This window comes from Loxodonta africana, chromosome 3 (genome assembly GCF_030014295.1).
Source record: "Loxodonta africana isolate mLoxAfr1 chromosome 3, mLoxAfr1.hap2, whole genome shotgun sequence".
Lineage (NCBI taxonomy): Eukaryota > Metazoa > Chordata > Mammalia > Proboscidea > Elephantidae > Loxodonta > Loxodonta africana.
The window spans coordinates 83803559-84080004 of record NC_087344.1 but is presented as its reverse complement, the minus strand read 5'-3'; the positions used below and the strand labels follow the sequence as shown (position 1 = coordinate 84080004).

Below are 276446 nucleotides of genomic sequence, written 5' to 3'. Positions count from 1 at the left end.
TTTTTTTTTGTTGTCTTTTATCTGGCATTTTATTTATTTAAAGAGCCTCCCTGTAAGGCAGAGAGAGTTAAAAAAGGTAGAGTACAAAGAGAAGAACCAAAAGAAGAGAGTGCCTGGCTTAAGGATGATGATAGTGTCGTCCTAAGGGCAGAGAGGCACCTGGCTGAGAGGGATGTGTCTGCTGTAACAGCTGGAGAGTGGACAGCCGTCACCTGCTACTGGTATTTTCCCTTTCATTGGAGTTTCCTTACTTGGCAGTTGCAGGACGTAACTTCTTTAGGCCCCCTTTCTGGTCCTGCTAGTTACAGTTGAGGATTTTGACTGCAATGGGCTCATACTCATGATGGCTTGCTGTTGAGTTGTTTTTAGTGACATTTTGTTTGCTGCACACCTCATTGGCTTGCTAACCCACACCAGCTAGATGTGGTCCCTTCTTTCATATCCAAACCAGAGCACATTGGGTATTCCTGAGGCTTTATAGAGTGTGTATTGTTTGTTACATGAACCTAGCCTACCTTGTTGTTTTCTCATATTAAGGAATATAAATCTACTCTGTTTTCGTGGAGCTATTCTGGTAATGTATAAGCAATTTCAGTTCTGTTTAGGGAGTGACTTCCATGACTTGATTTGAGCTCTGCTTATTTCATATCAGTAATACAGCCATTTTAATTTATCTAAATAAAACATTTCCCTTTTCTCTCTCACTGTGTCTATGACTAAAGCCCCCCAGATTACTAAGAAAAAAAAAAAAAGTTCCCTATTTTCATGGATTCCTTCCTCATCTTGAAAGCCAAGTCTAACAGATGGCGGGTACAAAGTAATGTTCACGAATTTGCTTTTAGAATCGCAATATTTGGCCTGAAGAAGCAAAGGTTACAGGGCTCAGATGTGGGTGTCTGCAGGGCTGTGGGAGATGGGGTATGTGAGGGAAGAGTGAGCCCCTGGTCTTACATAAACCAGAGCAGCTTCACTTAGGCCTATTTTATATTTTGAGATTCACTATAAGAACATGTTTGCAAAAAATGTTCCACCTTCTTTTTAAAAGAAAAAAGCTTGAAATCCATTGCAAGAGGGGTTTTACAAGGGCTGGGGCTTTTTCTCACGTTTGTTAGATTATGGAATTCCCTCTCAGAAAAAACTGGATGGCCCTCCTCCCTTACGGAAGACTAGCGTAGCTCATTTATAAATATGGTAAGTGGGAAGCATTTGCTTATTTCCAAAGTGAAAGAGTGAAATATATATCCCAGAGCAGAACTGGATTTTCTTATCTTTAAACTGGGAACAATAGCCTGTGGTATTATCTCTGTCTCTCCTGTTAGGATCATCTCTAGAAGATGCATAAGTTAATTGCAGCCTACACACACGCACGCACACACACATGAAGCGTTGCCGGGTGTTCTCTAACAAGACGTTAGGGAAGGGGTACCTTGGTGTATGGCGGGAAGACCAGACAGACATAAGTTTAAGTCCTAGCTGTGAAATAAAAATAAAGATAGGCTTTTAGCAGATGCCCTTTGAACCTTAGTTTCATCTGTAAAAGGGACATTATGATATACATTTGGCAGTTTTCTTGTATTAGAAATAATGTATAGAGACAACCACATAAAAACCCAGTATATCATAGATGTTAACAAGGAATGCAGTTCACGCGGTAGTTTCATGACAACTTGGTTTGCCTGCAACATGGCCACTGTGAATTGCCATAGATTGTGCAACCTCAGCAGCTTGCACTTTTGTGGCAACTGTGCTTAAAATCCCACAGAAGAGCAGCTCTTTTGGGTACCTAGCCCAGAGCTTGGCTGATATTATTGGTCTTTAATAAATACTGGAGGGATATTGAGCCCACTCACCCACAGTGCTGGTTAGTGAAACTCAGTGACCTTCAGTTTGGTTTGCAAAGAGCCCTTATCAAAGAGGGGAAGGATATTGCCCTTCTAATAGCAAATGAGACACAAATGAGCCTTGGACTTTTTTTTTTAATCTTTCATTAACATGACATCCATATGAGCACTGACCTCTGTGATGATACTGCCCCCCTGAGGTTGGCTCCATTTCCTACTCTGCCCCAATGCCTGCAGCTTCCACTCTCAGTGAGAGGATCCTACAGTTCTGAAGCAAAAGGCTTGGCATTGGCACAGTGGTCACCATGGGCCAATGTGGGGAGGGAATGGAAGTGGGTGTTCCTCTCAGGACAGATGGCCAAAGGGTAGGAGACAGAATGGTTCAGCATGGGGGGTAGGTTGCATAGGGACAGAGCAAAGGGCACCTCCTCAAAGATGGGAATTGAAAGTGGGGAGTTGGCCTGAGGCTGCGGTATTGGGGTGGTTAGGGGCTGTTGTGGCATCAGCTGCAGTGCAGGTTGCATGGGGACAGGGGCTCCCACTTTGGGGCTACTGTCTTGGACAGCATGGCTGCTACCCTTGGGGACATCCAACTCCCACAGAGGATCTGGATTCTGGGCCTCAGTCTCAGTCTTGCTGACAGCAGGAGGAGGCCCCATGTTGATGGCTGCATTCATGCCATACTGCCGTCGCTTGTTAATCCAATACAACAGTGGGCTGTAGGTGAACGTGGCAGCTCTCATCACATCCACCCACTCCTGGGCACGCTCTTCTCGCCGCAAGTTCTTCCTCCAGTGCAGGAAGAGGATGCAGCCGCCGGTTACCAAAGAACACAGCCCCAGGAATCCAAAGTACAATGAGACCCACACTAAGACAGTAAGAAAGAAAAAGAGGCAGGCTGGCTGATACCTCTGGCTTGGAGCCTGAACTGTTTCGCGTTCCTCTCCTTGACTTAACTCATTCATCAATCACTCCATCCTCTTAACCACCCTGTGCATTCCTTCCTTCCCTCATTGACTTAACCTCATCATTCTTTTATTTAATCACAGCTAGATTTCCAGGGAGCTTAGAGGCTACCTTTATCTCTCTATAGAAAGGAAAACTAGGTATAGAGGGGACATGGCCTACCTAGGCTTAGACAAGCAAACCTCTGGTTCCCAACTCAAGACCCAACCAATCCATCAAACAGAAATCTCACTAAGGGCAGGGTCCATCAAGGAGGTAAAAATTCACCAGTTTAAGGAGGCACCAATCTTTCATACCATTCCACCACACCCCTTTACTATTCAGCTGTGATGGGCCTGGAGTACTCATAGTACTCCCTCTGGTCGGGATGAGAAACATGGTCTCTGCCCTCAAGAAATCATTTGTTTTCTAGAGGAAACCATATCTTAACCGCTTATCACTCCTCCACGCAGGCAGCCATCACCCCATCCATGCAGAGGGTCTTCCCTAATTGCCCCCAAGCCCAAGGACACAAGGCAAGAGGCAGGAATTGGAGGGGCATTTACCGCCAGGGAGGCTCAGGTCCTCCCGTGGGGAATCCATAAGGTTGAGCCTTGATACCCAGCTGTTGACTCTGAGGAGACAGCGTTCACCCACCTGCCCTTGTCCAGCCAATGGGACTCCCCAGAATGTCCAGGCCCCATTGTTCCCTAAGGGAGAGGTCACTGGGTTCTGAGCATCGGGTATTCCAGGGGGCAGTGCTTATAGAGTGGCCCTGGTTTGGTGGAAAAAAAAGGAAGGAGCTTTATCCAGTAGGGTCTCATGGATATGGTATTTCTCTACTGCTTCTATCAGACTGACTCAGCCACTGAATTGTCTGCCCCCAACCCTTATGGTCAACCCACAAAGCAGTCCCCCAGGAAAGGGTCCTAGCTCCCTTAGGGGCTTATCTATATAGCTGGTCTTTAGGGAGGAATTAATGGATACTTATCCCCAGTGGGCAGTGGAATAGGGAACACACTATTCCCAGTGGGCAGTGGAATAGGGAACACACAGTGTTGGCAATTCCTGCCCTCAAGAAGTCTATGACCAAGTTGTCAGGAGACAACCTGCTCAAGGGAACCAAGCAGTCAATACCTCCTTCCTTGGCTCCAGTCTCTCTTTTGTTTGGTTGCCTTCCTTCAACAAGTATTGGCAAGTGTTTCCTGGACATCAGGCCCTGTGGGAGATCTGCACCGTCTGGCCATACATTCCTTTCCAGTCTCATCTCTTTCCCCATCCTTCACACGTCTTTCCCTTCTGGCCAGGCCAGACTCCTTTAGAAACCCCACTTACATCTGTGGAGTTTTACTCACGCTGCTCCCTCACCCAGGCGCTCCCCTCCCCACTGAATACCTGCTTATCCTTCAAGGCTCAGCTCAACCTTTACTCTGTGATAGTCACTTCAATTGACTTCCCAGAATCACATCATCTTCTAATTCGAAGGGACTTTGAGAGTTGTTTAGTCCAACTCCCATCAGATATTTGAGTCCTCGGGGTAGATCTACCCTACTCAGCAACTAATCCCTCCAGGACTTGCTTAAGTCAGGGACTTATTCACCTCCTGAGGCAGTCTGAACTATTTAGGGGCAGCTCAGTTAGAAATCCCTTCCCTAGTTAAGCCCAAATTAACCTCCCTGTAGGATACATTACTGGTCCTAGCTTGGCCTCTTGGCACGATTTAATTACTGCCTCTTATAGTCACTGAGCATGTGACTTGGGGCAATATTCACAATAAATTTCTCTCCAGGTTCTGCTTACCCTTGGCTCACGTCCTACCTTGTGGTTCCTCTTCTCAGTCTCCTTTCCTGGTTTCTCCTTTTTTCTCTGATCTCTAAATGCTAGAGTGTCCTAGGGCTCAATCCTCCATCTACATTCATTCCCTCAGTGATCTCATCCAGACTCATGACTTCATATAAACACTGGCAACTCCCAACTTTGTATCTCCAGCCTGCTCAGGACCACTCTGAACTCTAGACTTATGTACCCGACAGCCTGCTTGACATGCCTCCTTGCCAATCTATTAAATATGTCAAACTAACATGTCCAAAACCAAACTCCTGATCATCCTCTAAAACTCCAACTGCAGCCTTCCTCCTCTCCATAAATGCCAACTCAGTCCTCCCAGTTGTTCATGCTAAAATCTTTCAAGTTATCTTTGACTCTGTTCATTCTCTCACACCCACATTCACTCCATTAGCAAAATCTTTAGGCTCAGCTTTCAAAATATACTCAGAGTCTGACTACTTTTCCATCACTACCACTTTAGTCCAAGCACCACCATCTCTCATTTGGATTACTGGTCTCCGTGTAGGGTGACTAATCATCCCACTTTGCCTGGGACTGAGGAGGCTCCTAGGCATGAGATTTTCAATGCTAAAACCAGAGACGTCCCAGGTAAACTGGGACAAGTTGGTCACCCTAGGGAGAGCTACCATCCTTGCCCTCTGTGCCCTGTATTCCATTAGAGGCCGGAGTGATGTGATCCTTTTTAAAAGTAGATCGTCAAAGGAGAATGAAGAACACCAAGGTCACACAACAACTATGAGCCCAAGAGACAGAAAGGGCCACATGAACCAGAGACTTACATCATCCTGAGACCAGAAGAACTAGATGGTGTCCGGCCACAACTGATGACTGCCCTGACAGGGAGCACAACAGAGAACCCCTGAGGGAGCAGGAGATCAGTGGGATGCAGACCCCAAATTCTCATAAAAAGACCAGACTTAATGGTCTGACTGAGACTAGAGGAATCCCGGCAGTCCTGGTCCCGAAACCTTCTGTTGGCCCAGGACAGGAACCATTCCCGAAGACTACTCATCAGACATGGAAGGGACTGGACAATAGGTTGGAGAGAGATGTTGATGAAGTGTGAGCTACTTGTATCAGGTGGACACTTGAGACTGTGTTGGCATCTCCTGTCTGGAGGGGAGATGGGAGGGTAGAGAGGGTTAGAAACTGGCAAAATGGTTACGAAAGGAGAGACCGGAAGGGCTGACTCATTAGGGGGAGAGTAAGTGGGAGTATGGAGTAAGGTGTATATAAGCTTATACGTGACAGACTGACTTGATTTGTAAACATTCACTTAAAGCTCAATAAAAATTATTAAAAAAGTAGATCGTGTTACTCCTGCTCAAAACCTACAGTGACTTCCCTTCTGACTCAGATTAAAGCCCTAAATGATCTTACAGTGCCCCCCACCCCCCCATACATTGTTCATCTTATCTCTGTTCATCTCATTCATTCCGGGAACAATAACCTCCTTGATGTTCCTCAGGCAGGGCTAGCACGCTCCTGCAATGGGAATTTTGCACTTATTATTCTTTTTTTATTCTTTCTACATGGAAGGCTCTCCCTCCAGATACCCAAACAGATCATTCCTCATTTCCTTCCCATCTCTGCTCTCTTCTCTCTTTCTCCTTCCCTCCGCCCCCTTCCTCTCAGCCTACTTTTTTTTCTGCACAGCATGTGTCATTCCTTAACATTATATATTTGTTTATTCTGTCTCACCCCGCTAGAATGTAAGATCCATGAGTTAATGTAAATAAGGAAATACCTAAGAATATCAGATAATGATAACTGCTTTGAAGAGAATAAAATGGTAATGGAATAAAGTATTTAAAAGGGTGAGGATGTATCAAGAAAGGTGTCTTTGAGGTACTGGTATGTGAACTGAGCCCTGAATGGTGAGGGACAACCATGTGCAGATCTAAGCAGAGTGAGCAGCAAGTGCAGGGACCCTGAGACAGGTGCAGGCTAGCACATTTGAAGGACTTATTAATCTTAGGGTCCAACACACTTTTCCCAGCTCAAGGCAAGTCCCAGTGCTGATCTTCCTGAGTCTGTAAGTTTGCTTGAACAGAGATGAAAGATCTGCCCATACCCTTGAGAAGTCTACAATTCCAGGGGATTTCTGCAGGGTAAGACCCAGACAGGGCTTCCATGCAAGGCAAACTGATCAGTGCCATTGCAGAAGGTCTGCTCCAGGCCTGACCCTGTCCTGGGAGCAGCTGAGACACGGAGATGTTGGTGTCACTATCCCCGACCCCAGGAGCTCACAGTGCCAGGAATTCATACCTGATTCAGGGAGTGAAGATGGTAGCATTTGAGCTGATGGAGAGAAAGGAGAGAGCATTCCAGAGATCAGAAGCAGTCTGAATACAGGCTTCTCAAAGACAAATCCTGGTGTCTAGGAGAGGAGAGGGGCAGTGGTGGTCCAGTTGCAGAAGTCTCGCCTTCCACGTGGGAGACCTAGGCTGAATTCCTGGCCAACGCGCTTCCTGCACAGCCACCAGCTGTCTATCAGTGTTGCTATGATGCTTAGCCACAATTCAGTGGAGCTTCCAGACTAAGAAGGGTTAGCAAGAAGGGCCTGGAGCTCTACTTTCAAAAATCAGCAAATGAAAACCCTATGGGTCGCAAGGGTCCGATCCCATTGTGCATGGGGTCATGAGTCCACTCACCGGCAGGTAACGTTTAAGAGAGGTGAGTAGTTCAGTTTGGCTTAAGTTTAAGGTGGATGTCAGGGGGCTAAGAGAGACAAGGCTTGTAGAGGCAAGGTTTGGGAAGCAGCTGGCATCCTGAAAGAGTTCAGCACTTGGCTAGAACTTGGACTAGTCACTTAAATGACCCCCAGCCTCAGTTTCCTTCTCTGTAAAATGAGAATAATACCTTCCTCACAGGATACGAAGCAGATCAAGTGTCCTGCACGTCCTTGCTCAGTAAAGACAAGTTGCCGCTGCGATTACAGTTGTCGAAAGGGCCTGGTTGCTGATGGAAGGCTACAATAGCGAGAACGAGAGCCAAGACAATTTAAATCGGAGCAAGCTCCGTGAGGATCTGGAGGTCCGCACAGGCTTTCATGAGGAGAATTGGTGCGCAGAGGATGCTGGTCTCGAGCGGGACGGCGTGAATCCAGGCAGGCTCCCCGGAGGGGGAGGGTCGTGGGAAATAGGGCGCCGTGAGCGCGTGGGGCGGGAGCCAAAGCGACTAGCCCCCTCATCCCCTACGAACATCGCCTCGCCCTTCCCCCCCGGAACTTTGGGCGCGCGGAACCTCGGTGCTGGAGCGCGGGCGCAGCAGACCCGGAGGGCGATGGAGCGAGCGCGCGGGCCGCAGGGTGAGACCGGCGCGCCCGCGGAGGAGGGGGCGGTCATGGCGGCTCTGCCGGCGGCGGCTGGGGGCGCGGGCCCGGCCGTCCTGCAGGTGGCCGGCCTCTACCGGGGTCTGTGTACCGTGCGCAGCCGCGCCCTGGGCCTGGGCCTCGTTTCACCCACGCAGTTGCGCGTATTCTCCGTGCGCCGCGGCTCGGGCCGGCCTGCGGGGGGCGCGGACGGCAACCGGGTGGAAGCCGAGCTGGAAGCCAACCCCTTCTACGACCGCTACCGCGACAAGATCCAGCAGCTGCGCAGGTGCGGACCAGGGCCCGGCTTGCGGGGTTGGGTCGAAGAGCGGCGCCTGGCGCGGCCATCTCTCTGGCCTGGCTCCTTCAAGCCTTACAGCAGCCCAGCGAGATGGGCACTGTTAGTGTCCCCCCTCTTCAGATGGTGTATATGAAGCTCAGAGAGGCTGAGTCACTTGCTTAAGATCACACAGCTAGTTAGTGTCAGAGCTGAGAGTCTCTACCAATCCTTGGCACTTTCCTCAGTTTCTGTCTTTGTGCTTTAGTTCTCAAAATGCTCAGATGGGCTCTTATGACAGCCCCGAGATGCAGGCAGCTCAGGGAGACCTGTCCCCATTATTGAAATGAGAAAATGGAGCCTTCTGGGATTAGAACTTGACTTGCTCGGGGTCACATACTGAGTCAGCTGTGGCCTGGCCCAGAACTAGGATTCCTAGGCTTCTAGCTGAGGGTCCTGACTGCAGGGAGTGGGGGTAGAGGGTCAAAGACTAACAGTATCACAATTGGATCATCACCTGAACCCTCTCCTTCAGATGAAGAAACTGATGTTGAGAGAGCAGGAGATTTACCAAAGGTCACACATCTGATCGAGGTGTAGAACGTAAATCTGCCTCTGAATCCAGGGTTCTACCACTTCCCTCTGAGATTCCAGAGAGAAGGACCTGGAGAGTGGAGGGGGTTGAGGTGGGTGTGAGGGGGCTGTGGGAGGATCTGAAGAGGTCAAGTGGGAAAAGCTCAAGGAGATCAACGCTGAAATGAAAGGGGCTTAGGAGAGAATTTGGCAAGTTAGGCAGGCAGTTGTCTTAGGAGAGGTAACCAAAGACTGAGTAAACCAGTCTTTGAGTTCTGTCTCCCCTCTGCTCCTACTGCCTTAATTTACGCCTCTGTCATCTTCAGCCTGGACTATTGCAATCACCCTCTAACTAATCTTCCCCACTTCCAGTCTTGGGCCCCTTCACCCCAGTGCATCTCACTGTTACCGTAGTGATCTGACTCACTTTTTGGAAGAATGATGGAATAAATGAATGAATGTGTATTTTTGCTCTCCTTCCAATAGCATTCAAATATGCTCAAGTATCTGTCATTTTAAAAACCTTACCTTAACCTGCATTCCCTTCCAACCTGCTCTCTTTGATCCCTTTCACAAACAAGTATCTCAGAATTGTCTACACACGCTATGAACACTGTATCAGTTCCCATTCGTTCATAAAATACTCATGAACAAATGAATGACTGGCTTTGCTCTCCTTCCCTACTAGATCATTCCCATCAGCATTCTTACATACCCTATTATCTCCTGAAGCACGAGCTTTCCAGGGCACCCCATTGGCCTCTAGATAATGTTCAGATCCCTTCGTGTTCCACACAAGGCCTTCACACCCTGTCTCTAGCCTCACTTATTACCAGAATGTCCTTGGGGGCACTATGCTCTAACACAAAGGAATGAGGGTAGGGGGAGCGGCAGTGTAAGTGAAAGTATAGAGATACGAAACCATCTCAACCCTCTGGGGGAAGTTTTAGCAGATTTTCATCTTCATACCTACCTATAGCACTCTACTTATTTACATGTCTGTCTCTCTCAACAGATACTAAACTCCTTGAGTAGAGACTCTGTCTTACTTCTGTATCCCTAAAGCCCAGCAAGGTAACCAAAAGGCAACAGACACGAAGTGAAGTTTGTTGTATGAATGAAAAGGAGAAGGGAGAGAGTAAGTCATAAAAGACACTGAGTGAGACAAGAGCGGAAAAGATGGGAGTGCTCTCCAGATTCAAAAAGGACAGTACAAAGTTGAGGTGGAAGAAAAGCAGGGCCAAAAAAGGGTCACCAGAACCTGGGCCAGGTTCAGGAAGGGGCAAGACAGGACCTGGCCTTAGGTCCTAGACCAGATGGGTAGGGTATCATGAAATGTTTAAAAAGGAATTGCAGTCCTAATTGGTTACATATACTCACCAATTGGAGCATACTCACTAAAGCCAGGCTCTTCGAGGACCCAATACAAGCCTGTTGTAAGCCACTGGCAGGACTACACTGTGTACCCTCCTGCCCTGTTCCAGCCCAATATCTGGGTTTTTGCATCACACTCTTCTTTGGTGAGCTGAGAGAATTGGACCCAGCTCCAGGCACCCAACTATATTTAGGGTGTAGATAAATTGGAGGATGTCCAGAAAGCAGGTCCACAATGAGGAAAGATATACAAATCATATATGAGGAGGGGCTGAAAAAACTGAGGAATTTACCCTAGAGAAGAGGAACTTAGGAGGTCGCATAGAAGGAATGAAACATTTTCTCTTGCTCCTGAGGGTAAGAGTGACAGAGAGATAGATTTTGGTTCAGAATGTTTTCCTAATAAAAGATGTCTGAGAACTGGATGTGTTCAAGTAAAAGCTTGACACCTAAAAGGGATGCTGTAGGATTCCTGCCTGAGGAGGCGACCCAGCAACATTACTCAAAGTACCCTTTCTCACCCTAAGAATTCTAAGTACCTCTGAGGGATTAAGCCCTTTGTCACCCTAGGGAATAATCTGCAGGGGGAATATGCTACACAGGCCCCTTGAGGATTGATAGTAGTTCGAGAACTGGATTTCTGTTTTCACTTCCTTGATTTCTGTGCTCAGTCTTGAGGCTCAGTCCTAAGTAACTGAAGGCAAGTCCTTCAGCTCTGAATGCCTCTGTACTCTCTCTGTGGAGGTAGAATATGATGCTTCGTTATTTCAAAATCGGATAAGGCCCAGGTGGTTTAACCTTTGGTTTACCTTCCATCAGGTCTGACCCCGCTGCTTTTGAGTCTCGCCTGGAGAAGCGCGGTGAGCTTCAGAAGCAGCCAGTGGGGCACTCCAGGCAAGGTGACTTTATCAAATGTGTGGAGCAAAAGGTAAGACCTACCCCTTCTGTTTATATGGTTGGCTCACCAGAGCTCTACCCTACTCTCCACCCTCCCCCAACCCACAACCTTATCCTGGGAGTGGGCTCCTTGATAGGCCAGGTGGATGACATGAACATAGCCTTTCTACTGGGCTCAGTTTCCATCTACAAATGTGTTTCCTACTCTTTCTGGGCAAGGTGCTGTGGCCATGGTGGAGATGTAGAGGGATGAAAGGGGTAGTTCCTGCTCCCCAGGGGTGCAGCCTAGTGGACCGAAGCAAGGCACACATGCAGCAGGTGGTAGGGACCAAGAAGATTTCCCAGGGGAGGTGGGATCTGACCTAGGCTAGGAAGGATGGGTGGGATTTTGATGTAGAGCAGTGGTTGGCAAAATTTTTCTGTAAAGAGCCAGATAGTAAATATTTTAGGCTTTGTGGACCATTTGGTCTCTGTTGCTACTACTCAGCTTTACTGTTGTAGTATGAAAGCAACCATAGACAATAAGTAAGTGATTGACGTGGCTGTGTTCCAGTATAACTATTTACAAAAACAGGTGGAGGTTTAAAATAAATAAATAAATGGAAGGCTGGATTTAGTTTGCCAACTCCTGATGCAGAGGAATTGCCTTAAACAGAGGAAGAGCTTTGAAAGTAAAGGTGGGTTCAGGAGGCAATCGTGTAGCTTGCCCAGTTAAAATGGAGAGGAAAGCACTGGGGCTAAAGAAATAGGTTAGGCATTCACCTCCAAGCTGAGGCATTGGGGCTTAAGGAGTGGAGGCAGGATAGCTTACCTGCTAAGAGAATGCTCTCTGGAGTCAAATGCCAGGGACTGAATCCTAGCTCTTCCACTTACTAGCTGGGTGACTGTGCGCATATTATATAAACCTCTCTGTGCCTCGGTTTGCTTATCTGTAAAATAGGTATAATAACAGTACCTACATCGTAGAATCATGATGATGATTGAGTGAGATAACTACATGCAAAGTCCTTGGCACGTAATATGTACTTAATACATATTAACCATTGTTATCCTTAAGTAAGAATCAAAGCAGGAGTAGAACGTGTTGAAAGCTGCGCATGGGAAGATTAATTCAGTGTTTTTCAAACATTTTGACCATGACCCATAATATGAAATATATTTTACATTACAACTCACTGCATACGTATGTGTAGGGTTGTATTGTTTTCAAAGCAATGCTTGCTTTTACTATGTGTAATGTACTCTTTATTTTCTCTTCTTTTAAAAAACTCTGACCTCCATCCACTAAGTTGATTCCACAGCCTATGATTTGAAACACTAATCTAGGGTGGTTCACAGAACAAACTGGATTGGGAGAGGCCAAAACCAGGGGGAATGTGCTGCAGTAAGCCAGACGTGGGCTGCTGAGAGCCGGAAATAAGGTAGTTGGAGTGGAAAACCAGGATTCTGTGTTAAAGTCGACTCAAAGATGTTTATTTTACATGAAAAATAATTTTTTTTTTTTTTTGCCTTGGGCATCCTATTTTTAAGAGAACTCACTCATTCTTTTAATAACTGGTTGAGTTAATTAGAACAAGGTCAGTAGTCAGTGAGTTAATCATCGCAAGGTGGGTGAGCAAATTCAGCCTCCTGTGACAAACATCATTTACAGCTCTGTAAACAAACAACTCTCTACTACAAATATTTTAACAAATGCAATTTCCGGTAATAAACATTTATTGTACCCAAGTTACGAGTCGATAACTCCTGGACATATTGCGGTATTATAAGCTTTCAATATTATATAGGAAAGCTTTGTCCGTTATTGTAAACAGACTTAGAAACTCAAATTAATGATAATAAGATTCAGAGTAAGTAAAGATTTCATTTAAATTATGGCAACTCTCAGGTAAATACTTGCTTACTATCTTTTTTATCTAGATAGACGAAGGCTAATGACTAGCCCTATACTCTTCATTTCCAAAGCCTTTTCTTTACTTTCAGTCATTGATTCCTACCACATTGGACTCAGCATCCCCCTTTTATAAAAAATTTTTCTTTTAATTCTCACTTTTCTACCCTGAAATGAAATCTAGACAATATAACCCACACATAATTTGGGGGATGGGAAGAATCAATATAATACCCTAACTATAATATCAGGAAAGTATTTTTAGATAAAATATGAATTTTAATATGTAAATTCTTATTTTTGGGCACAGCATTATTGTGAAAACTAATGTAGTCAGCTACATTTCAACTATGCTGGCTGGTATAGGGATGTTGGTGACTTCAAAACCATGAGCTGTGTTATCAGTGACCTGAGATTCCACAATGTACAGTCTTCTCTCAGTTGTATACTAGTTGCATTTCTGGCAAACTCAGTGTTTATTAAAGCCAAGTTTTTTTGGTTTTTTTTTTTTTTTAAAAAAAGGCTAAATGGAGTTAGGTTCTAGGCCCGAAAAACCCCATTGCTGTCAAGGCGATTCCAACTCATAGTGACCCTATAGGACAGAGTAGAACTGTCCCATACAGTTCTACATCAGGAGCACCTGGTGGATTTGAACTGCTGACCTTTTGGTTAGCAGCTGCAGCTCTTAACCATGCCGCCAGGGTTTCCATTCAAGGCCCAGGTAATTATAAAAGGTTTTTTACTTGTAAGAATGCCTGGCGAGACATTGAAAAGTTGTGCAGGTTGAGGGAAATATTCTTCATTATTTAGAACTCGTCTGCAGACTGTAGCTCATCTAGTATCTGGTGGTACCACTGCCCCTCCCATAAATGCAGGTATTACCATCCATTCAGTTGTTATGACAACAACAAAAAATTGCCCCCCAGATTTCCAAAGCATCTGTAGGGGGCAGTAATACACCCGTTTAAATGTTGTGTGAAGTGCTCGACACTTTTGGCTTATACTTTCAACTCTAATTTTAATTACCTTATTTCATCTATTCTGAAGCCTACATTTTTGTTTTTTTAGTTTCACATTTTAATATCTCTGAAATTGACATGAAAGTATTATGTTATTGTTTAACTGACATCATTTTCTGATACATAAAATAATGGTGCATCTTAAATCATTGGCATCTTAGCTTTGATAAAATGTAATACACTTATACTTGGTAAAGTACAGGGTCACTGGAAAAGAGGAAGACCCTCAATGAGATGGATTGACACAGTGGCTGCAACAGTGGGCTCAGGTATAACAACGATTATGAGCATGGCACAGGACCGGGCAGTGTTTCATTCTGTGGTACGAGGGTTGCTATGAATCGAAACCAACTGAATGACAGCTAACAACAACAACATACTTGGGGACTTAAATTTTTTATTTCTACAAGTGAAAATGAAACAAAGAATGGTTTGGAGGGACATTGTGGGGAAAGAATACATGGAGTTGGATGCTTGGTGATTAAAGGGTAAAGGCATCTGTGCAAATGGTGGCCTTTGTTTCGTTTTCCTGGTACACCAGAGCATCAGTGATATGAAGATGAGATGAAAATGATTCTTTCTCCTTTGGATGTTACATATAGTGATGAAGCTGCATTAGGATGCTGCCTGTGTATAGGGGTGTGGCCAAAAAGACTAGAGTGTATCCAACAGGTTTTCCTACACCAATTTGTTCTTACAGGTTCTGTGGGCATTGTTTCTGAAAGGTTTGGATTCATTAAAGCACAGAGCAACAAAAGGCAGACTTTTATGCCTTAAGAGTTTTTCAGCGTCAGAATCTCAGGTGTAGACTGTACTCCTTTGCTCTGAAAGACCTGATCTTGGACTGTGTTACTAAGACTTAGGACAACCCATCCCTACAATTAGAGACAATTCAAAATAGGACTTCCTGGCAGTGGCCTTTATCGGAGATAGTGGGCTAGGAGGGAAAATAATCACTTTCAGTTGTTCTTGGCCTTTTCTAGGCAGAGTCTAATTTGAGTAGAGAATATTAAGACTGAGTAGTGAAAAACACTATGTAGTCAGCTGAAGGACACCTGCCCTCAGAAGTGCTGTCAGAGATAAGAAGCAGCTGTGAGAAATACATCTAAGTTTCTCATCTGTGCTGTGGCTCAGTGTGGAGCACATCAGAGGGCAGAGCACAGGTAGCCCAAGCAGGTCTTACCCTGGGAAGGAGACCCTCAGATCCACAGTAGCAAGTATAGAATGGACTCTCGGTACTGTAGATGGAGCTTACTGACTGAGAGAAATCCCTTCTCATCTCTGCATCTCAGAATCTCAGTCACTGAGGGAAAATACTCCAGAGGAAAGTTGTCTCACAAACGACAACTCTTAGAAAAGTATGTACAAGATATTATATAGAGTGGAGAGAGCCGAGTTCTCAGGTATAAAATTACCTAATGGGAAGTTGGGTACCTCATCTAGTGTGGTGGTCTTTTTATTGTGAGTAAAGTAGAAATTAATACCGTTGTCTCATCATGTATTTCAGACAGACACCTTGGGGAAACAGCCTATGAGCAGAGGATTCACTAAGGACAAGGTAAGTTTTCAATTAGATAGAGAGACCCAATTCCGAAGTCATGTGGAACATCTGTAACAAGAGGCTGCAGATTTGAACATATTTACTGTAGTTTAGTAATTTCATGTAAGGTGATTTTCTAGCCATAGAGATGAAAAATTTTTCATAGTTTTTTTCGTGTCCTTGACATGACCCCTAGCATAGTGTGGGTCCTGGGAGTGCTAGAGGAAATGTGAAGAAAATGTAGTGATGCCCTTTTCTATGGGGAGTAGCTTTAAAGACAAAAAAAACATGTTTACGCTGTTAGTGATTTGCAAATAAGGAGCCACCCCTTGATAGAGTAGCAGTTAAATTAAAAGTAACATCCAAGCTTCCTGCTCTCATCAGCTACAAAGTGCTGCAGGGCTTACTGATAAGGGTGAAGCATTTGGGAAGTCGTGTCATGTTGTGTTGTGTTAGTTGCCATTGAGTCAGCTCTGACTCATGGAGACCCCATGTACAACAGAAGGAAATGTTGCCCTGTCCTGTGCCATCTTCACGATCATTGGTATGCTCAAGTTCATTGTTGTGGCCACTGTGTATTTCGATTGCCTTCTAACATAGGGGGCTCATCTTCCAGAACTATATTGAACAATATTCTATTGTGATCCATAGGGTTTTCATTAGCTAACTTTCAGAAGTAGACCTCCAGGCCTTTTTTCCTAGTCTGTCTTAGTCTGGAAGCTCTGCTGAAACCTGTCCACTGTGGTGATCCTGCTGGTATTTGAAATACAGGTGTCATAGCTTCTGGCATCATAGCAACAGGAAAGCCACTACAGTACAACACACTGACAGATGGGTGGTGGTAGGAAGTACATTGTGACTTATAAATACTCCTCAGAAATAGAAAAGTAAAAATCTGCCTGGGCTGGAGGGCTTACTTCCTCTGAGCATGCAGGTTTTCTTATGCTTATTCTCTACTTACAGCAGATCTGCTTAACTCTCATGACACGTTGCTTCCCAAAAGCTGATAGAATTAAACGGTTTTTTTAATTCGGGATATTAATTGTCTTTTATTTTCTTTCAGACTCTCAGTTCAATCTTTAACATTGAGATGGTGAAAGACAAGACTGCAGAAGAAATAAAGCAGGTAATGGATGAAAATCAGTTGGTATACCTTATGAAAATGTGAACCGAATCTTTTTGTAGAGAGGACCATACACTTCCTGACACCTAGCCAAAATGTCGTAAAAGGCAAAGGTGAATTACATAAAGAACGGTGGCAAAAGAAAACTTGCCTTTTGTGATCTCACCCTGTATGTCTTATCAGCTCACATTCCCCCTTTATTTTTTCATTCCTATTGCCCATATCTTATTTTAAATCACCAGTACTCTCAACCTGGATTACTATACTACCTCCGGATAAATTTCCCCGCTCCCACTTCTCCCATTTCCACTTCACTTATCAGATCGTTACCAGTTGAGTCCTCTTAAAGCTTTGCTTTCATTATGGAGAAGCATAGTGTGTTGGGTAAGAACACAGACTCTAGAACCTGGCTGCGAATTTTAAATCATTGCTCTGCCACTTGCTAACTTACTAGATGAATGACTTGGACAAGCTTTTCTGTCTGTAAAGTATAGGCAGTAATACTGCTTTTTTCATAGAGTTATTGGAGAGATTTAAACTAGTTAGTATTTGTAAAGCACTTGAACAGTGCCTGGCACAGAATAAATGCTATATTTGTGTTTTTAAATACATGAATAAAAATAAATATGTTAGTACCCTGCTCACAAATGTTTAGTGACTCCTCAGATTCTTTTTCTTGGCATTTAGATCCTTCTATTATCGTTGGACCTTCTGCAGGAAGCTTCCTGGACACCTTCCTTCAAAGCATTCACAATCTATCCTGCCTGTTTGGTCATTCCATACATCTTATTTTACATTGCCCTTCACATTTTCATGTCTGTGATTCTTTTCTTTCTAACTAGCCTACAATAAGCTATTTACTGGCATTCCTTATAGCTCCATGAATTATATTTTAGGTATATTAAGAGGATCAAAATAATAACAATTTACTATATGTCAGGTACAGTGCCCAGTGCTTCATATGCATTATTTCGCTAAATTCTCATAACCACCTGGTAAAGTAAGTGCTATTATTCCCAATTTACGACTGAGGAAACTGTGACTTACAGGTATTAGTTAACGTAGTTAACGGCAGAGCTGAGACTCAACCCCATCTGTTTGACTTTGCATGATAGGCCCTTATAGAAAGTTGTTCCAGTTGCCATGAGTTTCCTTTGGATGCTATGTCACTCACTTCAAACATTTATTGAATACCTATTAAATGTCAGGCTCTGTGCTAACACAGACAAATGAGAGGATCCCCCATCCTCAAGGAGTTTTGCCTAGTGGAGGAACAGACACAAAAACAAATAAGAATAGCACAGGGTTCTAACTTCTCTTAATAGAAGCTTATACAGAGTCTCAAGAACTCAGACTGTGCCTTTGGGAAGAAGTGCCAGTGGAAGGTGAACCCCAAGCATATAATTTATGGGAGAGAGAGACCTGGTGTAGGAGTAGCCCAGGTTCATATTACAAGTATCATGGAGACTTATAAATTTAGATACAAATTTGTATTCATTGAAATAATTTTTGGGTAACTAAGGTCAACTACATTAGGAATAATGTATCAGTCTCATATATTTCAGTGTTGGTTCATAAATTGCTAATATCACAAATTAAATCAAAGTAAGCAGAATATGCTATCCTTAAAATGAGAAGACAGTATTTTGACATGCTTAAAAAAAAAGAGCTAAGCAACCTTATAGGCTGGTTTTATAGAGCATTAATAGAGTGGTTTGCCCAAGTCTGGAAGATAATAGTCCTGTGCTCTGTTAGCCCACACCTTGATTGGTGTCTTTACATGGAGCCCCACATTTTAAAATGATAGTTGAAAAAGCAGAACAACTGTAAAGGAGGGTGACCCAGTCTTCAGCACCAGCTCACTCAGTTGTCACTTTGACTATGATGCCTTCCCTGACCTATGCCTTTGCTAATACTATCATTCCCTTCTTTGAACTTGTCTCTTATCTCCTACCTGTCCATCTTTCCAGCCTCCTGTTCACCTGGCTAACATCTGATCCTTTTCCAGGATAGAACCCAAGTGTGTTCTCCTCTCTGGCACTCATTCTCTAACCTGGGCTAAAGGCCTCTTCTTTGCCCTCAGAGCATCCTGGGCTATGGCTGTGTTGCATTATACTTCTCTGTTGCCTAACCATAAGCTAGACCATGCGCTTTTCAGGAGTACAGATGGTGTCTTTTATTTCTTTGCCCCCTGTGCCTGGCATATAGGGTAATATATGTTCAGTAAATCTCTTTAAAATTAATGAATGACTTCTGGAGCCCTTGACATGTAGGTGATAGCTGGAGCCATGGGAGAGAGTGAGAAAACAAGAATAATAGGCTACTAAGGCTGGAACCTGGGAAACTTTAACAACTAAGGCTTGAGAAAAGAAAAAGGAGCCAGTGAAGGAATCTAAGAAGGAATACTCAGAAAGGTAGAAGACAAGTTAAACCAACTGCTGTCAAGTTGATTTCAACTCCTGGCAACCCCCTGTGTGTCAGAGTAGAAGTATGTTCCACAGGGTTTTCAGTGACTAATTTTTCTGAAGTAGATCACCACGCATTTCTTCCGAGGCATCTGTGAGTGAACCCAAACTTCCAACTTTTCAGTTAGCAGCCAAGTGTGTTGACCAGAATAGAGTTATGGAAGTTAAGGGAGTGGTTGATGCTATGAGATGTTGTGCAGAGGCTAAGCAGGGTGCAGTAAATGACCACTGGGTATGTTATGGGGTGCAGTGCTATGAATTGCTTTTATATGGCCTTTCTGGCCATGGTCTTCTAACTCCCACCACATGATTGGGTGAAACTATGCAAAGAAGGTGCTGTGGCCCACCAAAAGGATTGGACAGCTTGCAATAATGCAGAGAAGATGCATGGTACCCTTGTGAGGGTGGGCCATGCAAATAAGGTATGTGGAACCCTAACAAGGGGATTGGTCACTTTTGCCATCCCACTAGGCTTAAATGAGCCATCCCACAGGCAGAAAAGGGGGACCTCACTACCACCAAGAAGAAGAGATGGGAGCAGAGTGCATCCTTTGGATCTGAGGTCCCTATGCCAAGAACCTCCTAGACCCAGGAAACAGAGAGAGAGAGAGCTGTAACACCAGAGATGGTGCAAGATGGCAAGAAGGAATGGCAGAGAAATGGCAACAGCAGAACCAGTAGACCAGCGTGAGATGGCGCAGCAAGCTTCCTGGCCCACAGAGTAAGGTGGTTATTGTGGGTGTGCCAACCCATAGAGTGAGAGCTGAGCACCTTTGAGCAGGAGGCTTCCTGGTGGAGTAGGGGTGCCTTTGGGCACTTGTCAGCAGAGCTAGGCTTGGTGTCCCACAGAGCAAACAAGCTGAGTGTCTTCAGGCTGAGGATTGCTGGCAGAATGGTGTGCCCTTGGGTACTTACTGGTGGAGCTGAAGGGCTTTATAACACTTGCTCAAGCAGGGCAGAGGTAGGGCTGCAGGTCAGAGGGAGGCCTGCCTGCAGGCACGGCAGAGAAGAAGTTGTCCTAATTGAAGAACTGTATCCTGAGTCATTTCTCATCCTGAGTTGTAACTTGTTACTTCCTTAATAAAACCCATAATCATGAGTATTGTCTGCGAGCTCTGTGTGGCCATTACAGTAAGTTATAAAATCCAGCAGAGAAGTAGAGAGTGCCATGGAAGGGATGGCTGGTTCCAGAATTGGTAAAAAGATGGAGAGAGGAGGTATGTCTGACCTCTGCTTCATAGGACTCAGCCTTGGGCTGTTGATCTCGATTCTCCTTCCCCCTTTTCAATTTAGAGAAGGTCAGATGCCCCTGCTATACCGCCATTTTTATATGGGACCACCACCTGTCTGTCAGTTTGTTGTACGGTGGTGGCTTGCATGTTACTGCTGTGATGCTGGAAGCTATGCCGTCAGTATTTCAAATAACAGTAGGGTCACCTTTGGTGGACAGGTTTCAGCAGAACTTCCAAACTAAGACAGTAGGAAGAAGGGCCTGGCAATCTACTTCCCCAAATTAAGCAATGTAAACCTTATGGATCACAAGAGAACATTGTTTGACTTGTTTTGCTTTGGACACAGCATCAAGAGGGTTCAGTTGCTAGAGGAGGACATCATTTTTGGTGAAGTACAGGTCCAGTGAGTGTGAAGGGGACCCTCAGTGAGATGGATTGGCACAATAGCCGCAACGATGGACTCGAACATGCTGGCGATCGCAAGGATGATGCAGGACCAGCATTGTTTTCTTCTGGTGTACATAAGGTTTCCATAAGTCAGAATTGACTTGATGGCAGCAATCTAAATGTTTTGGGAGGAACAGGGGAAGGGGTAAAGGTGAGATTTTCGTGGGTTGCTCAAATGAGTATAAACTTTTTTTTTAATTGTGCTTTAGGTGAAAGCTTAAAGCTCAACTTAATTTCTCATACAAAAATGTATACGCGTATTGTTATGGGACAGTAGTTGCAATCCGTGTAATATGACAGCATACTCCCTCTTTCCACCCCAGTGTCTGTCTAGCCAGCTCCTGTCCCTTCCTACCTTCTCATCCTGCCTCTGGACAGGAGTTGCCCAGGAGTTGTGTATCTGCTTGAACTAAGAAGCACACTCTTCACGAGTATTATTTTGTGTTTTATAGTCCACTCTAATCTTTGCCTGAAGAGTGGGCTTCGGGAATGGTTTTAGCTCTGGATTAACAGAGCATCCCGGGGCCGAGGCTTCAAGGGTTCCTCCAGTCTCAGTCAGACCGTGAAGTTTGGCCTTTGAGTGTAAACTATTTTTAAAAATGTAGTATTTGATGGACAGGGGGAAGAAGGGAAATAAAATTCAAGGAGAGTCAGAGTTGAGAGAGGAATTTTTAAGTTGTAGAGAAATTTGGATATATGGAGAAGGCGCTGATGAAGGAGAGATTATAAGAAGAGAAAGGAACTATAGTTGATGGTACAAAATTCATGAAGAAATGAAAGGATAGAACTGATGGCCCAGATGGAAAAGTTAGCTTTTGGAGTATGTGGGAAATAGCTAGTTTCTCAGTCTAGAGGTTTTCAAGCACTATGGTATCATTTTTTGTGGTACCATCTGTCAGACCAAATGAGTTCTGAGGTGATTTTTGACTGAATTTTGTGATTTTAGGACAAATCTTTTCACTTGTTTTCCCAGTAACGGGATATGTATTACGAGATGATTAGAAGGTCAGTTTGTAGCTAGGTTTTGACTTCTTTCTGTCTGTTATTAGGTTGGAGGGTAGGGAAGAGTACAAAATAGTGTAGTGGTAAAAAGGCTTTGGAGTCAGACAGATAGGAGTTGGAGTCCTGGCATCATTCCTTACTACTTTTGTATCCTTGGGAAAGTAATATCTCTAAGCTTCAGTTTTCTTATCTGGCATGGGGAAATATTAATACCGAGTTTACAGTGCTATAGAAGGTGAGACTTGATAATCCACATAAATTGATTAACATAGTACCAGAAACGTTGTTATTGTTGTTGTTAGGTGCCGTCAAGCCGGTTCCAACTCATAGGGACCCTGGCTTGGGTCAGACGCACCTTGATCCTTAAAGTGACATCTTTGCTTTTTAACATTTTAAAAGGTCTTTTGCAGTAGATTTGCCCAATACAATGTGTCTTGATTTCTTGAACGCTGTTTCCATGGGTGTTGATTGTGGATCCAAGTAAAATGAAATCCTTGACAACTTCAGCCTTTTCTCCGTTTATCATCATGTTGCTTATTGGTCCAGTTCCGAGGATTTTTGTTTTCTTTATGTTGAGATGTAATCCATACTGAAAACTGTAGTCTTTGATCTTCATCAGTAAGTGCTTCAAGTCCACTTTACTTTCAGCAAGCGAGGTTGTGTTATCTGCGTATCGCAGGCTGTTAATGAATTTTCCTCCAATCCTGACGCCACGTTCTTCATATAATCCAGCTTCTCAGACTTGTTTTAAGACCTCTTTAAAGTGTTGAAAAGCAAAGATGTAACCTTGAAGACTAAGGTGTACCTGACCCAAGCTATGATGTTTTCAGTTGCCTCATATGCACGCAAAAGCTGGACGATGAATAAGGAAGTCGGAAGAAGAATTGACACTTTTGAATTGTGGTGTTGGTGAAGAATATCGAATATACCCTGGACTGCCAGAAGAATTAACAAATCTGTCTTGGAAGAAGTGCAGCCAGAATGCTCCTTAGAAGCGAGGGTAGCAAGACTCGATCTCACATACTGTGGATATGTTATTAGGAAGAATCAGTCCCTGGAGAAGGACATCATGCTTGGTAGAATAGAGGGCCTCTGAAGAAGAGGAAGACCTTCAATGAGATGAATTGACACAGTGGCTGCAGCAAAGGGCTTGAGCATAACAATGATTGTGAGGATGTTGCAGGACCAGGCAGTGTTTCATTCTGTTGTATGTGGCATCACTATGGGTCAGAACCGACTCAGTGGAACCTAATAGCAATAACATCATCATCATAATCATTGATGGTGGTGATGGTAGTGGCCATCATCATAGTGATTCTGCAAAAATCTTCCAGCTGGTATCCCTGGCTGTAGTCTCCTACCTCTTATTCTGTTATGCAGAAAGCCACCAGTTAGCTCTTACCATGCTACACCTTGCTCAAAAGCTCCAGTGACTCTAAGTAATTTGGAACTCCTTACCCTGGTTCTGAAGGCCTCCAGTGATATGATGCTAAGTGATAAAAAGCAAGACACAATATCCCATATATATGCTATATACACTATGAAAGAAAAAATATTCTGAAGAGGACATACTAGAAATAATTATATAAAAATAGAAACTGATTTTGTTAGGGTGGTAGGACTATGGATATTTTCTCCCTTTTCCCTATTTTCTAATTTTAAAAATAATTTCATTAACTTCTATGATAAAAACATATTAAATAACAAAGGCAAAGAAGCAGAAACATACAAAATGTAGTAAGGAAATCATGAGTTGTTGGATTTAATCAGAGATTAGAAAATATATTGGGAAAGAGTAGAATGAGGCCAGAAATATAGATTGAGGCTGGATCATGGACACGCTCTGTGTTCATGTTTTTTCCTACTGTTATTTTGATTGTCCTTCGTGCTTTTGCACGTTATTGTCTCTGACTGAAAAGTCTTCCTCTCCTCATCTGTGACTCCCAAAATGCTTCCCGTCCTCTAAGGCTGAGCTTATATACCTCTTCCTCCGTGTAGTCTCCCTTGATCATTTCAATCAAAAGTTATCCTATGAGATGCTTTTGTACTTTATACCTCTCATAAAGTGTCTAGGATATGCTGTGTCATAATAAGGTCATTTACTTATGGCTTTATCTCTGTCCCTAGTTAGCAACCCTCCTGTAAACAGAGTCTCTGGGTTGTATGCCTGTAACCCAAAAAGTACTCAGAAAAATGTCTGCTGGTTGATGAGTGATTGGGAATACACCTACTCCACACTTATTGACTATCTCATTATCCGACATTTCACGTTTACGACAGTAGTAAAAAATCTACTATCTATTTGTGCATTAACAATGTATGTCAGGCAGTAACAAACACAGAGGTGTGAGGCAATAGTGATGCTGACTGTGATGGTTATGGTTATGATTTTCGGTAGTTTGGCAGTTATGTAATGATGTACTTTGGCAGTTATGTAATGATGTAGTCATCCTCCATTTTCACAAAATGTTGATTTTCACATAATGACCTGGTCTTGGAACCTAACCATGTTGATAACTGAGGAGTGGGTATATTTTCTGCCTTTTGGTATTTGCGTGATGAAGGTCATCTGTGCCCTTCTCATTCTTTGATGCCATCCTGAGGTGGGACTTCTGATCCAACAGAGCCTATTTCTTCCTCACATGGAAGACTTTGTGGAAACAGGATTCCAAGAGCTGCGTATTAGAAGGCAGTGCTAGCTAATAAAAGCTGCCATTTATTTGTAGTGTTTACTCTGTGCCAAGCACTGTGCTAAGCACAAATCTGTGTAATTTTAGTTAGTCCTCATAATAATCTTGTAAGGTTATTGTTGCCATTTTTATGGTGTTATTTAGAGATTTTTTTGAAATTTTCCCAAGGTAGCATGGCCAGTAAATGATTGGAGCTGGGTTCACACCCAGGTCCAAATGACTGCAGATCCTGGGCTCTGAGCATTTGCTGTCTTGGTCTCTGGAAGAGTCCACAACTGGCTAGGGAGGTGTGAGTTTGGGGAGGGAAGAGAAGATATGGAAAAAAAAAAAAATAGATTGTCATACACAAACCACATCTTGAGTGGAATGATTAACAAGGTTATTAGAGTCAAATTCTCTGACAGGAATTTGTTATTAAGGGTCACAGTTTAATCAGGTAGAAGAGAAGACGGTATTAACTCTTTTGTGTAATCATATACTAGTAATGAAAGCGTTATGTTGGATTTTTCCTCCCCATTATCAAATAGCATATTATGCTGAGAAATAAAAGCTGTCACCATTTCTTGGTGCAGGTTGTGAAGATTACCCACATGTCACAGACACTCTCTCTTTTTTTTTTTTTTGGTACAGATTTGGCAGCAGTATTTTGCAGCAAAAGATACAATCTACGCGGTTATTCCTGTAAGTAGTTTGGAGGGGAAAATGAAAGTGTTATAATAGGAAGGTCAATGCTCTAACCTTAGCAGGCAGTTGCCTTTACTTTTCCTATGTTTATTTCCTCTTGAGAACTTGTATATTACCGCTCTGAGGGTTTTTATTATGCCCTGAGCACCAGAGATTGGAAGCTCCATATGGTATGTTTATGGTTCTTGTTTTCCCTCCTTCTGGTTTAGAAATGTCTCTTTGAGTCAAGGCTTGGACAAGGGAGCATGGTGTAAGTTCATGTTGCCAACCAATTTCCAAATGCCTTTTATTTCTTTTTGGTGTTTTCCAAAAGACAGGGCCTCTAGAGTAGCTTTCTTCCCTGCTGGTATGTAAATGACTATGCCCGAGCTGACTTGAAGCCTGCTCGTAGGCTTTTTCTGGCATTTCCCTAAGCAAGTGGCATTTTCTTGGTTTTTCCCTTCCTGAAATTACTGTCTTAGATATTGTCACTCGCCACTGCTTGACCATTGAGATCTGTGACTGGGAAGGAGTGCCGCTGGCTTTCTCTGGTTTGGTGCCCTTCTGCTGACCTCCACTGTAAGAAAGCATTTGAAGTACTGGGTTGTCAGTCAGCTAGATCATCTTCTTCCCTGAAGAAGTAGCTTAAGTTATGTTTATATCAAGCACACAAATACATGCTAAGCTTACATGTGTAAGTGTAAGATTAAAGAGGAAACATTATAGGTGGAAGAGTAAAGCCAGGCCCTTTGCTTGTTAGAGGATATTGTTATCTCTTTTTCTCCCTCTTGCACATATATACCTTGGCTCTTCATGAGTTCAACAGCTAAAAGTTCATGATGCTTTGGATCTCTGATACTGACTCATTGTTTGGACAGGTTGTCTTAGCCTGGCTCACTGGCCTGATGTCAATGACATTTGTCAGAATCCCCTGGAGAGTTTGGAGCACATGGAGTATCCACTCTTCACACATAATTCTGACACTGAATAGCAAAGCATATATCTGGTTTTTCCTCCCTCTCATAAGAATGGCTCATAGCACAACAGAGAAACCCCTGAGGGTGCAGGAGATCAGTGGGATGCAGACGCCAAATTCTCATAAAAAGACCAGACTTAATGGTCTGACTGAGACTAGAGGAATCCTGGCGGTCATAATCCCCAAACCTTCTGTTGGCCCAGGACAGGAACCATTCCCGAAGACAACTCATCAGACATGGAAGGGACTGAACCTTCCATAGGAGAGAGATGCTGATGAAGAGTGAGCTACTTGTATCAGGTGGACACTTGAGACTGTGTTGGCATCTCCTGTCTGGAGGGGAGATAGGAGGGTAGAGAGGGTTAGAAACTGGCAAAATTGTCACGAAAGGAGAGACTGGAAGGGCTGACTCATTAGGGGGAGAGTAAGTGGGAGTATGGAGTAAGGTGTATATAAACTTATATGTGACAGACTGACTTGATTTGTAAACGTTCACTTAAAGCTCAATAAAAATTATTAAAAAAAAAAAGAATGGCTCATAAATTATGGAACTTAAGGGATTGTGTTAGATATATTTTAGTTCTGGAGCTCAGTCTTGATGAATTTAAATGGGATTGAGACCTTTTGTTTTTGTTTGTGAGTTAATTTTTTTTTTAATTAACGTAATTTTTATTTTGTAAATCCTGTATTTTTTTTTATTGTGCTTTAAGTGAAAGTTTACAAATCAAGTCAGTCTGTCGTACAAAAATTTATATACACTTTGCTATGTACTCCTAATTGCTCTCCCCCTAATGAGACAGCACATTCCTTCCCTCCGCTCTCCCTTCTAGTGTCCATTCCGCCAGCTTCTGACCCCCTCTGCCCTCTCATCTCCCCTCCAGACAAGAGATGCCAACGTAGCCTCAAGTGTCTACTTGATCCAAGAAGCTCATTCTTCACCAGCATCTTTTTCTAACCCATTGTCCAGTCCAGTCCCTGTCTGAAGAGTTGGCTTTGGGAATGGTTCCTATTCTGGGCTAACAGAAGGTCTGGGGCCTGTGACCACGAGGGTACTTCTAGTCTCAGTCTGACCATTAAGTCCGGTCTTTTTATGAGAATTTGGGGTCTGCATCCCACTGCTCTCCTGCTCCCTCAGGGGTTCTCTGTTGTGTTCCATGTCAGGGCAGTCATCAGTTTGTGAGTTAATTTTATTCCTTTCCAACCCACAGGAAGAAAAGTTTGATTTGATCTGGAACCGGGCTCAGTCCTGTCCAACAGTAAGTCTCCAGTGACCATATGAAGATTGCTTATCAATACTGTCAAATAAGGGTGTTTCCTAACTGTCTTCGTCATCTAGTGTTGCAGTAACAGAAATACCACGAGTGGATGGCTCTAACAAACAGAAGTTCATTCTCTCACAGTCTGGTGGGCCAGAAGTCCAAATTCAGGGCGTTAGCTCCAGGGGGAGGCTTTCTCTGTCGGCTCTGGAGGAAGGTCCTTGTCATCAGTCTTCCCCTGGACTAAAGTTTCTCTGTGCAGGAACTCCGAGTCCAAAGGACACGCTCTGCTCCCAGCACTGCTTTCTTGGTGGTATGAGGTCCTCCGTCTCTTTGCTCACTTCTGTCTTTTATATCTCAAAAGAGATTGACTCAAGACACAATCCAGTCTTGTAGATTGAGTTCTGCCTTATTAACCTAACTGCCACCTGTCCCACCTCATCAATATCATAGAGGTAGGGCTTACAACACATAAGAAAATCACATCAGATGATGAAACAGTGGACAATCACACAATACTAGGAATCATGGCTTAGCCAAATTGATACACATATTTTGGGGGAGACACAATTCAATCCATGACACTAACCAGTTCCGTTATGCACCATGCTGTCTTACATGTTATAGTGCTCTGTTTCTCTGACAAAGATGCTCTAATGCTGATTATACTAATCAGCGAGATTTTCAGCCGCATGAAATCATATGGATTTGGCCCAGTACATCTCTGGCTATTTAGCTGTCTGCCACATCTCAGCCCTTTCTGATCTGGACCTCAGTCTGTCACTGTAAGTGCATATTGGAATGCACCTGAGGCCTTAATCTTTCTATCCTCCTTAAAATATTGGCAGTTTTATTTGCAACTTTGGCCATGCTATCCTGGTAATATGAGCCTAAAAGCAATCATGAGGTTATTGCTAGGATAATGAGCTACCAGAAAGCCTAAAGGGAAGAGAATAGGTGGACCAGCTGACATGGCGTCAGTATGATTTCTAGGGTTCTCAAAAAAATTTCCAAATATGGCTGAGAGAAAATCAAACCTAAATAAGTGGAGAGATGTATCATGTTCATGAATTGGAAAAGTCAGTATTGTTCAGATGTTAGTAGTCCTCCCCAAGTTGATCTCTAGATTAAATACAATCCAAACCAAAATCGCAATAGACTTTCTTTTGTTCGTTTTTTAGAAATTGACATGCTGATTCTAGAAATTTATTTGGAAATCCAGAGGACCTAAAATAGCCAAAACTATTTTGAAAAAGAAAAAGCCTAGAGGACTTATATTTCCTGATTTCAAGACTTATTATAAAGCCAAGGTAATGAAGACAGTGTGGTACTGGCATAGAGATAGACACGTAGATCAATGGAACAGAACAGAGAGTCCAGATTTAAATCAGCATATATGTGCTAGTTGTTTTTGATAAAGGTCACAAGGTAATTAAATGAGGAAAAGATAATCATTTCAACAAATGGTGCTAAAACAATTGAATACCCATATGCCAAAACCAATGAACCTCTACTCTTACCTCGGAGTCCCTGGGTGATACAAATGATGAATGCACTCTGCTGCTAACCAGAAGGCTGGCATTTAAAGTCTGCCCAGAGGTATCTCAGAAGAAAGACCTGGTGATATGCTTTCAAAAAACCAGCCATTGAAAACCCTATGGAGCACAGTTCTGCTCTGACACGCATGGGGTCACTGTGAGTCCAAACCAACTCGACAGAAACTGGTTCATTTTTCACCCTTACCCGCCCTGTACAGATGTAGTCCCATTCCAATTATTTCACCGTAAGTTGGTTCTGATGTAAGTCAAATACCTCATTTGTTTTAGTTTTCATTATTATTGTCTTTTATTATTAGTATCTTTGTAAATCTAATCTTGATTTGTCCTTGAGGGTTAGAAACGTTACGTATAAACTTACAAATAAATTTTAATACATACATACCTAAAAAATATATAAATAGCATTTTGTCAGTTGCGGTAATAACTCCACTTGTGGAAGGCTCTGGATTACCTGGATTGTCCCTGGGAATGGGGATGGCATTTCTAGTCAGAAAACTAGTGAGAGTTGTCTATATGGTCCTTTTCTTTTTTTCATGTATTTTGCAGTAACATCTCACTGCTTCCCGAATCTGCCTGTCAGCTTTAGCAAAGCAATCAGCCTTTGTGTCCATGTTTTCAAGCAACTGAAGCCCCTGATTTAGTTCAGAAAAAAACCTTAGCTAATCCTTTCACTGTAAAATTTTTTGACAACTTCTCCCCTTCCTCTTCCTCATTATTTCTTTCTTCATCATTTTTTTCCTCTGCTACACGGCCGTGTTTTGTATGAATTGTTGAAGGGGAAACTAATTTGCTATGTAAACTTTCACCTAAAGCACAATAAAATGTGCTTTAGGTGAAAGCACATTGTGTTTGACAATAAGAAGACAATTTCATGACTAACATATATTAAACTGATTATACTTTGTTTTGTTTTGGCACTATTATCTTCACTGATCACCAATTTTAAACATCTCAATCGTAAAACTAATCATTTCTTGGTATTTAGTCTAGAGCCATGCTCCAATCAATGTCAGCCTCAGCTGATAGAATATAAAATGATTAAAGTAATCGGACCAAAAGTTAACTCAGCAGTATTAGAAAGTTTAGAAACTGGAAAAGATGCAAATATTCCGAAATAAATTGTGGTATATATCTGCAATAGCATTCCAGACAACCGTGAGAAGAAATGAATTAGAGTTATGTTTATCAACATGGATAAATCTCAAAAGCGTAATGTGAAGTGAAAAAATAAGTTGCAAAGGGATGCATACCTTTTGATAATATTTAGCTTTTAAACATTCAAACAGAACTATTTCTTACTTATGGATATACACATTTAAAAACATGAATGAGAATGACAGACATCAGGGGAAGCTTCAATTGTATCTCTAATGCTTTCTTGGGCAGGTTATAGGAAGTATATGAGTGTTTGTTATATTACCACTTATGAATTTCACAATTAAAAATATATATATTTTTAAAACCAAACATTGAAGAAATGGAGGGAATGATACAGGTGATTGGGCGTAGACCAAATGACTTCAGTTATTTATCTCTTGTATTATGTATCTCCACAGTTTCTGTGTGCGCTACCAAGAAGGGAAGGTTATGAGTTCTTTGTAGGACAATGGACAGGTACTGAACTCCACTTCACTGCACTTATAAATATTCAGGTAGGTAGCTTGTTCTCTTCCCCTAGAGGAAGGCCTTGATGAAGTTTTAGATCACAAAGTATCTACCAGCTCCAGCAAGACTTGCTGTGGCACTGATAAATTGGCATGTTCTGTGTGTTGGACTAGCTTTCTAGGTTTCTAAGTTCCCTGCTCAATAGCTAGAAATTGGAAAAGACCCAGAATCACCTGGCACTTTCTTGTCTCTTCCTCAGACACCTGTAGAACTTACTGCATGTGCCTTACTTAACAAACATGGGAGAGTTGTGGTGGTTATCTTTTTTAACCCTTAAGGAAGACGCCATGTCTTACATGTTTTATTAACAAGTCCACACCTTCCAGGGTGCTAAGTACATAGGTTCTATTCAATAGGTGGTATTTTATTTGCGTCCTTTCTTTTTCTTTTTTTTATTCCAAATATTAGTTTAAGGAGTTAGATCTTTTTACCAAATGATACAATAAAATTTTTTTTTTTAAAGTTAGATCCAAAATATTCAAAGCTTTTAAAATAAGAGTCATTCAAAATCAGATCATGACTGGAATTGGCATTCTATATTAGGGAAGCAAATATGGCAAAAAAAAACAACCATATATGACAATATTGGAAACCCTGGTGGCATAGTGGTTAAGTGCTACGACTGCTAACCAAAGGGTCAGCAGTTCGAATCCACCAGGTGCTCCTTGGAAACTTTGTGGGGCAGCTCTACTCTGTCCTACAGGGTCGCTATGAGTCGGAATCGACTCGATGGCACTGGGTTATAACAATATTGAAGTTCAGGGAAAGAGGGTGAAAGTAGAATGAGGGGACAGCTTTTCCCTTCATTATTTTTATAATTTAACGATGATTTATTGAGCACATACTATAATAACGAACATTTGATATACTTACTATATTGCATGCCAGATGTTTTACGTATGTCATTTAATCCTCACAAATGTTTTATGAGGTAGTTAATGTTATTATTTCTATTTACAGAGAAGGAAGTGGGCTTGGAGAAGTTAGTTTATGCTGCTAATAAGTGCTAGAGTTTGAGCCCAGGTTATCTGACTCCAAACCCTGTGGGCATAATAACTATGCTGTTGCATTAGGAAACCTGCTAGGGCCTGAAGATCTATGAGACAAGGTCCCTGCCCTCATGAAGCTCATACACAAATACAGGAGAAAGATCCAGAAACATAATTGTGAGCAAAATGATGACTATAATTTTAGAAATAAGCTTGGGAAAACTGAAAAGTTGAAATATTAAGAATACCTTAGCTATAGTTAGGTATTGATAATTAAAGGAATTCTTGCTGAAATTTTAGAGATGAAACCCAGGAATCTTTTATTTGAATGTGTAGTTGTTCCTTCCTACACTGTGTGAGGGCTTTATCTTTGAACCCAGGCCTCCGACAGTAAACTCTTCCTAGTCTAGACTCGAGGTCTAGTAACCAGTCCATTCTTTATGAAATTCTTATCTCTGATTTTACACCTCCTCCCTCCCCAGATTGTATTTTAGAACTGCATATTACAAATCTGGCCCATGTGCAGACTCTTCAGCTGTATGCTACAGCTTGGAAGAGCTCAGTCTTCAGAGCCAGGCAAGGGGAGTCGATTTCAGCTGTGAAATGCACTAGTCCATAAAAGGCGCAATTATACAGGCACAGCGCTTTCTTTAGAACTGGATTTGGTAGCTTCTTGTGCTGTGTTGTTTTTAAATGTATGGCCACAATGAAGGATTCACTGCCTACTGTAAACATTTTCTGGGAAGAAAGCCAAACCTTTTCCAATTGAAGACACAAATAACACTATGCAAACTGTCAGTTTCATCGGGCCTCAGCAGGTGTGCCCTTCCTTCCACATTCCAGTCCTCCAACTCACTAGCCACCCAAGGGGCTGTTAAGAGCCAGCATTTTCTCTGGACCCTCTATTGCTCTGAAATTGCAGTTTGTTGTGGTACTGCCTTATTGAACCTTGATATGTGTTCCTCCTTGCAGACCCGAGGGGAAGCTGCAGCCAGCCAGCTGATTTTATACCACTACCTTGAACTTAAGGAACAAAAGGGAATAGTGTTGATGACAGCAGAAATGGACTCCACATTTCTGGTAAGAGTCAACTTTTACATCGTTGGATTTACCTGGTAGCCCTGAAGGTATTATTTTTCTACCAAAGCTCATGAGAGGTGAAATTCCAAAGACCTACATGTACCTTCTTACTTAATTTAAAGTTGACAGTAATTTTGTCTTGCGTAAGTTCTTCTATGTTGATATTAGTACAAATCCTCAGCCACCTTTTCAGAATTCTAAAATCAAAAAGGCCTGAAAACAAAGTTTTTTTGGCCACAAAACCTCATCTGACTTGAACTCATTTAATAACTAAACCTTCACTTAAACTCACGTGAAGCCATTTATAGTCTTTATTAATCCCACTTGATGTGGCATATTCATGCATTTTACTGTCGTTCTTAAACCCAAACCCCACTGCCGTCAAGTCGATTCCGACTCATAGTGATCCTATAGGACAGAGTAGAACTGCCCCACGGAGTTTCCAAGGAGTGCCTGGCAGATTGGAACTGCCGACCCCTTGGTTAGCAGCCGTAGCACTTAACCACCATGCCTCCAGGGTTTCTGTTGTTGTTCTTAAACCCACTGCCATCGAGTCGATTCCGACTCATAGTGACCCTATTGTTGTTCTTAGGTGCTGTTAAATCAGTTCTGATTCATAGCGACCCTATGTACAACAGAATGAAATGTTGCCATCCTCACAACTTGAGTTGTGAGGTATGTTAGAGCCCATTGTTGCAGCCACAGTGTCAGTCCATCTCATTGAGAGTCTTCCCCTTTTTCACTGACCCTCTGCTATACCAAGTGTGATGTCCTCCTCCAGGGATTGGTCCCTCCTCATAACATGTCCAAAGTATGTGAGACAAAGTCTCACCATCTTCACTTCCAAGAAGCATTCTGGCTGTACTTCTTCCAAGACAGATTTGTTTGTTCCTCTGGCAGTCCATATACTCCAAGAACATATTCAATATTTTTTGCCAACACTGCAATTGAGATACATCAGTTCTTCTTTGGTCTTCTTTATTCATTGTCCAGCTTTCCCACTCATATGAGGCAGTTGAAAACACCATGGCTTGGGTCATGCACACCTCAGTCTTGAAGAAGACGTTTTTGCTTTTTTAACACTTGAAAGAGGTCTTTTGCAGGAGATTTGCCCAGTGCAATACATCATTTGATTTCTTGAATGCTGCTTCCGTGGGCGTTGGTTGTGGATCCAAGTAAAATGAAATCCTTGACAACGTCAGTCTTTTCTCCATCCATCATGATGCTACTTATTGGTCCAGATCTAAGGATTTTTGTTTTCCTTATGTTGAGGTGTATCTGTACTGAAGTCTTTGATTTTCATCAATAAGTGCTTCAAGTCTTCTTCCCTTTCAGCACGCAAGGTTCTGTCATCTGCATAACGCAAGTTGTTAATGAGTTTTCCTCCAATCCCGATGCCGCATTCCTCTTCATATAATCCAGCTTCTTTGATTAGCTGCTCAGCATACAGATTAAATAAGTATGGTGAAAAGATACAACCCTGACACACACCTTTCCTGACTTTAAACCACACAGCATTCCATCATTTTGTTCGAACAACTGCCTCTTGATCTATGTACAGGTTCCCCATGAGCACAATTAAGTGTTCTGGAATTTTAATTCTTTGCAGTGTTATCCATAATTTGTTGTAATCCACACAGTCAAATGCCTTTGCATAGTCAATAAAACACAGGTAAACATCTTTTGGTATTCTCTGCTTTCAGCCAGGATCCATCTGACATCAGCAGTGATATCTCTCGTTCCACATCCTCTTCTGAATCTGGCTCAAATTTCTGGCAGTTCCCTGTTGATGTACTGATGTAACCGCTTTTGAATTACCTTCAGGAAAATTTTACTTGTGCGTGATATTAGTTATATTGTTCAGTAATTTCCACATTCTGTTTTATTCACGTTTCTTTGGAATGGGCACAAATATGAATCTGTTCCAGTCAGTTGGCCACGCAGCTGTTTTCCAAATTTCTTGCATAGATGAGTGAGTGCTTCCAACATTGCATCTGTTTGTCAAAACATCTCGGTTGATATTCCCTCAGTTCCTGGAGCCATGTTTTTCACAATGCTTTCAGTGCAGCTTGGACTTCTTCCTTCAGTACCATCTGTTCTTGATCATATGCTACCTCCTGAAATGGCTGAATGTTGTCCAGTTCTTTTTGGTACAGTGACTGTGTATATTTCTTTTATTTTCTTTTGATGCATCCTGTGTCATTCAGTATTTTGCCCGTAGAATTCTTAGTATTGTAACTGTAGGCTTGAATTTTTTTCTTCAGTTCTTTCAGCTTGAGAAATGTCAAATGTGCTCTTCCATTTTGGTTTTCTAACTCTAGGTCTTTGCACATTTCATTATAATACTTTGTCTTCTCGATCCACCCTTTGAAATCTTCTATTCAGGTCTTTTACTTCATCATCAATTTGCCTTAGCTACTCTACATTCGAGAGCAAGTTTCAGAGTCTCTTCTGACAATCCATTTTGGTCATTTCTTCTTTCCTGTCATTTTAATGACCTTTTGCTTTCTTCGTGTATGATGTCCTTAATGCCATCCCACAACTTGTTTGGTCTTTGGTCAGTAGTGTTCAGTGTATCAAATCTGTTCTTAAGATGGTTTCTAAATTCAGCTGGGATATACTCCGGACTGTACTTTAGCTCTCATGGACTTGTTTTAATTTTTTTCAGCTTCAACTTGAATTTGCATTTGCTGTTGATGGTCTGTTGTATAGTCAGCTCCTGCCCTTGTTCTGACTGATGATATTGAGCTTCTTCATCAACTTTTTCCACAGGTTTTGTCGATTCGATTCCTGTGCATTCCATCTGGTGAGGTCCATGTGTATAGTTACCTTTTATGTTGTTGAAAAAGGTATTTCCAATGAATAGGTTGTTAGTCTTGCAGAATTCTATCATGTGATCTCCAGCATTGTTTCTGTCACCAAGGCCATATTTTCCAACTACTGATCCTTCTTCTTTGTTTCTAATTTTTGCATTCCAATTGCCAGTAATTATCAATGCATCTTGATTTCATGTTTGACCAATTTTAGACTGCAGAAGTTGGTAAAAAAAATCTTCAATTTCTTCATCTTCGATCTTAGTGGTTGGTGTATAAATTTGAATAATATTGGTATTAACTGGTTGTCCTTATAGGGGTATGGATGTTATCCTATCACTGTTAGCATTGTACTTCAGAATAGATCTTGAAATTTAAGCATCAACTACTAAGGCCAAATATGAAGAAATCAAAGATTTGTACCAACTTCTGCAGTCTGAAATTGACCAAACATGCAATCAGGATGCACTGATAGTTACTGGTGGTTGGAATACAGAAGTTAGAAACAAAGAAGGACTGGAAAATATGGCCTTGGTGATAGAAACAATGCTGGAGATCGCATGATAAAATTTTGCAAGACTAATGAATTCTTCATTGCAAATACCTTTTTTCACCAACATAAACTGCGGCTGTATATGTGGACCTTGCCAGATGGAATACACAGGAATCAGATTGACTACATCTGTGGACAGAGACAATGGAAAAGCTCGATATCATCAGTCAGAACAAGGCCAGGGGCCAGCTGTGGAACAGATCATCAATTGCTTATATGCAAGTTCACGTTGAAACTGAAGAAAATTAGAACAAGCCCACAAGAGGCAAAGTATGACTTTGAGTATAGCCCACCTGAATTTAGAGACCATCTCAAGAATAGATTTGACATATTGAACAGTAATGACTAAAGACCAGAGGAGTTGTGCAAGGACATCATATATGAAGAAAGCAAGAGGTCATTAAAAAGACAGGAAAAAAAGAAAAGTCCAAAATGGATTGTCACAAGAGACTCTGAAACTTGGACTTGAACATTGAGTAGCTAAAGCAAATGGAAGAAATGAAGTAAAAGAGCTGAATAGTAGATTTCAAAGGGTGGCTGGAGAAGACATAGTAAAATATTATAACAACATGTGCAAAGACCTGGAGATAGAAAATCAAAAGGGAAGAACATGCTCAGCATTTCTCAAACTGAAAGATCTAAAGAAAAAATTCAAGCCTCAAGTTGCATAATTGAAGGATTCCATGGAGAAAATATTAAACGATTCAGGAAGCCTCAAAATAAGATGGAAGGAATACACAGAGTCACTATACCAAAAAGAATTGGTCGACATTCAGCCATTTCAGGAGGTAGCATATGACCAAGAACCAGTGGTACTGGAGGAAGAAGTCCAAGTTGCACTGAAGGCATTGGTGAAAAATAAGGGTCCAGGAATTGACAAAATACCACTTGAGATGTTTCGACAAACAGGTGCAGTGCCCGAAGTGCTCACTTACCTATGCCAAGAAATTTGGAAGACAGCTGCCTGGCCAGCTGACTGGAAGAGATCCATATTTATGCCTATTCCAAAGAAAGGTGATTCAACCAAATGCGGAAATTATCCAACAATGTCATTAATATCACATGCAAATAAAACATGGCTGAAAATAATTCAAAAGTAGCTGTAGCAGTACATCAACAGGGAACTGCCAGAAATTTAAGCTGGATTCAAAAGAGGATGTGGAACCAGAGATATCATTACTGAGGTCAGATGGGTCCTGGCTGAAAGTAGAGAATACTGAAAGATGTTTACCTGTGTGTTATTGACTATGCAAAGGCATTTGACTGTGTGGATTGTAACAAATTATGGATAACATTGCAAGAATCAGAATTCCAGAACACTTCATTGTGCTCATGAGGAACCTTTACATAGATTGAGAGGCAGTCATGCAAACAGAACAGGGAATACCACGTGGTTTAAAGTCAGGAAAGGTGAGCATCAGGGTTGTATCCTTTCACCATACCTATGCTGAGCAAATAATTCAAGAAGCTGGACTATATGAAGAACAGGGCATCAGGATTGGAGGAAGACTCATTAACAATCTGTGTTATGCAGATGACAGAATCTTGCTTGCTGAAAGTGAAGAGGACTTGAAGCACTTACTGATGAAGATCAGAGACCACAACCTTCGGTCTGGATTACCCCTCAACATAAAGGAACCCAAAATCCTGACAACTGGACCATAAGTAACATCATGATAAACGGAAGAAAAATTGAAGTTGTCAAGGATTTCCTTTTACTTGAATTCACAGTCAACACCCATGGAAACAGCAGTCAGGAAATCAAAAGATGCATTATATTGGGCAAATCTGCAAAAGACCTCTTTAAAGTGTTGAAAAGCAAAGACATCACCTTGAAGACTAAGGTGCGCCTGACCCAGGCCATGGAGTTTTCATTCACCTCATAATGCATGTGAAAGCTGGATGATGAATAAGGAAGACCGAAGAAGAATTAATTGATGCCTTTTAATTGTTGTGTTGGCGAAGAATATTGAATGTACCATGGACTGCCAAAAGAATGAACAAATCTGCCTTGGAAGAAGTACAATCAGAATGCTTTTTAGAAGCAAGGATGGTGAGACCAAATCTCACATACTTTGGACATGTTATCAGGACGGATCAGTCCCTAGAGAAGGTCATCATGCTTGGTAAAGTAGGGGGTCAGCAAAAAGAGGAGGACCCTCAACAAGGTGGGTTGGCACACTGGTTTTAGCAATGGGCTCAAACACAGCAAGAATTGCAAGGATGGTGCAGGACCAGGCAGTGTTTCCTTCTGTTGTACATGGGGTCGCTATGAGTCTGAACCAACTTGATGGCATCTGACAGCAACAACAGTTAGATAGTATCTGCAACTTTTTAAAATCCAATAACTCTGAATCCAAGACACAGCTGGCCCTAGGGCTTTCCTTACCTTCTTTTCCAATCTCCAGGTGAGAATCATGGAATAGAGAAGTGACCACGTGCCCATAACTAATGATGTTGATCGTATTTGTTTTCTGTGCAGATCAAGGTGCCAGAAACAGTTTTATGATTACTGTACAACCTTGTTTGTCTAGTCCTTGCTCATTTCAGTCTCACTTACCTGGCAGAGTTTAAGTTCAGGATGTCCTCAGAGTAGTAGGCACTTCAATGCCTCTTCCTCCTGAGATTCTTTATTATAATACTGACTTCTTTTTCCTCCCCTTCTTACTAGTTGCATAGAGGGAGGTAAAAGTGATGGCATTCAGCTAGTGTCCCACAGTAGGCCCCAAACTTAGGGCACAGTAGAGGCTCTCCTTCCCTGTTTACTATTCATAAAATTGTTCAGTCCCATTTCTCCCGTTCTCCTTTCTGCTTACACTTCTGCATACATCATACTCAACTGAAAGTCACCCAAAATCCTGTCCAGAAGAATGGAGTTGCCATTAATTGAGATAGAAAAGATAATAGGAGCATCAGGTTTGGAGGGGAAATTAGAAGTTCAGTTTTGGACGTATTAAGTCTGAGATGCCTATTAGATATCCAGGTAGTAGGCAGTTAAATATATGAACCCAGAGTTCAGGGGTGAAGTCTAAGCTGCAGATAAAATTATGGGAGTTGTCAGTATAAGGATTGTATTTAAAACCATGGGACTAAATAAAGTCACTAAGGAAGTAACTGAAGGTAGAAAAGGTATGAGGTCCAAGAACTGAGTCTTGGAGAGATGGTAAAGAATCAGCAAAGGGTATTAAGAAGGAACAATCAGTAATGTAGAATGAAAACTAAGATGGTAGACTGCCTTAGAAGTTAAGAGAAGAAAATGTTTCAAGGAATGCTTAACTGGTCAGATTTCATTTGCCAATAGGGTGCCAAAAGCACTCAAAATACAACTGGGAAAGAGCTGCCTCCTCAAAGTAAAGTTGACCAATAGGGCAAATGAGATGAGAATTGAAAATTTATTAGCTTTCCCAAGAAGTCCTTAAACCCATTGCCATCGATTCCAACTCATAGCGACCCTGTAGGACAGAGTAAAACTACCCAATAGGGTTTCCAAGGAGCACTTGGTGAATTCAAACTGCCGACCTTTTGGTTAGCAGCCGTAGCTGTTAACCACTATGCTACCAGGGTTTCCAGGAAGTCCTTGGGGGCCTTTATAAGAGCAGTTATATGGGAGTGATGGGGTAAAAGCATGATTGGGGTAGATTTAAGAGAGAACGGAAAGGGAAATTAGAAGGAGTAAGCATAACTCTTTCAAGTGGCTTTTCTGTGAAGGGAAGGAGAAAATGAGGCATTAGCTAGAGGGGGAGAAGTAGGGACACCGGTGCCTTTTGTTTTGTATTAAATATGGGAGAAGTAACATCATATTTGTATGCTGATAGAAAGATATAATAAAAAGGGAAATATTGGTAATACAAGAGAAATGGGAGGGAATTGTTGAAGTAATAATTTTAAGTGAGCAAATCTAGGAATGACAAGAGTATAGATAGTTCATCCGTTAGAAGAGGAGAGAAATCAGGGTAAAAGGACATAAAAACATAGATACAGTTAAATGAAGAGAGGTAGTATTAGCTTGTCGAAGTTCTCTTCTGATTGCCATGGGAAAGAAAGCAAGGTCATCAGCTGAGAGTGAGGATGTAAGAATAGGTGTTGGACGTTTAAGTGAAAAAGAGTAAGTATGGAATTATTGTCTAGAACAGGGGTTGGCAAATTACAGCCCATGGGCCAAATCTAGCATATGGCCAGTTTTATATGGTTATGAGTTCAGAATGTTATCTACATTTTTAAATAGTTGAAAAAATTTAAAGAATAATATTTAATGATACATGAAAAGTGTATGAAATACAAATTGCAGTGTCTGTAAGTAAAGATTTATTGGAACACAGCCATGCTCATTCGTTTACATATTGTCTCTGACTACTTCTACACTACAACAGCAGAATTGAGTAGTTGCAACAGAGACTGTATGGCCCAAAAAGCTTAAAACGTTTACTGTCTGGCGCTTTAGAGAAAATGTTTGCCAACCCATAGTATTAGAGAATGCGAGAGGAAAAGACTGTGCAGATACAGGCACATAGAGAGGAAAGAAAGTTGAATTTAACTAGAGTTATATTTTAGCCAAGTGGTCATTTTGAATCGGACAACCATATGGTCTACTATGCCAGAAATGACAAATTGAAGAGGCGCAGCATTGCATTCATCATCAAAAAGAACATTTCAAGATCTATTCTGAAGTAAAATGCTGTCAGTGGATAGGATAATATCCATATACCTACAAGGAAAACCAGTTAATACCGATATTATTCAAACTTACGCACCAACCACTAATGCCAAAGATGAAGAAATTGAAGATTTTTACCAACTACTGGTGGTCTGATATAGATCAAACATGCAATCAAGATGCATTGGTAATTACTGGTGATTGGAATGCAGACACTGGAAATGAAGAAGGATCAGTAGTTGGGAAATAAGGCCTTGGTGAGAGAAATGACACAGATCACATGATAGAATTTTGCAAGACTAACAACCTATCCATTGGAAATAACCTTTTTTCAACAACATTAACGGTAACTATACATGTGGACCTCACCAGATGGAATACACTGGAATCAAATCGACTACAGCTGTGGAAAGAGACAATGGAGAATGTTGATATCAGTCAGAACGAGACCAGGAGCCAACTGCGGAACAGACCATCAATCGCGCAAATCCAAGTTCAAGTTGAAGCTGAAAAAATTAAAACAAGTCCATGAGAGCCAAAGTACAATCTTGAGCATATCCCACCTGAATTCAGAGACCATCTCAAGAACAGATTTGGTACATTAAACACTAATGACTGAAGACCAGACAAGTTGTGGGATGATATTAAGGACATCATTCATAAAGAAAGCAAAAGATCATTAAAAAGACAGGAAAGAAAGAAATGACCAAAATGGATTGTCAGAAGAGACTCTGAAACTTACTCTAAAATGTAGAATAGCTAAAGCAAATGGAAGAAATGATGAAGTAAAAGACCTGAACAGAAGATTTCAAAGGGCAGTTCAAGAAGACAGAGTATTACAATGAAATGTGCAAAGACCTGGAGTTAGAAAACCAAAAGGGAAGAATACACTCGGCATTCCTCATGCTGAAAGATCTAAAGAAAAACTTTAAGCCTCAAGTTACAGTATTGAAGGATTCTACAGGCAAAATATTGAACAAAACAGGAAGCATCAAAAGAAAATGGAAGGAATACACACAGTTGCTGTACCAAAAAGAATTGGTCAATGTTCAGCCATTTCAGGAGGTAGCACATGACCAAGAACCAATGGTACTGAAGGAAGAAGTATAAGCTGCACTGAAGACACTGGTGAAAAACAGGGCTCCAGGAATTGAGGGAATACCAATTCCAGTGTTTCAACAAACAGATGCAACGCTGGAAGCTCTCACTCATCTATGCCCACAAATTTGGAAGACAGCCTCCTGGCCAACCAACTGGAACAGTTCCATATTTGTGCCCATTCCAAAGAAAGGTGATCAACAGAATGTGGAAATTATCTAATGACAACATTAATATCACATGGAAGTAGAAGTTTGCTGAAGATAATTCAAAAACAATTGCAGCAGTATACCAATAAGGAACTCACAAATTCAAGCTGGATTCAGAAGAGGATGTGGAACAAGGGATATCATCGCTGATGTCAGATGGATCCTGACTGAAAGCAGAGAATACCAAAAGATGTTTACTTGTGTGTTACTGACTATTCAAAGCCATTCAACTGTGTGGTAACAAATTATAGATAACATTGCAAAGAAATGGAATTCCAGAATGCTTAATTGTACTCATGTGGAACCTGTACATAGATCAAGAGGCAGCCGTTCAACCCGAACAAGGGGATACTGCGTGGTTTAAAATCAGGAAAGGTGTGTGTCAGGGTCATATCCTTTCACAATACTTATTCAATCTATATGCTATGCAAATAATCCAAGCAGCTGGACTATTTGAAGAACAGGGCACAGGATTGGAGGAAGGCTCATTAACAACTTGCGTTATGCAGATGACAGAACTTTGCTTTCTGAAAGGGAAGAGGACTTAAAGAGCCTACTAATGAAAATCAAAGACTACAGTCTTCAGTATAGATTGCACCTCAACATAAAGAAACAAAAATTCTCACAACTGGACCAATAAGCAACATCACAATAAATAGAGAAAAGATTGAAGTTGTCAAGGATTTCTTTTTACTGGGACCCACAATCAATGCCCATGGAAGCAGCAGTCAGGAAATCAAATGACACATTGCATTGGGCAAATCTGCTGCAAAGGACCTATTTAAAGTGTTGAAAAGCAAAGATGTCACCTTGAAGACTAATTTGCGCCTGACCCAAGCCATGGTATTTTCAGTCACATTTTATGGATGTGAAAGTTGGACAAACAATAAGGAATTCAAGAATATTGAACATACCATGGACTGCCAGAATAAACAGATCTGTCCTGGAAGAAGTACAGCCAAGGGAGGATGGTGAGACTTCGTCTCATATGTACTTTGGACATGTTATCAGGAGGGACCAGTCCCTGGAGAAGGACATCATGCTTGGTAAAGTGAGGGTCTTAACAGGAAGACCCTCAATGAGATGGATTGACACAGTGGCTGCAACCGTGGGCTCAAATGTAGCAGTGATTGTGTGGATGGTGCAGGACCAGGCAGTGTTTTGTTCTGTTGCACATAGGGTTGTTTTGAGTTAAAATTGACTAGATGACATTTAACAACAACAAAGTTTAACCATGAGAGTGAGTGACACAGAGATTGTACTTTGTTTTCTGCACAGCATTTAGCAATAGTAAAGGTGTACTCTAGAGTTTGGAAGTTCTTTTTTTCTTTTTGTGATTTTTACCACCTCATTCTAGTGGTATTAAACTGCTGCACAGTTCTCATCTTCATTAAAATTTGCTCCCTGGCCTCCAAGCATTCTACAGCATACCAGTCAATATACACTTGCCTTGTATAACTCAACATGATTGTGAGTTTTCAGTGTACTATACAACTAAACACATTAGAATTTATTCTAGAGTTGCATGATATAGAAATGGAAAAACTGGAAACGTAGTATAAACATATGACCCCCTGCGTACTCATGAATGAAATGTGTACTTTGGGCATAGTATTTCCAAATATAGTAGAGCATTAGTCTCAAATGAATAGAGATATTGGACACTAGAGGTTTCTTCTGAACTAACTTTAACACTCCCCACGTGTCTGTCAGTTTGTTGTACTGTGGTGGCTTGCATGTTGCTGTGATGCTGGAAGCTATGCCACCGGTATTCAGATACCAGCAGGGTCACCCATGGAGGACAGGTTTCAGCTGAGCTTCCAGACTAAGACAGACTAGGAAGAAGGACCTGGCAGTCTACTTCTGAAAAGCATTAGGCAGTAAAAACCTTATGAATAGCAGCAGAACGTTGTCTGATATAGTGCTGGAAGATGAGCCCCCCAGGTTGGAAGGCACTCAAAAGATGACCGGGGAAGAGCTGCCTCCTCAAAGTAGAGTCGACCTTAATGACGTAGATGGAGTAAAGCTTTCGGGACCTTCATTTGCTGATGCGGCACAACTGAAAATGAGAAGAAACAGCTGCAAACATCCACTAATAATCGGAACCTGGGATGTACGAAGTATGAATCTAGACAAATTGGAAATCATCAAAAATGAAATGGAACACATAAACATCGATATCCTAGGCATTAGTGAGCTGAAATGGACTGGTATTGGCCATTTTGAACGGAACAATCATATAGTCTACTATGCTGGTAATGACAACTTGAAGAGGAATGGCATTGCATTCATCATCAAAAAGAACATTTCAAGATCTATCCTGAAGTACAACGCTGTCGGTGATAGGATAATGTCCATACGGCTACGAGGAAGACCAGTTGACAGGACTATTATTCAAATTTACGCACCAACCACTAGGGCTAAGGATGAAGAAATAGAAGATTTTTATCAGCTGCTGCAGTCTGAAATTGATCAAACATGCAGTCAAGATGCAGTGATAATTACTGGCAATTGGAATGCAAAAGTTGGAAACGAAGAAGGATCAGTAGTTGGAAAATATGGCCTTGGTGATAGAAACAATGCCGGAGATCGAATGATAGAATTTTGCAAGACCAGTGACTTCTTCATTGCAAATATCTTCTTTCACCAACATAAACGGCGACTATACACATGGATCTCGCCAGACGGAACACACAGAAATCAAATTGACTACATCTGTGGAAAGAGATGATGGAAAAGCTCGATATCATCAGTCAGAACAAGGCAAGGGGCCGACTGTGGAACAGACCATCAATTGCTCATTTGCAAGTTCACATTGAAACTGAAGAAAATCAGAGCAAGTCCACTAGAGCCAAAATATGACCTTGAGTATATCCCACCTGAATTTAGAGACCATCTGAAGAATAGATTTGACGCATTGGACACTAGTGACCAGAGACGAGATGAGTTGTGGAATGACATCAAGGACCTCATACATGAAGAAAGCAAGAGGTCACTGAAAACACAGGAAAGAAAGAAAAGACCAAGATGGATGTCAGAGGAGACTCTGAAACTTGCTCTTGAGTGTCAAGCAGCTAAAGCAAAAGGAAGAATTGATGAAGTGGAAGAACTGAACAAAAGATTTCAAAGGGCCTCTCGAGAAGACAAAGTAAGGTATTATAATGACATGTGCAGAGAGCTGGAGATGGAAAACCAAAAGGGAAGAACACGTTCGGCATTTCTCAAGCTGAAAGAACTGAAGAAAAAATTCAAGCCTCGAGTTGCAACAGTGAAGGATTCCATGGGGAAAATATTAAACGATGCAGGAAGCATCAGAAGAAGATGGAAGGAATACACAGAGTCATTATTACCAAAAAGAATTAGTTGATATTCAACCATTTCAAGAGGTGGCATATGATCAGGAACTGATGGTACTGAAGGAAGAAGTCCAAGCTGCTCTGAAGGCATTGAAGAAAAATAAGGCTCCAGGAACTGATGGAATATCAATTGAGATGTTTCAACAAACAGATGCAGCACTGGAGGTGCTCACTCATCTCTGCCAAGAAATATGGAAGACAGCTTCCTGGCCAACTGACTGGAAGAGATCCATATTTATGCCTATTCCCAAGAAAGGTGATCCAACCGAATGTGGAAATTATAGAACAATATCATTAATATCACACGCAAGCAAAATTTTGCTGAAGAGCATTCAAAAATGGCTGCAGCAGTATATCGACAGGGAACTGCCAGAAATTCAGGCCAGTTTCAGAAGAGGACGTGGAACCAGGGATATCATTGCTGATGTCAGATGGATCCTGACTGAAAGCAGAGAATACCAGAAGGATGCAAAGGCATTCGACTATGTGGATCATAACAAACTATGGATAACGTTGCGAAGAATGAGAATTCCAGAACACTTAATTGTGCTCATGAAGAACCTTTACATAGATCAAGAGGCAGTTGTTCGGATAGAACAAGGGGATACTGATTGGTTTAAAGTCAGGAAAGGTGTGTGTCAGGGTTGTATTCTTTCACCATAGTTATTCAATCGCTATGCTGAGCAAATAATACAAGAAGCTGGACTATATGAACAAGAACAGGGCACCAGGATTGGAGGAAGGCTCATTAACAACCTGTGTGATGCAGATGACACAACCTTGCTTGCTGAAAGTGAAGAGGACTTGAAGCACTTACTGATGAAGATCAAAGACCACAGCCTTCAGTATGGATTACACCTCAACATAAAGAAAACAAAAATCCTCACAACTGGACCAATGAGCAACATCATGATAAACGGAGAAAAGATTGAAGTTGTCAAGGATTTCATTTTACTTGAATCCACAATCAACAGCCATGGAAGCAGCAGTCAAATCAAAAGACGTGTTGCATTGGGCAGATCTGCTGCAAAGGACCTCTTCAAAGTGTTGCAGAGCAAAGATGTCATCCTGAAGACTAAGGTGCCCCTGACCCAAGCCGTGGTATTTTCAATCACATCATATGTACGTGAAAGCTGGACAATGAATAAGGAAGACCAAAAAAGAGTTGACACCTTTGAATTGTGGTGTTGGCGAAGAATATTGAATGTACCATGGACTGCCAAAAGAACGAACAAATCTGTCTTGGAATAAGTGCGGCCAGAATGCTCCTTAGAGGCAAGGACGGCGAGACTGCGTCTGACACGCTTTGGACATGTTGTCAGGAGGGATCAGTCCCTGGAGAAGGACATCATGCTTGCCAGAGTACAGGGTCAGCGGAAAAGAGGGAGACCCTCAACGAGGTGGGTTGACACAGTGGCTGCAACAATGAGCTCAAGCATAACAACGATTGTAAGGATGGCGCAGGACTGGGCAATGTTTCGTTCTGTTGTGCATAGTGTCGCTATGAGTTGGAACCGACTCAACGGTACCTAACAACAACAACAACAACTTTAACCCTGAATATTTAGTAGAATATTCAAAACCCTAGCTTTGAGGCAACAGATGATTGCACTGGAATGCAGTAAGTGCTAGGCCAGTGACATGTACAGCATGCTGGCAAAAGATTGAAAAAGGGTCCTCTCCCGGAACAAAGGAGAAGGCTTCCTGGAGATAATACCTGGGCTAAACCTTCAAAGATGAGCAGGAGTTAGCCAGATAAAGGAAGAGGGGAAGAATGCTCCAGAGAGAGGAGATAGCTTAAGTAAATGTTTTGTTGTTATTGTTGGATGCCATTGAATTGATTTTCGACTCCTAGAGACCCCATATGACAGAGTAGAACTGCCCCATTAGGCTTCTTGGCTGTAATCTTTACGGAAGCAGATTGTCAGGTCTTTCTCTTGCAGAGCTCCTGGGTAGGTTTGAACCACCGACCTTTCAGTTAGCAGCCAAGCATTTAACTGTTGCATCAACAGGGCTCCTTATGTAAATGGTAGGGGGCATAAAATGACTTAAACATTGCCAACTAGTGGGTATCTCTGGTATATTAAAAAAAAAGAGGTTTGGTGGGTGGTGTTTAGAGGCTTGAATTTATTTACCCTGCAGGCACAAAACAATCATTAAAGGGTTTTGAACAGGGAATGACCCAGTCAGAGTTGGAATTCAGGACCATTAACCTTATTAATTTTGCTTGGGATTGGTTTGGGGTACATTCTGTAGTTCTAGCCTGGTCAGTGTAATCATTTAGACGACAGTTGCAAAAGTCTAGACAAGAGGTAGTGAACACCTGAATTAGAGCAGTGGTAGCATGGATAGAGGAGAGAGAATGTCCCCAGAAATATGTAGGGGATAAAATGGAGAGGACTTGGTAAGTTGATTGTAGATATGAAGATTGAGAGAGAGGAAGGAGTCAGGCTTGTCAGTATACCTCCTTATTGAGCAACACAGGGAGTTAGTATGTTATCTTCTTAGGCCTTAGAAAAGGAATAGACTGCTGCTCCATGTTGAGTCAAGAGAACAGGAGGCAGAGGACGAGTAAGGAGAGGGACCTTTCCATATTTTCCCTAGTCCTCCATGAGAGACAGACCCAAACCAAAGCAAACCCATTGCTGTTGGGTGAATTACAACTCATAGTGACCCTGTAGGACAAAGTAGAACTGCCCCATGGGGTTTCCAAGGCTGTAAATCTTTACAGAAGCAGACTGCCACGTCTTTTTCCCACGGAGCAGCTGGTAGATTCGAACCACCAACCTTTCAGTTAGCGGTGGAGCGCTTAACCACTTGTGCCACTAGGGGACCTTGAGAGACAGACAGATGCACATATCTCCCTGTGTCTTAACTCCCTACCCACCATACTAGCAGTCTTCAAACTTCTTTTTAAAGTAGTGAGAGGAACCCTTCATGCAAATAAAATCTTATTATGTAGAACCCCAAGATATAGCAGCTACACAGAGGTGGAAGGACCCAAGGTACCGCCACAGAGCCACTAGGACTGAAGAATGAACAGCACTGTTGTAGAGTGAACCCAAACCCACTGCCGTCAAGTCGATTCCGACTCATAGCGACCCTATAGGACAGAGTAGAACTGCCCCATGGAGTTCCCAAGGAGCGCCTGGCAGATTCAAACTGCCAACTGCTTGGTTAGCAGCCGTAGCACTTAACCACTATGCCACCAGGGTTTCCGTAGAGTGAACACAGCTGAAATTGCCCCTACCCCCACCACCCCAAGTCTCGGGTAAAAGTTGATGTTAGAGGCGCTACAGCTCAGGGGCTCAGAGAGTTGGTAGTATCTACCACAGGTTATAACAATATACCTGCTTTAAAAACAGTTTGCTCTTGAGGCATGATTGAGTTTAGGAAAAGTCAAATTGATGAGGTAGAGTTATATACCTCAATGATAGCGACACTATAGGACAGTAGAACTGCCCCACAGGGTTTTCAAGGCTATAATCTTTATGGAAGTAGAGTGCCACATCTTTTTCCCACAGGGCAGCTGGTAGGTTCGAACCACTGTCCTTACATTTAGCAGCTGTAATCACTGTACCACAGAGCTCCTCCCAGAAACAGTAGCAGGGTGAAGTAGAGGGGATATTGCCTGGGTGTCCAGAAGCCTGAGGTCTGGTCCTCGCTCTGCGGCTTGCTAGCCACATGACCTTGGGCACGTCCCTGAACCTCATCTGCCTTGGTTTCCTTGCCTATTAAATGAGGACTGGGTGATCTCTGAGGCCCCATCCAGCTCTAAAATTCTATTAATGTGAAATAGCCAGCCTTTTGGAAAAAGGCTTTTGATTAAAGATCCAGTCTCAGATTAGTGCCTGTTTATGAGAAATGACCTGGAAGCCCCACAGGAGGGAGTAGAGGTGAAGCAGCCTATGGTATTTATAAACTCATCTTCATCATTCTGTAGGCTAGACATAGCACACTTTTGATAGTTTTTAGTGGGAATTTTCCATTATCTTTTGGGGTTTGATTTTGACCATATGAACACAGTGATAATGGATATTTGCCTCTGGCCAGCTAAAACTGCAGGATGTACAGGAAACAAAAGTTAAGAGCTTTTTGAAGTAACGCTTTTGTAAGGTTTCAAGAGTGTAGCCTGTGTCCTGACCCGCACCTATGTCACATAGAGTGGTCTGGTCACCATTTCCCTGCTCCTTAAGTTTAGAGCAGGGTATGTTAGCTAGCCCCTTTTCTTCTCTGGGGCTTTGCTGGTGTATTAATTATCAATTGCTGCATTAAAATGTGCTCTAAAACTTAGTGGCTTAAAACAACAAACATTTATTACCTCACAGTTTCTCTGGGTCAGGAAATCAGGAACAACTTAGCTGGGTAGTTCTGGCTCGGAGACTCGCATGAGGTTCACTGAAGACGTTGGCCAGGGCTGCAGTCATCTGAAAGTTGATTGGGGCTTAAGGATTCACTTCCCACCCCACTCACATTATCTTGGCAGGAGACCTCAGCTCCTTGCTACATAGGCAGATTCTCCATAGGGCTGCGTGAGTGTCCTCAAGACGTGACAAGTGGCTTTCTCTAGAGCAAGTGTTTCAAGAAAGATGGCGAGACAGCTTTTATGACCTCCTAGCGGAAGTCATTCTCCATCATTCTGCTAGTCTGTTTTTCAGAAGTGGTTCACTAAGTACAGCCCATACACTCAAGGAGAGAGGAATTAGGCACCACAAGGGAAGAGTATTAAAGAATTTGTTGACAACTTTTAAAACCACCACAGCTGGCTTTGGCACTAGCTTTCTAACTGAGTAGTGTTAGGAACAGGCTTTATATTCAAATATATGTCTGGCTAGTCAAGAATTTAGTACTCACTCACAAACTCATTCTTGGAGCTGGGTCACGATGGCCCTTTTTTTCCCCCATGAGCTATATACTTAATAGTTATTAAAGAACTGAACAAAGAGGGAAATTGTGAATATATGCATTAAATATTCAGCAAACATTCACCAGATGCCACTACATACAAGGATATAAAATAAGCCATGATCTGTATCTTTGAGGAATAATTTAGAGGGAAGACAGACATGGGGAAAAAGAACAAAAATAGTGCTGAGAGATAAATGCTGTTATAAGCATGGGGTGATTCAGGTATACAGAAAAGAGACACCTAACGCAGACTCAGGAGGTCAGGGAGTCAGGGAAGCTCTCTAGAAGCAGTGACTCCTAGATGAGCACCCCTAGTCACCACAGCACCCAAACAAAACTCCATGGCCCTGACCAGGGAAAGACCTTACTACTCTTTTTTATCTTTCAGAATGTTGCTGAGGCACAGTGCATTGCCAACCAAGTTCAGCTCTTCTATGCCACTGATCGGAAAGAGACCTATGGGTTAGTGGAGACCTTTAACCTCAGACCAAATGAGTTCAAATACATGTCTGTCATTGCGGAACTGGAGCAAAGTGGACTTGGAGCAGAACTGAAATGTGCCCAGAACCAGGATAAGACTTAAAGCTATAAAAGTTGGCTCCACTCAGGGTCTGCTCAGCCCTGGATAATGTAGAGCCCACCCACTTGAACTACAGAGAACTCAGCTTATAACCGTGAGCAATCTGTAATGAGCTGTCCTGTGTGCTTATTGCAAGAAATGATTATGGAGGCGAGCCCTACTGCTTGATATTCAGGTACAAAGGTACCCAAACATTCTGATAATTAATTCCCAGCATACTTGAGGTTTCCTTTTAAGAGACTGAGGTCATAACAAGAGATAACCAAGGATCCAGAGGAAGGTTTACCTGATTTTACACGGTAGAACAGTACAGTTGTATTCTGGCCGTTTCAGACCTTACAGCTCTGGCATGATCAGTTCTTCCTCTTTATAAACTTGTGACAAGATAATGAGCTTAGAGGCCTGCTATGTTTAGATGTGGCCTTTACATACTCTTCCCATGCACTAGACACAACCTGGATATCCTTGTTTAGATTCTAGAATAACCAGATATTGCCATCAGAATAAAGATTTCATCCAGATGCCCCCCAGAGCTGCCTTTAGAGTAGCTGGTGTGGAATATCAGCAGATTTCAGGTATGATTAGATACACAGGTACAGGTACAGTGCCTGCGTGTTATTAAGCCATGTCAAGTGGTACTTGTTCCTCTAACTCTGCCTGTTAGAAGCTGTGTATTTGAAGGGGATATATCAGTGTAGTATAAATAAATCAACACTTTTGTAAGGGGAAGATTAATCCAGATTTGCATGATTTTTTTTTAAATAATTCTAAGCAATGCCATTATTATATGAAAAAGTGGGTAGAAGCAAATGTTCCCAGATTGGGCGTAGGAAAAATGTAACAATAAAATAAAGTCTGGTTTACAATCTTTGTTACACAGAATAGTGAAATCTAAGCTATGTGTTCTCCATGGTGTCAGTCTGTGGGCTGATTGCATCAACACCAGTCTTGGGATGCAGAGCAGTTGCTTGAAATGCCAAAAATAAGAAAGGAGCTCTCCAGAATTGGAAATCCATGTTTGATTTGTAGTGTCACTGCCATGGCTTCAAGCTCAGTGATAGAAAAGGATGATGGTTACACACCAGCTCTCTGAACCCAAAGGTCCAGGTCTCCACCAGGATTGCTGTCTGCTTTGCCTGCCTACTATGCTTTTCCTGCTTTTGAGTTAACATGCTCCTCTTCCTCTCCTGAATATGGTGAGTGGGAATTTAATCAGCGTTTGCTCTGTGTGTGTGTACGTGTGCGTGTGCGCGCGCGCGCACTTTCTCCAAGCACCTTAATGGGATTATATTTACCATTATACTTTGAGCTGTATCTGTTTTGTTGTACCTCTGAGTCTGTGTAGAGAGAGAGACAGATAGGGTTTGTTTAACCTGGAGAACGTGCTAGCCTTTCACAATTTCTCTAAAGGTTGAGGTGTTTCCTAATGAAAATTCTGGACCTCTGATCCTGGCAGTTTATCTTTTGAGAAACTTTGGTCTTATCAGCCCTGCCATCTTCCTTAAATGCCCCCGGACTTTCCTAATATTGAGGCCCATGAATCTTTGATAGCAGGTGGGGTTGCTTTTGTGAGTATCCATTTCTTTTTGCTTTTCCCTCCAGATGAACCCAGTTCTTAGTCATAGTATATTTTCATAACACCTGCACCAGAGGGTGAGAAAATGATGGAAAAAGAAGAAATAGCTATTCATTTTATTACTCATCCCAGCTTTGCCCTACACCCCCACTTGCCAATGCAGGATTCATCTATGGATGATTACATTGGACATGACCAAAGTACCATCTGACTGTTCTTTATATTTGCCTAGAGAGATCTGGCAAAGAACTAAAAATCATAACATTTAATCAGTAAATTTGTCCCCTGGTGCCAGCATATTGTTATGGAAAGTGGACGGTCTTTAAAGTTGAGTAAATCTGGGTTCAGATGTCAGCATTGCTATTCATTAGCTATATAACGTTGAACAAGTTACTTAAAGTCTGTTTCTTCATCTGTAAATGGGGATAATAGTGTCTACCTCATAGGATTTTGTGAGAATTAAATTAACTCACAGAGCACAGTAGTCCTTGATAAATGTTAACTCCTTCCTCTTCTCTACTTCCCTCTGTTCCTTCTTCCCTTAAAGACCAACACAGATCAGCATCTCAGATGTGCAGATCATTCTTCATTCCAGTTAAAAGGGTAAGCCTTATCTCGCTGGTTCTCAAACTTCAATTTGCAGTAGAATCACCTAGAGCACTTTAAAAATGCAATTCTCAGACCCCACACCTAACCTAATGAATCAGAATCTTTGAAGGAGGTGCTGGGAATCTGCATTTTAACATGCACTCCAGATGACTCTGATGTAGGTAATTAGCCAGCCACACTTTGAGAACCACTGCCTTACCTGTTCTTCGCAAAAATGCTCAGTAGCCAGGTCTTTCTTTCCTATAGGCATTTAAATAGAATTTAGGTTTCTCTGCTCTATAGCTCCCATGTGGCATCCTTTGCATAATCCAGCTACATTATATTTATTTATGTGTCTTTCTCTCCCGCTAGACTGTGAGCTCCTTAAGAGCCAGGATTTATCTGCACCCTTAGTGCCAAGGACATGGGCTGAAACATAGAAAATGCTCAGTTGTTTGTTGAATAAATAAATGACATGGGTTCTAGCCAAAACATTATCTTGTTGTTGTATGTGTGCCTATATTTAAATACTTTGGAGTCTTAGTCATCTAATGCTGCTATAACAGAAATACCACAAGTGGATGGCTTTAACAAAGAGAAATTTATTTCCTCAAAGTAAAGCAGGCTGAAAGTCCAAATTCAAGGCATCACCTCCAGGGGAAGGCTTTCTCTGTCTGTCAGCTTTAAAGGAAGGTCCTTGTCCTCAGTCTTCTCCTGGTCGAGGACCTTCTCAGGTGCAGGGACCATGGATCCAAAGGATGTGCTCTGTTCCTGGTGCCACTTTCTTGGTGGTATGAGGTCCCCAACTCTCCCCTTGCTTTTCTTTTATCTTTTAAGAGATAAAAGATGGTACAGGCCACACCCCAGGGAAACTCCCTTTACATTGGATCAGGGAGGTGACCTCTGTAAGAGTGGTGTTACAATCCTACCCTAATCCTCTTAACATAAAATTACAATCACAAAATGGAGGACAACCACACAATACTAGGAATCATGGCCTAACCAAGTTGATACACACATTTTGGGAGGGGACATAATACAATACATGACATTTGGATTTAAGAGAATCTCTTAATTCATATAAACTCAGAACTTGGTTTGTAACAAGATACCAAGTTATACATAAAATCACTGTGTCTCACCTAACGTACTGGCATTACTTTGGTGGGTTGTCTATTCAATGCAATTCTACAGTCACTCACAAAGCACCTACTCTGCACCCACTGTGCCAGTGCTGGGTACAGGAAGTGAGTAGGGCATGATCCCTGCCCTTAAGCTCTCTCTCTGGCCTCTGACTCTGTGCCTCACATCTAGCACCTTGTCATGTTGTCAGGGTGCTCTTGCTAGGATTTCGTTCTTCAAAGAGTTTGGAGGCAGGAGCCACATGTTCTGTTTTTTTGCACTCTCCACAGTACTAACTTTTGTTCAGTCTTGCAGAAGAGGTGCAAGTGCCTGTTCCTCCAGTCATTTGATGATTGTTTCAACATTCTTCCACTCATATTTATTGAACACCTATTATATGCCAAGCATTGTTATAGGCAAATGAGGAATGCAGCAATGAACAGGACAGATAAGACCTCTGTTCTCATGGAGACTATATTCTTGTGGATAAGACAAACAAATAAATAATATTTCAAATACTGATAGGCTTTATAAAAAGAAAAACATAGCATGATGTGATAGAATGTGAAATGGAGGCAATAACTTAATGGTTAGGAAACACCATCTCTGAAGAGGTGACAGCTGAAACTTGAGCGCGGAAAGCGTACCAGGTAAAGGGGATAGCAGGTGCACAAGCAGTGGAGCAGGGCCAAGCTAAGCATGTTGTTTCTGGGCACAGATTTAAAGGTTCAGTCCTTGCCCTTGAAAAACCCACAGTTCAGCAAGGCAAGGTACTGACAGGCATAATTACAATAGAAGGCAAACTGACCAGTGGTATCTCAGAAGAGGGGGCAGAGACCACCCACTAAAAAAAAGGAGTGGGATAAGGATGAGGAAACTTACTGGGTGCTACAGGAGACATGAAGCTTGCCAGGCCATGGTGCCTCCCCGTGCAGAACTTAGGGCTTACTAGGGAATAACAGACAATACTGAAGTCTCAAAGGGTATGTGTTCCATGCAAGAGGCAGGAGGCCCTGTGAGTTCAGAGCTAGCTTCACGATACATGCATGTTAACAATAATCACCAACATTTACTAAGGGCTTACAATGTTCCAGGCACTGTGCTAAGCCGCTTATGTGAATTATCTCACTTAAGCCTTCCAACACCCTTAAAAGGTCGGTAGGAACCTGCTGATCGGTGAGACATGCTGCCCTCACACCCCTTGCTCTGCTCCAGCTCTCACAGTCATCCCTAACCCCAGCTCCAGCAGCCAGCCCAGGTCTTAAAAAGGTACAGACAACTTTCAGACTAGCCCTTGCTCTGAGAAGTACGTCTGCCCATTTTCCTTCCGGCAACTAAAGAACAAAATTCATGCATTATACATTTCTGATTCCTCCAAACTTTATTTCGAAAGGCGTCATGTTCTAACAAGGGAGGGTTTTTGTGCTCTTGTGTTTCATGCTGCATGGAGCACTTTGGCCTTGGCAATTCTAATGTGTGAGGTTGGTGGGTTGGTGCCATATTTTTATCACTTTTCTGTAAAAGGAGAGACTTTAGGGCATAGAAAGGGGAGAGATGGCTTAATGAAGGTTGCTGCCTGAATCAGGAGCCGAGACAGGAATAGAGGGCAACTGTCCAAGCTCCAGACTTCGCAGAATCATTTGTAATGTCCACTGAGCAAGCTTATCCCCCACATTCACTCAAACAGAGCTACTTCTGAGCTCTTCAGGCCTCAGGAACTAGAGTATCTACAAGAAAAATTGTTTCAAACCACTTACAAATCCTCCCAGGATCCCCAGGGCACTCAGGTCTGGGCAAAGTCTAGACCTCTTAGATCAGCTCACAAGAGCTTCAGGATCTGGTACCTGGTTACATTTCTTGGTAGGCTCCCACCCACTCACTCAGCCTCAGCCATTCCAGATGACTGGCAATTGCCTGAATATGCTGTGCTCTTCCTACCTCTGTTCCTACATTTTCAAATGTTTTTGCCTGCCTCAAATGCCCATCCTCCTTCATCAAGTTAATTCTTATTTTTCCTTCAAAACTCCTGAAACATCTCCTCTACTAAAGCCTTCTGATACCTAGCCCCCCTCTCCACTGCCCTTGCCTGGACAATGTGCCCCTCTGAGGTTCCCCAGCATCTTATGCTAAATCTTATTGAAATACCAAGGCTGTCTCCTCCACAGGACTGGACACTCCTTGGATACAAGAATTGTATCTTACTCAAGATTGTATTCCCAGTGTCCAGCATGAAGCCTAGCAGACAAATGAGATACCCAGTGGACGCTGAATAAATTCCTCTTCGGTGACTACTAAATTCAGACCACCTGTGTCTACAAGCTTCACTTTCACGAGATCCAGCCCTAGCAAACACATTATGATTAAGTCTCAGCCCCAGGCAGTGACCACTTTGCTAGCTCTGATTGCTGTTTTCCCATGATCTGTTTCCAAACATGGTTTTTTTTTACCTGGAGTTTTAAAATTTAGGGCCTCTATACATATCCCTGTTTCATTTCATTGGGCTGTTTTTAACCCAGTGTTCCTATCACATTTTGGCTTGAATCTTGACTCTGTTGCCTAGAACCTGTGCCACTCCCAACAGATGTGATAACTTACTTCTCCTTTGTCCCCTTCCAAATCTGCCATGACAGTGATCAGAGGTAAATGGTGCCCCCTCAAGCTCTTACCATCCGCCCCCCCCCCCAAAAAAAAAACCTGCCTTGCGGAATGGTGGAACATCACTGCTGGTTCATGTTTGACCTGTGGTCTACTGTGATCCCCAGATCACTTTTGGTTGTTACTACATTCATGATTTGGCGTGAATCCCCACTTTGCATTCTCATTTCCTCAACCCACATTTATTCTTCCATTTTGATCTTGCCTCTGGTCATGTGTGAAGTAGGTGACATCTTATATTTTGACACTGGATTTGCAAGGGAAGGGAAGGTGCAGAGAGATGGTTTTCTGAGCCTCTCTTGGTGCAAGATTCCTAGCAGACTATCTGAGATGTTTGCTTCCACTACTTAAGTTTCTTCCATTTGATCTTTACAACAATAATACTATGAGGGTAATATTGCCATTTTACAGATGAGGGCACTGGGGAGACAGCATGTTGTTGTTAGTTGCCGTCAAGTTGGCTCTAACTTATGAAGACCTCGTGTACAACAGAATGAAACATTGCCTGGTCCTGCACCATTTTTATGATTGTTGGTATACTCTAGTCCATTGTCGTAGCCACTATGTATTTTGAGTGCCTTCCATTCTGAGCGCTTATATTCCAGCACTATATCAGACAATATTCTCTTGTGATCTATAAAAAACAAGACAAAACCCATTGCCATCAAGTTGATTCCGACTCATAGCAACCCTTTGGACAGAATAGAATTGCCCCATGGGGTTTCTAATGCTGTAATCTTTACAAAAGCAGACTGCCACATCTTTCTTCCATGGGGTAACTGGTGGGTTTGAACCAGTGATCTTTCAGTTAGCAGCCAAGCACTTAACCACTGCACCAGCAGGACTCCTTTTTTGACCTATTAACTTCTCATTTTCAGAAGTAGATTACCAAGGCTTTCTTCCTAGTCTGTTTTAGTCTGTGTGGTGCAGTGGATCGCTTTTGTGTGGCTTTTCTCACCATGGTCTTGTAACTCCCACCCAAGTAATTGGGTGGAACTGTACAAATAAGGTAATTGTGGTCCACCAAGGGGATTGGTCAGTTTTGCCATCCTGCTAGGCTTAAAATGAGCCATCCCAGAAGTGGCAAGGAAGGGATCTCACCACCACCAAGGAAGAAGAGCCAAGAGCAGAGTGCGTACTCTGGACCTGGGATCCCTGCACTGAGAGGCTCCTGGAACAGGAGACGGAGAGAGAGAGAGAGCTGTAACAATGAAGACAAGAAGCAGTAGCAGAGAAACTGTGACAGGAGGGACCAGCAAGAGAGACTGTAGTGGGCTTCCCTGCCCACGGAGCAAGAAAGCTGAGTGCCCTCAGGCAGGAAGGAGTCTTGCTGGCGGAGTAGGGTGCCTCTGGGCACCTAGTGGAGCTAGGTTTGCTAACCCACAAAGCTAGAGTTGAGCATCTTTGGGCTGAGGCTTACTGGTGGAGTGGGGTGCCTCCGGGAACTTGCTGTTGTTAGGTGCTATCATGGATTGAATTGTGTCCCCCAAAAATATGTGTCAACTTGGTTAGGTCATGATTCCCTGTATTGTGTGGTTTTCCTCCATTTTGTGATTGTAATTCTATGTTAAAGAGGATTAGGGTGGGATTATAACACCCTTACCCAGGTCACATCCCTGATCCAATGTAAAGGGAGTTTCCCTGGGGTGCAGGCTGCACCACCTTATATCTCTCAAGAGATAAAAAGGAAAGGGAAGTGAGCAGAAAAGGAGGACCTCACACCACCAAGAAAGCAGTGCTGGGAGCAGAGCATGTCCTTTGGACCCAGGGTTCTTGCATGGAGAAGCTCCTAGGCCAGGGGAAGATTGATGAGAAGGACTTTCCTCCAGAGCCGACAGAGAGAGAAAGCCTTCCCATGGAGCTGGCTCCCTGAATTTGGACTTCTAGCCTACTACCAAACCAAACCACACCCAGTGCCATCCAATCAATTCCTACTCATAGCAACCCTACAGGACAGAGTAGAACTGCCCCGTAAAGTTTCCAAGGAGTGCCTGGCAGATTCGAACTGCCAACCCTTTGGTTAGCAGCTGTAGCACTTAACCACTACTCCACCAGGGTTTCCTCTAGCCTACTAGACTGTGAGAAAATACATTTCTCTTTGTTAAAACCATCCAATTGTGGTATTTGTTATAGCAGCACTAGATGACTAAGACAGGTGCCATCAAGTCAGTTCTGACTCATAGCGACCCTGTGTATAACAGAACAAAACACTGCCCTGTCCTACACCATCCTCACAATCATTATGCTTAAGCCCATTGTTGCAGCCACTGCATCAATTCATCTCATTGAGGGTCTTCCTCTTTTTTGCTGACCCTCTACTTTACCAAGCATGATGTCCTTCTCCAGGAACTAATCTCTCCTGACAACATGTCCAAAGTATGTGAGACATAGTCACGCCATCCTTGCTTCTAAGGAGCATTCTGGTTGTACTTCTTCCAAGACTTATTTGTTCGATCTTTTGGCAGTCCATTGTATTCAGTATTCTTCTCCAACACCACAATTCAAAGGCATCAGTTCATCTTTGGTCTTCATTATTCATCATCAAGCTTTCACATGTATGGGAAGCAATTGAAACTTATAGGCAGAGTTAAAAGAGCTTTGTAAGTCTCGCCCGAGCAGAACAGAGGCCAAGGGGCTAGAGAGAAGTGTGCTTGTGGGCACTACTAAGAAGAGGCTGTCTTGATGAAACAACTGTCCTGAGTATTCCTGAACCTGAATTATAACCTCTTACTTCCCTAGTAAGGCCCATAATCGTAAGTACTGTCTGTGAGTTCATTGTGGCCATTGCAATGAATTGTCAAACCCAGCAAAGTAGAAGTTGCTGTGGGAGGGAAGGTTGGTGTCAGAATTGATAAAGATGGCGGAGAAAGAAAGCATGTCTGACCTCTGCCTCATAGGAATCAGCCCTGGGATGTTGATATTGATTCTCCTTCTCCTTGTGAAGTTAGAGGAGGCCAGACGCCATCCCCATGCCGTTTTTACAGTCTGAAAGCTCTGCTGAAACCTATCCACCTTGGTGACCCTGCAGGTATTTGAAATACCAGTGGCATAGCTTCTAGCATCATAGCAACACATGCAAGCCACCACAGTATGACACACTTAATAAACGGGTGGTGAGGAGACAGCATAGTAGATTTTAAAAGTCAAGTCTAAATTAGAATCCCAGCTCTGCCTTTCATTAGCTGTTTGACCTTGGACAAGTTAACTCAATTATCTTGGCCTCTGTGTTCTCGTCTATACATAAAATAATAATAGTCCTATCTCAAAAGTTGAGGATTAAATGATATCGTTTAGCACTATGCCTCACATGTAATAAAAGAGCAAAATAGTAGTTCTAAGATTAACTGCTTTACCTGTTCAAGGCACATATCTCTTATACAGTGAAGGTGGGACTGAAATGAGGACCTTTCTCTAGAACACAGGTTTTTATGGTGCTATTTTCCTATACCATGTTGCCATTTTCAGAAATTCTCTTCCAGGACAGAGGTTTGAGCAGTAGTAATCATGCCAGACCACAGAGTTAGAAGTTTCAGAGCCTCAAGACCAGATTCACAAGCTGGAGGTGGGAGCGAGGAGGGGAAGACTGGGTTCAGCCCAGACTAGATCATACAGTTTGTGTGAGCACCATCTCTCTCCTCAGTCACCAGTGGCTAATCCCAGTGCCCACACCTGGGAGAGGACCCTGGTCAGACCCAGAGCCTGGGAGCTGTCATCTGAGTCCGAAGCCAGGTGACATCTGGAGCTCTAGGCCAACGTGCAGTACACACCTGATTATTTCTGAGCGGCTTATCTAAGAACGTTACTGGGCGGCTTTACTGGAGAACTCTACCAGACTTTCAGAGAAGAGTTAACACCACTACTACTAAAGGTATTTCAGAACATAAGGATGGAAAAGGATGGAATACTCCCAAACTCATTCTGTGAAGCCAGCATAATCCTGATACCAAAACCAGGTAAAGACTCTACAAAAAAGAAAATTACAGACCAATATCCCTCATGAACTTAGATGCAAAAATCCTCAACAAAATTCTAGCCAATAAAATTCAACAACATATCAAAAAAAAAAAAAATTCACCACAAACAAATGGGGTTCGTACCAGGTATACAGGGATGGTTCAACATTAGAAAAAACAATCAATGTAATCCATCACATAAATAAAATGAAAGACAAGAACCACATGATCTCATCAATTGATGCAGACAAGGCATTTGACAAAGTCTAACACCCATTCATGATAAAAACTCTCAACAACATAGGAATAGAAGGAAAATTCCTAAACATTATAAAGAGCATTTATACAAAGCCAACAGCCAATATCATCCTAAACAGAGAGAGACTAAAACCATTCCCACTGAGAACAGGGACCAGACAAGGATGCCCTTTATCACCATGCTTATTCAACATTGTGCTGGAGGTCCTACCCAGAGCTATTAGACTGGATAAAGAAATAAAGGGCATACAAATTGGCAAAGAAGAAGTAAAAGTATCTCTATTTGCAGATGACATGATCTTATAGACAGAAAAACCTAAGGAATCCTTAAGAAAACTAATAGAAGAGTTCAGCAGAATATCAGAGTACAAGATAAACATACATAAATCAGTTGGATTCCTCTACATCAACAAAGAGAGCGACAAAGAGGAAATCACCAAATCAATACCATTTACAATAGCCCCTAAGAAGATAAAGTACATGGGAATAAATCTAACCAGAGACGTAAAAGACCTATACAAGGAAAATTACAAGACACTACTCCAAGAAACAAAAAGAGGCCTACATAAGTGGAAAAACATAGCTTGCTCATGGATAGGAAGACTCAACATATCCTACCCAAAGCAATCTATAGATACAATGCAGTCCCGATCCAAATACCAGTGACATTTTTTAATGAGCTGGAGAAACAAATCGCCAACTTCATATGGAAGGGAAAGAGGCCCCAGATAAGTAAAGCATTACTGAAGAACAAAGTGGGAGGCCTTACTTTACCTGATTTTGGAACATATTATACCACCACAGTAGTCAAAACAGCCTGGTACTGGTACAACAACAGATACATAGACAATGGAGCAGAATTGAGAATCCAGACATAAATCCATCCACATATGAGCAGCTGATATTTGACAAGGGCCCAAAGTCTGTTAAATGGGGAAAAGACAGTCTCTTTAACAAATGGTGCTGGCATAACTGGATATCCATCTGCAAAAAAATGAAACAAGACCCATACCTCACACCATGCACAAAAACTAACTCAAAATGGATCAAAGACCTAAATATAAAATCTAAAACAGTAAAGATCATGGAAGAAAAAATAGGGGCAACACTAGGAGCCCTAATACATGGCATAAACAGTATAAAAAAACATTACTAACAATGCAGAAGAGAAACTAGATAACTGGGAGCTCCTAAAAATCAAACACCTATGCTCATCCAAAGACTTCACCAAAAGAGTAAAAAGATTACCTACAGACTGGGGAAAAGTTTTTAGCTATGACATTTCCGATCAGCGCCTAATCTCTAAAAGCTACATGATACTGCAAAAACTCAACTACATGGGAAGATAGAGAGAGAGGGAAGATGGCAAAATTGGCACGAAACGAGAGACTGAAAGGGCTGACTCAATAGGGGGAGAGCAAGTGGGAGAAGGGAGTAAGATGTATATAAACTTACATGTGACAGACTGATTGGAATTGTAAATGTTCACTTGAAGCTTAATAAAAGTTAATTTAAAAAAAAAGTAAAAAAAAAAACAACTACAAAAAGACAGATACCCCAATTAAAAAATGGGCAAAGGATATGAACAGGCACTTCACTAAAGAAGACATTCAGGCAGCTAACAGATACATCAGGAAATGATCACGATCATTAGCCATTAGAGAAATACAAATCAAAACTACAATGAGATTCCATCTCACTCCAACAAGGCTGGCATTAATCCAAAAAACACAATAAACATTGGAAAGGTTGTAGAGAGACTGGAACACTTACACACTGCTGGTGGGAATGTAAAATGGTACAACCACCTTGGAAATTGATTTGGCACTTCCTGAAAAAGTTAGAAATAGAACTACCATAAGATCCAGGAATCCCACTCCTTGGAATATATCCTAGAGAAGTAAGAGCCATCACACAAACAGATATATCCACACCCATGTTCACTGCAGCACTGTTTACAATAGCAAAAAGATGGAAGCAACCAAGGTGCCCATCAACAGTGAATGGATAAATAAATTATGGTATATTCACACAATGGAATACTACGCATTGACACAGAACAACAATGAATCTGTGAAACATTTCATAACATGGAGGAATCTGGAAGGCATTATGCTGAGTGAAATTAGTTGCAAAAGGACAAATATTGTATGAGACCACTATTATAAGAACTCAAGAAATAGTTTAAACAGAGAAGAAAATATTCTTTGATGGTTACGAGAGGGAGGAGGAAGGAAGGGAGGGAGAGGGGGATTCACTAGATAGTAGAAAGAACTAATTTAGGTGAAGGGAAGGACAATACACAATACAGGAGAGGTCAGCACAACTGGACTAAATCAAAAGCAAAGCAGTTTTCCTGAATAAACCGAACGCTTCCAAGGCCAGCGTAGCAGGGGCAGGAGCTTGGGGTCCATGATTTTAGGGAACATCTAGGTCAATTGGCATAATAAAAACTATTAAGAAAACATTCTGCATCCCGTTTTGGAGAGTGGTGTCTGGGGTCTTAAACGCTAGCAAGCAGCCATCTAAGATGGAACAATTGGTCTCAACCCACATGGAGCAAAGGAGATTGAAGAACACCAAAGACACAAGGTAAGTATGAGCCCAAGAATCAGAATGGGCCACATAAATCAGAGACTACATCAGCCTGAGACCAGAAGAACTAGATGGTGCCCGGCTACAACCAATGACTACCATGACAGGGAGCACAACAGAGAATCCCTGAAGGAGCAGGAGAGCAGTGGGATGCAGACCCCAAATTCTCGTCAAAAGACAAGACTTAATGGTCTGACTGAGACTAGAGGGACCCCTGAGGTCATGGTCCTCAGACCTTCTGTTAGCCCAAGACAGGAACCATGCCCAAAGCCAACTCTTCAGACAGGGATTGGACTGGATTATAAGACAGAAAATGATACTGGTGAGGAGTGGGCTCCTTGGATCAAGTAGACACATGAGACTATGGGTGCAGCTCCTGTCTGGAGGGGAGATGTGAAGGCCGAGGGGGACAGAAGCTGGCTGAATGGACACGGAAACAGGGTGAAAAGAAGGAATGTGCTGTCTCATTACGGTGAGAGCAACCAGGAGTATATAGCAAGGTGTATATAAGGTTTTGTATGAGAGAATGACTTGATTTGTAAACTTTCACTTAAAGCACAATAATATAATAAGGGAAAAGTTTTCTTTCAACATTGATTTTCATTCTGAATCAGGCCATGTAATACCAAATTTTTAAAATCAATGAAAGACTTGCATAAGAGAGGGAAAAAAAAAATGTTATTGTCAGTTACAGACCTCTACTTATTTAATTCCTTATCAACTCATTAGAGATAACAATCTTCAGCTTAAAGAGACCAAAGCCAACTGAAAAAAAAAAAGACCAAACCCGTTGCAGTCGGACTCATAGTGACTCTATAGAACAGAGTAGAACTGCCTCATAGGGTTTCCAAGGAGCACCTGGTGGATTCAAACTGCCAACCTTTTGGTTAGTTGCTGTAGCTCTTAACCACTACACCACCAGGGTTTCCAGTCCAAGTACAAAAAAAAAAAAAAATCCATTGCCGTCGAGTCCAACTCATAGGGACCCTATAGGACAGGGTAGAACTGCCCCACAGAGTTTCCAAGGAGCGCCGGGTGGATTCAAACTGCCAACCTTTTGGTTAGCAGCCGTAACTCTTGACCACGATGCCACAAGGGTTTCCATGCCAACTAGAGTACTCCTATAATTTTCTCCCCTGAATAGGCATCAGAAACACCTGAGATTGTGAAAGATGTTAATTCTTGTGTCCTACCACTGAGATAAAGAGCCCTGGTGGCCCAGTGGTTAAGAACTCAGCTACAAACCAAAAGGTCAGCAGTTTGAATCCACCAGCTGCTCCTTGGAAACCCTAGGGGATGGTTCTACTCTGTCCTACAGGGTCGCTATGAGTTGGAATTGATTCCATGGCAACGGGTTTGGTTTGGTTTTGGACCACTGAGATATGGATCTTATTGGACTGGTATGAGGCCTGAAAAACTATTTGAAAAATCTCTCGAGGCAATTCTGAAGCATGTCCTGGTTTGGGAACCACTGCAATTAAGATAGTGATTTTATTTTTATTTTGCCATTGAGGAAAAGGCCCCAAACCAGGTAAAGTGACCTCCCCAAGGTCACACAGAGAGGGTATTGGTAACAACATTCCTTCTATCTCTTTATCCCAAATTCTTTTTGCATTTTAATCCCAGGCAACCCAACTGGAAGATATCTGAAAAACAAGGATTTAATTATTGCCTAGATTGGTCCCTGGGTAACACAAACAGTTTGCACTCAACTACTAACCTAAATGTTGGCAGTTCCAACTCACCCAGTGGCACCGTGGAAGACAGGCCTGGCAATCCACTTCCATAAAGATTACAGCCAAAACTGCCTATGAAGCATAGTTCTACTCTATAACACATGCGGTCACCATGAGTCAAAATCTATAGCAACGAGTGTGTTTTTGCTTTTGCCTTTAATTATTATTACCTGCCTCTAAGGAATACTTATGGGATGAGACTAGCTGTTCCCTGCATGAGGACTTCCAGGGGCCAAGAGGAGAAAGCAGAGACCCTCCCAGGCTCTTGGAGTTCAGGTGGCTTCCTTGTTTGATTTTGAGAGCTGAACATTCCCCAGACTCTTGACCCCTGGAGCCAAATGCTGGAGTATCTGTTACACCGGATTATCTGTGCCTGGCCCTTGCAGCTGTGTGGAGAATTGTATGTTGCCTTTGCGGCCTGAAGCTCTCCATCCATCCTGTGTGGATTTACTCTTGCCTGTGGTGAGCACACAGAAGTGGATAATGTGTGGAGAGCAGGCAGGCAGCTGGAGAGCGGGCAGGCAGCAAGGATGGGGGTAGATGGGAACTCAGTCTCAGAGCTCAGCTGAGAGACTCACACCCTGTTGAAGCTTGGATTGATTGGCTGTAATTTGTTTGCCCTTCTCAGTTTGTCTCAGACCTAGCAGCTGGCACTGTGTCCTCTGGGCAGCTCCTGCAGGGAGCGAATTACCGTCAAGGTTAGGAAAGCTCTGGGTCTCTCAGTGGTGCTGGTCTCCCAGGTCCCTTCTTCCCAGAGGCAGTCGACCCTCCACTCTAGAAATAAAAGTGACCCCTCAGACAGCTTCCTGTTTCCTGAAGCCCTATCTTCTCTGTACTTGGCCTCTTTGCTCTCTCTCTCTTCTTTCCTATCCTCAGCTCACACTAAATGGCTTTCTCTTGCCATCTGTAGAATGTGTAGAATATGATCTGCCCCAGCCTGGGTAGCACAGGCAGTTTGTAACCAGCTGCCAACCGAAAGGTTTTCAGTTCAAGCCAGCCCAGTGGCTCCGCAGAAGAAAATTCAGGTGAACTGCTTTTGTAAAGATGACAGCCAAGAAAACTATGGGGCAGTTCTACTCTAATACGCAGGGTCACCGTGAGTCGAGACCGACTCAGCGGCAGCTAACAACAAAAACAGTCAGAAGAGCAAACGAGAAATCTTAGGTGGTGTCAGGGTTACTGAGTAACCTTGAGTGTGGTCTCTGTACCTAATGCTGTTAATTGCTTTAATGTGAGTCCAGGTATAAATGTCTGTGTTATCATCTACTGTCCCAGGAGAACATTTTTATAAAAGTGTCTAGCCCCCTTTCAGACTGATTTTTTTCTCCTTTCCCTAACTTACTGGGTGAGTCATGTAAGATAGCTCTTAAACAGTACATCTGCTTATGCCTCAGGCAGTGTGGGCAGGGGGACAGGTCCTGTGATTGGAGTTAGACCTTGGTTGGAGTCCCAGCACTGCCATTTTCAGGCTGTGCCTCTTAGCCAGGTCATTTCACTTACTGGTGCTAATACCCATTTTCCAGGATGTTGCAGGACTCATAAATGACCAGAGTGGTAAAAGCACTTTGAAATCCAGAAAATTCCTTACTAAGGTCAGGTGTTGCTACAGTGTCCCATGGGAGAAAGTAAAATAAATACAAGGCCAATTTTCAGGGCTTATAGTCCAAAGGGGAAGACAAAATTTCCATGGGCTTAAGCTAGGAGCGGGAGTCCCTGGGTGGCACCAATTGTTAAGCCCTAGCCAAAAGGCTGGCTGTTCAAACCCACCCAGAGATACCTCAGAAGACAGGCCTGGCGATCTGTTTCCAAAAAGTCACAGCCTTGAAAACCCTATGGAGCAGTTCTACTATGCACGGGGTTACCATGAGTCAGAAACCACTCAATGGCAACTAACGACTAGCAAGGAGCTAAGTACTAAGTACTAAGCACTAAAAAAGAAAAAAAAGCACTAAGTACTGTAAAAAACAAAAATCATATTAAGCCAATAATAGAAATTGATTGAAGTTCAATATGTGATTTGCAAATCAGGGTAACATTCCAACTAAAAAAAAACCCAAACCCACTGCCATTGAGTCGATTCCAACTCATAGTGAGCCGAGAGGACAGAGTAGAACTGCCCCATAGAGTTTCCAAGGAGCACCTGGCAGATTTGAACTGCTGACCTCTTGGTTAGCAGCCATAGCACTTAACCACTACGCCACCAGGGTTTCCACATTCCAACTAGAGAGTCAAAAATGCCCAAAAATTAGAGATCTTCCAAAGACTCTTACACCTCATCTTAGTGACATTGCCATGGAAACGGAGCCGGAACAGTGTTTATGTGATAACAGCTTACCCTAAAACAAAGCTTCTAGTCTGACCTTGGAATTTCTGTTCCTTCAAACTGACCACACATAGATGGATAATTCTTCAAAAGAAACCCAATGCCTAAGGCAAGCTGATTTTTTACTAGTTTACCTAGACCATTCTTTGACTCCAAGGTGACTTTTAGGGGACCGTTTTCTTCAAGACTCAAGGTTCAAAAGGACACCTAAGGGCAATGGCCTAGTGGGTTACCCCAACCATGGATCCCAGAAATCTGGATTCCAGGAGAATTAAAACTGCTTCTCAGTGCTTTCTGTGCCAAGGGCTCCCGCCTGAGGTGAGTTGGTTCCAGGCAGCTGACGTAACTTCCTACAAAAGAAACGCAGGCCTTAGTTCACTCAGCCTTGGGCAAAGCTGAGCTCTAATAGCAACTTCTTGAAAAAGCCCAAAATGCATCCTGATGCAGGTTCTAAGACAAACCAGAAAACAACTACTGGGAAATCACAGCCCGTACTTGCTGAGTGCTTCAGACTCCACAAGGACCCACCCACTGCCTGGATTGCTGCTGCTTCTCTGCAGGGATACAATTTTCTCACCTCTCAGGTGAGGCCAAGATGGTACCTAGGGCGTCACCTCTCACAGGGAACTGTAGGGCAGAGTTTAGTGGAACCGTCCTCTCTTCCCCTTCCCTCTCTCCCTCTGAAAGTAAGGACAACTTAACTCTAGAAAGACAAACCTCCCTCCCTTGTAGGAAGAAATGAGAAAATACATCTCAAACACAGGCACATAGATGGGTCACTGAATAGTATTTATTGTCATATTTATCATCGGGCCGATCCTTCCTCGTCCTGTGCCTCAGTTTTCCCACGTACTTCAAGGAGGTTAGTCTAAGTGATATCCAATGTGCCCTCCCTTCTGAGAGCCTTCTCACCCTGGCCCATTGCAGGCTAATGATCCTCTGTGGCCTCAGGTCTTCTGAGCTATGAAGTGGGACACCTGGAGCTGGTGGAAGTTTCTCAGAAGACTGAGGACTTTGTCATCATCGACACAGCAAGGGCAGGATCTGCATCTAGCCCATATACAGTGTCTGACACCTAATTAAAACAAACAAACCTGGTGCCATCGAGTCGATTCCGACTCATAGCGACCCTATAGGACAGAGTAGAACTGCCCCACAGAGTTTCCAAGGAGCACCTGGCGGATTTGAACTGCCAACCCTTTGGTTCGCAGCTGTAGCACTTAATCACTACGCCACCAGGGTAGTCCTCAATAAATACTGGATGAATGAATGAAATGGATGTGCTATCTCCACCATGCTGTCTCTCTCAGATGTTGAAACTATAATAATTTACTACTATTTAGATGACATCACCCCAGCTCTCTGGGAGGACTTCCATTTCACCCTACCCCACAAATGATATAGGAAACAGGCTCCTATAGAAAAAGGTTCTCAAATTTAGTGTGCTGTATAAATATCACCTGAGGAGCTCACTAAATAGCAGATTCCTGGGCTCACCCCCGAGATACTGAAACAGAATCTCCAAAAGTCCCAGAAATAAACCTTTTGTGTGTTTTCTTTATTAAACATTTTATTGTTGACATTTTCAAACATATACAAAAGTAGACCCAATAGTTTAATGAACTCCATATACCCATCACTCAGCTTCAAAAATTTTTTCAACATATGCCAATCTGATTTCGTTTATACACCACCTGCTTTCCCTCCAAATTCCAAACATCATATCATTTCATCCATACTTTGTTTTGTATCTCCAAAAAATAAATGCATTTTAAAAATTCCTAAAATAATTAACAATAATTCCTTAATATTGTCAAATATCCAGTCAATATTCAGATTTGCCCAATTAGCTCATAATTTTTTTACTAGTTGATTTGTTCAAATCAGGATCCAAACAAGTTCCATACCATGCAATTGGTTGATTTGTCTCTTAAATCAGTTTTTAAAGAACTTTTTGAAATAATACTAGACTCACATAAAAAAAAAAAAAAACTCACATAGAAGTTACAAAAATAATTCAGAGAGTTTCTGTGTATTTTTCACCTGGCTTCCCCAATGATAACATCTTACATAACCCTAGTATAATTATCAAAACCAGACAATTGACGTTAGTACAATACTGTTAATTAAAACTACAGACCTTATTCACATTTCACCAGTTTTTATATGCACTCACTTATCATTCTTTTCCCTTTATATATAGTTCCATAAAAGTTTATCATATATAAAATTTACATAGAAAAACAAGAATGCTCCTTAGAAGTGAGGAAGGAAAGACTTCATCTTGCTTACTTTGGGTACATCATTAGGAAAGACCAATCACTAGAAAAAGACGTCATGTTTGGTAAAATAGAGAATCATTGAAAATGAAGGAAATCCTCAATGAGCTGGTTTGACACAATAGTCTCAACGACGGACTCAAACATACCAATGATTGTGAGGATGGAGCAGAGCCAGGCAATGTTTCATTCTGTTACATATAAGGTCACCATAAGTCGGAGCAGACTTGATGGTAACTATCTTAATTATCTAGTGCTGCTATAAGAGAGTAGGGCCCTGTTGGTGCAGTGGTTAAACACTTGGCTGCTAACCAAAAGGTCAGCGGTTCAAATCCACTAGCCACTCCTTGGAAACTGTATGGGGCAGTTCTAATCTGTCCTATAGGGTGTCTATGAGTCAGAATCGACTCAATGGCAATGGATTTTTGGTTGACTATGAAAGAAATACCACAAGTGGATGGCTTTAAACAAAGAAAAATTTATTCTCTCACAGTTTAGGAGGCAAAAAGTCCAAATTCAGGATGCCTGCTCTAGGGGAAGGCTTTCTCTCTCTAATAGCTCTGGGAGAAGGTCCTTGTCATCAATCTACCCTGGTCTAAGAGCTTCTCAGCACAGGGACGCCGGGCCCAAACTACACACTCTACTCCCGTCTCTTCTTTCTTGGTGGTAGGAGGTCCTTCTCCTCTCTACTCAATACTCTCTTTTATATCTCAAAAGAGATTGCTACAAAATACTACCTAATCCTGTAGATTATGTTCTGCCTCATTACCATCATAACCCAAAACAAACCCACTGCTGTCGAGTCAATTCCGACGCATAGCGACCCTATAGGACAGAGTAGAACTGCCTCATAGGATTTCCAAGGAGCAGCTGATAGATTCGAACTGCTGACCTTTTGGTTAGCAGCTGAGCTCTTAACCACTGTGCCACCAGGGCTCCTTTTAGAGGTTAGAATTTACAACACATAGGATTATCAGATCGCAAAATGGAGGACAACCATACAATACTGGGAATCATGGCCTAGCCAAGTTGACATACATATTTAGGGGACACAATTCAATCCATAACAGCAACTAACGACAACACTATAAGTTTGTATAACCACAATCATGGTACAGAACTGTTAACCAAAGAAACTCTCTCGTGTTACCTCTTTATAGTCATGCCTTCCCCCACCTCCCCAACCCTAATACCTGGAAACCACTGATCCACTTTACATCACTATAATTTTGTCATTTCAAGAATGTTATATAAATGGAATCATATAGTATGTAACCTTTTAAGATTGGATTTTTTTTTCACTCCGCGTAATACCCTTGAGGCTTATTCAAGTTGTAGTGAGTATCAATAGTTTGTTCATTTTTGAGTAGTATTCCATTTTAAACCACTTTTAACCTATAGATTTTCCCTCCCCCTTTTATTTTCTTGCCATTTATTGTTGAGCCTTATAGAATTTTTCTCATTCTGGACTTTGCTGATTTCATCCCCCTAGTGTTTCACTTGTTCCATTCTATTCCCAGTACTTCCTGTAACTGCTAAGTAGAACTTGAGGCTTGGTCAGAATCAGATTGACAGGAACTCTGAAATGACCCTCCAACCCTGCTTGTGACTCAGGGAGGTGTTACTGAACACACTTGGAGAAACGATGCTGTGGAGGAAGGAAGAGAGAGCCATGGTGCCTGGAGCTGTCTGAGAGGCTTCCACAGGACAAAGGCTTTGGACTGGGTTAGTGCTCCAGACAGGCACCCCCAGAGGTTGAACTTGAGGCACTACAGCGGCAGAAGAGGAGTAGGATTGGAAAGAACTTTCTGTGCAGCCTTCTTGGAGGGTTCGATGGAAGGCTGAGCCTGGAATACTGGTGAAACCCCCCAGCTACCACCTCTGCTCCTGGGGCACTCCTCAGCTGGGAGCTAACCCAAGCAATCAGAGGGTATTTGCCTGGAGGAGGGGATACCACCTATCAGGGTGGGCCATGCTGAGGGTCAGGTCAGGGGGCTGTGAAATTGCCCTAAGGCATTTTTACATACCGGGCTTTCACACACCCTTCAAAGGTCTCCTTCCCAAGATAGAAGACCCTAAACCTGGAGAGGTGAGGGAATGCCTGCATTCAGGGGTAGGAAAGTAAAAGGGGCCGGGGGGAGGACCTTGGAACAGAGAGCATTGGACTCTGGAGCTCTCAGAGTCAGGAAGGGACCATGTCTGCTTGCACATCTCCCCAGGGGTGAGTGTAACCTCTCCAGGCTGCATCCAGGCCCCATGGTTGAACAGCTCCGATATACCAAGTGTCTCCTCATATTGTCCTGGGTCTCTGCCCACTGCTGTCTAGGACCATGGAGAACAAGCTCAATCTCTCTTCTACACAAAAGCCTTCTCAGTGCATGAAGACAGCGTCTCCAAAATAGACTGGCCATAATCTTTTGCTGTTTACAAGGACTGTTACATATGATCCTCATAACACTTCTGTGGGGCAGATTTCTTTCCTCTATTTTAGAGAAGGAAAAATAAGCTTAGAGAGAATAAGTGTCATGTCCAAGGTCACACAGAATTTGAATGTACATCCTGTTCAACCTTTCAACCTTGTCTTCCCCTGTTATATTCCCTTGAACCTTGTCATCTTCAAGCTTAAGGAAGTTTAACCTCCATTTCTCTTACTGCCATAAGGATGTCCATGGCTCTGTCCTTGTTTTAGTCAGGGTTTTCTAGAGAAATAGAACCAGTAAGGTACACATGCGTGTGCACAAACACACACACATAGAGTCATCACGGGAGTTGGAATCAACGTGATGGCAACTGTCTTAGGCTAGGTTCTCTCAAGGAGCAAAACCAGTGAAGCGTATATATAAACATATATAGAGAGATTTATTTCAATGAAATGACTTATGCAATTGTGGAGGTTGACAAGTCCCAAATTCATGGGCCAGGCAGCAGGCTGGAGGCATCTCCTGACTCATGTGGTTGCAGGGGCTGGTGAACCCAAAATCTGTAGATCAGGTGGCAAGGTTGTGGGAGCTGGCAAATCCACAACCTCCAAGCCAGGCAGCAAGCTGAAGGATTCTCATGTCCCAGGAACCAGAGGTCAGAGGATGATACAACAAATTCAGGATCAAGAGAAAGCAAGCTCTGCCAGAATATTCCTTTTTATATCATGAATGTAGGCCACACACCCCAAGGAAACTCCTCTTCCAACTGATTGGCTGCTTACATCCAATCACAGAATGGGAGGTGATACCCGGTGTCTGCCAAACCACTGAGAATTGTAGCCTAGCCAAGTTGACACATAACATTAACCACAGCAACTAATAGCATAATATAAGAAAGAAAGATTGAGATTTATTTTTTAAAAATTGGCTCACGTGGTTGTTGGGGGCTGGTAAGTCCAAAATCTGTAGGTCAGGCAACAGGCTGGAGATTCTTGCAATCTTGTGTCCCCAAATCAGTAAGTCAGATGATGGGAAGAGTGAAGAGTGGAGGACTTGCGGCAAGCTGTCTATTTATGGTATGAAGGCAGAATACACTCTATGGAAACTCCCTTTTTGCTCTTAAGGGCTTCAACTGATTGGATGAGGCCCATCACATTGTGGAGGGTAATCTGCTTTATTTAAAGCGAGCTGATTTAATCACATATAACTACTTCATAATAGCATAAAGACTAGTGTTTGGCCAAATAATGGGTACCATAGCTAAGCCAAGTGGATGCATAAAATTAACCATCACACTCATCCATGTGCCAGGTTGGAAGATCCAGGATGGGAGATCCTGCTTCCTGGGCAGGAAGGGAAAGGACCTGAAACAGACACTTGTTCAGGGAGAAATAGTGAGGAGAGGGTGGGCCATCAGACTGTAGCAGGTGCTGGCTGCCTGGTGGGGTCAGCTGGCGGTGTGGTAGTTTTTTGTGGGAGAAGTGTGCGGTCGAGGGCCTTTCCCAGCATAGGAGAGGCTGAGGAGTCCCCAGGGAGAAGACACAGTATCATTGGGTGCAGGCCTAACAGGGCAGGAAGCTGGCTCTGATAGGGCACTTAGAATGGTATGTATGGCTGGAAGATCCTTTTGTGGTACAGATAGAAAGATTGAGGCCCAGATAGGGGTAGAGACTTTCCCAGAGATAGGCAGCAGGACAGTGACAGAGTCAGGAAAGGAGCCCAGGTCCCCTGGCCCTGTATACCACCCCACTGCCACTCAGAGCTCCCGTAGGAGGTCATGAGCCTGATCCATGCAGTAGAAGAGGGTACATACTCTTCTAGGTCCTCACTGGCTCCTGGCTGGATATGTCCGTCTCCCTAGTACTCCTCCTTTTGCCAGGCTGCAGAAATGGGGCCCTTGTTTGAGCCCCTCCAGAGCAACTTGTCATTCTCAGGACATAGTAGTGGGTAGGGAACATGGCCTGTCCTGTGTAGGTGTTTAGTGCTATGGGGTTATAGGGTCCTGGCAGAGAGGCCAGGACTAACCTAAGGTCACACAGCTAACATGTAGCAAAGCCAAGCCCTTGTTCTCTAAGGTCTGGGTGTCTTCTTAACCCCAGGAGAGCCTCCTGGAAGAACACTGTCTCTAGCCTGTAAAGAGAGTGGCAGGAAGAGGATACAAGTATTTGAGGGATCTGGGCTATCTTTTCGACAGCAGTGGATTGTAGTGGGTGGGCTATCTTTGGCCTTCCCCAACATTTCCCCCTGCCTTCCATCCCACCTGCCAGCCTGTCAGCTTGTATTGAGGCAGTCACCCAGGGACTCTGCAGGTGAGCTGGAACTTCTGAAGTCCCTTCAAAATGGATCGCCTACATTTCCCACAATGCAAGCTTCTGTGTTTTTTCTCTCTTCACAAGACAACTTCTGCCTATCCTGTAAAATCCAGCTCAGATATACAGAAATTGACCATGTCCAAAGCCACAGAGGAAATCACATCAAATTCTAAAGAATTTTACCACAATGCCGCATAATCAGAAGCCAACAAGAAAAACATAAACCTCTCATAGTGTCATGGATTGAATTATGTCTCCCCAAAAATGTGTGTATCAGTTTGGCTGGGCCATGATTCCCGGTATTGTGTGATTTTCCTATATATTGTAAATCCTGCCTCTATGACGTTAATGCGGGAGGATAGGCGGCAGTTGTGTTAGTGAGGCAGGGCTCAATCTACAAGATTGGATTGTGTCTTGAGGCAATCTCTTGAGATATAAAAGAGAGAAGTGAGCATAGAGACAGGAGGACCTCAAACCACCAAGAAAGCAGTGCAGGGAGCAGAGCTTATCCTTTGGACCTGGGGTCCCTGTGCAGAGAAACTCCTAGCCTGGGGGAAGATTAATGAGAAGGTTGACAGAGAGAGAAAGCCTTCCTCTGGAGCTGACACCCTGAATTTGGACTTTTAGCCTACTTTACTGTGAGAAAATAAACTTCTCTTTGTTAAAGCCATCCACTTGTGGTGTTTCTGTTATAGCAGCACTAGATAACTAAGACACATAGGTTGAAAATCTAAAAAACACACTTCTAAATCATCCATGGGTTAGAGAGGAAATTATAAAATGTTTAGAGCTGAATGATAAGGAAAGTATAAGCAGTTCTTCTAAGTCATTTCCTCTAAAGTCAGCCCTGACCCCCACTGGGCCAAGGATCTTCCAATGTCCCTCCAGATGCACTCTTACCCTCCTCCACCTGCTCTAGGTCCCAGGAGGCCAACCTCCATGGACTATGACAACAGGTTCCCCTGTCCAGGCTGCTGACAGGATTCAGCCAATGGGGAAACCTGGCCAGATATCAGAACGGGGGAGAGTGAGGCCCTGTATTTACCCCCAATCCTTCCCTGTATGATTGCTGTGGGCTGCATGTGCCCTTGACCTTAGGCCACAGCTTTTGGTAGGCAGCCCTCTCCTCATAGCCTCTGCTTCCACCACTCCCTCCCCCTACTCCTCAGTTTAGAGGTGACAGCTACACACTGCTAGCACCAGATCCATGTGGTTTCCCTACGCCTTGAGTGCACCACTAGTTTTTTTTTCCATTGCCATCAAGTCAGTACTGAATCATGGCAACCCAGTGTGTTACAGACTTGAACAGATCCATAGGGTTTTCTTGGCTATAATCTTTATGGAAGCATATCACCAGGCCTTTCTTCCACAATGCCACCAGATAGGTTCAAACCACCAACCTTTAGCTTAGTAGTCGAGCACAAACTCTTTATGCCATGCAGGGACCTTTAAATAATGCTTTCATTAAACTCTCCTCAAAATACCCAATTTGGGTGTTCCGTGTGTTTCCTGCAGGTAACCCCACTCTTACAAAGTGCTCAACCATCAATCCATAACCTCACTCTCACTTCTGGATGACTAACCTCTGACCTTGTGTGGTCTGTGAGTTTAGTATCCATCCATGCTGACCTCTCAGCTCCTGAGGTCAGCAACTGGGCTGGCTTTATCACCTGATCCCCTGCTCTCAGAATACAGAGTCATGGTTGATAAAGGAAATTGATTCCAAAACCAAACTTGTTGCCATTGAGTCATTCTGACTCACAGTGACCCTATATGACAGAATAGAACGGCCCCATAGGGTTTCCTAGGCTGTAATCTTTTTTTTTTTTTAATTGTGTTTTAGGTGAAAGTTTACAGTGCAAATTAGTTTCTCATTCAAAAATGTATACACAAATTGTTTTGTGACATTGATTTCAATCCCTACAATGTGTCAGCACTCTCCTTCTTTCTCTTTACACCCTGGGTTCCCCCTATCCATTCGTCCAGGTTTCCTGTCCCTTCCTGGCTTCTCATCCTTGCTTATGGACAGGTGTTGCCCATTTGGTTTGGTATACTTGATTGAACTAAGAATCACGTTCCTCATGTGTGTTATTGTTTGTTTTACAGGCCTGTCTAATTTTTGGCTGAAAAGTAGACTTCCGGAGTGGCTTCAGTTCTGAGTTAGCAAGGTGTCTGGGGGCCACGGTCTTGGGAGTTCCTCCAACTCTGTCAAAATTTTTTTCTACATTTTTCTGCCTCTCTGTGCGGAACCTTTTACTGTGATCTCTGTCAGAGCAGTAGGTGGTGGTAGCCTGGCATCATCTAGTTCTTCCGGACTCCAGCTGGTGGAGGCTGTCAAAATTGTGGTCTATTAATCCTTTGGATTGATGTTTTCCTTGTGTTTTTGGTTTTCTTCATTCTCCTTTGCTCTGAACATGATGGGACCAATAGATGTATTTTGGATGGCTGCTCCCAAGCTTTTAAGACCCCAGATGCTACTCACCAAAGTCGGATGTAGAACATTTTCTTTTGAATTATGTTATGCCAATTGACCTAGATGTCCCAATCTAGACCATGGTCCCCAGCCCTCAACCCCAGTAACTCAGCCCCTCAAAGTGTTTGAATGTGTCAAGTTGTGCTGACTTCCCTTGTATTGTCTTTCCTTCACCAAAGTTGGAGCCCTGGTGGCGCAGTGGTTAAGAGCTCAGCTGCTAACCAAAAAGTCAGCAGTTCGAATCCACCAGCTGCTCCTTGGAAACCCTATGGGGCAGTTCTACTCTGTCCTATAGGGTCGGTATGAGTTGGAATCAACTCGACAGCAATGGTTTTCATTTTTATTATTATTCTCTAGTTAGTAATTTCACCTCCCTTTCCCTCCCCTCTCTCATAACCGTCAAAGATTGTTTTTGTTTTTCTGTGTGTAAATCTTTTCTTGGGTTTTTATAATAGTAGTCTCATACAATATGTCCTTTTGTGATTGTCTTATTTCACTCAGCTTAATGCCCTCCAGATTCATCCAAGTCGTGAGATGTTTCAAGGATCCATCATTGTTCTATATTGTTTCATGGTATTCCATTGTGTGTATGGACGATAATTTGTTTACCCATTCATCTATTGATGGGCATTTAGGTTGTTTCCATCTTTTTCTGTTGTGAATAATGCTGCAGTGAACATGGGTGTGCATATGTCTATTAATGTGACAGCTCTTAGTTCTCTAGGATACATTCCGAGGTGTGGGATTGCTGGATCATGTGGTATTTCTATTTCTAGCTTTTTAAGGAGGCACCATATCATTTTCCATAGTGGCTGCACCATTTTACATTCCCACCAGCAGTGCATAAGAGTTCCAATCTCCCCACAACCTCTCCAACATTTGTTATTTTCTGTCTTTTTGATTAGTGCCAGTAATGTTGGAGTGAGATGGTATCCCATTGCAGTTTTGATTTATTTGCATTTCTCTAATGGCTAATTATCTCGAGCATTTCCTCATGTGCTTGTTAGCTGCCTCAATGTCTTCTTTGATGAAGTTTCTGTTCATATCCTTTGCCCATTTTTTAATTGATTATTTGTCTTTTTGTTATTAAGGTGTTGAAGTATTCTATAGGCTTTAGAGATTAGACCCTTGTTGGATACGACGAAGCCAAAATTTTTTTCCCAGTCTGTAAGTTCTCTTTTGGTGAAGTCTTCTGATGAACATTGTTTAATTCTTTTTTGTTGTTGTTGTTCTTGGTGGTATGAGGTCCCCAAATCTCTGCTTACTTCCCTTTCTTTCTTTTTTCTTTTTATTTTTATTGTGCTTTAAGTGAAAGTTTACAAATCAAGTCATTCTCTCACACAAAAACTTCTATACACCTTGCTACATACTCCCAATTGCTCTCCCCCTAATGAGACATCCCGCTCCCTCCCTCCACTCTTCCTTTTCATGTCCATTTTGCCAGCTTCTAACCCCCTCTACCCTCTCATCTCTCCTCCAGGGAGGAGATGCCAATGTAGTCTCAAGTGCCCACCTGATCCAAGATGCTCACTCCTCACCAGCATCCATCTCCAACCAACTGTCCAGTCCAATCGCTGACTGAAGAGTGGGCTTTCGGAATGGTTCCTGTCCTTGGCCAACAGAGGGTCTGGGGGCCACAACCACAGGGGTCCTTCTAGTCTCAGTCAGACCATTAAGTCTGGTCTTTTTACGAGAATTTGGGGTCTGCATCCCACTGCTCTCTTGCTCCCTCAGGGGATCTCTGTTGTGTTCCCTGTCAGGGCAATCATCAGTTGTAGCTGGGCACTATCTAACTCCTCTGGTCTCAGGCTGACGTAGTCTCTGGTTTATGTGGCCCTTTCTGTCTCTTGGGCTCCTAATTACCTTGTGTCCTTGGTGTCCCTCATTCTCCTTTGATCCAGGTGGGTTGAGACCAATTGATGCATCTTAGATGGCCGCTTGCTAGCGTTTAAGACCACAGATGCCACTCTCCAAGGTGGAATGCTAAATGTTTTCTTAACAGATTTTATTATGCCAATTGACTTAGATGTCCCCTGAAACCATGGTCCCCAAACCACCAACCCTGCTACACTGGCCTTCAAAGAATTCAGTATATTCAGGAAACTGCTTTTGGTTTAGTCCACTTGTGCTGACCTCGCCTGTATTGTGTGCTCTCTTTCCCATTGCATAAAGTAGTTCTTATCTACTATCTAATTAGTGAGTACCCCTCTCCCAATGCCCCTCACTCCCCGCTCTAGTAACCATCAAAGAATATTTTCTTCTCTGTTTAAACTATTTCTCCAGTTCTTATAATAGTGGTCTTATACAATATTTGTCCTTTTGCCACTGACTAATTTCACTCAGCATAATGCCATCCAGATTCCTCCATGTTATGAAATGTTTCACAGATTCATCACCATTCTTTATCGATGCATAGTATTCCATTGTGTGAATATACCATAATTTATTTATCCTTTCGCCATTGATGAGCACCTTGGTTGCTTCCATCTTTTTGCTATCGTAAACAATGCTGCAATGAACACGGGTGTGCATGTATCTATTCGTGTAAAGGCTATTATTTCTCTAGGATATATTCCAAGGAGTGGGATTGCTGAATCATATGGTAGTTCTATTTCTAGCTTTTTAAGGAAGCACAAAATCGATTTCCAAAGTGGCTGTACCATTTGACATTCCCACCAGCAGTGTATAAGCGTTCCAGTCTCTCCACAGCCTCTCCAACATTTATTGTTTTGTGTTTTTTGTATCAATGCCAGCCTTGTTGGAGTGAGATGAAATCTCATTGTAGTTTTGATCTGCATTTCTCTAATGGCTAATGATCGTGAACGTTTCCTCATGTATCTGTTAGCTACCTGAATGTCTTCTTTAGTGAAGTGCCTGTTCATATCTTTTGCCCATTTTTTAATTGGGTTATTTCTCTTTTTGTAGTTGAGTTTTTGCAGTATCATGTAGATTTTAGAGATCAGGCACTGAGCAGAAATGTCATAGCTAAAAACCTTTTCCCAGTCTGTAGGTGGTCTTCTCTTTTGGTGAAGTCTTTGGATGAGCATAGGTGTTTGATTTTTAGGAGCTCCCAGTTATCTAGTTTTTCTTCTGCATTGTTAGTAATGTTTTGTATACAGTCTCCTAACATTGTCCTTATTTTTTCTTCCATGATCTTTATCGTTTTAGATTTTATATTTAGGTCTTTGATCCATTTTGAGCTCGTTTTTGTGAATGGAGTGAGGTATGAGTCTTGTTTCATTTTTTTGCAGATGGATATCCAGTTATGTCAGCACCATTTGTTAAAAAGACTGTCTTTTCCCCGTTAAACTGTTTCGTCAAATATCAACTGCTCATATTTGGATGGATTTATGTCTGGATTCTCAATTCTGCTCCATTGGTCTATGTATCTGTTGTTGTACAAGTACCAGACTGTTTTGACTACTGTAGCAATATAATAGGTTCTAAAATCAGGCAGGGTAAGACCTCCCAATTTGTTCTTCCTTTTTAGTAATCCTTTACCTATCTGGGGCCTCTTTCCCTTCCATACGAAGTTGGTGATTTGTTTCTCCATGTCATTAAAGAATGTCATTAGACTTTGGATCAGAATTGCATTAAATGTATAGATTGCAGAAGTGTTTTGTAGTTTTCTTTGTATAAGTCTTTTACATCTCTGGTAAGATTTATCCCTAAGTATTTTATCTTCTTGGAGGCTACTGTAAATGGTATTGATTTGGTAATTTCCTCTTTGATGTTCTTTTTATTGGTATAGAGGAATCCAACCAATTTTTGTATGTTTATCTTGTACCCCAATGCTCTGCTGAACTCTTCTATTAGTTTCAGTAGTTTTCTTGAGGATTCCTTAAGGTTTTCTGTGTATAAGATCATGGCATCTGCAAATAGAGATAATTTTACTTCTTCTTGCCAATCTGGATGCCCTCTATTTCTTTATCTAGCTTAATTGATATAGCTAGGATCTCCAGCACAATGTTGAATAAGACAGGTGATAAAGGGCATCATTGTCTGATTTCCGATCTCAAGGGGCATGCTTTCAGGCTCTCTCCATTTAGGATGATGTTGGCTGTTGGGTTTGTATAACAAAAAAAACCAAACCCAGTGCCATCGAGTCGATTCCGACTCATAGCAACCCTATAGGACAGAGTAGAACTCCCCCATAGTGTTTCCAAGGAGCGCCTGGCGGATTCAAACTGCCAACGCTTTGGTTAGCAGCTGTAGCATTTAACCACTACGCTACCAGGGTTTCCTGGCTTTGTATAAAAAAAAAAAAACTATAAATACCCTTTATTATGTTGAGGAATTTTCCTCTATTCCTATTTTGCTGAGAGTTTTTATCATGAACGGGTGTTGAACTTTGTCAAATGCCTTTTCTGCATCAATTGATAAAATCATGTGATTCTTTTTTTTTATTTATTTATGTGATTTAAAAAAACCCAGTGCCCTTGAATCACATTCATTGTTTTTCTAATATTGAACCATCCCTGCATACCTGGTATGAATCCCACTTGGTCATGGCGAATTATTTTTTTGATATGTTCTTGAATTCTATTGGCTAGAATTTTGTTGAGGATTTTTGCATCTAAGTTCATGAGGGATATAGGTCTGTAATTTTCTTTTTTCATGGTGTCTTTGCCTGGTTTTGGTATCAGGGATATGGTGGCTTCATAGAATGAGTTTGGGAGTATTCCATCCTTTGCTCTGCTCTGAAATACCTTCAGTAGTAGTGGTGTTAACTCTTCTCTGAAAGTTTTTTAGAACTCTGCAGTGAAGCCATCCAGGCCAGGGCTTTTTGTGTTAGGAGTTTTTTGATTACCTTTTCAATCTCTTCTTTTGTTATGGGTCTATTTAGTTGTTCTACCTCTGTTTTTCTTAGTTTAGGTAGGTAGTGTATTTCTAGGAATTCATCCATTTACTTCCAGGTTTTCAAATTGGTTAGAGTACAATTTTTCGTAATAATCTGATATGATTCTTTGAATTTCACTTGGGTCTGTTGTAATATCGCCCATCTCATTTCTTATTCAGATTATTTGCTTCCTCTTCTGTTTTTCTTTTGTGAGTTTGGCCAGTGGTTTCTCAATTTTGTTGATCTTTTCAAAGAACCAGCTTTTGGCCTTGTTAATTCTTTCAATTGTTTTTCTGTTTTCTATTTCATTTAGTTCTGCTCTAATTTTTATTATTTGTTTTCTTCTGGTGCCTGAGTGTTTCTTTTGTTGCTCTCTTTCTATTTGTTCAAGATCTAGGGATAATTCTTCGATTTTGGCCCTTTCTTGTTTTTGGGTGTGTGCACTTATTGATATAAATTGACCTCTGAGTACTGCTTTCGTGTTCCAAAGGTTCTGATAGGAAGTGTTTTCATTCTCATTGGATTCTCTGAATTTTGTTTATTTCATCCTTAATGTCTTCTATAATCTAGTCTTTTTTGAGCAGGGTATTGTTCAGTTTCCAAGTGTTTGATTTCTTTTCCCTGCTTTTTCTGTTATTGATTTCCATTTTTATGGCCTTATGGTCAGAGAAGATGCTTTATAATATTTCCATGTTTTGGATTCTGCTAAGGCTTGCTTTATGACCTAGTATGTGGTCTATTCTAGAGAATGTTCCATGTGCACTAGAAAGGAAAGTATACTTGGTTGCTGTTGGGTGGAGTGTTCTGTATATGTCTATGAGGTCAAGTTGGTTGATTGTGGCATTTAGGTCTCCCGTGTCTTTACTGACCTTCTTTCTGGATGTCCTGTCCTTCACCGAAAGTAATGTGTTGAAGTCTCCTACTATTATTGTGGAGCTGTCTATCTCACTTTTCAATGCTGATAGAGTTTGCTTTATGTATCTTGCAAGCCTCTCATTAAATGCATAAATATTTAATATGGTTATATCTTCTTGGTATATTGTCCCTGGATTTAACTTTAAAGTCTATTTTGTCAGAAATTGATATTGATATTGCTACTTCTGCTCTTTTTGCTTGATATATTTTTTTCCATCCTTTGAGTTTTTTTGGTTTTTTTTGAGTTTTAGTTTGTGTCTCTAAATCTAAGGTGTGTCTCTTGTAGGCAGCATATAGATGGATCATGTTTTTTAATCCATTCTGCCACTCTCTGTCTCTTTATTGGTGCATTTAGTCCATTTATATTCAGTGTAATTATGGATAGGTATGAATTTAGTGCTATCATTTTGATATCTTTTTTTGTGTGTTGTTGATGGTTTCTTTTTCGCACTTAATTTTATGTGCTGAGTAGATTATATATTGTCCTTTCCTCATATTTTTTGTTGTTGATTTTGTTTCTGCTGAGTCTCTATTTTTCTTTTTTTTGTATTTTATTTTGATGTGCAGGATAGTTTGTCTGCTTTGTGGTTACCTTATTATTTGCCCCCATTTTTCTAAATTTAAACCTAAATTTTATTTCTTTGTATTGCCGTACCTTACTCTCCTCATGGAAGATCTATGACTACATTTCTTAGTCCCTCTTTATTGTTTTAATGTTGTCTTCTTTTATATAATAACATTGCTGTCACCCTGTTTTTAGCATTTTTTTTTCAATCTTGGTTTTTTTTTTTTGTTTTTTTTTTCCCTGTTTGAATTGCCTTCTGATTGCTCTGCCCAGTGTTCTAGTCTTGGGTTGATACGTGATATTACTGATTTTCTAACCAAAGAACTCCCTTTAGTATTTCTTGTAGTTTTACTTTGGTTTTTACAAATACCCTAAACTTCTGTTTATCTGGAAATGTCCAAATTTCACTTTCATATTTAAGAGACAGTTTTGCTGGATATATGATTCTTGGCTGGCAATTTTTTTCCTTCAATTTTTTAAATAAGTCATCCCATTGCCTTCTTGCCTGCATGGTTTCTACCGAGTAATCCGAGCTTATTTTTATTGACTCTCTTTTGTAGGTGACTTTTCGTTTATCCCTATCTGCTCTTAAAATTCTCTATTTATCTTTGGTTTTGGCAAGTTTGATTATAATACGTCTTGGTGACTTTCTTTTAAGATCTACCTTATGTGGATTTCGATGAGCATCATGGATAGATATCTTCTCATCTTTCACAATATCAGGGAAGTTTTGTGCCAACAAATCTTCAACAATTCTCTGTGTATTTTCTGTCATCCCTCCATGTTCTGGTACCCCAATCACTCGTAGGTTATTTCTCTTGATAGAATCCCACATGATTCTTAGGGTTTCTTCAGTTTTTTTTAATTGTTTTATCTGATTTTTCTTCAAATATATTAGTGCCAAGTGATTTATCTTCAAGTTCTGAAATTCTGGCTTCTACCTGCTCAATTCTGCTCCTCTGACTTTCTATTGAGTTGTCTATTTCTGTAAATTTATTGTTAATCTTCTGAATTTCTGATTGCTGTCTATGGGTTTTTCCAGCTCATTAAATTTTCATTATGTTCCTGAATAATCTTTTTAATTTCTTCAATTGCTTTATCTGTGTGTTCCTTGGCTTGTTCTGCATATTGCCTCATTTTCTTCCTGATGTCTTGAAGGGTTCTGTATATTAATCATTTGTATTCTGCCTCTGGTAATTCCAGGAATGCACTTTCATCTAGAAGATTCCTTGATTCTTTGTTTTGAGAGCTTGTTGAGGTGGTCATGGTCTGTTTCTTTATGTGATTTGATATTGATTGTTGTCTCTGAGCCATCTATCAATAAGTTATTGTATTAGTTTATTTTATGTTTGCTTACTCTGTCGTAGTTTCTTGCTTTGTTTTGTTTTGATATGCCCAAATGGGTTGCTTAAGTGAGCTAGCTTGATTACTTTTGCCTTTGGAGTTCTGATGTCCTGTCCCCACATGGCTAGAGCTGTTATCAGGTATATCAGTCTAGGAGTCCATTCACTTTTCTTATATGAATTCAGCTCAGGTGTCAGGTAGTTGATCATCAAGTGTGTGGTACAGGCTCTGTCCTATAGTCTTAGAGGGTAGGGGTGATTGGTGTAGGTACCAGTATCTGGTTGCAGCAGGGGGTCACCCTCTGAAGAAGGCAGGGGGCTGAGAAATATCCTCCATGTGCCTCTGAGGAAAGTGTGTCCCTGATCCCTAGAGCATACAGTTGGGTGAGTTCTGCAGAAGGACCATGGGCACCCAATGTTTCTAGTTGTAAGGACTGGGAGGTACCAGTTATCCCTGGACTCCTGTCGAGGGTGGCTGGGTGACCTGAGTGGAGCTACCAGTCGTTAGGCCCCTGATACATGTAGGTGAGGACCCTGTTTAATAGGCAAAGCAATGTCAAACATCAAACACCCACCTCTCCGCTGCACAGCTGAAATGGTTGGAGTCTGCCAACAAGGGCCTATTCTCCTGAAATAGGCCCACACAGGTCCATGCAGAGGGGAAATGTACTCAAAGTCCGGATCGTTTATGGCTGGACAGGAGCCGCTTCTGTCCTGAGCTCCCCCGGTTAGTGGAGCTGGAAAATTATCTTTTCCCCCAGTTGCAAATTTTTTCCTTCTCCAATGCTGGGAGGATGGCTCCAGGCGCTCGATAGGGCCTATCTCAGGCCCAGGGAATTCAACTGCTGAAGCCAGCTTGCGGGTGGGGTGGGGCGGGAGGCTGTAAAATATATGCAAGTACTTAGCTTTTGCTGAGAGCGCCATTCTTCTCTGGTTCCGGAGGTGTGAGTAGGCTGTGTGGCTGGCTGCTTCTCCCTGAGGAAACTATGGCCGAAAGCTAGTAGCAGCGCGCCACCACCTGTCCTGGGAATGGTGCCTGAGGGCTCTGCGCGATTCAGGTCTGGTAACTCCTCTCCGCTTCTGGACCGTCTCTTCCTCCCCCTGCCCCTCAGTTCGTTTTCTGAGCTTGCCTTTGCTGCTCAGGGCTCCTAAAAAAAAAACAGGGCTCCTAGCTTGTCATAAATATACTCGTTTCACTTGTTTTTTTGGGTCTTTGTTGTAAAGAGGACTCACCAGAAGCATCTCTGTATTCCTCCATCTTGGCTCTGCCTCCACATTGTTTAATTTTTAGGAGCTCCCAGTTATCTAGTTTATCTTCTGGTGTTTGTACATTGTTAGTTATGGTTTGTATTGTATTTATGCCATGTATTAGGACCCCTAGTGTTGTCCCTACTTTTCTTCCATTATCTTTATTGTTGTAGGTTTTGTACTTAGGTCTTTGGAAGCCCTGGTGGCATAGGGGTTAAGTGCTATGGCTGCTAACCAAGAGGTCGCCAGTTCAAATCCACCAGGCACTCCTTGGAAACTCTATCGGGAAGTCAAAATCGACTCAATGGCAGTGGGTTTGGTTTGGGTTTTATTTAGGTCTTTGATCCATTTTGAGTTAGTTTTTGTGTATGGTGTGAGGTATGGGTCCTGTTTCATTTATTTATTTATAGACAGACATCCAGTTTTGTGAGAACCATTTGTTAAAAAGACTTTTCCCCATTTAATGGACTTTGGTTCTTTGTCAAAGATCAGCTGACCATAGGTAGATGGATTTACGTCTGAGTTCTCAATTCTGTTCCATTGATCTATGTGTCTGTTATTGTATTAGTACCAGGTTGTTTTGACTGCTACGGCTGTATAGTAGGTTCTGAGATCAGGTAGTGTGAAGTCTCTTATTTTGTTCTTTTTTCTTCAATAATGCTTTGTTTATCCAGGACCTCTTTCTTTTCCATATAAAGGTGGTGATTAGTTTTTCCTTCTCATTAAAGAATGCTGTTCATATTTGAATTGGGATTGCATTATATCTGTAGGTTGCTTTGAGTAGACTTGACATTTTCACAGTGTTGAGTCTTCCCATCCATGAGCAAGGTATGTTTTTTCATTTATGTAGGTCTCTTTGGTTTCTTGCAATAATGTTTTCTAGTTTTCTTTGCTTAGGTCTTTTAAGTTCCTATAGGGTCACTATAAGCTGGAATTGACTTGACAGCAGTGAGTTTTACATCCATGGTTAGATTTATGCCTAAGTATTTTATCTTATTAGGGGCCATTGTAAGTGGTACTGTTTTCCTGATTTCCTTTTCAAAATTCTCATTGTTGGTGTGTAAGAATCCAACTGATTTTTGTATGTTCATCTTGTATCCTGTTACTGTGCTGAATCTATTAGTTCCAGTAGTTTTCTTGCGGAATCTTTGGAGTTCTCTATGTATAGGATTGTCTCATTGCAAATAGGGATACTTTTACTTCTTCTTTTCCAATTTGGATGCCCTTTATTTCTTTTTCTTGCCTAGGCTGTAATCTTTATAAGAGAAGATCACTACATATTTTCTCCCACGGAGCCACTGGTGGGTTTGATGCTTACCTTTTGGTTAGTAGCTGAGCACTTAACAGCTGTGCCACAGGGCTCCTTCCCATATACACTACAGCATCCGACTACTAGTTTATAGGTGACTAGGGGCAGAGCTAAGATTCACATATAAAAATGCAGAGAACTTTAGACTGGGGCCAAAATAGGTGCTCAGCAAAAGAATGGATCATGAGCTTTGAGAGCTGAGATTTTTAAGGATCAGGGTGATCTCATGCCATTAAGCAAACAGGAAGTCCAGACATAAGGGAAGCACGGTGAGGAACCTGTGCTATGGTTAGTGCCCCCCACCAACCCCCAGACTTCTCATTCTCCCACCTCCTTTCCTTCAGGATGCCTTCTGTAGCCAGCTTTCTTGCCTTAACCCTCCAGCCAAGAAAACCTCCAGTCTTCCCTTCCATTCAGGACAGAGCCAGCCAACTGATCCCTGGGCCTGGGGGTCACAGTGTACACTGAGTGCAGGGGTGGGTTATTTGCCTGCCCTCAGGGTAGGAACCCAGGTAGAAAAGTAGGGAGGGCAGATCAGGTCTTGAAGGGTTTGGATTTGGTTGGAAGGAAGGAGGGAAGATGATATTCCAAAATGGGAATAGCCCGGACAAAAACCTGAATATGGGAAATGGTGTGACTTTGAGTGAACAGGGCCCTGGGGAGAAGAGGGAGGAAGAAAAGTCTGGCAAGAAAACCCTATGGTGGTCTCTTACCATCTGGAGCAAAGGAAAGGAAACCAAAGACTCAAGGAAACAATAAGTCCAAAGAATGAATGAACCACAGCCTACGTGACCCAAGACCAGAAGAACTAGATGGTGCCCAGCTACCACTACCGACTGCTCTGACTTTAGAACAAAAAATCAAATTCACAAAAAAGACCAGACTTACTGGTGTGACAGAGACTGGAGCAACCCCCAAGGCTATGGCCCTAAGACATTCTTCTGAACTGGAACTGAAGCCATTCCCAGAGATCACCTTTCAGCCAAACCATAGACAGGCCCATAAAATAAACAATAACACCCGACAGCAAGATACCTTAGAAAAATCAATTATAGGAGATCAAAAGGGCAACATTTGTCCAAAAGCAAAGATTAGAAGGCAGCAAGGGGTAGAAAACCAGGATAAAAGCAAACAGGGAATCCAGGAAGGAAATAGAGAGAGTGCTGACACATTATGGGGATTGAAACCAATGTCATGGAACACTTTATGTACAAACTATGGAATGGGAAATTAATTTGTGCCGTAAACTTTCACCTAATGCACAATAAAAAAATTAAAAAGAAAACCCTATGGGCAGTTCTACTCAGAAGTCTGTGATTCGAGCAGTCTTAGGGGCCAGTCGCCTCAGTGCTAGAGATGAGGCACTCAGCTCATGATGTCCAAGGCATTCATCCATCCACTCATTCTGGAAATGGGTATTGAGTACCTGCTGTGTGCCAGGCACTACGCCAGGAGCTGAGGGTTAGGAATGGACAGGGCAGACCCAATACCTCATTCAGCTCAGGGAAGTGAGACACATGATTCCAGGAGGGCAAGAAAAAGACCGTTTATCTAGTAGCTCTTTTGTTTCCGCTCCAGATGTTTTGTCACTTCATGTCCCTATCGCCCCCAAGAAGCTGCGCTTGTCCCCGCTTTGTCGTCCAGGAAGCTGAGGCTGACTCCTTGATAGTGCCCCCAAGGAGACACGAGAAGGCCTTCTGGTCAGTTAGTCCTTTGCCCAGAGAGAAGCTGGGAGCCAGATATAAAAACCAAACCAAATCCGTTGCTGGGGAGTAGATTCTAATTCATAGCGACCCTGTACATGCTTTCCGGAAAGGCTGATGTGGGCGTGCGTTGTGTTGGAAGACGAAGGGGTTCCCATTTCTCCGCCCCCTCCCCGCCCCCTGGCCGCAGCGTGGCGGGACCGGGATGGGCCGAGGCGGAGTCAACGTCGCCAAAGGGGTGGGACGGCGTTTGCTGGGCCAGGCAGGGCGGCGGGCGGACCGGCTGGGGGACCGGCACTGACGACCGGCAGACAGAGGGCGACCCAGCGCGCTGGTGATGTGACCTCGTGGCCAGAGGAGGACTCGAATTGTCCCACCCCGGCGGACCCTGTGAGTGAGCGCCCGCACCCTTCTTCGCGCCCCCTGCGCCCCCGCTTCAGCCTTGCTTCCACTTTCATTTCCTGGGCTGCCCCAGTGTGGCACTGTCTCGAGGCGACCTCGGCCCGAAGGCAGTCTGGCCACAGTCCTCTGTCCGGGGTCTGTAGGGGAGTACTCCGAAAGTCAGGGTAGGGGGTGGCGGTGGGGGGCGTGTCCTCGGGAGCGGTAATGTTAGGCTAGCTCCTCTGGGTCCTAGGACCTGTCGGACCCTGACGGCTGGGCGGGGGAGGGAAGAGGTGGTGAGAGGGTCCCGTGGGAGATCGGGTGGCCGTGGGCGGAGGAGTCCCCCAGGGAAAAGCGTGGAGTCTCCGCCTATACCTTCTTCTTGGATCTCGGCCCGGTCCTGGGCGCCCACATCTCACAGCCCAGGCTGAATGCTGGGTTCTAACTGGGGCCATCCACTGGCCAAGACTCTGGGCCAGGACGAGGGAGTGGCAAGTGTGGCCCTGGAGGGGGTTAGTGTCAGAAGCACGGAGGGTCACCCTGTGGTGACCTTAGGGAAGCCCAGACGCCCATCTAGGAAGTGATCAAGTCACTGGCAACTCTAGGAATAAAAGAACACCCAGAAATAGAAACCAAGCTCAGAGGGGGACCAGCAGCAGTTCTGGGAGAGGAACAGAGGTTTGGTGAGGGACAAGAACTCACTTAGAGCGTGGGGGTGGGGGGAGGGGTGAGGGAAGAGAAGCTGCATGGATAGCAGGGCACCTGTGCTGCATCCACCCCCACCTGCCCCCAAATCTTACATATTCCTGGGAAGAAGACCAGGCCTCAACATTTCACAGCAGAAAGGTGGCCTATAACTCGATGGTCAGGGCATCCAAGTTGCTGTGGGAGTGGGGTGAGGAGGGATGAGGCTCAGTGTATTGGAGACACAGGAAGCAGTTTGGTCCCTTTGGTGGGGAAGATGCTTCCCCTTCCCTCCACTTACTTTCCTCGCCCCTTCTCCCCAGGTGACCAGCCCATGCAGGAAGATGGTCCCGTACTCATGGGACTGTGCCTTGTCCATCCTTGTCCCAGCTCTGCCTGTAACTTGTGTGACCTCAGGCTCTTCAGGTTCCCTTTCAGGGCTTCAGTCTCCCCTTCCGTGCAAGAAGTGGATTGGGCCAGCTGATTGCTCAGTGCTTTTCCAACTCTAAGATTCTAGGTTCAAAGTCTTCCTTGAAGCCTGAGCATTGACTCTCCGCCAAGCCCTGACCTAGGTTCTGGTGCGGGGAGGCAGTGATGGCCAAAGAGCAGCCTCCCCTCAAAGGAAAGGAGATCTGGGCTCAGTAGAGGCACAGCCAGGCAGGTAACATTCAACCTGAAGAGTGTGTAGTCAGGCCAAGGAGTCAGAGGAAGAAAACATACAGAGACAGGAGAGTGTGCGATGTGTTCAGGGATCAGGAAGAATGCCAAGGTGGTTAGTGTAGCGAGGTGGGAAACAGGGCAGGAAGGGTAGGGTGAGGTGTTAAGTGCCAGAGTGAGGATTCATTTGCAACTGTCAGTAAAAGGAATCACATAAAGGTGGGGAGCCCAGGAATCCCACCCAGCTGCTGTGTGAGTGATTTTGGAAGCACCTGCCACAAGCAGAGTTTAAAATGGAGGCTGCAGGTGAAGTGTGGAAATCTCCTCTTTGGTCAGAAAGCTCAGGTCTCACCCTGGGGACTTCTTCGGGGTGAGAAGTTAAGGAGCAGGGGGGATGGATAAGATGACCTTTGGCATCTGTGGTTTTTATCAAGGTGACAAGATCCTGCTGGGAGACTCCCCAAATTACCTTTATTTTGCTTGATTGTCCCAATCCTGACCTGCCTGTTGTAAGTACAAGGAAGTACCTTGTTCCAAACATCTCCATCAGCTTAAGTGGTACCTGGAGTGACACCCTCCTTTATGTGCTGTACCTTTGGTTAGCCCCAATTACAGGTTTTCCCCACTATCCAAAAAGTAGAGCGTTCTATGAAACCTTTTGTAAGCTGAAATGGCATAAAGCAAAGAAGCAATTACCATTACATAATTTATATGGGAAAAAGTTTTGAACATTCCCAGACCCAAAAAATAACCTACCAAAGCATACCAAGTAACACATAAAACCTAAAATAACACTGACATATAGTAAAAGCAGGAATGCTGAGTGTAGTTCCCAGGGAAGGAGCTTGGTGATGCCACTCTCACTGCGCTGCTCGGGGTGTGCGTAGCCTCTTTAATGACTTACAGCAAAACAAACGCTGAACGCTATTTCCACTTTTCACCTTTTTTCGTAAAAGCAAAAATCTTCATCAGATTTCTTTCAGTTAGCAAAAGCAGGTACTAATGTAGGTCCTTTGTAAAAGCGGAGTGGTGTAAATCAAACTTTCAACAAGTGGGGGATACCTGTATTGCCTTGTGCCCACCCTCCCTTCTTCGGTCCTTTCTTCAGTCCGCGCACTACCAGAGATATGAGGAAGAAAGATGCTCCAGAGTCAGCCAGTCAGTCTCAGACTTTGTGGCAGTATTTAAGCTCACTCTAGGGTAAGGGTCAGGGCCAGAGTTCAGCCTGGGACCAGGGCTCAGAACTATATATACCCAGAGCCTCTACTCTGGCTTTGTGCTTATTGTGGGGTCAGGGTCAGTACACTCAGTTTGTGGCTAAATTCCAGTCTCGGCCAGTGGGTCTGCATTTCCCAGGAGCTCACAGGGGAGATTAGGTAACTACTCCAAGAGTCCCAGAAACATAGCTTCTATCTGAGTGACCCAAGATGCTGCATGGGCCAAATCCATGCCTGCCATAGGAGTCACCCAGCAAGTCAGTGGTAGAGCTAGGATTAGAACCCAGGACTACTGATTCCAAGGCTGTGACTCTGACCTCTGCTCCCAAAGTCTGTTATCCTTCAATTCTAAGAGGCAAAGCAAATTTGTCTGAGCTCCAGTATCTGACACATAGTAGGTGCTCTAATGTCTACTAAGTGGTGGGTGAATGGGGTGGGGCCAGTGGCTTGTTGAGGTTTCGGGCTGGAAGAGGTGGGTTTGGGGGGAAGAATTTCCAGCCACTGTCAGAGAAAGCAGAACCCTGCCACCCTCCCCTTCTGCTCCAGCACCGGCAGCCACTCTCTGAGATCGCTTAGCTGGCTACGTGAGGGCCCTTTCCTCTTTCAGGGTGAAAAAAGGAAAGGACATATTTGGTAGAAAAGTCCCTCTTGCTCCTTGGGAATCCCCGGTGGCTGGATGAACTACGGGATATCCCAGAGGAAGCTGAAGGTGGCGGGGGGGGGGGGGCACTCCCTCTCTCCCCAGCACAATGCAGCCCAGTTCTGCCAAACCACACTAGCTGGCTTATGGGGACCCCCAGAGGTCATCTCGTCCAAGCCCCTGCTCCTGGCAGTCCTACACTGAGCCTCTGCAGCCTCCCTAAGGGTCAGCAGCAAGTCTGACAAGCACCAGTTTGGAATCCAGGGCCAGCCATTTGTGAGACTGGATGAAAGCAGAGAGGAAACAAAACAAGATCAGAGGCACAGGATGCAAAAGTTGACCAAAGACTCAGGCAAGGGGGAAATGACTTGTTGGGAAATCCAAGCCCCTTTGGTTTTTCCTTCCCATGCCTTTGTCTCCAGCAGGTCAGTGCCCTGGACACCCAGCCCTAGTTGGGTCATGGCGCTGTGCCTGAAGCAGGTGTTCTCCAAAGACAAGACTTTTCGGCCCAGGAAGCGCTTCGAGCCCGGCACACAGCGCTTTGAGCTGTACAAGAAGGCACAGGCATCACTCAAGTCCGGCCTGGACCTGCGCAGTGTTGTGAGGCTGCCACCTGGTGAAAGCATCGATGACTGGATCGCAGTGCATGTCGTGGACTTCTTCAACCGCATCAACCTCATCTATGGCACCATGGCCGAGCACTGTAGTGAGACCAGCTGCCCAGTCATGGCAGGCGGGCCCCGCTATGAGTACCGCTGGCAAGATGAGCGCCAGTACCGGCGGCCAGCCAAGCTGTCAGCGCCACGCTATATGGCACTGCTCATGGACTGGATCGAGAGCCTCATCAACGATGAGGAAGTCTTTCCCACTCGTGTTGGTGAGCACCACCTGGCAAGCCCATTTCACAGATGTGGTATCTAGTTTGATAGGCAGTTCTGTGAAGGGGGACGTGATTTTGTAGAAGAAACTGAAGATTGTAGTGGTTAAGTGCCTTGCTTGAGCTAGGACTGCCTGACTCCCAATCTGGGGCTTTTCTTGTCCAAAGCTTGAGTGACTATCTAGGAGTCCCCCAGTACAGACACCCAGAAGGGGCAGGAGTTGAGTGGGCTGGGATGGTATCTCCACCTCACAATGAAGCTCTGAGGGCAGAATTTTTCCTTCTCAGATACAGGCCAGTGGCCTTTTCTTATCTCAGCTGGGCAGCCTGGGCAGGCGAGGAAGGGAGGGGAGGGGAGTGATGCCACCCTAGCTCTGCTTCCCCACCCCAGGGAGCAGGAGGAGGTGTCAGTCGAGGACTGAGCTGTGTTCATCACAGCTGCCCGACCTGTACACTGGGCCCCACCCTAACCAGGCCTCATGCTGATCCATAGTAAGGCTGTAGGAGGGGCTAGAATCAGAGATGGGTGGGGCAGGGTGGGCAAGCCCAGAGAGGAGAAGTCTGAATGCTGAGGGAAGCTGGGGACTGAGTCACAGGTCAATGCCCACAGCTCCTCCCGAGCCAGTGGCCTGCCATTTCCTGTACTGTCATGCCCAACAATGGGTACCTTCATTTTACATGGGAGGTAATTGAGGTCGAGAGAGGGAAAGTGGATTCAGAGCTAGAGCTCTGGTCTCTTGTTCAAGATGAGAAGGACCAGCCTGAGGAACCTAGGCTGGGCCTGGTAGGGCTCAAGGGCTCAAGAGCAGTGGAGTAGGGTGGGCCAGGTATGGGCCTGAAGTGAGCTTTACTCCCTTCTAGCCTTAGCTTCCTGGGCCTGGGAGACCCCAGGTATCCATGATTTCATCCTGGGACAGCTCTGCCACAGCAAAGAAGGCATAGCCGCCAAGATTTCCACCTCGATAATGGGAGCTGTGCAGAAATTGTACTTTTTTTATGGATCCTGGAGCCTCCCATGGGCAGGAAAGCTGTACCATCTGTGACATTCATATCTGTTGTTGTTAGGTGCTGTTGAGTCAGTTCTGACTCATAGCGACCTTATGTGCAACAGAACGAAACACTGCCCGGCCCTGCACCGTCCTCACAATCACCTTTGTTATGTTTGAGCCTGTTGTTGCAGTCACTGTGTCAATCCATGTCGTTGAGGGTCTTCCTCTCTTTCATCGACCCTCTACTTTACCAAGCACAATGTCCTTCTCCAGGGACTGGTGCCCCCCCCCCCCATGACATGTCCAAAGTATGTGAGACAAAGTCTCGCCATCCTTGCCTTTAAGAAGAATTCTGGCTGTACTTCTTCCAAGACAGATGTGTTAGTTCTTTTGGCAGTCCATGGTATATTCAGTATTCTTCGCCAGCACCATAATTCAAAGGCGTCAATTTTCTTCAGTCTTCCTTATTCACTGTTCAGCTTTCACGTGCATATGAAGTGATTGAAAACACCATGGCTTGGGTCAGGCATGCCTTAGTCCTTAAAACATTCATATCTGAGGGACTGAAATGTGGTGCAAAGAGGTTTTGAATCCTGTCTCCAGTCTTTACTGATTAACAGCTCTGTGACTTGGGGCAAGTGGTTATGTGCCTTGGTTTTATCACATCTAGAATAGCTATGGAAACCCTGATGGCATAGTGGTTAAGTGCTACGGCTGCTAACCAAAAAGTCAGCAGTTCGAATCCACCAGGCGCTCCTTGGAAACTCTACGGGGCAGTCCTACTCTGTCCTAAAAGGTCGCTATAAGTCGGAATTGACTCGACGGCACTGGGTTTGGTTTTTTTTTTTTTTGTTTAGAATGGTTATGATTAAACCCATCAGCAGGATTGTTATAAGAATTAGAGTCAAAGATGCAGAGGGCCCAGCACAGGGCCTAGCTCATATGGAAGGCTCTTCATAAGTGTTATCGAATATTTGAAGGAATGAGGGGTATCTGAACTCTTTCTTGAAGAATGAATAATCTCAAGACTGGAGGTCTGAGGCCTGCTGTGTGAATGTTGAGAAGAGAAGGGGCTCTGGATGGGGCTGGAGAGGGAAGGTCAGGGTCAGATCATGAAAGGCCTTGAGCAGGTATCGTGCAGCAGAGTTAGGACTTAATCTGGATAACCTTTAAAAAAAAAAAAATGGGCCCCATATGTTAATGAACTCCCCTTGGTTTCACATACAAGGATGTGATGTGAGCATACCTGCAGGTGTGCATATTTCTGGAGAGAGTGTTGGCCATTACTCTGATCATAGCTTAAGAAGGATTTATCAGTGCCCCCCGCCCCCCCCCCCACCACAAGGTTGCAAAGCCCTGCTTTAGGTGATAGGAAAATGTAGAAGATGGTTTGTATTTCAGTGGGGAAGAGGCACAGACGTGTGTTTCATTAAAAAAGAAAGTATGGGAGAAAGCAAACCACTATTTCTGTCTCCCAAAGGGAAGTGTGTTGAGAATTGGGTAAAGAGGCCATCTTGGGCAAAGCCTGTGTGTGGGTGGGCAAGGTTGGGCAGTGTTTCATCACCAGAATGCCAACTCCCTCCTTCTGCCCTCCGCAACCCCCTGCCAGGAGTTCCCTTCCCTAAGAACTTCCAGCAGGTCTGCACCAAGATCCTGACCCGCCTCTTCCGCGTCTTTGTCCATGTCTACATCCACCACTTCGACAGCATCCTCAGCATGGGGGCCGAGGCGCATGTCAACACCTGCTACAAGCACTTCTACTACTTCATCCAAGAGTTCAGTCTGGTGGATCAGCGGGAGTTGGAGCCTCTGGTGAGGCCAAACCCCCGCTGTCCCTCCGCACCTCCTCTACCTGGGCCAGCCTCTGTATGTTTTCAAGTCCAGAGCCTGCTTGCTTCAAGAAAGTCCCATATACAAGTTTCTGGCTCATATATTAAATAACATGGGTAAACTAGGGAAAGGCAATTTATTTAACTATAGATTCTCTACTTTCCTAAAGAACTTGGAGAGATTAGAAAAAAATTAACGATAGATTCTCTACTTTCGTAGAGAATTTATTCTAGTTTTACTTTACAAACCCAGATCTGCAGGCTGGAGTTCTGTGTGTGTTTAGTGGGGAGGATTCCCGGGGGAGTGCTGGTAGAGCGGGGGCAGAGTCAGGCAGAAGAACAGCTAAGCCCTGCAGTTTGGGAGGAGGTGGCCTGGAAGGTTGAGCTCTGACTAACCCCGCCCCACTTTGTATCTCTGCAGAGGGAGATGACAGAGCGGATCTGCCACTGAGCCCAGGCCTGGACATTGTTGGCTGTCAGATGGACCATCTGAACACAGTGTGGCCGGGGACCCTTAGGAGTCTGGTGCTAGAGGAGCGTGAAGGTCCTGGGACTGTCTTCATACAGCCAAAGCCCCTGGACTTCTGGTCCTCAGCAGTCTGCCCACATGTCCCTCTCACTACTTGTGAATGGAGAAGGAGGAAGGGCTTCAAGGTGGGCAATGAGAAGGAAAGGAGGAGTTAAACCTCTGGCAGTGAAGTCTGGGAGTAGGGTAGGCTAGAGGGTTTCTTCCCTGATGCTTGACCCCTCCATAGTGGTTCCCAAGCCCATTTTGGGTAATTGGATGTGACTAAGGTGATGATAAGAAAGGTGCAAGAGGGTGAGTACCCTGTGTGAGTGGGCACAGATGACAGTGAATGTTGTGTGTATGTGTGTGTGTGATTTTGACCCTTGGGTCACATAATACACCCTCCATAAATGTTAGATAAATGGTTGTATGAATGAATGAATTAATGAAGACTGGAATCGTCAAACCATGACCACTGTAGAAGTGATGGTAGGTCAGTATCCCTGCTTGGTGTAACTCACCATGTGTATAAGTACACAAATGTGGTTGTAGAAGTATCTCTATGTTTGAACTTTCCAGGCTACTGTCTTCTATCAGCATGAGTCCTAGGGAGCTAGGAGGAAGTGGAGCCTTGCCCTGATACCTAAACCTCTGGCCCACTACAGACACAGGTTCTGATTTTCTCAACCAGAGATGTTCATGAGCTTTCATTTTATTCATCCCTCTGTCTCCAGGAAGTCCTGATTATAAACAGCCTCCTGGGGGTTGGGGATGATCCCTCGGGTCCATAAAGGTCCCTTGGTCCTTAAATTGGGAATCATACACTCCAATATAGCTCCCAGAATCTACAGATCTGGCTCCCAGGATAATCACAAAATAATCCTCCAGCCCAAGTTGCCAATGGAAACTTGGGAAACTCCAGAGTCCTGTCATCCATCCTGGGGCATTGAGGAATAACATCGCTGGTGAATGGATTCTTCCAGGCCTGGGGAACCTATACCCCACAAGTACCTGCCTTCTTCCCAACCATGTCTAAGACATTCCAGCTGATTGGAGCTTAGATTACAGCCATCCACAAAGAGATTGGGATGTTCATTCAGCACTCCATTACTCTCACCCCCATGCCCAGAGCCACTGGTGGGGAAGCCAAGGCAGGAACATGGCCTTGCCATCCCAGAACCTCCATGCTGGGAGGCCAGGATGGAGAGCTAGAAGGGACCTGAGAATCATCCAGGCCCACTCTCCCAATGTACATAGGAGGAAACCCAAGGCTTCATAATGAGGCTTTCATGGAACTGGACTAGAAACCAGGGGTCCTGACTCCCAGCCCAGGACCTGTCAATTGCTGAATAGGAACATTAGATGCACATGGAAAGAGGGTTTTCTAGCCCTTCTCCAGGACACAACTGTTCTTGCTTTGAGCAAGAATTTCTAACCTAATACCAGAGTGCCCCACTACTCCTCAGGTCAGTTGGGGAGGTCTACTGAGCCAAATCTCCAAAATCATGTACCCAGAAGCTGCCTGCCCCCTAGGGAAACAGATGGGACTCCTGGGGCCAGCCTGCTGGTCCTGGGCCTGCCGCCTCTGCTGCCTCCCGAGAAGTTCCCAAGGGAACTGTGCTGGCCTAGCAGCTTTGCCAGAGCCTCTGGAGTGAGGGGGTCAGAGCTTCCCCCAGACTGTCTGTGGCTTGGAAGATGGATTCTAGGCTACGGCCAGAGCTGATTGTGGGGAGGGGGGCAGGGAAATCTATTTTTGTGAAACAGAGGGAAGATTTTATTGTATTTTTGTTAAAATAAAGGAGGCAAACTAAAGCGGCTGCTGGTGAGAATCTGTGGTCTCGGTGCCACATGGCTCCTGGGAAGGCTGTAAAAGGAGCCATGCCAGGATGGGGCAGGGAGAACTCTTTGTCCTGAGATCTGGGTCATGTGAGGGTTGCTAGTATGGTTGTATCTGGCCCAGCTCTACGGGTGGGGACACTGAGGTTTCTCCAGGGCTCTGGGACTTCTGGGCCAGGCTGGGCTAAGACCCTTGTGGAAGTGACAGCTGGCCCTTGCCTTCCTGAAGCTCAGTCTGATGGGGGAGGTTTTTCCTTGTTTCAGCTCAGGTCATCTGGCACCAGCTGTCCTTGCCCTCCGCCTCTAGTCTGGGTGGTTTATTGGAGCTAATGGGTTAAGAGACAGGGAGGAAACACAGTCCCAATGCTAATCACAGCAGAGGAAGCTCTTCTCAAGAAACTGTTGAGTGCTGGCTGGAGCTCAAAGTCATAGTGGTAGGACATGGGACTGACTCCTGAGCTTGCTCCCCAGGAGTCTTTTCTTGGCTCAGGTCTTGCTGTTATTCCACTGCCTCTTACAAGCTGCCTGGACAGGAGTTGAAACAGCTTGGTTCTGAACAGTCAGCAAACGCCCACCTGGAGCCCTCCCCTCCACCTGTAATGGAGACAGCCTGGCTTTGTGCAAGAGTTCTCCTGGGAGGGAGGGACCTGGGTTCCAGTCCCAGTCCAGCCCTTGAGGTACCGTGGCAGCCCCCTTCTCCCTCTAAACCTCAATTATTCCATCTATTTCATGTTCAGGAGTGGGAGCAAAGGACTGATTGATCTCTAAGCCCTTTCATTACTTCCAGTCTGTGAGTCAGTCACGATAATAATAACAATAATAGCTAATGCTTACTGTGTTCCAACTATGTTTTGAGCGCTTGACATAGAATAGCTTGTTGAATCAAGTTTGTTTTGGGCCAGCTGCCTGGCTCCTCTCCGGATCCCCAGCACCCTCCTTTCACTTCTCCAGTATCTGAAAGGCCTTCCACTCTACTGCTCTTTTGTCTGGCTCACCAGAGGAGGCCTAGTCCTGCATTCTAAAAGATGGCTTTACTTGTACACCTCCTATGACAGGTCACTTACTACCTCCTCAAACATTGGACAGCTCAGACTGTTAGAAATTTCAGCCTTTGAACTCGTGGTTATTTTGAAACACCATGGCAGTAAGGGTCAATTTATCTCAGAGCTGTGTGGTCCAAGGCCTGTACCTTACATAGGAATGCCTGGGAATACATCAGGAAGCCTTCACAAAACTGCTTTGAAAGATTCAGAGAGGGATGCTTTAAAAAGAATAGACAGAGGTAGAGAGAAATGAAGGGAGAGAAGAGAGAGCTGAGGCTTCAGAGATGCAGAGCAAAGAGTCCCCCCCCAAGCCAAAACCTGGCAGGAGAGAGTCCTGGGAAAGGCAATGTATTGAGGGTAGAGGGGCAGTGTGGTTGGGCAGCCAGGCTAGGGAAGGCATTGCTTCCTGTTGGCTAAGATCTGTAGAAATCTTTGAAGAAGGAACGAGGGTTCCATTCTTCCCACCCTGGGGCAGAGGATGCACTTGTTGAGTAAAGAATGCCCCACCACCCTTGGCCCCCAAGAACACTGCAGCCTCCTCATGGAGGTTTTCTGCTGCAATATTTTCACACCCCACTCAACCCCTGCACCAACAGAGCAGTAGAATCTGGCGAAGGGAGCCATGAGCAGGCTGGAGCACCATCTGTTTTGGGAGGGCCCTCCTTGACCCTTCCCTCTTTGAGAATCACCCACAGCCCTCCTATCCAGTGTTAGCTGAACTTGGTTGCTGTGTGGGAAACAGCAACTTTATGAAATTGGATTGGGGTATAGGCCTGGGTGACTTAGGACCAGCCGTCGGTTGAGGCAGGGAAGAATAGGGAGGACAATGGGCCATCAAGGCCTCCAAGGACTTGAAGCTTTGATGGTCCTGGAAGATGATGGGCGGGAGAGGTCAGGATATACAGGGGTCTTCCGGCTGCCTGGGAGATTCTGTAAAGGACTGGACTAAGCACAGAAGTGTGGGAAGTATTCCCCCTCTCCAGCCTTCACTCAGGCTGGGAAATCTAGCGAATCATCCAGGCCTCCTTTCATCATACAGAAGACTGAGACCAGAAGGGCAAGGGAACAAATGTTTGTCAGGTGGAGAATTTCTAGCCAGACCCAGACAACGATCCTGAAACAGGCAGGGAAGGGATGTTTACTTCCATTTAACAAAAGAAGAAACTGACATTTTTAGTCAGGGCCTGAATTAAAATCCAAGTCGGCACTCTCATCCGCTCTTCACATCTGCAGCCCTGGGGAGGGACGAGGGCTGGTTGAGGTATTACTTTATTTGTAGTTGTTTCTCTCCAAGAAGTGAGCTTTTAAATTTTTTATTTTGAACTAATGAGGGCAATGCTTTGGCTCAAGGTGGAACACTCATGCGGAAATTATAGGCACTTGGATCTTTAAAGAAATTTTACAGGATTAGCCCCCCGTGTTAGAAAAGACTAGCAGCGTTTCCCCATATGTAAAAGGCATGCCCATATTCCTGGCATGCAGGAGCTCTCTGTAAATATTATTTACACCTGTCGCTGCCTGGCCACCTCCCTCTCAGCGTTTCCCTGGCAACCAGCCTCCGGACTCCGCAGAGACAGGATCAAAAGGAACTAAGCCCCACCCTTACATCAGCAATTTCCCCGCCCATTTCATCTCACTCCTGCGCAGTTTACTTAGCTTGGCTGTCTCGCCCCGCAGGAGTCATTAGGGCGCAGGCGCAGGCGCAGGCGCAGCCCCGCCCCGTCACGCCCCTCTGTGGTCGGGTCCTCCCCTCGGGTCTAGCACCGCCTCTTCCGCGTTCTGGGCAGAGCTATCTGCAAGTGGGGGTGCGCCCGACCGATGCCGCGGGGAGTCAGCTGTGGTGAAGGAGAGGCGGAAAGGTATCTCTCCGTGGAAAGTGGGGCCAGGGGTTTGTGAGTAAGTCTGTGTGCCCGGGACGGGCAATCAGGGCCTTCAGAGCGGCTCGAGGTCACGACCCGATTCTTTTGCGGAGGGACAGCCAAAGGGGACACTTCTTTAGGGTTCTCCTCAGGACTCCGTCTGTGAGGAAGTCAGAGCGCAGTGTGTGTCCTCCGTCGGGGCTCAGCCTGTGCCTAGGGTCGAGGTTTGGGTTGTGACAGGTCAGGGCTCGGTCCGTGTCCGAGGTTGGAGCTCAGTCAGTGGCTGGTTTGAGGCTCAGTCCCCACCAAGAATCAGGGTCCAGGCTATGGCTGGGACCCGTGTTCAGACAGCAGCATCATAGTTTTTCATTTGAGGCATTTACAATAATTTTATATTTTATTTTAAAGTTATCTGCTTTTATTTATTTTGCAGTATTTAAAATCTACGACGTGCTAAAGGATCCTAGTGGCAGCAGTGGTTAAGCACTTGGCTGCCAACTGGAAGGTTGGCGGTTTGAACCCACCAGCCGCTCTGCAGGATAAAGGTGTGACAGTCTGCTTCAGCCTTGGAAACCCTGTGGGGCAGTTCTCTCTGTTACAGGGTGGCTATCTGTTTGACCATATGCTGGTGACTGTACAGTGGGGAAAGGAATAGTGTCCCATGCAATCTCTGTTCTCAAGAGAACTTCCAGGCCAACTGTCATATGGTCAGTGGCAGATCAGAGTCCAGCACAGGTGACAGGAATGAAGTGTTGTTGGAGATGATTGGCGTTGGGGTATCTCACTTTTGCCACTTCCTATCAGTGTTTTTTTTTTATCAGTGTGTCAAGTCATTTCCCCTCTCAGAGCTTCAGTTTTTCCTCTGAAAAATGAACATAGTAGGGTCACTACAAAGGCTGAGTAGGATTACATGTAAGTCAAGCAGTGTTGTGCTTGTCATGGAATGGGTGCTCGGTATGTGGTAGCTGTGATTTCCAGGAACTAATAGATCATTTTGGACTGAGTACTCTAGAAAGGCCTTGGGGGAGTGGTTGATGTGGCTTGGGCTTTAAAGCCTGAGTGGGACTTACAGGTGGAACTGACTTTGCAGTATGGAAAGGGAACTGATACTCAGATTTACCAGGGCTTCAAACCAGTTCAGTTTGAACCTCTGCCGAGAATTTTTATTTCTACCCCCAGATATACTGAATCAGAATCTACATTTTAACAAGATCCCCAAGTGATTCTTACGTATAACTTCCTGGGAACTTGTTAGAAATACAGGTTCTCAGCAGGGGTTCAAACCAGTTCAGATCCCTGCTACTTGCCCCTCTGTGTGTCAGGTACCCATGGTGGGCAGTTGGTAAGTATTGTCTCGTTGAATCCTCAGCCATGAGCCAGGTGCATTTAGCCCACTACCTTTAACTTCAGCCCCTCTAAAGATATGAAAAGAATACCCAGGGTTGGGTTTTTATATGGAGTTGCGCCAGCTGGAAACTTTGGTGCACTCCCACCCTCTGCTGCTTCTTCTCCCTCAGTTCTTTCTTTCTGTGATCCAGAGGATTGGTTGGGTTCTTGGATTTGTCTGGAGGGCCTGTTACTCTAGTGCTCTAGCACTTTTTGTCGGTTGGGCCTAACAAGTGAGTACCTGTTAAGCTCAGACTGCATGAGCTAGACCATAGGAGAGAGGAGCTCTGAGAACAGGAGCTGTTGAATTCCAGCACTGCTTAGGAAGCCCATATGGTCTCCTGTTATGTGGTCCCATAGTAAAAGAGTAACTGGGTCCTTTTCTATCCTCTTCATGGGTGCCCATATGATCTTCTTGAAACAGTGATCTGATCATGTTATAACATTGAATAATCTCTGCTCAGAAACTTTGGGGTCTTCATTGCCCAGTATACAGAGTTTGGATTCATCAGGCTCGTAGACACATCTCCCCATGATCTGATCACAAACCTCTTTCCTGCCCTGTGTCCCTTTGTTTTCCAAGCCTGCACCCTGTGCCCCAGTCAAAATGAAACAAGTCTTTGTTCCTCAAACACACCCTGCATGTTCCTGTTCCAGCCTTTTTGGAGTTCCCTCCTCCTGCTCCTATGTGACCTGCCTGGTGAAGCTTCTCTGATTCCCATGCTGGATTAGTTGCTACCTTTCCATCTTCTGTAGCAGAAGCTGAACCTCGATCACAGAGCGTGGGGCCTGTTACCCCATATGTACTCTGAGTGCATTGATGGCATGGACCATACCTGTAGCATCTCTCCCCTGCCTGGAACATAGTCAGCGTCTGCAGCGTTTATTCAATGGGTCAGTGACATTTTTTATTTACTAACTTTGATCCTTGTTTTATGAGCTGGCCAGGTTTAGAGTGGGGCTTTGTGTTTCTCCTTTTTTCTATCTAAGGAGGGCCCTAGTTTAGATTAATGATATCCTGTTTACAGGCAAGAGAGTGCAGGAATTCTGTAGAAGACAGGATTCCTCTTTGCTGACATTATATTCAGGCTTCTGTCTTGCCTTTCGGTGAGTTTTATTGGGGTGGGCGAGAGAAGTGGTGCTCTGTTCAGAGACTATCACTGGTGTGATATAGTTCACCCAGGGGAAAGCTCACAGGTGGTTTACTAATCAATTGTTTTGCCCTTGGCCTTGGGAAACAGTGGTGCCTCCCATCTGGAGACAAGCAGCTAAGCATTCACATTTTTCCTTGCCAACAGCCTCAGCACATGGAACAGAAAGCTCTTTGTTGATCATAAACACATACATTGTTGAAGGTGGAACCATCTGATTCTACCACTTTCATTTTACAGGTGGGGAAAAGCCCAGAGAGGGGAAAGGACTTGATCAAGATTGCACAAGTTGTAGAGATAGCACTACAAGTGACACGTTCTGACTGTTTTTCCCAGTCTATTACATTGCTGATATCATTGTTGTTGTTGATCAGTGCCATTGAGTCGGTTTTGACTCATAGCGACCCTACGCACAACAGAACGAAACAGTGCCTGGTCCTGCGCCATCCTCATAATTGTTGCTGTGCTTGAGCCCATCGTTGCAGCCGCTGTGTCAGTCCATCTCATTGAGGGTCTTCCTTTTTTTCGCAGACCCTCCACCAAGCATGATGTCCTTCTCTAGGGACTGATGCCACCTGATGACATGTCCAAAGTATGTGACACGTGGTCTCGCCATACATGCTTCTAAGGAGCATTCTGGTTGTACTTCTTCCAAGACAGATTTGTTCGTTCTTTTGGCAGTCCATGGTACATTCGGTATTCTTCACCAACTCACAATTAAAAGGCATCAATTCTTCTTCTGTCTTCTTTATTCATTTTCCAGCTTTCATATGCATATGAGACAATTGAAAACACCATGGCTTGGGTCAGGCACACTTAGTCTTCAAGGTGACATCTTTGCTTTTCAACACTTTAAAGAGTTCTATTGCAGCAGATTTACGCAATACAATGTATCTTTTGATTTCTTGACTGCTGCTTCCATGGGTGTTCATTGTGAATCCAAGTGAAATGAAATCCTTGACAACCTCAGTCTTCTCTCCATTTGTCATGATGTTGCTTATCGGTCCAGTTGTGAGGATTTTTGTTTTCTCTATGTTGAGGTGTAATCCATACTGAAGGCTCTGGTCCTTGATTTTCATCAGTAAGTGCTTCAAGTCCTCTTCACTTTCAGCAAGCAAGGTTCTGTCATCTGCATAACGCAGGTTGTTAATGAGTCTTCCACCAATCCTTATGCCCCGTTCTTCTTCATATAGTCCAGCTTCTCGGATTATTTGCTCAGCATACAGATTGAATAGGTATGGTGAAAGGATAAAACCCTGACTCACACCTTTCCTGACTTTAAACCACACAGCATCCCCTTGTTCTGTTCGAACTACTCTCTCGATATATGTACACATTCCTCATGAGCACAATAAAGTGTTCCAGAATTCCCATCTTCCACAGTGTTACCCATAATTTGTTATGATCCACACAGTCAAATGTCTTTGCATAGTCAATAAAACACAGGAACACCTTTCTGATATTCTCTGCTTTCAGCCAGGATCCATCTGACATCAGCAATAATATCCCTGGTTCCTCATCTTCTAAATCCAGCTTGAATTTCTGGCAATTCCCTGTCCATATACTGCTGCAGCCACTTTTAAATGATCTTCAGCAAAAGTTTGCTTGCATGTGATATTAATGATATTGTTTGATAATTTCCACATTCAGCTGGATCACCTTTCTTGGAAATAGGCATAAATATGGATCTTTTCCAGTCGGTTGGCCAGGTAGCTGTCTTCCAAATTTCTTGGCATAGACCAGTGAGCACTTCCAGCGCTGCATCCATTTATTGAAACATCTCAATTGGTATTCCACCAATTCCCAGAGCCTTGTTTTTTGCAGCTCGAACTTCTTCCTTAGAAACCATCGGTTCCTGATCGTATATTGCCTCCTGAAAAGGTTGAATGTCGACCAATTCTTTTTGATATGGTGACTCTGTATATTCTTTCCATCTTCTTTTGATGCTTCCTGCATCATTTAATATTTTCCTCATAGAATCCTTCAGCATTGCAACTTGAGGCTTGAATTCTTTTCTTCAGCTCTTTCAGCTTGAGAAATGCTGAGTGCATTTTTCCATTTTGGTTTTCTATCTCCAGGTCTTCGCACATGTCATCGTAATACTTTACTTTGTCTTTTCAAGCCACCATTTGAAATCTTCTGTCCAGCTCTTTTACTTCATCATTCTTTCCTTTTGGTTTAGCTACTGAACATTCAAGAGCAAGTTTCAGAGTCTCTTCTGTCATCCATTTAGGTCTTTTCTATTACATTCTTAATGTTATATCTAACATTTATTGAGTGATTACTATGTGCTGGACACTGTTTTGTTGCAGTGAAAATATATGCAACAAAACGCATACCAGTTCAACAATTTCTACATGTTATTCAATGACATTGATTACATTTTTCAAGTTGTGCAACCATTCTCACTATCTTTTCCCAAATTATTCTACACCGTTAATATAAACTCAACACCCCCTTAGCTGGAAACCCTGGTTGCATAGTGATTAAGTGCTACAGCTGTTAACGAAGAGATTGACAATTTGAATCCACCATGCGCTCCTTGGAAACTCTATGGGACAGTTCCACTCTGTCCTATAGGGTCACTACGAGTCAGAATTGACTTGATGGCACTGGGTTTGTTTTTTTTTTCTTCTTCTTCTTCTTCCCACCCCTGGTAACCACTGTCTTAGTTATCTCATACTGCTATAACAGAAATACCGCAAGTGGATGGCTTTAACAGAGATAAATTTTATTTCTTCACAGTAAAGTAGGTTAAAAGTCCAAATTCAGGGCGTCAGCACGAGGGGAAGGCTTTTTTTCTCTGTAGGCTTTCTCATCGATCTTGCCCTGGACTAGGAGCTTCTCCAAGTAGGGACCCAAGATCCAAAGGATGCACTCTGCTCCTGGCACAGCTTTCCTGGTGGTATGAGATCCCTCTTCTCTGCTCACTTCCCTTTCCTTTTTATCTCTTGAGAGATAAAAGGAGGTGCAGGCCACACCCCAGGGAAACTCCCTTTACATTGGATCAGGGTTGTGACCTGGGTAAGGGTGTTACAATCCCACCCTAATCCCCTCTTACATAAAACTACAATCATAAAATGGAGGACAACCATACAATACTGGGAATCATGGCCTAACCAAGTTGACACGTTATTTTGGGGGGATACAATTCAATCCATGACAACGACTAATAATTTTTTTTTGTTTCTGTATGCTTGTTTATTTTATGTAAGTGGGAATTATACAGTGTTTTTCCTTTTACACTGACTTATTTTGCTCAGCATAATGTTTTTAGGGTTCATCCATGTTGTGGCATGTATCAGGACTTCATTTCTCTTTATGGCTGAGTAATATTCCATTGTATATACCCCATTTTGTTTATCCATGCATCTGTTGATGGAAATTTTGGTTGTTTCCACCTTTTGGCTATTGTGAAAAGTGCTGCAGTGAAAATTGGTGTACAGATTTCGGGGTATATACCTAGGATTGGGATTACTGGGCCATATGGTATGAGAACCGCCCAACTGTTTTCCACCAGACACTGTTTTAAGTGCTTTATATGTATCATCTCAAAACTCTATTTTATAGACATGAAAACTGAGACAGAGAGAAATTATTCAGATTTATTTTCTAATTCCACACACAGGTTTTTACTATAGCTTTAATGACAGTCATCTCCTCACCAGTGGTGGAACAGTTCCTTAAAAAAGCTTGCTCCTAGATCACTCTCCTCATGAGCAAGAGATGTCCTCTCAGCAATGTCTCACTGCATGCTGGAGAGATACCCCAAGAGGAGTCCAGGATATTGAAAATAGGTGAAGGAATGCAGAAGGCAACATGAATAACTAGTGGATCTTAGTTTAGGAGTCTTAATAAACCTCAAAAATTGTATGTATATCAAGTCAGGCAGTAAATACATGGTTTTAGAATAAACTCAGTCCAGAATCTTTCTGTAAAGATTCCCAGTCAAGAGTGGAAAGATTCAATTCAGTAAATATTCATTGAGCTCTTGCTGTGTACTGGTATTGAGGAGTATACACTGAGGAAAACAACACATTTCCTGCCCTCCTGTAAGTAATTGTCTTCTTAGAGCCTTCTCCCTGCAGTGTGGTTGGGAAAATAGGTAAGTACATAAATAACTGAAATCAGACTGACTAAGGTAAATGTAGTAAGGAATATAAACACAGTGGGAGTTTGGGAAAAGGAGAAATCAATCCCCACTCGACTAAAGGGGGTCTAGAGGAGAATTCCTGAAGGTAGAGAATTTATGCTGGGCCTTGGAGGAAGTTCATTCTTGGGAGAAGGAACAGCTTGAGCAATGGTGGCAACGCACAGGGGTGTATGGGGGTGGGGGTGGAGTTGGTGAGGAGGAGAGATAAACGGAAGTGGTGGATTGTGGTCAAAATGAAAAGAGAGGAGCGGGGAGAAGAATACCATTTATCAAGTGCCTGCTTTGTTTTGTGGCTTGCAGTATGCTAGGTGCTTTACACACTATAGTTTATTTAATCTTCACAATCCTTTAATATACGGATAGTTATCCCTTAGTTTAAGAAGCCTTGGTGGGTCAATGGTTAAGCGCTCAACTGCTAACCGAAAGGTCAGCGGTTCAAACCTACCAGTGGCTCCATGGGAGAAAAGACCTGGTAATCTGTTCCTGTAAAAATTATGGCCCAGGAAATCCTATGAGGCAGTTCAACTCTGTCATGTAGGGTCGCTATGAGTTGGAATCAACTCAGTGGCACAGAACAACAATCCCTTAGTATAAAGACGAAGAAACCAGATCTCAGAAAGACTATGGTGACTTGTTCAGGGTCATGCAGCTAGTAAGTGACAGAGCATAGTTCAAAGCTAGTAGAACCAGATTCAAAGGCCCATATTTGTTCCATTATGCAGCAGGGCTCCAAATTCCATGACTACGGCTGTGCTTACTCTGGCTGCAAGATGGAGGCTAGACTAGAGCAGAGAATGGGGACATCAATGAGGAGGCTATTGGAATAGTTCAGTTCAGGCTTAAACTGTGAACCATTGGTCTAATGTGGAAGCTGCCGGGTCTCGGTCTGCTTGATTGGTTTGATATGTGAGCTTTTTTGCAGCTCCTGCAGTACCATAAATCAGTATATTACCATCTTTAGCTAGTAGAATCTTAGAACCAGTTTACAGAGGCCGTTGGCACGCTTGTATTTCAGGCACAGGTTCTGATGGTAGATTGGCAGTTCATTGCTAAGTGTCTGCCTGGGGGGGTAGCTCCTTTGGCAGATACTGTCCCTTTGTTCTCATACCCTCATTCAACAAGAATCTATAATGGAGGAAGGAGCACTACACTTGGAGTCAAAAGGCTGGGATTCAAGTCCCAGTTCTGTTCATCATCATGTGTGAGTCCTCAATTGTAGCTGCTTTTCCTGTAATATAAGGGGGTATTTTGGTTCACTTCTGAGGTCTCTTCCTTGTTAATGTTGTATATTACTTTGTTCTTCTTGACCTGGGACAGTATAAGGAAGTGGCCAAGGCTGTAAACCTGGATTCAGAGAAACTAGGGTTTAAATTCTAGCCCTCTCATCCTTCTTACAGAGAAGCAGCAGTTAAGTTTATAGACTCTAGAGTTGGACTGCCTGAGTTTGAGTCCTGGCTTTGCCATTTGCTAGCTGTGTGACTTGGGCAAGTTATAGCACTTCCCCAAGTCTCAGTTTTCTCATCTGTAAATGGAGATATGAATATTACCTATCTCATAGGATTGTTATGGAGCCTGCCTGGTGGAAATGGTTAAGTGCTCGATCACCAACCAAAAACTGGTAGTCTGAATCCATCCAGAGGCACCTCAGAAGAAAGGCCTGGCAATCTACTTCCAAAAGATCACAGCCATTGAAAACCCTGTGGAGCTCAGTTGTACTCTGAAACACATGGAATCAACATGAGTCAGAATAACTCGATGGCACCTGGGTTTGTTTTTGGTTTAGAGTTGTTATGAGGACTGAGATAACTTATGTTAAATACTTGGCACAGTGCCTGGCACATAGTAGGTGCTCAGTGAATATTAGCTTTAATAGTAGTAATATTAACAATGAATATTAATGCCCAGTTAGGTATCATTTTGACAGAAAGTACATTTACGAGGGCTGTTTCCCCCACTGTTTTATTCTGATGCCCTTTCCTCTCTCTCTTTCCATTGCCCTACAGGGAAACTTTAAAATACCAGGTTCTTCCTTCACAGGGTTGTGAAGCATGATGTGACAGAAAGTGCATGTAGGAAAAGGGCTAAGAAAAAGTTAGTGACTCATTAAAAAACCTTACCTGACTTGGGATCTCACCCACCTCTGGTAACCAGCAGTGAACAGGAACAGAACAGTGTACCTTATTCCCCTTTGCGCAGCCATTGACAAAAGTGCTAAGCAAAACTCCTCCAATCCGCTTGCCACAAAGTACAATAGCAGTATCTCTGGAAAAATGGTGCCTGATTGGGTTCTTCTTTCTCCCCAGCTTAAGCCCCTCTGGCCTAAATTTAAGTCATTTCTTCTTGTTCCATTTTTCGTGAATGTGGAAAAGTTTCTTCTGATTATAAAAGGAGGATGAATCAAGATTTTCTCAGGAGAACCTTTTGTGTACTTAAAGCCAGAATCGAGTTAGGCCTTGTCTTCTCTTCCCCAGGCTAAAACAGCCTTAGTTTCTTTTACCTCATTCTTAAAACTTATTTTCCATTGCTTAGATCACATTCGTCATGCTTCTTTGCTTTCTCTTCAGTTTTGGAACCAAACCCACTGCCTTTGAGTTGATTCCAACTCATAGCGACCCTATGGGACAGAGCTCAGAACTTCCCCATAGGGCTTCTACAGCTGTAAATCTTTATGGAACAGACTGCCACATCTTTCTCCTGCGGAGCAGGTGGTGGGTTCCAACTGCCAACCTTTTGGTTAGAGCTGAGTGCTTTAACCAGTGCACCACCAGGGCTTCTTAGACTGTGCTCAGTCATCTTTTAAGTTTAAGGGAACTAAAGCAGTTTAAGGGAAGAATAACTTCAGGTGTTTTCATTCATTCAGTAAAGATTTACTGAGTGTTTACTCCTATGCCAGGCCCTGTGCTAAGTGTTGGGGACTTAGAGATGAATCAGCCTTCGTCTCCGCCTTGTCCTTAGCTCACAGTCTAGGGGCAGACGTGCAGTAAGATGTTATTGGTGCTGTGATAGAATTGTGCACAAGTGTGGAAAGCTGGAAATTGTTTAGGGTGATCGGTAGAAGAGGTCCACTTTAGCTGGACTGCCGGTTCAGGCTTCAGTACAGGAGTGGTAAGACATAATGCAGGTGTCTGGGCCCTGAGCGACAGGGGGTTGGTTATTCCAGAGGCAGTGGACACCCATTAGAGGTTTGGGAGCAAGGAAGTAACAGGCTATATCTGGCTTTTTGGGCCAAGGATAGAGATTCCACAAGCCTTAGTCTAGTCTGTCCAACTGATGCTTCTCTGTCTTAAAAGTAATGTGGTGGATCCCTTGTTTTGGATACTTAGTTTTTTTGCTCTAAGACTTCTGTAGATGGTCTAGTTATTGAGCTCTGGAGAAATCTCATTCTTCATACGTCAGGGAATTTATGAGGAATTGAGAAAGAATTAGGGGGCCTGGCAGGGCCAGCCTATATAAGACCCAGCTGCAGGCCAGTCAGTGTAGGTTTGGTCTGGCCACATTCACCCTCCCCCAGCCCTATGCCAGGAAGAGGTTCAGGGATAAGAGAGAGCTCCAGGCTCCTCTGCGTGTTTGGTAAGGAATGCTAAGTGGGTTTTGGCAGTGTGAGACAGGAGTTCTTGCTGAGCAGGAGAAGTGGCACAATGAATTTGGGATGGTGCTAGAAGTAATCAGCCCTACCAGACACTTAGAATCCTGGGCCTCTGAATTCTTCCTCTCTGTACTTTGCTATCAGCTTTTTCCCTCCTGCTACCATTGTCCTTTGCTGAGTGGCCGGGCTGCTTTCAGAGCCACAGCTGATCTACAAGATGATCCACAAGCTAATAGCTACCATTTATTGAGTGCCTACCATATGCCAGGTACTGTGCCATGAGCTTTATATACATTATCTCATTTAGTTCTCACAGCAACCCTGTAATGTAGGTGTCACCGCCCCTGTTTTATAGATGACACGGAAGCACAGAGAGGTTAAATATTATGTCCTAGGCCACCTCACTAGTAGATGGTAGGGCCAGGATCTGAATCTAGGCCTTAATAGCTTAAGAGGTCATGTGCATTCTACTTCCTCAGCATTCGAATGACTCTAAACAACAGAGTAGTACTCCATAAAACAAAAGTACAAAGTCCATAAAGGTTTTCTGTGGTTTCTTATGATAGGTCAGTGGTTGGCAAACTATGGCCAATGGACCATACCCAGTTTGCCATCTGTTTTTTATAGGGCCTATAAGCTAAGAGCAAACCCTGGTGGCGTAATGGTTAATAGCTATGGCTGCTAATCAAAGAGTCAGCAGTTCGAATCCATCAGGCACTCCTTGGAAACTCTGTGGGGCAGGCAGTTCTATTCTGTCCTATAGGGTCGCTATGAGTCGGAATCGACTTGATGGCAACAGCTTTTTTTTTTTTTTTTTTTTGGTTATAAACTAAGAATGCTTTTTACATTTTTAAATGGTTAGGGGGAAAAAAACAAAAGATTAATATTTCATAACACATGAAAATTATATGAAACTCAGGTTCACTATCCATAAATAAAGCTTTATTGGAATATAGCAACCATCATTTGTTTACCTCTTATCTGTGGCTGCTTTCTGTCAACAAAGGCAGAATTGAGTAATTGTGACAGACTGTATGACATGCAAAGCCTAAAATATTTACTGTCTGGCTCTTTACAGAAAAAAATTTGCATGCCCTTACTATGGGAAACAAGAAGGGACCAAATGGAATTTAAACCTATGGAAAGACTAAAGGCAAAAAGCTCAAAGGGTCCAAGCTGTCCATGGAAGTATGGTGGCAGTAAGGAAAGGGATGTACCCTGAGCTTTCATGGGTCCTAGAGATAGTTCCATTAGGCCACAGAGATTTGTTTGGTAATGAAAATCACAGTAGGAAGGTCTAGTCTGTGCCAGGTGCTAAATTAGATGTTGGAAGTACAGATATGAAAAATATACGTTCCTGCCTTTGAGGAGCTTATGACCTAATGGGAGAACCACATAGACACGTGAATAGCGAGCTCTACGTGTTTGTAAAAATGGTGTCAGGGCATCGGACCTTCTTGTCTAAGTTCAGGAGGGGAAGGAGCAAGAATCACCATCAGCATCAGCTCGTGGCTGATTCCTGGGAGGTAGAGGTCAAACATATCTCCACCCTCCAACATTTTTACCAGTCCGACACCAACTATCCCTACAGGGCACTCTACTTCTTTGATGGGTTTGATACTTTGTTGCAATGGCCACACAGAACTCAGAGTTATGGAGTTTATCAGGGATGTAACAGGTGACAGTTCAGGATCAGGAACCACTCAGGATACAGTTCTTCAATCCGGACAGCCTCTTCTCAGCCATGCCCATGGGCAGGCCTCTCTTTGGCCCTTGGCCCCTCAGCCTGTCCTTTGCCCTGCTGGGGCAAGTGTTACAAAGCTCTTTAGCTCCATCCATAAGTGCGCAGGGGCATCCCCCTCCGTCAGGAAGCCTCCTACTCAAAGGCAGTCAGCTTTCTCACTTGGTGGGTTGGCATGCCCACTGTAGCTGCCTAGCTCTGTGGGCCAGGAAGCCCACCGCGCCATCTTGCGTCAGTCTCCTGGTTCTGCTACTGCCCCTTCCCTGCTGCTGCTTCTCGCTATCTTTTGCTATCTATGGTGTACAGCTCTCTCTCTCTCTCTCTCTGTCTCCTGGGTATAGGAGGTTCTCAGCACATGGACCCCAGGTCCAAAGGACGTGCTTCACTCCCATCTCTTCTTCTCGGTGGTAGTGAGGTCTCCTATTTCTGCCCCTGGGATGGCTCATCTTAAGCCTAGCGGGGTGGCAGAACTGACTGTCTTGGTCATCTAGTACTGCTACAACGAATACCACAAGTGGATGGCTTTAACAAAGAGAAGTTTATTCTCTCACAGTCTAGTAGGTTACAAGTCCAAATTCAGGGTGTCAGCTCCAGGGGAAGGCTTTCTCTCTCTGTCAGCTCTGGAGGAAGATTCCTTGTCATCAGTCTTCCCCTGGTTGAGGAGCTCCTCAGGCACAGGGAACCCAGGTCCAAAGGACGCACTCTGCTCCTAGTGCTGCTTTCTTGGTGGTTTGAGGTCCCCAACCCTCTGCTTGCTTCTGCTTTTATCTCTGAGAGATAAAAGGTGGTGCAGACCACACCCCAGGAAAACTCCCTTTACATTGAATAAGGGAGGTGACCTGGGTAAGGGTGGCGTTACAATCCCACCCTAATCCTTTTAACATAAAATTACAATCACAAAATGGAGGACAACCACACAACACTGGGAATCATGGCCTAACCAAATTGATACACACATTTTTTGAGGGACGTAATTCAATCCATGACACTGACCAATCCCCTCATTAGGGTTCCGTATACCTTTTTTGCATGGTTCTACCCCCACAAGGGTGCCATGCACCCTATTTGCATTATTAGCAAGCTGCCCAATCCTCTCGGTGGGCCACAAGCATCTTATTTGCATAGTTACACCCAATCATTTGGTGGACTTATAAGACCATGGCAAGAAAGTCCATGTAAAGGTGACCCATCACACCAAAGTGTTATAAATAGTGATGTACTGTGGGGTGGAGTAAATGCTGAGTGAAGTAGAAAAAAGAGTTGGGGGCTACTTTGCATGGGGAGCAATTTGCAATAAGCCTTGAAGGATAAATTGGAGTTATTTTGCAAGAAACTACGTCCCAGATTGAGGGAACAGCGTGGTAACACCTGGCAGTGTGAGCATGTGGAGTTTATGAGGATGGCAGATGAAAGGATGTTAGAGATGACAGATTCTGTGACTGGGCAACTGGCAGGATGATGTAATCTGATAGAGAAGAAGAGAAATCAGAAGGAAAGAGGCAGTGGGTGAGGGCTGGGGGCAAGTCCAGTTTCAGAAATGTGATTTGAGGTAATGGTGAAACACATCTGACCTCCAGTTAGAAAGCCTTTTTAGAAATTTTGGCACAATGGTCCAGAATTCAGATTTAAGCTGCCTATTCAGGGCTTTTCCACTGGGAAAAGGGGAAGTACATATTTATTTCATAGAGAAGAAGTTGACAAAGCAACTTTGACATGTGATAGCTGGAGCCAAGGGATTAAAATAGCACACAGAAAATGAAGTCACCAGATTGAAAACTAGCAATAGTTATGCATTTGGCATAAAGCCCTGTTCCAATTCATGCAACTCACTGCTCTCAGCATCTACTTTATCTTTCTGGTTTTATTACTTCTTGCCTGTGAAACTTGGACCTGGCCACTAGTAGATGGAGCCAGAGCTCATTCATGTCTAAAAAACGTGGGCAGCAGAGAGGTTTCAGCTTTTGCCTTCTGCATGAGAGTCTCAAAGCGGACAGAGGTGTCCATCTCTGTCATTCAGGGCCAGTTTTGTCTTTTTGAGTCTGAAATTCCACAGTGGGAGCAGAATCTCAAAACTTTTACTCAAACTCTTGTTAAGTGATTTGAAACTTTAAAAATGCTCAAATGTCTGATTTGAAAGACTCGGGAAATCTGTGATTACCTTGCGTATATGTGCTTACTGGTGTAACACACAGGTTTGGGGAACACTTAAGTTGATATTTATCCTCTCTGGTCCTCTAAGAGAAGTCAGCATTTTTGTATCCTTTCTATTTCTACTTTTTGAAGAATACGCTGCCAGATATGATGAAGCAGAGGCAGATGAAAAACAGAAGAATATCTGCTACATACAGAGACCATTGAAGCATTATTTCATTTGGAATTTCAAGTTTATAGAACATTCATTTCCCAGAAGTTCAACAAACCTATAGGTAAGATTGGATGTACATTTTACTTTTCCTTTTAGATTGCTTCAAGTTGAAATTGACATATTTCCAGAGGAATGGAAGGGTCAGAGGTTGTTTAAGCAGGTCAAGGTTTTCAATATTTAGTTGGGCAGCTGGCATTAGCTGGGCTGCTTGGTGTGCCTAAAACAGTTGTATAGCAGGGAGGGAGGAGTACATTTCTATCAGAATAAAATTGCAGAGAGGGTCATAAGGAAAACCAGGTAGTAAGTAAAAGTATTTAATTACTTTTAATTACAAAGGTAAAACAACAACATTATAACAAAACAAAATATGACAAAAGTTTAGAAAGTAAAATCCTCGCACATGCCCAATCTCACTCTCCAGTGTAACCATTGTTAATAATTTGGAATATATCTCTTCAGGGTTTTGTTTTGTTTTTTTAACTTATATGTATGACACATATGATAACATTTTGAAGTGTTCTGTGTTGCACATAACCTGAGATTTAGTCATGTCTGACAGGTTATAAATAATGTGCCATTTGTAGATTTGAGTCAGATGAGGGCTGGGTGAGAGTTGTTTTAACCTAATCTATGAGTCTGCACACTCCTTTGCTTCTGTTTATCACTCTTTGTCATCTGTAGCTTCCCAGTGGCACTGCTGTCTTCTCCTGCTTCCCATCCCCGAACCAGTTTTCCTTCCTTAATCCACCTCTTCTTTGATGGCAGTACTATTCTTATGGCTACCTGACTTTAGTTAATAAGCACGTACTTCATAGTGAGGTCTCCTTCTTTGCCTGGCCACATACTAGGCAGTAGAGTTTGAGAGAAGTTAGATACTGTCCCTTCTTTCAAGGAGGGTAGTAGTCTGTTTTCTCTACCATCTCTAGTCGTTTGGCAGGACTAGGACCAGTTCTGCCTCTGTGGCTCCATTCCCTTACTCTGACACCTCTCTCCTCTTTCTTTTCCTTCCTATCCCTGCTATCCTGCCTCAGTTATATGCCTTCCTTGCCTTCCTCCAGGCTCTTGCAGCAGCTTCACTCAGCCCTTTAGTCTCTCACCAGCCTCCAGCTTGTTCTGCACATCACAGCCAGATGGATGGCCCTAAACCATAGCCCCAGTCATCACAATGCCTCCCTACTGCCTATAGCAGTGGTTCACAGTGTGGGCTGCAGACTTGGGGAGCGGGGGTCCCTGAAGCCCTTTCAGGGGATCTGCAAGGTCAAAAGTATTTTCATTACAGTATTAAGATGTTGTTTGTTGTTACAAAGCAACGGTGGGCAAGTCAAGGCAGTGTCACCGAGCTGTACTAGTAGTCATTGTATTCTTCACTACAGTATACTCACCATTTTTTTTTAAATATACCATTTTCACTTAAGAATGTCCTTGATGAAGCTGTAAAAATTATTTGATTAAATCTCAGCCCTTCAGCACATATCTTTTTACTATTCTGTGTGACAAAATGGAAGTGCTCATAAAACACGCTGCATCCAAAGTACAGTGGTTATCTCAGGAAAAGTACTTGTGTCATTGTTTGAATTGTGAACTGAACTAGCTGCCGTTTTCATTTTTAAATAAAGAATGACTGATGGATAAACCATGGTTATTCATTCTTGAGTATTTAGCAGACATTTTCTTGAAAATGAAGGATATGAACCTATTGTACCAAGGGACACAAATGACAGCTGTCGTTGCCAATGATAAAAATTTGAGCTTTCAAGCAAAAATTAGAATTTTGAAAAATTTGTATCTGCCACTGTGAGCATGACAGCTTCCCAATACTTAAAGATTTTTCTGGTGAGATAGGTGGTTATATTAATGAATGTGATTTTTCAATATTTTTAATGAATTGTGCCAACATTTAGAAGATATCCACAATTAATTTTTCCAATATTTTCCATGTATCAATGCATTGTATTACAAAACTGTGCACAAGAAAAAGACCCATTCAAAGTACAAGATAGACCAATGGATTTTAATGTAACAGAGTATGCAGAGTTCATTGACATAGTTCCAGATTCCTTGCTGCAGACTTTTAAGATATTACCACTTGTTGAGTTTCGGTGTAGTATCAAAGAAGAATACCCACAGTTATCTGAAAAGGCTGTTAAAATATTCTTCTCTTCCCTACTACATATCTGTGTTGTCCAGATTCTTCATATACTTCAACCAAAACAACCTATTTTGGCAGATTGAATTCAGAAACAAATATGAGAATCCAACTGTCCTCTATTAAGCCAGATAATTAGGGATTTGCAAAAATATAAAACAGTGCTATTTTTTGTTTTGTTTTGGAAAATAGTTATTTTTTATAAAAATATTGTTTACCTTAACGTGTAATGAGTTTATTGTTATTTTTAAGAAAGTTGATAAATACAAATTTAAGAATTTCTCTTTTGATTTTTAACAGTAAGTATTGATGAATATAACCCACATTTAAAAAAAAAATTCATTCACCTATGGTCAGCTGATCTTTGACAAAGGACAAAAGTTAATTAAATGGGGAAAAGACAGTATTTTCAACAAATAGTACTGGCGAAACTGAATGCCCATCTGTAGAAAAATGAAACAGGACCCATACCTCACACCATATACAAAAACTAACTCAAAATGGATCAAAGACCTGGATATAAAACCTAAAATGATAAAGATCATGGAAGAAAAAACAGGGACAATGCTAAGAGCCCTAATACATGGCATAGATACAATATAAATCATAACTAGTAATACAAAAACACTAGAAGAGAAACTAGATAACTTGGAGCTCCTAAAAATTAAACACTTAAGCTCATCAAAAGCCTTCACCAAAAGAGTAAAAAGAAAACCTGCGGACTTGGAAAAAAATTTTGGACTACGACATATCCAGCAAGGGTCTAATCTCTAAAATCTATAGAAAACTTCAACACCTCAACAACAAAAAGACAAATAATCAAATTAAAAAATGGGCAAAGAATATGAACAGAAACTTCACCAAAGAAGACATTCAGGCAGCTGACAAGCACATGAGGAAATCCTCTAGATCCTTAGCCATTAGAGAAATGTAAATCAAAACCTCAATGAGATACCATCTCATCCCAACGTTATTAGCACTAAAAAACAGAAAATAACATGTTGGAGAGGTTGTGGGGAGATTGGAACTCTTACGCACTGCTGGTGGGAATGTAAAATGGTACATCCACTATGGAAAATGATATGGTGCCTCCTTAAAAAGCTAGAAATAGAAATACCATATGATCCAGCAATCCCACTCCTAGGAATATATCCTAGAGAACTAAGAGCCGTCACACTAATAGACATATGCACACCCATGTTCACTGCAGCATTATTCACAATAGAAAAAGATGAAAACAACCTAAATGCCCATCAATAGATGAATGGGTAAACAAATTATGGTACATACACAATGGAATACCACGAAACAATAAAGAACAATGATGAATTCTTGAAACATCTCATGACTTGGATGAATCTGGAGGGCATTATGCTAGGTAAAATAAGTCAGTCACAAAAGGACAAATACTGTACGAGACCACTATTATAAAAACCAAAGAAAAGGCTTACACACACACACACACACAAAATCTTTAATGGTAAGAAGGAAGGGGAGGTGAGGAGAGGAAATCACTAACTAGATAATAGACAAGTGTTAACTTTGGTGAAGGGAAAGGCAATACACAATACAGGGGAGGTCAGCACAGTTTGACCAAGGCGAAGCCATAGAAGCTTCCTAGACACATCTAAACACCTTGAGGGACCAAGTTGCTGGGGTTGAGGGCTGGGGACCATAGTCTCAGGAGGCATCTAGGTTAACTGGCATAATTGTTCATAAAGAAAAAGTCCTACATCCTACTTTGGTGAGTAGCATCTGGGGTCTTAAAAGCTTGTGAGTGGCCAGCTAAAATACATCTGTTGATCCTATCTTGTTTGGAGCAGAGAAGAATGAAGAAAACCAAAGACACAAGGAAAATAAAAGTCCAAAGGACTAATGGACCACATGAACCACAGCCTCTACTAGCCTGAGCCCAGAAGAACTGAATGGTGCCCGGCTACTACCACGAACCACTCTGACAGGGATCACAACAGAGGATCCCAGACAGAGCAGAAGAAAAATGAAGAACAAAATTCCAATTCACAAAAAAAGACCAGACTTACTGGTCTGACAGTGACTGGAGGAGCCCCTAAGACTATGGCCCTGGACACCCTTCAAAGTCAGAACTGAAGCCACTCCTGAAGTCTACCTTTCAGCCAAAAATTAGACAGGTCTATTTTTTTTTTTATAAAATAGAGTGTTGACACATTGGGAGGATTGGAACCAATGTCACAAAACAATTTGTGTATAAATTTTCAAATGAGAAACTAATATGTACTGTAAACTTCTACCTAAAACATAATAAAATTTAAAAAATAAAAGAATTTGCCCCATGTACAACAGTATTAAGGGGTTCTAGTGGTTCACTGGCTAAGCACTCAGCTGCTAACCAAAAGATCAGCAGTTCAAACCCACCAGCCTCTCTGCAGGAGAAGGATGTGGCAGTCTGCTTGTGTAAAGATTATAGCTTTGTAAACCCTGGGGGCCAGTTCTGCTCTGTTACATGGGGTTGTTATGAGTCAAAAGTGACTGGACAGCAATGGGTCAGCGGGGTTCCAACAATATCATCAAGTTTATAGACCCTGGTACAAAAGTTTTAGGATTAGAGAGTGTAAAATGGCAGGACTTTTTTTTTACAAAATATATTTTTAAATAAATCCTTCCTCCTTTTTCTTCCAGATAAGATTCATGAAATTTTTTTTTAAAAAGTTTCTTTGGGTTCTTGGTAATTTTTAAGAGTGTAGGGATCCTGGGACCAAGAAGTTTGAGACCAATGGTATATAGGATGATATCCTGGCATTTAAGCCCTCATTCCCGAATGTTAATTCATTCCTTTACAGGCATTCAGTGAGTGCCTACTTTGTGTTAGGCTCTGTGCTAGCAAAGTGCTGGGAATTTAGACATGGAGGTGATGTAATTCCCTTCCTTAATGAATCTAATGAAGGAAATAAACATAATCGGATAATCATAAGTGTTAGAATATGCACAAGATATGGGAACACAGAGGCGGAAAGAACTAACCCAATTGGACTTGAGGGGGAAGGTAGTCAAAGAAGACTTCCCAACGCAGATGAAGCCTGGTCTGAAAATTAGAGGTAACGATGTGGTGTTTGAAGAGAACTATGAGAGGAACCAAGTTTCTGAAGTATTATGTAATAGGCACAGGAGTGTTGGTTGTTGAGGCTGGAAGCAGAAAGGCGTTAGAATGCCTTGTAAATTGCATTAATGAGCTTGAGTGACCTGACCTCAGCCAGCTTTTTCAGGTATGTGTACTATACTCCTTATGCTAATCTAATCCTTTACTCTTGCTTGCTATTTAGCATACACTTACTTTTCCCCCCTCCAGGACCTTTCTTTTGTCGTTCCTTTCGTTTTTCGTCCAAAATTCCTTCTCCACATTTCCGCCTGGGAAAATCCTATCCAGTTCAGGGCCACCTCTTTTATGACGCTTTCCAAGATTTTTGAACTAAAAAGGATCTCTCCTTTCTCTGAGCTTCATAAACTTTATGCTCCTTTTATGACAGTTATCACCCTACTTTGTGTGTACTTACATCAGCCTCCATACTAGACTGTAAGCTTTTTGAAGGTGGGCGTGCGTCTCATTCATCTTCCTTTAACTCCTCCTGGATTTTATGACCACCTATCAGCAATTATATTTCATGTTCCCAGGATATTTCTTGAAAAGTTATCTCCTGGATAAGGAGTTGAGTTTCCTCCATGTTCATCAGTTATCTCAGCCTAAATCTCTCTCCCTGGTTGTGAGCACATGTTTGGGGAAGGAATGAGCATATATTCTTATGTATAGTGTGTTGCTAATCAATCTGGAGCCCCTATTAATGAGAAGTTTCTTACCACACTAGCCTCTCATTAATTGGAAAAGGAGGTTTCCAAAGTCTTGGTTATTTTGCTTTGCGATCCACAGTAAACTGAAGCCAGGATCTCAGCTGCTTTGGCCCAGTGATGCCCTGAGTGCCCTGAACATCCCAACATTGATTCTGACTCCGTCCTCACTTGACGGATTTTCTTTCCTTCTCTGGGTACAGCCCAACTTGCCCGTGGCATCCTTGGTGGAGACTGGGAACAGAACCATCTCTCCTAGCCCATCACTTTGCTGCCCCAAGATCATCAGAATCTTGAAGTTTTGTCAAAGGCTCCTCTTGGCCAGTTAGAGGGGCTTTTGGTCCCATCTAGAGTAGAGAATCCCCCCAGTCCTGCCTATGCAGTTGTCAGTATGGCCAAGATGACCCAAGAAGTGGGGCCCAAAATCAGTACTGTGATTGGTCCCCAATTCCCAAGTGAGTTTCTTCAGTTTGGGCCAGGACCCTCAGAGTCAGAAGCCCATTCTGCAACTCCCTGGAACAGTTATTGGAGCAGCAAGCTTCTTTCCCCTGGTTGCTTGCTCTAAAGTGTGGCCTGGGGCCTGCTGAGCCATGCCAGCAAACTCCAGTAATGTTGCCTCATTGCACCTTCTCTCTTTGACTTCAAGATTTAAGGATATTCTGTCTGTGTTTTTCATATTGCTGTTTTGAATGGTTTGAGGATCCAGTATGCATCCTTCAAAAAGTTAAGAGGTGATGGCCCTTTCTTCATTTGGAGACAGGTTCCCCCTGCATACAGAGAAATACGTTTTTAGCTAAATGGGTTTTCAGGAAACTATCACTCCAGGCATGGTTTTAGTGGCAACTCCTTAGACTGTGATCTGATTTTCAACTGGACAGGACCAAAAACTTGATTTGAGTAGTGTGTCCCTCAGGGAGACTGACCAGTGTGCAACCCCAATGCCAGCTTATTAATTTATCATAGAAATGGATGGGCTTAAGAAATAGGAGCAGTTTTTTTCCTTCATTTAAAAAAATTTTTTTTTAACTTTTATGCATGTTTGAAATTTTTCATGATAAACTATAGAGAGTAGTGTAATGAATTCCCATGTATCTATCACCCAGATTGAACAATTATCAATTTTATGAGGACCAATCTTCTGTATGGACATTTTTTCCTAAGCCAGGGGTAGGGGACATGATAGAGGCCCCCCGAAGATACAGTGACGGTTGTGAAGGCTGCTTGTGAGCTCAGAATCAGAGTAGAGGGAGAAGATGAGCCTGAAGTCTAGACCCTTTGCCTCCTTGAAACTTACTATCCCAGCCTACGCTTTTGGGATCTGTTGTGAATCACCATCCTGCTAGCATCCTAGCCAGCCTCAGGCTTCAAGTTTTCACTATAGTTGTGTGAGACACTGCAGTCTTCCTAACGCTGCCCAGCCTTACCGCACAAGGACTCGTGGGAAAAACCTGTGAAAAACTTCAGTCCCTTGGCATGACATTTACAGACAGATTGCCCTTTGGGCGAACTGATTTCACAAGTGTCTCCTTTCATCCATCATGTGTTAAATTTGACTATCTTCTGTTTGACAGTACCCTTTTCCTGACCTTGTCTCCTTGCCTCCCACATAGTAATGATACCATCAGAAACCAAATCAGCCAACAAATGAGTCAGGCAGAAGAATGTAGCCTTATGCTTTGATACCAGAACTGCCATGAAATAATGTGGTTGGACTTTGGTTTGTAGCTTATCTTTCATAAGATGGCAAAACAGAAACTACAAGTCTATCTCAGAGCAAGAAGAAGAGACTTCTGATAAATTAGAGTTTAGATTAATATAATAATGACAGTGTGGTAGTAATGCCCTTGTATTTATATCAGCTACAGCAGTATTGCCCAGCCTTTTTGACATCATAGCATATATAGGAAGTGATACTGTTCAGCACACTTGAGTGAACAGTGAGCCCAGGAACTAGAGGGCTGATGAGGGGATCAATATCTCATTCACAGCACATCAGCAGGGAAGCTCTGTGCTAAGGTTTCTAAATAAAAACATTCTTAGTGGTACGTGGCTGATTTTTACTGGCTACCCCCTTCTGCCTTTCACCATTAATGTTTAAATATAGTGGAACGGTTGAATCCTAAACCAGACTTAAATCCTAGCTTTGCCATTTACTAGCCCATGTGACTGTAGACAAATCACTTCATCTCTTTGTATCTCAGTTTCTTCATTTGTAAAATGTAGATAATAATTATACCTACCTCATAGAGTTGTAAAGAATAAAGAAGTTAGTGTACGTAAAAAGTAGTATTTTTGAAGTGCTTAGGACATTTCCTGGCATATAGCAAGGGCCATATAAATTTGTGTATACTATAACTGCTCCAGAGGCCTCTTCTCCTTCCCCCTCCTCATTTCTTTGACCTGATCTCCTCCCTCAGAAGTAAAGGCCCCACTTCTTTTCATTCCCTCAGTGTCCTTTCATTTTCTCAGCTCTGCATTTGTTTTGGGGCTGAGGAGACACTGAATTGGTAATTATAAACATCGGTTTGCTCTCGTTGATATTCCTTCCCTAGAAAGCTCTTGTGGCTCAGGGAAAATAACTTACAAGTTAGGAAGAAGAGAGGAGTGAGTCATAGACCCTGAAAAAAACTCGAGTGGTTGGGAGGAATATGAGCTAAGCTTGCAGAGCTGCGTTAGCCTGCAAAGTCATGTTGTTAGAGGGAAGGCTTATCTTTGTTATCATGTACAAGATGTCAGAGCTGGCAAGTTCTCTGTAGCCTCTATCAAATATAGATCTGGTGACTTTGGGGACAATGTGGTTCATAATACTTTATGGAGAAAAGGAACAGTTCTTTAAGAAGGTGGCCTTGGACCCACCTTGGTGGGAGAACAGTAGATGGGTGCTTGAAGTCGGCCCCTCCTCATCTGCTCTGTGAGTTCTCCAGGTCCCTCTTCCCATGCAGGAGCCAGATTGATTCTTGGGTCTCTATCCTTAACACCTACTACACTTCTAGTACAATCAATACTTGTTAACTAGCAGGTTTTGCAAAGAAAGAGCATGTATCCCTGCCCTTATTTTAATGGAGAAAACAGGATAAACATATGCCTAGGAACAGAAACATTGATTATTACTGAGGATGATAACGATACTATGATGACGAGACTCTACTTATGATCTGCCCCTGCCTACCCCTTCAGCAGATTTGTCATCACTGCCCCACACAGACTCTGTGCTCCAGCCAGCCCAAACGATTTGCAATGACACTAACTGGCCATACTGCCTCTCCTTCAGGCCTTAGCACTTGCTCTTCCTCTGTCTGGGACATTCCCCAGCCCTCACCCTGGCCGGCTCCTACTCCTCCTTCAGGTGTCAGTGTAGGTGTCCCTTTCTCTAGTTACCAACTGGGTTAGATGCCACTTTTCCACACCACAACAGCTGATACTACCCTGTCATGGCACTTGTCCTCCAGTGTTGAAGTTGTCTTACATGTCAGTAGATTTAAATTCCACAGGGGCAGACACTGTGTCTTCTCTTGTATTCTCACTGTCTCGCACTGGTCAATTAGTATGTGCCCAGTAAATAGTTATTTGTTGAATGAATATGTCAGCAGTGCTTTCATGTCTAGTTTCTTATTTGCTCCTCACAATAGGAGCAAATGTGACATGGAAAGTCTAGCCCTTACTTTTTCTTTTTAATTGTGGTAAGTATATAGGTAACAGAGCATTTGCCATTTCTACAATCTTCACATGCAGAGTTCAGTGACATTAGTTATGTTCGTCATGTTGTTCAGCCATCACCATTAACCGTTCCCGAATTTTCCCATCACTCTTAACAGAAGCTCAGTGTTCCCTAAGTGTTGTATCTTCCTTTCTCTCTCCCTCTTACTCACCCCTGATAACCACCGATCAATTTTGGTCTCTATTCATTTGCTAGGCCTTACGCTTATTCTCATTTTATCTTTAAAGAAACTGATACTCAGAGAAGCTAAGCAACTTGGCCAAAGTTCATATAGGGGTGGAGAGCCAGGATTTAAACTTGAATTTATCAGGCTCAAATGTTCAGTGTATTTTTTGGTTTTGTTTTCACAAAGCATTGCCTTTTAGGAGCCCTAGTGGCACAGTGTTTAAGCACACAGCTGCTAACCAAAAGGTTGGTGGTTCGAATCCACCAGCCACTCCACGGAAGAAAGATGTGGCATTCTGCTTCCATAAAGATTACAGCCTTGGAAACCCTATGGGACAGTTCTGCTCTCTCCCTACAGGATCACTATGAGTCGGAATCAACTCAACGGCTTTGGGTTAATTGCCTTTTAAAAATAGGATTTAGAAAAAGATAAAAACAAAAACAGTATTTATTATTTTTCATGATCATAAAAATAATAAATTTCATTGTATACAATTTGGAGAATACTGAAAAATATAAAGAAGAAACTAAAATCACCCATTACACACAGAAAACTACTATAGATTAGAAATAGCCTGGACTTGAAAGGGCAGCATTGAGTTTGAATCGCAGTCAAACCAGTAACTAGATGTTTGACATTTGGTAGGCTATTTAACCTCTGAGCCTCAGTTTCCTCACATGAAATATGGCAAAAATATTCACCTTATGGGATTATTGCAAGAATTAGAGATAATGTATGTAAAATACCTAACTACATTGCCTAGCCCATAGTAGACACTCTTGAAAATTATAGCAGTATTAACGTTTTTGTGTATGTCCTTCCAATCTTCCTACTGTGTGTGTGTTCATGTGCACACGCATAAGTTTTTTGAATCATATTCATGTTAAGTACATTATGGTGCCCTCACAGTAAACCTGTGAGAGGGCAGGGCAGGTATTATCTTAAAACTTATAGATTAGGAAACTGAGACACTAAGAGACAAAGTAACTTGGCCTTGGTGATGTGTCTGGTAATATCTGAGTAGGACTTTGACCTTAGTCTCCAGATTCCAAGCCCAGTGTGCTCTCTATCAGCAGTCCTCTACAGCTCCTCCTCCACCTGTAGACACATGTGGGCTGCTGAGTGCTGAGCTGCTGAGCGCAGCCCAAGAGGGAGGCAAGGGCTGGAGGCAGCGGAAGTGCTGGGAGCCTCCAGAGAAGTTGGAGTCTGTCTGAAAGCTTAGAAGAAGTGTTCATTTCCTTCTGTGGAACAACAGACACGTGGCCTAGTCCTGTAGCCAGAGCAAGGCTCCTGGGCAGAAAGTTAGGGGTCTTTTAGGCCCTACAGCTTTTTTTGAGAGGGAGTTTGTCAGGGACTTCGTAGAACTGAAGTCTCTGCATTGTCTGCTTTACTCTGCATTGTCTGCAGGGCAAAGGTGTACCCACATGTCTTTCAGTGTGTGCACTCGGCACTTAAAGGCTGGTGTGACATGCAGTGTACCTAACACTTCATATGTGCTTCGTTTTGTATAATTTTCATCTCAGTGCACATCTTCTGGTGGCTGATATGTGTCTAACATCATGCCACAACTTGTGGGAGAGACAGAGGTGAACAGGGGACAGCCTGACCTTTAGGAACACTGGGGAGAGCTCAAGGCCAAATAAAATCAGTGCTTCTGATAGGTCTTGGGAGCAGAGGATGGAGCACTAGCCCTGGTTCTGCACAGTAATACCATATAGTTGCTTAAAGCCTAACTGGTTTACAAAGTGTTTGCACAAACCTTGACTCATTTAGAGTTATCAGGGACCTTCAAAGGGGAGGGGACTTTTGAGCTGGGTTTTGATGGCTGAGAAGAATTCCTAGGCCCAGGGAAGTGGGTGGGCCAAGGTCCAGCTTGATTGTGGGACCTTGCACCCTGAGGAAGCATTTATCAAATGATTGCATGCATAAATGAATTAAGGTGCCGCAGACCCTACAAGTGGACTATGATGGGATAGTGTGTGTGGACAGGCTCCAGATGGGGAACTGTCAACCCCTGGGTAAGATTTTGACACCTTGCCCGCATCACTCCCTGCCTTCCATTGTAAACAGGAAAGTCAAAGCATGTTTCTTTCCTTCACTGTCTTCCTACCTTTTTCCTTCCTATTTTCAAAAACAACTCTCCGACAGCTCTGTTTCCAAGGAAAGCCTTAACCATTTGTCCCTTCTGGCACACCCTCTTCCATTGAACTCCATGCAGAATAGACCAGGTACTCTATCTTTGTGTGTGTGAAGCTATAAAATCTAATATTGAGTGTGCAGCCATGCCCAGAGGTATGCTTCTTCCACAAGAGGCTCCCCCAGCCCAGCTGTGGTAAAAAACCAAGTATAAATTGCCGCTAACAAGGCTTTCTAGCTAGAGTTGTAAGTATGTCTGTGTAACCTCTGTGAATTATAATGCCGCCAGCTCTCTTGCTGCTCCTCAACCTTGCCTGCCTTTTGGCTATTTAGCTTGTCCTTAGGCCCTCCATCAGATTGTGGACAGGGGAAGGAGAAAGAGAGGTGAAACCAAAATCTGTCCTCTGTGCTCAGCTTACAGTACCGATGGGAAAATAGATGGGGACGAGATCGACGCCAGACAGCAAACAAGGACAGGGCAAGCAGGATGGTACTGCTGGAGGGGGTTTTGGGCCACCTTCTTCTCAGCCTGCTGCCCCAACAGCCAGTGTCCCCTCCCAGAGCTCCTGAAGATGAGTGACCCTGTGTTTTCTCTCTGTAGAATTTCTCACTGTGTTCAGCATTTAGGCAGCCTTTTTCATTTTAATTTAACTTGGCGAGGGGGTGTTTGGGTGCTGGTGTTTAGATATAATTATTAATATTCATAGGGTGTCGCAGTCCCCAGATATATCTTGTCCTTGAAGCTGTTAGTTGGAGTAATACTTTGAGATTCTCTGTGGATTCCTTTTATCCATTTGTTTATCTGTTCTCTATTCTAAAGTATAATTGAAAATCTGTTGTAAGATCCCAAAAATGGAAGGAAGAATGCACCCAAATTAAGCTGTCAGACACTTGGCTGCTTAACTGTGCTTTCTGGGTTATGATGTTGAGAAGTGCCATTCTGGGTGCTTTCTCCTAACTGGCTGTTGTGTACTTGCTTCTGAGAACAGTGCATAGACATTTGTCTGTGTTCATCAATCTTCCTGGGCAGGCTTGCCATTTCTCTGATCGCGTTCAGCCATGGATGGCCCTCTGAGAAGAGTGTGGGTCTTTCCCCTCAATGGACAAAAAGCCAGCTTCCATTTTAAAATCTCTCAAAAAAAAAAAAAAAATCCAGCAACCCAGAGCCTGTGTTTATTGAAGGTTGGTCGAAAAGTCTCTCACACTGAATGCCTCATCAGTGCTCGAGTGCCTCTATCTTAAAAGGATGTAAAGGTTTAATCACCCTGGTGGGGATTTAGACCCAGAGACTTCAGAGAAATCTTATTATTTCTAACTGCAGGCAAAGAGTATTAAGGCTCCACTCTGGATCAGGGGCATGACATGTTCTATAAGTAATTTATCTTTAACAGGGGAAGGCCCTTACTAGAGTGTCTTAGAAATAGCCCTATGATTGGGCGCTGGCTCATTATTCTTCCTTTTCTCTTTCCCCATATCAGCCTCCTGCTTATTCTTTCTGTTTGTACCTTTTCCTGCCCAATCTGTCCAGTGTCTGAATGTCTGCCTCACAAATACACCCTTTAAGATGGGGGGCCGTGTGCTTGCCAATGAGGGATAATAATGCTTTTGCAATAAGCAGTTTCATCCAACAGCTTGGCCTAGACCTGTCACCGACAACCTTCCGGGTGAGCACAATCTGCATCCTCTCAAATGAAGGCGTTGAGGAGGGAGAGAATTTTGGGGGCTCCACAGGGACTCAAGTCTGTGCTCTTGGACATGGTGTAATTTGGGGTCATTCTCAACCCATCTCCAGCCCTTATTGTTACTTTAACATAGACAGCCTCCACTGAAGGCCTTTGCATCCCTGTGCACATCCAGCATGTATTACTGAGTGTATGATTTCATCTCCATGAACCCCCCCACCCCTTCTTGCTTAGCTCCCTGGACCCTGCCTTTCTGGTGCTGAGGCTAGAGGATGTCACAGGTCGATTCTGCTTATGGATTTATTGTTCTATTTAGGGAATACAGTTTGTCTCATGGCAGATCTAAATCCATGTGCTAATGAGCTTGGTTAAAGCAGGCTTCTGCTAACCCAGCCAGTGCCGTATCCTCTTTTAATCTAGCCCACCTGTCTGAGTTCCTTTCCACTGTTAATGATCTCCTATAATGGTTTTGCCTTTAGTTTTGCCTCCTGGGTTAAAACAAATCAATAGTCCTCACTGATATTTAAAAACCATCAGTGTAAGGCTCCTAATTTCCTTTTTTTTTTTTTCTGGGTAAACTTATAGCTTGACCAGTACCGTAATGGATCTCTTACATCTTGTCTTATTTCCCAGAGATGGGCAGCAGTGAGCCCTTTCCCATTGCAGAAAGCGACAAGAGGAAGAAGAAAAAGCGGAAGGTCCGGGCTACTGACTCCTTGCCAGGAAGGTTTGAAGGTTGGTTATGCAACTCTCCTAGATCTGGGCCTGTGGCCCCCCAAGTATGGCAGGAACATCCTGGTAGCCCATGGGGCTAGATCATAGGCTGAATCATCTGAGAGCCAGCTCATGGTTATCTCTGTGATATGTCATGAAGGGTAAGAGTTGAGAGGATTTACACACAAGAGTGACACACAGAGAGAGATTGAAAGCAAACTCTCAGATGACGCACAGGCCTCCCTTGAATGACCTGACCACCTCATAGTGGGCAGAAAGACCAGTCTATCAGATGTGTACACGGGGTGAGATTGCCTGGTGTGTTTCACTCCTTTTCATATGTGATCTTTCCCTCAGCTGTTCTGGAGGGGCTGCTGAGTGGTAGAACAACCATGTAAGAGAAGGGAAACCCACAAAAGGCCATGGCTACAAATGAAACTTTAATTTTCTACAAGGAAAGAATTTAACTCCTAAAGACTGCAACTACTTGGGCTGTATATGTTTGACTCTATTTTAAAGGGTGCATGTTGTACTCAGGGACACGATGTTGGATCACCAAACAATTTTGAACAGTGTGTGGGAGGCACCAGGCTCAGTGCCAGTCCTCTCATCACTGGGTATGTGATGGGGTGAAATTCACTGGGCACTTCTGCAAAGGCCTGAAGGATCAGTAGCTACTCCTAGGAGTAACACGTCCCCCTTCATCTATTTTGTTTTTTTCATTGCGAGACGTGAAATAGCGTTCCCTCACAACCCCTTTCCATCATTGCAGATACATTAGTGAATTGTTTTGTAGAGTGGTTCTAACAACAAGCCCTTTATGAGTCAGCAATATCAGACCTCCAACCACCTATATATCCTGACATGTGTAAAGGGTTAATGCCAAAGTATCCATTGTGAGAGAAGCAAGTTATTTAAAATACTTGCAAACAACTGTGTGCCATCTGTTCTTACAAACAGCTGCAAGGCCAAGCCATGATGGAGCCAGGAAAGTACTTAGTGCAGGGTTGTGTTTTTTGTTTGTTTTATTTTGTTGTTACTGTTCGTTTTGTTTTGCTTTTGCCTTTGACTCAAACAGATAAGGGGGGGCACGAAAGTCTCAAGGTTTTTAGAATAGTTTCCAAATCAACAGGTCTTGCTCTTTCAATGAACATAAGAGAGCATTTCCTGTTATTCAAGGATGGCTTGTGCAATTACTGGGCTTCTCATGACTGATAAAATCTAGTTTCATAGATTTGCTCAGTCTGTGGGTTTAAATGCTAGGCTGCTCAAGAGGAAAAAGCTGAAGAATGGAGGCCGGGGAGGAGGAGCCCAGCTCGACAGAGGCCACAATGGACGTGTGGCTTCCTTTGGAAGGAGCTCAAAGAGCTCGTGCTTAGTTGCGAGTTTTGGCAGGTCACCTCAATGTTGCTTTCAACCCAGGCATATTACTCAGAATCACTCTGACTCAGTATCCTAAAAACCTCGAGGCTTCCGTTTGCGTCCTACTTCTGTCTCTTATTTCCTGTGGGTGACTTCTAGAAACTTCTCAAAAATCTCTAATCATTTCCATTGTATGTGGTATAAAATAAAACAGTATTTTATTCTCCTTTGTATCATCATTGTCCATTACAGAGCTTGGCACATAGCAGGTGTTCATTAAAGAGTAAATGAATGAATGATACCCCTTCAAATGACATCCCTTCTATTAGGATCTCCCAGATTTCTTGAGCAGATTTAATCTTTCCCTTCACTGCTTTTTTTTTGGTTTTGTTTTTTAACTGTATCTTGTCTCTCTCTGATGGTACTTGCCACTGCCTGGTTTATTCTGGAGTCACTTGTGTATGTACCTGTCTTCCTTCCCCATTGGACTGTGGATTTTAGAGGGTAGCGACTTGTATTCGTTTCTTAGGGCTGCTATAACAAAGTACCACAATGTAGGTGACTTAAAACAACAGAAATTTATACCCATAGTTCTGGAAGCTAGAAGTCTGAATTCAGGATGTTGGCAGGGCCATATTCCCTCTAGAGGAAGCTCCTTCCTTGTCTCTTCCAGCTTCTGGTAGCCCCAAGCATTCCTTGGCTTGTGGCAGCCTAACTCTAATCTCTGCTGTCTTCACATGACCGTCTTGCCTCTGAGTCTGTCTGTGTCTCTCTCTTTTTATAAGGACACCAGTCTTATTAGATTAGGGCCTGCCCTAAAATGCATATGACCTCATTTTAACTTAACCAATTACATGTGCAAAGACCCTAGTTCCAAATAAAGTCACATTCATAGGTACTCGAGGTTAGAATTTGAACATGTCTTTGTGGGGGACAACAATTCAACCCATAACAGAACTGTCTCATTCTTCACTCTGTCCCTATTATGAGCCAGTATGCTGTCTGGCACATAGTAGGTGTGCTGAATTGAAACTCTTTCATCTCATCTCTGAAATGAGAAATAGGATGCCTTCTTTGTGGTCTTATTGTTGGCAAACTGAGACCTGAGATGGCTGGCAAAGCTATAGGTCTCGTTTTCACTGAGTGCCACAGAGTCATCGTGTGCCTGTCTGCCCGTGTTGTTGTCAGGCCAGGGAAGCTGAGTGACAGAGCTCTTCTTTCCATCTTAGCTTGCAAAGGGGTGACTCATCTTGTTGTTCCTTTCATCCCTTTCACCTCTAGATGTGTACAAGCTGACCTCCGAGTTGCTGGGAGAGGGAGCCTATGCCAAAGTTCAATGTGCCGTGAGTCTGCAGAATGGCAAAGAGTATGCTGTCAAAGTGAGTGTTTCATCCGGGGCCAGGCTTACTTTGCAAATAGCCATTCCTAGCTTGTCCTAAACAAATAAATTTTATTTCTGCAATACAATGGCTGAATAAGAATGGGGGCTCCAGAGCTGTATTAGCTAGATCCAAATCTTGATTTCTCTACTTCCTTGTCACTTTGGGCATGTTACTTAATCTCTCTTCCTGAGTTTCCTCATCTGTAAAATGGGTGTAATAATAGAACCTATGTAGAATTGTCACGAGGATTAAATAAATTAATATGTGCCCTGCTGGCACAGTGGTTAAGCATTCAGCAACTAACCAAAAGTACAGCAGTTTGAATCCACCAGCCACAACTTGGAAACCCTATGGGGCAGTTCTACTCTGTCCTGTAGAGTCACTATGAGTCAGGATCAACTCAACAGCAGTGAGTTTTACGGGTTAAAGTGCTTAGAACAGTGCCTGACCCTTAGTAAGTTACTGCTTCTTATTTTGGTAAATAAAGTGTCAGAGAGTAGGCAACTAGATTTGGAATTATGTTTGGAATAGCCGTTAACAATGGACTGAAATATACCAGTGATCATGAAGATGGCATAGGGCCAGGCAATGTTTCATTCTGTTATACATAGAGTCATCATGAGTCGGAACTGACTTAATGGCAGCTAACAACAACAACCTGAATCTGTTTTGACAGACTGCTACCATGAGCCTTTAGGCAAGTCACTGAACCTCCACGAGCCTTAGTTCCTACCTGTCTAAAATGAAGACAATAATACCTACCCTACCTGTCTAAAATGAAGACAATAATACCTACCCTTCCTGTCTTTGGTTATGAAAATCAAAATAAAACTGATAGACGTAGAAACATTTCACAAATTACAAAATCACAATACAAGTGATGAACATTACCATGATGATGAGGATAAAGACTGAAGTGACTGAGCGCTCAGCCTAGGGCAGGACATGTGCCTTTAATTACCACCATGGCCTCGGAGTAGTTCACTTAACCCCTCTATGCCTCCACTTGCCTGCTCTGCATGGAAGAAGGGCTGAATCTAGGGCAAGGTTCTCAGAGTGTGGGTCCTACAGCAGCAACGTCAGCATCACCTGGGAATGTGTAGCAATGCAAATTAGGTGTCCCTACCCCTGACATGGAAACCCTGGTGGCGTAGTAGTTAAGAGCTATGGCTGCTAACCGAAAAGGTTGGCAGTTCAAATCCACCAGGCGACATACTGAATCAGAAACTAGGGATGGAACCCAGCAGTATGAGTTTTAGAAGCAATCCAGGTGATTCTGATACTCAACTAAAGTTTGAGAACCACTGATGTGAGGCCATTTTAAACATTAGCATGTATCTGAATCACCTAGAGAGCTAGTAAAGCACACAGGAGATCCGGATTTCTTGTTAGAGGAGAAGGCCTGCGTCTTTGTATTTTTACCAGCTTCCCCAGGTGATTGTGATACCCACTGAAGTTCAAGAACCACTGATCTAGAGCAAAGGTCTTAATTAAATCCAAGGGAACAATTTAAACTTATTTCAAATCTTCCACCTGAGCCACCAGATGTAAGGGCTGCCTCATACTGACAGGTCCAGCCAAGCTGGCTCATGAAAGAAGCGTTTTCTTGTCTTTTAACCTACTGTCCCAGTCCCAGCTGTGGATTATAACAGAGAAGACTTTTGATGGGCCATGTTTCTTTATGCTGGAGTGTTGCTTCACATGGTAACAAAAGAGCTACCTTGATTCCTTTTTAGAAATGGATGAGTATTAATTGTAAGTAATTTTTTAAAGTATGGCTAAAAGTGCTAAGTGTGGTAAAAACTACAAATATAAATTGATTTTCAAAGGTCTGAATACATTTATAGATAACAGATCTATTTCTTCAAGGTTGGTTCACAGAAGGAAGACCTGGCCCTTCCTCCGTGCTCCTTGGCTTCATTGGGCAAACACTGGACCCTGGCTTGGCAATTCTTTTGTTTTGGCAGTTCTGCCCATGTCCCTTGTCTCCCCTACTTGTTGAAAACTCCCTAGAGATGGGCTGCTTCTCCCAGCATGGCTCCACAGTGCTTTCTTTTATTAGGGCTTTCCCCACAAACATCCAACTGATGAATCTTAGAGTCTCAGAGTTGGAATTGAATTTCAAGATAATCTGATCCGGAATTTCCTCTATAACTTCCTCAAATAGTTGTCCAGGTTCTCCTCTCACATCTTTAGTAGCCAGCGCACACTACCTTCTCAGAGAAACTATGCCATTGCTGGCTAGCTTGCCCGCTAGAAAGTTCTTTCTGACTTTGATCTGGGATGCTTGGTGAATGAATGAATTGAATAGCTTCTGTTCTTCACACTGCATTTCTCTGACTGTTCAGAAAATGAGTCCACAGCAGTTTACTAACAGACATGGACTTATTTGCACATATTCCTCACTTATCGACTATTTCATTATCTGACATGTTGCATTTACGACAATAGTAAAAAAATCTATCCAACTATTTTGCACATTAATGAGGCTGCATGGCTGCAACAGCTGTGGCTGCGGAGCATCCCCACCCTTGATGAGGGTCTCCAGGTGGCCTCCGGGAAGCCGGGCTGCACTGCTTGCAACCTCTGCTCCCTCCTGCCAGCAGGGTGCTGCGTCCAGCTACTGCACAAGGCCACAGCCCCAGGGTGGATGCACAGGGAGCACGGAGCCAGCAGATGCCTACCAGTTCTGGGTTCCCAGCTCCTATGTGGCCAGAGGCCCTCAAAATCGCTGTGGGGTGGGAAGGGATGAAAGAAAGAGGCATCAGAGAGGGTGTTTGGAAGAAATGCATGCAAGTTTAATGACATCTCAAAGTGAGCCTAACTGGGCCTGAAGCCTCTGCCTCAGTGGGGCCTGGTGTGTGTGGCCAGTTTCCCAGCAGCCTCGCAGGAATCTCTGAGCTTCAGTGACTCGCCAGGCCCACAGGGCTTGCAAAGGTGGAACTGGAGCCTTGGAGGCAGCTCCATGAGGGAAGCTTTAACCCAGCACAGGCAAAGGTAAAGTGGTGAAGCCATGGGTCTGCCAGTCACACAGCCCGGCTTTATCCAGCTTTGTCTCCTCCAAGCTTCCTCTGCAAAGGAATAATCCATAACTGGACTCATCACAGTGATGAGCACATCATTAATCCTTAGCTGTTATTATTTCTATGATCGTATTTTCTAAGTAAAAAAAAAAAAATCAGAAAAATGGGTGGTCTGAAAGCCGGAAGAAAAAAAAAATCCTCCATTTTCACCTAATGCCAGTTTTTGTGTAACCACCTGGTTTTTGGAACCAAACCATGCCAGTTAGTGAGGAGTATCAAACCCAAAACCAAGCCTGTTGCCATCAAGTCGATGGCAACTCATAGCAACCCTATAGGACAGAGTAGAACTGTCCCATAGGGTTTCCAACGAGCAACTGATGGATTCAAACTGCTGACCATTTGGTTAACAGCTGTGCTGTTGTTAACCACTGTGCCACCAGGGTTCCAAGTGAGGAGTGGGTGTAGAAAATTAAAGTTGGTCATGGATGCTTCTGTGGCAGCATTATCAGAGCAGTTTGAAGTGTTCTACACAGCAGTCTTTGAACGCAGGAGCAGCATGAATCATTTGTTCTGCCTACTTTGCACTTGGGAGCTGTAAGACAGAGCCAGGCTCTGTAGAGGACTTGCCCACAGGCGCCACTTGCAATGGTTTTAGGTTCTCAGTGGGTCCATAGATCTTTCCAGAGTCATCCAGTCCCTGCATAAACCACCTGCTTATCTATCGGCTCATCCATTCATTCCTTCAGTCAGTATTTGCCAAGGACCTCCAAGTACAGGGTAGAGGAGGGGGTCAGCCCACAATAGGGTAGGAGGGACAAAGCTTCTAGGTGCTCTTAAGGGAAGCTGTATAGGGTATAAGCACATATAGGACAGCAAAGTCTTTGGTGTCAGCTCTGGGCCAGAATGCCAGCCGTGTCACTTATCAGAGCTGTGAGCAAAATGTGTAAACTCTTCCAATTTTTTGGGATGGTTGTAAGGGTTAACTGAGATGATACATGTAATGTAGTGTCCTGAATGCCCTTAATACAGTGTCTGCCAAAGAATAAGTTCTAAGAAGAGGAGGAGCTTACTTCTGCCTGGGGGAATTGTGGAGGTGGCATTTGAGATGGGCCTTAAAGCTTTAGTTCCTCTCCAACTGTGTCCTTCATCTGCCTTACTCTTCCTTCAGGAGAGGTTTTAAATTCTTCCTCTTAAGGCAGAAAGAAATACCCTTCAGGGACAGAATCTGGGTAGAGAGAACTCTTTGTCTTGCTGGCTGCCTCAGTCTCCCCTGGGCAGCCGGGGGCAGCAGCCTCACAGATTTCCTTGGTGTTGTGCTTGGCCAGAGTCAAACAGGCCCAGCTGGACTGGCGAGCCCTCAGGCCAGTCTGTTGCTTTGTTGACAGTGTCTGTGTCACCGAGGCCTACTCCAGACTTCTGCTTGAAACTGGATTTGGACTGAATTTGGCCTTGCATTCTCCCAGAGGTCTCCTGCTGAGGGGGTGGTTCGAGGTCATGTGGGTGTACAGGACAGACTTTGTTCTTCCCACAGATCATCGAAAAACAAGCAGGGCACAGTCGGAGTAGAGTATTTCGAGAGGTGGAGACTCTGTATCAGTGTCAAGGAAACAAGTGAGTATAGTGTTGGGTTACTTGCTGCTTCTCTAGGGGGGTGCTTGGCCACAGAAAAAGCAGTTATTTCTTACCGTCTCCTGACCCCAGCATTTGGCTCTCACTCCTCCCATACAACTGCTTATAGCTCCTTCTGTCTTTCAGTGTTGAAAAGAGAAGGGGGGCGGGTGGGAGGTCGGGGTGGGAAACAGCAGCAAAGAAGCCTATCTTCTGTTTAGGCTGAAATAGTACAAATATCAATAATTCGGGCAAGTTAGAAGAGTGAATGATCTAAATCAGTGGCTGTTTGAGGAAAAATGGAGTTTTCTTTCTTTCAAGTGCCTGTGGTAGTTGCCTGGTAGAAATCCTTAGGGACCCGCTCTGGTAAATAGAGGATAATGAGAACTGTTAAGAATACTTGCTGCTGTTTTTACTGTTCCTAGCATGTTCACATTTGCACAGATACACTGAGGGTCCTAAGCCTTGTTTTATATGCTTTGCTTAATAAGTGGGACAAGGTAATGTCTAGCCCTGTCTTAGTCCTCTCACCACCAACTCCAAATGAGTGGCTCTCCCACCGTGGCTGTAAATCAGGGTCACCTCTAAGACTCCACTTCCCCCTCTCTCCCTGCATGGCCAGGTCAGCAGGGAGCCAGTGGCCTGGTATTGATAGCTTTGTCATTAAGCTCGAGGATGGGGGCTGCTGTTGATTTAACTCCAGGCACTGCCTCTACAGTCTTCTTTGAAATGAGGCCATTTTGGCCATCTTATTTGGACGCCTTCACACTAGTAAAAGCCTGCTGTCTCCCAAAGTGGCAGCATTTTTTTATGAGGGACAGATTTTTATTTTCAGCCCTGCAGCCTCTTAGTTCAGCATTAGAGACTCTACTTGGTTTATTTCGTTCTTTAAAAGAAAAAAAGCCCCCAACACCTCCAATATCCAAGCTGGTGGCTTCCCTACTGAGTTACAAGACGACCTTGTTGGCAGAGCACTGTAATACTCGGGCAGACAGAGAGTGCTCACCGGGGAAGGCCACAAGTGCTACAGTGGCCAGGAACGCGGCCGTTTCATTAAGCAGCGCTTAGCAGTTAGGGTCTAGCGGTGCCCACGTTAGGCCCCAAGTCTATTTGACAGATGTTTCCATTTTCTCCAGGCAATGTAAATACTGCCCCGTGATTTATGGGCAAGAGGGAGGGCAAGTAATTATTTGCTGCTTGCCTCCAGGACACACACCTACTATTCAGTGTTATTAGCCGCAATTGCTTCCAGTCGGCTGCAGATTTTATTCAGTTTAATGTGACCGGGACTTTTTTATAACTCTACCTAGTGGGTTTTAGGGTTGGGGTTTGACAGCACAGACTTGGTGAAAACACCAGAGACTAAACATTATGGAAAGATAAGGTGACCTGAATCTTGCTAACACCACTGGCTACTTCTCAAACATAGGTCTTTAATAAGCATTCTGATTTCAAGTTGATTTCTGCCCTACTACAGGGCATTGTATATATTTTTTGTTGTATATTTGTAAGTGGATGTTAATATATAATGCCCTTTCCCCCCTTTTTCCCTCTTCCCCTGTTTTTTCCTATTTAAGGAACATTTTGGAGCTGATTGAGTTCTTTGAAGATGACACAAGGTTTTACTTGGTCTTTGAGAAATTGCAAGGAGGTACTTACTGCTGAGTATGTGTTTGGACTTCTGATTAAGACCCAGGGTGGTGATCATCCATCACGAATCCCAGAGACTTCTAAAACGAGTCAAGCTAATAAAAAGGATGAAGGACTTAAAAACTGCCCTTGGTTTGGGAGAAGGGAGGCCGGAGGGGAGGATGATAATTAGCATTTTGCGGAGCTTAGAATGTCACCTGTGTGGGCATTCTATAAATGCTTTTTCATTATAATAGAAGTCATATATAGATACATTTAGTCACCAATTCATCAGTCCCCTATTTTGACATGTTCACTATTTAAATTAATTATGGGGTAGAAGATCTTACATATATTGTGAAAGCTAGAAAGGCTCACCAGAAGGAGGAGGGTCCCATTGTTTGGGATGCAGACCCAGGATAGAGAGATGGCCTGAGAATGTGCCACCCTTCCAGTGGAAAGATTCTACTCTTGACTACTACCACTGCTGCCATCACCCCACACACATGATCACTGGGATATATATTTTAAGTTGCTCTTCTAACATGGAGAAGGGGATAGAGAACCACTTTGCCTCTCCATCACTCGCCCTACCCCAGGACACACTTGCAAGGCAAAGGTTGTGGGGGCGGGGGACGTCTAGAGCTGAGTAGAGGGCTACATGGAAGGGCTTGGTGGTTTAAGGTTTGTTCTTTAGAAACCAACAAAGCTAGGTTTAAGTCTAACTCCATCATTTATTAGCCATGTGACCTTGGGAAAATCATTTAACCTTTCCAAACAGGTTTTTTATCTGTAAAATAGGGATAATAATAGTACCCACCTCATTGGGTCCCTGCAAAGGTTAAATGAGACAATCCACGTGAAGTGTTTAGCACAGTGCCTGTGGGCACTACCAGTACCAGTACCAGTTGCCATCAAGTTGATTTCAACTCATGCAACCCCGTATGTGTCAGAGTAGAACTGTGCTCCATTGGGTTTCAGGCCTTTCTTCTGAGGTACCTCTGGGTGGGCTCAAACTACAAACCTTTTTGTTAGCGGCGAAGAGCGTTAACCATTTCAGTAAGCTGTTATTATTAAAATAATTGGGTGTGCCGGGTTTGCTATGAGTTGGAATGGACTGGATGGCAACAGGTTTTTTTGGCGGGGGGCTATCTTAAATGTATGTAGAATATTACTCTCCTCCTTCCCTTTTAAAACAGGCTCACTATAGTAGAGCAAACTAGCAACCTGGTCAAGAGCCTTTTTTCTGAGAATGTACCCTAGCATGTTAAGGTCTTTTAATTGTTCAATCTAGTAAGTGAAATATCTTTGGCCATTCTTCCCTTTCCTCTCTCACCCCCTCCCCATGCCAAAAAACAGAGATAAGTAAGCATGTGCCATTTTTAGGACATAGAGATGACACCTTCAGCCTAGAAACACTGACTTCCAATAGTAAGTGTAGATCACATGGAGCCAAGCCGTATGTTCATGCCTCTGTCTGCCCCTGAATTACATGTTTGAAATGTTAGATGCAGTGGGGGATCGTCTGTAGGCATATCGCTTAGAGTGTAGCTCTCTTGAGGATAGACCCAGTGGGTTAAGAGAGCGTGGTTGACTCAGGGCAACCCAACCTCACAGCAGGCAGACCACAAGTCCTACAGCTGGGAAGTCTGCACAGGCTCAGACTTACTCAGCTTAAGTCCAGGCTCCTCCACAGACTGGCGATGATCTTGGGCAAGTTGCTTAAAACATTCTTGGCTTCTCTTTCTCTATTTATAAAATAAGGGTAACTATACTACCCATTTTGTACAATTGTGGTAAGTGTAAGATTATTTAGAGAGTATCATGTAGTGCTTGACACATTGTAACTACTCAATAAATATTAGCCATTTTTAATAAAAATGTTAACAATAAATGGGTAAATTTAGGGGAAAAAACAGCCCTTTTCCCTTTTTCCAGATGTTTACATATCTGGTGAAGGTGTGGTATTTCCATTTGAAGACTTGTGTCCTCTTTGACTCTGAGGTCAGAGGCAGATGAGGACATGTCCCTACAGAGAGCCCCCCTCAGCCCCTTGTGGATTCAGTTCTAGTTCCTTTTGATTTCAGAAGGCAAATTAGCACCAATGGCATTAGTGCTTTTTGGGCATTTAAATAGTTCTCTCTCCCTTCTGTACTCATCATATGTAGGTCCAGGAGATAGGAGTCCAGTTTTATTCAACAGACATTTGCTAGTACCTCCTCTGTGCCAGGCATTATACTTGGTGCTGGACAGTTGTTGTTGTTGTTAGGTGCTGTCAAGTCAATTCCAACTCATAGTGACCCCATGTGACAGAGTAGAACTGCCCCATAGGGTTTTCTTGGCTGTAATCTTTATGGAAGTAGATCGCCAGGTCTTTCTCCCACAGAGTCACTGGGTGGGTTCAAACCGCCAACCTTTCAGTAAGTAGTCGAGTGCTTAACTGTGCTACAGGGGCTCCTTGCTGGACAGTCAGTAGTAAATAAGCCTATGTCCCCACCCTCAGGAAGCTCCCAAACTTGTGTAAACTTAGCCTCTAAGAAGTTAGACTTACTAGAGCCTCACAAGTCTTTCCTGTGTCCTCTTTGTTCCCTAGGCTCCATCCTGACCCACATCCAGAGACAGAAGCACTTCAATGAGCGAGAAGCCAGCCGAGTGGTGCGGGATGTTGCTGTTGCCCTTGACTTCCTGCATACCAAAGGTGAACCATGACTTTTCCTTGGTGGGTGGGTTGGGCTAGCCAGCTGGACTGGGCTGACTGGCCAGCTTCTGGGTCCCAAGGCATAGGAGAAAGGCCAGGCAAAGAGCTTAGTCCAGGACATGGTACAGCTGGTATGCCTGCTTGACATTTGAACATGCCCACTCATGAGGGTGAAGGAACAGTCTAGGATGAGTCCTAGGCTTCTGGCTTGAATGTTAAGTAGATGGTAGAGCTGTTAACCAGGGTAGGGATACAGGAGGAAGAGCAGGAGGGAAAAGAATAAATTTCATGCTGGACAAGATATGGTGAGTATGTATATATGTGAATGTGGATGATACCCCTTTTTCCTAATGAAGTATGTAAAGCCTATGTGTAATACTACCATTCTATTATAAATATTTTAGTGTTATTCTTTCTAGTCTTTTTAAATACTTCATTTGTGTCTCTTTTCAAAATTGGCAGATAATATACACGTAGTTGTATATCTTGCTCTTAATAAATGAAAAATGCATTTTTCTATTACCGTGGTAAGTCTGAGGTGTCGGTTGAATATCACTGTGGTAAAGAGCAGACTGCTATGGTTTGAATATACTTCAGTTTACAGTTCCATTCCAAGGACTGATTATTTAAGAACTTTTGTAGTGAATTAAATCTCTTTGCAAATTGTTTTTTTATTTCCATAAATATATTTGAATATTACGTACATTTTTTTGATTTGCTTAAGCTAACTGCAGTGCAGTGCCATGGAAGAAATGAATTCTGGCTTCACCTTTTTTCCAGCTGTCTCAGTAATAATGCCTACCCCATAGAGTCATGGTGAGAAGTAAGAGAGATAATAGCAACAGTTTTGAACACTATATAGCAGTTATCATGTGCTAGGCACTATTCTGGAGCCCTGGTGGCACAGCGGTTAAGAGCTCAGCTGCCAATGAAAAGGCTGGCAGATTGAATCTACCATTTGCTCCTTGGAAACCCTATGGGACAGCTGTACTCTGTCCTGTAGGGTCACTATGAGTCAGAATCGGCACAACAGCAATGAGTTTGGTTTTTTGTTTTTTTAGGCACTATTCTAAGCCTTTTATGTATATTAACTCACTTATGTAATTGTGTGTGCGTGTGTTTATATGTATAGCATAGATGGAGCATACGGAGCCCTGGTGGCATAATGGTTAAGCACTCAGCTGCTGACTGAAAGTTTGGCAGTTTGAATCCATCTAGCGGCTCTGCTGGAGAAAGACCTAGCAATCTGCTTCTGTAAAGATTACAATCAAGAAAACCCTTCAGGCCAGCATAGCAGGGGTGGGGGTTTGGGGACCACGGTTTCAGGGGACATCTAAGTCAATTGGCATAATAAAATCTATTAAGAAAACATTCTGCATCCCACTTTGGAGAGTGGCATCTGGGGTCTTCAATGCTAGCAAGCGGCCATCTAAGATACATAAATTGGTCTCAACCCACCTGGAGCAAAGGAGAATGAAGAACACCAAAGGCAAAAGATAATTATGAGCCCAAGAGACAGAAAGGGCCACATAAAGCAGAGACTACATCAGCCTGAGACTAAAAGAACTAGATGGTGTCCAGCTACAACCGATCGACTGCCCTGACAGGGAACACAACAAAACCCCTGAGGGGGCAGGAGAACAGCGGGATGCAGGTCTCAAATTCTCATAAAAAGACCAGACTTAATGGTCTGACTGAGACTAGGAGAACCCTGGAGGTCATGGTCCCCAGACCTTCTGTTAGCCCAAGACAGGAACCTTTCCCAAAGCCAACTTTTCAGACAGGGATTGGACTGGACTATGGGATAGAAAATTATACTGGTGAAGAGTAAGCTTCTTGAATCAAGTAGACACATGAGACTATGTAAGCAGTTCCTGTCTGGAGGGGAGATGAGAAGGAAGAGGGAGACAGAAGCTGGCCTAATGGACACGAAAATAGAGCGTAGAGGAAAGGAGTGTGCTGTCTCATTAGGCGGAGAGCAACTAGGACTATATAGTAAGGCGTATATAAATTTTTATATGAGACACTGACTTGATTTGTAAACTTAAAGCACAATTAAAGAAAAGAAAACCCTTCAGGGCAGTTCTGCTTTGTCACATGGGGTCACTGTGATTCAAAATCAACTTGACGACACCCAACAACAACATAGATGATAGTGCCTGGCACATAGTGGTTCCTCGATAAATACTACTTCCTCCACTTTTATCCCCTACCAGATGGAAGGCATTTTTATTCCTTATATTAATTCCCTTGAAGAAAACCATTCTGTCTGGTGGGGATTGAGGGGGGAGGAAATAGCAATCTGTGACTTGGCTCCATTCCCTTGACTGTTGTGGATATTAGCCAGCCACATTGGTGGTAAGTGCTTAGGACTATTTGTGGGCCTGCAGTTTATACATCCCTCTTGGTGCCAGCAGCACAGCGTGGCAAAATGCAGGCTGGTGTGCATGTGTGGGGAGGCTCAGTGTCATTGATTCCTCCAGTGGCTGAAAAGAGATCTCCATATTGACAGTGCCCATGTTGGGGGCCTGACTTGCACCTGGGATGAAAATTCTTAGAAGGGGGGTGTCTGTACTTTCCACAGCATGATGAATAGCAGCAGTTCTGTTTCTGAAAGCTGGGATGCATGTAGGTAACACCTGCCTGACAGAGATTTACAACTGCTCCCCAAGCTGCCTCTGTAGATTGCAAAACTGGGTCACTCTTTCTACAAGGGCCATACCTTGGAAGGGGTAAAGACGGTTTTATTTTTTTTATATAAGAATGCACTAAAGGGAGTGAAGGCTGGTGGTGTCCTAGGAGTTCTGAAGTGCTTGTTAACATCTAGCTGGGCAGCTGCCCATGTGGCTAGAAGTTGGAGGGAATGAAAAACGATTTCCAGCTGAACTTGGTTGTTTTCTAAATAACTTCATGCTGGGAAGATGAATTGGGCAAGAATGGGTCAGCCCTGAAACAAGTTCCATACTTTTAAATACTGGACACACTGCCGCTTAACCTCTGGGAAATGAACCGGAGCAGCTCGATGGCTGATGTGCTCACGCAGGCAGGCCCGTTATTACAGCATGGCTGTCTTGAGTTCTCGGGCTGGGGGACGAGTGGGCCACTGCCACCTATTTGGAGAGTAAGGCTCCACGTGTGGCTCGTGACCCTTCTGTGGGAACACTTGCTGTAATGGAAAATATCTTTCACTTTTAGTACAGTGAGCTGTAGCCCGACTCAATTTGTGCAGCCAGGGCTGAGTTGCTCTGGGTTCTCATTCAATTAGGTGACTGGTGAAGTTACTTAGCCTGCCAGAGCTCAGGTTTTTCCTCTCGAGTGAAGTGCCGCAGGTGGGCTGAGCCTTCATCACCTAGTAGGAAATTAGAGGCTGCCTAATGTGATTATTGAGAGTTTCAGTGAAGCAGATTCTGCTTTTCCCCCCTACACTCGTTACCCTGAGAATCCTCTGTGCTTCCCAGGACTTCCAAGCAGTAGCCGTCTGGCTCTTGCTTGACACTCCAGCCCTTCTCTCTCTGCATTGTGCATTCTGCCGGAGGAAAGAGAAATGAGAGGTTTCTGAGTTGGCCTCCAGAATGCCATGACCCTGTGAGTTGGTTCTTTGTCCCTGCTGTCTTCTAGAAGGTGGTGTTCCCCAGGTGCCATCTTGGCCAGGTCAGCAGCCTTTAACTCCTAGTCTCCTTCAGGAGAGAGGTCCTGGCCAAAAGGCAAGGGCGGCCTCTCTTAAGAACAGCACCCTGGGGCCACAGCAGCCTTTGCTTTGCTTCCGGTGAGGCTCTTGGCCACACAGAGCAGGCAAGAAGGGAACTGGACAAGCTTTGGGAGATTTGTTAGCTAACACTTGATCCCCTGAACATCCAGGGGGTCCCACTGAAAGAATTTTTTTTTTAAATCGGCCACACAAGAAGAAATGAAGTAGAGCAGTCCAAGCCTCCTGAGAGGCTCTGAAACAAGGCACTAATTATTTCTGCGTTGCTGTTCCCTGCACTGACTTTGCAGAGCTCTTTGCTCTGCTTTGCATTAGGCTTTCTTACTCTTGTTGTCACTGCAGTGCTGAAAGGTAGGCTGGCTGGGATTCATTTAGCCCTTCTTATCCCTGCCATACTTCTAAAGCCCCCTCTTCAAAAGAACTTGCAGAATCAATTGTGCTTTTGGTCTGTGTGTCTGATTGCTTCTGCCTCCTGCAGCTCGTTGATTTTTTAATGTACCATAATTGGGAATTAATCTGCGAACAACAGCATTTGGAAAAAATTAATTGTGTGTGGAATGTTTGATAATTATGTGCATGTGTTAACCATTTCTTTGCCCCTTATCATTTCAGGCATTGCTCACCGTGATCTGAAGCCGGAAAATATATTGTGTGAGTCTACAGAAAAGGTACTTGGGGCCTGGTTTGGACCTTACAGTTTATACTGATTTGGGGAAGCCCACTTTGCTTTCAATAGACATGGTTGGTCGTCTTCTCAGCCTCAGATACCAACTTGAACTGTGTTATACCTAGTATGCAATGGTCCTGCGTTCTAAGTTGGGTAATCTTTGTCCCTTGCGCTTTATCGTCAGTGTTGTTAACTTAAGCCTGAGAGTTTGTAAACTACATGAGACCTGCACAAAATTAATGTTTTCCAATCCAATGCCCCCACCTTCAGAGCAGATGATGCGAGCCGCAAACAACTCAATTTCATATGAAGCATGTCTCTGCCTAAATGATGTTTATGTTATATATGCCAGCTGGAATAACTAGCAAATTCTTGAAAAGTATTTGTTTCCATTTTTATTTCCAAAGGTGACCATTAAAAAGAAAACATTCATGCTTGGTGTTAAACAAATGCAACCTATTTTAAACTTTTCCCTAACTCAGTCTACTAGTAAATGGAAATATTTGCATTTCCAAAGTGTGTATGAATTTGCCAAATTCTGTATTTCTTAGGAGGGATTTGGGAACTGGTGGTTTGGGTGACCCATGTTCACGCCTCTGTGTTTGTGGACATGCTCGTGTGTGAGCACAGGTGACTTGGATTGGGCTAAACCATCGCTGATAAATAAGGAATGGCTGTTAGCAAACATGTGAGTCAGCCTACTTCCTGCCCCTTTGTGGCGAATAGTAATGCATTAGTTCAAATAAGATCTTACGTCTTCCCATCAATGATTCTGGCACAGAACTTTATAAGTTATTAATAATAATTATAGTTAACCTCTGTTGAGTGTTTGCATTGTGCCAGGCACTGTGCTAAGAACCTTATTTCATTTGTTGTTGCTGTTATTAGGGTCCGTCAAGTTCAGTTTTGACTCATAGCAACTCCATCTACAAAAGAACAAAACACTGCCCGGCCCTGCGCCATCCTCACAGTCATTGCTATGTTTGTGCGCATTGTTTCAGCCACTGTGTCAATCCATCTCCTAGAGAGTCGTCTTCTTTTTTGCTGACTCTACTTTACCAGGCATGATGTCCTATTCCAGGGACTGGTCCGTCCTGATAACGTGTCCAAAGTATGTGAGATGAAGTCTCACCATTTCATTTCTAAGGAGCATTCTGGCTGTATTTCTTCCAAGACAGACTTGTTCATTCTTCTGACAGTCCATGGTATATTCAATATTCTTTGCCAAGACCATAATTGAAAGGCATCTGTTCTTCTTTAGTCTTCCTTATTTTTTATTTCATTTAGTATTTATAAAATCTCATGAGATAGATACTATTATCCTCATTTTATAGATGAAGAAACCAAAGCTCAGAGAGATGAAGAAACTTGCTCAGGGTCACTCAGCTAGTAAGTAGTAGAGCCTAGATTAATACTAAGGTAGCCTGACCCCGTAACTCCATGGCTGCTCTGAACTCCCCTGTTACGGTGCTTCTGGTTTACAATGTACTTTGTTTCATTTAATCTTCATGGTACAGGTTTGTTGCCCTTTTTTATGACTGAAAAAACTAAAATTAAGAAAAGCGAGAAAGAAAGGAAGAGAAGTTGAGACTCTCCTAGGCTGCCCTATGTGGGTAAATGGCTGACCTGGGACTCACAGAACCAGCCTTTTCATCCCCTTAAGCATACTCACTGTGCTGCTTCCACCATGTAGGACACTGTCATGCACACAACAGACTGCCAGCCTGGTCAGCACCAGATGTGAATCACCCTGGCTGTGGTCTCAGGCATGGCATCCAATTATGGTGGGTTTGGCTGCTATGTTACTCCACCTAGGGTGACCAACCATCCTAGTTTTCCCAGGACTGAGGGGTTTCCAGGATGCAAGACTTTCAGTCCTAAAACCAACAAAGTCCCAGGCAAGCAAACCAGGACAAGTTGGTCACCCTACACCCCCTGAGGTGCCCAAAGGTTTTACTCAAAGTTCCCTTGTTCTCCACTGAATGAGGGACAAGAAATCAGGAGTACATATTAACTTCTCTAGCTTCTATGCTGCAACCTGTACCATCGTTTGCTGCCAAGTGTTCTGTCGGTTTACTACTTATTTTATATTAAGCTCACAACAATCCAACAGAATAGTAGGGAAATAAGTAAAGGGTGGAGTTCCGGGTGATATAAACCGTTTAGGCACTCTGCTACTCGGTGAAGGTTAGTAGTTCAACCCCACTTGGAGATGCTTGAGAAGGCAGGCCTGGTGATCTGTTTGCAAAATGTCACAGCCTTGAGAAGGCTATGGAGCAGCTCTACTTGGCACACAAGGGTTTGCCATGAGTCGATGGCAACTAACAACAACAAGGAAAGAGCATGGAAAAGAGGACACGTTAGGATAAATCCTCAGGTGATTTCTAGTTAACGCAAGGCAAATAAACACAACCTGATAGAAAAGGCTGGGCTTCAGTGTAACAGCCACACAACTATGCCCCCATTTAGTCCTGTCATCTCCTCATGCCCTTCAGTGTGTTGTATTTGTAACCTTTGGTTTCTGTCTTCCTTTTCAGGTGTCTCCAGTGAAAATCTGTGACTTTGACTTGGGTAGTGGGGTGAAACTGAACAACTCCTGCACCCCCATAACCACACCAGAGCTGACCACTCCAGTACGTATGGCTGGGCACATTGTGCCACTCCCTTCCAGGTGCCTGTACATTTGGAGTAGCCTCTGACCCAAAGCAGTGAAGTCCGGAACAGAGAGCTAAGGAAGGGGAAACCAAATATACCTGTACCATTTTCTGCTGCCTGGCTTGTCATTTGGCTCACTGCTTTGCATTAGCCCAGCAGAGCTAGTGCTTAGTTGCTAATGAAACTGACGTTAGAGTTTTTAGTTTTGGGTAGGTCTTCTCTGCTAATGAAGAGACAAAGGCTTGTATGTGTAGCACGAACTGAGCCCTGACTCCTGACCTAGGTGAAGACAGACACTACTCCCTCTCAGATGTGGGCACAGGGATAGCTCTGTGAGTCCCTTCCCACTGCTGATGTCATAGCATATCCATCTTTACTGATGAAGTTTGGGAGCTGTCCTTCCCCACAGTGGAGGATGGATAGTCTCTCTGCAGTGAGAATTGCGAGGCTTCGGGCTATATGCGTTAGGGTTGCTTGGCTAAGTTGTCTGTTGCTTTCTGACTTCACATTTCACACCCAGATGGTGCTGTTGGGAGCTACTTCATAAGACATCTCTTGTACATACTTGATATCCTATAATTTTTATGATTCTTTTGAGATTTACATGCTTCATAAGTGAAATTTTCTAATAACCCTTTTCTAAGACATTCATTTAAATATGCCTATATTGTGTCTTATTCTAAGCAACACTATTAAGAGTGTTTCTGTATTAGCTTCTAATACACTGGGCTACCTTGTTCTCAAAGTCATTAGCTCTAATTGCCAATAACAAAGAAAATATCCTTTCTTCGATTACCATCTTCCCATCAAATTAGTTTTGTGTGTGTGTTGGTGAACCTGAAATAACATGGAGGGGAGCAAAAAAGAATTTGTTTTATTCCTATCAGCAGTTTTCTGTGCAAGTGGGAGGGAGGAATCCTGGATTCTGCCCTGGGGCTGCCACTGCTGTGCTTGGACAAATCCCTGTCCCATTCTAGACCTTGGTTTTTCCACCTATAGATGGTAGGGGGGATTGGATTTGTTCTAAGAGCTCTTCCAGCTTTGGTGGTCTTCTAAATTCTTACACTTCCTTGCTCTGAGCTAGCAGGGCAGTTTGATGGGACTTCACTTTAAGAAATCCTTGTTTTCTGACATTGGGTCTCCACAGATTCCCCTCCCAGAGTACATGTAAGGACTTGAACATTAAGTGTCTGTTTATAGAGAGCTGGGGCAAGGAGAGATTTCTGGAGCTTATTGACCAAGGGTATCTGCGTCCTGGAGAAGGACCTAAAAGATAAGGTGGCTTAGAACTGATCCTGTGGGTCATGAGGGATTATAGGACTCGGTTTACAGATGTTCACTTGGCCTATGTTTTCTCAGTGCTTCGGTGGTATCAAGTGAGCTCTCTGGCTGGCTTTCATGATAACTTCCTGCTCTATAACTCCACCCTCTTGTTCAGTTCCCGTTATATTCTGCTCTTTGCCATCACCTCTCTTGTGACTAAGCCTCTCTTCTTCTTCTGCCTTTTCCCCCTCCCGCAACGTTGGCCCCCACAGTGTGGCTCTGCAGAATACATGGCCCCCGAGGTGGTGGAAGTCTTCACAGACGAGGCTACTTTTTATGACAAGCGCTGTGACCTGTGGAGCCTGGGTGTGGTCCTCTACATTATGCTGAGCGGCTACCCCCCCTTCGTAGGCCACTGCGGGGCAGACTGCGGCTGGGACCGGGGAGAGGTCTGCAAGGTGTGCCAGGTGAGCCCAGCCCCAGGGACCCACCCCCTTGGCCTTACTGAGAGGGTCAGTGTGGTTGTGGGGATGCCAAGCAGGACTGGCTTGGGGATTGTTCCTGGTCTGGGTAGAGTTTTATAATGCCCCTTTCCTCCCTTATCCAAGGGCAGTGATTCCAAGAGATAGTGGGAAAAGAGGAACGTAAGAACCAGGGATTGGAGGCCAAAACTACTAAAGGCCCTAAAGTGAAGGAAGAGTTCTTCCTAGCCCACTTTCCCATTCTACTGATGAGCACACCGAGGCAAGCCTCACCCCTGTGGCTCCTGGTATACAGGACAGAGCACTGGGCTATGAATGAGAAGATAGGGGCTCAAGCCCTGCTCTGCCACTGGCACTGGTGGGAGTTCACCTTTCTGGGCATCTGTTCCCTCATCTGCCAAAGTGGGTAACGATACCCATCCTATCAGTCTCTGAGAGCTGTTGGGAAGTTCTGTTGGAACACAGAGAGAGCCCTGCAGAGGTGAGCAAGTGAGGAACTGGTCAGGGCAGCCATCCCAGCCAGGGGTCTAGCAGTCATTAGCCTGAGACCATTTCTCTGCTGGAGAACATTCCACTGTCTGCTTGACAGGGTCAGACATGTCACCTGCATGGACAAACTCCATTTTCTATTTTCTGAGCATACAAATTGAAATGGGAAACATGCTCGAGGCAGCTGGATAGTTGGTGTGAGAGGGCACCAGGTTGGGATGAGACCCAGACTCTAGGCCCTGTACCAGCCACTCATGTCACCCCTGGCAAGTTCCTTCCCTTGTCTTTGTGGGAAGTGGACAAAGTGAGCTAGAGGTAGCCAGGATTTTGCTTATTGCAACAAGTGTTCACTGAGTGCTGGTTCTGGGCCAGACCCAGAGTTGGTCGGGCTGCCAGGGTGTGTGAGACATAATCTCTGCCTTCAAGGAACTCATGGCTTATGCAGGGACTCTCAGCTTCCACGCTACTGACATTGAAGACTAGATGATTCTTCATTGTGGGGGCTGGCTGTCCTGTGCATTAGAGGATGTTTAACAGCACCCCGGGCCTCTACCTACTAGATGCCCGTAGCTCCCCTGCCGGTTGTGACAACCAAAAGTGTCTCCAGACATTGCCATATGTCCCCTTGGGGGCAAAATCATCCGAACTGAGAACCACTGGTCTAGTGGGTGAAAAGGATAAGTAAATTGATAATTTCAATAGAACAAGGTAAAACAGAAAAGCCGTTCTCAGTTCAGCCTGATGTCAGGGGAGGATTGTTAGAGAAGATGATATCTAAGCTGAGTCTTAAAGGATGAGAAAAAGTTCCCTAGGGAGTCCCTGGGTGGTGCAAGTGGTTAAGTGCTGGACTACTAACTGAAAGTTTGGCAGTTCGAACCCACTCAGAGACTCCTCAGGAGACAGGCCGAGCGATCTGCTTCCAAAAAGTCAACAGCCTTGAAAACCCTATGAAACAGTTCTGCTCTGCACACATGGGGTCACCATGAGTCAAAACCGACTTGACAGCAACTAACAACAACAACAAAAGTTCCTTAGGGGAAGGAGGGAGGGAAGAAATAAAAGTGGAAGGGACAGGACAAACAAAGACATGGAGGTAGGAAACAGCTGGGCATGTGTGTGCAGGGAAGACCAGTGGAAGTGTGAGGCTGATGATGGTGGCAGGTGAGACTGAAGAGACTGCCAGGAGTCAGTTCCTGGGGGCCCTGTATGAAGGGCCAAAGTATTTGGGCTTTGTTCTGTATAGGTGATATTCCCCACTCATCACCCATTTAACCCTTTAGCATGGCCACCCTGGCCAGCCAAAGGTGTTCTGTGTAATAATGATTTAGCCATGAGCCGCAACTTCAACTGAGGTCTGTTGGATCCAGGGTGATCACACTGATGACAGGAACCTCCTGTCCATGTCCTGGCCACTGAGACCTCAGAGGACTCTTCCTTCCCTAGAACAAGCTGTTTGAGAGCATCCAAGAAGGCAAGTATGAGTTTCCTGACAAGGACTGGGCGCATATCTCCAATGAGGCCAAAGACCTCATCTCCAAGCTCCTGGTTCGAGATGCAAAGCAGAGACTCAGCGCTGCCCAGGTTCTGCAGCATCCATGGGTGCAGGGGGTGAGTGACTCCAGGGAGGGGTGGCATTCCACCTCCACAGGCCTGCAGCATGGCCATGAGGAAGCTCTCACAGCAGCAGGTACTAAACACCAGCCCCGGTGGCTGACGTTGGGATAGCAGCTTCAGTCCCTATGTATGCAGAGTAAATCGACTACTAACTTAGTCCCAGACTGATCCCCTTTCGCAGGTCAGAGACCAAGCCCCTAGCTGACCCATGCCTCTCTTGAGTGAACAGAGACTTCTGGGGGTTTGGCACATACATCCCACTATTGACCAACACACAGCCCAGGAAGCAGTGTGGCATTGTCATTTGGGGCCTGTAGTACTATCCCCTTATGTAAAAATGTCATCCAGAAGCAAGGCCTTGCTACCTACTTGCTGTGTAACAGCATTGGGGACAAATAAGTTCTCCTCGTGGTCCTGGGTGTCTGGGTACAGCTGGCCTGAAAGGCAAATGACAGTGCTTTCTCTCAGGCTAAGGATTCAGCCTTCACTAGAATCATTTTTGAAATCTTCCTTACTTAGTCATGATACCTGACTTCTGCCACTGCATGAGATCTGCCAGGCCCACCTGTGAGTGACTGTGTGTCCTTGATCTGCCAAGCCCTAGCCAGCTGTAGTGACCCAGCCAGTGGAAGGAGACGAGAAGTTGCTAGCCCCATGTTACAGACAGGGATCCAATCCAAGGCACAGAGTCTCTAAGTGGCTAAGAGTTACAGTCTTTAACTGAGCACCTGGCACATGCCAGATATTGGCAGTACAGGGATGAATAAGACCCAGTCCTTGTCATCTAGTGGGGAGAGGTAGATAGGAATAAATGACACAATGGTGTAATGAATGCTTATAAAAAGCAGTGGAAGCACAAAGGGACAAGGATCTGCCTCTGCTTGAACTGGGGTAGGGGGGTGGCAGAGAAGGTGAAATTTCACCCGGGAAGTGACCTTTGAGTGGGGTCTTGAAGGATGATCAGGACTTTGCCAGGCAGAGGAGAGGGGGGCTGCCCATGCAGGGGGAGCTGTATTGAGGGCTGTGACTTCAGATCATACCTTTCTTGCTCTCTCCTTGGAAGGTCTGACCCTGCAGGCAAGCACCACCAAGTCCCCATTCTGGGCTGAGAGCCTGTAGCAACCTCCCCACTCTGTGCTGGCTTGGGTAGGGGCAGCTCTTGGAAGGAGGGAGCAGCGCTTACCCACACATCTGTCCTTCCCATTCTAGCAAGCTCCAGAAAGGGGACTCCCCACGCCGCAAGTCCTCCAGAGGTAAACTAAATGCAACCACACCCAATGTCCTTTCTGGGCTTTGACTTTCCCTCAAGCTCTCAGATGTGGTGCGGGTGGGGGTCAGGGAGCCCATCTCAATGCTCAGGCGTCATCCTCCTCAAGGGGCTCTTGGGCCCCCATTTCCCTACTGCACCCTTTCTCCCTCTACTGTATATCTACTTCCTCCCTTCTCTTTCTCCACCAGCATGGCTTCCCCTGCCCTCCAACACCTTTCAAACCCCTACTCGCACTGCTTATAAGAGAAATACCTGTTTTGCATATCCACTTGAATCCACAGAACTAGGCTTACCTATAACTGGAAGTCAGCGTTTACAGGCCATAGACAGACCCTACCTTGGTCGTCTTCTGCAGCCACGTGTTGGTAAAAGTAGCAGGTGTCGGGAGCTCTATAAGGTTGCGGGACCAATTGTCACACATCCTAACAGATGTACAGTAATAGCAATGGCCACCAGGCACCAAATATTTGCCACATGCCAGACATGGTGCTAAGGGCTTTACAAATATCATATCCATAATTTTCATGATAAATTTAAAAGATAGGTACTACTATTATCCCCATTTTATAGATGAGAAAACAAGAATAAAGTTAACTTGCCCAAAGCCACACAGTAGCCTTGGGAACTGGACTTTAAACCTGGATCTGTTTGACTCTAGAGCCTTTTTAACAACTAGATTGTGTTCCTAGTGAGCACTGCTCTACTCCCAAAGCAGCCAGGGTTAAAGCACTGAGGGAAACCCCTTTGAGAACAAACCTCATGGCCAGTGTAGGAGTTACATGCAAAAGCCTCTCTTATACCTGTATAGTCTCAATTGATTTTGACCCAAGATACTTGTGCCCAGCTTGGGTTCCTACCTTATTCTGTAATAGTGCCTCTAGATCCCCCTGGCTAGTTTCAAACCTCAGATCCACCTTAGAAGATTTATTCAGCAAACCCAAAATGTCCGTTATATGCTAGCCATGGGCTGGGTTCTCCAGACACAGGCCTAAGACGTACAGCCCCTGCTCTTGGCGCTGCTGCCATGACGGGGAGAGGGATCTACACAGTGAGTCTGATCCGCTGTGGCCCTTGCTCCAGGAAAGTTATGTGCAGAGTTGTGGGAGCTCAGAGGAGAGGCTTCTGAACAGAAGGTGGCATTTGCCCCAACTGTGAAGTCCGGGACCGTTCTTGAGCCTGAGAAGCCATTCCCAAAGAAGCCAAGGCAGCCTTGGTGAAGTAAGATTACAAACTCAAGCAAGAACTACTTTGGAGAGAGTAGCTCACACTGGCTCTGAAAAATCTGGTAGGAGTCTAGAACTGCAGCAGCTAATGGGAGCATCCAGGAGCTGGCGTGGCTGACCCTGATTGAGTCCTGCCTCCTTCTCCTCTGTGCCTTTGCCCTGCCCCAGCAGAAATAGCAGCACCATGGACCTGACTCTCTTCGCTGCTGAGGCCATCGCCCTGAACCGCCAGCTGTCTCAGCACGAGGAAAACGAGAACCAGCTGGCTGAAGAGTCCGAGGCACTGGCTGAGGGCCTTTGCTTGGTGAAGCTTTCCCCTCCCTCCAAGTCACGCCTGGCCCGCCGGCGGGCCCTGGCCCAGGCAGGCCGCAGTGCAGATGCCAGACGGTGCCCAGCACCCACAGCACTCTGACCCACACAGTACCCCCTTCTAGGCCCTAGGTCTGTCAGGTATTACCCCTGGAAAGCTGTGAGGTCATTGTATGCAGAGCAAGCCAAGGGACCTTCTCTGTAGCCCCATTCAGGCCTTCCCCTCCACAAAGGCCCTGAGGTTCCCACCCAGCCCCCCAGTTCCCCAGGGTCCTTGAGGAAAAAGCTTTTTCGAAAGGGGTTGTCATTGAAAAGGAAAGCAATCACTTGTCACTTTGTATAATCACCAGTGGTGATGGGGACAGCTCTTTGCTAGGCTCCTGCCCACCTGCTCACTGCCTACAGATCCAGCGTGCTCTCCTGACGGCCAGTGGCTGGGGCTGCAGCCTTCAGGGAGCGAGCTTTGAGAAACGTCAGTTGACAGAGGCCGCCGATGTGTGCCTCTTCCCTTTCTGCACAGTCACCCTGCTCTGGCGGTCCTTGCCACCTTCCTCTGTCCTCCGGACAGACGTCCTGTTTGCCCGTCCTCTCCCTTGACTGAGCAGAGCCATCCCCCCAAGTCAGGGGAGGACAGGGAGCCTTCTGCATTAGGCAAACCAGAGCAGTCTTCCAGCCTGTAGCACAGAGAAGCATATAATCTTTCCTTGCCGTGACCGAAATGTGTCCCTCATTTATCATCCTCTTCCTTGTTTGTGGTTGCTGCTAAAGTCAGTATTATTTCATTTTAAAAGGGGCGGGGGGGGTGTTTTTATTAAATTGTGCTTTTCCAGCGAAGATGGGACTTTAAATTCCCACTGCAAGCCCATAGACTTTCCAGAGTGTGTAATGGCTTGCTTTTCTTCCCTGAATGTCCGTGCGTTTGGGTTTTAATCTGCTTTTTCTTATTATTCTAACTGGTTTTAAGCTGTTACTATCATAGGCAACTGAGAGACAGTCCCAGTGTCAGCAGCAGCTGCAGTGCCCCTCAGGTATGGTATGGAGGTGGCACAGGCCTGGGCAGTTCAGTGGTGCTGGGTGCCTGCCTGATGTGGAGCCAGAGGAGAGGCCAGTCGGCCTGTGTCAGAGGCGGCCGCTGCCCTGGTCTAACACCATGGTGCCTATTGCCAGAGAACTTGAAGGTTCATCCATTGCCAAAAAAGCCGAGCTTTTGAATTACATAAAGAAAATAGATTTGCACATGTCAGACAAATAGTGATGCTATTATATATTGTGTGTTTTAATAAAACTTTCAATTTTACCCATGGTACTCTTTTCTTCAGCTGTAGTCCTGAGAAGGACACAGGCCTTCTGGACTGGGGCTGAGTCCAGCCAGCTGGGAGAAGGCACCCCTTGTCAGGACCTTTAAAGGTAGCATCTCATTTGATCCACAAACAGGATGAAGGCAATAGCATTGCTTTGCTTTTTTAGGGGGAAGAAATTAATCAAACATTGATCAGTTACCTACTCTGCTCCACGACCCAAAGATGAGTCAGAACAGCCTCTGCTTTTCAGGACCCCCCATCAAATGAAAGAAGTGCTGTCAGCATCCATCACACCAACATCAAAAAGTGCTTTAGTAGATGTCCTCTGTATCTGCCTGGCCCATCCACCCCAAGCAGGAGCAAATGTGCCCTCTGCCCTCTGTCAGGAAGCACTGCTGAGCTTTGGCTGAAAACCTGTTGTGTGCCCAGGACTGTGCTTGTCTGCCAGAGTTGGCAACAAAGAAAAATGGTACCACATCCACAGCCTTCACGTACATCATGCAAAGGATTTTCGTGTGCGTTGTCCCATTTAATCCTCAGAGCCAGTCTGGAGAGGGGCAGAGGGCGGCTGGATTGGGAAGGACCTTTATATGTTCCCAGAGAGGTGGCAAGGGTAGGTCTAAGGGTCCGGAGCTGATTGGGTGCTCCTGGGAGCTTTTCTTCCTGGAGAGAGAAGAGAGGGGAGATGGGGTTAGGGGCTCTTCGGTCTAGCTGCAGGGGATGGGCCAGGCTACCAGCTGTTTTATACCGGAATACTTGGCGTATTGAGGAGAACACACCTTTTGTTGAGAGTCTTGCTTTATGCTCACCCTCACATCCCTCCTTCATCTACCCGGTGCGGGATTAGCTAGAAAAGCAGGCCTTTTGCCCTGCGTCCCAGCCCCTGAGGGCCCAGAACCAGGGTATAAGTTCTACCTCCAGACGCCAGCCCCAACCTGGATCAGCTCTTGTCCAGCTTGGCCCCACAGGGATGTGACTTCGAGGGGCTTCCTGGAGCAAGCTGCCTCTACCCCTCACCCCTGGCCAGCCTGCAGCTGCAGCCCTGTCTCGTGTTTCCATGCCTTTGCTCAGGCTGCACCCTCTACCCTGCCCCCTCCCACCCTGGTCTACTTGGCAGAGCCCTTCTCACTCTTCGTGGCTCTGCTTATGTACCACGCTGCCTGCTTTGGTTTTGTTTTTAACTAGCTTTGTTGTGCACTTACTAAGTAACAGGTACTTTCTAAGACATTTACAGGCATCATCTCATTTAATTCTCACAGCAGTCCCATGAGATGGGTACTATTATACCACTTAACATGGAAACCCTAGTGGCATAATGGTTAAGTGCTATGGCTGCTAACCAAAAGGTCAGCAGTTCGAATCCACCAGAAGCTCCTTGTTAACTCTATGGGGCAGTTCTACTCTGTCCTATAGAGTGGCTATGAGTTGGAATCGACTCAAAGACAACAGGTTTTGGTGGTTTTAACATGAAAAAGCAGAGAAAGGAAGAATAACCTGCCCAAGGCAGTACATCTAGGAGTGGTGGAACAGGAATCCCTGACTAAGCCTGGGTAACCCCAGAGCCCCACTACCTGGGTTTAAATCCCAGCTTCACCACTAGGCTTTGCCAAGGCTGTGGGCTTTGGACAAGTCCTTAATCTTGAGGGTCTTGGTTTTCTCATAAATTGGGGGTGATAGTGCCTACCTCATGGTGCTGCTGTGAATTAATAAATGTTAAGTATTTAGAGCAGTTCTAGACACATGTAGTAAATGCTCAACAAATGTTAGCTATTATAATTTGTTATTTTTATTGTCTGCTTGGGAAGAATTATTCAATTCATGGTCCCATTGATGGATACGAGCTTTCTCCCTTTCTTTGCCTCAGAGAACCCACTACAGAAGGGCTTATGTGTTGCGGAGATGGACCTGGGGCTTTCAAGGTGGGCCAGGCCACAGGCTCTCTGCAGGATCCACCTGCTGACAGGCTGCCCTGGCCTTCTGGGTTGGAGTTCCTGTCCCAGAGGGGCAGCTGTGGTACCAGGGGAAGAGCCTGAGGTTGGGGACCAGGGCCCTGGGTTCTAGCCCTGCCTCTGCCACTATTTGCTAGGTGACCTTGGGAAGTCCCTAGCCCTTTCTGAGCCCCAGGGCGTGTGCCTGGCTCTGCTGGTAGGGGCAGATGTGTCAGACACCGGGACCTCAGAGCCCCTTCCAGACATGGAAACCGGAACTGTGGAAGCCAGTTCCCCAGCTCTAGGGCTGATGCTTGGGTGGGCCTTAGAAGGAGAGAGCTGGTCCCAGCCAACCGAGCATCTCAGGCCTCTTTTCTCAGAATCCAGTTAGCTGGCCATGGCCCCAGCCCCAGTCCTGGTTCAGCCAGACCCTGAGGACTCATGGGCATGAGGATTATCCAGTCTTTCTCCCTCCACATGTCCACCTGCCTAAGCTCTGGACCCTCCTCCCTCCTGGCTGACTGCCCTTCCCCCGACCCAGCTCCATGACCGTCAGGGCCTTGGTCCCATGACAACTGTCCAGCTGCTTCAGATCTGGAGGGGGCCGAAAGAACAAATCCCCCCAAGGCTGGCCCTCTTGTTACTATGGTAGCCGTTGCCTTGGAAGCTGCTTCCCTGATTTCAGTTTCCAAACAGTCTAGGAAAGCTTCTCGTCCCCCCAGGGGGTTGGTGAATGAATCACACTCTTTTCCAGAGTTCTGACCCCTTGCGGAAAATAAACAGGACTAAATCAAGCTGGAGCCTTTTCTCCCACTCTTCCTCCCCACCCCCACGCCACATTTTGCTCTGGTGCCTCTGAGAAGGAGAGAGCATGAGCACACACTCCAGCCCTTCCTGCACAAGGAGACAAAGAGGAGCAATCTTGTGGTGGAACTCAGAAATGTGCCCTGGCCTGGCTGCCCCTGACCCAAGCCACACCTGAGTCCCATAGCCTCCAGAAGCTCCCAGGCTTCAGCAAAGGGGACCAGATGCTTGTGAGGGGTGGGGAGTGAATGAGGGTGCTCAGGCTCTAGTGCCTTGGGCTTCTGTTTCAGAGAGAGGAGGGCCCTTGAACTCATTTACCTATTATAGCAAGCACATCACCCAAGGACAAACATGTGTCTTCTTTTTCATAGTTGATAGAGCCCAAATCCATGTTGAGGAAAGAATTGGTAAATTTCCTCTCTAAATTTATAATCCATGGAGGAGCAGGCATCCAAAAAAAAAGTTTTAATAGCCCTTAATGATTCTCTCAGAGCCCTGGTGCCACAGTGGTTAAGAGCTACGGCAAGCTATGGCTGCTACCTAAAATCTCGGCATTTGGAATCCACCAGCCACTTCTTGGAAACCCTATGGGCCAGTTCTACTCAGTCCTATACGGTTGCTATGAGTTGGAATCAACTCGACAGCAACAGGCTTTTGGTTTTTGTTTTAATGATGCTTTCTTTGTCGTGGGCTTGCTTGGCTGATTCTTTTGAATACATGTCTCCCTCTGATGGTGGGGTTGCCAATTACTCCCACCTCAAGACAAGGCAGAAATGCGGGGCAGAGATGTACTAGAGTACTCCTAGCTGAGAAGGAACTCTGGACACCTAGGTTCCATCAAGGACTCTGGGGGAATCTCTCTACCTCCCCATGTCTCAGTTTCCCCATCTGCTCAATAAAGAAGCTGGGATGGCTTGTGGTTCTGTGATTTTCTAACTCTTAAAGGCTTATGTGTCTTTCCTCCAGATTCCCTCCCCTGACTCTGTGCTCTGAGAGATTTACAATGTCAAAGGAAAACTCTAATTTAGAATTTGGTCTCCATTTTTTGGAGGTCAGTGTGATCTTCCAGAATCCACGCAGATATCCCCAAATTCAGCCTCTGCCACCCCCATCCCCATTCACCAAATGAGGAAAGCAGGGTTTAGTGCAGTAGAATTGGCTTGTCCAAGTCCCACACTGTGTAGGTTGCTTGACACCATGGCTCGGAGGAGCCTCTGTCTTGCTGCTGGTGTGGGAGAGCTGCCCTCAACCCTAGATGTTGAAAGGGGCCTGCACAAGCCCTGCCCTCCGTCTAGTCCAGAGTTATACAAACACTTAATGGGGATAGAGAGCGCTGTGGAGGGTGTTTAGATTCCCAAAGCCCAACATCTCGGGAACATGTTTTCATGGACAATTATTTTGGCGATTCCTTCTAAAACTAGTCAACAGAGGATCAATTACGTGTGACAAGACATGGGCTGTCATTTGATGCCTAATTAGAGGAATAATCAGACCTCGTTCTGGCAGGAGGCATGGGGGATATTGGCAGCAGGCAGCTGTAGCTAGGGAATGCCCCACTCCAGGGGCTTCTTTTGGGGGGCCAGGAACATGGCCCAAGGGCCCATCCATGCTCTACAGTCACCGTTCTCTCCAGATACCTTCTGGGTTCACTGCTGTCCTCACCCGGGCCTCTCTCCAGCTTCCTGGCAATGCCATCCTTCAGCTGAAGCTCAGCTCAGGTGACCATGGCCTTCTTAGGCCCCCACCACACCCAAGGAAAGCCTCTTGTTAGAGACAGAGGCTCCGTGGTGCCTGCAGCCCTCCTCTTTGCTGACTGAGGTGGCTGTGCAGGTCCCAGCCCTCCCTTGAGCTCTGTCCTTATGTCCACAGGCCAACTGTGTTCTCTGGTCCTCTCCAGCTGTGATATCCTATGGAACTCAGAGGCCTCCTCAAACACTCCCTGAAGTTGCCCACGAGGGGCTCACAGCCTACAGGGGGAATAGAGAAAACAAGGCCAGAATGTAGGCACTTAGAGCGGGGGCCTGGGAGCAATGGTGGCAGCCCTGCCACTCAGGGTGACCAGGGAAGGCTTCACAGAGCTGGGGCTGGCCAAGCAGGGTCCTGGGGATGAGGAGGTATTCTCCAGGCTGTAGGGGCCAGGCAGCCACTCAGAGCAGGGAGGGCAGCAGAGGAAAGGGGAGGGGTAAGGGTTTAGGGGGAGCAGTTTGGAGGGAGGTGGAAGCAGAAGACGCTGAGGCTGGCTATGTCAGACTGCAGATGTGGTGGGGAGCAAGGGTGAGCCAGGAAGAGGCCAGTGGGGCAGGTGAGAGGACTCTGGGCAGGGGTCTCTGGGAACTGTGCCTAAGCACAGGACTAGGGCTAACCCATATTCTAGGACTGGGGAGACCCTATTCTGCACAGGGCTAGAGAATGCAACTAATGATCAACGCTGGAACTAGGGGCAGAGACAGGGCTCAGGGCTGGCTGGGTTGGATTACCACTGCTGGATCCTGCAAGTGGGTCGAATAGGCTGGATTAGAGGTGCTCCATCCAGGAGGCCAAGAGTCTCCTTCGCCTGGCCTCCCAACACCCACCCTGCCAACTACCCTTCCCAACCCTTCCCAGTACCTATTTTCCTCCTGCTCCATGCTCACCACCACCACTGCACTTCCCTGTCAGCCCCTAGCCAGGGATCGGAGGTGGGGTGGGGAGAGCTGGGATCTCAACCCACTGGCTGCTAAAAGGGGAGCAGCTACCAAGCCTACCTGAGGAGGAGTGGGTCTCCTGAGATCAAGTCTCAAACCAGGACCCTCAGCCCTGCCTGGGAGCCCAGAGGTTGACAGGATGGTGGAATATGGGAGGCAGACAGGGAGAGGTATGAGCAGGGGTACAGAGTGGACCAGATACTCTTTCGGTCCCAGTCTCTGTTCCGTTTCTTGAGCATTATCTATGTCTCCTTCCACGTCTCAATCTCCGAGTCCCCAAGCACAGGACCCAGGTGTACCTCCAGGCCAGGTGTGAGAACACAGCAGAGTGAGTACTGACCACGTGACCAGAAAGTTTCCTCACATCCCTGGCCTCTGGACCCCATTTGAAGGCACTAGCTCATCCTGCCCATCAGGAACCAACAGTGGAACCTAGGCTGGCTGCCCCAGCGGGCCTCCAGGACCCAGGCAGCAGCTCACATTGCAACCTCATGAATAACTCAGTACCTCCCTGCTGCCTACAGCTATGAGGAGCCTTGTCCCCTGGACCACCACTCCTCCTCCACCCCTCCCACCTCAACACTTTAAACTTTAATTGGCCAATGCTCAGTGGCAACTGAGCAGACTCTAGAGAGCAGAGACAGGATGTTCTGGGCAGGGGGAGCTTGGTCTGAGCTCTCCTGGGAGGAGGCTGACAGGGGAGCACCCTGTGGGGAAGGCCCAGCTCCCCAGAACTCTGGGAGCCAAGGTAGAAATGTGGCCAGGCAGGAACCCCAAGAGTGACCTGCACCTTGAGAGGTCTTTAGGGGAGGAAGAGTAGGCTGAGGGTGATCTGGTCAAGGTGGGGCTGGTGGGCCCCTAGAGAGCTGTGGGATAGGGTTACAGATAAACCCAAGGGTTACCAGCCCAGACAGAATCTTACTGCCCAGAAACTCCCACCCTGAAGGTGAAGCTCCAACAAAGGGACATCCAAGAGGACAGACCTCTAGGACTTGTCTGGGGACAGGACCCACTGGCTGGAGGTGGTGCCCTGGGCAAGCTTGCATGGACATCCCCATCAGCAGCAGAGACTTCCGCTGCCTGCAGCTGGCCTGTGTGGCCCTCGGCCTGGTGGCCGGCAGCATCATCATCGGTGTCTCTGTGTCCAAAGCTGCAGCTGCCATGGGTGGTGTCTTCATTGGCGCGGCTGGTCTGGGTGAGTGAGTGCTGGGCTGGGCTGGGCTAGGGAGGAGGAGATGCTGGAGAGGGACAGGGGCATGGTTAAGTGACCAAGAAATGGAAGAAGGGCTGGGTCACCAGGCATTGAGTTGGGGGGAATGGGAGGTAGATGTGTGAGTGAGGCAGTCATCAGGGACACAGGGAGGGAGAGGAAGGTTGGGGTGAAATTCCTTGTCATGGGCTGCTGGGTGAGGGGCTGTGGAGGAGGGAGCTGGATGTCACACTCCTCTCTGGATCCTCCCCCTCCGGCATCTCAGCCCCCAAGCTCCAGACTCTTGGGTTTGTGATGAGATTCACAAGCCTGTTTGGGATGGAGGTCATGGGGGTCAGGTAAAAGGTGACAGAATCCCCGGTGGGACCCTCTGGGCCAAGATGGAATCCAACTCACAGAAAGTTTTCTTTCCCTGTTTGTCTCAGCGGCAGATTTGCCTGGCCAGCCATCTGTCCATCTGTCTAGGCCAGTCCCACTGATATCCTCACAATGATGCTGAGCTCCGTCCCTCACCCCACCCTACCACCACGGGCCAAAAGCAAAATCAGAGGCTCCAGGCTGAGTGGGCTCTGGGCATCTGTCCCTGTGAATCCCAGCCAAGGGCCACAGGCACTTGGGTCTGGAGTCAAAGTGGGAGTGGACAGGACAGGGCCCACTCTTCTGCCACCCCCTCCCCAGATCTGGGTGGGGAGGAGTACGCTGAGGAGCCCTCAGCCTAACTGCAGTCCTGTCCTGGGGGCCCCAGAGGAGGGTGGGGCAGGGAAGAGTTGGTGGTGATAGTGTCAGCTGTGCCCATTGCTTGCCGCATGAGAGGGAAAGGAAACCAATCTTCACCTGGGCAGGGTGAGCCAGGAACCTGGGGCCCCCTCAGATCGGCACTGCACCTCCAACTCTTCCTGGGACTGGGTGTTGGGACCAGGAACAGAAGGCCCTGGACAACCTCTAAGGCACAGGGGCCACAGGGAGCTGCACCACACACTCACGTGCTGACATTTACACACCCACAGACCCAGTCCTGCACACTTGTGCTCCTCCCATGCATGTTCAAAGCACCCCCAGGCTCACATCCCACCACAGCCTCCCGTACCTCATAGCGACTCCCATCACAGAACCTCTCTTTGTCCCTCTTCTCAGGGCTCCTCCTCTTCTCCTACCCCTTCCTGAAGGCTCGGTTCAACCTGGACCACATCCTGCCTGCAATAGGTGAGTCTTCTCCCTGCCCCCAGCAGACCCTCTGCCAAGGACTGGGCAAGACACTTTGTGTTATGTCTGTGACCCACTATGCAGCCGAGCCAAGCCCACATGTGTGATTTCCCCTGGCTGTGTGTGCTGGAGAGAGAGAGAGAGAGAGAGAGTGTGTGTGTGTGTGTGTGTGTGTGTGTGTGTTCTGCAGGCGTTGCCAGGACTACAGTGCAGGAGACTCTAGCCTGCTGCCTGCCACAAAGGGGCCTGAAGTAGCTCAGAGCACCTAGAGCTGCCCTCTCCCTTGAGAGATTCTCCATCTCCCTCAAAGCCCCCAAGATCTCCGGATAACCTTCTTCATTCCTGAGCCCCCACATAGACCCTCTGTGTCTCCATCTCCCCTAAGACCACTGGAAACTTGTATAGCTTCCCCACTTTATCTCAGTTCCCCACATAGACTCCCATCCCCATCAATCTGTGGGGTTTTATGTATCCATAAGTTCTCCCCAGGCGCTCCTTGGAAACCCTTTGGGGCAGTTCTACTCTGTCCTATAGGGTCACTATGAGTCGGAATTGACTCGATGGCAATGGTTTTTTTTTTTTTTTTTAAAGTTCTCCCCAGGACCCTCACCTCCTTTAAAACCCTGCCATCTTCTCCTTCAGGAGGCCATTTCCTCCCCCCCACACCCAAAATGATCAGCCCACATCATGTGGGGGAACCTAAGGGAATTTAGTAAGAGCAAAGACAGCAGCAGGGATGGAGATTAGAGAGCAGGAAAGACTTCTTTTGGGCTTGATTTGGGAATAACTTGGTAACCAGGGGACTTGGTGGGGGGCTTATCCTGCAGGGAGCCTGAGAATCCACCCCCATCCAAGGCCAGACCATAGGGAGGGAGGATCCAGCGCCAATGGCAATAAGGAGGGTAAGTGCCAGAAATTCCAGTCCATCTTTCATGTTCCCTCTCTGGCTGAGCAGCACCGAGGTACCCAGGGAAAAGACTTGGGGATGCAGAAGGGGCTTCCCCAATCTCAGGGATTCAGCATAGTTGGGTAGTTCTTCCATGTGTTTAATCAAAACCCTTCTTGCTCCAAGCTGACCTGATTTCCTCTTGTTGGTCCTCAAGTCTTCTCTATCGTGCCTGACATGGACTCTGGGGCACAGGGCACCTCACTGCCTCTTCCCCTCCCCTAGGTCCCATGCCCCAGTTTATTTTCCCACTAACCTCTTCCATTGTGGAATTTGAGTCTCCGAGCTGGTACATGAAACTGAGTATCTTCTTGATCACCCATCCCCACATACTGGAAAATTCCAGGGCAGGAGTTTCTCAAAGGTGACCTCAGCCCACAGTTTCTGCTGCCAGTGGCAGGATGCCTAATACTCAGCAAGAGGTCCCATTCCAGACACCATTCTAAGCACTTTACAGATATCAGCTCATTTAAATCTCACAGCAACCATACGACGAGATACTAGAATTAGCCCCATTTTATAAGTGGAACAACTGAGGCACAGATTAAGGAAAATGCCCACAATCACACAGCTAGGAAGTGGTGGAGCCAGAACTGAAACCCAGGCAGTCGGCTCCAGCGTCTTGCCTCTAAGCCCCACACTATGCTGCTTCACCTCTTGAAGGGCTGTTTTGTCCATCCAAATCTCCTTATACTGGGTTGGCCTTCTCTCCCCCATTCTATCCCAGCTCTGCTCTGGGGTTACCAGGCACTCCCACTCCCTCTGACCCCAACAACTGTATGGGGATCTGTCTACTCTGTCAGCCCCTGTCCTGGTCTCTCCCCAGGAACCCGCAGCAGCCTATCCACCGTAAGCAGGGCCCTGGAGAAGCTGAAGCCAGGGGGCCAGGGCACTGAGGAGGGCTGAAGAGGGCTGAGGGGCTGGGTCCTTGCCCCCTGCCCTCCTACCCTGCCTGCCATCCCACTTCAGAGCCCTCCAGTTAGAAGATCCAAACCAGAAGTGAACCAAGTCCTGGAGAAGCCAGATGAAGCCAAGACTCTTCTGAATGGACTCTGTGTGGCAAGGGGCAGAGCCTGACATGGGTGTCCCAGGAGGCCCCACAGGGCTCCCTTGTTTCAGGCTCTTCACCTAGTTTTTGTCTCTGGACTGCAGCCCAGCTTCCTTCCCTTTTTGATCTACTGAATGGTTTCTTTGGAATTTGGGGCCATGGGCCCTGTCGACAACCAGGAATGCCCAAGTCCCTTGCTTCATCTTGGCCACAGAAGTGGACCACAGACCCACAAAGACCACAGATAGGGGCCCTAGCTGAGCCCCTCAGTACCCCCTGGCCCTGGGTCTCTAGAACTCACCAGATAGAGGGCTGGACCAGATTCCACAATATCAAAAACTCCCTGGCAATTCCTCGGGGACAGACAGCAGCATTGAACATGATGGGGCATGTCCTTGAGGGGCTCCTGGTCCCAGAGGAGAGAGACTCACAGAGGGGCAGTCACAAACAAAATGACCACTGCTGTGACGGGGGCAGACAGCACAGGAGCCCAGATGAGGCACCTGACTGGCCTGGGGTCAAGGAGTCTTCCAGAAGGTGGTGACTCCTGAGCTGAGCCCTGCCCTGAGGCTCTTGATGTTTAACTCCACCATGTGAGGCTTTTTGTGATCCGGCTCCGCAAGACCTCCAGCCCTCCCTCTTCTCCCCTATCCTCTCCCTGCTCCCTGAACAATCTAAACATGTTCCACCCTCCAAGCCTTTGCTGTGTTTTCCTGGAGGGCCTACCTCACTCCTTTCTATCAAAATTCCCCATTTTTAAAGGTCCAGTTCCAAAAATCCCCTTAACTGCAGTGCTTTCCTTGTCGGCTTTGGCAGCCTGTGTCACCTGTTCTCCTGACACCCTCTAGGCATAGAGGTATGGAGACTATTTTTCACAAAACAGTTATTAAGCACCTACTGCCTGTTGGCTCTTTTCCAGTCCCTAGCACAGGGCACAGCACTGGTAGGTGCTCAATAAATATTAGTGGCATAAATTGCATGGAAAAACAATTCCCTAAGCTTTCCCTGGAGAGCCACTTCAAGGTCTCGTCGGGGTTTGGGGCAGAGGAGGACCTGGCCCAGGTGTGTGTGGGTGCGCAGTAAACGTTCCTCTCCCCACCCTGCTCCTCATACACCTGCATCTCAAGGTGGAGCAGAGCTGGTTGACCTCTACAGAGAGAACTGCTCCATGTGGCCTCTGCCCTGGTTTGGTAAGCAGAAGACAAGCTAGGAATAGTCTCATTCTTCATGATCAGTGTAGATGGCACCTCCTCTTGGACACCTCCCCTGACTTTGCTGCTCCCACAGCCTCAGGACTTCCCTCTGTCACAGCACAAATCACTCTGAGTGGCTGTCATCTATTTCCCCTTTCAAATGTGGGGACACAGGGCTGGGCCCTCAGAAGGCACTCAGTGAATGCTGGAAAACCAGACCAAGAGTGGAAGAGATCATCTCACTGTTCAGATGGAAAAGCAGAGTCCCTGCTGGTAAAAGGACTCATGCAAGTCCCACAGTGAAAGGCCATGTTCCAGGGACGTGCTCTCTCACTTCTGAGCACCTCCAGAACCCTCTGATATTTCAGCACAGGAGGGTGATTCAAGCAGGGACAGTTCCTTGGACCCAGCTCTTCCAGTGGCATATTCCATGAATAAAATCAGTTAACTGCCCTGCTGTGACACCTGCATTGTGGCTGCGCCTGGCCCTGGGCTGGATACTGAGAACCCAGCAGTGACACAAACGTGGAAAGGGTTCTAGGCAGCCTCCTTAAAGTCACATCCCTGCTGGACTAGCCTGGAGGAGGACTGAAGAAGAGTCTGGAACTGAAGACTCACATCCTGATTCTGCCCCCACAGGGGCTGGGGCAAGAAGCTGTGGGGTCTTGAGCCTCAGTTTCCTCATCTGCAAACTGGGGATGATTGTAGCACCTCCCTCACAGGGCCACTGTCAGGATAAAGTGCCTGGCACATAGATCAGAGGGTTCATGAATGAATGAGTAAATGAATGGAGAGATTGGAGATATTCTTTCAACTGAACTCCTCCAGGGTCTGCAGAGTCACCACTTTGGAATCCCACCCCAGTCCTCTCTAACATAGTCCAACCTTCTGCCTACCACTCCTTCCCCATCCCTCACCCCAACACACTTTTAAAATCCCACCATGAGATAGAGCCAATTCCCTATAAAGGGCTTCCAGCCACATCCTTTCTAGGGTGTAGGACTGATGAAGGTTGAGGACTGAGTGCTGAAAACAAACCCCATCCCTGGGGAAATCTCCTTGCACACCACCCCCCCCCCACCCCGCCCCATCTCCACCTCCAGGGAAGTGAGGAATCCCTTGAGGCTGAAGGCAGGGCTAGCCCGACCTACGCCCCTCGAGACGAGTTACAACGAATCATCCGGACTTGTCAATTCCAGGCTGGAGACTGTACGGGCGGGAGAGGAGTTATATGCAAGGGTGCTCGAAAGCCGGAAAACCTAGAGAAGAGAAGGGGAGAAGGGCGGTGCGGAGCTGGAACCCGGAGGATACTTAGAACGCCACTCCTCCAGGCTAAAGAGGAGCCGAGGGTCTGCCACAGACGTCCAGAGAGAGGCAGGGGCTGCGGTGGGGGGTGGCTCCGAACAGGCTCTCCCCAGGCTCTGGCCGTCTCCCGCCCGCACAGCCCCTAGGGACGGGGCCGGTGTGGGGGTGGCTCAGAAAAAGCCACAGCAGGTCTGCGCGTCTCCCCCAGGCGCCCATCGCGGGCACCGCCCCCCTCCCTGCCCTTGGCGCAGCGACAGGCAGCCCCGCGCGGCTGCCCCAACCTCTCAGCCTGATCCGGGATCTCCAAGCGGCTCAGCCCACCGACCCCGCCCAGGAGCCAGGCCGGGGTGCAAGGAGGACAACCCCTCCCGCCGCAGCCCACCTCCCCACCTCCCTGCATCCTCGAAGTTGGCGGAGAGTGAGGGGGTCTGGCTCTCGGGCGCTCGCCTGGCTACTGTGCTGTCGCCGAATCTTTTCCTCCGGCTAGCCCAGGGTGCTCAGAAGTGTCAGCCGGGTCAGGACAGGCAGGGAAGTGTTCACCTTCCTCAGGCAAGTGGAAGCTACAGGAGTCTGTGGCGGGGGACGTGGGTGGTGGCTGGGGGAAGGGGGGGCGGGACGGGTTGGAGGAAAGGGGAAGAGAGGGAGAAGGCGGATGAGAAGGGGATGCTTTAAGGAATGGAGGAGAGAGTGCTTAGCCCAGCTCTGAACTCAGTGGGTAAAAGCATAGTGCCAAGACAAGGTGTCAGGGACCTGTAGCCTTGAGACAGAGTTCTCAGTAACCAAAGAGGAGGACAGAGAGGAAACAGGGGAAGAGGAAACACAGCCTGGAGTGGCTGCCTTGGGCACCTTCTTCTCTACTTTAATCCCTGACCGTCTTTGACTCAGTAAGAATCTGCCTTAGAGTTCACCTCCAGTCACCACCCAGGTAGCCACACCCTCCCCAAGGCCCAAAGTGTGGAGGGAATTAGAAAGAAGTGGGCTCTGAGCAGCCAAGAGACAGAGGTAAAGCCAAAAAGGCAGGAGACAGACATGGACCCCTCTAATTAACTCCTCCCCCCACCAAAAACCCACTTCCGCTAGTCGATTTTGTCTCATAGTGACCCTATAGGACAGAGTAGAGCTGTCCCATAGGGTTTCCAAGGAACAGCTGGTGGATTTGAGCTGCTGACGTTTTGGTTAGCAGCAACCGAGCTCTTAACCACTGCACCACCAAGGCTCCCCATCCTCCCCTTCCCCCAACCATTTATTTAATGTTATTCAGTGAGCACTTGGGAAGAATCAAGCACTCCATTGGAGATACAGCAATAAATAAGGTAGACAGAATCCTGGTCCTCAAAGAAGACTTCAGGGGATGCAGACCTGAATACAGGGAGTCACAGTGCTGTTAGGGAGTAAGGAGGTTGGGGACCCTGGTTTGGGAAGTTAAGGAAGGCTTCCTGAAGGAAATTGTGCCTCAGCTGCAACCTGCAAGTTGAACTGGAGTTAGCCAGATGAAGATAAAGTAGACACATGATTCAAGCACCAAATTACCAGTTGCCGTCATTTCTGACTCATGGTGACCACATGTGTGCCAGAATAGAACTGTGCACTACAGGGTTTCAATGGCTGATTTTTTGGAAGAAGATCACTAGGCCTTTCTTCTGAGGCACCTCTGGGTAAACTTGAGCCTCCAACCTTTCTGTTAGCAGCCAAGTGCATTAACTATTTGTACCACCCAGAGACTCCTGTTCAGGCACAGGGAGCAGCATGTTCACTGGACCACTCTTGCTGAGTTCAGCTCAACTAGAGCAAAAAACAAAGGGGGCCACCAGGAGGAAGCCAGGGTGGGACATCAGCAATAGGGAGCCAAGGAGAGTTTTTAACCTGTAGGGAGAGATGACCTGGCATGCAGGGCAGGGTATAGCAGTAGGACTAGAGAGAAAGGTATGGATTCTAGAGATACTTAGAGGGAAGAATCTTCAGGACTTGGTGATGGATTTGAAGTGTGGAGGGAGGCCTGAGGGAGAGGAAGGAGAGAAGGATGAATCCCAGGTTTCTGGCTTGGGAGTCTGGGCTTTGTGGGGGAAGATGGAGATTAAGATTCCTATTTCTAAGAGGAAGAGAGTATTTCCAGGCAGGAGGGTTCCCCAGGGCCAAGCCTGTGGAGAGGTCCGGTGAGCTAAGGACAGAACAGTGTTCAATGAACTCAGCGACAGCAAGCAGCTGGTGGCCTTAATGAGAAAAGAATCAGTAGCATGATGGGCCAGACGCCAGACTGGAGTGGTTTGGCTCTTGAGAAGGAAATGAAGCGGGGAGCGTAGACAGCTCTTTCAGGAAGGGAAGAGAGTATTAGCTGAGGCAGTTGCGGGGTTGGTTGAAGGAAAGGTTTTAAGTTGGGAGGGGCATGAGTATGTACAGGAGGAGGTGTTATCACTATAAGGGGTGGTAAGCACTGACTGGGAAGAGGGAGGTTTCTGGGGAGCCTTGAGGGCCCCAGTGATGCTGGAGGTATGGAGGCACAAGGCCCCGCTGCCCAGGTGGTTATGCCTACTAGGCTTAGCAATTTGGGCATAGACTTGGAGGAGGCAGAAAGCTAAATGAGTGCAAGGCTGAGGTTTTGCTGGGCAGCTTTGGCAGAAAGGCAAAAGGACAAGTTAAGGGTGTTGCAAGACAGTAACTGAAGTTAGACAGTGTGGGTCTCTGATGGATGCAGGGAGAAGCAGAGGCAAGAGGCTGATGGGGAAAATATAGAGTTCCAGGGATTTCGTGGGGTCAGAGAACAGTTACAGCAAGAGGCCATGTGGAGTTGTGATGAAGAGCACAGAATACATATAGCCTAGGTTTGAATCCCACCCCTGCCTTGGGCAAGTCATTTTACCCCTCTGGGCCTCTGTTCCCTCATCTGTAAAATGGGGATGGGTAATAGCATCTGCCTGACAGGGTTGTTGTGGGGTTTAAATGAGTTAATAGATATAAAGGGCTTAGAAGTGTTTGGCACATAGTAGGTGCTGTGCGAGTGTTTGAATCGTAGTGCAATGGGCTTATAGTCGAGAGTGGGATGTCTGAGTTTCTCAGAGGGAGTGGTTGAAGGCAATGACCAGAACGATTAGGTCCCAGGTGTGGTGGAGGGGAGGGGTAGCTGAGGTGGAATGGAGGAGTTGGGCATTGAAAATAAGGAGTCAAGGTACCAAGAGGGCAGAGAGGGTTGGGTGGTTGTGCACAAGATGCTGAGGTCCCTTGGGGGAGGCAGGACTTAAGCCGAGGAGAAAGTGGAGCTCATAGCAAAGCCTTGGAAAGAGGAGAGACAAGAGGGGCAGTTCCCACTCCAGCCAGTCTAAAGTCCACTCCCTCTGCCCCTCCTGCTGGCTCCAGACTGAGACGGGAGACCCAGGTCTGGCCACAGATATGACCCCTGCTGGGAGCTGTGGTCTGCGGAGGCTGGTGGGCAGATCTGAGAGCCCCAGGGAAGACTAGAAGGGAACGCCTTTGCTAGATGGATGCCAGGGAAGTCTGATGAGCGCAATGTGATCTCTGCAGAGATTGCCGCTGAGCTTTGTGTTGCTAGGCCCCTCAGCTGTGCCTGAAGTCAGAGTCTACAGGGTCTGCAGAGACCAGCTAGACCAAACTCCCATTTTATAGATGGCAAAACTGAATCTCCAGGCATGGAGACCTGTTTCAAATGAGAGGGCACCATCAGGGTGTCAGGCAGAGGGGCATGAGGGCTGAACTCATATTCTCCTTATCCCTCAATGAGGTCTCCTGCTCATCTCACTACCAAAGCATGTCCCCTCCACCCCTCACTCCCAGGCAGTGAGAAGCCTCCAGAGGTTCCTCTGCTGGGCAGCAGCTCATCTCCATCAGATAGGCAGGCATCTGAGAGTGTCTCTGTGTATCTGTCTGTCTATGTGGTAAGCTGTGTCTGCAACACTGTGTAGTGTGCCAGTGTTTGCATTTCTGAGTATGTCTAGTAAGAGTGTGTGTCTGTGTTTGCCCACGCATGCATACTCAGGGATGAGGATGATGGGGCCCAAGAGTCAGACAGAGGAGCTGGGAAGCTACCTTTGGACTTCATCTTCAAGCCTTATTTCTAGCTTAGGGGATGAGTGTGTGTGTGTGTGTGTGCACAAATAATACAGCCACCACCTTGTCCCTGCTTCACACCTGGGGTGGGGAAGGGCTGTGGGACTTGCTAGGTTGGGGTAGTGGCAGTTCTTTGGGCTCAGGAGAAGCAGGATCAGTTGGCAGACACAGAGCTTCCAGGGTAGTGAATAAGTCCCAGCAGGCATTGAGTAATGGTGATGCGGGAGGTTCCCTGAGAGTGGGGGTGCTAGTGGAGAGGGGAGGGTGTTGGGGAAAGAGAGGGCACCGGGGCTGGGGGGGCACCTGGGGAGCAGAGGGGTTCCCAGTGAGGGGTGAGAGCTCAGAGGGAGCAAAGGAGGGCATTGCTCACATATGGAGGACAGTGGACTGGGACCAGTGACTGGTGTCTGGACCAGCAGCTGCAGCCCCCTCCCCCAGAGGCTCTTGGGCCCTTGGAGTAGGAACTTTGGGCCAGGAGGCCCATCAGCTGCCCCCATCAAGCTACTGCTTTTGTGTAATTTAAACACTCTGAAACTGTGGATTAGGTGGGGTGGGATAGGCTACTTGGAGGGGTTTTAGGAGACCTCCCTCCCCAGGAGCTCCTGCCTCCACTACTGAGAACCACCGCCCTTGAGCCCCATGCTTGTTGCTGATTCCCCGGATAATAATCAATTGTTAGGTTTTTTAACAATCAAACATCTGTATACCTTCCAGTAAGCAGAAATTCTGGTGAAGCAGAAACAACATGGGCTTTTCAGTCTGACAGAGCTGGGTTCGAATTCCAGCTTTACCTATTATAGCTGAGTAAACCAAAGCAAGTCCCTTCACCTCTCTAAGCCTCAGTTTCCTTGCTGTGAACTGGGGACAGGACTGCCCAGCACACAGTGTTGTAGTGAGGATTAAATGTGTTAGCATAGGGAAGTGCTTAGCATAGAGTCAGTGTTCAATACAAGTACCTATAACCCCACACAGCAGGCAACTTCTATGGAAATAGCTTAATCCCAACCCAAAGCAAAGAATTTGGGCATCTCAATGAGCAAGTATAGCAATTATTACATATAAATGTACTATTTTATGAGGCCATTTGATATATTGACAATTATGCTTGAGCAAGTTCCCATTTCCATTGTCACAAACCTCAGGTAGTTGAAGATGGACAAGGGACCTCAAGTTTAACAAGGGACCTCAGTTTGGGGACAATAATCTGGTTAAACTCCTCTCTTTACACTCAGGCAGCTGAGGCCCAGAAAGGAGTCCTAGCCTTCCCTAGTTGCCCAACCAGACCAAGGTCAAGAACCCTGATCATCTGAAACCCAAATTCTTCTGACCTAGACTCACAAATGGAGACCTCAAGTGCTTCCCTGCCAGAGGTAAAGCAGCAGGGAGAGTGAACTGCCTGGCCAGGGTCATGGGCAGCTGAATGGCACTGGTCAGAGCCATGGCTAGGTGGGGGAAGGCATGGTTTTAGTCTGGCTCAGCCACAGACTCCCTCCATGACCTTCTCCACCCCAAGCCTCAGTTTCCCCCATCTGTAAATGGAGGGATTGGCCTAGGTAACCTCTACAGGCTCAGCAGCTTGGAGTTCTCATTAAAGTGAAGGAAGGTCTCTTCCAGCTCTAAGAACTCAAGATTCAGAACAATGACCTTCCCTCCTGCTCAAGCAGTGAGATTGAGGGCTGGGCTTGGACTGAAGTGGGAAGGGGTTGGAGGGTTTGGATTAGCAATAGCTCAACTTGGAGGGTCCTGCTTTAGTAATTAAATATTCCAGCCTGGATGTGACGTATGTCTTAATCCATTGGCCAGAACTAGTCACATGGTCCCACCTAATCACAAAGTGTCCAGGAAGTGCAAACTTACCAAATGTGTCCAGAAGAAGGGAGAACCAAAAATATTTAGTGAAAAGCACTGACGACACCCCACAACAGAGCTAGCCAGAACACAACCAAACAGGACCGACCACTGCAACAGCGGTAACTGGAAGGCCAGTCTCCCAGATGAAAATGGTGGTGCGAGTTGAGTTGCAACAGCTGGATCACCTCAACTGACCTCACCCCTGCATGCCCCGGATCCCAGCTAACCAGGAAATAAGCCTACCTTTAGTCCTTTCTCTGCCAGGGTAGAGACTCTGGGAGTTGTTTTTCTTAAAGATTCAGCTCTGGCTCCCGGGAGCAGACAAGCATCATTCATTGACTGTTAGCACCTGAGAGGGGAGAGCCTGAGCAGGAATTTGCTTTCCTTGAACTGACTGTGATAAACCAAGGAAGGGGCAAAGTGAGTTTACCTTTCTGGAGAGACCTCGAAGACACACCCTGATCTCCTGTGCTGTTTAAACTTTGAACAATGTAAGTTACAGGAGCTTACTACGGGGGCTCTGAGGAGAGTCCTGTGGTTCAGTCATTGAACAAACATTTATTCAGGCACTGCACTAGGTTCATAGCGTAAGAACCAAGCCTTTGGGGTCAGGACACCAAGCTCCAAATTCTGACACCACCACTGCCATTGAGTGGTCTTGGGTGAGTTTATTTAACCTTTTAGTACATCAATTTCATCATCCAGAAGGTGGGAATATAATAAAACCAAGACCAAATCAAACCTATTGTCATCTAGTTGATTCTGACTCATGGTGGCCCTGTGTATGCAGAGTAGAAGCACTTCCTTTGGCTGAAGGCATTCAATTCTCATTATGCCCTGTGGGGCAGGTGCTATTATTAGCTCCACATTCCAGGTGATAACACTGAAGCATAGGGAGTCAGGGTATTTGTCCAGGTCACTCCCTGTTCTTCACTCTGCATGTTCTGCCTCCACCTGTGGTACCATCTGACTTCTCCCCGCCCATCTTCACTCCAGGCCCTTTCTGACTTGTTTTCACAATTCTAGCACAGTCCAATAGCTATGATCTCATCTTTTGAGGGCCTTTATACCTTTGATTTCATGTTATAGAACAGAATCCTCCATAGAAGCCATAAATCTCTAGACTCTTAATTATGTTACCCTTGCTTCTGCATGCATTCCCAGAATTCTAGAATCCAGATCCCAGAACCAGATACAACTACAGAATCCTAGAAAGGAACTCTAATACCCAGGTTCAACGGTAGAATCCTGGGCATTGGGAGTGGGCTTGGAATCTAAAATAATAGAATGTTCAGGCTAGAAAGGGGCCCAGGGACCTTGGGTCTGCTCCAGCCCAACCCAGTCCATGTGAGTGCTGCCTCCTCTCCATGGCCACTCACAGCATCAGGAGCTCCTCACCCCCAGGTGGTCACTCACTCTAGGGCCTCATTTGATGTTTTGGAAAGTGAATGTCACTGCTGTGCCGACCGGAGCCTAGTGTGAGGATGCCTAGGCCAGGCAGCAGGTCACTTAGGTACTGGTCCTTGCACTGGGCAAATTGCTGGACCCTCTGAGCTTGTTTCCGCCTCTGAACAAGGAGGGCTGGACCAGATGGTCTCTAAGGCCTCTCCAATTGGGGGAGAAAACCAAACCAAACCCATTACCATGGAGTCAATTCCAACTCATAGCCACCCTATAGAACAAAATAGAACTGACCCCTAGGGTTTCCAAAGAGCAGCTGGTGGATTCCAACTGCTGACTTTTTGGTTAGCAGCCAAGCTTTTAACCACTTCACCACCAGGGCTCCAAACTGAGGGAGAGGGTTGTCTAAATCCCCAAAGCTGCCTCCTGCCCACTCTCTAATTAGGGCAACTGCTGCTGCTGCTGCTGCTGAGGGTCATTTAATGAGCACCTAGAATTGGCTAGACACTGTGTTGAGCACTTTACAGCCATTCACTGGGTTAATGTAATTAGCCTAGGAAGGCTTCCTGGAGGCGAGGGGCTGAAGGGCTGTGTCTGACAAGAGGACTAGAAGAAGTGGGGAGGGTCAGAGGATGTGCAGGTTAGCCAGGAGGGACTCCAGGGACTGCGTGGGGAAACAATGGGCAGATTCTGCCCATCTTGGGTGGGCTCTTGCTTCCCAGAGGAAGGTGACAGGCCTAGGTGACCTCTGCTCTCACAGGCACTGAACAGAGTCAGGCCCTGCTGACTCCTCCCTCTTGCTCTGTGCCCGCAGGAGAACTGTGAGCCCTGCCCGTGGCAGGTGGGCTAGTCGGGGCCGGCAGCAGGAGGGAGCTTGATGCGCGCCTGGCGTCCCCAGGCTGATGCCGCCCCCAGAGAAGAGCGCGGGCCCCTCATCATCCGCCCCCGCGGGCCGCGCTCTGGGTCGGCTGCAGGGGCTGCCGTCGCCGGCGCTGTGCTGCGCCTGCGGTCTGTGCGTGCTGCTGGCCGGCGTGAACGTGACGCTGGTGGGAGCCTTCGCCTCCTTCCTGCCTGGGCACAACGTGCCACTCATCATGGGGCCGGCGCTGCTGGTACTAGCGCTCGGCTTCTTTGCTGCCTGCTGCGTATGTAGCCGCCGGGGCCCCGCGGCCGGTGCGCGCTCGGCGGCGGCCGCCGGCAGGAGTCAGGGCGGCGGCCGCGCCGGGCCTGTGGCTCTGGAGATGGAGAGTAGTGAGCGCACGGCGCAGGACACCACCGCGGTGCAGCTGAGCCCGGCCGCTTCGGCTGCGTCCTCTGGTCGCTCCAGCCCCGGCCCCAGCCCCTTCGCCGTGGAAGCCCCGGCTCCCGCTGCTGTCTACGCACCGCGCTCCGAAGGGGTCCAGCTCAACCTGCCCCGGGAGCGGACCACCCCTTAGCGGACCAGACCCGCTGGTCCTGGTTTTCCCAACTGGGTTCCCTCCCTCCGTCCAGTGCCATTCAAGCCAACCAAGGAAAAAAAAAATTTTTTTTCTTTTATAAAGCTCCCGCGCTGAGCACAAATGGCCCCATTTGTTCTCTCTCCAAAACTTCTGGCGGGGGGCGGGGGGGAGAATGTGGTGATGGTGTTGGGGCACACCCGTGTAGGAGGGAGCAGAGTCTTGGCCCCTCAGATGGGGCCTACTGGGCCGTACTTCACCTCTACCCCCAGGTTTGAGGAAGCTGGGTCTCTGGACCTTTGAGCCCTGAGGGGGCCCTCCACTCCAATGATATTTGGGCACTGTGAACCCAGAAGCATCTACTTGGAGAGGGGCTAACTATCAGCAAAGCCTGGGCCCCTATGGAGAAGGGGAAAGGGGGAGGAAGGAGGAATGTCGGCCTGGGCTATTGCCCCTTTTGGCACACTGAAAGGCCCTCAGCTCCCCCCCCCCCCCCCCGCAACATCTCCACTCTCCTTGCCTCTACTCCTTGACCTTTTGGGATTTATTTGGGAGAGGGTCTGCCTTGAGCCAGGGTAGCCCCTAGGGCAGAGCTGGATAGAGTGCATCTCACCATTTCTGCCTGACTGGTCGCAGCAGGAGCTGAGACTGGGCTCAGGCTTCTCAAAACCCGAAAAGAAAATCGGTGTGATTGTCACTGCCAACAGCGCCGCCAATGCCCACCCATGCCAGTGCTACAATGTGCGTTCCTGCTGTGCTTCCATCCTCAATAAAGCACCTTTGGGGTCAGTCCTCTGCGGTGGTGCAGGCTGGGGGAACGGGCTCTCTGGGGTCTCCGGATGAGCACCCTGGATTCTGGGGCCCTCCCAGCCCGTGGCCAAGTGCTTCAACATTCTAGCACCAGCCCATCTTGGAAACCTAGAAGGGATCCTAGGGGAGAAGAGTGTGTGACTGTGAACAAAAGACTGTATCTGAGACTCTGCGTGCCTGTGAATGTCTGTGGGAACAGGTGTGTCAGATGAATATATGAATGTGACTATGGGTGACTGTCTGGGTACCTGGATGAGTGGGGAGTGTGGGGGTATTTGGGTGACACTATGTCTGAGATCACACATGCATGAGGGAGTGTGTGTGGGGGAAGGAGATGTAGTGGTTAAGGGTGGGTCACCCATTGGGGTTGGTGATGGAAGAAGGGCTTCCAGGGCTGTGCAGCACCCAGACCTCTCTCCTGGACTGGCTGGGCTTGCAGGGTATGGGCTGAGCCTGTGTCTGTCCAGGTGGGTGGGGTGTCTGGTGGGAGATGGGGGTACACTGCAGGAGGAAACTAAGGGACTGAGCCTAGCCCCTCCCCTCCCTGCAGAGACCCAGGCGAGCAATGCCCAGGGACAGTGGCATACACTGGGCTCGACTCCCTGCCCATCCACCCCTGGCTCCATCAGCCTCTATTTCTCTTTCCAGGGTGGGCTCTGCTGCTCTTGTGCCACAGCCTGGACACTTCCTGCCAGCCTTGGGGCTCTGTCTCCCTCCTCTGCCCCCCTCTCTGCCCCTCCTAATGTCCCCCCACAATCAACCTGGAGAGGAGGAAATCCATCTCAGTAGGTGCAGAGCAGATCATCATTAATTTGTGTGAATTGATGGACCTAACCTTTGAAGCATCCAGCCCATGGAGCCAATGGCCTCTTCTCAGAGCATCTCTCCACCGTGTGTGTGTGCGCACGCGCGTGTGTGTGCGTGCACGTGTGTGCATGTGTGCGTGTGTTCACATGTGTGCCTGTGTGCGCGTGTGTGTGCAGACTCCAGTCCTATCTCTCCTGGTTCTTTGGTCTGCAGCCTCAGACGCCACCTGCTGCCCTGGTGGAGTAGGAGACAATAGGGGCCACAGCCAATGCTGCCTTGGGGTATGGTCTGCGCCACCCTTCTCCTACCACCTCCTTGGGAGGACCCACCGCCTCCTTGGGAGAAAAAGGCACCCCATATTCTAGTCCTGAAACACTAGGCCCAGTCCAAATCCCTCTTCCACCTGCTGGCAGATTACTGAAATTACACCATCATGACTCCTTTCTCCTTCCCTCCACATGACCCAGAAGACTTCCAGATCCTGTTCTAGAAGACTAGCTGCTGGCAAGGAAGAGGAATATGTGATAAAGGCTAGAGGTAGTGGCCCACGGAGCCAGGGTGTGCGTGAGTAGACTGAGTGTGTGTGAGTAGACTGAGTGTGTGTGTGTGTGTGTACATGCGCGTGTGCGGAGGAAGGTGTTGGCTCCATGAAGCTCCTTCCGCTGCCACCCCCCTGCACCATATCTCTGCCATACAGGGGGGCCTCTCCCCTCACACCCCTGCCTGGACGGGCCCCTTTAGGGTAGCATGGCCATCTAGGAGCCGGCAAGGCCTGAGAGCCACGTCACTGTGCTGCACTGAGGCTGGAGAACGTGCTCTTGTCCCCACATCTCGGTAGGCCCCTCCCCAAGGCTCTGAGGATCGAGGCACCGGGGTCTGCCATCAGAGGTCCAGGACTGCAGTAGAGGACACACAGCTAGTCCTGTGAAAGGAGGGCAGCTCCCCAGTGCCTGGGGGAGCTCTGGGGTGACACAGTGAGCCTACCTCCTAGAGGGAGCTACTGCTAGGCCTGTGCAAGGGACCCACTAAAGGGCTGGGAACTCAGGTCCCCTTCCACTCTTCCCATTAGGAGAAATAAGGGCAGTTGCTTAGAACCATTTTTTGCTAATTATTTCAACAAATAATCCCTGAACCCTACTATGTACCAGGCACTGGGAATATGGTGGTGAGCAAGCCCTCGTGGAGTATGCATTCTACTTGGGGCAGATAGGTAATAAATAAGCAAACAAGACAAAAAAAAATTGCTCTAGTGAGCAATGCTGTGCAGGAAATTACCATAGGAAGGTATGATAGAGGGCCTTAGTGGTTAGAGAACTCTTCTTTGGGGAAGTGACAAGCTGAGCTCTGAATGACAAGAATCAATGACGCACAGGCCTAGAGCAAGAACAGTTTTTAAATTTTTATTTTGTTGTTGAGAATATACAGAGCAAATCATACACCAATTCAACAGTTTCTACATGTACTATTCAGTGACATTGATTACATTCTTCGAGTTGTGCAACAATTCTCACCCTCCTTTTCTGAGTTGTCCCTCCTCCATTAGCATAAACTCACTGCCCCGAAGGAAGGTTCTTGTCTAATCTTTCCAGTTGCTGTTGTCAATTTGATCCCATATGTATAGTTTTTAAAAGAGCATAATGCTCAAGGCAGACCTTTTTTTCTAGTTAAGCTAAACTATTGTTTGGCTTTAAGAAGACTTCAGGGATATTTTTGGTTCAAGGTTTAAAGATTATCTCAGGGCAATAGTTTCAGGGTTTCATCCAGCCTCCAAGGCTCTGGGAAGTCTGAAGTCCATGAGAATTTGAAATTTTGTTCTTCATTTTCCCCTTTTGGTCAGGATTCTTCCATAGAATCTTTGATCAAAATGTTCACAGGGCAAGAATATTTCAGACCCAGGAAACAGCCAGGTGAGAATGAACTTTGCTTGTTTGGGGAGCAGAAATAAGGGTCACAGAGATGGGTAAGAGGTGAAGTTGGAGACATAGGGGTGGGAGGAGGGCATTCAGATCATGTAAAGTTTGGTAAGCCAGGGTGAGGAGTTGGGGTTTTATTCTCAGTGAGATGGGAGCCACTGGAGGGTTTTAAGCGGGAAAGTGACATGGTCTGATCCATGTTTGTTAAGATCGCTTTGCCTGCTGTGTGGAAAATGGACTGTTGAGGAGCAGGAAGGAAAACAAGGGGTGGGTTAGGAGATTTCTGCCATGAGATGTGGCAGGACTGGGACTAGGCTGGTGGCTGTGGAACGGACAGATTCTATACCTGTTTTCAAGGTATAATGGACAGGTCTCCCTGTTGAGGAAATTTAGGCGGAGTGAAAGAGAGGAATCCTGGAGGAAGTTCTAAAATTTCGGTTTGAGCCCCTGGGTTTATGGTGGAGGAATGGGTTTTGGGGGAAAAGTACAGGTCCTGGCAGGGTGGAAGTCCTGTCAGCCCAGTGGAGCTGTCCTGAGGGAGCTGGAGCCACAGCATGAGATCTGGAGAGAGGAAAGCATTGGGGATGCAGATCGAGGAGCCATTAGCATGTGGATGGTGGTTAAGCCATGGGCTCAAATGAGGCATTTGAGGAGGGATGTACACAGAGAACCGAGAACCTAGAGTAGTCTAACCTTTGAATCTAGCAAAGAGATGGGAGCCCAAGTTATCCAGTTCTGAACCTCGCCCAACCTTCTTCTGATACCAAGACCTTTCTGATGAGAGATGTGGACTAGAAGATGGGGATTAGGGAGAAGTAAGTGGAATATGAGCTCTAAGAGGTTGGGACTTCTGTTTTGTTCACTGCTGTACCGTTAGTTCCTTGCATAGTGCCTGGTACAAGGTAGGTACTCAATAAATATTTGTCGAACGAATGAATGAATAAAAGGGGTGAATCTCATCACACAGCTGAGACTCCAGGTCCCCAGTAACAGGGATTTATCAAGATGCCTGACTCTGGGCAAGAAAAAAAAGAAGCTCGCTCTGTGTATGGAAGAAACAAGTTCATCTTTGAATTCTCTAGATGGGAGGTCTTCACAGAGTTCCCCTAGCCAATTCCTTGGTTTTCTACTTCTTTGGAGGAGGGGTAGTCATGGGAAAGTGGGAGGATCTGGGAGGAGCAGGAATGTAGAGCTGGCTAGATGGGTGTCAATGGATCGTCTGAGAGCCAGGCTCCCAGAGCAGGGATGGCTAGATGAGCTGAGGAATTGGATCTGCTAAGGAGTGCCAGCAGAGGGCACTCTGGGCACATGGCAGGGGATAGAGGCGGCTCAGATTGCACTATTTTGCCTCTTCTCCTCTGAGACAGGGCTTCAAAGCCAGTTGTTTGTATAATGAATCAGAATCTACATTTTAGCAAAATCCCTGGGTGATTCTTACTACAACTTCTAGGAAACTTTTTAGAAATGCAAATTCGCAGCAGGGAACTTGTTAGAAATGCAAATTCTCAGCAGGGGTTTAAAGCCCTGCTTTGAGGGCCCAGGCTCTGGGGGAATACAGTGGGTGACAGTGAAGTCATTCAAATTTACTAACCTCCAATCCTGGAGACTGACCTTATCACAGAGGGAGCCCTGACCCTGGACAGAGACTGAGCCTTTATCAAGGTCATCGACAAGTCCTGAGTCTGGTCGTAGACTGAACCCTGACCTTGATCATAGACTGAGCTTGACCCTGGTTACTCTCTGAGTTCTGGCCCTACCTGGTCCTATACTGAGCCCTGACCTTTATCACAAACTGAGCTCTGACCTTGCTCTATATACTGACCCCTGATCCTGATCTTAGACTGAGCCCTGATCCTGGTCCACACCCTGATCCTGATCTTAGGCTGAGCTCTGACCCCAGTCCATAAACTGAACCCTGACCTTTGTCATAGATTGAACCCCAGCTTGAACACAGACTGAGCCCTGACCTTGATCATAAACTGAGTCCCAACTCTGGGAACAGACAACCTGACCCTGGTCATTGAGTCCTGACTGTTCACAGACTGAGTCTGACCCTGGTTACAGACAGAGCCCTGAATCTGGCCCCAGACTGAACCCTGACCCTTGACAAAGACAGAGCCTTTATCTTGGCCACAGGCTGAGCCTTGATGCCTAAGACTTGCACCCCCTCTACCACCCTTTGACATAAGGACCTTCCAGATGAGGATCCTGTGTCACCACAAGGTTCAGCCCCAGAAGGAAGTAACTCCTGAAACAACTTTTATGGGGAGAAAGAATACTGGGTCTCTGAATGATCCTGAAACTCCTAGTCATCGGACTCCTGAGAGGCCAGGCAGAGAAAGGCTGGTTATAGACTATCCAGGACATGAGGGAGGAAGGGTAGCTGGCCTTCTCCAGGTATCCCTGAAGCTCCAGGGGTGGGGCCTTTCTGCTGCCTGTCTATGTGGGAGGTCTTCAAACTGGGAGCGTCTTCAATCTGCACTTCTGACTCCCATGGAAACTTGAGCAGGTCCCTTCTGCTCACTGGACTGTACTCCCCTCCTTGTTACATTTCGGGGAAAGTGAGGAGGAGGTGGCATTCTGTGTGAAGAGAGTGGGCCCAGGCCATGACTGAGTCCCCCTGTGCAGTGGCAAGAAGAGAAGACCCTTCACTCTGGGAGCTCACTTTGCCTGGCAAGAAAAAGTGAACTGTGCTCAAGCGTGGCACTAGCCAGGCATCAGGTTGGCAGCGGGCGCTGAGACAGGAGAAACGAGGAGGAGGAGGTGTGGCTCAGGAAGCAGGAAGCCTAGGTCACAGCAGTCTCTATATTCCTGAGGTCTGGTGTATGAGAGGGGCAGAAGGTTCCCAGAGGATCACAGGGCCCCTTCCCAGGGAACATTGACCAATTCCGTTTCTGCCTTACCCAGGGTTCAGCCCTGGTGCTTTGCCTCTGGGGGTCCAAGCTGACCTCTGCCAGGCACATGGGCCTCCTGCTCACCTTGAGAGGCACTGAGAGCAGGGGTGGGGTGAGGGGTGGGGGTGAGCCAGGCAGGAGCTGGGGCGGGGGAGGGGGTGGCTCCAGTCAAAAAACGCTGACGACGAAGACAATGAGCTCTCCGAGACTGAGGCAACTCATTTGGTCCCGGCCACGCTTTATTAAATTCTCATAAACCTGTCAGGGGGGACAGGGCTCGCTTCAGTTTACCTCATTAGCCCGACACAATGACAGTGGGGGGGGGATAGAGGGAGGGGGTGGCAAGGGGAGGCCTGTGCGCAGCACTGAGAACCGAGCCAGCCGGGAAGATAATTGAATTAAGTGGCTTTTGTTAATGGTTTTTAAGACTCCGAAGTGTAAATAACATTTAGGAGCTTTCTTTTAATGGGCTGGGGTTTTAGAGACCCCGGGAGCATAGAGGAGGCCCTGCTCAGTCCGACCCTTCTCCTCGACCCCAAAGGAGGTTGGGAGGGGAGGGCCTGCATTGAAGTTAGACTGAAGGGGATTGAGGGGACTTCCCCAAGGGGTGGGTAAGGACACTTCGGAGCCAAAGAAGGTAAGACAACTTCCTTGTGGGTCTTGGAACAAAGAGAGAACATAAAGGCAGGGAGCTGACTGCAATGCCCTGTCCAGTCCTGGAATGTCACCATTGGACAACATGGTCAGGGATGTCTCTGGGATGTTTCTGGAGGCATGACTTGGGAGTGTTCAGGGACCTGGCCTACTGGGGTGGCCAGTGTCCATCAGTCCCCATGGACAGGCCAGGGAGAGTAGAAGGGGAAGCCTCTAAGTTTCTGACTTTATTGCTGGGTCACTACCCTGGGAGGTAGTGTGCTCCACATCACAGGATGTGTGGGAAGGCTGTGAGTTGGGGTTTTCAGCCTGCTAGCAGTGTGGTGTAGACTAGACCCCAGGCTTCCTGAAGGAGACTGGTCTTGAGCTGAGCTATGAGATGAACCTGCAGATGGGGGTGGGGAGCTCACTTCTCTGGGGGCACAGGGCCTAGGGGAGCTGTGTGCAAGGGAGCAAGGCCTAGACAGAAGCTGTCTTAGAATCCCTGCCCAACTTCCCTCCACGACAGCTTCCTCCCTTTCTGTAGACTTGACCAGGACCTGGAGTTGTTTGGGTTGGAGGTGAAGGAATCTGGGCCAGGTACCCAGGGGCTGGAAGTGGGATGGGGCACGGCTGCCCCAAGGCCAGCCCACAAAGGGTTAAGGCGCTAATCGCCCTGCATGCGACAAAGGGAAGTGGGTTTTCTGATCCAGAAAGGATCAGTCCCCAGGACGCCCCATCAGGCCTTTCAGCGTGAAATTACACCCCAGCAGGGGTGCTCCCCCTCCCCCAACACACACACACACACACACACACACACACAACTCGCCTAGGCCTGGCACGGGATTAGGGCCCAGAGTTACCAATTTAATAGATCCCACCTCCCCTGCCTGCCCTCCTCTCCCTGAGCAGTCTTCAGTCCTGTCTCTAGGCCTGGGCTGTCTCTTGCCTCACCGTCTGTCCACCCGCTGTTAGTCTGTCCGCCCGGCTGGTCGATCTGTGTGGTTATCTCTGGCCTCACTCTTGGTCTAGTCATACTATCTGTCTCTTCCGCTGAACCCAAATCCCAGCCATGCACTGAGCTCTGGACCCTACTCTCTAGCTTCTGCATAATCTTTAATTAGCCCCTAAAATATTTCTTTCATTGTTTACCTATTTATCTCCCCACAAGCACATAAAGTCCTTGGAAGCAGGAACTCTGTCTTGCTCAGCACTGTATCCCCATTGCCTGGGATGTATCTGCTACATAGATGGTGTTCAGTAGACATTAGTTGACTGAGCCCTCTCCCACCCACCTCACGAAGACCCAGGTGTGGCCCCTAAACTCCAGACATTGGTGCTCAGGGCTAAGAGGAAGGAGCCCATGCCAAGATAAGACCATGTCCTCTGGAAAGGGCAAGGGGCTGTGGTATGGTCTCCATCTCAGGCCCAACTTTATCCCTTAAGGATGCCATGAATAAGACAGGACAGAGAAGGGGGAGGCCCTTCACGGCCAGAGGGTGCTCACTCGCCCATGGGTTCCATCCCAGGAGACCATCTCACCCCACTCCCTCAGGCCACTGCTGGGCGTTTTCTAAGCGAGTGCCTCTAAGCCCCATTTGCACCCACAGCCTAGGAAGAATCCTGAGTGGAGCAGTTGAGGAGACTAGGGGGTGGAAGTCACATGGAAGAGAAAACCCAGAAACAGAGGCTGTCTGAGGCAGGCAGCTTATGTAGACTACCCTCTCCAACCTCTACATAGAAAACAGAGGCCAAGAGCTAGGGCCAACCCAAAGCCACACTGCATGACTATGGCAAAGCAGAATAGCAACCAGAGAGCTTGTCCCTAACACCATACTCCGCCAATCCAATTCCACGAGTATGGTATTGACTGAACACTGGCTCTGAGCCAGGCTCTGTGCCATGCCAATTCCTGCATGGGGAGCTCACCACCTGGTAGTAGATAAGACCTGTACCAGGTAGCCAAGGAGCTGTCCAGAGAGGAAAGAGGCATCCTCCTTCCCTGGAGTAATCAGGTAAGGCTTCCTGGAGGGGGTGGCCTGTGGATAGATTCTAAAGGGTGAATAGACTTTCCTCAGGAAGAGGGACTGGCAGGAGCAAATACGTGATCTAGTTTGGTTGGACGTCCAGGACAGTGTGAATAGCCATGTTCTGTGTGGGCCCCAGGCTAGGTTAGGCCTAACGGGAAGGCTACTGGGTGGCAGGTTTCAGCTCAATATGAGGAAGAACTTCCCAACAGTCAGAATTGAAGTTGGCTGAAAGGTAGTGAGCTCCCTGTCCCTGCAAGTTTGTGGCAGAGGCTACATGTTAGTGACTCCTGCCCTAGATTGAGGCTGAACTAGAGACCCCTAAGAATGTCTAGTCTGAGAACCTGTAGCAAGAATCCTCAGACCATCAGCAGGCCTCACCCTCCACTAGGCAGCCTCCTTCCTCCATCCTTGTCCACTCCCCTGGGCTCGGCAGGATCCCAGTGACTCCACTGGGGAAGAGTGGGGTGGGGAGGCAGGCAGAACCACTTTTGCAGTTCCAGCTACTCAAGGTCCTGCTAGTGTACCTGCAGCTCCTACCCTGTTCAGTTCGGGGGACTTAAGTCAGGGTCGGAATTTGCCTTTGAGCCCAAGTCCAAGCTCCAACTTCCAAACAGGGACTGAGGCTCAGAGAGGACATTTTCCAGTATCACACAGCAAGAGGCAAGCTGGGTGCTTTCTCTAGGTGGCTTCTCAAGAGCAGATTGAAAGTAAGCTTGCATGAGAGAAGTCTTTCAGGCCATCTTGCTCACCCTGCTTCCAGAGGGGCTGTGTATTCTGGGTGGGGGCCCCAGGGGCAGAGGGATGCCTGCCCCTTCTAAAATAACCCCAGTCTACATCATCCTGAGACCAGAAGAACTAGATGGTGCCTGGCCACAACCGATGACTGCCCTGACAGGGAGCAAAACAGAGAACCCCTGAGGGAGCAGGAGAGCAGTGAGATGCAGACCCCAGATTCTCATAAAAAGACCAGACTTAATGGTCTGACTGAGACTAGGAGAATCCCGGCAGTCATGGTCCCCAAACCTTCTGTTGGTCCAGGACAGGAACCAACCCCGAAGACAACTCATCAGACGTGGAAGGGACTGGACAATGGGTTGGAGAGAGATGCTGATGAAGAGTGAGCTACTTGTATCAGGTGGACACTTGAGACTGTGTTGGCATCTCCCATCTGGAGGGGAGATGGGAGGGTAGAGGGGGTTAGAAGCTGGCAAAACAGTCACGAAAGGAGAGACTGGAAGGAGGGAGCAGGCTGACTCATTGGGGTAGAGTAAATGGGAGTATGTAGTAAGGTGTATATAAATTTATATGTGACAGACTGACTTGATTTGTAAACTTTCACTTAAAGCACAATAAAAATTATTTAAAAAAACAATAATAACCCCAGTCTCCCTTTCATCTCTCCTCTGCTGTCAGGCATCCACCTCAGCCTAACCTGGATTCTCCCTAAGGCATTGGAGCACCTGTTTCCTGGAGTTCTTGCCTCTAGCAGAATGTTAAGGTAAAAAAAAGTCCCTCCCTCCTGCTGCCCAGTGCAGGCTGTGCAGGGGCTGGGGGACCGATAGGGTGACCTGTGAAGGACCCAGGCTTGCAGATCTGCAGCCTGACTCAGGTGGGGAAGGCCACAAAGAGCGGCTTTGTGCGCTCACGCTCACACGCACCCTCACACGCCCCACACGAGCTCTTTCCAAGAACAGCTCCTCCAGCCTGGTTGCCAAGATAAAGGAGCCACTGGTCGGTCAGCCCCCAGGAGGAAATATCACTGTTGTGGCCTTTGTTGTTCAAAGGGCTTTGTGAAATCTCCAAACTCCTCTTGGAAAGGATCCCGGACTGAGGTGGTGTTTCCTGCAGCTGGAGACTAACTGTGAAAGCCAGCGCAGCCTCCCTGGCCTGGAGGAGGTAAGGTAGAAGGACGGAAAGAGAGCCCCAGGGGGCTGACTTGGAGTCATTACCAACAGGGAGCAGCTTAATCCCTCACTGCCATTATTAGCTCACTCAGTTCCCACAAACTTGGGGGCAGGCAGATATTGCCCCACTTTACAGATGGAAAAATGGAGGTTCACAGAAGCCTAGCAGTCTACTGAAATGTCTACAATGAGTCAGTGCTAGAAACGAAACTGATTTGGCACCAGTCACAGGTTTGGCCCAGCTCTGCTTCAGATGGAGCCCTGCTCTGGCCCCATTCTGAGCCCCAACTCTGACCTTTACTTGAGCTGTGACTTGCCCTAGTATGAGTCCTGCTCCTGCCCCATACTGATTCCTGATCCCAGCCACAAAAACCCAATCCATGGCTGTCGAGTGAATTCTGACTCATGGCAACCCTATAGGACAGAGTAGAATTGCTCCATAGGGTTTCCAGGGAGTGCCTCGTGAATTTGAACTGCCAACCTTTTGGTTAGCAGCTGTAGCTCTTAACCACTACACCACCAGGGTTTCCAATCCCAGCCACGGACAGAGCCTTAATCCTGGCCCCATTTTGAGCCCCAACTCTGGTCCCTAACTGAGCTGTGACCTGTTCCAGACTGATCCCTGATCCTAGCCCCAGGTTGCCTCTCCTGTCGGCTATGATCCCTGTGAAGTCAGGTATGTGTGCTTCTCATTCACCCCCACTCCGTTACATCTGTGGGTGTGTGATTATTGGAGTAATCTCTGTTTTACACACTAGACTGTATTTTTTTCTGAGGGCCAGGGAGCTGAGTCTATTTTTGTTTGCCAGCACTTAGGACAGTATAATAAGAGTCATAAGTCTCAGACTTTGTGCTAAGTGCTTTATAGGTGTTATCTCATTTAATCTTCACGAAGAACTCTGAAGTAGGTGTTATCATTAGCCCAGTTTTACAGATGAGAACACTGAGCCCCAAGGTCACATTAGGAGGAAGTATGTAGAGATACAGTATGCTTCTAGCAGTTCCCTCCACCCATCACACTCGGATAGAAGAGCCTCAACTGGAAGAGAAAGTGAGAGTATTTGGGCAGGTGGAAGAAGCTGAGGGCTTTTTGGAGACCCTGGGTTTCTGAAGCCACAGAGAGGGTAGGGTGAGTCAGGATGGGGGCTGTGAAGGAGTGTCTGGAGACTGAGGGAGACTGTGATGAGGGAATGAGACCAGCTACATAATTTATGGGGTCCAGTGCAAAATGAAAACTCAGGGCCCTTGGTTAAAAGATTATTAAGGATTTCAAGATGGCGACAGTAGGGCATTACAGAGGCCCTTTTTTTCTGAGCCTGGGGCCCTGTGGACTGCACAGGTCACATGCCCATGAAGCCAACCCTTGGAGGGAGTACAGTGTAGGGGGAGGTGGGCTTGGGGCACCCCTTGGATGAAGATGTGGGTCAGTGAATGTGGGTGTCCCAGTGGAGGCTGGTGCTGGTGTCTGACTGGCCTGTGGGAATTTGGGCTGTGTCTTCAGCAGGCCCAGGGCAGCGATCACTGCGCATCTGTGCGGCACCAAATTGGCAGTGTGGATATAGAAGCCTATAAAAAAGAGGGGTCCCTATGGGGCAGCCAACAATAACAACTGCAATTGTGACTCCGATGGCTAAGCGTTTAAATACTAACCAAAAGGTTAGAGGTTCAAAACCACTCACAGGCACCTCAGAAGAAAGGCCTGGTGATCTGCTTTCAAAAGATCACAGCCTTGAACACCCTATGGAGCAGTTCTACTCTGCACACATGGGTCACTGTGAGTGGGACTTGGTTTGGTAAAGAGAGGAGCTGGTGGCAAGCTGGGAAGAATGCTTGTCTGGGGGTGGGCAGATGCCACCATGTACCGGTGTGTCTGACGGACCTGGGGAGGAAGGTGCAGGGCATCCAGGTGAGGGACTGTGGGCTGTGTGTGTCTGAGGGTTGGGATGAGGGGTATGTGTGTACATGTGTGAGAGACAGAGAGACAGACACCTGGGATTGTGTGTTCTAGTGCAGAAAGCAGCAAGTCCTGTGTGTATGAGAGAGAATATATGTGTGAGCATGTGTGATTGTGAACATGTGGAGAGTACACGTGTGTAATTATGAGTGTGTGTGACCACGTATGCCTCCTCCACCCGCCCTACTGCGTGCTGGCCCATGCTGCCTTTCCTGTTGTGAGGGGCTCCAAGGCAAAGATGCCCCCCAGCCTGCCCCAACCTGGCCCCCAGGCCTTTGTGGGGACACATTCCTGCCTGTCATAGGATGGGCAGAGCCACAGAGCTGCCTTCTGGGCTGCTGGAGTGATCCTGGGCCAGTGGTGTCAGGTTCCCGGGTGCCGGCCCTCCCTCTGCAGCCCTTTGAGGGCCTTTGTTGGAAGTTCAGACAAACTTGTCAGGAGGGTGGGCAGAAGGCCGCCTCCTAATCGGCTTTCCCAGAAGTGAGAGGAGAATGAAAGATTCCAGGGGGTGGAGGGGCTGCAGCCCCAGGCAGCTCTGTGGGAAAGGGACAGTATGTGGGGGGGGGGGTGCCTGGTCCTAAAGGGATCCATTCCCCAGGTACCCCTTCTTAGGGCCCTTAAGGAATCAGGTCCCTGGGCTGAAAGAACACTGAGGCCAAGGCACAAGAAAAGGGATATGGGGAGACGCTTAAGGAAGCCCCCTGCCCTTCCCATCTCACCCACCAAGGGCTGCCTGAGCACCGACTGCAGGCCAGGCACACAGCTGCCCAGCCCCTCGGCTCCCCGAAAGTCTCCTCATTTTGTCACATGAGTCTTCCAGGAAGCAGGCTGGATGTAGTTAATGGTTCCCATTCAACAGAAGAGGAAACTGAGAGCCAGACAGGGGCAGTGATTTGCCCACAGTAAACAGCAAGGCAGGAATAGCTTGCCCCCACCTCCTCAGTAGAATCCTCTTTGCTTCATAGTTAACTGTTTTTGAGGTCCACCCTCAGCTTCTTCCCCTATGATCTCATTTGCCACCTCTTTGTGGGCAACCCCCAAGGTTAAAAGCATGGATTCTGAGGTCACCCAGGTTCATACCTTGGTGCCTCCATTACTAGATATGTGGTCCTGGGCAAGTTACTTAATCTCTCTATGCCTCAGTTTCTTCATCTGTAAAATGGGGAAATAATAGTACTCACCTCATAGGGCTGTGTGAGGATTAAGTGGTTTATTATTTGTAAAGTGCCTGGCATAGAGAAAGTGCTCTATAAGTGTTTGCTAAATAAATTAAAATTGAAGTCTGCAGCACAGGCAGACCCCTCTCTTGAGCTCTGATCCAATGCTCCCCAACATCTCCCCTTGAATAGACTGTAGGCTCCTCAAATGAAGCAAACAGGTGCCCAATCTGAGCTCAGGATCATTTCTCCATGCTCACCCCACTCTAGGGATCCCTGTCTACCCTGTTGCCAAGCCAGAGACTTGGGGGCACTCTGATCCCTCCAGTGCCTGCAGTCACCATGGTAATTTTACCTCCTAAATCTCTCATGAATCTGCGGCCTTCTCCTCCTTTCCCCCTACCCCCAGGTCGCTGCCACCCACTTCTTACAGGGACATGACAGTGGCCCTCTCTGCTCTCCCTGCCTCTAGCTTCTTCCCATGAAATGACCATGTGGCAAAGGCATGTGTGTGTGTGTGTGCGTGTGTGTATGGGGGTGGGGGAGGGATTTTCTAAAATGTAAGTCTGATCACCTCACTCCCCCACTGGGAATAGCTCCCAGTGCCCCCCGCCCCATCCCCCGGCCCTCGGGCTTGGGCTTGAGTCCAAGCTCCAGGCTTCCCTTTTCATTCTTAGCCCCTGACACTATCCCTGACGTCCTCGGACCGCACTCAAACAGGCCCCTTGCTCTTCCGGGGCTCTCAGCCAGCACAGTCTTGCAGTTCCTTGTGTGTTGTGCCCTTTCCTGATGCCCTTCTCTCCTGCCCTCTTGGTGAGCACTGGACCTGTGGGACTCAGCTCAAAAGTCCCCCTCCCAAGTGGCATTTCTGACAACCCCAGGCTGAGTTAGGGCGTCTTCTGTGACCCCACAGTTCTCTGTCTTTTGAATCCCAAATCACCCCGCATTGTAATTGTCTTCAGAGCAGCACCCTGTTTTCCTTGTGTGTGTCTATGTATGCAGTGTCCAGCACAGAACCGGGCATAGGGCAGCCGCTCAGCAAGTGCTGAATGGTCATTCAAATGGATGCCAGGGAAGGTGTGTACCTCAGGGCTGAGGTATGTAGGAGGCAGGCCATGGCTGGGGCAGGGAGGGAGCAGTAGGAGATCGGGCAGACATTTGATCTGTCAGCCCTTCCCCAGGCAGCAAGGTGGGGGGCATGCTCCCAGCCCTAATCCTCAGCCCCACTGGGGAGATAAGAATGCATCTCCTGGGGTCAGCAGCCCCCTGGGAAGTGGGGAGATCAAGATCTTTCTGGGGCCACTTGTCCTGGGGTCCCTGCCCCCAAGAAGCCCCATAGGCAGCTCCCCTCACACTGCTCAGACCTGCCAGCCTTCTGTCAGGAACTCCCAGACAGAGGATCCTCTCCTCCTCCTGATCCCCAGCCTGTTGAGCTCCCCCTCTTCCGGCTCTGGGGCCCTGTGTGGACACTCTGGCAGGGGTGAGCCAGAGTGAGGAGGGCTGAGTGGAGAGATCATGTCACCTTTTTCTTGAAATGCAGCAGGAAGGACCCAGATTTCCCAGCAACAACTCCTTGGTTGTGCACTTTTTCTGCAATTATTGCTTACATATACAGTCTCATAGGCTCTCTCTCCCATACACACACACACACACACACACACACACACACACCAAGCAGACACTTGTAAATTCATGGCACAGGCTCTTATACATAGAGACAGACTTATAATAACCCACACACATACATCAGGCCCCAGAGCTAGAACCAAAAAAAAGTCACATGGAGTTGATTTCAACTTACAGTGACCCTATAGGACAGAGCAGAAATGCCCTATGGGGTTTCCAAGGCTGTAAATATTTACAGAAACAGACTGCCACATCTTACTCTCACGGTTTCAAATGGCCAACCTTTCTGTTAGCAGCCAAGCACTAACCACTGCACTACTAAGGCTTGAGTCCCAGAGCTAGAAGGACCTTCAAAAATCTCTAATCCAACCTGCCACCCATAGCAGAAATCCCTTCTTTATCTTTTGCTTGCACACCTCTGAGGACAAGGAGCTCACTTCCTCCTAAGGCTGCATATTCTATTGGAGAGCAGCTCTGGGCTTAGATCCAAATGTGCCTTCCTCTGGCATTTCCCTTTGACCCCAGCTCACTTAGTTTCCCCCAGAACACCCTGCCCCTCTCTGTCCTGCAGGCCCGCCCTCCTGGGGCTGCTTTTTTGCTGGGCTGAATGCCCACCCCCTGGTGTCCCCTGCCCCAGGCTGCCCTGGGTGAGGTCCAATCAGCCCAGAGAAGATGCAGCCACCCCCTCAACTTGGCCTTCTGCTCACCTAAGACCACTCCACAGTGGCATACCAGCCACAGATGGGCAAGGGCCATGGAGAGAGCTACCAGGCTGGTGCAGGAGTGCCCGAGCATGAGGCAGGCCTGCCTCCCTCTCCCACTCTTACTGGGCTGGAGAGGCAGTAAGCAGACCTGGAGACACCACCTGTGCAGGCCACGGCAGTTCCCTCCTTTGGGAATGAACATGGCTCGGGGTCTGTGCTGCCAGATTCTCTTTTATTAGCCATGTAGGACAAAGAACAGGTCACAACGTCACAGGAAGGCAGACAGACAGATGGACATATACACGGAACAAAGAGTCATGCTGCACTACGGAGGGGGCAGGGCAGAGGAGGGGGGGTGGTTTGAGTCTTGTTTTTCCAACTAACAGAATAAATAAATACAGTACACAGTGTTTTTGCCACGGGCTGGCACAACCTCTAAGCACAAATGGTCACAAAACAGCTGGTTTGGAAAGCAGCCAACCAGCTGCAGAGTCGGGGTGGGGGCCCAGGCCCCTGGACCATGCTCTGGGGAAGTGAGGAAGCAGGGAAAGGGAGACCTCAAATAGGAGGGAGAGGCAGGTGAGGAATGAGGTTTTCCGGGAAGGGACAGTCAGAGCTGGAACCTCAGGGTGGCCCGGCAGGTCTGAGGGAGGCTTCAGCTTCTGTCTTAGGTGCACTGGGCCCACACAAATCCATGCCTTTTAGGAGACTCTTGGTACCACCAGGAGTACCCTTTCCTCTTGCTGTCTAGCTGCTTTCAATACCTGAGGCTGGCTCCCTAAACTAGGCTGAGATTTGCCCAGGGTCAGGGACCACATACAGCCCTTCTCTGTCCTCTCTGGACAACAGACTTGTGGAACTGGGTCAGCTGAATGGGAGAAGTGTTGACAAAGATCTGAGGGAAGCTGGGCTGAGCCTGAGATTGGCCTGGCTCCAGCCATCACAAAATATAGCTCCAGGTGGACTTGTCCCTTAGGAGGTCAGGGAGGTTTCCTAGTGATGTTGGGTTCCAAGGCCCAGTGGCAGCCACTTATACCCAGGAATAGGCAAAAAACTTCAACCCCCATGCCTGGTCCAGATGAGATTTTTTTGTTTGTTTTAGAAAAACACCCCAAGCCAAAAACCCCTTCTGTGTCTCCCGGAGTCTCCACCAACCTCTCCCAGGAGAGCATCTCCTCCTCTGAGGCTCCCATGGCTGCTGGATTTATCTTCCAAATCTCAGATCCCAGCAAATACCCCCAGAGGGTTCAAAAACCCTCAACTGCCTGTCTTGGTGCTTGCCACATCAAGGTGAGGTCTTTAGCCTGGATACAAGACCTCTAAGCCCCACCTTTCACGAAGCCAGCTCCCCACCCCATCCTCCACATAGTCTCACCTCCATTCCTCTGCTTAAACAATTTTCCTGGCCCAGGCCACCACCCCTCACTTATTTCCTATCTGAAACCTTCCCCATCCGCCCCAGCCCAGTCCAATCCTCCAAAGATGATGGGCATTGACTGCTCTGCAAACCAACCCTACCGAGGCACCTTAGGCCCCTCACTTCCTACTGAGAAAAGTTTTCAGATGCAACTTCTCTGAGCAGAGGGTGGAGGGTCCAGTGGTGAGCCACAGAGGGTTGAGGGTAATGACCATTCCCTTCCCCTGCCCAGAGCCCCCGAGACCATCCCAGGACATGGAGATGGGGTGACCACAGAGGCTGGACTGGAACTCAAGTAAATAAAGCAGGATAAAATCCAGACTGTCTGAAGTAGAAAAAGGACCCATTTATACTTATTGGGAAACTGAGGCCCAGAGATTGGCAGCACCACAGACAGGCTTGTGTCTGCAACACCTATTGCCCCACAAAAAGGAAACAGTAATTTTCTAATTCATACATTGTGCTTCTGAGAGCCTTCTGTCCTGCAAGGCCAGGATGCAGAATGTTAGAGCCAGAAAGAGCTTTACAGGTCACCTATCCAGATGGCAAAACGGGCCCAGGGAGGCTACCAGCTTGCCCAAGATCACACCATTTTGAAAGGGAGTTTGCTGAGCTGGGCTTCCTGGCCGTAAGCAGGAGCACCCCTCTCCATGCCAGTTACTAGCGAGACAGAAGCCCTGACTTCCACCATGGCCTGAGACCACACGTTGGTGGTTAGTTTGCACTCACTGTGATGGGAGCCAGAATTCCACCTTCAGTCCTGGCTCAGGCGCACTCCTGGAATGCGCAATACAAGCTAAACCTGGAGGCTGGGGTCGTGGGAGAAGAGGACCTGCTCTCCAGCCGCACCCCTTCCCGTGCTGCCTCCTACCAAGCAGGGAAGTCTCACCAAAGAGCAGTCTAGAGCCCTGTGGTCAGGGTGGAAGGGCACGCTGCTGGGTTAACCTGAGCAGTCCTGGATGAACACTGGCACCAGACCCCTGTCCTCTTGGCCCCAACCTGACTCTGCCTCCATTTCCCTCCTCTGAATCTTGGGAACTGGCACCTCAAAGCTGAACAGAGGGAAGAGAAAGTGACTCACCACCCTTTCTAGATGTCAGGCCTGGGGAAGGGCAGTGTAGGGGCTAGTGCCATCTCCTACCTGCAGCTCCAGGGGCTCCGGCTAGGACTTTCCTACCTTTACTGGAGAATAGCTGCCTGGAAGGGAGGGGGAAAGGAGACAGGCAGGCAGGGGACAAGTGGGGAGGGAGAAGAGAAAGAGAAGAATAGGAAGAAGCAAAAGTACTAAAACCAAAAAACCACAGCCCCAAACAAAGCACTGCTTGGGAATTGACAACAACACAGCCAGCACCAAAGGAAGAAAGCAGAGGCAGGGGGAAGAGATGGGAGAGAGCTCAAGAGTGGGGAAGACTGGATGGGGAGAGAGAGGGGAGGGGAACAGGGCAGAGACAGGGAGAAGAGCTCAAGGGGAGAAGAAAAGGAGAGAGAGAAAGAAAGAGAGGAGTCAGAGGGAGATGCGGAAGAAGAAGGTAGAGGCAGGGTGGTGGTGGCGAAGAAAAAGATCAGGATGGGAGCAGGCAGGGGGCCTGGGGGAGACAGGTGCCTGAAAATATAGCTTTATATATTTATATTTATATCTCACATTCCACACATCAACTTACTAGAGGGCAGGAGGGGAAGGAGGAGAAGGAGGAGGGGACACTGGGGTGGGGATCTGGCCAGTGAGAGCCTCTCGCTCCCCCCAGGGAAAAGCCAGAGACATCTCAGCTTCTCTCCTCCACCCCATTGGCCTCCATGGGGTCCAAGCAGGGCCATGCAGAGGGTGTAGTAGGTGTGGGCTTCACCTCAGGCTGGGACTCTTGGGATGGGGAAAGGGGAGCAGCACTCCAGGCCCCAGGATCCCTGGGCTCTTAGAGTTAACTCCTTGTGAGCCATCTGGGGATACCATGGGGCTGGGGGACCCAAGACCCCTGGCTAGGTTGGAGCCAGGCAGTCAGTTGGGCAATGTATCGAGTCCCAGGGAGGCGGCATGCTGCTTGGCCCGAAGCCGCAGGTTCTCGATGCTCGTGGTTTTACTGTTCAGGGCAGCCGAGGCAGGTGCCAGGCCTGCAGGGGGCGCAGGCAGCAGTGGGGACCCCCACACGCCCTGGTGGGCAGCGGCAGCTGCTGACAGGGACTGGTAGTACGACTGGCAGTGCAGTGAGCCCAGTGGGGCCATGTTGACGCCCAGGTAGGGCACAGCAGCGGCAGCGGCGGCGGCAGCAGGGGCCGGGCCCCCCACTTCGAAGGACGAGTAGTGCACCAGGTTGTTGGTGGCTGCCATATGCTGGCGGAATTGCTCCTGCAGGCGGAAGAGGCTCAGCGGGGAGGAGGAGTAGGAGTGGGAAGGGCCCAGCAAGCCGCCCCCAGGGGCTGCAGGAGCTATGGCCAGGCTGCCTGGGGAGTCTGCAAGCAGAGAACCAAGAACCAAGCACTCAGGACAAGGGGACTGGCCTGCCAGGAGGGGCTTCCTCTGCTGTCCCACTCCATTGGCGCTGCAGACAAGGCCTTGGCTAAAACCCACCCACCCAGGCTCAGCCAGGGCATCCTGTGAAGGAGCAGCCCAGACTTCTGGGGGAGCTCCAGGGACCTTACCAAAGCCCCCAGGTCTGACCTCTTTGGGAGCTGCTTTTTCGTTTCTAGGTATCACCTCCCCTTTCCCATCTTCTGCCCATGATTCCCATTTCTTCCCTCCAGTTCTCAGCTCACAGTTCTGTCCCCGCCCTGCCTGGGCTTGGGGTTTGTGTCTGAGATTTGCCTCCTGCCAGAGCTCTGTCCCTTCGGAAACACAGCTCCATGTCCGTTCACCCAATGTGCTCTGGTATATCTGTCCTGGTTGCCAAAATCCTGAAATATTTCCACAAAACAAAAAAACCTTTTGCCGTTGAGTCACTTCCAACTCATAGTGACCCCATGTGTTACAGAGTAGAACTGTTCCATAGGGTTCTCTTGGCTGTAATCTTCATGGACGCAAATTGCCAAGCCTTTCTTCTGCAGCACCGCTGGATGGGTTCTAACTGCCAACCTTTGGGTGGTAGTTGAGTGCAAATTGTTGGCACCACCCAAGATGATCAATAGCTTTTGCCTTGAGCATACCTGTGCCCCTCCCCTGCCATTCAGCTCTTCCCTCAGAGTCCCCTAAACTTTCCTATGATTCAGCAATTAAAGGGTGAACCCCTGGCACAGGCCCCCAGGACCCTGCTATGGCCAAATATTCTCTAATGGGTCATGCCACTGAGTGCTAGTTTTTAAAGGTTTTCACTCTTCCCCTTGCTCTGACCCACTTCAGATACCCAGGCCCCTGTTGGGACAGGACCCTAGCTGTTTTCCCCCAGTCCACCCATAGACCCCCAGGCCTCACCTGCCTTGGGGCTGCCCCGCTTGCAGCCCAGCCCCTTGCTCTCGGCCCCAGGGCTCTTCTCAGTTTTGGGATCCTCGGCTGCTGCCCGGGGCTCCTCCTCCCGGTCCAGCAGGTCCTCGGGGGCTGACTCACTGGCCGACTGCTCAGACAGGCTCAGGTGAAGCTCAGCAGGGGGGTTGCCACTGGGCAGGCTGGGGGGCTGGTCAGTCTCTAGCTGGGTGTCCAGGGCTGGGGCCTCAGTCTTGCCTTCCCCTTGGGAGCCTTCAGCCTCCTTCTGCTTCTGCAGCTGCTCTTTTTGCAGGCTGCGCTGCTTTTTCCGGAACTTGGCCCTGCGGTTCTTGAACCACACCTGGGGGTAGGGGTAACGGATGGGGACAAAGGGTATGAAAGAAAAGTGGAGCCGTGTAGCAGGGTGCTCTGGGGGGATGTATGTGATAACACTGCTGCCTACCTTTAGGAAACGTATGCCTGCAATCTCTTCCAAAATTCCCCTCCTATCACTTAGGGCATTCATCGTGGCATCGGTCGCACCTCGCACTGAGGGCTGAAATTTCAGCTCCTGGGCAGTGGGAAGTCAGACCGGGGGACAGGTGCTCGTCTGCAAGGTCTAGTTAGGAAGCTGAGCCCTACCTGCACCCGGGCCTCAGGCAGGTTGGTGCACATGGCCAGCCTCTCACGCATCACCACGTCTGGGTAGTGAGTCTTCTGGAAGGTCTTCTCCAGGGCCTCGAGCTGCTGGGCAGTGAAGGCCGTGCGGCTGCGACGCTGTTTGCGGTGCTGGGAGCCATAGCGGGCCTCCAAGATGATGTCTTGAAATGTACAGCCGTTGGAGGGCAAGGAGAGGGGGCCCATTTAATTATGGGAAATAGGTTTTGAATATTCTGCTCTGGTCCACTCGGACACCGAGACTCCTGCCAGAGCTGGTCCCTGGAAATCACCCATCCCCTCTCTATATGACTGGGTTTTCAGGATCTCTCCACCCCATCACCCACTGTCAGGACCACAGGGGTCTAATTCATCACCATGAATGGCCATCAAGAACACGATTGAGGAAATCTTCCTTATTTGACATTTTAAGGACCCAAGATCCTTAAAGTCCCGGGATACTATGAATATAATATTTTGAGATTATACAATGTTAATAAACTGTAAATCCGGTCACAAAAGTTCTAATACCCTCTGGCCCTTAGATTCTGGGTACTAAGACCTCCTTAGCATCAGACTACTGACGCCCGACCAGTAAGAAGCCAGGCTGCGGGCTGGTACTTATCTTCAAGGTCTAGTTAGGGGAGGTCTGATTGGATGGACGGAATGCACAGAATTGAAGAGCTGGCACTTGAATCTATGTCTTCTCGGTGTGAACCTTGTCACTCGCCTCAGTTGGCCTCTGAGTCTCTGATGGCAGCTCCTGCCCTTGTGTCTCCTGAACAGAAAGCTCTGGCAGGGATCTCAGAGCTCAGGAAAGCTTTGTTGCATCTAGTCTCAACCCTTCTAGCTGCTTCCCCAAGGAAGGAAGGTCAGAGAGACCAGGTTCCAGCTACTGAGGCTTGGAGGGGGCACAGGGCGGGTGGACCATTGATTCCACAGTCTGGTAACACGAAAGCCATCCAGGATAGACATCTGCCTAGTGTTAGTGTCTAGCTTCCAGCCCTTCTGTATGTCTAATCCCCAGAGAGTGGACAGTAACCTCTCTCCTCACTGCCTGCCACCACCACACAAGTAGATCCTGGATTATCTGTGCTTAAGGCTGTGTCTCAGCCCTTCTACAGAGCTGCTGGAGTCCAGGTATTGAGGAGTCTCCCACATCATCTTAAAAGGGGAAGAGAGGGGCAACTGGGTGTCCAAGAAGCCTCAGACTTTGAGTTTCCTTGGCTACTTCTTCAGTTTAAAGAGGGAGTCCTGAATCCCTCACACACTGGCCCTAATCCCAGCCTGGACTGAGCCCTAATCTGTGCCACCCACAAAGCTCTTGCTGGGCACTGGGGGGCAGGAAAGGGAGTGGGAAATGCTCAGTTAGCGGGGTGGATGCTGGCTGAGAGACCAGGCTGTCTACACCATTAGCAAAACCTCCCGCTAGAAGGCAAGGCCTCCATATAAAAGCCCACCTGGAGCTCATGTCCCTCCTTCCTAAGAATTACAGAATTGAGGGGTGAGCTGAATACCCAAGTTCCTCTGTCCCCACCAGTGGAGGTGAGTCTTCCTCTCTGACTTCTTCCCTTTGGGCTCTGGGTCCTTGGGTTCTGGAACACTGTCCGGAATCGATGTTACCACCGGGCTGGGCACAGGAAATTCACTCCACACAGGGGAGGCAGCCATAACTGGGGTAGGACTGCACCCACCATCCCTGAGCTCCAGACTAATGCCCATGCTGATCTAGAGGAGCTGATGCGGCCTCAGGTTTATCCACCAAGCTCCCCCCAGGCCTTGGCAGAGGCTAGGGGAGCAGAAGTGGCAGAGTCCTTTGTCTGATCCCACTCCTGTGCCTTTGCACATGCTGGCCCACACTCCTTGCCCTGCCTTGTTAAGGCCTGGCTCCAGCCCCATGGTCACAGGAAGCCCTCCTGGACTGCAGCTGATCCTGCTGCCCTGAGCTGCTGTGTCTTTTGTGGCTGTCTTACCATTTGCCCCTAGCCATGTTCCTTCTGTCGTGCCCGCCTATGGGTCTATGGGGACCTGGTCTCCCTGGGAGTATGCTAAAGTCCTCTGAGGACTGCCTGGCACTGGGCTGGGCCCACCAGTTACTCAAGGCTTGGCCTGGGACAGGATGGGGTGGGTGGCATCACCACCCAAGAAATCAAACTCCCCACCCTATACTGTCAAATCCTTATCACACGCAAAGAGATGCTATCAGGGCAGGGCAACAAGCAGTTGAACCAGCAGTGGGGGGCCCAGGTTGCAGCTCCCTTGTGGGCACTGACCCTGGGCCTTGGGTAATAGTGGCTTCTGAGTACCTACTGCATGCCAGGATCTGTGCGGAACGCTTTGCATAAACATTATCTCAAATAATCACCCAACCATCCTACGGGATGGCAGCTGTCACTGTCTTCTTTTTATAAATGGAGAAACTGAGGCTGAGAGAAGATAGGCAAGTGTGCAGCCCTTCACTGACTCCAAATCTCATATTCTTAGCAATAACATCACGTTCCTTCTCCCCCATTCCACCCTGGCCCAGAAGTAACCTCTCTGAGCCTAAGTTTCTTTGTCCATAAAACAGAGATAATAACCTCCCCTCATTGGGATGATGCAGGAATTGAATGATACAGAGGTACAGAGAGCCTCACATGGTGCCTGGCACACAATAGATGCTCAATACCTGGAGCTGTTATTATTTATACGATGCTCCGTGCCTGAATTATCCTCCCCTGAGCACTCCGGCCCTCCTCTAGCTACTTCCTAGCTCTAATACCCTGGGCAAGTCACTTACCTTCCTACCTCAGTTTCCTCATCTGTGAGATGGGGTGAACGAACGCCTCCCTCATGGGGTTGTTAGAATTTGCAGGCACGGGGCAGCTCTACTGCCCAAAACAGTGCTGGCATGTCCAGGCATGGATTTGAATTGGCATCTGTCTGCCTTGCTAAGTGACGTGGATCTTTCTAAGCCTCCCAGAGTAAACCTTCCCCGTGCCCAGTGCTCCCTCTTCTAGCCTCTTTCACCAGACTTCTCCCCATTCCCAGCCCCCAGGGGCTGTCCCCAGGGCCCTTACCAGCCAGGCGCTCAGCCAGCGTAAGTGCGTGCACAGAAGGCCGGTAGTCAGGGGCGTGCTGGGCCTGCTGGGCCGCCTGCTGGTGCAGGTTGTACATGGCGCTGAGCGAGTTCATGGCATGCAGCGAGTAGCCGTTCACCCCGTAGTGCTGCATCGCGGCACCCGTCTGCAGACAGGGAAAGGGGAGAGGACATGACGCAGGCTGCCAAACTCCACCCTGGCAGGAGACTCCAGCCACATCGACCTCACCCCCAACAGCTTCTATCTGTCTGTCTGTCTGTCAGAAAGTGGCCTATCTTGACAGCAGTTTGAGTGTGAGGGCTCCTGCATTTATTCATTTATTCAGCCACTCATTCATTGATTCACTCAGCAGGACCAGTGTAGGGTTTAATGCCTTAGGCTCTGCAATCAGATTGCCTGACTGGAATCTAAACCCTGCTACTAAGGAGCTGTGTGGCCTTGGGCAAGTCACTTAACCTCTCTGACCCTCAGGTTCTCCATCTGCAAAATGAGGATAGTTCATAAGGTCGCTATGAGTCGGAACTGACTCAACAGCTAAGGGTTTGGTTTGATTCTTAGTTCATGGTGTTCCTGCAAGGATTAAGAGAAACTTTTAGAATTGTTTTTAGATTAGGGCTTGGCACACAGTTAAAAAAAAAAAAAAATCCATTGCCATCCAGTCGATTCCGACTCATAGCGACCCTATAGGACAGAGCAGAACTGCCCCATAGAGTTTCCAAGGAGCGCCTGGCGGATTCGAACTGCCGACCTTTTGGTTAGTAGCAGTAGGTCTTAATCACTGCGCCACCATAGGTGCCCAAAAATGTTAGTCATTGTGATTTGCCGACTCATTGGCTGTTTCATGCGGCCATCTCTTTATTCAATCGCCCAGGCACTTGTTCATATGTACATTCACTGGTTCACTCACACACTTCATTCACTCATTCAACTAACACCCACTGAGGTTCACTAGGAGCCAAGCCCCGGGCTGGACTGGGGCCATTAGCCACTCACCCTGCGTGGATTAAAGCCATACTTACTGTGCTGCGCAGGCATAAGAGCTCTATTGCCATGACTGTGGACATACATTCACCACCATTACTCACTCTATTCTCACCATATTCCCAAGAAGCAAGCAGGCCAGGAGCAACAAGCCTCATTTACAGATGAGTCTACTGAGACTTAGAGAAAGAGCCGTGACATGTTAAGGCCACATAGCAAACCCAGGGCCTGTCTCACATTTCTGTGGCCTCATTGTTTGGTGGCAAATTGCTTCAAGGAAAACATCCATTCGTCAGAGCATTCTAGCAGCCTCAACCCTGTGGGCCGCATGTCCCTTCTACTGAGATGTCTCAGGCCAGCACAAGGCCACCAAGGTCCCATTAGCTCCAGGTCCTTGTCTGAGTCTCCATCCCCCATTGGCCTAAATTGTCACCATTGAAGCCAATTCTGGAATGTGGTCCAATGTCTGCAAGGTCCCAAAGACATACAGGTGTTTCTTGTTTCCTGAGTCAGGAGGGTGGAAGAGGACGTATGAAAGGCCCATTGGATAAGAGGAAGAATGTCTCTTCCTCTTATCAGGTGTCTCAGCTCCCCACTCACCCAGAAATAGACACAGGCTACACATACCCAAATACCACAGCATGCACACAAACATACACACACTCCCAGACAAGCACACACACACATTTCACGCACACACACATGCAGACATCCTCGGCCAGGCACACTGACACACAAACTTAGTAACATTCACAAATTCAACGTCATTATTCTGACAGTTCCAACACACAGATGCTCTCACATGTATCTATTCATGTAGTCAATGCAGCTACATACACACACTCACACAGTCATAATATTACACATATTCATTCAACGAATATTTTATTAAGCGCCCACCAAGTGCAAAAAAAAAAAATTTTTTTTTTTTTTTTAAGTGCCAAAGTCTCTGCTTCATGGAATTTACATTCCACAGGAGGGGGGACATAGAACAATGAATAAATAAATAATAATGTCCGACAGGAACAGGCACTCCAAAGGAAAATTAGGCATGGGAGGAGGACAAAAAGTGGGGATGGGTAGGATATTTTAGAGCGTGTGGTCAGTAAAGGGCTCTCTGATATTTAAGCGAAAACTTGAAGTGAGCTGTGCGGAGCTCTGGAGGAAAGGCTTTTAGGCAGAGGGCACAGCAAGGACAAAGGCCCTGAGCCATGAACAAGCTTGATGTGTGTGTGTGTTTGCACATGATAGTGTGTGCATGTTTGTGTACAATGGCGTGCGTGTGTAGGATGGTGTGTGTGTTGTGTGTATGTATGCGTGTGTATAGTGTGGTGTGTGTCTATGTATGATGGTGTATATGTGTGGGTGATGGTGTGTGTGTTGTATGTGTATGTATGGTGTGGTATATGTATGTGTGTTGTGTGTGTATGTGTGTTGTGTGTGGTTTGGTGTACATTGGGATATGTGTGTTTGTGTATGACAGTGTGTGTTTATGTATGATGGTGTGTGTGTTGTGTTTATGTGTGTGTATAGTGTGATATGTATGTGTGTATGGAATGATGTGTGTGGTATGTTGTGTGGTGTGTGTGGGTTTGTGTGTGGTGTGTGGGGTATGTGGTGTGTCTGGTTTGGTGTATGTATGTGTGCTGTGTATACGTGTATGTGTGTGGTTGTGGAGGGTGTGTGGTGTGTATGGGGGTGTGGTATGAGTGTGCATGGTATGTGTGTGACATGTGGTATGGTATGGTGTGGTGTGTGTGTGTATGCATGCGTGTGTGTGTGTGTGTGTGTGTGTGTGTGTGTGTGTGGCTAGAGCACCATGAGGGTGGGAGCAAGTGGAGGAGGTGAGGTTACAGAAAGAGGAGAGGCCCAGATCCTGGAGGACTTCAGGGCCCACTGTAAAGAGTTTGGATTTTATTCTGAGCATAATGGGAAGCCCCTAGAGGGTCTTGAACAGGGAAGTAACATGACAGGATTTGTTTTTAAGAGCTCAGTTTGGCTGCTGCCTGGAGAAGAGATCACAGAGGGGCAAAAAGGAAAGCAGAGAGACCAGACGGCTGAGACACTCAGGCTAGCAGCCACGGTGGCTTCACCAGGGCAGGAGACGTGGAGGTAGTAAGGAACAGTCAGGTTCAAGGCATGTTCTGAAGGCAGAATCAACATGATTGCTGATGGGTTAGTTATAAGATATGAGGAAAATATGGGGAAACAGATTAAGGTTTTTTTTTTTTATCTGAACAACTGAGTGAAGATGGGTCTTTTCCCGAATCAGGTACACTGAGGGAGGACTGGCTTTGGGGGTGAGTGGGAAGCTAGTGTTTTTTGGGAACAGGGTGATTGTGAGATGTGGATCTGACTTCCCAGTCAGGATGTGGAATTAGCAGTTGAATCGTGAGCCTGGTGCTCAGGGCCGGATTTACAGAAGCCTGAGTGGACACTCAAACATTAACGCCTACCAACAACGCTCACTTACAGAGGCCCGTTCTACGCACTGTAAGCACAACCCCGAAGGCAGAAATCTAAGAGAAAAGACTGCTGGACATGTAACATAAAGTGTTTAAACTTCCGTCTAACAGAAAGCTAAAAGGCAAACAACAAACCCAGAAAACTATTTGCAAAATTGATAAAAACAAATAGCACACACACAAAAAAAAATAGAAACTATCTATAATATATAAAGAACTCTTACACAACAATAAAAAGATAGTCACCTTAATAAAAGATGGTCTAAGTAAATGAAGAGACAACTTATTAAGAGAGAAACACAAATAGCCAACTGATATTTGACAAAAAGCCTAGCCTTGCTTGAAATCAAAGAAATACAGATAGGAACAATAAGATACCATTTTTCACCGATCGGATTGGCAAATATGAAGAAGAGTTATCACCCAGGGTTATCTAGGCGAGTGGGAAATGGCCATTCTCCTGCCCTGCTGATGAAAGCACTCCTTTCTTCCCCGCATCAAAAGCCTTTAGAGAGTGCATCATCTTTGACTCAACAATTCCATTTCCAGAAATTTATCCAGAGATAGGTGTACAGGAATATTTATCACAGCGCTGCTTATGATAGCAAACAATTCGGAACCTAACTGCCATCGAGAGAGAGGATTAGTTCAGTAAATGAGGGTACGGTCATGCCGGTCATGCCCACAATGGAATGCAGTGCCGCCATTTAAAACAATGATGTGTATATATGTGCTGATGTTCACAACGTATTGTTCAGTGGAAGAAATAGGTAACGAAACACTATGCATGATGTGATCTCATTTTTGTAATGTATGTATAAATATGCATAGAAAAAGTCTGGAAGCTTATATCCTGAAATGTTAACAGAGGTCATCTCTGGGAGATAGCAGATGGGATTACAAGTAATTTTCACATTTATATGCTTTCTTTCCTTTTTTAGAGGGTGGAGAGAAGGGTTGCCATGTGCTCCAAAGGATGTGGGGATGGAGCCAGGTGTTGGCTTGCCTCCAAAATGTGTCACAAGCTCCAGGTGGGGATGGGGAAACAGAGTTTAGAAGTCATTTTGTCCATGCCCCCTGCCCCCACCCCTGCAGTACTGGAATGCCCCTCCCCCGCCAAATCCAGGGGCTTTGTTGCTTTAAACCTGCTGCTTTTAATGTGGTAAGTGACATTTGAATTGACTTAATTACTGCTGATCTCGCAGGTTTTGATGCACAACACGTCTTTATTAACTGAAACTAGGAGAGGTACCTCTCTGGGGGACCACACAACTGCCCCAGCCCACTGGCCTCTGAAAGCCTCCAAGACCTTCCCAGTCTGGCTCCACCCACCCCTCTGGCCTGATGCCCTCCCCTTCCCCAACACCCAGCAATACCAGACTGCTTGCCACTCTCTTGTCACCTCCATGCCTTTACTCCTGCTGAGCCCTCCACCTGAAAAGCCCTTCTCATTCCTCCCTCTTCACCTAACAAACTCCTCCCTCTTCATCAAGGCCTAAAAAAAAAAAACCAGTTTTGAGTAGATTCTGACTCATGGTGACTCCATGTGTTTCAGAGAAGAACTGCACTCCACTGAATTTTTATGGCTATGACCTTCAAGGAGCAGATCGCCAGGCTTTTTTCTGAGGCACCCCTGGTGGATTTGAACTGCCAACCTTTTGGTTATTAGCCAAGCACTTAACCATTTGTGTCACCCCGTGGACACTCATCAAGGCCTCACACACACACACACACACTCAGTACCGTCTAGTCAATTCTGACTCATAGCGACCCTATAGGACAGAGTAGAACTGCCCCATAGAGTTTCCAAGGAGCACCTGGTGGATTCAAACTGCCGACCCTTTGGTTAGCAGCCATAACACTTAACCACCATGCCACCAGGGTTTCCCATCAAGGCCTAGCTCCTCCTAAGTAGGGCCTTCCCCAGCTCACCCCTGAGAAAACATCTCTCCTCTCTCCAGTCTCCTGAAAGAAATGATGGTGACAGCGACAACAATGCAGATGATATCAACAACAATAATAATAGCTACCAATTACTCTCAGTGAACCTTACATGGGTTTTCTCAATTATAGCACCTGGATTACAGTACTCTGTCTCCCCAACTAGACTGAGCTCCTTGAGGACAGAAAGTGTATCTCATGCATTTCTGGACACCCACCTGCACCCTAGCCCAGACCACAAGGTCTGGCACAAAGACCAGCCTCAGGAAATGAGAATCAGATGAATGAATTATCAGTAGCAACTACTTCTTAAGTGCCTCTGATACACCAACTATCTCTATCAATCCTCCCAATGCCCTAAAAACAAACAAATACATTGCCATCGAGTCGATTCCGATTCATAGTGACCTTCTATAGGACAGAGTAGAACTGCCCCATAGAGTTAGTTTCCAAGGAGCGGATTTGATCTGCCAACCTTTTGGTTAGCCACCATAGCACTTAACCACCATGACACCAGGGTTTCCCCCAATGTCCTAGGAGATATGAACTGCTATTACACCCCTTTTACAGATGCAGAAATGGAAGTTGAGAAAGATTAGATAATTTGCTAAAGGCCACGCAGCTAGGAAGCGGTGGAGCAGGTTTCCACAGGTGAAGTTCTTCTCCCCAGCTAGTGTTGCACAACCCCAGTCATGCGGGCTCTTAGCCCCAGCATATTCTGTTCTCTGCCCCATGTCTTCTAGGATTTGATCCAAAGCAATAGGAGGACAGCAAAGAAAAAGCACACTCCCCGTGGCATCATACTCGTGTGTGTGTGTGTGTGTGTGTATGGTGAGATGAGACTGTATCCCTCCCTCCCCAGCTTCACACGCCTCTTCCTCACTCCAGCTGGACATCAGGGCCCGGTTGTCCTCTGCGGCCACAGAGAGGCCCTTGTCTGTGGATGCTACACAACATAGAGTTGCACACATGTTGCATGCCTGCAGCTCATCTCAGCGTCCATGTGTGGTCATGTATGTGCATGTAATCTGAATGGAATCAGCCACATGACTGTGTGTACCTCTGGCTCTGTTTATGTGTGTATTTGTGGCTATTTACATGTCTCTATGGGTGTGCATGGCTGCAGGAACACATGTGTGTGAATGAATTGTGTGTGACCAGAGGAATGTAAAGCTAAATGGGACCCCCGGAAGTCACTGCTGCTCGGTCAGTGTATTGTTACTCAGGGTCTCAGAGGGAACAAGAGAGAAATACAAAGAGAAAGTCAGAAAAAGGCAGGGAGATGGAGTTGGCACAGAGAGATAGAAAGATCAACATAGAGAAAATAAATAGGTTTGTCTTATCCATTTTTATTTCTGCAATGTCTAACATAGGACCTGGTAGACACACACACAAATCCATTGCCATTGAGACTCACAGCAACCCTATAGGACAGAATAGAACTGTCCCATAGTTTCCAAGAAGCAGCTGGTAGATTCGAACTGCTCACCTTTTGGTTAGCAGCTGAGCTCTTGACCACTGTGCCACCAATAAATAATAAATACTGAATGGATGAAAAAGAACCACAGACCAAGAGATGGGGAGGGAGGGAGGGCCACCGCAGCTCAGTAGGGAATGTGGAGTCCCAGCCCCATCACCTCATCTGTCCCCAGGACTACTGGCCTGTGTTTGAAGGAACTCCAGCCTATGGGCCCTTTCCCAGCAGTAAGGGCAGCCCAGACCTGTCCCTGGGCCCTCAGCCAGGCCCAGGCTTAGGAAGACCCATCCATATCCAGTTCTAAGCACTGGCGGGCCCGATAGGAAGACCAAGAGCTGCCCAGACCAGAGCCCTGCAGGGCCTGCAGGAGCCTCTAAATGGGGCCCTGCACTCCTGGCCCAGGCCAGCCCCGCATGGGCTCAGCCCACTGCACACTCCAAACAGAATCAATTATATATTTAAAAGGTGCCGCCCTGCAATTCCTGGCGAGCCAGGAGAGCCATCCATCATGGCGCGGCCGCGTTCCACAAGCTGTCGAATTGTGCTTACATTGGTTAAAAGAATCTTTATATTTCATTAAGCAAGCAGATCGGCGGATCTCCCGCCACAGGCGCCATATAGATGGCTTTAATTTTCCAAATCTGCAAATGCATCCGTTATGTCCCCGCATCGCTGCCGGCCGCGGCCTAATGCCCAGCCAATCGAAGAATCAAGCAGAATTTTATTAGGGGGCATTTTTTATAAATTAACAGCAGCACTGCCGGGAAACCACACGCAAGCCGTCTTTGATTAAAAGGAAAGCGGACCCTTCCTTTGGTCACATCCGGCTCAGTCACCCCACAGGCCTACCCCATCTCTCTTCACCTCTCCTTTTCTTTTCTGAACTTTCCATTCTCCCTCAGTCTCCTCTGTTCCAGGCATAGTGAGACACACCATCTCATCAGCAATGACAGCTACCTTTTATTGAACGTTTACCATGAGCCAAGCCCTGTTCTACTTAAGTACATTATCTAACAAGTTTTGATACAACCCTATTAGGTAGATATTATTATCCCCCATTTTATGGATGAGAAACTGAGACTCGGGGAGGTAAAAAATCATCTGCTGAAGGTCCCACCGTAGTCCCAGTGGAGTGCAGTTCTTCTCTGAAACACATAGGACCGCCATAAGTCAGAATCTACTCACAACCTTTTTTTTTTTTTTTTTTTTAGGCCTTGATGAAGAGGGAGGGGTTTGTTAGGTGAAGAGAGAGGAAGGACTGTAATAGAAGCAGGATGGGAGCCTGGATCTCTGAGGATCCGCCTAGTATTTACTTCCACAGTGTGGCCAAAAGATGGGCCATGGGGAGGACTAGCCCTGGGTATCTATGGTAGCAGGTGGGACTGAGGGTAGACTGCTACCATGGTCTTCCTTCCCTGAGAAATGCTGCTGCCCTTTCAGCCCCAGAGGTCCCCTGGTGACCTTCTGGGGGGAGAGGCTCCTGCAGCTGTCTCTCCTATTTAGCAGCTTAGAGGCCAAAAGGACTCTCACTCAGGCAGGTAAAACACAAATATACAAACCCAGGAGCACCAGGACAGGGCTCCTACCCCAACTCCAGGCTGCTACATGGCCTTGACTAGGTTTCTGCCATCTCTAACCTCTTCTGATATGACGCTGACCCAATGGGTTGCCCCAAGAGAGAGTGAGATTTCCATCATGAAATGTGTGTAACCCAGAGCTGGCCAGCCATCTCCAAGGGAGGGATTCCTCTGTGTGTGCACATGTGTGTGCACATGTGTGTGCATGTGCATACATGTTGGAACTAGATGACCTAGAAGTCTTCTAACTCTGAGCCAATGGGTCCAAGATTTAAGAGAAGCTCTATGCCAAAAAAAAAAAAAAAAAAATTTTTTTTGTTTTTTTCTATGCCTGGCATATGCCAGATACTCAACTCAGGTTACCTCATTTACTTCTTACTCCAGCTCTGTGAAAGGGGCATTATTATTATCCCCACTTTATAGATGAGGAATGGAGGCTCAAAGAAGCTGCGTTGCCTTGGCTGATCTGCTTGGGAATTGAGAAGACTGAGTCCCCACCCCCATAAGTATCCCCATTCCCACATCTGTCCTTAGCTCTGAGTTGCCAGATTTCTGAACTGAGAACATATGACAATACGAGGGTTACTGGGGCCCCTGTCCTGCCCTGACCAAGGATCCTGAAGGCACAGGGTCTCTGGAAGCAGCCTTGAGATCTGGACATCCTCAGACGCTGTTTATTTTCTAGAGGCTCCAAGAGCCCTGACCCATTCTCAGGCACTGCTGAACCCTCCAAGCACTCCGAATATCCACTATCAGTAGCAGGCACTCGGGTGGTGCAGAAAGCCCTGGAACCAACCTCTTCCTCCCCTTGCCAGGTGCCAGAGCCCCCCAACCAAGTCCCCTCACCCCCCCGTACCAAGGGGGCAAAGCAGCAACGACTCAGTGACTCACTGTGCCAGCAAGGCCACAGGGAATGGCCTGGGAGACATTTCTAGAGAGAGGCACATATAAGGGCTAATGGCAGTAAATGTGGCATCATTTTCTTCTGGGTGTCTAAGAGCCAGGGAATGTGGGCACATCAGTCGCCCTCAGATCCTTATCCCCCAGAATTGCCAGCCTCTCCCCCACCACTCCTATCCATGCACCGTTAGACCTGTTTCCTTCTCTTCCATTTAAAATAAATGAACTCATCTCTCAGATCAGTTAATATCTGATTCCCTCAGAACCAAACTTCTTGACATTTCTAAACTTATTGTCTCTGCCTCCTCACCTACCGCCCCCACCCCCCAACTCGCTACACCATCAACTTTCTGCGATTGAGACACCGATCACCAAAGTCACCGTGTTACTGCATCTGGGAACACTGTCCCTCCACCATCATTACCTGGAGAACTCCTGATCCCTCACACTAGGCTTAGGCATCCCCTTCTCCAGGAAGCCTTCCCTGATACCCAAGGCTGGGTCAGGTGACTTCTTTGAACTCATCATAGTGTTACCTCCCTGAATTGTTGTTGCCCATTTGCCTACTCATCACCTTCAGTATAATAATAACCACTTTTACCAAGCATCCTGATAGAGACCTGACAGGTAGCATCTCATTTACAGCTCACACCACCACTGCCATCGAGTCAATTCCAACTCACAGCGACTCCATACAACAACCTCATAATTCTCACTTGACTGATGAGGAAGCTGAGACCCAGAGAGGTAAAGTTACTTGCTCAAAGCCAGACAGTTAAGTGGCTTAGCCAGGATGGAATCCAGGGAGCCTAACTCCGAAGTGTAACATCTTAAGGCCCAGCAGAGCCCTTAACCTTGCCAGGCCAAGGCAACTCTCAGGGTTCCTAGCACCCAGCGTCGGGGCATTAGGCATTTATTCCATAAATAAAGATGGAGCCACTATTCGTGGAGGGATGAACTCTGGGGTAGTGTAACGCGTTCCAGCTCAGATTCTAAGGGAACCCAGGGCTCAGATTCTAGGGGAACCCAGAAGGTCAGATGCCCTGGGGAGGGGGAGACCAAATCTGGGGGGTGTAAAACTAAGTAAGCCGAGGCCCGGTGTCTCCTCTCAACCCTGCCCAACCTTCCCTACCCGTGGCAGGGAAGACCTAGTGTCCCACCAGAAGCTGATAGCAACCTCCTGACTGAGCTGTGGCCCTGACCTTGCCACAGACTGAGCCTTGGCCCCAGTCCCATAATGAGTCTCACCATTGCTCTCACCTTGGCCATGTACTACCCTCCAGTGGCATTTGATAGACACACCATGACCCCTACAGTGCCACCTGATAACCCCACACTGCCTAATCCATATATGGAGGGAATTGGTTGTTGAGGTTGTGGAATCTCCCAAGCCTTCTTCGGATCAGCTAAGGGTCCCCAAAGTGGTCCTGGAGTTGGAGCTAAGAAGGACAAGCCAGAGGCCTTCCACATATGGCTTAGCAAGGGTCCCAGGGGATGGGGCGCCAGACTCCAGCCATTCAGTGCTCATCAATTCCTCAAAGATGATTCTCATCTCCCCTCTTGACTCAGCCAAGGGGGCCCGGCGGAGGGCCAGGTGGAGAATGCTCCAGGGATGAAGGTGGGTGGATTTCAGGACAGACTCTGGCCCTCGGAAGCCTTGAGGAGACAGAGCACACATAGTTCCCTACACAAACTGTTATCCATTAACATCCAATTATCCCTCGGTCCGAGCCATTAATTATAAATCAGCCGCTAATTGGGGTAATTAGCCCCCCACAGGCTAATGGGCCGAGACTGAGAGAGGCCCCTGCGCCTACCATCCTTGTTTTTCCTTCTCCTGTTTTCCGAGGTGCTTACTGTTTCTTTACTGTTGGGAGGTGTGAAGAAATCAGGTGGCTGGAGTTAATTAAAAAATAATAATAATAATAAGGCAATGAAATGCAACTGGGAGCAGTGAGAAAATGTGAGAGGCTAGTTTGTTTTTTTGTTTTTTGTTTTTTTTTCTTTTTCCTAACCCTGTTCAGCATGGGCTCCTGATTTGACAGGCAAGCGGCTGGAGAGGCTGAGAGGCCCGACCGCAGGCCCTGGGAGTCGAACTGCCCGGTAACTGCTTGATTCTTCGCTTCCTTTACCCGTATAGATGCAGCCTACAGTGCTGGAGAGGAAGACCGAGAAGTCTTGGAAGGAGCTGGGATGGATCGAGGGACAGGGCTGGGCACCAGAATGTCCCGGCCTCTCCCGGGCGCGGAGAAGGCGACTCCGCGGGCCTGGTCCCGGGTCGGGAGCCCGACGGGGATGAGCTGGGCCGCTCCGGGCTCGCCCGGGCCCGGGCTGGGGCCAGGCACAGGAACCGTGAAGTCCCCCAGGAAGCCGCTGGTCCCATTCCAGGCCGGGGCCTCTAGACAGCTAGAGGACCTAGGGGGTGGGTCTGTCCTGCTGGCTCAGAGAGCCGGGTTCCTGCAGTGCGTTGGGACAGGCACACAGATAGATGAGGGGACTGCGGCCGCGGGGACCCAAACAAACCATGGCAGGTAGAGCTGTGGAAGCTGGAAGAGGCCGCAAGACCCCGTAGGAACCAGACACACCGGCGGGGAAGCGTGACCCGGTTCGGAAACGCGCTCTGGCATTCCAGGCCCGGACTACCGATCCAGGGGACTTCCCTTTGCCACCAGAAACGTGGGTAAAGTCCAAAGAGCAGGTAGGGCCCGAGCCCCCGGAGCTGGGACCTGGGGTCTGTGAGAGTTGGGCCTTCCGCTGATCCGGGAGCAATGACGCCAAAATCAGTTTTGTCCGAAGAACCGACCGCTGCATGGCGGGGTGGCCGGATAGGCTAACACATTGCCCAGCTTGGTACCCTTTTTACAGAAGGGGAAACTGAGGCGCGGGGAGGGGCGGTGACTGGCTCCAGGTGAGAGGTGAGGGGTACCTAGGGCAGGACGAATGTCCAGACGAGATCACACGGCCCACCCGAAGCCTTCCCACTCTCCCCCCAGCGCCCCTCTCTACCCCGCCCGCCTGCCCTCTCGGTAATGGGCTTTGGCGTGCGGGCGACGGCGTCGCCCGGGGCCCTGATTAGATATTTATTGCTGTCATTTACATGGGCACTGTGGGGCGGCCGAGCGGGACCGTCGTGGGGGGAGGGGGAGAAACGGGGACACTGGGGGCGGGGGTGGCTCCGCGCGGACCAAAGACCTGGCAAGGGGAGTGTAAGCAGCTAGGCCTGGCGAGACCGGCGCGAATAGGGCGGTTAGGGGCCAAGCGTGTGCATAGACGCGTCCGCTGGTGGGCTGCGCCAGACGAGTGCGCGACGTGGGTGCCACACCTCCAAGCTTTGCTCTGGGGGGTGTCTGCGTGTGATGTGCTTGAGTGCCCTTGTGAGTTTAATCTGTCTGTATGTGTCTGTGTCTGTCACAGGTAGTTCGTGGCCGCCTGTGTGTGACCCTTTACCTGTGTGACTCTCACCTGTGTCTGAGTATGCTACTGATTGCCCTGGTGACTCTCTAACCCGAACGTAAGATTCCGTGTGGCTGTCAGCATGTGTGTATGTATATGTCTGTGTGGCCGTCAGTCTGAGCTGGCGGCAAATGTGTGGACATGTGTGTACCACACACAGAATTAGCTCAGAGACCAGGGGCTGTACCCCTGAGTCTAATTACCCTCTCTTGCCCCCACAACCCACGGGAGGGGGCCAAAGGCTCCAGTCGCTAAACCCAATCGGGCGCTCCCCAGAATCCCAGCCTCGAGAGACTGGCTGGGCAGGCCTGGCTGAGCGAAGCGCGGGCGGCCTGGGGTCCGCTGGAAACTTGGTTTCCTGCTCAGGATCCACGAGGCAGTGTGTACTTCTTGTATGCCGGCCGGATGTCCAGCGTAAGGCATGTTTGCATCGGGAGCAGAGAAATGGCTCCAATTTTGCGACCGCACGGGATCACGCGTGTGAAAGTGGCTAGAACGGGGGTGCAGGAATCCCTTCAGACACTCACTCCTCGCCCGGGACGCTCACTCCAGGAGCACGCCGTCGGGCGGAGCCCATTGAGAGGCCGGGAGTGCTCGCCTTCGCTGGGCCTTCGCCCGGGGCGGGTTTCCACTCCTCTGCACGTTTGCCTTCGGCTCCGCATTCGACAAGGGTCCTGTACCACCGCAGCCAGTTCCCGCATCCCTGCAGGAGTCCGTGCCCCTGAGGTCTGCGGGAATGGGGAAGGTGTTTACCCCCCTCCTGAGTAGCGATTTCCCGTTTCTTGTCCGGAGACCGTGTCTACCTCAGCCACAGAGGAGAGAAATTTGAACCAATCATCCAGATAATTTGCTCTCACTAGGCAACGAATTCGGTTTTTTCTGACCACCTACACAAACACATAAGCACAGCTGGTTCGCGGAAATGAGAGGTAAAGCCTAAATTTGCCAGTCTTTGGGCCAGAGCTCTCTCCCTTTCCTTGGGTCCTGCTACTCCCCCTGGGGCCTCGGACGTGGGGGAAGTGAAACGCCAATCCCCGCAAAATTGAAAACAATCCCCCCACACTGCCTAATATTGATGGGCGATAAGACTTCCTGGGAAGGCGCCGGGCCAGGCCGACCCGCCTGCAGCGCACCGGTTCCCGAGCAAGAGGAAGGGACACACGCCGCCCCGCCGTCGCCGCGGCGAACTGAGAGCGCGCACAATTTTACGCGGCTGCGTCGCGTACAACCTCAGCGCGGCGAACAGCCTCTTTCCCCCAAGGCCCATCCGGTTAGAAAAGCCCTTCTCTCTTTCCAACGTCCCTAAACCAGAGCCTCCGCAGAGAGCCAACCCGGGCTCCGCCGGCCCGGGGCCTCTGCGGGCTTTCGAAAACGAAAACGACAGTCCTGGGCCCCGGCCGGAACCGGCGTTGAGGCCGAGCTCGAGGCCCCGCAGCGCTGAGCATTTCAGGGGATTCCAAACCCCGAAAGAGGGCGAAAAAGCCGCGGGTTCTGACCCCCTCCCCAATTCGGGACTCCCTCATCAGACAAAATTACAAGACTAAAAAGCACTCTCCCACGAAGTTTGGCCGGGAATGCAGGAAAAGTCGGGGCCCCAGATTCGGCGCGAATCTGGAGAGGAGGTTTCGCTCTGACGCCCCTACTCGCACCCCTAGCGCCTCCACCGCCGAGCCTGCGCTCACCGCGCAGGGTCCGGAACTTGTAACCCGCAATAAAGTTCAGCCGGCTACGCCCGGTACTCCGCGCGGCCCATCGCAGCCTGTCTCCTCCCGGGACGGGGACCAGTGGAAGGAGGACCGCAGGAGAGAGGCCTCCGCGGCCCCCTAATCCCTTCACAGCTACCTTTAACACCGCGAAAGCCACTTCGGATAGCCCCAGTGCGTCGTTCCCCGCCGTAGCGCGCCCAACCCACGCCAATCGAGGCCGCAGAGGGCAAAACGAATTCCAGGGGACTAGGCCTGCTGCACGCCAAACACCCACCTGGGAGACCCTAGTCCGAGGCTGCGTCTACAAGGACAGAAGCTGGCGGAGGGCTGAACACCCCCCTCCCAAGCTGAAAAATTCGTGCAGAATCGGAATCCCGAGAGAGAAGGCGCACTCGGCAGCGGCGGAGTCCGAGCTGGAGCTGCGCGGGCGTGACCGGAGCCCGATCCCAGGTAAAGCCCAGGAGGTCGCCGCGGCGCTTGCGGGACCCGGTGGACGCGGGCGCTGGGGAAGAGCGGGCGGCTCCCGGGCGCCGGGGGCGGGGAACCCAGCGGCTGGCCGCGCCCCCTCCACAGCCCCGGCCGGGGGCTCCGCGACACCCCGGGCTGCATCTGCTCTGCATTACCCCGGCTTCCCAGCTTCCCCCACCCCCTCGGCTCCTTCCAAACTGAGGATTTGTCTCCGCTTAATATCCAAACCTTTTTTGTATTTATTTTTTTTTCAGGGGCGAAGTAATATCTTCCAAATGAGACAAAACCGTGACGGATCCGAAGCGTTCTCTGCGGGTGCCTGTGTCTCCGCGGACTAGGCTCCCGTCCCCGCCTCGGCGCGTTTCTTCCCGCGGCTTGCTCTGCGTCTCCGCCTCTGAATTTCGAGCTCTGCGCTCTCGTTGTCGCCCCGGGTTCCTCGCTGTCTCTGACTGTTTCAGCCCTGAGTCGCGTTCCCTCGGTCTCACCCTTCGTGTCTGCCTCTCTGTCTTCCCCTCCGCTTCCTCAGTCCTCGCTCAGTCTGTCTCCAGATTCCCGTTCCCAGCAAACTTTCTGATCCTCCCAGCCGACCCGGGACTGCAGGACTGCAAGAGGGGAAGGTCATCCCTGGAGCCCCCGCGGCCCTCATCCTCCCTGCCTGCCACCCCGGACCCGCTGCATGCCCCTCCCGGCCTGCCCCGCCAACCCCGCCCGCTCGCACCTGGTCTCTCCGGCCGGCGCCGCCGCCGCAGCTGCCATCTACGCGCGCCGCGGCCGGGGCTGGAGTTTTAAACGACGCTTCCCGGGCTCCCCACGCAAGCCCGTGCGCACCCCAATGGCCCTGGCGGCTGCCAATCAGGCGCCGCTCCCGCCCCCTCCCTGCCCCGCCCCACCAGCGGGGCGAAGAGGCCGCGGGCCTAGGCTGCTCCAGACAGTCGGTCTGTGGGTTTGGGGGCCCGGCCGGCGTCCGTCACCTCTGAATCGCCATCTCTCGGCCTCTGGCTCCCGGTCCCGGAATTTCTGCCTTTCCGATCTGCAGAAGCCACAGGCCGATTCCTGGAGAGAGGAGGGCTGTTGAGACACCTCCCTCTTCTCCGTCCCACCGTGGTTGGGGGGTTGACACCTGCAGTCGGGAAGGTGGAGTGGGGGTGCGCCACCTGACTCCCACCCCCACCGTTCCCCCAAGGTTTGTCCCAAGCTGCGCACACACGCGCGCACACAGGCATTCGCACATTCTCTCGGTATCACTCCCCACACCACCCGCAGCCCTGCCATCCCCACAATCCTCACTGAGAACTCACAACCCAGACGCTCACACCCATACACAGGATGACAATCCTGGTAGCCGCTCCCTGTGTGACAGGAAGATGCCGCTGAGAGAGGGCAGGAGGCCGTGGCCGTGGGGCTCACGGCTTCACGTGCAGCGCACGCACCTGTCGGGAGGTGGGGTGGAGAGGGACAGATAGACACGGTGCCTAGCCCACTTTGCGGAAAGTCTCCAGTCTGGGACCCTCCTGTTCCTTCCAGCGCTCCTGTCCCTGGGAGCAGGGACCAGTTCAGATTAAGGTTCAGAAGAAGACGACGTTCTGAAGCCAGCCTACAAGTCAGGGTGGTGGGCGCGGCCTGGGCCTCCAGAAAGGTATGTGCCTGAGGTGTGTGACAGGTGCCAGGTTAATGTCCCCACTGCTGGGGGAGGGTGCATGGGTGCAAAGTGACCATACAGAGGCTCTGTATGTGACTGTGTGGAGATGACAGGAGAGGTGCTTGTACAAGTGTGTGTGGAGTGTATATGGTGTATGTCCCTATATGGCTGGGATTCTGTGTTACTTCCCTTTGGCCTCCATGGCTGTGAGTTACATGTGGAATGTGTCCTTGTGGCAGCTCCTCCCGTGACAAGTGTATGTATAACTTTGGGGTTGTGTATAGCTGTGTCCTTTTGTGTGTGTGTATATAATGAATCCTTCTGCAATTGTGAGTTCAAGCATGGTTGTGAGTCCACGTGGCTGGGCGAGGTTTGAACATAGGGTTGTTACAGGATCTTACACGTGGGCCAGGGCAGCTGGAGCCTGGTTCTGGCTCCCCTGGCCTGCAGGTGAAGCCTCAGGGTCTAGCTCCTGGGACCTGGGCTGTTTGCTTAGGGGCTAAGGGGGTGGGAGGCTGGCCAGCCACTACTGCCAGTAGATTTCAGAGTCCAGGCCTGGTTCGGGGGGTCAGAAATTTTGACCTGGGCAGGGCAGAAGAGGCTATGGGCAGATTTGAGAGACTGGGTCCCCCCAGCTAAAGTTAGGGGCTGGGCACCTCAAGGGGAGCGGGGAGTGGTGGGCCTCAGAGGGGAGGGGTGAGGAGGGGGTGGTAAGAGGATTAGGCTGCTTAGACCCTTCTCTCCCGCAGGGATTCCCCCACCCCGAAGCTCCAGAAAAGATTTCTTCTGCCAAACCAAAACCGTTTAGGCTCGATTTAAAAGGACAAGAAAGGTGGTGGTGGGGCTTTAAATAACCTTTTAATTTCTCTTCAGGGATCCCAGCCCTGTGAGGGAGGGGAAGGTAAAAAGGAGAGGGAGGGAAGAGGAGGAAGGGAAGGGGACCGAAGTCTGTCTGTATGGCTTGGATAATCAGTGCTCCACACTGCACCCCCACTGGCTGCCCCTTCACACAGTCACACACAAACACATGCACACGGATCATCCTGGAGAAAAGCGTGGCTCCCAGCACACACATATTCACACACAGACATGGATACAGGTACACATGTGAAGAGGTCACATATAGAGAGGCACACAAATGGAGGAGAGGTGTCACCAAGGGCCCTTCCACATTGCCACAGATATAAAGCTGCCACCTCTGCCCTGGCAATCCCTACTTTGTAGTTCCAAAAGGGTTTGCTGAGGTAGGTCCCCACCCACTCGCCCCTAACCCAGTTGGGGTTCCCCTTGCAGGAGGAGGGAGCATCCGATTTCTTTGCCCAGGGACCCAAATCCAACCCATCCCACCCCACTGTACCCTCACAGGACAGGGATTGCTGGGCAGGCTGAAGGAGTGGACATGAATGGGCCAGACCCAGACTTGGGGGGTAGGGGTGTTGAGGACAGTGCAGGTTCTGCTGGCCTGCTGAGGGCTACTGAGGTCTCCAGACTGTGTGGAGCTAGGCTAGGCACTTGCTCTTGGAAGGAACCTGTCTCCCACCCAGACTCTGAGCCCAGCCAGAGAAACTCCTGCTTGCCTCCTGTCCTAGGCTGCCAAGGCTGTTGCCGGTGCCAGCTGTCCAGTATCACAGGCCTGGAGGTGGTGGCTGGGTAGCCAGTATGCCCTAAGTCTTATGGCACACACTGGGTCCCCAAGGATTCGATCCTCAGACACTGATACCTTGAGAAGCCCACACTACTGGGCCAGACCCAAACTCACAGGGACATGCAGGCTCCCCACAGGGGACCATCTTGGACAGAAAGAGGGCCATCACTGAAAGGGGTCACACTGGTGCCCCCACCAACTTCCACAGACCCCACCGTGCAGCTCGTGGGCTCAGGATTGATTTGGTTTACTGGCTGGGCATGGAGGGACACAAAATCTCTGGCATGAACTGGGACCAAAAGCTCGGGAGGAAAATGGGGTGGGAGGGGGAAGAGGAAGGTGTCACTTAGGGAGGCCTAGGGCAGTGGGAAGCCCGGCGCGCCACAATGTGGGTGGGTTTTACTGATTTAACAAAACGATTCCGAAGGTGCCACTGTCTAGACAGAAGCTAAGCAGTGGAAATAGTTCAGGGCCTCTCCTGAGCCTGCTCCCCAGCCTCCCCTCCCGCCCCACCCCCCCTCCGGCTGTGGCTGACACCTTCAAAGGGCTTAAGACGGAGGCGTCCCCAGACGGGCTGGAAACCCGCGCCCAATAGACTTTCTGGGGCGGCTGGGGCTGGGGGTGGAGGCAGGAATGCATGTCGGGAAGTGCTTGTATGCGGCGCATTCGTTATCCTAGGAGTTATGTGTATGTGTGTACTTGGTTAAACATGTCCATATGTGAAGGTAGACTGTGCTTTTGTGGATTGTGCATATACGTGCGTTTCCAAATTCCTGGGTGTCATCCGCATGTGTGTATTGGTCAAGGAGGGAGGATGTTGTTTCTAAATTGGACCAAGGGTGTGGTGGGCAAGGGATGGGTTAAATTGGGAACTTGGGAAAATAGGTTGGTACAGGGTTTCCTTCTTGGAAACTCCGAGAGTCCCAGCCTTCTGCACCAAAAGGTCTGAGAATTGAGGGGCCCCAGTCCCCTTAAAATCCCAGGGTAGCCCCAACCCCGCCACCTCTGGGCTCCAGCCTCGGTTTAGTAGCAATGCTAAACCCAAACCCCCACCTCCCCGATATACACCCGGGTATACACTCTGAATGAGAGCTCGGAGTTTCCCCAACCCCGGTCGAACCCGGTGCCCCTCCCCCGCTCCTTGCCGCGGCCCTCGGTCCTCTACGCACAGAGAAGTCCAGAGCTGGACGGAAGGTGCTAATTCGGGTCGGGGACTTCGGTCCCACTGCCACCCCGGGCCCGCTCCCGCCCCCACGGCTGGCGGGCCGGGCGCGGTGGCTGGGTGGTGGGCGGCTTAGAACTAATTCGGAAGTTAATGGCGGCAGCAGGCCCCCCGCGGCCCCTCCGCCCCACCCCCACCCCCACCCCCGGGCCAGGCCACCGGCCGCCCGCATCTGCGCCGTCCGCGGCGATTCATCATCTTGATCCATGGCGCGCGCTGACGGCGGCCCCGGCCGCGCTGACAAGACTAACAAAGCAATTTGCCACGAGCCATCTCCTGGACAGGTTATTAGCGCGGCCGCCGCTTAAAGACCCGCCCCCCCCGCCCCCGCCCAGCGCCAGGCAGCTACCTGCTCTGCTCGCTTCCTCGCATCCTCGACAGACTAGGCCCTCACCGCTAGAAGAGCCCCTCGCGTGCTCCTGGCCCTCTCCTACCATTCCAAAACTCCCTTCGATGCCACTCCCCCTTTAAACTGCCCCCTCTCCGGTTCCTTCCTCCCCCAGCTCCGTAGGCTACCTGCTCCACATCCACCGCTCCCCAAATCTCCTACCTGCCCCTGACCGCTACCCACCATCTCCCAGGCTTTTTCCCCGGTGCTACCTGACTTATCCACTCACCCTCTCCGGAACTCGCCTTACTCCCTGAGGTCCCACCCACTTCTGTCCTCCACCTCCCCCCGCCACTTCCCACCCCCCTCACCGCCCCCCCACTCCGCTAGTGGGGATTGAAAAACTATTCCTCGCTTTGAGTGTGTATGTGGCAGTGGCGGGGGGCGAGGAGCGGGGTGTTGTTCTGTAGTGCCTTTGAGCGTATCAAATTTCCTCTGACCGCTTTTGCCCCCTGGTACGGTGGGGTGTGGGTGGCCTACAGCTACCCCCCACCACCACCACCCATTTACCCAGGGAGGGGGGTCGCTATGGAGCGAACTCTGCTGAGTGGAAGGTTCCAGCAGACTGCCTGTAGGAAGGTGCAAAGGTGGTGGAGAAAGTGGGAGGACACTGGGCTTCTCCAAGGGTGCTTTGGGCAGGGCTTTGTCTTTGGTGAGGACAAAACCAGGCACTGGGACATGGTGAGTTGAGTGGACCTGCTCTGAGGGGAGTCCATGAGCGCCAGGGGAAATGTACGATCCCACCCACAGAGGGCAAACAGGGGTTCAGAGAAATGCAGGGGTTTGCTCAGGACCACCATCAGGTCAGAGGAAGACTGGAACCAGGTGTGTTGTCCCCTAGGCCTGGAATTCATCCCTGCCTGCACTCCTCTGGGCAATAAATGAAGCCAAGAGAGCAGGGTGTCCTCACTAAGCAAAGCCCTTCCCACCTGCAATAAGAGTGGAGGGTGGGGAGAGGTACATATGTAAGTGGCTATAACGCGAGTTTGGCCAAATCTATGTATCTATCTAATATGTGAGAGAGAGCATGGCACACAGTCAGATCCCCAAAAGCAAAGTAACTGTTTGGTCCTTTCAGACTGAAGTCTATTTCTTGAAAGAATTCTCTGGGTAGAGTGTGGATGTGGTCTGGTTCTTTAGATGTATGGCAGTCCTGTGTGAACAACTGGGTGTGCTGTGAGTTAGATGTGCTCCTGGGTGTGTGTCTGGGGGTACTCATGAAGCCAAGTGTTATACGTGTGTGTGTTCATCACACATGTGAGGGGGTGTCGAGTATATCCCTCTGAATGTGTGTGGGTGTTCCTGAGAGTTCCCCTCTGTGTGTACATGGGGGCTGAGTGTGTCCTTTGTGTGTACATGGAAGCCTGGGGGGGAGGAGCGCCAGCGTGTGGCACATGTGTGAATGTGTCTACACATCCACGGTAACTAAGCTTCAAACTAGGAAGGACTCTCTACCCCCTTGTTCACCTTTTCCTTAGATTCAGCCTCAACACTCCCAAGCTGTCCACTTCTGAAGCTGGGTGGTGGGAAAACACGGTTCTGTTCTAACAGCCTGGGGGGAGCTCCTCCTAGGGGTTCTGGACCTGCCAGGGGCACTTTATCTGCACGGTGGGTGGCCTTAAGCCTCCACCATGACCCACATTAAGTCTGAAGGCCCAGAGTCAGAGAGGGAGGAACCCTGTGCCAGGAACCTGGCCTTTTTCTTTTCCTCTGGCTAGCCAGGCTGTGTCTTCACCCGCAGGGAGGCCCAGCTCTGTCGCTGCTGCGCCACGACCGCGTCCCTGACGTGAAATATGGGGGGCGCAGGCCGCGCTGGGGAGATTTGTCATCTGTGCTCAGCGGGTGACTCTATCTGCAGACTATTAGAGTATAAAATATATTTTACAAGAGTTTTAGCTACAGGTGACTTGCTCTTTATTACTAGATGTGGGCAAAATCAATACTTCTGTAACTAAAAGATCATTTATTTTGCTTTTTGAAACATTTTTCAGCAGGGGCACTGGCTAAGCTTGCAAAGCTATGATTAAGAGTTATGGCGGTGCCTGTTTTCCTTAACCCTTTAAGAACCACAGCCCAGGCACACCTAGCACTTGTACCTGGAAACCCAGAAACCCAGACAGAGAATAAAGCGCACAGTCCCCCACTCTGAGATGTAATGCCATCATGCAGATACACATGTTCTCACAGTGTGTACTTTCCCAGATACACATATAAACATAGCACACATACTCCTTCCCACCCGGCAATTCACACATCAAATGCACAGGCACACATACGCATGCTGCATGAAGGCCACCAGCACACACTCTATACACAGACATTTCTCATCCCATGCCCTCATACACTGTCACATACACACCGTGACGCTGAAATGTGCACAGTCACATTGGGCTAACCCCTGACTGTGGGTCAGTGCCCAGACAAGGGTGAAGACTCTAGAGGGGGTCCCGCGAGTGTAGCTGTGGCCACCACAGGGCAGAGAATGGAGAGAGCCCAGGAATATAGGGGTCCAAAGATGGGATTTGTGGGGCTGAGCCCTACTCTGATCAGAGGCCAGCTCTTCTCAAGCCCTCGTCTCCGTGACAGCCATGCCCCCTTGCAGGCAACTAAAGCAAGGTGTGGTTTCTCTGGGAGAGAAGCAGCTGTATAGGAAAGCTGTCAAGTCATATGGCTACACCAAAGTTGCCGGTTGGTGACCACCCTGGCCCGGCCCTGGGGGGTTCAGATTGATTTTAGGTGATCACATTACTATTCCCAGAATGGCATCACCTAACCAGATTGCAGACATCCTCCAGGCCCACTCACTACCCTGCAGACCAGCTTTAACCAGTTGTTGTTTATTTCAGGGTTGGGGGAGACATGGGGAAGAAAGTAGCTTAACCTATAGGGTGAAGATAGATTTCAGACAGTAAGACTGGCCAAGTGTGTTAGTTATCCATTGCTGCATAACAAATTACCCCAAAATTTTGTGGCTTAAAACAACAAACATCTATTATATCACAGTTTCTGAGGGCCAGGAATCCAGGAGCAGCTTAGCTGGGTTGTTCTGGCTCAGGGTCTCTCATGAAATTTTAATCAAGCTGTTGGCCAGGCTACGTCACCTGAAGCCTTGATTGGGGCTGGAGGGTCCATTTCTAAGAAGGTTCACTCATGTGGCTGGCAGCTGGGGCTGGCTGTCAGCTGGGGTGCCTCAGTTCTCCTGCACATGGCCTCTCCAGCAGGACGTCTTTATATGGTGGCTGGAATCCTCCGAGAGAGAGACAGAGGGAGAGAGAGAGAGAAGAAGACTCCAAGATGGAAGGTGCAGTCTTTTTATAGTCTCTTATTTCTACCATATTCTATTCATTATAAGCAAGTCACTAAGCCTAGTTCATATTCAAGGGGAGAAAAATTAAGCTCCACCTCTCCAAGGGAGAAGTATTAAAGAATTTCTGGACACATTCATAAAACCACCACAGCTAGATAGGGGGACACGTCCATTCTACCCAGTATCTGCCAGATGACAAGCACTTCTTGTTGGCTCTGAGCCAGCCTGAAATGTGAAGCCATCCTGAAGTAGGAAGGGTATGGTCAGGTGAGTGTGGGAACTCTGAGGCAAACCTTGCTCAGGACCACAGCATAGCCCAATAATTACGCATAGACTCCAGAACCAGAATGCCTGGTTCAAACCCAGGCTCTGCCACTTAGTAGCTGTGTAACCTTGGGCAAGTCATTTAACCTCTATACTTCAATGTCTTTTTTTGAAAAATGGAAAAAATAATAGTACTCACCCCCAAGGGCTGTTATAACATTTAGCACAGTGCCTGGTATGTGGCAAATGCAACATAAGTGTCAACAGAGAGGGGGCTGCCAATGAAAGCTGTTACTCCAGGTCCTATCTTTCACTGGCAGACCCCTCTGTTGACACTTTCTCACAAGGGGTTTATTGAGCACTTTTGATGTTCCTCAAGCTAACCTATATACTCCAGTTACTCTGGGCCCCTCTCTATCACCAGCCCCATGGACTGGCCTGACCTGACGGAGGACTGAGCAGAGGGGCTGGACTCCATGAGTTCTGTTTGACCCCGCCAGCCCAGAGCTGCCTTTTGTGGCCTCTTTGGGAATGTCATGCAATATGTTGGCCACAAACATTTTATGGGTGAGAGGACAGGAAGAAATTTTTCTCTATCGACCGCTGCCAGGCCTGCTCCCTCCCCCTCCTCTTCATTAGTCTTCTTGTCTATGAGGGGGACTGGGCCAAGACTATCCTCTTAGCAAAGTGCCTAGAGTGGCCCAGTCCTAGGGGCCATCCCCACCAGCCTTCTCAGTGCCAGACCTGAAACAGCCACCCCCACCCTTCCCTCAGACCTCCAATCTAGGAGACCAGGGTGCATAGGACCTAGGCTCCTCAGCCCCTTGGGGCAGGTAGGAACTCCAAGGTCACCTGGTCTGACAGTCCCAAAACATTCTCACCCAAACACCCAGAAATAATAAAATAAGGCTTTTGTATGAAATTTTTTTCATAAAGCTACATCTGTTCAATTTGAAACTCTATCCTCTCTATTCTAGGATTATGTCTTTTCTACTTTTTTGATGCTAAAACATCCTTTCTTTTATAAAATAATGCTGACAGCAGTTCGTAGTTCTCCCCCAGTGCCCTTATATGGTGAAATTAAAGCTGGCAACTTTATGCTGGAACAACATTTAAAAAAAAATTTTTGCTGGCCCATGAAATCCAGACATATGAAATACCACCCGGATGTGCCTCTGAAGAAAGGCCTGGTAATCTCCTTCCAAAAAATCAGCCATCGAAAACCCTCTGGAGCACAGTTCTACTCTGATACACATGAGGTTGCCACGAGTTGGAATTGACTCAACTGGCAACTGGTCACTCTTTACAGGCAGCACAAAACCATCCCTACCCTATCCAGAACTCCTGTTGACCTTCAGCCTGGGCTTGGAAACCTGGTGAAAAGAGCATTTGGGCTATTACTGCCTTAGCTCTGCCAACAGCTCCATGTGACCTAGGACAAGACCCTTCCTGTTCCCAAGCCTCAAGTTGTCTCCCCATCTGCTTAATGAGCAGGTTGGACAGAGGTTCTCTCTCAGTTTATGATCCAGACCTGCTCTGACCTCCACCCTGAACACTTCCAGCCCTCTCTGCCCTACTCCCCTAGCCACCTCTAACCTGAGATGACCACAGGTGGATATTAATTTGCCTGGGGGGTCACCCCCAACTGGCCTGGGATGTCCTTTGCCAGGCTGCATTGGGGACCCAGCCTCTAAACTGGGTGGGGAGCAGGAGAAACCTTCACCCCTTGGCCAGGGAGACCCTTTGGGATGTGCCAGGGAGGGAGAGAGGGATTTGTCTCAGGGGATTGGCCTGGGCTGAGTTCTCGGGACCCCCCTCCCCTCCCTGCCCCCAGGGCTTGGCTGGAGCACAAGGGGCCCCTTTGTGGGGCCTAATCTCAAAGCACTGGGGCTTTAGCGACCTTCAGGGATGAAAGCGCCAGGAGCTGGCAGCCGGGAGGTGGTGTGGGGGCAGCCCCACTAATCCCTGCTCTTTCTCCAAACAAAGCTGCTGGGAGGGGCTGGCTCCCAGGAGATGATCCAGAGAACCAATTCCTGGAGCCTAACCCGCTCTGACAGCCCGAAAAGGAGAGGCCTGCTGCCCACCCCAATGGCCCCAGCACGGCCACAGGGGATAAGGGAGGCCTGGCCTGCATCCCTCCTGTCCACCCATCCACACCTGTCTCTGTCTATGAGGATGTGTTTCTCTACTTCCTTCATGGTGTGTACGACTCCACTAGTCCCCAGCCACTTCAAGCTCTTCTCCTAAGGCCCTGACCACCTAGTCCTCTAACATTCCAGTTCTAAACCCTCAACCCCCAATTCTGCAATATCTGAAACCCTCAGCCTCCCCCAGTTTCCAGATTCTCAGCCCCCAATCCTCAACCCTCCTATCTCCCAGCTCCCTACCTCCAGCCTCTAAGGAACACCAACCCCTGCTCTCCCATCCCTTCCGCTCCTGGTCTGGCCTGATGCCCCTGCTTTTCGATGGGTATGTCTGGTTCACTCTGGCCCACCCCATTTTGTCGACCAGGCTTCCCAGGTGCTCAGATCTGTGTTCAGCTTGATCATGGAGAGACCAAGGGAAGAAGTGATTCCAGCTCAGCCCTAATTAAGCCTGAACCTCCCATGAGGCACTCCCTCCACGTGTGATCACCCTGGAATCCCAGTCTCACAGGTGAGCACATCATCGAGGCCACAGGAAGGGGCGGAGGTCTCTGCTGAGCTCAGCAGTCTGAGAAGCCCAGAGGGCTAGTTTCCTGGGGGTGTGGAGCTGCTGCTTTCTGCTGCCCCATCTCTCCCATGGGCTGAAGAGGACTAGGATGCAGAAACCTCCCTAGCCCCACAAAGTGCCAGGTGCCAGGTAGGGTCATGCAGGCTGGCGGAGGCCACTGAGGAGCCAGGATGTCTTTGGGGCCAGTGAAGGAGGGGTTGGGCAGGGCAAAAGGGTTGGATTCCCAGGAGGGGGATGTGAGCCAGGCCAGCCCAGAGCATTTTCCCACCGTAGCCTCTGCTGTCTCCACTCCACTAATCTGATTACGATATTTACCAACCTCCCATGGCCTGTTGGGGGGGCTAGGGGGAGGTTTTGCTGAGGATCTTGGTTCCAGTTCCCAGAGTAATAGGAGGCCTAGAAAGGTGTCTATGGGCCCTTATGACTGCACCAGGCCATCCCTCCTGCCCCAGGTCACAGGGCTATCTGAAGGATCCTTTCTCATCAAACCTGGCCTTCTTCAGGAAGTCTCCCCTGATACCCTCTGTCTCCAGACGCCTGAGTCCTCTCCAGGCCGTTCCTGGACCCCTCATGCTCTCCCATTCCAGAGCCATAGCTATTATATTATTTAAATCTGGGACAGAGCCTTCTTTTCTAAGGATCAGATATTTAATGGTGAGCTTTCAGTTACTGCGGACAAATAAAGTGGTGGTTTTGGCCCCAAGGGGCTGCTCTGCCAAGTTGGAATCAATGTCACACAGAGTTGCTTACCCTCACACCCAGACTCAGCCCTTCCCTAAGGTATATGCATCTGTGGGGGCACTACAGCACCCTCTCCTGGCTCACTGACAGGAGAGAACAAACTTTGGTTTTTTCATGCGTGCACACACAAGCATGTGCGCACACACACACGCACATACTCACACACTATTAATGTTCCAGCAGTTACAGACACAGTCACAGTGTCACTTAGGGCTGGCCCACCCAGTGCCAGTCCCCTCCTGCTCCTCTGTGCCACTGAGCATAGGACAGGAGGTTTGTAGGAGGGCCCTTGGGGCATGGCTTGGCTTGGGTTTGCTCCTTCCCGGAGCTGGTAGAGGTATGAGAACCCCGTAGAGGGAGACACTGCCTGTAGGTGAGAGGGGAGCACTCTTAGGGAGGTGGAGGGGACCATGTAAAAAGTACTGAGGATTGAGGACAGTGGAGACAGCCCTCCCCAGGGGAATTTCCACAGCACTTTCCTCCGCTCTAAAGCCCCAAGCTCATTCATCCCTTGCAGGATTTTAATGAGAGAGGTTATTCTGGTGAACTGGGGACAGTTAAGTGTTTTCTTCAAAAGCTAACAATCCACACCGAACTTCAGACCGGGACAAAGCTTGTCCTCTACTGAAGTCCCTCAATAGGGTCTCCACCCACAGTGCACTTAACACTAACCTCTCTGTATTATTCCAGTTATGGGATCCGAGGAAAAAAAAAAAAAATACGTCAACAAGGATTGGGCGCCCCCTGCTGTCTAGTCTGCATACCTGCACCCTCTTCCCCGGGGCTCCTAGCAAGAATCCCTCCCTACATATCCCCAGAATCACATAGGCTTCCTCCTCTCAGCTCTGACTCCCAGATGCCCTTGGTTGGGTTAAAGGACCCATCCTGCTTTGGGGTTCCAATTCCTCACTGGTAGCTGACTGGAAAAGGGGATGGCCAGGCTGAGGTGGGGCAGTTGTAGGGGAGATAGATAAGAGTTTCACAGACTGAATCTCGGCTTTTCAGCCCCCAAGGAGCTGAGAGGATGGAGAGGCTCAGTCAGGAAATGGCCTAAGAGAGGTGAAGAAAGACTGGACCTATAGAACCCAGAGACTGGGTAGGCTGGGCAGGGAGAAGAATCTAATGAGGGAGGAGAGAGGGCCAGATCAGAGAGGTACAGGTAACAAAGACATAGTGAACAGGACAGGTGAGGTGGACACAGGTGATGGGGAAAAGAGAGATGAGCACAGATGAGGGCATGGGAAAATTGGGAAAGAAAGAAGGGAGCAGGGCAGGTGAACTGAGGTTACGAAGGGAGCCCATGAATAGGAGTCAGTGCCCCCTGCCGCCTACCATCACCGCCAGTCCATATCTAGCCCTTCGTGTCCAGCCTTGATGGTCACCAGTCCTGCTGGGGGCACTAAGGGCAGCCACTCAGCAGAGGAAAACAGCTTGGACATCTGTGGCCTCTGGACTATGGGGCATGGTGGGCAGAACAGATTGAGTTGGGAGTCGTTGTTAGAGGCCGGGACCTGGAGTAGGGTGTGGGAGGTGGGGGACACAGCACTGCCAGGCCAGGCCTTGGCTCCTTTCCCTCCCACCCCTCTGGGTTCTCACTCAGGCAGGCACAGCCCCTCTCTCCTGTTCCGAAGCCCAGGAGGGAGCCCTGTCCAGCTGCCCAAGTGCTCAGGCATGTAGCCTGCTAGGCGCCCCTAGGGCAGGACAGAGCCTGTCTTCCAACCCCTTCATGGTGTGCACACAGCCAGGCCCAGGGAAGGAAAGGGGACAAGGTCATTTTCTACACTCAGCCTCATTTTCCTCCATCTCCTTGGTAGTGTATGTGTGTGAGTGGAGGGGATGTTGATTAGACCATACTTAAAGATTGTCGGCCCCAAATTCATGACTTCTGCCTCCCAAAGCCAAGGCCTTGTCTAGACCAGTGCCCTGGGCTGCCTTATCCCCTTTTCTGAGTCCGGAACCTGAGGAAGACTGGACCGACATGACCCAGAGACTGGGTAGGCTGGGCAGGAAGAGGGATCTCATGAGGGAGGAGAGAGGGCTAGATCAGAGGGGTACAGGTGACAAAGACATAGTGGACAGGACAGGTGAGGTGGACCCAGGTGATATGGCAAAAGACAGAAAAGGGTCCTGAGGCCTGAAGGGGCAGGAGAACTGTGGGGTAGGGTGGATCATATGTGACTCTCCCATCATTACCCAGCAGCTGATCTGGGCTAGGGCCCAAGCGTCTTGCTCTCACCCAGGGCTCTCCCCAGTATCTCTCCTGCCTCTTAAGGGCCCTGGGGTGGGCCCATCCAACTGCCCCACCTCCCAGCCTCTTAAACCCTTTCCACTCACACATTACACGTACGCCGGAAGGTCTGTGGCCATAAGGAAAGGTGAGGGCCTAGATAAACGAACTTGAGAACTACCCTCTGTCTCCAAACGCTGTGAGGTTGTCTCGATTGTGGGGTGAATGCATCTAAGGAGTGTCAGGGCCCTGGTACCAAGAAAGGCTAATCAAGACTCCAGACGCACTCAGCAATGAGACAGGTATGAGCCATGAGCAAACTGCACTTTGCAATGAGACAGGTGACCCGGTAGATGCTGAGCTTCCCATGCTTGAGAGGGTTCAAGAAGAGGCTGGAGGAGGGAGGCTAAATGGGATACTCCTGGAGGCTCTTTCCAGACCTGGAGCCCCAGGATGGTCAGAGACGGGCATGAGAAAAGTCACCCACCCTCAGATGGACCCCTTGCCCCTAAGGCCAAGAGCTTGACTTACTTTTCTCTTCCTCCCCAGACACATGCACACAAGGAAGCCTCTGAGTAGCCTCATTTCTCCAACTTCTCTGTCCCTCCCCCGTGTGTCTTCTGATGGAGCCTGGTGTCCTGGCTCAAACATGGCCCAACTCAATCCCCTCGACTGCCCTGCCCCCTGAGCCCACCCTGCCTCCCCCTGCTTTGTGCTGTGCCTGGCTGAGCGGGGATGGAGAAGCCAAGGGGCCGAGGAGGGGGCTCATCAGCAGTTGTGGAGGCTGCTAATAGACTGTCCTCAGCCACATCCTATTACCGCGCATCCCCTCCCCAGCCCCCCAGCCTGGCCGGTCTGCGCCTCTCCACGGCCCCGGGGACCAGGCATCAGATTGGAGTCAAGATTCCGAGAGTGTCATTTGCTGCTGCTGATGGTGCTGATAATAGGGACGGGCTGGCGGGCAGGGAGCAGCGGCACAGAGGCGGATTCTCTATTAAGGCTTCCTCTCAGCACAGCAGCAAGCAAGGGGCAGGCCAGAGCCAGCGATGGGCACTGGGCGGCGTGCCCAGAGTTCCCAGAGGGAAAGGGGCAGCTGGCCTCTGCCCCTCCCTGCTCCACTGGTGTAGGCCAGGCACTGACTGGGAGGGGGAAGATGGGGTAGTTACGGGGTCAAGCCAAACCAAAAACCAAACTGCTGCCATCGAGTCGATTATGACTCATAGCAACCCTATAGGACGGAGCAGAACTGCTCATACGGTTTCCAAGGAGCACCTGGTGGATTCAAACTGCCAACCTTTTGGTTAGTAGCCGTAGCTCTTAACCACTATGCCACCAGGGTTTCCAGTTATGAGGTCAGAGCATACCAAATCCCAGGAAGACAGTGAAGGGCAAATGGGGCCACAGCCCACATTTCTACCACAGTTTGTCTGTTTCTACTCCACTGCCCTGGACCCAAAGCCTCCTGCTGCTGAACAGAAAATGAGGTCCTCGCTGTCCTCCCTGCTTCTAGGGCAGAACTTTACCAAAGGTGAGTGACCCCCGCCCCCTTCCCGGAGAAGCAGAGCAGAGCCTCCCCTCAGCAACCACAAACCCTGCTACGAGCTAGGTCAATAGATGTCCTTTAGTGGGACCTCACTGCCCCTGCACGTTCCGTCGCCTTCACCTCCTGTTGCCAGCACCACTGCCATCCCTCACCTGTCACCACCACTGCTCACCCCAGTCTGTTGTCATCCCCACCACCCCAACCCTGCTTCCACACTTACACAGCACTTACCATCACTACCCCAACTCCACCATCAGTCCCATTTAGCACAGGCTCTGGGCTCCTCCAGTTACTAGCTCTGTTACCTTTGGGCACATGTTTTAACCTCTTTGTGCCTAGGTTTTACAATCTTTAAAATGGGGATAACAGTAGTTACCTCACAGGGTTATAATGATTGAACAAGTTACTACATCTAAAGCGCTTAGAATAATGCTGGGCACATAGTACTCAATAAATTTGATCTATTGTTACTATTATCCCTATTCTTTCCATCATCAACTTCATTACCACCACCTGCACTTTCCTTATCATCATCACCACTGCCTTCCCTAATAGTAATCACAAAAAAAAAAAAAATCCAAACCAAAACAGTTGCCACCAGTTGATTCCAACTCATGGCGGTTCCCTGTGCGTCAAAGTATAACTGTGCTCTATAGGATTTTCATGTCCGTAACCTTACGAAAACAGATCACCAGGCCTATCTTTCAAGGAGCCTCTGAGTGGATTGAAACTGCCAGTCTTTTGGTTCATAGCCAAGTACTTAACCATTTGTGCCACTAGTAAACCCGTACCTGTTGCCGTCGAGTCGAGCCACTAGTAGCTATCACTTATATAGTATTTATTATGTGCTAGGCACTGTGCTAAGTACTTTTACGTATATTAACTCATTGAATTCTCATGACAACCCTATTTTACAGATGAGTAAGCTGAGGCACAGAAAAGTTAAGTAATGTGCCTAAGATCACACAGCTAGCAAATGTCAGAACCAGAAATCGAACCCAGCTAGACTGGCTCAGAAGTCCATGTTCTTAACCACTACTCCAAGCTATCTCCCAGTAGGCCTATTTCTTTGTCTGCAGCATTACCACCATTCACACTGCCATCACTTCCCGGTTACCTCCACCATTATCAACTTCCCAGCTCTATCTCCACCTCCATTGGGGCGTTATCCCCACCATCACCTCCAGAGCTGTCTCCACCTCTATGATCATCATCCCCCATCCCAATCTCAACCATCAGATGCTCAGTACTGTTACTCACAGACTATTCAGCACATTTTCTTGCCTCTGTCCTCCCTAGGCCCTGAGCTCTGAGAGGTGTGAACGTTCCCTGTGATACAGACCTGTTAATGTGGCCAGACCTAGAAAGGACAGAGAAATTCAAATCACTACAAAGCAATTCATGTGCCAGATAGATAGAATTTAAGGTCGGCTGGAGCCTGCAAGACGTGCTTTGCAAAGCTGACTTCTCAGTTCCCCCAGGAGGCCCAGTGCGGTTTAAACACCCTTTTAGCATTCTGAGAGCCTCTGATGTGGAAAGACACCTTCTACCTCACAAATAGCTGGGCTATTTGTCAACACAGGCACAATCCCCCATGTGGCTACTTAGAAGTCTGTCTTCTCAACAGACTGAGAGCCTTGAGGGTGGGGATGTAGTCTCATTCCTCTCCTTGTCCCACATCTCCGTTATATCCTCCACCCCTACCTGCAACACATACCTAACACCATTGAATAAATGGACAGAGGAGCCTTCGTTGGCCCTAGAAGGGGAGGAAGGAGCTCTTGCTGTCCATGGTACTGAGATGGTGCCCTGCTCTTTAAGGACCAGCAGGTCCTCTCTTGTCCCGTACAAGTAAGAAAACTATTCTTTGGTTGTTCCAGAGTCCATTACAATTTTCCACTCCCATCACTGTTTGCAGAGCCTTAAATCATATACAGAGCTCATCAGTGTTTACTGACCCCATTCCCATTTGCAGAGCGCATCCCATCACTGATTTCTGAGCCTGTCACTGTTGCAGTTCACATCATAATTTACAGAGCATGTTACCATTTTCGGGCCCCAAGACTGTGTGCAAAGATTGTCAATGTTTGCAGTGCCAGGCTCCATATTCAGATCTTCTTATTGTTTACAGAGCCTGTCCCTGTTTGTAGAGTCAGGCTCAGGACTGGGCACATAGAGGTGCTCAAGGGACTCTTATGACTTATCTTCTCCAAGACACAGAGATAGAGAAAGACAGAAGGAAACAGAGCCAGAAGAAAATAAAGGAAATGAACAACAGAGAAGTCTGCCTTCATTCAATAAGACTCCTATGGGCCTAGGCCTGTGCTGGGCTCTGTAAACAGAGAAATGGGGAAATGCAATAAAAATGGCTCTCAGTTCTTGAGTCAGGCTGTATGCTAAGTGCTTTATAGTCATATTATCTCATTTTTTCTCCTCCTTAATCCAGAGAGGTGGGGACTCTTACTATCCCCATTTTACAGATGAGGAAATCAAGGCTGGAAGAGATCAAATATCTTACCCAATATCATGTAGCCTGTTAATGACAGGTCCAGAACTTGAACCTGGGTCTGTTTGGCACCAAAATAAATAAATAAATAAATAATTCCTACTGCTTCTGAATAGAGATAAGTCCTTACCCTTGAAACACAGTCTGAAGGGGAAAGACAAGCCTTTGGAAGCCTTCAGAGTGACCTGACCCAGACTGAGTGCTCCAGCATAGACTCTGGAGGATAAAGCCCCTCAAATGGGACACAGCATACAGGACAGCCTGTCTCCTAGCCTCAGTGACAGGCCAGCTTTACCTCTCCATTCAGCTCTTGAGCTTCAGCGGCCTTTGAACTTGAGCCGTAGAGACCACAGAGAATGCATAGAGGTTCCTGAGAGTGAAAGACAAGTCTGGAGACGTAAAGAGGGATACAGACTATGAGCCACCAAGATACAGAGACAGAGAATCAGAGACAAAGAGACAGGTAAGAGCCAGAGACAAAGAGAGTCGTAAAGACTCAGAGAGCGATAAGAGAGATAGAGTCAGACAGAGAGGAACGCTGAGAGAAAGACACAGAGACACAAAGAGACCAATAGCAGCAGAGGCCGGGGCTAGGAGCTGGGAGGCCAGGAGGTGTAAGAGGACTCAGTGGCATCCGTTGGGAGCAACCCCTGTTCAGTCCCTGCTCAGAGGGTCCACAGGACCTGACAGAGGTGGGAGAGGCTTGTCCTGAAGAGACAGGAGAAGCCCTTCCCAGGATGCTCTGGATGTGGGTTGTAAATGAATCTGCTGGACACAAGCCCATTCCTGGATAAGAATGTGCACTTAACATAAACCCAGGATTTGAGCCAATCTCTGTTCCCCTTTACCTACTTTCTGGGGTGACTCAGGAGACTGCTACCTCAAACTTGAGTGGTTTTGGGGTCCTGAATTTGATAGGTGAGTGCTTTCCCTGAACTTGACCACAGTGGTGGTGCCAAGGGGTGACTTTATCTCTCCCTCTATCACCAACAGTCCCAAGCCACCCTAAACAGGCAGGCAATCTTCTACTCAAACCCTGCAGAGCAGACAGGGTCTGGAGCCTCCCCTTCCCTTCAGTCCAACACTCCTGCACCTCCTTCTATGCAAATCCACCCTTTCCCACTGCCAAGTCACGCCCCCCCCGCCCCGCCAGGGTCCCTGCTGGCTTCCAGCTGTGTAGAGGGTACAAAGTAAACAGGAGATGCTTCGGGCCCAGCACACAGTAGACAATCAATTATGGAGGCACTGTGGGGCAGGATCCCTCTATCTTTCTTGGTCCCCCTGCCCCCTAAGCCTGTGCAGAAAATGTCCAAACTGGAGAAGAGTAGGTTTGGACTTTGCCTCTTCACCTGAGCATGGAAGGAGAAGAGGGGAGGGCAGAGAGCCCCCAGGGCAGAGCTAGAGTCTCACTCCAATCTCTACCCCCCACTTGCCCCTGCCTTAGTCTCAGATGGGCGACAGCTCCTCTCTCCAGGAAGGTAATGGCTTCTGGCCTGAAACAACTGAGCCACCCAGCAATTCAGACTTGGCCTCTTCTGCCCCTGCCCCCCAACCCCCATGCACTTGAGCTGCAGGGAAAGGGAGTTCTGGCTCACCCTGCCCCCCACCCCAGTCCAGGGCAGGCTGTCCCAGGCTTGGCTTCCATTCCCTTCATGATCTCCTAGGTGATAAGTCTTAATGGGGGAGGAGAAACTGTAGTGGATCCCAACGCCTCCCTTCTCTCCATCCCTGTGTGTGTGTGTGTGTGTGTGTGTGTCAAGAAGCTGTTGGCTTCTTTCTTCAGTATGTCTGTTCTGAACTAATAATAATTGTAATAACAGCAGTTCCCACAGCCTAAACACCTACTATGTGCTCTCCACTCTGCTACAGGCTTTAGGGGTCATTTATCTCTTCACATAGATCCTTTAAGGAAGGTATTATTTTATCCCCCATTCTGAAGGTATTATTTTATCCCCCATTCTGAAAATGAAAAAATGAAGACCTGGGACCTAATGTTAAGTACCTTGCCCAAGGATACAGAGCCAGTAAGTGGTGCAGCAGGATTTGGACCAGGACAGGGCTGGGTGGAGGGGTCATAGCCTCTCTCTGAGATGCTGCTGAGCCCCCACCTGGAGGCTCCCCAGATGGTTGTGGGGAGTACTTTTTCCCATTCTCATCCCCTCCCCAGGCCCAGGAGAATCCCTCCCCTGTGTGCCTTGGGGGCAGGACTCCTCCTTGGTCCCTTCCTCACCGCCTGGTCGCTGATTAATTGTGACCATAGCCCTCCCTGCAGCCGCTAATCAGATCTGCCCCATTGGCGGCCAGAGGAATCCTTCCTGAGTGTGAAATCAGGGCTGATTGCCCCGTGGGGGGCCAAGTACCGCAATAGGGGTGGGCGGGGCCGCCTAGTCAGGGTTGCCCAGGAAAACGGAGTTTAGTGTGGTTTCTTCTTGCCAGTCTGACTCCTCTGGGTCCCCCTCCCAGGAACCCAAGATCAAAAAGGCTGGAGCAGGAGAGGCCATTAAGGGAATTTGGCCCAGACAAGGCTTGGCTGCGGTTACACAGGGAGGGGACTTCCTCACCACCACCAACCCCAGGAGCCTGACCTATTCAGAGCACATCTTCATCCTGCCATAGAGGTGCGCCCCACCACTGACCAGAGTTCATGGGTCAACTTGGATCACCTCAAGGTGGATCGCAGATACTGAGGTTAACTCCCCCCAACAAACATACCTTCTTCCTAGTGAAAATGATGATGAGTGTGATGGACACACAGGCATACACACACACACAGCACAAGGGCAGGGGCAACAGCCGGTGCCCTGCTTGTTAAAGACTCATTGACCTGACCCTCTTCCCCATCGATCAGTCAGCCACAGAGTCAGCCCATCACTGCCTAGGGCGTGGGGTGGGGTGCCCTCCATGCCACAGCGATTGCCCTCGGCCATGCTAGCAGTTGCTGAGACTGAGGAGGTGAGTCTGTATTCAGTGTCCACTGTCTGTCCATACAAACGATAGGCCTGTCTCAGGGATTTAGGTTGTGTGTCAAGAGTGTGTCCATGGCCTGTGGGTGTCCACAGTCGTTGTGTGTGGCTGTGATCAGTTTACTTGAAGGCTGTGAGGCTAGGGATGTACATACCACTGACCATAGACACACATTGTCCAAACACATACATATTACCATGGACATACACAGAGACGGTGGCCATCCACCGAACATGAATGCACATATGAACCATAGGCACACACTGACCATCTTACAGACGAAAAGAGGCTGAGGCTTTCCTGAGATCCCGCCTTGGGTTGGCCCTGGAGCTGGGTTCTGTGCCTTTTTCCCAGATAGGTAAGGGGAAGCTACATGTCTCTCTGCCTAATCCACTCCCTGACAACAACAGCTACCAAGGAAACTCAGTTTATTCCCCAGCCCAGAGCCTCAGTCCCTCCCACCTATCCTGAGAAGGCCCCTGACCCAGCCCAGACTCCAGGGACGTGAGCCATCCTGGCAGGCTCACTCACACAGGCACTTCTGGGGGGGGGCGGGCAGGAGGTCTGCTTGAGGGTGCACCGTGCAGGGCTGTGCACAGGCCATAGGTCTGCATGGCCATCGTGTGGCTCACGCACCTTACTGTGTCACCGGAGGTGTGGGGGGTACCTCTGCTGCATCACTGTGTTCACCACATCTGAATGTCGAATTTTGCTTCTGTCAGCGGAGGGGCCCTGCCTGTGTGTCTGAGTGTGTATGTTATGTACATGCTGGTGGGACCACCAGTTCTGTGTGAGAGACCGTGGGCCTGGCTTGTGTGTAAACGGGAAGTCTGGGTGTGCATGGCGTATGGAGTTTTTGTGGCTTGGGAGAGTGATGGGGGGGCGTGTGCACGTGTGGTTATTGTGGTCCTGCGTGTGTAACTCTGCCTAGTTGTGCGTGTGATCGTGTGCCTGAAAAGGTGTGGCTGTTACTGTGAGCCTCCGCAGACTCGCCTGCCCCACCCTGTCGCTTCTCCTCTGCTCCTCACCGGCCTCCATTCACCAGCGGGGCCAGGTCCGGCCGCCCGCCCAGGGGAGTCTCCGCCCCCTCCGCCCGGGTGAACTTTTCCCAAATCCCCGAGCCGCTTAGGGCGAAGCCGCCCCCGAGGCCTAATCCGCGCCCCCCGCGGATCTGCATAATCGGGTTAGCGGCCGCGCTCCCTCCCGCTCTGGCCGCCGCCGCCGCCGCCGCGCGCGATTCTCTCGCTGTCACTTAGGGAGGCTCAGCGCGATTTGCGGCCTAATCCCCCGGGATCGCTCGGCCGCCGCTCCCCGAGGGGCCGCCAGATTGTTCCCTTCATAATTGATTGACTCTATTTGCCGGATTGGAACTTCAAAGCGCCGGCGGCGCGGGGGCGCCTGGGAAGGAGCGAGGCCCGCGGCTCGCGGGGATTCGGGGGCCCTCCCTGGCTGGTGGGCGCGGGCGCGGCCTTGGCGAGCCCCCTAAACCTGGGAGCTCTCCGCCCCTCACCAGTGTCGTTGGGCTTTGGAGGTTTGAGCATGAAATGAGCTGGTAATGATGACGTTGGTGATGTTGAGGACGATGATGACATTGATCATGTAATGGCCACTATTACTGAGGCCAAGTCTGGGCTAAGCCCAGTGCCCAGCTCTTCTTAAATCCACTCGTTAAATCCTCACTGGAACGCTCTGGCCTACAGAATTTTACTATCCCCATTTTACAGATGAGGACACAGGTTAAGAGTGTTTTTTTCATTCCTTGCGGCACCTGCTATGCACCAAGCGCTGTTTCAGGTTCTGGAGATGCTTCTGTGAGCCAGGCTAACCTGATCTCTGCCCCCACAGGACTTTATTCTAGTGAAGGAGATAGTGCACAATCAAGAAGAAATAAAGAAACAAACGAGCAGAAAGTAAGGCAAGGTGATGTGATAGTGACTGGTGGAGGGAAAGGGGGGCATGTATATTATTCTGAGTGATCAAAGAAGGCCAATAGAGGAGGCCATGTTTTAGCTGAAACCTGAATGATGTGAAGGAACCAGCTCTGAAGCTCTGGGGGACAAGCACTGGGGTGGAGGGGAAGGCTGATGGGAAGGCAGCCTTCCTAGGGTACCCGTTGTTGTTGTGTGCCATTGAGTCGATTCCAATACATAGAGACCATATAGGACAAAGAACAGCCCCATAGGGTTTTCTAGGCTGAAATCTTTATGGGAACAAATCACCAGAGGCTGTGGGTTTGTATTGCTGATCTTTTGGTTAGCAGCCAAGTACATAACCGTTTTGTGCACCAGGGCTGCTACAAGGGCACCCGTTAGCATGTAGTAAAGCTGAGACTGAAAATCAGGGCTGCCTTACTCCAAAGCTCAGAGGCTGAAGCCCCAAATTTCCCTTTTCCACCTGCCCAGCCTAGACTGAGCCCCAACCTCAACATGGGCTGAGCCCTTAACAGAAATGTCCAGAGCCACTAACACAGGCACCTACCCAGCCCCACACAGCCCACCCCACTGCTGGCTCCTGGGTTGGCCTATCAGTGTGGGCCCCTGCCTGGTTTCATATCCCACTGATCAGAGTCTGCCTTAGTGGACAGCCCTGAACCCAAAACCTTTCTGGACCTCGGTCCTGCTGCTTCCCCTACTCCTGAGAAGACAGGGGTAGGTGCAGGACAGCGGGGAGCTGCAGGGGCCTCTGAGCCACACCCAGGCATAGCTTGGCTTCCAGGAATCCCTGGCCCAGACTTGGGAATCCCCAGAAACGCTTAATTAATTCTCGATTACCCACTGTCTCTACAGCTGCCATTAACCACCTCCCCAGCCTGGGCTCAGTTAGGCCATGTAATTAAATTAGCACAGGGAGAACAGTTCCAAGCCGGAGGAACGTATTCCTGATGGGCCTCCTAGGAGTACTGGAGGGCTGATGAGGAAACCAAGGCTGGGAGACTCCAAGGGGACCAGCCAGGTCACACAGTGGGGCCAGAGTGGGGCTCAAGTGTACTTCCCTGAAATTAGCTCTGGCCTCTTCATCCCACTTCTCTTGAGACCTCTAATCTCAACATATGTTTTAAACCTTAAATGTCTTAAAAAACGACAAGAGATTTGCTGCTGTTCTTAATTAAATTTATGCCAATTCACTGAGCTTTTGGAGGGATGGATTTGGGAGAGGCAAAGGGAGACCTGGATTTCAATGGGGGTGGAAAGCAGAAGGCAAGTGCTTTGCACCATGGAGGCTTTTCCTACCTCTAGGGTCAAGAGCGTGGTTGGGCAGGATCAAGAGCGTGGAGTAGGTGGAGGTGATATGGGGTGGGTGATGGTGGGGAGAGGAGGAACATTAGAGGGCTGAGGCTCTGTCCACAGGAGCTCCCTTAGGGGAGGTGGGAGTCACTTCCTTTTTACAGAGAAAAAAAAAAAGAAAATAGAACCCAGTGTAAAACAATGTTCCAGTGGCGGAAGCATACGCACTGTAAGCCGAAGCAGAAGGGGCTGGATAATTTGGGCTACCTGTCCAGAGTAAGAGGGGCCTGCCTGGAGCCTCTACTGCCATATCCCACCAATCAGGCCTCCCTCTCTGCAGCCTCCCCTCCCTCCATCCTGGGAGATGCTGGCTGACAGCCCTCCCTCCCCCTAAACCCAGCTCCTTGTCACTTCAGAAAATCAGAAATAAGCCTTAGTGATTAGAGGGAGACGGAGAGTGAGATGGGGCTTAGAGGCCCGGGGCAGGAGGTGATAGGAGGCAGTGGGATGCAGAGTATTAGGGGGGCAGCGCTAATAGCAGCTCTAGGTGCCCCTCCCCCCAGGACTGCAGGACCCAGAGGAGGAGGGAGAAGGAGAAGGGAAGGGAAAGATGAGAAGATGTGGGGAAGAAGACCAGGAAGAAGGGATAGAAGGAGAGGAGGAGGTGAGAGAGATGAGGTGAAGGAAAGAGGGAGAAGGAGAGGGAGAGGGAGGCAGGAGGGATGGAATTGAGGAAGGGGAGTAAGACATGGAAATAAGACAAGAGGTGAAGAAGGCAAGGAGGTGAGGAAAAAAGGGGAGTACAAATTAAATGACAAGATGTCATTTTCCTTTATTTGATTGGCAAAAAAAAAAAAAGATAATACGCAGTGTTGATGAGGATAAGAAGAAATAAAGACTCTTAGGAGTACACGTTGGCACAGCAACAGCCTTGGAGGCTATGGAGATGGAGGGCATTTTGGCAGCGATTATCATATTTTTAAATATGCCTCTTCCGGGGCCAAACAATTCTACCTGTAGACATGTGTTCACAGAAACACGGGGTCTCTGTGCACGGTGATATAAGTACAGAGAGGGTCACTGCAAGGATGTTTGTGACTGCCAAACATTGGGCATAATCAAATGTCCACTAAGAAGGGGCTGCAGCCATTCCATGGAATACTGTACACCCACGAAAAAGGAACAGATAGGGCCATGTGCACTGACAAGGAAAGATGTAGCTGATATATTGTTCAGCGAATAGAGTAAGCCATTAAACAATATGAATAGTATGGTCCCAAGCTTGAAAATGTTAAAAAAAAAAAAAAATCACTTAAAACTGTGTGCAATGTGTATGTGTAAATAAATGTGTAGAGAGTATCTTCTGCATTATGTTTTTACAGTGTTTTTCAAACCATGTATTAGTTATAAACATTTAAAAACAAGATTTTTTTTTTTTTTTAGACACAAGGAAGGCAGAAGGCAGTCAGGAAAGAAGAGTAAGAAGGAAAAAAATGTGGCATAGGGCAGGCGGGAGAGCAGCAAAAAGTAGGCTGGTTGGGACAGGAGCAGTGACTTTTGCTGAGTGTTGGTGTATGGGGGAGTGGTTGGCCCAAAGCAGGCAATCAAAGACCCAAACACATTCCTTACCTCCATCTCCACCACAGAAAATCTGGTGGAAGCCTGAGTAATTGAAGCCTAATTGGGTTTTAGGAGTGTTAACACTCCTGTGAATATTTACACTGAGGAGAGCCAGTCAATCCGGATAAATGACTCCCTGTGGGACACCAAGGTGGGGAGAAACATGGAGGAGGAAAGACCTTATGGATAATAAGCAAGAAAGCAGAGGTTTGTAGCTCACTCTAGAGGCAGGGGCGGGGCAGGGGTTGTACATGGAGAGCTGAGGAGCCCCTGGACTTCCAGGTGCAGGGGAAATGGAAGGAAGAGGCTGGTCAGGGAAGTTTTGCAGCCAATCCCTAATGGGGTCAAGATCCTGGCAAGGGATGGAATAAGACTAGGAGGGAGGCCAGGACTGGTGATCTCAGCCAGAACCCTCCAGACTGCGGTTGGGGGGGGGGGTGCGGAAGAGCCGGTCTTCAAAGGGAGAGAGGGGACAAGTGATAGGCAATGAGGGGCCACCATGGCCTCCACTTGTAACCAAAAGACAGATTATTTGATTCACAAAAGAATGGGGTCTCTTTTCAGAAATATTTCCTGTATTGGGCTGAAGCGGACCTATGACCCAGGCCCTTCATACCCAATCAAGGCAGTCTGTGCCTCTGGGTCCAGGCCATAGCCCTCCCTCCCAAGTTCCTACCACTGGGTCCTGGCTCAGGAGTGATCCAGGGTCAGCAAGGAGGCAGCCTGCCCACTGGGCAGGGGGGACTCTGAGGCTCCCGCACCTCTGACCATAAGGTGCTGTTGGCTTCTGACCATTGAACCTTGTTGGCAGCTCCATGTCTCTGGCATAAACATGTTGGCATCGGGGAAGGGGTCAGAGGAATGGTGGCCTCTCTAGTTCCCCCTGAAGAGACCAGATGATTCCAGAGGAGGCACCGGGAAAGGAATCAGGCCCAGGCAGCTAAAGAAGAGAGAGGGAGACTCTTCAAGAAAGTGAGAAGATTTTGTCTTGAAGAATCCTTGCTTGGGGAAGCTCAGTGCGCTACGGGGGCTGGAAATGCCAACTCCCGAGGAACTCAGGGTGGGGGCCTTCCAGGGGTAATCTCCACCCTCTGTAATCCCCTCGTCTCTTCTCCAGGGGTCAGAAATACAGGATGTGCTTTTAAAGGATCAGCTGCACATTTGCATCCTCCTCCTCCTTCTCCTCAGGCCTGACTCGGGGACTCAGGCCCCTGTGACAAGGCAGGGAAACATTTAATGAGTTTGTATTCCCTGAGAGCGCGTTGACTGACAGCCGCCCCGGGGGTCACCACACTCCTTGTCCTGGAAGAGGATGCAGCAGCTGCTGGGCTGCGTGTATATGTGTGCGCGCACGCGTGCATGCCTGTGCCCCATGTATGTGCACCTGGGGCTGGGCTGGAGAGAGACTTGCCAGAAATGCCCTTCTTGTGAACAGAAATGTTTGGAAGTGCTTGGAGCGTTTGGAAAAAGGAGAACTTGTGGGACTTGCTGCCCTTTCTGGGGGTACCTCTGGCTTGAGCCAGAAGCCTCAACCCTCCACCAGGTCACTTTCCTCACACTCAGCTAGGGCCAGGGGAGTAGGCAGGAGGCCTGAGGCTGCCCACAGTGGGGTTTGAAGGAACTGGGGCCATGGTCGATGTGGAGGCCTGAGTCTGCATGGGTAATGAGGCCAGGGACTGGCTTGTCAATACCATTTAAGTACTTTTCTCCCATTTTCAGGCCAGACTGAATTATTTATTCGTTTCTGGTCAATCGCTGGTAATGTCATTAACATTTGTCCATCAAAGATAGGAAACAGAGTGGGAGTGGTCCCCCTCGACTGACCCCCGCATCCCAAACTGACTTTCAAAGGTCAATCCATCCAGTCCCCTGCTGTCAACTTACCCAAGGACCTGGATTTCTCAGAGGCCCCTGTGTCTAGGAAATTCTTTCCTCCCATATGCTACAACTTCAAGTCCCATGAAGCTAAGGAGCCAGGTGGTGGGTGTTCTTCCTATTATTCTCACACACACGCCCATCATTAACTTAGAAACCCAGTCTTCCCACATATAAGGCATCACACTGGCTGGCCAAACCTCACCCTTGGAGAATGAGCCAAGCCTGACCTTGGATTTAAAGAAGAAAGTGTAGGGTGGGACTCCTGGTAGAGATTAGAGAGGGAGCATACAGGAGGTTTATTGGGAAGTGCCCTGGGGGACAATGCCTGTGAGGCAGTGGGGCGCAAGACTGGGCAGACTGAGAGATTGAGCTGTGATGCAGCTGTGACAGTAGCCCCAGCCAATCCCACAGGAAGCTCTGGTGCTGGGATGGCCTTTCAGAGTTGTCCAGTACAGGGTCATCAAAAAAGAGGAAGGCCCTCAATGAGATGGGTTGACACAGTGGCTGTAAGAATGGGCTCAAGCATAACGATGATTGTGAGGATGGTGCAGGACCAGGCAGTGTTTCATTCTGTTGTACATAAGGTCGCTATGAATCAGAACCAACTTGACAGCACCTAACAGCAACAACAACCAGTTGAGGTAAGGGGGCCAGACCATTGTACTCCTGCATTGACCCAGGGAGGGGACATAACCTTGAGTGAGGCAGCTGAGGGCAATTCCCCAGGAAGGAGCTCAACCATGAGCCATCAGCAGCCATGAGCCGTTCCCAGCAGCTGCAAGAATGAGGACCTCCGCCCCTAGGGGGACCTGGGCAGCAGCGATGGATGGGACAGCATGCGATCGTGGTGGAATGGCTCAGTTCATGGGTAGGTGGATAGTTGGGATGTGTCTGGACAGGGCAGGCTGGGTGAGCCCAGCAGAATGAGAAGGTTTGGGGTCACACGGAGGGCTGGGACAATGGGTGGGACAAGGCAGAACAGAATGGTTTGGGGAGGTACCAGGGGACCAAAAGTTTGGAGGACAAAGGGGGTGGGTGGGTCTTCTTCACACTGCAACTGCCTGGGCCTAGGCTTGGTGGGTCAGGTGGGCCTAGGCAGCTCCAGTGGATGAGAAGCCCCTCCACCCCCCACCCCCTGCTCAGCACTGCCATCTCCTCTGTCACTAAGCAGGATTAGCCTCCTCTTCCTCAGGAGGAGGGGCCCCACTCCTGAATCAGCCACCAGCTCTGGTCCTAATCCCCCTCGCTTTCTAATCCACCCACGACTTTCTTAGGCATTAGCGTTGGGCTCTCAGCTCCCTAAGTACCACCCTGAAGATGGGAGCCAGGCTCGGAAGGGAATTAGGCCAGCCTCAGAGGATGGCTCAGCAGGCATCTGGAGGGAAGCTGAGAACAGCAACCCCCTCACCAGCCTCTTTTCCTCTGAAGCCCAACCCCAACCCCAGATAAGGTCCAGGGTCTCATAGGGGGTCCCTCCCAGCTCACTGATGGGGCCAAGTGAAGATGAGGGACAGAGGAGGGCTGCAGAGGAAGAGGATATCCCCTGAGGTGGATGCTGACTCCAGAGGAGGGACCAGACATGGATCTGGGGTGACTCATGGCCTGGCAAAGACGGAGAGGCAGGAGAGTTCAAGAGGCTCTGTGCCATGAGGGAGAGACTGGAAAGGTAAACTGAGGCCAAGATTGCGTAGGACCTTGAATGCTGGCTGAGGAATTTGAGCTTTACCCTGGGGGCAGTAAGGAGTTATAGTGGGGAGATGATGGGATTCAGAGCAATTGCTTTGGTGCCTGTAGAGGACTGGGTAGCGGGCAGGGCAGGGAGGACAGAAACTGGAGGAGAAGCTCTTGCTTGAACGAGACCCAAGGTCAGCCAGCAGAGGCAGCCAGGCAGTGCAGCACCCCTTGTGGTGTCAGGGACAGGTGCAGCCCGGTGCTTCGGCTCCACATCAAGAGCTGGGGGCACCCCTGGGGAGGCAAGGTGGGGCGACCGCCCATTAGCTCCTGGCAGCTGCCCTCCTGGGCCTCACCAGCCTTTTCATTGTCTGTTATTCCTTCTATTAGGATTGAGCATCAGCAGCCCAGCTACAGCACAGGTCAGGAGGGAGTGGGCAGGGCTTCCACTCACCCCAGGATACCTTCCAGGAGGCATCCAGGCCCGTGACAGTGACCACAGACTTCTTTCCTCTGAGAGGGGCCTAGGTGGGGAGCCAAGAAGGCGGGAGGGGGATATTAGGCCAGAAAGCCAGGAGGGGGCTGTGGTGTGCTCATGAGCTTCTTCCTGGGAAGACTGGACTTCTTTCTCCCAGCTCTGTACTTACCCCTCACCCCCTACCCCAGGCTAAGTTGTCTGCAATTAATGCTAGAGTGGTCATTAGTATTCATTAAACCAAGGACTCACAAAAATTCTTACCCCGCCCCTTGGGCTGTTGTTTGCCCATTTTTACAGATGAGAAGATGAGGCTTGAAGGGAAGTCACTTCTCCTAGACTCACACAGCTAGTGACAGCACTGAAACCAGGGAAGCGGAGGGAGGACAACCATTTCCAAGTCAGGAAGGCAAAGTAGTACAGTGGTTAGAAACGTGACCGTTAGAGTCTGATAGATTGGGGCTCAAATCCCAGATCTCCCTCCTTCTAGCTGGGCAACCTTCCTGAGCCCCAAGTCTCTCATTTGTAAAATGAGTTAATAATGCCAACTCACAGGACCCCCTACTGCGAGGGTGTCTGTGGGAGAATATATGCACAGCAGCCCAGAGGGAAGCGTGGTGGGAATTGTTGCTATGTCACTGTCCATGGCCACCAGGTATCTTTCCAGCTCTGTCTGCTTCCAAAGTGCTCTGGATGTACCTTCCCAGAGGGAAAGTTAGGCAGCTGGGGTCCCAGACTTCTTGAGGGGGGCAGGCAGCAGGGCAGGCGAATGAGGGTATTGAGCGAAAGATGGGATGTTAAGAGGCTGGGAGGTTCATCATGGCAGGTTCGTTAGGCCAACCCAGCCAGCCCTTCTCATTGGGCCCTGCTAATGAGCTTCCACTGGATTATCCGCTCCCACCTCCGCTCAGTTTACTCTGTCAAATCGAGTTTGCATTTTAAATGGGAATTTGACAAGACGGGCAATTTGTCTGCTGACGAGGTTAATGGGTGTTAGCCCTGCGGACTGGGGAGGGGGAACCTATGCCCTCGAAAGTCCTGTCCTCTGCCCGGATCAATGACCCTGGCTGCTGCCCCTCCCTTCACTGCAGCCACTCTGGGCCTCCCTGTGTCCAGAGGCTGTCCCTGTGTCTGGCTCACCACCTCCAGGCAGTCTTCCTGAAGGCACTCTGCCCTGGGCGACGATCTACTGCTCGGGCTGAGTGACATCTCATTCCACTTACACTCCTGGGTCAGGGCCTGTCTGCCCCTCAGACTGTGTTCCTGAGGGCTGGGGCATGTCAACCTCTCTCAGACTACAAGCCTTCCCTCTCAGACCCAAGTTTGTAGAACAGGGCCAGGTTTTCCCCAGAACTGGGATCCTAAGGACTGGGCAATATCTTCCCCTTCCTGCCTCCCTCCCACCTCCTTCTCCCACATGGGACTTGAAGTGGAGCCAGGAGAGCTAGAGTTGCCACGTCCTGAGTTTCAATGCTGAAGTATGGACTGGTTGGCAAGAAAAAGAGTAAAAGCCAACATCTCCAAACTTGAAGCCCCACCTAGACCAAGGGAGTTTGAGAACCCTTCTGAGACTTCCTGATGGGGCCATAGTTGACCTTGCACAGGGGGTCCTTCCCTGCCCTAACCACCCCCCCGCCCCCCCCAACACAGGAAGCTGAGTGAGAATCCAGGTTCTGGGACGTCAGCCAGAGCCTAGGAGCTGGACCAGGCCAGGATGAGTTTGAGATGTGAGAGAAGATGCCTCAGCCTCCCCCTCCTCCCGGGGCCCGGCGCCCTTCCCCACCCCAGCTAATGTGCCACAATTACCTCCTAAGTGCCCAAACAAATGTGGCTGCTGGGGAAAGTGACACAGGCTCCAGGTGATGGATTCGTGCCATCGGGGAGCCGGGCGGAGCGGGCCCGGAGCGGGGGGGCAACACTAATATTGTATCAGCGTCGGCGCTGGCGCCACGAGCCGGTGATGAATATGTGTCACTTTACACAGCGCACACTCGGGGGCCTGGCTGTGCAGGCATGGAAAATAGAGTGTCTGGGATTAATGATATTGAAAATGATAGAGAGCAGATTGGAAATGGCTTCGCCCGCCCGACCCGTGGAGATGGAAACGTACCTCACAGCTATCTGCCTGGGCCTGGCCCCCCACCTGCCCCCCCCACCTTCCACCAGCCATAGAGGCCCTCAGTGAGGAACCTGAGTCCTGGCCCCGCCACCAGCTTCTTGGGACGGCACTTGTGGGGGTGGGTACCCCTGTGAGCAGAGACATAGAATACCAAGATAATCGCAGCCCCTGAATGACCTTTAACCTTGGTCCCAGATGAGCCTGACTCCAGTTACCCAGTGAGCCTTGACCTTGGCCAAAGACCAAGCCCTGACCCCAGTTCCAGCTGAACTCTGTCTCTGGCCACAGATTGAGTCAGCTGAAGCCTGAGTTTCCCACAGGGCCACTGAGGGCTGGGGTGGATGGGTAGGGGAGGTTGGGGATGAGGCAGGAGAATGCCCATCTCTCAGGGTAGTGGATCCCACTGCTAGCGAAGAGCTCAGAGCCCAGTCTGCTACTCCATAGTATGAACTCATGAGTAAGTAAAAAGCAAACAGGTGTCTCCACTATTGATTTCATTTTAAGTGTTTAATTTGTTGGTTTTTATGCCTGTGTCTTTACACACATAAGTACATATTTGTGTGTGTGTGTGTGCACATCTGTTCACAAATATACATGTGAGGTTGTGGGTATGTGCAGGAATGTGTGTAAGTGGGTTTGGCCCGTTGTATGCCTTGGTGTTTACAGGCATCTATGGGAACATCTACAAGTCGGAATCGACTTGACTGCAACAGGTTTTGTTTTTGTTTTAGGCTGGGGATCCAGGAGCCCCTGGGTGGTGCAAGCAGTTAATGTGCCTGGCTGCTAACCAAAAGGTTGGAGGTTCAAGTCCACCCAGAGGTGCCCTGGACGGAAGGCCTGGAGATCTACTTCCAAAAAGTCAGCCATTGAAAACCTTATGGAGCACAGTTCTCTGATATACATAAGGTCTCCATGAGTTGAAATCAACTCCATGGCAACTTTTTTTTTTTTAAAGGAGGATTCTGTGTATGTGTTTGAGTATGGCTTACCTTAGGCCACTGTGCACAGGCATGAGTATGCCTATGGTGAGTATACACATGTATCTGTGTGTGTCTATGGCAAATTGAGTGTCTCTATGTGAGTGTGTGTGTCTTTGAGGGTGTATATATGTTCACTCACAGATGGAGGGACTTGACATGTGGATTTTGGTCAAAGAAAATGCTCTTCTATGAGGCCTGACCCTGAGTACAAACTAAATTCCCAACATCAGGGCAAGATGCCTTTCTCTTTTGGAACAGAATTGGTCTGTTATGCCAGGATTTCAACAAATCTGCCAGATGGACAGCAACCCTAAGGCCATCAGCCCAGCCTCAACATCCATTCCAACATCAGTTCCCATCCAAACCAAGGTCAGGAGGATGCACCTACATGAACATCATTCATTTGTTCATTCAACAAACACTTCTTGAGGGTTCATGATGGGGCAGGTACTGTCCTTGGGTGGTGAACAGGACAGGCTTCCTAGAAGATACAATCTATCAAAGGAGACAGACAATAAACAAGTAAACAGATAAGTAAACGAATAATGACAGAGTGTAAAAAGTGCCACAAAATAAATATTCAGAAGGCTGTGATAGTTTAGTGGGATGACCTGTCATTATGTAGGGTCATCAGGGTCAGCTCTTCTGTGCAGGTAGTATTTGTGCTGAGGAAGGAGGAACCAGCCATGTGGAAAGGGGTGAACATGAAGTGCAAAGGCCCTGGGCATATTCTAGGCCCTGTCAGGAGACCAGCATAGCTGGACTAGAGCAGGAAGTCAGGTGAGAGGCAGGAGGAGAGAGTGGGGCCAGAACGAGCACGGCCTCATAAACCCGGATGTGGGGTTTAGGTTTTGTTCTAAGTGGGATGTGGAGCCATTGGAGGGTTTTAAGCAAGGAAGTGACATGATTATATTTGCATTTTTTAAAAGATCACTCAGTTGGGTGGAGGAATAATTGGAGGTATCAAGAGTAGAAATAGGGAACTCTTTCAGGAGGTTCCAGTGTCAGCACCAGGCCCAGGATCCACACTCTCCCAGCACCACTGACACAGTGTAGCCATCACTGATACCACCAGCACCATCTGACCAGTTGGTGCTTCCCTGAGTCCTTCCCGGAAGCATCTCTGGGGCCTCAGGCTCCCTGTCCATGTTCTCCCCAGTCCTGCCACTCTGTCCCTGCCTGGACTCCCCCCCACCCCCACCCCTTTGCCTCCCTCTCTCTCCCATGAGATCTCCTGGAAATGCTTTCTCCCCACGGCGATCTGAGTCTTCCTAGCTCAGCTCTCATCTGAAGAGCCGGTCTTGAGGAGCTAAGGGTCCCTATGAAGATAAGAGCAAAGGGGGGCACCTAAAACTGGTGGTCAAAAGTCACCAGCCTGAGGGGAAAGCATGAGCACCAGAGCTCCAGTTCTGAGGGGAAAGGCACAGCCGCCAGGGCAGCCTCACTCCCGTTTTATTAGTAGGAATTCTGAACTCCACCCCCTCAATGTCCAGTGTCCCCACAGGGTCCTATCACACTGTGCTGGGGCTCACCTCCCAGTATCTGCCCCATAGGCTGTGAGCCACTGGAGGGCATGAACATCGGGGTGTCTAGTTCACCACTAGCACAGGGCTGGCACTTGACAGGCCCACAGGAAATTTGAATGGAGGGGAAGTACTTGCGGGAGGCCCTTCCTTTGACGGGGCTGAGGCTGGGTGACCGACTCCACCCCCAGGCTCAGCCCCACCTCCTCCTGTCCAGGTGCCTGGAGCCACTGGCTGACTCTCTGTGGGCATCTACCTTTGTATTTGGAGGAGGAAGGAAAAGAGGTCTGAGCCCTCTCTGGACTGTCTCTCTCTTTCAGTCTCTGTCTTCTGCTCATTCGCTCTCTCAATCTCTCTTGCTCTCACTGCCCCTTTCTCTCCCTCCTTCCCTGCCTCTCTCTCCCTGAGTCATTTGCAGAGCGGAGATGGCCTAGCCCATCTGGGAGCGAGAGCGTAGCTGGTGACGGAGGCACAGGTAATAGCCGAGTGGAGGAGAGAGACGTGGAAATTTATGACATTGAAAATGAGAGAGGGAACCTGTGTGTGAGTGTGGGAGAAGGAGAGGGCAGGAGGGGGTGGAACAAGAAGAGGGAGGGAACTCTCCAGCGTGCGCTCGCGTGCTCTCTCTCTCTCTCTCTCACACACACACACACCCCACCCCACTGGGGCACCCTACCTCTCCCTCCAGTGGAGACCCATCTTGTAGGCAGGAGAGGACATGTGAGTGAGAGGGGAAAGGTGGTTGCCAGCCCAGAGAGAAAGACAGACAGACGGTATACAGACAAAGAGAGCAAATGGGAGAAGGGTAGAGAGAAGAGCAAGTGTGATCAGGAGAGACAGCCAAGTAGAGAACTACTGTGAGAGAGATGCCAGGAGGTCTGGCTTTACTACCTGACTGTCCCTGCCTTGTCCCCACCCCTTTCAGGGCTCTGGTCTGAGGAAAGGAGTGTCCCCATGGCATGAACATGGAGTCTGAGCTGCAAGAGCCCTCAGAAGTCATCTTAGGAATGAGGCCCAGAAAGGACCAGAACATTCTCAAGGTTGCACAGCAAATCAGTGGCTGAGCTGACCTGAACCTAGGACTCCCTCTCAGCAAGTGCTCTGTCTCCCGAAGGTGCCGAGGTATGGGGAGCCAAGAAACAGATGAACTAGACCTTGTAACCACTCCCAACAGCCTGTCCCCCTGGGCCATGGGAGGCAAGGGAATGGCCAAAATGACCTCCCTACATCCCCTTCCAGTCAGAGGAGAATCTTTCCCTGTGGTGTTAAGCCCATAATCTCCTCTGCCCCAGCCACCCCCAGACCACCCAGAATATTGTTGCTAGGGACAGGAGTAATTAGACGTCCTTCAGAGAACTGGAAACTCTGGTGGCGTAGTGGTTAAGTGCTACAGCTGCTAACCAAGAGGCTGGCAGTTCAAATCCACCAGGCGCTCCTTGGAAACTCTATGGGGCAGTTCTACTCTGTCCTATAGGGTCGCTATGAGTCGGAATCGACTAGATGGCAGTGGGTTGGGTTGGGTTCAGAAAGCTGAGCACCAGCCACCCCAGACCCAGCAGACTGCACTCCACCAATGCCTCAGCCCTGCTCTGCTACTTCTTAGCTCTAATGCTGCCCAGACCCCTCCCAGTCCTCGTGCCTTAACCCAGGGCTTGGCTCTTTGCTCAGATCCCGTCCCTCTCTGGGCCTCAGTTTCTTCATCTGTAAAATGGGAATAATATTACTCACCTATGCCCACCTCCAGAGTCCCTGGGCGGCACGAACGGTTAAGTACTCAACTACTAACCAAAAGGTTGGTGGTTCAAACCCACCCAGAGGCACCTTGGAAGAAAAACCTGACCATCTGCTTCCGAAAAATCAGCCACTGAGAACCTTATGGAGCACAGTGCTACTCTGCAACACGTGGGATCACTACGAGTCAGAATCACCTCAACAGCAACCGGAACTGGATACCCATCCCATGGGCTAGAGAAGCAATCTAGCCCATGGGATGGGTATCCAGTTCCGGTTGCTGTTGAGGTGATTCTGACTCGTAGTGATCCCACGTGTTGCAGAGTAGCACTGTGCTCCATAAGGTTCTCAGTGGCTGATTTTTGGTCTACCCAAGTCTTTAAATTCTTCTCTATCGGGGAATATGGGTCCTCTTAACTCCAGAGGAATTCTCAGCACATCTGCCAGACTTTGTGGGAGGGTGGAGGAGGCAGGACTCCCAGGAATCGCCATATACGCACACACAGCCATTTCCCATGGAAGCTGATGTATCAGGTATTCAAAGGGTAAAACCCTCCAAGCCCAGGTAAAAAGCAGAAGTTTGAAGCCTACAGAGGGGTGGGGCTTCGCCCCTGGCACACGGCTGAAAAGGTCTGAGGCAGGCCCTGTCCTGCAGCAGGCCCCCTCCTCTTGCCAGGTGAGGGCAGGACAGATAGATGCCTTAGGATACTTAGAGATCCTGTGGCCCCATCCCACAGCTGCAGTTCTGACTCTGAACACTTGTCTAAGTTTCTCCAACTGGAAAGAAGAGATTACCCCCTTCCCCACTCCACTGCCACTGCCCCCGTCTCCCCTCCAGCCTTCCAGGGAGGCTGCATCCTCTCCCCTCTTTTTTCCTCCCTTCCTGCCCTGAAGCCCTTTCAGCAGGAAAACTTTCTTGGATTAATCCCTCCCATTCTAGGGCATTTGAAGAAGCCTTATAGTGCAGTGGCTGAAAGCACAAGCTTTGGGCCAGCTCTGCCCAAATCACAGCTCTGCCCTTTGGCTATGTGACTTTGGGCTCTTACTTAAAAGTCTCTGAACTTTATTCCCTCATGTGGCCATAAATGGCCTCCAGGATCATGGTGAGGACTACATGGAGTCATGTATGTAAAGTGCCTGGCACAGAGGAGGTGCTTGGCAAATGGCAGCTGGCAGCACTTAGAAGGATGAGCGTGAGAGCTGGGGGTAGGAAGAGAAGAGGAGCACTGGCACCTTCAGGAGGCTTCTGCTTACTCAGAAGAGATAAAGCCAAAGCTACAGTTGGAGAGACTCAGGTTAGCCCTCAGCAGGACTTCCTGGTCTGAGACCTGGAGGAAGTCACATTTCAAATGCCCTGCCTGGTCCAGCCTACTCTGAGGCTTGTATCATCATCATCCTAGAGGCAGCTCCGAGGCAGCCGTGGCCGCCCTGCTTGGGAACAGTAGTGGAGGTGAAGAGTTCACGGGGCCCAGGAGCTATAGGCCGAGGGCCTCTCACCCAGCCCCCATGCCCTGGACCAGACCATTGTGGCTGCATAAAAGGTGACGGATGGCTAATGGGGGAGATAACGGGATTCATAAGGGAAATTTATCGGTCACTCCGGTGGTATAAATATGTTTATAGCAGACCAAGGGGAAATGAAGAAGCCCCAATAAATCACCGCGAAGCCACCAGCCACTAATAGGCGAGTGGCAGCGGGAACCCCAGCATTGGCGCTTGCAGACACACCCTCTGGCTGCACGCTAATGGCATGGTGGAGCTGCAAACTCATCAGATTGGAGGCCCAGCCCACACCACGGTGGGACTGGGGCTGCCCTACCTGCTGAGTGGCCATCCCCTTGGTGGATCTGGGCTAGGCCGGACTGGAAGGGCTGAGGGAACAGGACAAGGTGGGTACACAGGTCAGCTTTGGGAGGCCCCGTGGTGCTGAGATTGAGGAGCCTCTGAAGCCAGGCTTGGCCTCAAAACTTGGTGCTGCCCCATCCCAGCCCCTGCCCCGTCCCAGCCCCTGCCCCGCTTTGAGTTTCATCTCTGCGAAGTGGCTTCTCATCCTCAGAAAATTGTTGTAAGGAGTAGAGAGACACCTTGTAAGCGTCAATAAATGGTAGCTATGTTTTTTTTTTTTTTTAATTCTTGGAGTCCCTGGGTGGGGCAAACAGTTAACTTGCTTGGCTGCTCACCAAAAGAAATGTCCATCCAGAAGCTCCATTCAAGTCCATTCAAGTCCATCCAGAAGCTCCTCAGAAAAAAAGCCTAGTGATCTACTTCAAAAAATCAGCCATTGAAAACCCAATGGAGCACAGTTGTTTTCTGACCACACATGCAGTAGCCATGAGTCAGAATCGACTCAACAAGCAAATGGTTTGGTTTTTTAGTTTTATTCTTATTCTTACCTTAGACTGTGCCTTCCCCTCTTGGGGAAAGAAATGTGTAGACGTGAAAACATTCGTGGATGGCACTGTCCCCATTTTATAGATAAGAAATCTGAGGCTCAGAAGTTAAGAGGCTTGCCTTGGATGACACACCTAGGAAAAGAAAGGCTCTGTTTGAAAGTCCAGACTCTTTCTCCACCCCAGCTAAGATCCTGCCCCTTCTTCAACGCTCCTGGGGGTTCCCTGTCCCCTCAAGGTACCTAGGATTGTTGGGGCCCTGAAGCACTCGAGGTAGAGCCTCAGGCCACCCTGCACAGTAAGGGGCTGGACTCGCCCCAATTCTACAGTTGCTTGAAGCCTTCAATCTGACCTATACAGAGTGCCTCTCCTATTTCATATAAAGATTACAGCCTAGGAAACCCTATGGGGCAGTTCTACTCTGTCATATAGGGTCACTATGAGTCAGAATCGACTCAACTGATACCTAAATAAAACAACTCTCATTCAAACTCCAGGCCCATCTACCGTACCGTCTGGGCTACAGCCTCCGTCCAATGTCCCTCTTGCCCAGGTCACTCCTTCATTCATTTGCTCAGCAAATACTTACAGAGCTCCCTCAGCAAGGCACAATACTAATACTGACCAGGGAGGGCAAGGCCCTGCGCTTATGGTGCTTACAGTCTGGTGAAGAAGTCAGGCCTAGATCATGGAACAGAGTAGTACGCGTACTGAGGCTAAGCAGACCCAGGGGCAGAGGGCCCCAGAGACAGGGGCCTGATCCAGTCCAGGGGTGTGGTAAGCAGGGAACTGGTTACTTCCAAGTAGGGAATCAGAGAATGAGTAGGAGCCAGGTAGAAAAGTATTTCCAGAAGAGGGAACAGCTTGGGGGGTGGGAGGAGGGGAGGCAGGCTGGACTGTCTGGGCCCTCTGGAGATGGTATGGCCATTTCTCTCAAAGGTTTTGATTTCTGTCCTCTGCAACGCTAAGGGGCCAGGCAAACACCCCCATGCCAGGCTCCATCCTTACTTTGTCCCTCACCACCTCTTCCCTCTTCTAATGATGTCCAGCCTGTTATTCTGTTACTGGACACTGGACACCCACTGCTGCCTGCTCCCCAGTTTCCTGCCAGGATAGGGCCTAGCACCTCTGCAAACTGCCCCCACCCATCACTCTGTGGGCCCGGATTTATCCCCAACCCCCCAATTTAGGGGCCTGGGTCTAGTGTGCCCCACCCAGAGGTCCAGCCTCTGCGGGCTGTGGAGGGCCTGGGCCCCAACACTGACACTAGGGGGAGGGGTAGCGGGACCTTCAAGGTGTGAGGAGTCCCTCTGCCCGGAAAGAGGGAGAGACGCTGCCTTTGCTCGGGTCTGGTTCTCTGCGTGTCTCTCTAGACCCCTGTCTCTGTCTCTTCTTCCTGTCCCAGTTTTCTTCTCTCCTGTCTCTGCCTGCCTGTCTCTCCCAGTCCCTTTCCTTGTCGCTCTCTCCCTCCTGGTATCAGGCTCGGTTTCTCCCCGGCTCTCTCCCTCCCGAGCACCCCCTCTCCAGCCGGGCGGGGGAAATCGCTCCGTAAATAGGCGGATGGCCCCAGGCGCTCCGGGCGCAGACACTCGTTTTTAGAGTCGGTAATTGACTCCTTTCAGTTGATAATTCATGGCTTGCATATGCGCTTTAATGCGGGCGCCCGGGGACGCGCGGAGGGCGGGGCGGCCCCGTGCGTTGAGCCAGCGGCCGAGGAGCCCGGGAGAGAGCCGGCCGCTGGCCCAATTAGGTCTGGGGCGGTCGGGCCGTCAGGGTTCGGGGGGGAGGAGGGGGCGCCTCCGCCAGGGTTCTGTCTGTCTGACCCACCGGAGTCCAGGTCAGGGTGACGGAATCGGAAGTGCGGCGGGTGGGATGGAAAGGGCTGGACAGTCCCTGGGCGCGCGGGGGGCGACGCAGAGCTGGCTGGCGGAGCCTTCGGACTGAATGGGGACGGGAGAAGGGGCAAGCGGACACCCTCTCTATTCCTTCCCCATGGAGCCAAAGGGAAAACTGAGGCCCAGAAAGGGGATAGGTCTTCCCAGCATCTCACAGCGCAGAACCAAAACCAGAACTTAAGGCACTCTGTTCCCAAAGGGCCCTAGCCAAGGAGCTGGTCCCAGCCTTTGTAGAACCTCCCTTCACTCTGGGAATTTCTTCCTGTTTCTGAATTCCTCCGCTGGAGTGACCGGCCATATTGCCCTCTCACTCAAAGCAACTCCCAGGTTCGGGGGTGGGGAGGGGCGGGGTGGACTCTAAGTCCACCTTCTGTGGGTCTGTTTCAGGCTGGGGTTGTGGCAGATGTAATCATTATTCCCATCTTACAGATGAAGAAACTGGGGCTTAGGCAAGTTGAGAGACTTGCCCAAGGTCGCAGAGGAGGCACAGCCAGAATCTGGGTGGGTGTGCGTGTGTGTAATAGGAGTGGGAAGGGGAGAAGGAGAGGATGACCTGTCTGGGGAGATCCCCTATGCATCCACGCTCGGACCTCAGAGAGGCCCCCATGGTGAGGGGATCTGAGACACACAGACCACAGAGTTATTACAGCTGAAGATGGTGCTGGTCAAAAGTCAGAGATCAGGGGTCTGCACATAAACTGGAGCTGGGGCGGGGGGGGGGGGGGCGGGGAAGGGGTTTGTTGACTCCGAGCACCAACTCAAGAGAAACCAGCCTAGAGGGGCATCTGGCCCCAAGATAGGACTTCTCAGGTATTCAGCCGCTTGGGCTGGTATCTGCCACCCCCTTCCCCCAGGCTAATTTCAGTCAAAACTGGAATTCTGTCCACATCTCTTAAACCCGTTGCCATCGAGTCGATTCCAACTCATAGCGACCCTATAGGATAGAGTAGAACTGCCCTATAGAGTTTCCAAGGAGCGCCTGGTGGATTTGAACCGCCTACCTTTAGGTTAAGAGCCATAGCACTTAACTACAGTCCACATCTCTTAAAATATGTAAATGTTTAACTCAAAGCCCGAGCACTTGGCGTATACTTGTGTCCTCCCATCTCTGTCTCCCTGTCTGCTAGTTTCCCCCACATGTGAAATAGAATTTGGAGGATGGGCTTTGACTGGGGAAGCCCCGGTCACCCTGAATCTGAGGGTGGAAGCAGCGGATGGCTGGGCCGTCAGAAGCTCAATGCTGCCCTCTGGTGTCCAGACTGTTACAGCAGGGAGAGAGAAGGTAGAAGATACTTCAGGAGAAAACCTCTCCACGCCCACCTTTGCCAATCCCCTTTAGCCTCCATCTTACGGGGGAGGGAGGGTAGGGCACGAGCCCTACTAACCCTGTCTCAAGGGAAACCATGGGACTCCTTCTCCAGGAGCGAACTCAGACTCTGTGGTAGAACCATGGAGATTAGCAATAGCCCTGTCCAACTCTCTCAACACTCCAAATTGTTCCTTTCAGTGTAGGTTGAGTCCAGTCTGCCCTTCTGACGTGATTTCTGGGGTCTTTGTCTTAGTTAAACTCAGGTCTTTTTCTGCCTGAAAAATCCACCATTTGTGTTCAGAGGAAAAAAGTCAAACCTGTTGCTGTCGAGTTGATTCCATCTGACTCATAGTGACCCTATAGGACAGAACTGTCCCAAAGGGTTTCCAAGAAGCAGCTGGTGGATTTGAACTGCCAACCTTTTGGTTAGCAGCCAGGAGGTATTCAACAAATATAAGATGGATGGATGGGATGAATTTCATTCCCTTGCATTGAGATATTATCTCCAGAAGGTCTGTGTTATCAAGCACAAGGAGTAAGTTCATTAGTTTGCCTAGTTAGCTGTAAGTAGGGTTGCAACAGAATAGGATAGGGGAAGGATAAGTTTGGTGGAAAAGGACCTCATGAGAGTTCAGATGAAGGAAAGATCTTTGAGGAGTGGAGGGATCGAGAAAGGCTTCTTGGAGGAAATAGCATTTGACACAGGGCTTGAAGGGTAGAGAAGACAGTGAAGTGTTCAGGTGGAGGGAGGAGCATAAACAAAGGCTCAGAGGTAGAAACACAAGGTGCACTTGCATGGACAAGAAGAGTCCAGTTTGAGGGAATGGAGGGAGGTGGCATCATGGGGTAGAGGAGGAGGATCTTGGGAAGGTGCTGAATCTAGGCTGAGAAATTAACATTTCATGGGAAAAGCACTAGACTGTGAACCAGGGATCTGGGTCCTATCCTGGAGTCTTCCCTGACTGGATTTCACTCCCTCGGCCTTATTCTCTGTAACTGTCTCTAGATAGCAGTAGAAGCCATGACACATTCTTAGTCAGGGCAGTGCATATGAATCACAGCTCACAGAATGATCAAGCTGTCAGGTACCATGGACCCCTCTGGATCTATCCACCTTGTGATTGTTAAGGCAGTATGTCATTGTTACTGGAATCAAATAAAATTCTTGCCTCTCACTGGTCAAGAATGAGCAGGTAAGGCACGTAGAGTTTTCCACACGAGCAAATCTTTATTGAAGAGCCTTGCAAGTGGAGACGAGGAGGGCCTAAAGCAATGCTTACCCCTGTCTCACAGAACAAAGGACTTGCCTGGGTTTTTAAAAGTTCTTGGGCGGGAAAAGATTTATGTTTATTCATAGGCATAGGCAGGGATATGTTAACTATGGTACACTCGGAGCAGCTTTCTAAGATGGCACCTGTCCTGGAGGCCTCTGGGATTTGTAGCAGGACTTATTATGGGGTGTTGTGCCTGCCCAGTCTCTCACTCCCCGAGTTTGATTCCCTGGCTGCTGCTGCAGCCCCTCACTGCCCCTGGTGGAAGGTCACACAGCGGTCATAGGTGGATATTCTGTGCATGTCCCTGGGGCTGGTTTTATCCAGTTTCTTCTGTAAGACAACTTTAAAGAAGTTTCCAGGCTATTTTCTGATACCCTGCCCCATTGTTCTGGGGAATGGCTTTGTTTCTGCACCCAGGCCCATTTCCTGTTACTTTGTTTGCAGATTTGGGGGGGCCCTCTGTTCCTTGTCTTATCACCGTGGCTGGGCCATGATTCTCAGTGCTTCAGCAGTTACGATGTAGCTTGGCAGTCGTATAATGATGTAATCACCTCCATGATGAGATCTGATATAATGTGATCACCTCCATGATGGGTTCTGCTGTGAGTAGCCAGTCAGCTGAAAGGGAGCTTCCTTGGGTTGTGGCCCATCCAATGTATGTCGACCTTCTGGCAAAGCTCACTGGCTTTTGCTGAGTTGTATCCTGCATTCTGGTCATCAGTATCTGACCTCCAGTTCTTGAGACCTGGGCCAGCACCCTGCCATCTTACCTGACAATCTTGGATTCATCAGCCTTCACAGCCATAAGCCAGCAGCCTGCCATCAGCCCCTGCAGCTATGTAAGTGAGGAGAAGCCCCAGCTTGATGCCTGACACCTAACCCATGGACTTGGGGGGGCTTGCCAGCCTCTACAACTGCATGGATCATTTCCTTGAGATAAATGTCTCTCTCTCTGATTCTCTCTCTCTATATACATATATGGAGCTTTGGTGGTGTAGTGGTTAGCCAGAAGATCAGCAGTTCAAATCCACCAGTCACTCCTTGGAAACCCAACAGGGCAGTTCTACTCTGCTGTATGGGGTCACTGTGAGTCAGAACCGACTCAATGGCAATGGGTTTGGTGTTTTTTGGTTCTCTCTCTCTATATGTATATAATACGTATATAGATATACACTTCACTGGTTTTGCTTCTCTAGAGAACCTAGCCTAAGACGCCCCTCAATTTGCATGAGAGAACTGAGGCCCAGATAGGGGAAGTCATACAGCAAACCAGTGGCAGAGCCAGGACTTGGACCAAGTCTTCAGTGTCTCAGTTTGGGGCCCTTTCCCCTCTGCTGCAGTCTGGATGGAGGACTGGGCTGGAGGACAACAGCTGGAGGTAGAAGACTACCAGGAGGCCACAGCCCTACCCAGTCTATAGATCACAAGATTGGCCAGTCAGAAAGTGTTTATTGAGCACCCCTCATCCTGCTCTCCATCTTGGGCCAATCTGGAGAGTCTGTGTATTGAATACCCATACAGAGGGAACACAAAGAAAAGGAATCTGGTGGGCTTTCGGGAGGAAGAGACATGAGAAGGAAGGAACAGCAGAAGTAGACTTGAGTGAGAATCTAGGAAGGCCTCCTGGAGAAGGAGAGGCCTATCATTTGGGTCCCTTCTGGTTCTTGACCAAGGTCTCCACCTCCTTCATGAACCGGAGACACGGCTCCTCTTCCCATGGCAATGCTATGCACTGCACAGCCACCGGAAGACCCACAGATCCTGCCACTGCCTGTTGGGAGAGAGGGTCAGAACCTGCTTTCTGCTCATAGGCCCTTACCTGGCTGTCATCACCCATGCTGCTCTGGGCTTCTGTACCAAAGCCTGGCCTAGGTTATGCATCAGCCAAACATCTCATCCCCAATCTGCATTAAAGTAGAGATGTCCGGGACCTCAGAGTTCCAGGCTTCCTCAGCACTCAGTGAAATCTGGAAAGACTGTTCTGACTTTTTGTCTACAGTTCTCCAGGGTTAAGGTGTAAAATTTGATCCCTATGCAGAGAGCTGGGTCTGTAATGATGAAATATAAAACCGAACATCCACCCAGTGTTCTCAGCAAGGGAAAGGACGTGCAGATACAGAGCCTGGATCTAGTGTCCTGATGTTCTGATGCAGTTTCTGCAGTGAAAAGTAAGCCCCGTGCCTTGACCCCAAACACAGGCCCAGGAACATGGGGTAGAGCTTGAGTCCCTACTGTGAAATCCAAGCATACTTGTAGGAATTCAAATATGCTTTCATTGCTTTATGAGGATACCATATAAGCCCGTTTTTTGCCTTTGTCTCTGGAGCCAGACCACAGGGTTTCAAGTCCTGGCTCCTTCACTTCAACTAGCTGCGAGGCTTTGGGCAAGTCTCTTAACCTCTCTGGGACTCTGTTTCCTCATTTATAAAACAAGGAAAACCTACCTCACAAGACAGTTGTGGAATTTAATGATTTTATATATATATAGTACTTTTAAATAGCTCCTGGAAGTAGTAAGAGCTCAAGACACGTTAGATAGTATCATTATTGTTACTTTCTCAGAATTCAGGTCAGCAGTTCCACTGGGTAACTCTAGAGCTAAAATCAATTTCCAGAAAAGATAAGTTTCTTCATGTCTGTCTCAGACATGCATACTTCTCAGAGTCAGGCTCTCCCCCTCGTCCCCCTATCCTCCTCACCAAAATCAGAGCTGTTATTTTAGACTGCAATTAAATAGGTCCAGGGTGATATTTCTTCTTAGGAACTCCCTCCCTAATTAGTAATAGGGTAAAACCTGTGAAAGATGGAAACTGTTTAAGGTGGAAACTCATCAGCGAAGGAAAACTCAAATATTTTCCACTAAAGGGAGCAATAGAAAAGTGGTAAGACTGCACCCTGTTAAAGACAAAAAAACTTGCGAGGCCCTGAAAAGCAAGGCAGTCCCATCGAGTTCCAACTCTCACAGGTTTCACTGTAGTAGCTTATTATTGAACACTTTCCACATGCAAGGCCTTGTGCTAACTGCTTCACCCTCTTTTTCTGATTTAACCTTTAGCACAACCTTGCAATTATTCCCATTTTCCTGCCAAAGAAACTGAGGCCTAGAGAGGGGCAGTGTCCTGTCAAGTCTCTCAGTAAACTGTTAGATAATATCCAGGGACCTCTGCCCTGCTCCACTCTCTTTGCCTCTAGGATAGATTTGCTCTACAGAAGTGTCAAGTGTCACTGGTTTTGCAAAGTACTTTCCTCTGACAAGGACAGGGACTGACTTGGAGATTCAATGGTGTGTCCTCAGGGATCAAGTGAAACTGTAGCAGAAGTGATAAAGGTTAAACACTAGGAAGAACCACCCCGCACCCCCATCTGTCCCAACTAGTACTGAAGCAAGAAAATCGATCCTGGTTTGTGCCCCTGGGGGAGTGGAGCGGAGAAGGAAACTGACCTTCTGGAAATTTTTGTCAGTTTCATCTCTGTAGTATCCCTTGTACCCTTCCAGCTCCTCTTCATCCTCTGATGTCTCGGTGGTGACAGGCACCACGCCCACGGGGAAATTCAGGAGGTTGTACAGGCACATGTAGGAGGTGGTTTCTGCAGGGAAAAACCAGGTAAACCCAGAAAACAGGCAGCTAGAGAAGACTCTGGTGGGGAAAGAATTATGTGTGTGCCCCCTCTCAGTCCTTCTTGGAACTGCATGTCTCTGGGCTTAAAATGGCCAGTTCAGTGCCAGGAGCCTGACAACTGCCTCCTTCTTGTCAAGTGCTTTGCCTCCCTGTCTCACGCTTTCCCAAAGGTGGAGAGAAGAAGAGAATAGGCATTATCGAAGCCTTACTCGGTGCCAGGCACTGTGCTGGGCTCTTTGCATTGCCAATACCTTGAATCCCCTCCACCCCTGTGAGGTGGGGCTTACTATTCCCAGTGTACAAATGAAGAAACTGAGGCTCAGTGAGGTTAGATGACTTTTACAAAGCTGCACATTGAGTGGGTAGCGGAGGATTCAGCCCATGTCCTTCAGTGTACTGGACTACAAGATAGGAAGTTTCTGCGTTGAAAAGACAGCCCTTCTGTGCAGCCATCTATGTGCAGGGAGTGAGTATCAAAGAAGTGGTGGTGATGCCAACAGGACATCAGAGCAGAGCCAGGTGTGGGATGTGCTTTTGGCCAGCCACTGTGGGGGGACCTGGGGAGGATATTTTCTTAAGGTTAGGGGAGAGGAGTTTGGTCTTAGGGTTGGGGTTGGGGTTCATTCTGCATTGAGCATCCCTTCTGAGACCAGCATCTGTGCTGGTCATCGGACCCAAAAACCCATTGCCACTGAGTCAATCCTGACTCATAGTGACCCTATATGACAGAGTAGAACTGCCCCATAGGGTTTCCAAGGAGTGGCTGGTGGATTCAAACTGCTGACCTTTTGGTTAGCAGCTGAGCTCTTAACCACTGCGCCACCAGGGCTCCATGTGACCCAGGGACACCTCAGATACTGGCCCTGTCGTCAGCCCTGCATTACAGTTTGGCTGAGCTGAAGACACCTTTGAAGTGGGGGCAGCAGAAAGCATAATAAGAGTGAATGAAGCCATAAAAAGAATGAAGCTCTGCTTCGAAGGCCAGAGTAGCAGGGATGGGGATCTGGGGGCTATGGTTTCAGGGGACATCTAGGTCAACTGGCATAATAAAATCTATTAAAACATTCCACATCCCACTTTGGCGAATGGCGTCTGGGGTCTTAAATACTAGCAAGCAGCCATCTAAGATGCATCAATTTGTCTCAACCCATCTGGAGCAAAGGAGAATGAAGAACACCAAAGACACAAGGTAATTATGAGCCCAAGAGACAAAGAGGGCCACATAAATCAAAGACTACATCAGCCTGAGACCAGAAGAACTAGATGGTACCCGGCTACAACTGATGACTGCCCTGACAGGGAACACAAGAGAGAACCCCTGAGGGAGGAGGAGAGCAGTGGGATACAGACCTCAAATTCTCGTAAAAAGACCATACTTAATGGTCTGACTGAGACTAGAAGGACCCCGGAGGTCATGGGCCCCAGACCTTCTGTTAGCCCAAGAAAGGAACCATTCCCAAAGCCAACTCTTCAGACAGAGATTGGACTGGACTATAGGATAGAAAATGATACTAGTGAGGAGTGAGCTTCTTGGCTCAAGTAGACACATGAGACTATGTGGGCAGCTCCTGTCTGGAGGAGAGATAAGAAGGCAGAGGAGACAGAAGCTGGGGAATACAGGGTGGAGAGGATGAGTGTGTTGTCTCATTAGGGCAAGAGCAAATAGGAGTACATAGGAAGGTATATATAAATTTTTGTATGAGAGACTGACTTGATTTGCAAACTTCTACTTAAAGCACAGTAAAAAAAAGTTCTAATACACACTACAACATGGATGAACCTTGCAAACATTATGCTAAATGACTGACAGATGAGTGGTAGCAAATGAAATAAACCAGACACAAAAGAACAAATATTGTATAATCCCATTTATATGAGATATCTAGAATAGACAAATGCTTGGAGACAAAGTAGATTAAGGGTTACCACAGGCTGGAGGAGGGAAAGTGAGGAATTATTGCTTAACTGGTACAGAATTTCTGTTTGGGATGAGGAAAAAGTTTTGGAAACAAATAGTGTTGATGGTTGTATAATATTGTGAGTGTGATTAACCCCACTAGATCGTACACTTGGAAGTGGTTAAAATGGCAAAATTTATGTTGTAAATATTTTACTACAATTAAATGAAGTCCTGACACTTTTGTAGGAACATCTGCTACAATACGTATGAACCTTGGAAGCATTATGCTGGTGAAATAAGCCAGTCACAAAAGGACAAATATTGCGTGATTTACTTATATGAAATATCTAGAATAGGCAACTGTTTGGAGAGCAAAGTTTATAAGTGGTTACAAGGGAGGGAAGGGGAAAGGAAGACACGATGCTTTTAGAGGATACTAAATTTAATTTCTTAATTGTGCTCATTGAAGAACCTGCACCTAGATCAAGAGGCAACCATTTAAACAGAACAAGGAGATACTATGTGGTTTAAAGTCAATTTATTCAATCTGTATGCTGAACAAATAATCTGAGAACTGGACTATATGAAGAACGGGGCATCAGGATAAGAGGAAGACTCATTCACAACCTGCGTTACGCAGATGAAACAACCTCTCTTGCTGAAAGTGAAGAGGACTTGAAGCACTTACTGATGAAGATCAAAGACTACAGCCTTCAGTATGGATTACATCTCAGCACAAAGAAAACAAAAATCCTCACAACTGGACCAATAAGCAACATCATGATAAATGTAGAAAAGATGGAAGTTGTCAAGGATTTCATTTTACTTGGATACACAATCAATGCCTAGGGAAACAGCAGTCAAGAAATCAAACGATGCATTGCATTGGGCAAACCTGCTGCAAAAGAGCTCTTCAAAAGTGTTAAAAGCAAAGATGTCACTTTAAGGACTAAGGTGCGCCTGACCCAAGCCATGGTGTTTTCAATCACCTTATATGCATGCGAAAGTTGGGCAGTGAATAAGGAAAACAAAAGAAGAATCAACACCTTTGAATTATGGTGTCAGGGAAGAATATTGAATATACCATGGACTGCCAAAAGAACGAACAAATCTGTCTTGGAAGAAATAGAGCCAGAAGCTTTCTTAGAAGTGAGGATGGTGAGACTTTGTCTTACATACTTTGGACATGTTATCAGGAGGGACAAGTTCCTGGAAAAGGACATCATGCTTGGTAAAATAGAGGGTCAGCGAAAAAGAGGAAGACCCTCAATGAGATGGATTGACGCAGTGGCTCCAACAATGGGCTCAAGCATAACAGCGATCAGGAGGATGGTATGAGACCAGGCAGTGTTTGCTCTGTTGTACACAGGGCCGCTATGAGTCAGAACCCATTCAATGGCACCTAACAACAACAAGCTTCTATTAAGTCTGATGGAAAAATTTAGGAATGGTTAAGGGTGATGGTTAAACAACATGATGAATATAATTAATGTTCATGTGAAGATTATATAAAAGGGAAATGCTTTGTTATCCATATATTTACCACAATCTTTTTAAAAAGGAAAAAAAAAGTGAATATATATGCTAAGTGAAAAAAGCCAGAGACAAAAGCCTCATACCTTATGATTCCATTTATATAAAATTTTAGAAAAGGCAAAACTATGGTGACAGAAGTCAGATCAGTGGTTGCCAGGGGCAAGGTGGGGTGGGGTAAACTGCAAAGAGATATGAGGGAAATCTGGAGGATGATAGAAATATTCTGTATTTTGATTGTGGTGGGTTTATACAACTACATACATTTGTCAAAACTCGCCAACTACACACTGAAAAGTGATGAATTTCATGCATGCAAGTTATACTTCAATAAAGTTTCTTTTTAAAGTGAATGAAATTGGGAGAGGCTGCTGAGAGGTGTGGGTTCCTTTTGGGGCTGATGGAAGTGTTCTGGAGTTTGTGGTGATGCTCGTACAACATTGTAAACATACTAAAATCCTCTGAATTGTGAACTTTAAAATGATTTTTATATTATGTGAATTTTATCTCAATTTTAAAAATTGCAAAAATAAAAGTGAATGGAAACAGGTCAGGGCCACAGGGGCTTCAGCAGGACCCAGGAGTCCCAGACTCCTCAAGCTTGATGCCACCAGAACCCAGTGCTCTCTCACCCACTGTTTTGGCAGGATAGCCTATATAGAAGGTGGGGTCCAGAGCTGGCGCCAACAGCACATCCAAGTTCAGGGATCTCCACTTGGCTATGAACTCTTGCTGATATTCCTGCAGGGACAGTGGGGAGAGGGGCAGGACCACCGGAGGTCACAATTTGCCAGGCAAGGTCAGGTGCTGCCAGGCAGAAATGGGTTAGATACCAGGAAGAACTCCCAGGCTATGAGATTTGGGCTGTGATATCTGGAGAGGGGCAGAGTCTTTCCAAGTGCCCAGGTGACCGGATGGGAAGGGGAATCTCAGGCTACAATGATTTGGAGACAATGTATCCCAGCCCCAGGGGAATAGACCAGCTTCTCAGGTCACCAAACCTCCCCATCCAGGTCTAGCTGGGCCTCTCCTGGAGGCCATGGCATTGTTCTACCCCATCTGGCCACCCTTCACCACCAGGTCTCTGCTGCCCCTGCCCCAGCAGCCCCTTGAGGCCTCCCAGGCACAGTTACCTCCACTGCCATGTGCTGCTTCCACAGTTTCATGGGTGTCCTAAGGGAATCCGGAAGAAGCTGAGAAGTCCAAAAGTCAGCACAGGAGGGGCCCTTTTACACAAATGGGGAGATGGCACCCAAGAGACAGGGACTGGACTCAATACAGGCTGCAAATCAGCTAGTGGGCTGGGAGGAACCCTGCATCTTGTCCCCACGGCCAGGACACCCTGCCTGCTCAAGGTTCCCAGGAGCACACATCCCCTGGTCATACACCCCCTGCGGCCAGCCACAGGGACTCACAGGCTCTCCCAAAAGCCACAGTCACTTCCCCTAACCTGTCAGACCCCAGCAGAGCCCTCAGACCACCTCAGTTCCAACTCAAACCACTACCTCAACCCCAACCCCCACCAGGCCAAGCCCAACAGCAAACCTAACGCCATCTCTATTTCTAATCACACCTCAATTCCAACCTTAATCCCAACCTACATCCACGTCTATCTCCACCCCCAATCGCAACTCAAACCAACTCCAATCCCAGGCTCAGTCTTAAACTCAACTACAGCCAAAGCCTAACCTTAACGTTAACCTCAACCTTTACTTCACCTAATCCAAATTCTAGCCAACTCTCATATTTTAACTCCAAATCAAACTCCAGCCCCAAACCAGCCCCATTCCCAACCCTAATCAAAAATCTAAATTTAGCCCTAATGTCAGACATGATGCCAGAACATTAATTGGATCTCAAGGTCTAAATAGCTCCCCTCGATTGACGCCAGCTCTAACCACATGCCTCTCATTCAACTCTCACCATCCCATGGAAAACCCTTGTGGGCAGGGGCTGGACTTAGGGAGACTCAGCCACTCACCCCACTCCACGAAGCTCTTCCAAAGTCTGGCTAGCCTGGGGATCCTAGGGGTGGGACGAGATGGGGAGACCAACTTCAGAAACCACAAGAAAACAGCCAGGGGGTCCAGGGAGAACAACACTGCTCAGACACGCCAACATGGAGCCTTCTGCTCCTCAATAGCCCCCACAACCTCGACAAGCCCTGAGCCCCCCTCTGAGCCCCCATCCTCTCATGAACTCCCCTTCCCTCTATCTGAAACCCCTTTCTTCACTCTGGGATGCCTCCCTCCTCTCTGAACCTCCTGTCTGAAGCTGCTCTCCTCCCTGGATTCCCCCTTCTCTCTTTTAGGCCCCATCCGTCCTTCTGAATTTTAGTTTCTCTCCCCCTTTTTAAATACCCTTTCTGGATCCTGTCCCTTCTCTAGGCTTCACCCCTTCTCTGACTGCCCTGCCCCTTTTGTGAGCCCTATTTCTTTTCTTAGCCTCTTCTCTCTCCCATGCTGGATTCCTCCCAACTCTGGGTCCCTCCCCGCTCTGAGCCCGCTCCCTGCTTGGCCCACACTTACTATGTACTTCAGGATCTGGGACAAGAACGACTTGAGTAGGTCTGGCAGGCGGAGTATACTGACCACCCTCTTTATGCAGGGATCCACAATGTCCCCCTCCCTGAAGAACCACAGTCAAAAATCTGGCCAGTTACATCCTTTCAGCCCACTCCCACACCCATCCATAGACAAGCCACGGAGGGGGATCAAACCAAGAAAACATACCACCCCTGCTCCTGGAGCACATGCATCCTGAGGACAGGGTCTGAGTGGGAGACTTGCTGCCTAAGGTCACACGATTAGCCAGATGCACCCCAGCCCAGGCCCCCAGGATCCCGCCTAACACCCAGCCCCCTTGTTCATCCTAATCAACGATGCCTCTTCCCTGAGTCCCGACAGATAGCAAACATACAGCTTCTGCAGAAGGGTGGCTCCTCCATCAGCATACAGGCCCCCTGTGAACAAGTTCTCCAAGGCATACTCTATGCGGGGGGGGGGGGGGATGGAGAAGGGGATGACCTAGGGAGACAGAAGCTGAGTCAGGGCTTGGAGCTCCTCCCACTTCACACTGTTCTCTGCATCCCCCAGGATTTAAAGAGGGGACGCCATATGAACCCAGTTCACCTCCATTCACCTCAGCATGGTGTGGGAGGCCTACTGGCTGGTCCCTCTCCTGCTACACCCCCTTCCTCAGCCACACACAGCAGGTGTGACAGAATTAAAGCTGCCCTCACTCTCTGCATGCTTTACTGTGATACAGACACTGTGCCAAGTGCTTGACATGTATGAGCTCATTTCCTCCTCACAATCATCCCCTGTGGTAGAAAACTGAGGCTCAGGGAGGTTAAGAGACTGGTCCAAGATTATATAGTAGGTATTTGACAAGCCAGCATTCTCAAACGAGTGATGAGATTGGGACAAGCCATTGGGGCCAAGGGAGGCAGGGAGACTTTTGAGGATAGAGACCTCCTCATAGCCATTGATGAAAGCAGCGGAGACCCAGGTTAAGGGGGTTATAGGAGTGAGTCCCTGTGCCCTCACCACTGATGAAGAAAGGCACAAAATCATGATGCCTTCCTTACAGAGTAGCACCACCTGCCCCTACCTCCACCCTACTCAATTTTCCCCAGGAAGCTTAGGGGGAACACAATTATCTCAGCAGCCCAAACTCAGACATATCCTCCTTTCTCTCCAAACAGGGCTCAGCCCAGCATTTTCTCACTGGTCCAACCTCTCTCCCCCGCCCAGCCCCCCACCCTAACCAGGGGTAGGTGAGTCTACCTGGTGTCCTGCATCCTGAAGCAGCTTGGAGATGAGATGCACGGTTCTGGCCATGCTGGGGGATGGCTGAGTGAAGCCATCTGTCTCGTAGTAGCCGATTAGCAGGGGCCGGGGTACTGGAATACACCTGGAGGCATAAGGGGCTAGGTGGTGCTCTGAGGGGATATTGGGCTAGGGGTAGGATAGCCCTACTCTATCTAGGAGCCAGACTTCTAAGCCAGGGTCTTAGGCTATGGCTCTCCTTACCCAGGGAGGGATCCATAAGGGTTCCTGAAGAGTCTTTTGGGGCCTCCCTATATTTTCTCCAGGCTCTAGGTCCTCTGGAGAAACTCCTGGAAGGATGATGAATGGATAGGGGAATGGGTAATTGGGTAGACGGAATGAATAAGTAGATGTTAGAAAGATTCATGAATAGGCTAATGGATGTATGTATAAGATAGTGGATGGGTGGTGGGTGGGCAGAGGGTTGAATGTATAAGAGGGTGGACAAATGAGAGGTGAGAGGTGAGTGAGAAAATGAATAGACACAAATATCTTTGAGCTAAAGAACTGTCAAGACAGGATGAGGCTGAAGGGATAAGTAATGGATGACAAACGATGATCCAGGTTGATAATGCTAGAATGGGTGTAGAGAATCAGATGAATAAACATTGGCTGATAGACAGATACAATTCCCTATTGCTCTGGAACCATACAGACCTGAGTTCAAAGCACGGCTCTGCCAGTTATTAGCTATATGATCGTAGACAAGTCATTTCACTTCCCCTCATTTTCCTCATCTGTAAAATGGGAAGAGCAATGCTCAGTCTATACAGTGTTAGGATAAAGTACAAAGTGCCTAGCACATAATAAAAAAACAAACCAAAGCTGTTGCCGTCAAGTCAACTCCGACTTATAGCGACCCTATAGGACAGAGTAGAACTGCCCCACAGGGTTTCCAAGGAGCACCTGGTGGATTTCCAAAAAAACCAAACCTACTGCCGTCAAGTTGATTCCGACTCATAGCAATCTTATAGGACAGAGTAGAACTGCCCCATAGAGCTTCCAAGGAGTGCCTGGTAGATTCAAACTGCCAGCCTTTTGGTTAGCAGCTGTACCTCTTAACCACTATGCCACCAGGGTTTCCTAGCACATAATAATAAAAAAAAATACCAATAAATATTTGTTGAATGAATGAAGACTGCCGGTGCTGCAAGGGCATGAAGTGATCTTCTAGTCTAATCTCTTTATTGTACTGAGGACCCCTTTATTGATTGAGACCTAGAGAAGGGATATGACTTGGTCAGGATCATCCAGAGGGTTAAAAGCCAGCTTAACTGAATACTAAGCTCTCTGAACCACATCAGCTAAGTATTCTGCCTGTGTGTGTTGAGTATGTGATGTTGGAGTTCCTCTTTGGGGGCAATTACAGCTATGGTTCCAGGTGACATATTCCAGATGCAAAGCAGTTGGCATCCTGCAGAGGTGGGAGATAAACATGACTAGTGCTGGGCTTCTCAGTCACTGCACCTTGGGGCAGGAAAGGTATTCACAGGGGGTAGGGTCATAGCAGATGGGCCGATGGTGGATAATAGGAGGGAAGGGAGAGGAGCCCCCCAGCTCTCCTCTCCCACCCGGCTCACCTCCTCCCTGAAGGGCATGTGAGGTACAGTTGGGTCCAGCCAGTGCATGTCCTCACTCAGCAGAGCTCTCAAGCACAGTGCCAGGCTCTCCACATCCTGGGCCAGGGGGCCAGCAACTGTGGTCACTGAATAGAGAAGAGAGGAGAGAGGCAGACCTTTCATTCATTATGCCCTGAGGACCCCCACTACCTGGGCTCCAAAGGTGGGGTCCAGAGCCATGATCGGAGCCAAATAAAGAAGCTCTGGTGCCATCTCGGGTCAGGGGTTGATGAGAGGTAGGGTTGGTAGACTGACCACAGCAGCTCTGGGTTTCTGACGGGAGAATCTCATCTGGGACAGAGCATCAACACACCGTAAGAGAGATTAAAGCTAGACAGTGGGAAGCACTTCTTAGTGGGGCAAGAGTCCTTGAACTAGGGGAGGTGGGAGGCCATGTAGTCCCCTCTCCCAGACACCATCATCACTAGGAGGGCTGAGTTGTCTGGAGTGAGGAGCTGAGTGAAATATCTTTGGAAGAAAGCCTGGAAAACCTCTCTTCGATTTGGTGTGGATGCAGGCACAGACAGGCTTACCTGATTTCTTGCCCTTAACAGCAGCAGCAACTCCAGTGTAGCTGCAAAACCCCACCCATTCAGAGCCCAGCTCAGCAACTGAGGGAGTGCTTGAGCACCCAACAATATGCTCCCCCGGCGCCCACCACACAGAACAGAAACTGCTTCAAACCTCCCATGACTCTCTACTACTCTGATTTCCATGACTGCTCTTTCAGGCTCTAAATAAAGGTTAGTTTCTCCTCCCTTGCCCAGCCTCCAAAAGTCTAAAGTCTAGGCTTTTAATAAATCTCTCTTGAAGAAAATGTCAGCTTCATCCCATGAATCCCCACAAGTTTTGACTCTCTCCTAGAGCAACAATCAAATTCTGCTTAAGCCATTTCAGTGTCTAAGAACACAACAGGGCCAAGGGCTGGGTCTGAAAGTCCCCTGTGTCTCCAGTACAGTAGCCACCACAGTATGAGTACTCAGAGTGTGTTTGAAAGATGGATGGATGGATGGATGGATGGATGGTTGGATGGTTGGATGGATGGATGGATGATGGGTGGGTGGATGGATGGATGGATGGATGGATGGATGGATGGATGGATGGATGAAAGGAAAGATAGATATATGCATGAATGAATGAAAGAAAGAAAGGATGGATGTATAGCTTTTCAAGGGCTGGGATATTTGTCCATTTTGTTCACTGATGTATCCCTAATACAGTGCCTGGCACAGAGTAAGCAGTCAATAAGCATTTGCTGAATAAATTAAATGGTGGCTAAATGGTGAAACTGGTGATAGATACTGGGTTGATGACTGCATGGGTAGATGAATGGATGAAGGATTGGAGAGTTGTATAATTAGAGGAATTGGTGAATGGGTAAGGGAGAGAGTAGGTGGATGGATAGATGAGTGAATGAATGATGAATGAATGAATGAATGGATGGAAGGTCTAGTCCACCCCCACCTGGACCAAACATTGTATGCTTAGCTATGGCTGAGACAGGAGTCACTCTGAAGCCCTCCTACATCCAACTATTTCCCCTAGTACTGAGCTGGGTGGATGGGAATTGATAAGTAGAGCAGACCTTCTACTCCCCCAGGCCCCTGGTTCCTCTAGACTGGCTGAGTCCACCCCACCACCAGCACCACTGAGTACCTGAGGTGACCACAGAAAGAGGCTGGTATGCGGATGCTGCCCCCTGTGTCAGTACCCATGCCTAGGATGGAACCCCCTTCTGCCAGCAGAGCTCCTTCACCCGCTGAAGAGCCCCCAGGTGTCTTCTTTAAGTTCAAGGGGTTCAGAGTCTGGCCATAGATGGGGTTGGAACAATCAAAGCTAAAGGAAGAAGAAGAGGGCTGAGAGGTGTGGGGCGTTACTGGGACAAACCACTCCCTCCCCGTGTAGAGCCTGACATCCCTCAGGAATCAACCCCAGGGATTCTTTGGCTCCAGTGGTTCCTTGAGCTCCTCTCTGATCTCTCTTCCTGCTGGAGTGAGGAGTTGCTGCTTCAGGATCGACCAGGCCCAGACACCAACCACAGCTCTTAAAATCAGGACCAAGGAGCCCACAGATCAGTTGCAGCTGGAAACCCTGGTGCCGTGGTGGTTAAATGCTGCAGCTGCTAATCGAAGGGTCGGCAGTTCCAATCCACCAGGCACTCTTTGGAAACTCTATGGGGCAGTTCTACTCTGTCCTATAGGGTCGCTATGAGTTGGAACCGACTTAACGGCGATGGGTTTGGTTTTTTTTTTTTTTTTTGGTTCATCAGAAAAATAGACACACTAAAGGCTGAAAGGAGAAGAGAGAGAATAGGGGATGAGATTGGAAAGAGAAGCCAGGATAGAAAGAAAGATGTAACCTTTCAGAACCTCAGGGGCCAAAGGGACCTTAGAGACCATGGAGTCTACCCACACATTATAAGATGGGGAAAGCAAGGCCCAGAGAGTAGAAAAGACTTGCTCAAGAACTTGAGGTCTGTAGGACTGCCTTCCACCTCACCCTCTACCCTGAGTTTGGGACTTTAAAGAGTTGTTTCTGCCCTTGGCCCAGCCCCAGCCTCCAGACTACCCATTTCAGAAATCTGAGCATTGTCTGGGGGATGTTGGTTTTAACAAAGGGAATAGCTCCCTGGGCCTTCAGCACTTTTACGATGACCCCATCCTTGGCTGCCGGC

At 47.5% G+C, this 276446-nt stretch overlaps 7 protein-coding genes across 21 annotated transcripts; 5 read left to right on the top strand and 2 right to left on the bottom strand.

Moving 5' to 3' along the window:
* Positions 1-1641: 1641 nt before the first annotated feature.
* TEX38 (testis expressed 38) lies at positions 1642-7868 on the bottom strand. The gene is made up of 2 exons (XM_064281919.1): positions 6903-7868; positions 1642-5747 (listed from the first exon to the last, which is right to left on the bottom strand). Exon 2 carries the CDS (start codon positions 2804-2806, stop codon positions 2102-2104), a length of 705 nt encoding a protein of 234 aa, XP_064137989.1. The 5' UTR covers positions 2807-5747; positions 6903-7868; the 3' UTR covers positions 1642-2101.
* A 51-nt stretch (positions 7869-7919) lies between these two features.
* On the top strand, positions 7920-51702 carry ATPAF1 (ATP synthase mitochondrial F1 complex assembly factor 1). 2 transcript variants are annotated; one of them, XM_003411195.4, is made up of 9 exons: positions 7920-8236; positions 10991-11099; positions 15486-15536; positions 16582-16644; positions 25108-25158; positions 27325-27372; positions 30488-30583; positions 32558-32665; positions 50645-51702. In XM_003411195.4, exons 1-9 carry the CDS (start codon positions 7920-7922, stop codon positions 50837-50839), a joined length of 1038 nt encoding a protein of 345 aa, XP_003411243.2. In that variant the 3' UTR covers positions 50840-51702. The 2 variants fall into 2 exon arrangements, with proteins under 2 accessions (XP_003411243.2, XP_064137988.1); XM_064281918.1 differs by lacking the exon at positions 30488-30583.
* A 37585-nt stretch (positions 51703-89287) lies between these two features.
* On the top strand, positions 89288-98643 carry MOB3C (MOB kinase activator 3C). Of its 3 annotated transcripts, XM_023549642.2 has the most exons (4): positions 89288-89439; positions 92744-93505; positions 96201-96306; positions 96745-96857. In XM_023549642.2, coding segments are annotated over exons 2-4 (657 nt in total). In that variant the 5' UTR covers positions 89288-89439; positions 92744-92955; the 3' UTR covers positions 96746-96857. The 3 variants fall into 3 exon arrangements, with proteins under 3 accessions (XP_023405410.1, XP_064137985.1, XP_023405407.1); XM_064281915.1 differs by lacking the exon at positions 96201-96306 and having other exon boundaries at positions 89290-89439; positions 96745-98643; XM_023549639.2 differs by lacking the exon at positions 89288-89439 and having other exon boundaries at positions 96104-96306; positions 96745-96886.
* Positions 98644-101459: 2816 nt separating this feature from the next.
* MKNK1 (MAPK interacting serine/threonine kinase 1) lies at positions 101460-156964 on the top strand. Of its 11 annotated transcripts, none has more exons than XM_023549633.2 (14): positions 101481-101569; positions 103613-103849; positions 115870-116012; positions 130252-130353; positions 132976-133073; positions 137631-137710; positions 139285-139358; positions 141930-142034; positions 146353-146408; positions 148945-149040; positions 150598-150792; positions 152740-152904; positions 154120-154163; positions 155572-156962. In XM_023549633.2, the coding sequence occupies exons 4-14, from the start codon at positions 130254-130256 to the stop codon at positions 155813-155815; spliced, it is 1257 nt and encodes a 418-aa protein (XP_023405401.1). In that variant the 5' UTR covers positions 101481-101569; positions 103613-103849; positions 115870-116012; positions 130252-130253; the 3' UTR covers positions 155816-156962. The 11 variants fall into 11 exon arrangements, with proteins under 11 accessions (XP_023405399.1, XP_023405401.1, XP_023405400.1 ...); XM_023549632.2 differs by having other exon boundaries at positions 101493-101569; positions 102003-103849; XM_064281914.1 differs by lacking the exon at positions 101481-101569 and adding an exon at positions 102004-102114.
* Positions 156965-162016: 5052 nt separating this feature from the next.
* Positions 162017-169074, top strand: KNCN (kinocilin). The gene is made up of 4 exons (XM_023549643.2): positions 162017-163624; positions 164774-164842; positions 165670-165744; positions 166615-169074. Exons 1-4 carry the CDS (start codon positions 163474-163476, stop codon positions 166692-166694), a joined length of 375 nt encoding a protein of 124 aa, XP_023405411.1. The 5' UTR covers positions 162017-163473; the 3' UTR covers positions 166695-169074.
* Positions 169075-177547: 8473 nt separating this feature from the next.
* On the top strand, positions 177548-178119 carry TMEM275 (transmembrane protein 275). The gene has a single exon (XM_064281913.1). It carries the CDS (start codon positions 177548-177550, stop codon positions 178079-178081), a length of 534 nt encoding a protein of 177 aa, XP_064137983.1. The 3' UTR covers positions 178082-178119.
* A 19768-nt stretch (positions 178120-197887) lies between these two features.
* On the bottom strand, positions 197888-203298 carry DMBX1 (diencephalon/mesencephalon homeobox 1). 2 transcript variants are annotated; one of them, XM_003411100.3, is made up of 4 exons: positions 203035-203298; positions 199961-200139; positions 199331-199679; positions 197888-198375 (listed from the first exon to the last, which is right to left on the bottom strand). In XM_003411100.3, the coding sequence occupies exons 1-4, from the start codon at positions 203186-203188 to the stop codon at positions 197924-197926; spliced, it is 1134 nt and encodes a 377-aa protein (XP_003411148.1). In that variant the 5' UTR covers positions 203189-203298; the 3' UTR covers positions 197888-197923. The 2 variants fall into 2 exon arrangements, with proteins under 2 accessions (XP_003411148.1, XP_003411147.1); XM_003411099.3 differs by having other exon boundaries at positions 199961-200156; positions 203037-203277.
* Between the last annotated feature and the right edge of the window lie 73148 nt (positions 203299-276446).

Bases quoted from the DNA above. Each gene is read 5' to 3' on its own strand.
- DMBX1 (XM_003411099.3), bottom strand. From the start codon at position 203,188: ATGCAGCACTACGGGGTGAACGGCTACTCGCTGCATGCCATGAACTCG. The intron at 200,157-203,036 runs TGGTAAGGGCCC...CTTGCCCTCCAA, and splicing joins ACGCTGGCTGAGCGCCTGGC to CGGCTGTACATTTCAAGACA. The intron at 199,680-199,960 runs GTAGGGCTCAGC...CCCTACCCCCAG, and splicing joins TGCCTGAGGCCCGGGTGCAG to GTGTGGTTCAAGAACCGCAG.
- KNCN (XM_023549643.2), top strand. From the start codon at position 163,474: ATGGACATCCCCATCAGCAGCAGAGACTTCCGCTGCCTGCAGCTGGCC. The intron at 163,625-164,773 runs GTGAGTGAGTGC...CCCTCTTCTCAG, and splicing joins CATTGGCGCGGCTGGTCTGG to GGCTCCTCCTCTTCTCCTAC. The intron at 164,843-165,669 runs GTGAGTCTTCTC...CTTATCCTGCAG, and splicing joins CCACATCCTGCCTGCAATAG to GGAGCCTGAGAATCCACCCC.
- TEX38 (XM_064281919.1), bottom strand. From the start codon at position 2,806: ATGAATGAGTTAAGTCAAGGAGAGGAACGCGAAACAGTTCAGGCTCCA.
- ATPAF1 (XM_003411195.4), top strand. From the start codon at position 7,920: ATGGAGCGAGCGCGCGGGCCGCAGGGTGAGACCGGCGCGCCCGCGGAG. The intron at 16,645-25,107 runs GTAATGGATGAA...TTTTTGGTACAG, and splicing joins CTGCAGAAGAAATAAAGCAG to ATTTGGCAGCAGTATTTTGC. The intron at 27,373-30,487 runs GTAAGTCTCCAG...GTATCTCCACAG, and splicing joins GGGCTCAGTCCTGTCCAACA to TTTCTGTGTGCGCTACCAAG.
- MKNK1 (XM_010591310.3), top strand. From the start codon at position 130,254: ATGGGCAGCAGTGAGCCCTTTCCCATTGCAGAAAGCGACAAGAGGAAG. The intron at 146,409-148,944 runs GTACTTGGGGCC...CTTCCTTTTCAG, and splicing joins TGTGTGAGTCTACAGAAAAG to GTGTCTCCAGTGAAAATCTG. The intron at 149,041-150,597 runs GTACGTATGGCT...TGGCCCCCACAG, and splicing joins CACCAGAGCTGACCACTCCA to TGTGGCTCTGCAGAATACAT.
- MOB3C (XM_064281915.1), top strand. From the start codon at position 92,956: ATGCAAAAGTTGACCAAAGACTCAGGCAAGGGGGAAATGACTTGTTGG. The intron at 93,506-96,744 runs GTGAGCACCACC...GTATCTCTGCAG, and splicing joins AGTCTTTCCCACTCGTGTTG to AGGGAGATGACAGAGCGGAT.
- TMEM275 (XM_064281913.1), top strand. From the start codon at position 177,548: ATGCCGCCCCCAGAGAAGAGCGCGGGCCCCTCATCATCCGCCCCCGCG.